Genomic DNA, 251,554 nt, shown 5'->3' with positions numbered 1-251,554 from the left:
AGAATAAACTGCATTAAGAACCACATCTTTGCAAAGTGATGTATTAAAAGAGAGGAGCTGAGAATGTATTAGTTACCTCACAGACTCAGGTGCTATAGATGAAGTCAGTAAAAACTCCCCATATAAAAATATTCTAGAAGTTGCTTCTGAAAGATGCCACTATGAGTAAAGATGAGTCTTGAATCGTGAGGTTGGCATCTTTTCATATTCTGCAGTTGGTCTAAGAATCTTAGAGTTCTTGGCTAAATTATCAGATCAATGAAATATTTCCAAATCATAAGGTCACAGAGCCACTTGAACAAAACTTACTTTGTTTAGCTCCATGAAGTATCTTTGGAGAATACTTTGTTGCATATATATAATTGAGGTATTTTAGGTTTAAAAATATCCATCCTAATAGACATTGAATTTTGAAACCTGAAATTAATACATACTTTGCTGTGCTTTGCAGGCCCCCATCCATTAGCATTTCATCATGCTGCCTTTTTCAGGAGGCCAGGACCTCTCTTCTCTGCTAGAGGCTTATCATATAAAAAAGTGCATAAGACAGTAGAAAGAGTGAAAATTATGTTGGATGTAAATAAATTGCAAGAGTTTAATGACAAAGCAAACCTGAAGTACCAGTTTCTGATTGCTTGTTTTGCAGTTTTCAGTTCTGCAGTTTTGCACCATTTTCCTAGCTCTTGCATTTTTTTATAGGTATAGAAAAGGGCTGGCAACTGTAGAACAGGAGATAGGCCGTAGCAGTTTGCACTGAAGTATCTGGAATCTCACTGACTCGTGTGTCATCAAAGCTATACCAGGCCTGGGTCACTGAGTTCTTGCAGAAAGCAGTGTAGTGGCCACCGTCCAGATCACCAAAGTGGTTCTAGGGGAAGAACGAATGTCAGACTTAATATTCCCAAGCAGATAACTCTATTGGAACAAAAAAAGGTATAGCCAAGAAATATTTTTCACAATTGTCCCTTACACTAAATTAAAAGGAGAAGGTAATGTTGTTAAATGATAGATATGGCCTGACTGCTACAATATTTTTCATCCATTGAACTGCTTATACATTGGGCCTATCGACTAACGAATCTATGAATGAAATAGTTTAGTATTTGGCAGCATCTAATATTTATGACTGAATACTGAGCATCTACTATACATAGACTATTAAACGTTAAAGGAGTTGGGGCACCTGGGTGGCTCAGTCGGTTAAGCATCCAACTTCGGCTCAGGTCATGATCTCACGGTTCGTGAGTTCAAGTCCTGTGTCGGGCTCTGTGCTGACAGCTCAGAGCCTGGAGCCTGCTTCAGATTCGGTGTCTCCCTCTCTCTCTGCCCTTCCCCTGCTCACACTCTGTCTCTCTCTCTCAAAAATAAACATTAATTAAAATTTTTAAAAACATTGAAGATTTTAAAATAAGGTAGTCCTCTTTCCTAAATGAGCCTACAGTTTAATTTTAAAGATAGGAAAAAGGACATTTAACATTGGGACAAGACAGTTAACTGCATATTGCTCCTACACAATTTGAGGGGTTATGCGACAACAACCCCCTCGGTCATGTAGCATCCAGAAAAGAACCTATTCCATTCTCTTTTCCATGTCTTTCCTAACCCCGTAAAGGAATGTTTGAAACCGGCACTGGAGAACCTCACTTTGGTGTGGACTGTGAGGAAGAATGCATTTCATATTTTTGTATGATTGAAAAAATATTTTGTGACCTGAACATTATATGAATCTCAAATTACAGCGAGTAAAGTTTCATGGGAACACAGCCATGCTCATTCGTTTTATATCTTTTAGTAGCTGCCTTCACACAACAATAGTAAAGCTGAATAGTTGCAGTAGAAACTGCTGGCCAACAAAGCCTAAAATATTTACTGTCTGGCCTTTTACACAATAAGTTTGCTGACCCCTGGTATAGAGGGCAGAAGATGGTCAATTATAGTCATTTAGTAGTCAATATAGAATTGATAGTGAGTTCAGCTCTAATACTACACAATGGCTTTAAGGTGTATTTAACCTTCCTGAGCTTTAATTTCCCCATCTATTAAAATGGGGTAATAAAATATGTCTTGTCTTACATAGCAGTTATCAGATGTCTTTGAAATTACGGAAGTAGCACATAGGAGATACTTACTAAATATTCCCTTAGACCTTCATCTTCCCTACCTCTCACTTTACATGTTACAGAAATATCCCAAAGCTGACATTTAAAAGATCTGAGCTCTAGTCCTGGTCCTTGCCCTGTGACCTTATTTGGGGGGCTATTTTGAGAATTGAGGGGTGCTTGGCAAAAGGAAAGAACTATATTCTGTTTCTGGATAGATGTGCTTTCATTCAGGCTGTACAGGACACCCACATATAGAATGTTCTTGAACATTCTAAAAAATGACCATGAACATAATACACAGTGCTATAAGCTTAAGATGATATATATGAACCTCATGGTAACCAGAAGCTCATAACATTGAACAGATGCACAAAAATTAAAGAGAAAACCAAACCTAACACTACAGAAATCATCAAGCACAATAAAAGAAAGCAAGAGAATAAAGGATCAGAGAAAGACCACAAAAACAACCAGAAAACAAAATGGCAATAAGTTTACTTACCAGTAATTAAATGTAAATGGCCTAAATCCTCCAATCAAAATACATAGGGTGGTGGAATTGATTTAAAAAAGCACACACATAAACCGTCTATATGTTGCTGGCCACAAGACACTCAACCTCACACCTAAAGATGCATACAGATTGAAAGTGAAAAAACAGCATGCAAATGGATGTGAAAAAAAAAAAAAAAAACATGCTTCTACCAGAAAAAATAAACTTGTTTTTAATTTTTTTCAATGTTTGTTTTTGAGAGAGAGAGAGCAGGGGAGAGGCAGAGAGAGAACGAGACACAGAATCTGAAGCAGGCTCCAGGCTCTAAGCTGTCAGCACAAAGCCTGAAGCAGGCTTGAACCCATGAACTGTGAGATCATGACCTGAGCCAAAGTTGGACACTTAACCACCCAACTGAGCCACCCAGGTGCCCGAGATAAAATAAATTTTAAAACAAAAACTGTAAGAAGAGACAAAGAAGGGCATTACATAACAGTGAAGGAATCAATCCAACAAGAGGAGCTAAAAATTGTAAATATCTATGCATCCAACACTGGATTACCTAAATATAAGAAGCAAATATTAACAGATGTAAAGAGATAAATTGGTAATATAGTAATACTAGGGAACGTGAAAACCCCAGTTACATCAGGGCCCCTGGGTGACTCAGTCACTTGAGCATCCAACTCTTGATTTTTCAGCTCAGGTCATGATCCCAGGGTCATGGGATCAAGCACCACGTTGGACTTTTGGCTGAGTGTGGAACCTGCTTAAGATTCTCTTTCTCTCTCTCTCTCTCCCTCTACCCGCCCCCCCCCCCCCCCCCGCCACACACTCTCTGATAAAAAATTAAAAATAAAAAATCTTAAAAAAAACAACAGCCACTTACATCAATGGATAGATCATCCAGGAAGAAAAATCAATAAGGAAACTGTCTTTGAGTGAAACATTAGACCAGGTGGACATAAAAGATCTACACAAACATTCCATACAAAAACAAGAGAACAGACATTCTTTTCAAGTACATCTGGAACATTCTCCATAATAGAACATATGTTAGGCTCCAAAGTGGTGGTAAATTTAAGAAGATTGAAACCATATCATGCATCTTTTCTGACCACAGCAGTATGAAAATAGAAATCAATCACAAGAAAAAAAACACAATCATGTGGAGGCTAAAAAACATGATACTAACAACCGAAAGGTCAATGAAGTAATCAAAAAAGTTATAAAAATACATGAAAACAAAGGAAAATGAAAATACAATGATCCAAAACCTTTGGGATGCAGCAAAAAGCAGTTCTAAAAGGGCAATTTATAACAATACAGGCCTACCTCAAGAAACAATCTCAAACAACCTACCATTACACCTAAAGGAACTAGAAAAACAAAACAAATAAAGCCCAAGGTTAGTAGATGGGAGAAAATAATAAAGATAAGAACAGAAATAAAGGTATAGAGACAAAAAAAAAATAGAAAAAAATTAATGAAAAGAGCTGGTTCCTTGAAAAGATAAAATTGACGAACCCTTAGCCAGACTCATCAAGAAAAGAAGAGAAAGACCCAAATAAGTAAAAAAAGAAAGAGAAGTAACAACTAACAGCACAGAAATACAAAGGGTTATAAAGAAAACATTGTGAAAAAGTATGTGCCAACAAATTGGAAAACCCAGAAGAAATGGATAAATTCCTAGAAACATACAATCTTCCAAAATTCAATCAGAAGGAAATAGAAAACCTGAAGAGACCAATGACTAATAACAAAAATGAATTGGTTTTCAAAAAACTACCAAAAAAATAAAAGTCCAGGACCAGATGGCTTCACAGGTGAACTATACCATTTAAAGAAGACTTTATACCTATTCTCTTCAAACTATTCCAAAAAACAGAAGAGTAAGGAAAGCTTCCAAGTTTATTCTATGAAGCCAGCATCACCCTGACACCAAAACCAAAGACACCACAAAAAAAAAAAAAAAAAAAAAAAAAAAAAACTACAGGCAAATATCCCTGATGTACATAGATACAAAAAAATCCTCCACAAAATATTAACAAATTGCATTCATCTAGATGATAAAGGATCATTCACCATGCTCACTTCAACAGCACATCTACTAACATGGGAATGATACAGAGATTATCATGGCCCCTGCACAAGAATCACATTCAAATTTGTGACATGTTGCATATTAAAAAAAAAAAAATCATTCACCACAATCAATTGGAATTTATTCTGGGGCTGCAAGGATGGTTCAATATTCACAAATCAATAAACATGATACACTATATCAATAAAACATAAAAGTCATATGATCATATCATCATCTGCATCTCAATAGATGCAGAAAAAGCATTTGACAAAGTACAACATCAATTCATTTAAAAAAACTCTCAAAAGTGGCACCTGGGTTGGCTCAGTCAGTTAAGTGCCTGACTCTTGATTTCAGCTCAGTTCATACCTTATAGTTTGTGGGATTGAGCCCCATGTCAGGCTCTGTGCTGCAGCCTGCTTGGGATTCTCTCACTTCTCTCTCTGCCCCTGCTCCTGCTCATGCATGCTCTCTCTCCCTGTTTCTCTCAAAATAAGTAAACATTAAAAAAAAACAAAAAAACCTCAACAGTGGGTTTAAAAGGAACATACCTCAACTTAACAAAGGATATATATGACAAATTCATAGCTAACATCGCATTCAGTGGTGAAAAATGATGTGGAGAACAAAGGCAAAAGAAATATAGGAAAAAAATTTAAAAAAAATTTTTTAACAAGTACTTAAGACAGGTAGAGTGACCTTTTCTCAAGGAGCTTAGCTGCCTTCATGTTAATCTTTGCTAGAGGCAAAAGGCAACCTTAGCTTGACATTAGCTGGACCTCCAGGATCCTGTAAAAATCCCCTTGGAAACTTTGTTTATCTCTACCTCCTCAAGATAAATGTTACCAATTATTTTCCAAAAACATGGCCCACTGATATACATCTGAAAAGTCTCATGACTAACAGTTTACTAGACAGTAGTAAATGACCTTTTCGTAGCAACAGCTAGCTCCTCAAGGTCCAAATTCCTTAAAAACTTCTCCTATCCCTAACCCCCTCCCAACTTGAAAGTATGTCACTCCTCATGACCTCAGAGCAGCTACAACAACCCTTTTTGTACCAAAGACATCTCAAGAATTGTTTCTTGACTGTTCACTCCCGAACCCCAACATGACACATCAAAAAACAGAATTTTGCTCTAAAATTATAAGACAAGGATGCCCACTGTCACTTTTATTCAACACAGTATTAAAGTCCTGGTTATAGCAAGCAGACAAAAATAAAAAAGAGGCATCCATATTGGTAAAGAAGTTAAACTGTCACTATTTGCAGATGACATGAATCCTTAAGATCCACCAATAAACTACTAGAATTAATAAATGAATTCAGTAAAATTGAAGGATACAAAATTAATACCCAGAGGTCTGGGAAGATGTTGGAGTAGGAGGACACTAAGTTTGCCTTGTCTCACGGATCCAACTAGATAACACCCATATCAGCATAAATAACCCAGAAAACAATCCAGAGACTGCCAGAACAAACTCCACAACTAGGGGCCACATTGAAGAAGGTAGGAATGGCAAAGATGTGGTCTAGAAGTAAAATAGACCATGGCTGTCTGTGGTAGAGAGAGAGCCGATCACACTGAGAAGGGAAGAAAACAGACTTTCACTCTAGGGATATTTGCCTTTGAATATGAGAGGGGCTGAATTTCCTGAGTTCTTAAAACCAGTAGAGCTTAGCCTAGAATTTAAAAATCATCAGGCTTGGCTCTGGGAGAGACTGGAGGGTGCTAAGAAACAGAGTTCCCTCCCCTAAAGAGACAGCATAACAAACAGGCTGTACACATACTGTGTAGAATCAGCAGTTTGAGAAACACCAGGGACAGATGGGAGGAAGAGTGATTTGCTCATCTCAGAGTGTGGCCTAGAGAGACAGGAAGCACAGGGAGACGTTTCCAGGAAAAAAGGAGCTGGCAGAAGCCATTTCCTCCCCCAACCCCAGCATAAACGACGGCCACCTGTGGGAAAGAGAACAGCCCAGATACTCCTTACCTAAATTGCTTGCATCAAGCCCCAATCCCCCAGGCTTTGCTGGGTCTGTCCTTCCCAATCACACTCTCTCCTCAGTCCTGGTGCTGCAAGCCCCCTGCCCGTAAAGACGAGCGCACACCTTGTTAACACATCTCCTGAACCACATATTTTGCAAAACGTCACTTCCAGCAGCATGGAGGGTTGGTCTCATTTTGCAAACAGACCACTGCACACCTCATGGTCCACAACAGGCAAAGAGAGCCTCCATAGACAATTGGACTGAAGGAAAAAGAGGCCAGGGCTCAACAGGAGAGCACACACAAAACACATAGGAGATATGTTTTTGAAGCACCAGGTCCTGAGGAAGAGGGGACAATGCACTTCAGGGCACTATAGGAATTCTTCTTTATAAGGCTATTATCATTAAGAGCAAGAGAAGTAGGTGACTTTCCTAAAAGAGAAACAGACATAGAGAGTTAAACAAAAGGAGGAGACAGAGAAACATCTCTCAAATGAAAGATCAGGACCAAACCGCAGAAAGAGACCAAAGTGAAATCAATGTAAGAGAATTTAAGTGGAAAGAGAATTTAAAGTAATGGTCACAAAGATACTCAGTGAACTTAAGAGTCGAGGACATAAGTGTGACCCTTAACAAAGAGAGAAAAAACCAATCAGATATCAAGAACAAAATAAATGAAATTAAAAATACACTTGATGGAATAAATAGCAGGCTAGATGAAGCAGAGGAATGAGTTACTGACCTGGAAAACAGAATAATGGAAAATAACCAAGTTGAGCAAAAGTGATGAAAGAAAATTATGTAAATTGATAATAGTCATAGAGAACTCTGACTCCATCAAGTCAGAACATCCACATTATAGGGATCCCAGAAGAAGAGACAAATAAGGAGGCAGAAAATTTATTTGAAGAAATAATAGCTGAAAACTTCCATAATCTAGGGAAGGACACAGATAACCAGATCCAGGAGGCACAAAGATTCCGCCCCCAACAAAATTCAATGCAAGGAGGTCCACACCAAGACACATAGTAATTAAAATGGCAAAAAGTCGTGATAAAAAAATTTTTGGAAGCAGCAAGAGAAAAGAAACTGTTACATACAAGTGAAACCCCATAAGGCTATAAGCGGATTTTTCAGCAGAAACATTGAATATATCATGCCACGTTCTTCCAGACAGCAAAGTGCTGAAGGGAAACATTTAAGGCCCGGAATACTCTATCTAGCAAGGCTATCATTCAGAAGAGAAGGAGGGATAAAGAGTTTTTCAGGCAAACAAAACTGAAGGAGGTTATGACCACTAAACCTGACCTCCAAGAAATAGTAAAAGGGAAACTTTGAGTGGAAAGAAAGACCATAAGTGAGAGTATGAAAAATAAAAAACATAAAAACAGCAAAAAATAAGTATTTCTGTAAATCAAAGAATTCATAAAATAAAAGGATGCAAAATAGGACACCATACACCTAGAAACGTAGAAGGGAAGAAGAGTAAAAAATGGGCTTAAACTTAAGTGAACATCAACTTAATATAGACTGCTATATGCAGAAGACATTATATACAAACCTAATGATAACCACAAATCAAAAGCCAGTAATATATATGAAAAAAAAAATAAAGAGAAAGGAATCCAAGTATTAAGGAAAGCCAACAAAACATGAAAGAGAGCAAGAAAGGATCAAAGAACATCTATAGAAACAACCACAAACCAAGTAACAAAATGGCAATAAATACATATCTATCAATAATTGCTTCGAATGTAAACTGAACATTCCAGTCAAAAAAACACAAGATGACAGAATGCATTACAAAAAAAAAAAAAAAGATCCATCTATATGCTGCCTACAAAAGACCAATCTCAGGCTGACAAGAGACCTGCAGATTGGAAGTGAGAGGATGGAGAAACATTTATGATGTAAATGGATGCCAAAAGGTAGCTATACTTATATAGAACATATTGGACTTTAAAACAAAGACTGTAACAAGAGACAAAAAAGGATAAGAAAGGGGATAATCCATCACGAAGATATAATAATTGTACTTATTTATTCACCAAACACAGAAGCACCCAAATACACAAAATGGTTAATAACAAACATAAAGGAACTAGTTGGTAATAATATAATAGTAGGGAACTTAACACCCCACTTACATCAATGAGCAGATCATCTAAACAGAAAATCAATATGAAAACAACAGCTTTGAATGATACAATGAACCAGATGGATTTAGCAGATACATCAGAACATTCCATCCTCAAACAGCAGAATACACACTCTTGTCAAGTGCACATGGAACATTCTCCACAATAGATCACATATGAGGCCACAAAAGTCTCAACAAATGCAAGAAATCAAAATTATACCTACAACTTTTCTGACCACAATGCTATAACCACAAGAAAAAATCTGGAAAGACCACAAATAACATGGATGTTAATTAACATGTTATTAAATAATGAATGAGTCAACCAAGAACTCAAAAAACAAATAAAAAATTACATGGAAACAAATGAAAGTGAAAACACAAGAGTCCCAAATATTTGAGATGCAACAAAAGTGGTTCTAAGAAGGAAGTTTATAGCAATAAAAGTCTACCTCAAGAAGCAGGAAAAATCTTAAATGACCTAACCTTACATCTAAAGAAGCTAAAAACAGAAGAACAAACAAAACCCCAAACCAGCAGAAGGAAGGAAATAATGAAGATTAGAGCAGAAATCAATGATCTAGAAACTAAAAAATCAATACAACAGATCAATGAAACCAGGAGATAATTCTTTGAAAAGATGGATAAAACTGATAAACCTCTAGCAAGACTCACAAAAAAAAAAAAAAAAAAAAAAAAAAAAAACAGAACCCAAATAAAGAAAATTACTAATGCAAGAGGATAAATAACATCACAGAAATACAAACAATGGTAACAATATAATGAAAAGCTATATGCCAATAGACATCTTAGAAGAAATGGATAAATATCTAGAAACAAATAACCTACCAAAGCTAAAGCAAGAAAAAATAGAAAATTTGAACACATCAATCACCAGCAATGAAATTGAAACAATAATCAAAACTCCCCCCAAACAGAAGTCCAGGACCTGATGGCTTCACGGTGAATTCTACCAAACATATAAAGAAGAGATAATACCATTCTTCTCAAACTATTCCAAAAAATTCAAGAGGAAGGAAAACTTTCAAATTTATTCTATGAGACCAGTATCACCTTGATACCAAAACTAGATAAAGATACCACACACAAAAAAAGAGAACTACAGGCCAGTATCTCTCACAAATACAGATGCAAAATCCTCAACAAAATATTAGCAAACCAAATTCAACAGTGTATTAAAAAAATCATATACCACAATTAAGTGGGATTTAAAACTGGGATACAAGAGTGGTTCAATATTTGCAAAGCAATCAATGTGATACATAGCATCAATAAAAGAAATGGTTAAAACCATATGATCATTTCAATAGGTGTAGAAAAAGCATTTGACAAAATACAACATTCACTCATGATAAAAACTCTCTGCAAAGTAGGCCTAGAGGGAACACATCTCAACATAATAAAGACCTTTATATGAAAACCCACAGCCAACATCATACTCAATGGGGAAATTGAGAGCTTTTCCCCCTAAAGTTAGGAACAAGACAATGATGTCCATTCTTAGCACTTTTATTCAAAATAGTACTGCAAGTCCTAGCCACATCAATTAGACAACATAAATAAAGGCATCCAAATTTGCAAGGAAGAAGTAGATGACATACTATATATATGTAGACTCCACCAAAAAACCTACTAGAACTGATAAATGAATTCAGTGAAATCGCAGGATACAAAAATCAAGATACAGAAATCTGTTGTATTCCTATATACTAATAATGAGCAGCAGAAAGTGAAATAAAGAAAAAAATTCCAGGGGCACCTGGGTGGCTCAGTCTGTTAAACATCTGACTTCAGCTCAGATCATGATCTCACAGTTTGTGGGTTTGAGCCCCATGTCAGGCTCTGTGCTGACAGCTCAGAGCCTAGAGCCTGCTTCAGATTCTGTGTCTCCCTCTCTCTCTGCCCCTCCCCCACTCATGCTCTCTCTTTCTCTCTCTCTCTCTCAGAAATAAATAAGAATTTTAAAAAAGAAAAAAAAATTCCATTTACAATTGCACCAAAACAATACAATATCTAGGAATAAACAACCAAAGAGCTAAAAGACCCATACTCTGAACACTATAAAACACTGATGAAAGAAAAAGAAGATGACACAAAGAAATGTAAAGATATATGCTCATGGATTGGAAGAATAAATACTGTTAAAATGTGTATACAACCCAAAGCAATCTACAGATTTAAGCAATCCCTATCAAAATAGCAACAGCATTTTTCATAGAACTAGAACAAACAATCCTAAAATTTGTATGGAACAAAAGATCTCAAATATCCAAAGCAATCTGAAAAAGAAAAAAAAAAAAACCCTGGAAATATCAAGTAATATTACAAGAATTCCAGATTTCAAGTTATATTACAAAGCAGTAGTAATCAAAATACTATGGTACAGTCATAAAAATAGATACAATGATCAATGGAATACAGCAGAAAACCCAAAAATTAACCCACAATTATATGGTCAATTAACTGACAAGGGAGGAATGAATGTTCAATAGGAAGCAGTCTCTTCAACAAATGGTGCTGGGAAAACTGGACAGCCACATGCAAAAGAATGAAACTCGACCAGTTTCTTTCACTATACACAAAAATAAACTCAAAATGGATTAAAGACCTAAATTTGAGACCTGAAACCATAAAAATCCCTGAAGAGAGCATAGGCAGTAATGTTGCTGACATCGGCCGTAGCAACAAAATTCCTGCACAGGAAGGAAACAATCAACAAAACTAGAATGCAATGTACTTAATGGGAGAAGATATTTGCAAATATTATACCCGATAAAGGGTTAGTATCCAAATATATATAAATAACTTCTACAACTCAACACCAAAAAATATAATCCAATTAAAAAATGGGCGGAAGACATGAAGAGACATTTGTTCCAAAGAAGACATACAGATGGCCAACAGACACATTAAAAGATGCTCAACATCATAAATCATCAGGGAAATGCAAATCAAAACTACAATGAGGTATTACCTCACACCTGTCAGAATGGTTAAAATAAAAAACATAAGAAACAAGTGTTAAAAAGGATGTCAAGAAAAAGGAACCCTGGTGCACTGCTGGTAGGAATGCAAACTGGTGTAGCCACTGTGGAAAACAGTACAGAAGTTTCCCAAAAACAAAAAAATAGAACTACCATATGATCTAGAAACTCCACTACTGGGTATTTACCCAAAGAAAATGAATACACTAATTCAAAAAGATATCTGCACCCCTATGTTTAATGCAGCATTATTTATAATAGCCAAGATATGGAAACAACTCAAGTGTTGATCCATAGATCAATGAATAAAGAAGATATGATATGGATATTATACATATACATATATATATACACACACACACACACATACACACTCAGTCATAAAAAAGAATGAAATGTTGCCATTTGCAGTAACATGGATGAATCTAGAGTGTTTAATGCTAAGTGAACTAAATCAGAGAAAGACAAATACCACATGATTTCACTCCTGTGGAATCCAAGAAAAAAACAAATAAAGAAAAAAACAAGGAAAACAAAAAACACAGACTCTTAACTGTAGAAAACAAACTGATGGTTACCAGGGGAGTATGGTAGGGGTTAGGTAAAATAGGTGATGGGGATTAAGAATACACTTAATCATGACCAGCATGGAGAAATGTATAAACTGATCAGTCACTATTTTGTACACCTGAAATTAACATAACACTGTATGTGAATTATACTTGAATAAAAAAATGGTAAAAAAGAAAGAAAGAAAGAAAGAAAGAAAGAAAGAAAGAAAGAAAGAAAGAAAGAAAGAATGAATGAATATATTCTGGAATCAGAAAGAACTGAGTGTAAACTCTGATCCCATTAGTTTTTAGCTGTGTGACTTTGATCAATTAACCCCTCTAGGACTTTTTTCTTATAATAAATTAATAATAAAAAATATGTTCTACACTATAAAATTATTATAAATTTTTTTACTTAAGAAATATAGTGGATACTTGCAGTGAAAGCAAGGAAAAGGGGGTTCTGTACCATGCAATAAATATTTGCTCATAGAATTCAAAATTAGTAAATAGCAATATTAGTATTATATTAGTCTACCTTGTAAGCACTGTAAGCAAGTTAATATTAATGGAGAAGAATTAATAATGTATACTTGAGGGGCACCTGGGTGACTCAGTTGGTTAAGCATCTGACTTCAGTTGAGGTCAGGATCTTGCGGTTTGTGAGTTTGAGCCCCACATCAGGCTCTGTGCTGACTGATTCTGTGTCTCCCTCTCTCTCCACCTTTCCCTCTCTCTCTCTCTCTCTCACGCACACACACACACACACACACACACACACACACACACTCTCTCTCTCTCTCTCTCTCTCTCTCTCTCTCTCAGAAATAAAGCATTTTTTAAAATTAAAAAAATAATAATTTATACTTGACATTAAACATATCCAGTGAAAACATTAAACATATACAGTTGATACAAATAAAACTATTGCAAAAAATATGAAAGAGACACATTTTAATAGGATAGGAAAAACTAATAGCAAAGAAATATGGTAAGATGATCAACCTTATTAATAATCAGGGAAATGCACTTTAAGAACAAAATGAGATACAATTTCAGACCACTAGACGGGCAAAAACTAAATCTGATAATAATTGATAGGGCTATATATTGGTATAACCTCTTTGAAAACCATTAACATTACCTAGAAAGTTAAATTTTCATACACTCTATGACCCAAGTGACTTCACTTCTAAATATATATGCTAGACAAACTCACATATCTGCAAGAATGTCTACATAATGTCGATCATAATAGCAAAAAATCTGGAAACGATCAAATGTCCATGAACAGGGCAATAGATAAATTACAGTACCTTCACACATATCATATGCTAAGTGAAATTATAGCTACATATAAAAATATGGATGAATTTTAAAAATAATACAATGAAAAAAGAAACTTGCCAAAGTCTAAAAAATATAATGCATTTTTATAGCTAAAACACAAAGAGTCTAAGCAATAATTTATAAATATATACAATAAAATGATATTAAACAGTCAAGAAAATAATAAGCATTAAATTGAGGATACTATAACCTCAAGAGGATAAGGCAAGAGAATGGATTCTCCGGAGCCAAGCGTAGACGAGAGGCTCGTGGAAGAGGGAAGGAAGGGCGGAGAGGCTGTGCACTCTACACGGACTGGCAGGAGGGAGCCGGGGCAGAGGGGCAGCCCGCCAGCAAAGCAGAACCCCCGAGTCTGGCTTGCAAAAACGGAGGGGCCAGACAGAGTGTGTTTGGACAGCAAGCGGGAGTTAACATCTAGAAGGTTATAAGCTAACAGCTCTGCTCGGAGAGCAGGAGGGCTGGAGGACAACGGGAGGGAGAATTGTTGCGCCCCGGAAGAAAGGCGCTCACCAGCACCATCTCCCTCGCCCATCTCCCAGCCAAAATCCAAAAGGGAACCAGTTCCTGCCAGGGAACTTGCTTGTACTGCACAAACACCCAACGCTGTGCTTCTGCGGATCCACACCTCCAGCAGCAGGTCTGACTCCCCAGTGCTGCAGGGCCCCTCCTGAAGCGGATCTCCGAAGGAAAAGCGAGCGGAGCCTGCCCCTCCCGCCCCTGTGCATCTTGCCGATCCACCCCAGCTAATATGCCAGATCCCCAGCACCACAAGCCTGACAGTGCAAGTACCTAGAAAGGCCACGCCACCCCACAGTGAATCCCACCCCTAGGAGAGGGGAAGAGAAGGTACACACCAGTCTGACTGTGGCCCCAGCGGTGGGCTGGGGGCAGACATCAGGTCTGACTGTGGCCCTGCCCACCAATGCAAGTTATTCAAGACAGCACAGGGGAAGTGCCCTGTAGTTCTGCACCACTCCAGGGACTATCCAAAATGACCAAACGGAAGAATTCCCCTCAGAAGAATCTCCAGGAAATAACAACAGCTAATGAACTGATCAAAAAGGATTTAAATAATATAACAGAAAGTGAATTTAGAATAATAGTCATAAAATTAATCGCTGGGCTGGAAAACAGTATACAGGACAGCAGAGAATCTATTGCTACAGATATCAAGGGACTAAGAAACAGCCAGGAGGAGCTAAAAAATGCTGTAAATGAGCTGCAAAATAAAATGGAGACAACCACAGCTCGGATTGAAGAGGCAGAGGAGAGAATAGGTGAACTAGAAGATAAAATTATGGAAAAAGAGGAACCTGAGAAAAAGAGAGAAAAAAAATCCAAGAGTATGAGGGGAAAATTAGAGAACTAAGTCATGCACTAAAGAGAAATAATCTATGCATAATTGGTGTTCCAGAGGAGGAAGAGAGAGGGAAAAGTGCTGAAGGTGTACTTGAAGAAATAATAGCTGAGAACTTCCCTGATCTGGGGAAGGAAAAAGGCATTGAAATCCAAGAGGCACAGAGAACTCCCTTCAGACGTAACTTGAATCAATCTTCTGCACAACATGTCATAGTGAAACTGGCAAAATACAAGGATAAAGAGAAAATTCTGAAAGCAGCTAGGGATAAACGCGCTCTAACATATAAAGGGAGACCTATAAGACTTGTGACCGATCTCTCTACTGAAACTTGGCAGGCCAGAAAGGAATGACAGGAAGTCTTCAACGTGATGAACAGAAAAAATATGCAGCCAAGAATCCTTTATCCAGCAAATCTGTCATTTAGAATAGAAGGAGAGATAAAAGTCTTCCCAAACAAAAACTGAAGGAATTCATCACCACTAAACCAGCCCTACAAGAGATCCTAAGGGGGATCCTGTGAGACAAAGTACCAGAGACATCGCTACAAGCGTGAAACCTACAGACATCACAATGACTCTACACTCATATCTTTCTATAATAACACTGAATGTAAATGGACTAAATGTGCCAACCAAAAGACATAGGGTATCAGAATGGATAAAAAAAACAAGACCCAGCTAATTTGCTGTCTACAAGAGACTCATTTTAGACCTGAGGACACCTTCAGATTGAAAGTGAGAGGATGGAGAACTATCTATCATGCTACTGGAAGTCAAAAGAGAGCTGGAGTAGTCATACTTATATCAGACAAACTAGACTTTAAATTAAAGGCTATAACAAGAGATGAAGAATGGCATTATATAATAATTACAGGGACTATCCATCAGGAAGTGCTAACAATTATAAATGTCTATGCACCAAATACAGGAGCCCCCAAATATATAAAACAATTACTCACAAACATAAGCAACCTTATTGATAAGAATGTGGTAATTGCAGGGGACTTTAAATTTTTTTTTTTCCAACGTTTATTTATTTTTGGGACAGAGAGACACAGAGCATGAACGGGGGAGGGGCAGAGAGAGAGGGAGACACAGAATCGGAAACAGGCTCCAGGCTCTGAGCCATCAGCCCAGAGCCCGATGCGGGGCTCGAACTCACGGACCGCGAGATCGTGACCTGGCTGAAGTCGGACGCTTAACCGACTGCGCCACCCAGGCGCCCCTACAGGGGACTTTAACACCCCACTCACAGCAATGGATAGATCATCTAGATACATGGCCAATAAAGAAACAAGGGCCCTGAATGATACATTGGATTAGATGGACTTGACAGATATATTTAGAACCCTGCATCCCAAAGCAACAGAATATACTTTCTTCTCGAGTGCACATGGAACATTCTCCAAGATAGATCACATACTGGGTCACAAAACAGCCCTTCATAAGTATACAAGAATTGAGATCATACCATGCATACTTTCGGACCACAATGCTATGAAGCTTGAAATCAACCACAGGAAAAAGTCTGGAAAACCTCCAAAAGCATGGAGGTTAAAGAACACCCTCCTACAGAATGAATGAGTCAACCAGGTAATTAGAGAAGAAATTAAAAAATATATGGAAGCAAATGAAAATGAAAATACAACAATCCAAACGCTTTGGGATGCAGCGAAGGCAGTCCTGAGAGGAAAATACATTGCAATCCTGGCCTATCTCAAGAAACAAGAAAAATCCCAAATATAAAATCTAACAGCACACCTAAAGGAAATAGAAGCAGAACAGCAAAGACACCCCAAACCCAGCAGAAGAAGAGAAATAATAAAGATCAGAGCAGAAATAAACAATATAGAATCTTAAAAAAACTGTAGAGCAGATCAATGAAACCAAGAGTTGGTTTTTTGAAAAAATAAACAAAATTGATAAACCCCTAGCCAGGCTTCTCAAAAAGAAAAGGGAGATGACCCAAATAGATAACATCACGAGTGAAAATGGAATTATCACAACCAATCCCTCAGAAATACAAACAATTATCAGGGAATACTATGAAAAATTATATGCCAACAAATTGGACAACCTGGAAGAAATGGACAAATTCCTAAACACCCACACACTTCCAAAACTCAATCAGGAGGAAATAGAAAGCTTGAACAGACCCATAACCAGAGAAGAAATTGAATCAGTTATCAAAAATCTCCCAACAAATAAGAGTCCAGGACCAGATGGCCTCCCAGGGGAGTTCTACCAGACGTTGAAAGCAGAGATAATACCTACCCTTCTCAAGCTATTCCAAAAAATAGAAAGGGAAGGAAAACTTCCAGACTCATTCTATGAAGCAGTATTACTTTGATTGCTAAACCAGACAGAGACCCAGTAAAAACAGAGAACTACAGGCCAATATCCCTGATGAATATGGATGCAAAAATTCTCAATAAGATACTAGCAAATCGAATTCAACAGCATATAAAAAGAATTATTCACCATGATCAAGTGGGATTCATCCCTGGGATGCAGGGCTGGTTCAACATTCGCAAATCAATCAACGTGATACATCACATTAATAAAAGAAAAGATAAGAACCATATGATCCTGTCAATCGATGCAGAAAAAGCATTTGACAAAATTCAGCATCCTTTCTTAATAAAAACCCTCGAGAAAGTCGGGATAGAAAAAACATACTTAAAGATCATAAAAGCCATTTATGAAAAGCCCACAGCTAACATCATCCTCAATGGGGAAAAACTGAGAGCTTTCCCCCTGAGATCAGGAACACGACAGGGATGTCCACTCTCACTGCTGTTGTTTAACATAGTGTTGGAAGTGCTAGCATCAGCAATGAGACAACAAAGGGAAATCAAAGGCATCAAAATTGGCAAAGATGAAGTCAAGCTTTCACTTTTTGCAGATGACATGATATTCTACATGGAAAACCCGAGAGACTCCACCAAAGTCTGCTAGAACTGATGCATGAATTCAGCCAAGTCGCAGGATACAAAATCAAGGTACAGAAATCAGTTGCATTCTTATACACTAATAATGAAGCAACAGAAAGACAAATAAACTGATCCCATTCACAATTGCACCAAGAAGCGTAAAATAACCTAGGAATAAACCTAACCAAAGATGTAAAAGATCTGTATGCTGAAAACTATAGAAAGCTTATGAAGGAAATTGAAGAAGCTATAAAGAAATGGAAAAACATTCCGTGCTCATGGGTTGGAAGAATACTGTTAAAATGTCAATACTACCCAAAGCTATCTACACATTCAATGCAATCCCAATCAAAATCGCACCAGCATTCTCGAAGCCAGAACAAGCAATCCTAAAATTTGTATGCAACCACAAAAGACCCCGAATAGCCAAAGTAATTTTGAAGAAGACGACCAAAGCAGGAGGCATCACAATCCCAGACTTTAGCCTCTACTACAAAGCTGTAATCATCAAGACAGCATGGTATTGGCACAAAAACAGGCACATAGACCAATGGAATAGAATAGAAACCCCAGAACTAGACCCACAAAAGGATGGCCAACTAATCTTTGACAAAGCAGGAAAGAACATTCAATGGAAAAAAGACAGTCTCTTTAACAAATGGTGCTGGGAGAACTGAACAGCAACATGCAGAAGGTTGAAACTAGACCACTTTCTCACACCATTCACAAAAATAAACTCAAAATGGATAAAGGACCTGAATGTGAGACAGGAAACCATCAAAACCCTAGAGGAGAAAACAGGAAAAGACCTCTCTGACCTCAGCCGTAGCAATTTCTTACTTGACACATCCCCAAAGGCAAGGGAATTAAAAGCAAGAAGGAACTCTTGGGACCTCATGAAGATAAAAAGCTTCTGCACAGCAAAGGAAACAATCAACAGAACTAAAAGGCAACCAACGGAATGGGAAAAGATATTTGCAAATGACATATTGGACAAAGGGCTAGTATCCAAAATCTGTAAAGAGCTCACCAAACTCCACACCCGAAAAACAAGTAATCCAGTGAAGAAATGGGCAGAAAACATGAAGAGACACTTCTCTAAAGAAGACATCTGGATGGCCAAGAGGCACATGAAAAGATGCTCAATGTCGCTCCTCATCAGAGAAATACAAATCAGAACCACCCTCAGATATCACCTCACGCCAGTCAGAGGGACCAAAATGAACAAATCAGGAGACTATAGATGCTGGAGAGGATGTGGAGAAGTAGGAACCCTCTTGCACTGTTGGTGGGAATGCAAACTGGTGCAGCCACTCTGGAAAACAGTGTGGAGGTTCCTCAAAAAATTAAAAATAGACCTACCCTATTACCCAGCAGTAGCACTGCTAGGAATTTACCCAAGGGATACAGGAGTGCTGATGCATAGGAGCACCTGTATGCCAATGTTTATAGCAGCACTCTCAACAATAGCCAAATTATGGAAAGAGCCTAAATGTCCATCAACGGATGAATGGATAAAGAAATTGTGGTTTATAGACACAATGGAGTACTACGTGGCAATGAGAAAGAATGAAATATGGCCCTTTGTAGCAATGTGGACGGAACTGGAGAGTGTTATGCTAAGTGAAATAAGCCATACAGAGAAAGACAGATACCACATGTTTTCACTCTTATGTGGATTCTGAGAAACTTAACAGGAACCCATGGGGGAGGGGAAGGGAAAAAAAAAAGAGAGAGAGGTTAGAGTGGGAGAGAGCCAAAGCATAACAGACTCTTAAAAAAAGGAGAACAAACTGAGGGCTGATGGGGGGTGGGAGGGAAGGGAGGGTGGGTGATGGGTATTGAAGAGGGCATCTTTTGGGATGAGCACTGGGTGTTTAATGGAAACCAATTTGACAATAAATTTCATATATTTAAAAAAAAAGAGGATAAGGCAAAAGATAGAGGGAAAGACCATACAGATAGGTTTAACTGTACTGGTCATGTTTAAATTTATAAGTTGGGTGATAATTTCACAGTTATTCATTTATTATGCTTAATGACTTCCATATATCTGACATATAGTCCTTTGTATTTATCGAATATCACATAATGACATTCAAAAGAAAAAGAAAGGGATAGAAAATATACAAAGAATATCATCCAAAATAAAGCTGGCATAGTTTTATCAATATTAGCCTAGATAAATTAGTCTAATATTTCACTTAAAGTGAAAAGCATTTTTACGAATAGAAGATTCTCCGTATGATACAAGGAACAATTCACTAGATTGTTCTAGTGAATTGTGCAATTCACTAGATTGCACTAGATACAAAATTGCACACATAGCTTCAAATTATGGAAATTAAAAATGAGAATTACTAGAAAATTTTGACCAAAATCACAATCTTTTAACACACATCCTTCAGTTATTTTGAAAAAGCAAACAAAAACTTATTAAGAGTATATAATATTTGAACAACACAATTAATAAATTATATCTAAATGAAATATGGAACTCTGAACCTAATTTAAAAAATCCTTTCAAGCACACATAAATCTTGGCCACAAGGCAAATATCAACACATGCCAAGAATAAATAACATTTGGACCACATTTCCTAATAAGAATGCAGTTAAGTTAGAAGTTAGCAACAAAACAATGATTAAAAAAATCATGTTTGTGGGGGGCCTGCATGGCTCAGTCAGTTAAGCATCCAACTCTTGATTTCAGTTCAGGTCATGATCTCACAATTCATGAGCTCGAGTCCTACATCGGGCTCTGCGCTGACAGCACTGAGCCTGGTTGGATTCTCTGTCTCTCTTTGCCCCTTGTCCTCTCGTGTTTTCTCTCTTAAATAAACTTAAAAAAAATCATGTTTGGATGTATCATGTAAATGGATGTCAAAACAAAGTCAGAGTAGCAGGATTTATATCGGACAAACTAGACTTTATTCTTGTATATTTTTTTTTATCCTGCTTTGGTAACAGAGTATACTGGCCTCATAGAATGATTGTGAATGTGTTGCCTCTATTCCATTATTTGTAAGATTTTGATGGAAAAATTGTAGTAATTATTGGTTTAAATGTTTGATAGCATTTGTCAATGAAATCTTGTGGTCTTGGGCTTTTCTCTGCTGGCAGATTCTTGATTCCTAATTCAACTTTCATTCATGCTTTTGGTCCAAGATTTCCTACTTCTTGAATTCAAGATTGATGATTCAATCATGGTAACTTGGGCATTATCTGATTTTTTTTTTCACTCTAAGTTATCTGATTTGTTAGTATATAATTGTTTATAGTAATCTGTTGTACTATATTTCTGTGGTTCTGCTATATTGTTTTCTCTTCCATTTCTCATTTTGGTGTTTGAGTATTCTCTCTTTTTTTGTCTTAGTTACAGTAGTTAAAGCATTGCCATTTTCCTTATTTTTTATTGTTTGCAAAACTGGTCATTACTTTCAATGTTATGTTATTGATTATTCTGGTCTATTTTATCTCTGATCTTCCTCTGTTATTTCCCTCCTCTACTAAATTTCAGCTAAGTTTCCTTTTTTTCTAGTTTCTTATGGTGTAACATTCAATTTTTTCTTAATAGAAGCATTTATAGCATAAATTTCACTCTAACATCTGCTTTTGATGCATCCCGTAGGTTTTGGAATATTGTGTTTTCTTTTTCTTTTGTTATAGGACATATTTTGATTTGCAGTTTGATTTCTTACTTGGTCCACTGCTTGTGTAGTGTGTTGCTTAATTTTTAAATATTTAATATTTACATTGTAGATATTCCAGCTTTGTTTTATTGTTGATTGTTGGTTTTGTACAAAAGACTGTGGTTGGAAAATATACTTGGTATGATTTTAGACTTTTTTTTAAGTTTATTTATTTAGAGAGACAGCATGAGCAGGGGAGGGGCAGAGAGAGAATCTCAAGCAGGCTTTCCGCTGACAGTGCAGAGCCTGATGTAGGGGCTCCATCTCACAAACCAAGAGATCATACCCTGAGCTGAAATCAAGAGTCAGATGCTTGACTGAGCCACCCAGGTGCCAGATGATTTCAGTCCTTCTTAGGTCTGCAATATTTGTTAGGTCTCTTTTTTATGTGATTTAACCAGGGGTTTCTTCTGTATGTACTTGAGGAAAAGGTCTTGGATGGAATGTTTTATATATATCTTTTAGAACCATGTATTCTGAGGTATACTTCAGGTAAGAAATGTTCTTGTTGAAAAAAATAGCTTAGGGTACTTGTTTAAACTAAAGTATATCAGGGGCACCTGGGGAGCTCAGTTAAGCACGCAACTTTAGCTCAGGTCACCATCTCACAGTTCCTAGGTTCAAGCCCTACATCAGGTTCTGTGCTGACAACTCAGAGTCTGGAAACTGCTTCAGATTCTGTGTCTCCCTCTCTCTCTCTTTCTCTCTGCACCTCCCTCGCTCATTCTCTGTCTCTCAAAAATAAAATAAACCTTAAAATTTTTTTTAAAAATAAAGTGTATCAGAGGGGAAATGGGGATGGGTGAAACAGGTGAATAAGATTAAGAATATACTCATGATGAGCACTGAGTAATGTTTCGAATTTTTGAATCATATTGTACATCTGTTTATATAAACACAGTATATTTACTATACTGGGGTTGAAGTTAAAAAAATTTTAAAAATCATGTATGGAATTTTTTTACTAGTGGATAAAAAAACACTGTGGATAAAAACACTAGTGGATAAAAAAAAACACCTCTAACTAGTGGATAAAAAAACACTGTGTGTGTGTGTGTGTGTGTGTGTGTGTGTGTGTGTGTGTGTGTTCATTCATCCCCATACATTTGAAGATATAGAAAAGGGACAATTTTATTTTTTAATTCCAGTTAGTTGGGGCGCCTGGGTGGCTCAGTTTGTTGAGCATCTGACTTCAGCTCGGATCATAATCTCATGGTTCACGAGTTCAAGCCCCACGTCGGGCTCTGTGCTGACAGCTCAGAGCCTGGAGCCTGCTTCACATTCTGTGTCTTTCTCTCTCTCTCTCTCTGCCCCTCCCCCACTCATGCTCTGTCTCTTTCAAGAATAAATACAAACAAATAAATAAATTCAAGTTAGTTAATCTACAGTGTAGTATTAGTTTCAGGTGTACAATTTAGTGATTCACAACACCTGGTGCTCATCACAGCAAGGGCAGTAATTAATCCCCATCACCTATTTCAACCATCTCCCCACCCACCTCCCCCCTGTTAATAATCAATTTGTTCTTTATAGTTAAGAGTCTGTTTCAGGGCTCCTAAGTGGCTCAGTAGGTTATCGGTATGAATCTTGATTTTGGATCAGGTCATAATCTCATGGTTCGTGGGTTAGAGCTCCACATCCCCCCAGTCTGCAGCCTGCTTGGGATTCACTTTCTCTCCCCCTCTTTTTGCCCCTCCCCTGCTCATGCTCTCAAAAATAAACATTTTTTTAAAAGAGTCTGTTTCTTGGTTTGCTTCTTTTTTCTTCCTATAATCATTTGCTTTGCTTCTTAAATTCCACATTTGAGTGAAATCATATGGTATTTGTCTTTCTCTGACTTATTTCACATAATATACTCTAGTTTCTTTTTTTTTATTTTTGAGAGAGACAGAGCATAAGTAGGGGAGGGGCAGAGAGAGAAGGAGACACAGAATCACAAGCAGGTTCCAACCTCTGAGCTGTCAGCACAGACCCCGACACTGGGCTTGAACCCATGAACCATGAGATCATGACCTGAGCTGAAGCTGGACACTTAACCAACTGAGCTATCCAGGTGCCCCAACATACTCTAGTTTCATCCATGTCATTGCAAATGGCAAGATTTAATTCTTTTTGATGGCTGAGTAATATTCCATTGTGTGTGTATGTGTGTGTATATATATATATATATATATATATATATATATATATATATATTTTCTTTCTCCATTCACTAGTCAGTGGACATTTGGACTCTTTCCATAATTTTACTATTGTAAATAATGCTGCTATCAACATCAAGGGTGTATGTATCCCTTTCAATTAGCATTTTTATGTTAGTATTTTTACATTCTTTGAGTAAATACGTAGTAGCGCAATTGCTGGGTCATAGGGTAGTTCTATTTTTTTTTTTAATTTTTAAAAAATTTTTATTTTTTGAGTTAGAGTGAAAGTGCACATGACCAGGGGAGGGGCAAAGGAAGGGAGAGAGAGAATGATGAAGACAAACTCCATACCTTTTATGACAAGTTAATGGCCACAGAAGGTGCTGCTGATTCTCTGGGTGAAGAATGGAAGGGTATGTGGTCCAAATCAGTGGTGGAAATGACAAAGAGACCTTCTCCATGAAGCAGGGTGTCTTGACCCATGGCTATGTCTGCCTGCTGCTGAGTAAGGGGCATTCCTGCTACCGACCAAGGAGGACTGGGGGGAAGAAGCGCAAATCTGTTCGGGGTTGCACTGTGGCTGCCAATATCAGTGTTCTCAACTTGATCATTGTGGAAAAGGGGGAGAAGGATATTCCTGGACTCACTGGTACTACTGTGCCTCATCACCTGGGGCCCAAAAGAGCTCGCAGAATCTGCAAACTTTTCAATCTCTTTAAAGATGACGACGTCCGCCAGTATGCTATAAGGAAGGCCCTAAACAAAGATAAGAAACCAAGAACCAAAGCACCCAAGATTCAACGTCTTGTTATTCCACGTGTCCTCCAACACAAACATCGGCGTACTGCTTTGAAGAAACACGATACTAAGAAAAATAAGGAAGAGGCTGCAGAAAATGCTAAACTTTTGGCCAAGAGAATGAAGGAGGCCAAAGTAAAACGCCAGGAACAGATTGCCAAGAGACAGAGGCTGTCCTCTCTGAGAGCTTCTACCTCTGAGTCTGAGTCCAGTCAAAAAGGAGATTTTTCTAAGAGTAACAAATAAGAGCAGACATCAAAAACAAAATAAAACGAGTTGGGCACTTAACCAACTGAGCCACCCGGTGTCCCTAATTTTTTGAGGAAACTTCACACAGCTTTCACAGGGGCAGCACCAAGTTTGCATTCCCACCAGTAGTGGTAAATGGCCAGTTTTATTTTTTTTTAATTTTTTTTCTATCGCTAAGCATACTTTGTTTTTTTTTATTTTTTTAAATATGAAATTTATTGTCAAATTGGTTTCCATACAACACCCACTGGTGCCCTCTCAATACCCATCACCCACTTTCCCCTCCCTCCCACCCCCCATCAACCTTCAGTGTGTTCTGTTTTTAAGAGTCTCTTATGGTTTGTCTCCCTCCCTCTCTTTTTTTTCCTTCCCCTCCCATGGTCTTCTGTTAAGTTTCTCAGGATCCACATAAGAGTGAAAACATATGGTATCTGTCCTTCTCTGTATGACTTATTTCACTTAGCATAACACTCTCCAGTTCCATCCACGTTGCTACAAAAGGCCACATTTCATTCTTTCTCATTGCCAAGTAGTATTCCATTGTGTATATAAACCACAACTTATTTACCCATTCATCAGTTGATGGACATTTAGGCCCTTTCCATAATTTGGCTATTGTTGAGAGTGCTGCTATAAACATTGGGGTACAAATGCCCCTATGCATCAGCACTCCTGTATCCCTTGGGTAAATTCCTAGCAGTGCTATTGCTGGGTAGTAGGGTAGATCTATTTTTAATTTTTTGAGGAACCTCCACACTGTTTTCCAGGGTGGCCTCACCAGTTTGCATTCCCACCAACAGTTCAAGAGGATTCCCATTTCTCCACATCCTTGCCAGCATCTATAGTCTCCTGATTTGTTCATTTTGGCCCCTCTGACTAGTGTGAGATGATACCTGAGTGTGGTTTTGATTTGTATTTCCCTGATGAGGAGTGACATTGAGCATCTTTTCATGTGCCTGTTGGAAAATGGCCAGTTTTAAACAGAACTTTAAATATCGTGTTAAGGTTAAAAAAAAAAAAAAGCTTTTAGAAGACTCTAGGTAAATGTCTTTGTGATCTTTGGGTAATTCGTGGCATTTTCACACAATAGAATACTATACAGCAATGAGAACCAACAACTACAGTGCACAAAATATGAATGAATTCTGCAGAATTTTTAGTGGAAAGAGCCAGACACAAAAAGCGTACCTGCTGTATTATCTTGTTTGTTTTTACATTTTTTTTAAATCTTTATTTTTGACAGAGAAAACGCGACTGGGGGAGAAACACACAGAGAGGGAGAAGACACAGAATCAGAAGCAGGCTCCAGGCTCCGAGCTGTCAGTGCAAAGCCTGATGTGGGGCTGGAACTCAACGACGTGCCAGATTATGACCTGAGCCGAAGTTGGACACTCAGGTGACTGAGCTATCCAGGTGCCCCTACGGTATTTTATTCTTAGCATTGGTGGAGGATAATGTGAATGCTTATTATATTGTCCCTTCTGTGCCTGAAATATTTCAAAATCTCAAAAATAGTCTTTCTAAAAACTTCAAGAGGGTTGAAGGAAGTAAACACTGTTAGCATGTTTGCTACTTTCAAATATTGGGAGGGACATCATGTATAAGAAAGAAAAAGACTTGGGACAAATGGAAGAATTTATGAGGAGGAAGGCAGACTTTTATGAACTATCAGAGGCAACATGAAATAGTGGCAAGATCAGAACTGTCTGGAGCCAGCCCGCCTGGCTTTAGATCTTGGCTCTGTCCTCTTAGGCTGTATGATTGGGGCAGTTTATTTAACCCTACTGTTCTGTTTCCCATCCTGTAAAAGGGGGATAATAATAGTCCTTACCTCACAGGGCTATAGAAGGACTAAAGGATATTTGCAAAGTGTTGAGAACAGTGCCAGGTACTTAACAGGCACTATACATTTGTAAAGTAAGTCAAAACAAATCTGACAGATAAAGAGCCTGCCTTGCAAAGCAGTAAGCTCTTCAAGGGCTTGTGCAAAGGCTGGAAAAATCTCAATTAAGGATGATGTAGGGGCGCCTGGGTGGTGCAGTCGGTTAAGCGTCCGACTTCAGCCAGGTCACCATCTCGCGGTCCGTGAGTTCGAGCCCTGCGTCGGGCTCTGGGCTGATGGCTCAGAGCCTGGAGCCTGTTTCCGATTCTGTGTCTCCCTCTCTCTCTGCCCCTCCCCCGTTCATGCTCTGTCTCTCTCTGTCCCAAAAAAATAAATAAACGTTGAAAAAAAAATTTAAAAAAAAAAAAAAAGGATGATGTAGAGGTATCCATTTCTGGTCTAGAGAAGTACTTCTCAAACTTCCATAGGCATTTGAATCACACAGGGATCTTGCTAAAATGCATGTTCTGAATCACTAAGTCTGGGGTGAGCCTGAGATTCTTTATATCTGAAAGTCATGCTAATGCTGCAGGGCTTCCGAGAACAACAGCTTTAGGAACAGAGCTCTAAATGGCCTTTCCCTGTGGCCATACATCATAGTTACAAAGATGCTTAGTTCTTACTTCTGATCAGTCATCAATTTCCAGAAATTCTAAATATATTTGTCTTTCAAAAGCAACTTTTGGCCCCTCAGTTAACAATTTGTATTTTTCTTTAAATGTTTATTTGGGAGGGTGGTTGTGGATAGGGGCAGAGAGAGAAGGAGACAGAAGATCTGAAGCAGGCTCCAGGCTCTGCACTGACAGCAGTGAGCCTGACACAGGCTTCGAACTCCCAAACCATGAGATCATGACCCGAGCTAAAGTCAGACGCTCAACTGACTGAGCCACCCAGGAACCCCTTAACTAATAGTAATTTAAACACTAGAAGGCCTACCAATTTATAGGAGGTTTGGGGCAAATCTTTTCATACAAATTTGTATCTTCTCATAATGTTGATAATTATATACTCTTTTACAAATTCAGCTTTCTGACTTTGGATTTTCATAAAGAACAAATGCTTATAATGAGAAATTTAAACAGTAAAATATAGGGGAGGCAGTTCCTATATCATTCTGGAATTCACAGTAGAAGCTATATTTGATCTGATAGAAGATGGCACTTTAGATTTCCAGTAGGGAAGTAAAAGAAAGAAAACCACATGTGAGAGCAGGATAGATAAGAAAGAAGGAGACTGTCAAGGCTTAAACTAAGAAAAAATGGGGGCACGTGGGTGTCTCAGTCAGCTAAGCATCTGACTTTGGCTCAGGTCATGGTCTCGCAGTTCATGGGTTCAAGCCCGGCATTGGTCTCTGTGCTGACAGCTTGGAGCTTGGAGCCTGCTTTGGATTGATTCTGTGTCTCCCTCTCTCTGCCTCTCCCCTACTTGTACTCGTTCTCTCTCTCTCAAAAAATCAATAAACATTTTAAAATATTTTTAAAAAAGAAACAAGGATCATTTTTTAAAGGTTGGAGGTATGGTTCTGAGAGGTTAAACAGGTTAAAAAGTGGGATGGACATTTTATAATGTATTAATTCAACAAGCTCAATAGGAGAATTAGTTGTCTGTGTATCAGAGGACCCTGGTGAAGCACAGTGGGCTCTGCTGGGAGCTCTTTGATGCACTCTGGGCCCAGCTGGACCCCCCAGGTTCAAGGGGAAATCAGGATGTGTGATCCAGAAGAGAAACCCAGAGAATGGCTTGGTGCCTGGGGATGGTCGACATTGTAGGAAGCTCTGGATGATTTGGTCTGAATTATACTCCACACTTTCCTTCCTTCAGAGAATCCTCAGTGACAGTTGACTTAGAGCCAAAGAGAACCCCTAGAGTTTCCTGAGGACTGGATAACTATAGACTGGCTATAGAGTGTCTCATGAATATTCAACACAAAGCTGCGAAACTAACTTCTGCTGCCCCACAGCCCAACCTGCAAGTACCCCCAGATCTGAACTAGCCAATGAGTGGGGGGAAAGCCAGCAGGCAATGGACAGGACATTTTATTCTGTCATTATTCTACTGTTCTAAGTCAAAGCAAAAAGTTCCAGGCTCTTTATTTTGCTTTAAAAAGAAGAATATAGGAGAAGTGAGGGAAAGATAAGAGTAGGCATTCAAGGGATGCCTGGGTTAAGTGTCCAACTTTAGCTCAGGTCATGATCTCACAGTTTGTGAGTTTGAGCCCCACATCGGGCTCTGTGGTGAAAGCTCAGATGTGCTCAGATTCTGTGTCTCCCTCTTTCTCTCTGCCTCTCCCCGGCTCACTCTTGTGCTCCTGTCTCTCTCTCTGTCTCAACAGTAAATGTTAAAAAAAAAAATAAAATAAAAAAGAATAGGCATTCGAGTAGATAATCCTATAATTTTCTTTAAATGTGTGTTATTTTTAAATAGTTTCAGTATTTTACTCACCACAACCGCACAGAGGTTATATTTAGGGTGTTTCCGAAAAACTGGACAAATATAAGGACTAAGGTCCAAGTTTGTGAGTGGATAATGAATATCTGTCCTCAGTTTTCTTTTCATTGTACCCAGAATGTCAAATCTGGAGAGAGAATACATGTGAAAAATACAAAGTAAGTTTGTAAATGATTCATTAGTGAAGTCTACATACCTTGGTAAATTCCAAGTACAGTTAAAAGTAATTTCTTACAAAGGTAATTTGGCACAGACCTGTACATAATTTTCCTTATCTATGTATACTTATAATCTCCACATTCCTTAGTGTCACCAGAACTGACACTGGTTGGGCCAGGGGTATGAGTCAGAGGGTAAGACATTACAGAATCAATCCAGTGAGAAGGCAACAGGGAAAAAGCCAGGCTTGACATCAGGGAGTAGAAATGACCTGACTGACTCAGCTTTTCCTTATCTTGATTTTAGCACATGTTGTCTTGGCAATGCCCTTTTACCAGCTCTGAGGTTTGTTTTTTTAATGTTTATTTTTGAGGGGGGGGAGCATGAGCGTGGGGCACTGGGGGGGGTAGCGGTGGCAGACACAGAGGAAAACATAGAATCTGAAGCAAGCTCCACGCTAATCAAGTTGTCAGCACAGAGCCCAACATGAGGCTCAAACCCATGAACCATGAGATCATGACTTGAGCCAAAGTCAGACACTTAAACAACTGAGCCCCTCAGGCACCTCTCCAGCTCTGAAGGTTTTTTGTTTTTTGTTTTTAATGTGTATTTATTTTAGAGAGAGCACGTGAGCAGGGGAGGGGCAGAGAGAGAGAGAGAGAGAAACACAGAATCAGAAGCAGGCTCCAGTCGCTGAGCTGTCAGCACAGAGCCTGACATGGGGCCCAAACACACGAACTGTGAGATCGTGACCTGAGCTGATGTCGGACAATTAACAAACTGAGCTACCCAGGCACCCCTCTGAGGTTTTAATGTATCTTTAATAAGATAAAATTTTCTGCGAATCTTGTCACATTCTCGAATTGTTATATAGATCAGCAGTTCCCAAATCTGAACTCTTATCAGCATCACTGGAGTTTTTTCAAAAATTATGTTTATTTTAGAAAAATGGCTGATTTAGGCCTGGGGCAGGAAAATTATTGCATGACCATGCTTATGTACCATAGCAAAAGAAAGGAAGATTTATACCCATATAAAAACCTATATGCTAATGTTTATAGCAGCTATATTCGTATCTGCCACAAATTGCTATCAGCCCAAACGTTCATCAACTGATGAATGAATAAACAATTGTGATACATTCACGAAAAGGAATACTACACAGCAAGACAAAGGAAAGATGCACTAACTGATGCCATGACACGAATTCATCTCAGCAACATTATGTTAAGTGAAAGAAGCGGAACTCAAAAACGAAACAAAAAAAACCAAAACCAAAAACAAAAAACAAAACCACACATGGTATAACATAGGACATTCTGGAAAAGGCAAAACTATAAAGACAGAAATCTGATCAGACGATTCCAGAGGCTGAGGGTAGGAGAAAGGGTGGATTATAAGAAAATGTTTTGGGGTGACAGACGTACTCTGTATGTTGGCTGTGATGGTTTACATGACTGCATGTATTTGTCAAAATTCATAGAACTGTACACCTAAAATGGATACATTTTATACTTGCAATTATACTTTAATAAACCTAAACTAACTAATGGGCTCAGAGAAACAGGCTTGAAGGGTCTCCCACTGGTCAATTTTGTGTGTGTGTATTTTTTAAATATATGAAATTTATTGTCAAATTGGTTTCCATTAAACACCCAGTGCTCATCCCAAAAGATGCCCTCTTCAATACTCATCACCCACCCTCCCTTCCCTGCCACCCCCCATCAGCCCTCAGTTTGTTCTCCTTTTTTTAAAAGTCTGTTATGCTTTGGCTCTCTCCCACTCTAACCTCTCTCTCTTTTTCTTTCCCTTCCCCTCCCCCATGGGTTCCTGTTAAGTTTCTCAGGATCCACATAAGAGTGAAAACATGTGGTATCTGTCTTTCTCTGTATGGCTTATTTCACTTAGCATAACACTCTCCAGTTCCATCCACGTTGCTACAAAGGGCCATATTTCATTTTTTCTCATTGCCACGTAGTACTCCATTGTGTCTATAAACCACAATTTCTTTATCCATTCATCAGTTGATGGACATTTAGGCTCTTTCCATAATTTGGCTATTGTTGAGAGTGCTGCTATAAACATTGGGGTACAAGTGCCCCTATGCATCAGTACTCCTGTATCCCTTGGGTAAATTCCTAGCAGTGCTACTGCTGGGTAATAGGGTAGGTCTATTTTTAATTTTTTGAGGAACCTCCACACTGTTTTCCAGAGTGGCTGCACCAGTTTGCATTCCCACCAACAGTGCAAGAGGGTTCCTACTTCTCCACATCCTCTCCAGCATCTATAGTTTCCTGATTTGTTCATTTTGGCCCCTCTGACTGGCATGAGGTGATATCTGAGGGTGGTTCTGATTTGTATTTCTCTGATGAGGAGCGACATTGAGCATCCTTTCATGTGTCTCTTGGCCATCCAGATGTCTTCTTTAGAGAAGTGTCTCTTCATGTTTTCTGCCCATTTCTTCACTGGATTACTTGTTTTTCGGGTGTGGAGTTTGGTGAGCTCTGTATAGATTTTGGATACTAGCCCTTTGTCCGATATGTCATTTGCAAATATCTTTTCCCATTCCGTTGGTTGCCTTTTAGTTTTGTTGGTTGTTTCCTTTGCTGTGCAGAAGCTTTTTATCTTCATAAGGTCCCAGTAATTCATTTTTGCTTTTAATTCCCTTGCCTTTGGGGATGTGTCGAGTAAGAGATTGCTACGGCTGAGGTCAGAGAGGTCTTTTCCTGTTTTCTCCTCTAGGGTTTTGATGGTTTCCTGTCTCACATTCAGGTCCTTTATCCATTTTGAGTTTATTTTTGTGAATGGTGTGAGAAAGTGGTCTAGTTTCAACCTTCTGCATGTTGCTGTTCAGTTCTCCCAGCACCATTTGTTAAAGAGACTGTCTTTTTTCCATTGAATGTTCTTTCCTGCTTTGTCAAAGATTAGTTGGCCATCCTTTTGTGGGTCTAGTTCTGGGGTTTCTATTCTATTCCATTGGTCTATGTGCCTGTTTTTGTGCCAATACCATGCTGTCTTGATGATTACAGCTTTGTAGTAGAGGCTAAAGTCTGGGATTGTGATGCCTCCTGCTTTGGTCGTCTTCTTCAAAATTACTTTGGCTATTCGGGGTCTTTTGTGGTTCCATACAAATTTTAGGATTGCTTGTTCTGGCTTCGAGAATGCTGGTGCGATTTTGATTGGGATTGCATTGAATGTGTAGATAGCTTTGGGTAGTATTGACATTTTAACAGTATTCTTCCAACCCATGAGCACGGAATGTTTTTCCATTTCTTTATAGCTTCTTCAATTTCCTTCATAAGCTTTCTATAGTTTTCAGCATACAGATCTTTTACATCTTTGGTTAGGTTTATTCCTAGGTTATTTTACGCTTCTTGGTGCAATTGTGAATGGGATCAGTTTATTTGTCTTTCTGTTGCTTCATTATTAGTGTATAAGAATGCAACTGATTTCTGTACCTTGATTTTGTATCCTGCGACTTGGCTGAATTCATGCATCAGTTCTAGCAGACTTTGGTGGAGTCTCTCGGGTTTTCCATGTAGAATATCATGTCATCTGCAAAAAGTGAAAGCTTGACTTCATCTTTGCCAATTTTGATGCCTTTGATTTCCCTTTGTTGTCTCATTGCTGATGCTAGCACTTCCAACACTATGTTAAACAACAGCAGTGAGAGTGGACATCCCTGTCGTGTTCCTGATCTCAGGGGGAAAGCTCTCAGTTTTTCCCCATTGAGGATGATGTTAGCTGTGGGCTTTTCATAAATGGCTTTTATGATCTTTAAGTATGTTTTTTCTATCCCGACTTTCTCGAGGGTTTTTATTAAGAAAGGATGCTGAATTTTGTCAAATGCTTTTTCTGCATCGATTGACAGGATCATATGGTTCTTATCTTTTCTTTTATTAATGTGATGGATCACGTTGATTGATTTGCGAATGTTGAACCAGCCCTGCAGCCCAGGAATGAATCCCACTTGATCATGGTGAATAATTCTTTTTATATGCTGTTGAATTCGATTTGCTAGTATCTTATTGAGAATTTTTGCATCCATATTCATCAGGGATATTGGCCTGTAGTTCTCTGTTTTTACTGGGTCTCTGTCTGGTTTAGCAATCAAAGTAATACTGCTTCATAGAATGAGTCTGGAAGTTTTCCTTCCCTTTCTATTTTTTGGAATAGCTTGAGAAGGGTAGGTATTATCTCTGCTTTCAACGTCTGGTAGAACTCCCCTGGGAGGCCATCTGGTCCTGGACTCTTATTTGTTGGGAGATTTTTGATAACTGATTCAATTTCTTCTCTGGTTATGGGTCTGTTCAAGCTTTCTATTTCCTCCTGATTGAGTTTTGGAAGTGTGTGGGTGTTTAGGAATTTGTCCATTTCTTCCAGGTTGTCTAGTTTGTTGGCATATAGTTTTTCATAGTATTCCCTGATAATTGTTTGTATTTCTGAGGGATTGGTTGTGATAATTCCATTTTCACTCGTGATGTTATCTATTTGGGTCATCTCCCTTTTCTTTTTGAGAAGCCTGGCTAGGGGTTTATCAATTTTGTTTATTTTTTCAAAAAACCAACTCTTGGTTTCATTGATCTGCTCTACAGTTTTTTTAAGATTCTATATTGTTTATTTCTGCTCTGATCTTTATTATTTCTCTTCCTCTGCTGGGTTTACCCACTGGTCAATTTTGAAAAATTTAAACATCAAGAAGAATGATGATAGTAATGATATTAAGCACATCGAGTTTAAAAATATCCAGGAGTCCAGAGTTATGCTAATTACAGAGGGAAACTATACCTTTAAATGGTGGGATATTATAGTCACTACTGTATCTAAGGATCAAACATAACATCACCAATAGTGGGCCAAACTTTGATGATGTGCCTCCTGATGTAATGTGGTAACAAGTATAGAAAGTCACCTGGGCTGAATTCTTGCTTAAAAAAAAAAAAAAAAAAAAAAAAAAAGTTTAGCTTGAGCCTCACTTGGATCAGCTGGAGGGAGAAGGCACTAGATTCTTCTTTGGAACCTCTCAGAAAGGAATGCAGCCTTACAGACAGTTTGATTTTAGCCTTCTAAGACCCACGTTAGCCTTCTAACTACAAAACTATAAGGCGACCACTACACACATTAAAATGCCAAGATTGCTAGGAAAATAGAATAGGAGGATCTGAAGCTCACTTCGTTCCCTGGTCCCATTGGAGCAACTAAGTCAGAAAATGACCCGAAGCCTGGCATTATAGACTTTCCACAGTTAATCATAGAGAGGAGGCCACATGGAAAAGGATAAGAGGGGCAGAGTCCCAGTGGGGAACCAAACTTTCCAGGAAACTAACCACACAGGAGAGAGACACCACATGCATGTAGGCAGAGGAGCAGACCCCACAGCAGGCACCCTGGACACAGGGACCTGCACTGGAAAGAGTCACCATAATATCTGGCTTTGAAAACAAAACAAAAAGCCAATCTACTGAATGGGAGAAGACATTTGTATAGGTAATATGTCCAATAAGGGCTTAGTATCCAAAATATATAAAGAATGGATAACTCAACACCAAAAAAACAAATAAGAAAAAACTGAGCCTGGCTGGCTCAGTCAGTGGAACATGCGACTCTTGATCTCAGAGTCGTGAGCTCAAGCCCCACACTGGGGGTAGAATTTACTTAAAGACGAAACAAACAAAAACCAATAATCCAATTAAAAATGGGCAGAGGACCTACATCTCTCCAAAGAAGATATATGTCAAAACCACAAGGAGATAGCACCTCACACCTGTCAGAATAACTAAAATCAAAAAGATAAGAAACCAGTGTTGGCAAGGATGTGGAGAAGAAGGAACCCTCGTACCGTGTTGGTCAGAAGGCAAACTGGCATAAACACTGTGGAAAAAAATTAAAGATAGAATTTTTAATTCTCAAAATTAAATTTTAATTTAAAATTTTAAATTTAAAATAATTGGGGCGCCTGGGTGGCGCAGTCGGTTAAGCGTCCGACTTCAGCCAGGTCACGATCTCGCGGTCCGTGAGTTCGAGCCCCGCGTCAGGCTCTGGGCTGATGGCTCGGAGCCTGGAGTCTGTTTCCGATTCTGTGTCTCCCTCTCTCTCTGCCCCTCCCCCGTTCATGCTCTGTCTCTCTCTGTCCCAAAAATAAATAAACGTTGAAAAAAAAATTTTTTTTAAATTTAAAAAAATTTAAGAAACCTTAAAATTCAAAAATTCAAAAAATTAAAAATAGAATTACCATATGGTCCAATAATTTCACTATTGGGTATTTACCCAAAGAATACAAAAACATTAATTTGAAAAAGATACACACACCCCTATATTTATTGCAGCATTATTTATAATACCTAAGATATGGAAGCAATCCAAGTGTCCATCAATAGATGAATGGATAAAGAAGTTGTATATATCTACAAGGATTATTACTCAACCATAAAAAGGAACAAAATCTTGCCATCTGCAACAACACGGATGGATCTAGAGGGGATGATGGTAAATGAAATAAGTCAGAGAAAAACAAATACCCTATGATTTCCCTCCGTGTAGAATTTAAGGAACAAAACCAACACAGAAAAAGAGACAAAAAAAACCACATCAGACTCAAATACAGAGAACCAGCTGTTACCAGAGAGGAAGTTGATGGAGGGATGGGTGCAATGGGTCAAGGGGATCAGAAATAATTATTGTGATGAGCACTGACCAACATATAGAATTGCTGAATCCTTATATGGTACACCTGAAACTAATCTAACACTGCAGGTTAGAGTTCAATAAAAAAGGTTAAAATGGCAGATTTTATGTTACATATATTTTATCACAAATTTTTAAAAGTTTGTAATGTAATATACTGAATAGCACTGAATCACACACTTTAAATGGTTATATTGCATGGTTGTCAATTCTGTCTCCATAAAGCCTTTAAAAAAAAAAATCTGTTCACAAAATGTCAAAATCCATACCTTTTTAAGTGAAAGATAATTACTTTTGGTGCTTTGGAAATACTGGCCCTCACTGCTGTTTCTTGCTTGGTTTCACAGAAGGAACAGTGGATTTGGTTATGCCAGGTCAGTGTATCTTGTTGAAAAAAACACTGGAGACAGTCCTGTTGAGGAAAAAAAAGCACTGGGTAACCAAACTGGATGGACCGCAGCCAGGCTCTCTGTTTTCAGAGGGACTTTGCAAGAGTTGTAGAAATGTAATCCTCAGCACTTTCCTCAAAGTCAACATATCCAGGAGGTACCAGTGTCTCAAGCTGCTGCCTGGATAGGTGCAAAATCTACCCGACAAAGGAAATGCTTCTTTCTTGTTTAGTTACTGAAATGGATCCAAGTGCCCATCTCACTTCTAATCTCTGGATCTGCATTTTAACCTTTCTGGTTTATAACAGAATAATACTGACTGTGCAAATTCCACTAAGCAAGTCAGGCAGCTGTTTTATGTGATTCATCTCATCACAAAAGTGATCTGGAGACTGAAAAATTACACTGCCCACTGTTTTGGATAATAAAGACCACAGAACACCCCGAATTAGATCCCATGCCCACCGGGGCCACCCTCAATGGAACCGGCACCCCTGCTCTGCAAACCATTAACCTAAAGAGAAAGATGAGCAGATTCTCTTTTCAGCAGACTTGCCAGCACCTCATTTAGAGTCTTCAAAATCTGTTTCCAGTAATCTTTAGCAGTTTGATCTGAGAACAAAGCCCAGTTCTAAATAAGTGGTAGGATTCTGTTCTCCAATTTGGTATGTGAAAACTTTTAGCAATAAATGTGCTTTCATAATTTAGGTAGAAAAAAAATAAATGTGTATTTTTCTGCAAGGGAATGTATTCGTCCCTGCCTTCTAGCTGTCCCCTGCTTTCTATCACTATCCTTCCCCCTACCATTTACAGGTTAATTTTTGGTATTATGGTGAAGAAAATTCAAAAGGTAAACTAAGGCATTATATTCCATTCTATCTTTCCAACATATGCCACACAGCTTCCGTCCAAACACAAGAACTCAAAACCAAGTCAGAATCTTCTATATATAGTTACCAACCTGGATCTACAGACCTCGAGGGTGAGGAAGGGTCACAAAATTTTTGAAAGAATGTATGAATTCCCTATGTGCACCAAGCCTTCTCAGTAGAATGAATAAACCCTGCCTGTCATTCCAATTTCAGAACGAGGCTGTTTTATTGAGTACATTGGGAAATACAACTGAATTCATGCTAACTTTTGGCTGTATGTCACTTTCCTATCAAATGTTGTCATCATGGGCTTCCAATTTGTTTTAACTTACAAAGTAGCCCCCATCATAATAGAAAATGTAGGCAACAGCCCTGAGAAGTGGGATCCAGGAGGAACCACACCTACCTGAAGAGAGCACTCGTAATCGGATGGAATGGGGAGGCAAAGAATGGTGAAGACTTCATTCTTGTAGGTGCAGTTCTCACACTTCAAACACATGATGCTATAGTTGAGCTGCCCTTCAAACAGCTGGGTGATGATGGAGACCTCATTGGCAATTGTCTTCCTGCAGCACCTTGGAATAGATCCTTTTTCATATGATTTTCGATGGCACTGAGTCAAGGAACAAATTAGCCCTGAATCAACTACTGGTTATTTGAAAAAAAAAAAAAGTTTTTAATACAATGACTTGATTTTTTTCTATCACAATGATACATTGCTACCAAAAACCACTTAGTTTCGGATTCCGACAATAGAGTAAGCTCTTCTTAAGAGTATCCATTAGGTGTGATTTCTGATAATTCAGTTATTTTCCTCATAAATGACACCTAGCAATGATGACTCCCTACCCCTGGTAAGACACATGGCTGTGCCCCAGAAGCTGACAGCCTACAAAAGTATGAGACAGGGTCTGGGGGACAGTACTTCTTGGGAAGAGGGTAAGGAAGCTTGCGAACTAGCTTTCAGTCATGCAAAGTGATATAAAGGTAAAATAAAGAAATTGACCTCTTCTCCAGCCCCTTCAGATTATGGCAGCCTGATTTAACTAACCTTACAGCCCAATTTGAATCTAGCTCATACTGAGAAGTAGCATTTCTGGGAGCACAGCCTGACTTGTTAGCAGTTTTAGGGCCTCAGTAGAATATACCTTTGGAAGATGCATTGACTCCACAGCCAGCTTTACTTCGGAGCTGCGCGCGCTGCTCTCCTTTGCCTTGCTGCTTTTATTACGCCCTGCTGCCAAGGTCTTCTACCTGATGGTAATTTAATGTCCCTAATTCCAACTTTGGGCTTGGGAACGAGAATGCTATTTATTTCAGATTGGCTGCAGATGAGGACCTAAGTGATTTTACTGACCACCACCCTCCCCTCTGTCAAAAAAAAAAAAAAAAAAGTTCCACCAGGTATATCTTATTAGAAAAAATGAAAAAAGGAACTGAGGATTGCAGATGAGAGTGATTAATGGCTATAGTTTGTGATCTCTGATATTAAGTATTTCTTTAATATTAAGGATATTAACTTTGAAGTAAGCTAACGCCGGCACAAGGACACTGCATAAAACCAAGGACCTATCTTTGTGGAGTATGCGTCTCAGATCAAGGCTGAAGGCAGTGGGTCTCACAGATAAGGGCAAAACCCTTCGTTACTGGCGATCTCATGTTTTATTAAATGTATGTCCTGATCCAGTAAATAACTCTGGTTTGGAATGCTTGGCATGAAGATGAAACAGCAGTATTTAGATCTTTTAATTCCGAGCTTAACATTTTCTTGGGTTTGTAGTTACCAAGAACACGTACTTTAAGTTGTAAAGCTCTATATGTTATACCTCATGAGGACTATATTTGTATAAAAATGCAATTTTCACTTTAGAAAACTAGTCTGTGCAGATGTTATTTGCAAAGGGAACCGATTAGCGTTTCCCGCACCTGCTGATCACTGGAAACACCAAGTGAGGTTTACTAAAGGACAGCCCGAGAAGTTTTAATTCAATAACGCTGGAGTGAGGGTCTTAGAATCTGTGGCGTAAAACTCTTCCCAGGTGATTCTGATGATTCACTAAGTTTGGTAAATACAGACCAATTCAAACACTAACTTGAACGTCCCCCTACACATCCCCCAGCACCTGTGCTCAACACAGAGTGGGCAATATTGACAGAAGAAATGAAAGAATGAAAAATGAAAGTTGCCCATAGAGCTGAGGTCTACCTTATTTCAAGTCCATTGATGTCACTTACCTTTTTCAGAGATTCATGAAGCTCATTCAGGACATAAATCAAGAATTCCTGGGCATCTTGTTGCGTTTTTTTCATGAATGCTGGGTAGAGGTTGCCAAAAGCTGACCGAAATATTTCTGGCGAGACGCATTCTGAGTCTCCAAGCCACATATCTGTCATCACGTAGGCAAACGCAGTGGCAACCTCACTGCAATCCCTTGGAAGAAGGAAGGAGAATATTTCTGGCTGATTTAATGAAAGGAAAGCACCGAAAAACTCAAGCATACGTGGCATCAGACTGAAAACAAAGCTCTGTTCTTGGTTGAACTTCCGGTCTCTGGGGCTCTGCGGCCTCTACTGACTTGTTTAGCCCTCATTAGGGACTTCAGAGGGCTCCCTCCCTCACCTCCCCTTGGGGGAGCAGGGGGCTGGGCGGCAGAGAACGCAAATGGCTTACTTTTGAAGAGCAGTAATGTACTTTCCCGAGAGAAAGTATTCCACCAGCGGTGAAATGCTGCAGAGACACTGGAGAATGGCGTTCATGTAACACGTGTTGCCCAAGTTCCGCAGGCCTGTCACTCCCTGGGAATGGGGCTGGTTCTCCTCCACCTCCTTGACTGGAGAGCTGTCATAGTGATCTGTGCACTCTGCGCTGTGTTGGGGCCATGCAGAGAGAAATGAGAGCATTTTGAGGGTATAAAATATGTGAAAGTGACAACAAATCACTCTCAAGCTCATGATACAAAGAAGAGTCCTCAATGAGACTTCTGTCAAATACATTCCCTACCCAGAACAGAAGTACTCAAACTCAAGGTCTAAAATTGCATTACTTATTCTGGAAGTCTGAACAGTGCCTGCAGCCAAATAAAGGGAGGTAGAAGATTCTTCCTGAAACCAGATCAAGAGGACAGAAATAACGGCCTTTCAGAGACCTAGAATTGCTTGGCTAAAACTGCACTTTCACTCTGAATACCAAAGTATTTTTTTTTTTTTTCCTCTCTGGGCCAAATAATTTAATGATTTGTAGTAACAATAATGGCAATAGATAGTAGTTAATAAAAACAATAGCTATCATGTATTGAGCCTCGCCAGTTGTTAATATGCATTTTCCCATTTAATCCTTTCTATGGGGTAGGTATACTTATTTAAAAAAATTTTTTTTAATGTTTATTTATTTTTGAGAGAGAGACAGGGCACGAGCAGGGGAGGGGCAGAGCAAGAGGGAGACACAGAATCTGAAGCAGGCTCCAGGCTCTGAGCTGTCAGCACAGAGCCCGATGCGGGGCTCAAACTCACCAGCCATGAGATCATGACCTGTGCCGAGGTCAGATGCTCAACCGAGCCACCCAGGCGCCCCCAGGTGTGCCCTGTTTTTAAATCCTGTTTTACAGAGGAAATATCACATTTGATATCAAATGTGACTAAGTGGTTTAGTCATTTGCCTGTGATATAAGTATGTGCAGTGGTATGTGGAGAGAAGGAATACCTATCTACGTACCTACCTACCTGAGTTATTTGGATTTATATATCATATATTAAGAGAGTGTGTGTGTACACATACATATATATGGCATATGTACATATTGAGAGCATATACGCATACTAAAGATATCAACATTAAGAGCACATATATGTGTGTATAATATGTACGTGTGTGTATGTATTCATATAAACACACATATACACAGAGAGAGAAAGAGCATAGGCTTTGTAAAGAACAGATCTTAGTTTAAGTCCTGACTCTGCCAGTTCCTAGTTACACGATGTGGGACACTTATATCTGTGTCTCATCTATAAAATAGGATCAATGCTACCATGTAGGGTTGTTGGGAGGATTAAATGATGTGAGGCACATGGCACAGATTGCATAGTTAATAAATGGCAACCTAAAAATATTTTTGAACAAGTGACTGATGTAGGCTGTTCCTAACAGTAAGTATATAGAATTCGAGAATTCATGTGCACAGACAGCCCAGCACAGAGGAGAGAACAGGTTCCCAGGGAGTCCTCCTCTCTCCACACAAGCTTCCTTTTGTAATTTGACTATTGCTCACGGCAGCCCAGCATCTTTGTCCTTTATGATTTTTCTTCCCGTGTACAGTATCTAAAATTGGGTCTCCATGAGACAGTTACCTCACCTCAGTACCTCCATTTACACTTCTGCCAGTTAGAAAAGTGTTCACTATTACATGATGTTCATTTCATGTTTATTGACTGGGGTCATCGGAGGCCCTGGACGGCCCCTCTTTAGGAATATCTATTGCCTAGATATTAAACAACATCTTCCCTTCCTTTTGTGGGCCCTCCACTGGGTCAAACCTGGGGGAACCCTTCCAAAGGTGGCATGTATCCCCGACTCCTTTGACATGCCCTGCCCCCCAAATGAACTTATCGAGAAAGCTATCGTAGATAGTGGCTCACAGGACATAGTAGATACTGAAGTCATCTGCAGGACAGGGCCGCTCTGAAGCCATTTTAGTGCATCTACGTTGGACTTTCACTTCTATTCAGGGACTACATCTAATCCTTTTAACTTCATTTCTCTGAGCCTGTTACCTTAGCTCTTTTTGTTTGTAATAAACAATTTGTATGTTTCCCTCCCTTTTCAGTAGATGCAAACTGATTTTTATCTGTACTTCAGGTACATTCCAACTTAGATTTTCCATACATCATAATCATTTCCATTCACCCTCAGGATTCTAGCATGTTGCCATGAGATACTGTTACTCAGCTGCTTAAAAATTTTAAAAACATTAGATTTCAGAGAATGAACTGAACATATAAGCTCTATTCCCCCATCACTCAGTTTCTCTTTTGTGTGTGTGTGTGTGTGTGTGTAATATATATCTTATATATTATCTCTTGTGCGTGTGTGTGTGTGTAAATATATAAGATACATCATATATATGTATAAGATAGATCTACATATATATAATATATGTAGATCTATCTTATACACATACACAGAAGATGTGTGTGTGTGTGTAATATATATCTTATATATCTTATATATTACCTCGTGTGTGTGTATGTAATATATATCTTATATATATATATAAGATAGATCATATATATATGATAGATCATATATAGATCTAAGATAGATATATATGATATATATATGATCTAAGATAGATATATATGATATATATATGATCTAAGATAGATCATATATAAGATATATATATGATCTATCTTATACACATACACAGAAGATTTACCTCCATATAGTCCATTATGGCAACTCTGCCTCCTTTTGGTGCCCATCCCCATTCCCAGGGATCACATCACTCCTGGATCCCAAGGGAATATCTCTCACCCTGGGAAGGGAGGCAGTTGGACTTTGCTGCTTCTAAAAATGGATAGCATTGGGATAGACTGGAGTCTTTCTTTTTGTGGTCACCAACTACAGTCCAAAGAGGGTGCAGACATACATATACACCCCACTAAGGCCACCCAGGGCAAATATAAAGTGTTCATCATAGAAGGATTTATAAACAGGGGCAGCAAAGCTCACAATCTTCTCAACCCATTGTCTTCATAGAGAACCATTCTTAAGAAACCCTTCAGTAGGGGCGCCTGGGTGGCTCAGTCGGTTAAGCGTCCAACTTTGGCTCAGGTCATGATCTTGCAGTTTGTGAGTTCAAGCCCCGCGTTGGGCTCTGTGCTGACAGCTCAGAACCTGCAGCCTGTTTCGGATTCTATGTCTCCCTCTCTCTCTCTGACCCTCCCCCGTTCATGCTCTGTCTCTTTCTGTCTCAAAAATAAATAAACGTTAAAAAAAATTAAAAAAAAGAAAGAAAGAAAGCCTTCAGTAAAGAGGGACCCACCCCCAACTATGCTCTATCTGGATGAAAAGAGGTCAGAGAGTAGGTGCAACCATGCAACCTGGGTAGGGAAGTGGTCTTGCTAGAAAGGGGACCCTCTGGAGCTCCAAATTTGGTACCAGTTTGTTCTTTTTCTGAGCTAACTCAGAATCTGTGAAGAATGGTGGAGAAAGAGCCTTAGGGCCAATCCAGTTTGTCTTTTCTCAATTCTGCATTAAGTAAAATGAATGAAGTAATAAAATAACAACTTTTCAAAAATGTAAATTTCAGGAAAGATAAAGAAGGCTAAGAACCATAACAGATTAAAAATAAACTGGAGGGGCTCCTGCGTGGTTCAGTCAGTTAAGTGTCAGACTCTTGCTTTCAGCCCAGGTCATGAGCTCATGGTTCATGGGATTGAGCCCCGCGTCGGGCTCTGTGCTGACAGCATGAAGCCTACTTGGGATTCATTCTCTCTCCCTCTCTCTCTCCCTCTCTCTCTCTCTCTCTCTCTCTCTGCCCCACCCCCACTCATGCTGTCTCTCAAGTAAATAAACATTAAAAAAAAAAGAATGATTGTTCTTCAATGTCTGTATATATAAGAGATCTTGGCAATGAGAGATGTTGCGTTTTATGGCTATTTTATATTTGTGGTCTATTTAAAAGGGGTTCATGAAGTCACCTGAGTGGTGATTCCACAGGACTTGAATCCTGTCACTCTGCTCCTTTGGTCAGTGTACTTCTCCCAAATACTTCAGTTTCTCCCCATCAGTGGAGTCTTGTTAAAATTTCATTTTATGATTGATGCTTATAGGTAAAAACACAACACATATTCATATGTTGATATTATATCCAAGGACCTTCCTAAACTCAGTCTATAATTTTTATATAGGTTCTTTGGATTTTCTGTAAACATTCAAGTCATCTGCCAAAAATAAGTCTTAAGTTTTCCTTCCCAATCCTAATACTTTTTATTTCCTACCTTGTGAACTAATTAGCACCTCCAGTAAAATGCTGAATAGAAGTGGGGATAGTAGGCATCCTTAGCTCACTCCTGAACTAAGAAGGAAAGCTCTGAATAATTCACCATTATGTATGATGTTTGCTAAAGGCATAGGTTTTTTGGAGAATTGTCATCATGACAGACATTGAGAGTGATGAGGTTCTTCTGTATCTTTTGAGGCAATCATGAGAGTTTTCTTCTTGTAGTCTGCTATGATGGTCACATATTAAACCAATCTTCTGTTCCTCAGATAAACTTACCTTGTTAGTGATGTAGTATTTTCACAAATTGCTGGATTCTATTTGTTAATCTTTTGTTCAAGACTTTTGTATCTATGCTCATGAATAAAAGGAGTTTTATGTTAGTGTTCTGTGCTGTGTAACAAGTTATCACAAACTTAGTGGTTTAAAACAACACACATTTTATTATCTTAGTTTCTGGAAGTTGGAGTCCAGACATGGCTTAGCTGGAATCACATGTTGCATTTTGTTGTCATGTCTCTTTAGGTCCTTCATCTTATAATAGTTATTATGCATCTCCTTGATTTTCAAGAACTTGATACTTTTCAAAATTTCTGGCTAGTTATTTTGAAGAATATCCCTCAGTTTGAGATATTTCCTAAGATTCATACTATGCATTTCTAATATCACAGAAGTAATGCTGTGCTCTTTTTACTGCATTGTACTAGGTGCTACGCATTTTTTATTTGTCTCAATACTTGTGATATTAGCTGTAATCACTCACAAAAAGTGAGGTCTGCCAAGTTTCTCTACTGTAGTTACTTTTCCCTTTTGTAATCAGTATTTTGTAGAGAGAACTTTGAGACAATGTAAATGATCCATTCCTTATCAAACTTTCACAAACTAGTTTTAACATTAATTGATGTTGCTTGGCTAGATTAATTATAACTATGGTGGTTGCCAAATGGTCGTTTTCTAATGCCATTATTCCAACTGCATTCATCAATTGCTACCCTGCTCTAAAGAGAAGCTTTTTCTTTTCCCTGTTTATTCTTTTAACCAGTGTGGACTCATGAATTCCTACTTTATTCGATGGATTATAATGTTACCATTATTTATTTTTGATATACAAAGTGCCTCAAGATTAGCCAGCAGAGGGCTCTTCAAGATGTTTTCTGTACCTGTTTGACGGGTCCCCATCATTCTTTGAACACTTCCTTATTTTTGGCACGTGAGATCTTCCAGACATAACCTGCCCCAGTCCTAGAGTTAGTCATTTCTCGAAGAGCCCTGGTTCCTTTTAGAGAATAGTATTTAGAATAGAGATGCAGAAGCTAGATGTACTCATGCTATTGCAGTGTCACAACCCTATCATCTTCAGTGTTTCCTTATGTGATCAACTCCTCTACATGTAACTCATCTGTTGCTGCTACCCTCCCAACCACATACACCACACATACCTCATCCTCACCCTGCTTTTCTGACACCTCACACAAGGCCTACCTAAATTGATCTCAACTAATGGCTTCTAAACTAAATTGTGAATGGATAAAAGAAGGAAAAAAAGGGACCTGGCTCTGTTATTGCCTGCTTCCTTCTTTGATGGATTACGTTTTTAAAACTTCCCTTCCCCTCAGACTCTTTTTTTTTCTAATTGTCGAGAGATTGCACATTGTTTTTATATTCTTGGATTGTTTCCTTTAAATATTTCAACAAATACTCAAGGAGCCCTTGTTATCTTAATCTATCTGGGTCTAAAGTTGGAATAGCAAGGGATACCATTATTATCCCAACATACTTTTTTTAAATGTTTATTTATTCTGGGGGAGGGGGGGAGAGAGGGAGAGAAAGAGAATCCCAAGCAGGCTCTGCGTTGTCAGCTCAGAGCCCAACATGAGGCTGAACTCACAAACTGAGATCACAACTTGAGCCGAAATCAAGAGTCAGACACCTAACCAACTGAGCTATCCTGGTGCCCCTTAACCTATTTGGTTTTTAAGATCTGGATGGCTTGTCATAACTCTGTGTGAAATTTTATTTGGTTCCTTGAGATCACATACTGAGTCAGGATAGCAAGGTTACTCATGCTTAAAATTACTTTTTGATCAATTAATATCTGTAACTTTACCCAACTGGATGAGATCTTTAGTGTGCTTAACTACCATCTTCCCCTGAATCTTCTTTTAATATTTAAAAATGTTTTATTCTAGTTTACTTTAAAATTTTATATCATGTATATTTTCCAGCAAGCATTTGAATTTGTACATTTTATGAACATTTGCTTTTCTCTATATCTTTTATCTCATGTTTTCCCATTTAGATTTTTTCTTTTTGATTGAGTAAATCCTTGATTAACATTTTCCAAGAAAGTGGTGAACTTTCTGAGAATGCCATCACATGGCTGGGCTCAATGTCCTCCCTTTGTCCTAATAATATTGCTTTACTGCCTCTTGGATACTATATGACAGAAGAAAATTCTTTTGTCAATCTGATTTTTTTTCCTTCATAAACATTATTATATTATTATTATTATTATTATTATTAGCTACTTATTTGTAGAGTTACCAAACTGTGGCCTGAAGTAGGTACTTCTATTTTTTTCCTTTCTAGGTCTTGCATTCTGGAACTCCTATTAAATAGTTGTTGTAGCTCATTCATTAGTCCAGAAAATATCTATTGTGCATCAGCTCCGTGTCGGTCACTGGGCTAGACGTTTAGTAGTGAATAAAATACAATTCTTTACCTTAATACAGCTTACAATATGTTGATCATTTGGATTTATTCTTTCAACTCTTCCCACATATCTTGCATTGTTTTAACTTTCTTACACTGTTACGATTGAGCACTTGTAAAGTTACTTTATTTGAATTATCTTGATGTTTTAGCTTTACATTTGTGCTCACGGCTACTTTTTACATCCTTTGCTCTAATTTCATTCTTAAACTGAATCCTAAAAGTGCCTTCAAGAGATGAAAATGGAGCATACTTAAGCACTTTGGTGCAAATTATACACATCTACATATCTCATAAACATGTGCTCATACTTTAACAGAAGAAGCTACAAGATAAGTTCCTTGTAAAGAAAAAATCACTCTCAGAATTTTCTGTATTCTCTGCCATGTCCTCCTTTCTTCATTGGAATTCCCAAGGTTAAAGAGGCAACATGAAGAAACCTATTATTTGCGTACATTTATGTGCTGAGTACTGCACCTTCACAACAATCTGAGATCAGTATTATCAAAGAGGTTTGCTCAAGTAGCTGGTCACTCATGTAATAAGGGACAGAGCAAGAACGAAAGTCCAAGTCTATCCAGTTCCATTTTGCATTGCATACACAGCAGCTACAGAATTGGGAGACCCATAGATGTAGGACTTACCAGTACCTCATTTTTATTGCCAGATAATATTCTATCATATGGATTTATCACTATTTTACTTATCTGCTCACATGTTGTACACTTGGGTTATTTTCATTTTTTAGCTATTATCAATAATGCTGATATGAACATTCATGTATAAGGTTTTGTGTAGACATATTTTCATTTTCTTGGACATATACCCAGGAGTAAAACTGCTGTCATATGGTAACTCTAATTAACCTTTTGAGAAGCTTCCACTGTTTTGTTTGCAAAGTGTCAATACTACTTAAATCCCCACCAACAATATATGAGCATTCCAATTTCTCCACCTGCTCCTTCTCAACACCTGCTGTCATCTTTTTGGTTCTAGCTATCCTAGTGGGAGTGAAGTGGCATTCATTCCATTGTAGTTTTGATTTGAATTTCCCTGATGGCTAATAAAGACTTTTTTCATGTGTTTATTGACCACTCCTATGTCTTTGGAGAAATGTCTACTCAATCCTTTGCCCAGTTTTATTTTTTTAATTTTTAAATTTTTATTTATTTTTGACACAGAGAGACAGAGCACAAGTGGGGGAGGGGCAGAGAGAGACTGAGACACAGAATCCGAAGCAGGCTCCAGGCTCCAAGCCGTCAGCACAGAGCCCGACGCGGGCTCGAACCCACAGACTGTGAGATCATGACCTGAGCTGAAGTCGGACGCTCAACCGACTGAGCCACCCAGGCGCCCCTCCTTTGCCCAGTTTTAAATTGGGATGTCTTTTTATTATTGAACTGTAAGTTCTTTATACAAGTCCTTTATCAGATAGATTACTTGCAAAAATTTTCTCCCACCGAGTTGTCTTTTCCTTGTTGATAGTGTACTTTAAAGCACAAAATTTTTAATTTTGATGAAGTTCAATTTTACTTTTTTTCTTTGGTTGCTTTTGCTATTGGTGTCATATCTAAGAAACAATGGCTTACTCCAAGGTCACAAAGATTTACCCCTACATTTTCTTCTAAGTTTTATGATTTGGCACTTACATTCAAGTTTGTGATCCATTTTGAAATAACTTTTGTATATGGTGTGAGGCAGAGGCTCAACTTCATTCTTTTGCATGTAGATATCTAGTTGTCCCTGCACAGTTTATTGAAAATTCTTTCCCCTTTGAGTTGTTTTGACACCCTTGTCAAGAATCAATTTACCATATATTATTGATTTATATGTTGTAACACATGGTCTTGATTACTGTAGCTCTCTATGGGGAAGAGTATTTTAATAGCCTTTTTAGGTAATTGTGGATTCTCATTTAAGACGACACTAAAATTGGACAAGGGGTAGTTTCCTAAAGGTCAACTGCAGTATAGAATCTGAAATCTTATAAACTTTTCATACTCTGTTGGATCTTTAGATCATCTGGAAAATATCTGTTGTGAAGATTTCCAAATATGGACATATTTCATTACACACTATCAAAAGTAACCATTGTTAAGTCGACACTGATTTCATTAGGAAAGTATTGGGAAGCTGTCATGTTACTGGTGTTAATAGGCAAGTTTTACCCAAATTCCAATTTTCTCTTGAAAACTCAAATTTTCGCATTAACAAGTACTATTATTCTTTGGCCAAATCCTCAAGTCTAAATACCCCTGGTTTGCCTGCCAGTCACTCTTTCAAAGTAGAAATGATGCGCAGTGAAAAAGTACCTAGTTCATTTTCACTTAAGTGTTTTTTCTTCAAACCACCATTGCACTTCATTCTGTAGCAAAAGTTTTATGTGTTTCTCATTTTGCCTACCGATATTAAGGACATGTATTGAAGGGTCAAGATTAAGTAAAAATTAACTTATGACTTCAGCAAAGACATTTTAAATGAAAAAAAAAATTTTTTTTTTTTAACTGTGGTATTAGACTGAAGGACAGGACCACCATGTACAGTTTGGTGCTACAGCTTCAACTTGTGCTAAGACCCATCAATCATTTTGCCTCATCAGTAAAACTTTCAACACAGAGAAAAAGGCAAGTATTATCTTAGGATTATAGAATATATAGTATTATTTGACCTTGTGGGGCCCCTGAAAGTGCCCTATGTACATTCAGTGCCTGTGGTCCATTTCCAGAACCACTGACCTCATCAATAGATCCAGGTAATGACCATCAAAAAGACAACCAGAACTGTGTGTCCTCATGGAACTAGACACCACCACCAAGGACTCATTCTCATCAAACATCTAGACTCTGACCAAGCCTTTAACTAACCATTTAAGGCATATTCAAGAGAGAAACACGTAAAATGGCACCTAAGGGAAAGAATTAGCAAAATCTTGAATGTGGGAAACTTAACATTTTTTTTAAGATTTATTTTTGAGAGGGACAGTGCAAGTGGGGGAGGAGCAGAGAGAAAGGGAGGCATAGAATCTGAAGCAGCTCCAGGCTCCCAGCTGTGAGCACAGAGCCCAAGGTGGGGCTCAAGCTCACAAACCGTGAAATCATGACCTGAGCTGAAGTTGGATGCTTAATGGACTAGAGCCACCCAGGTACTCCTGGAATACTTTTTAGAACAAATGATCAGATTCTTCAAAAAATGAATTGGGGGTGCCTGGGTGGCTCAGTTGGTTGGGCAACCAACTCTTAGTTTCAGCTCACCTGAAACATGATCTCGCAGTTCCTGAGCTTCAGCCCCACGGGGGGGGGGGGGGGGGGGGGGGTGTCTGTGCTGACAGTGTAGGGCCTGCTTTGGGATTCTCTTTCCTCCCCCCTCTCTGCCCCTCCCCTGCTAGTACACACAAACTCCTTCTCTCCCTCTCAAAATAAATAAATTGAAAAAGAAATGAATTGGTCAGTGGTGGTGGGGAGTGGTTGAAGCCTATGTATATCAAGAGACTTTAAAGACAAATCAAGATTAAATTATTTATACACTGCAGTTGTAAAGATAAATCAAACAACTGCAATGTATAAATAAATCTTACCTGGGTCCTGACTCAACCAAACCGTAAAAAAATTTTTTTGGAGAACATTTTCTGAAATTGAGAAACTTAATTTTTGAGGCGTGAAGATATCAGTTCTCACACTTTAGAAACATATACCAAGACATTTATAATTAAAATGAAAGAAAAGTTCCATGGATGCAGATTGCACAGAAATTCCAAGGAAAAGGGGCACCTGGTGGCTCAGTTGGTTGAGCGTCTGACTACGGTTCTATGATCTCATAGCTTGTGAGTTCGAGCCCCACGTCCGGCTCTGTGCTGCCAGCTGAGCCTGCAGCCTGCTTTGGACTGTCTGCCTCTCTCTGCCCTCCCCCACTCACTCTGTCTCTCTCTCTCTAAAATAAACATTAAAAAAGTTTTTCAAAAAAAGAAATCCCAAGGAGGGGGAGAACACCAGGGAGCTAAATGTAGAGTAGGGCAGCACACGAAAGCAAGCAGTTATTGTGGAGTGTGTAGCTTTTCTGAATAACCATGTCCTCTCCTTCCCTGCTCTCTGTTCGTTACCACTAAGGCAGAATCATGGACTCCAGTTAGAAATTCTGCTTTGAGGAATTTCCAGAGTGCAGAAGGAAAATATATTCCAGAGGTTCAAAACCATAGCTTGGGATTTTCCCTAAAAGGCTCACAGATTGTCTAATACTAGAAATATTCTGTGGTACACATACTTATTGAGCACCTATATTCTATACTACAAACTCCAACAAGGCACTAAGGGAAACACAAAAATAAATAAGACAGCTCGCAGTTGGTAACACAGACCAAGTTTTGAGAGCCACACATTGGTTGGGAGGTTTCACTCCAGTACGTAATTACTGAACAATTAATTAAGCGCCAGTTGTGACTGATCTGAGGATCCAGGTTCCCCCAAAACAGGTACCTTTGTGAAATCTAGCTGGGAAACAATGAGAGCAGAAGGATCACAAAAATGCCCACACATGGATTCATCCTTTTCTGCAAATAATTACTTGATCTCTTGAGTGATAAATGACTACTGGGTACACTTGCTTTGATTGTCTGCTTAAACACATAAGACTATATATATCACTGTGATCTACCTTCCTCAAGAGAAAGTTTGGTATTGTAGAAAAACATTTAAAAATTCATGTTTTGTTTTTTTTCAGTATACATATCACAAATTATGAACTATGCAAGGTGCTGGGTGATATAGTAGTGAAAAATCCTAAAGGTCCTTTCCTCTGTGAAATGTACAATCTAATGGGGTATAAATCTATGAAACAACAGCCCAATTTAAGGCTGGGAAACAAGGGTAATTTTTATATTTTTCTTTACATTTTAAAATATTTACCTTACAATACAATGAACATGCATTACTTTAAAAATAATGAAGGCTCATAGATCCCCATATAGATGAAGGCAAATTATCAGAGAACATCTATGTAAGACGTTTTAAGAAGTAATTTGGGGGACACCTGGGTGGCTCAGTTGGTTAAGCATCCGACTCCTGACTCTTGATTTCAGCTCAGGTCATGATCACAGTCCTGAGATCCGGCCTCGTGATGGACTCCGCTCCCTCTCCGTCTGCCCCTCCCCTGCTCATGTGCGCTCTCTCTCTCTCTCAAAAAAAAAAGTAATTTGGCAAAGAGATGAGCTCTGTTCTCAGCAGAATGACACTGAGAAGAAAATGCTAAAGAGATTATGCAAATGACACTTTCAGACCAGAGTAATAATGACAAAATTCAGTAATCTAAGGAAAGATCATACTTCTTTGGAATGAGAAATGTGGTCTTCGGGTAAACTGTTACTTTCCAGAATTAACAACAAAAAAAAGTTATCGGATAGATTTAGTTCGGAAAAGCAACCAGGAACTGGTACAGAAATCAATCATCACTATGCTTAAAAGTCAACATAACACAGGGTTCAAGAGCATACTCAAAAGCCAGTTTCCCGGGTTTGAATCCTAGTGCTGCTACATTCTAATTATAAGAATCTTAGGAAAGTTACTTTATCTAATGCTTTTATTTTCTAATTGGTAAAACAAGATAATAACCTATATTTCATAAGATTGTTTTAAGGATTAAATGAGTGTAAGTACTTTATATATAAAGCAGTTAGAGTAATGCCTGGCACATATTAAGTGCTAAACACTGGTTACTATTAACATCTTATGAAAATAATCAACATAAAATTAAATTTCACAAGATAACCCATATCTCCATTTTCTGACATAACAAGAAACAGATTGAAAAGAGAGAGAGAGAGAGAGAGAGAGAGAGAGAGAGAGGAGGAAACCAAGACCACATTAAACAATACACAGGACAGAAGATGAAAGGCGTACAAAATGGTTCATTTAAAAAAGCTGATACTCTGTAATTAAAAAAACACTCTGAAAACATGGATAATTTTTCAGAATGATTGAACTCAGTAAACATCTGTAAACAAGAATAAATTTATTTAATTTCTTTTAAAGATTTAATGATATACAAAATGTATATAGTATAATATCTTTAATACACTTTTTCTTTCTTCCCCTCCCCCCCATTAATATTAAACACTATTTAAACAGCTCATCTCTTCTTGCCTTGTCTGTATCTATGAGATACACTACTGAATACAAGTAAGATTTACACTGCTTCTTCCTAAATAAAAATTAAAATTAGTACCTAGGAAACAAAGAGAAAAAAAGCGTAAAACTTTAGTCAGATGAAAGCTTTTCTTGTTGTTGAGTATTCAACAGTATCTGGGGCAGTTAAACTACATTTTATTGGCATAAGGTTACATTGCAATCTCCCGACATCACATAATGATAATCCAACTCAATTTCTTAAATAAGTACCACAAACAATACTCATGTTCAGGTGTTCCTACACAATTTTAAATAGAAGCAAGAATTTACGTTTACATTCTGATTTGGTGTCCTGTCAATAAGATCTTTGGAGAAGTGTGTAGCTTCCAGGTTGTCACTACAGTTACAGATAGGAAAAAAGCACTTGAACTTTTTTTTACAAGGTAACTGCTCTTGAACAACAAGTTTCTCCTCTGATATATTTAGGTTAGACCAGTTTACCATGGCTTTCTTCTACTTAACAATGACTTGAAAAAACAATGTTAAAAAAAAAATAACACTAATACCTTTGCACAATTTGGGGTCTATTTAACAAAAAAAAATTGGCTCCATCTTTAAATATGGAGCCTAATCCTGATTCATAAAGTCCCTCTTTGAAAATAGTTTTCAGCTCAGGCTTCTTGTATCCCTATGGATCTAGAATAATAAATCATCTCCTTTTCCGTGGCCAACAAGCATCTAGTTGGGGACTAGTGACATCATCACTGAACACACTAAAACATACTGAGGAAGACGTCTGCCATTTAACCAAAAGGCTGGGTGATTTCTTCATTTCACTAGCTGAATGGCAGGAAACCAGCTGCCAATAAAATCTACACTGACACTTAACTTTGGTTAATGGTATTGCACCACATGAGAGAGGGTGTCACCCTCATCAGAACAAAGTCAAATGAAATCTTCTGCTAAAAGAGCCCTTTAAAAAGTTATAAATACTAATTTTCCTTTACCTTTAAAATTTAACAGCTGCCAGCTGTATCCTATAGGGAGCTCCTGACTGACTACTTTAATCAGGTCAAAAGAATACCGACCTTTTAACAGTGCCAGAATCAGCATATTCATTTGCACACATTTTTCTCTATTACCAAACAATTTCCTCCTGAAGGAAAAATGACAAGGTAACATTTTTGTGAGGTGTAGGCAAAAAAACCCACAATGATTCAGTAATATTATAACATCAGACGAATAGAATTAGTTGATTCTGATTCTTTGGTGGAATTTCCAGGCTGAAGAGTCAAATCTGAAGGTTCATCCTGAGGAAATATAATTTTATCAGGTGTATAGTCATTCCTCTTCAGATCTATATTCACACCCCCAACAAAAAAAGAAGAAAGAAGTCAGTATTTCTTAGAAATGAAAAGTTAAGAACATTTCTAAATCAATTTTCCTCTAAATGTGCCACATCTATTTTCTAGGAGGTAGTTTTTAATTAAAAAGTCACAAAATATATACACATAAAAACGAAATCATTCATTCATTCAACATATAAGTATTCTGCTCTGACCAAGAGTCAATAACTCATGTAAGAGTGGAAACATAGCAATAAGCAAGGCAGACAGGTATGGTTCCTGCTCTCATGGAACTTATATTCTTGTAGATGAAGAAAAATAAATAGAAAAATAACAGAATTATTATTAGTAACAAATGCTTTGAAGCAAACAGTCTGGTGAGAGCCAGACAAGAGATAGTATAAGCTGATTCTTTCATTAGACAAGGCTGGGCTGAAGAGGCACAGGAGGTAATATCTGAGTAAAGACCTCAATATTGAGAAATGACCTATCAAAGCTCTGAGCAGAGGGAAGTTTAACTGCAGACCGTAAAAAGGAAATGAACTTGGCATTTTTGAAGAATGGCAAGAAGACAGCATGGCTTGTATGTAGTGAATGAGGGGAAGACTAGTAGCAAATGGGGTCAAGCAACAGTTAAAGACCAAGGGTTATCAAAATATAGCCAGTGAGCCAAATCTCACTTGCTGCCTGTTTTTGTAAATGGTTTTACTGGAATGCAGCTATGCTCATTTGTTTACAGATGTTCTGTGGCTATTTCTGCACTACCATCGTACAGCCAGGTAGCTGAGACATAGGCCATATGGTCCACAAAGCCTAAAATGTTTACTACCTTGTCTTTTACAGCGAAGTTTGTTGACCCCTGATTTATGGGATGCAAGCTATGGTAAGGAGTACAGATTACAATGAAAATCTGGGGGCGCCTGGGTGGCTCAGTCGGTTGAGCATCTGACTTTGGCTCAGGTCATGATCTCACAGTCCGTGAGTTCGAGCCCCGCGTCGGGCTCTGTGCTGACAGTGCAGAGCCTGGAGCCTGCTTCGGATGCTGTGTCTCCCACTCTCTCTGCCCCTCCCCTGCTCATGCTCTGTCTCTCTCTCTCTGTCAGAAATAAATAAACATTAAAAAAAAATTAAAAAAAAGAAAATCTGTTGGAAGGTATTAAGCAGTATTAAGGAAGGAGCATAATCAAATTTAAGTGTCTATTCTGACTGTCATGTGAAGTCTTGTTAGGGGCATTTGGCAAGAACACATGAAAGAAGTGGTGGCAACAAAGATTTAAGAGAAATGGATAAATTCTAGGAAGATTTCAGAGCAGAGCAGACAGAGTTCAAAAGATTGGGAATGCAAGGTGAGAGGAAAAAAACCAATTAACTTTTAGGTTTTGGTCTAAGCAACTGAGTAAACACTGGTTTACTCAGGGTAAAGCTGAGCTGGAAATGATGGGTGGGAAATGAGAGTCAAGAGTTGTGGAATGGATATACTACCTATAAAGATACTTTAGGGTAACCCAGTAGAGATGCAAGAAACTGAATATAGAAACAGGAGCTCAGGAAAGACAGTAAGTCTTCATTCAGTTAAACATGGTACTATCAGTATGCAGATTACATTTATAGCTATGGGAGAGGATGAAATCATTTTGGGAATTATAGACAATAGTTGCAGAATTGGAAAACAATGCAGTAATACCAAGTTTAACTTAAAACTAACCATAGTCATGCACATATCCTTATGCTTTTATCTCCATATAAAATAGAGCTCAGAATATGAACTCTCAGCTGAGAATATGAACTGTTCATTTTGAGTGATAGCCTATATTCAACGATCCAAATACATATTTGCTATTGTATGAGTACATTTTGATAAATTTTAAATTTAAAAGACTGTGCCAGTGTGGCCTTAGGGAATGCAAATTAATTTGTAGTTGTATTGTACACCAAGAACAATGGAAAGAAACCCAATTATAATTCAAGTTCTGAAAATGTTAACATATGGTATAACCATGGACAAATTATCTGACTTCTAAAATGTTCTGGAAAATGACAGATTTGGGTTGGAATGTTTTTAAGGTCTCTTCCAAGCTACGAAATCCTGACTATATTAGTAATTTAAAAATTAATTTAGGGGCGCCTGGGTGGCACAGTCGGTTGAGCGTCCGACTTCAGCCAGGTCACGATCTCGCGTTCCGTGAGTTTGAGCCCCGCGTCAGGCTCTGGGCTGATGGCTCAGAGCCTGGAGCCTGTTTCCGATTCTGTGTCTCCCTCTCTCTCTGCCCCTCGCCCGTTCATGCTCTGTCTCTCTCTGTCCCAAAAATAAATAAACGTTGAAAAAAAAATAAAAAAAATAAAAAAAAAAAAATTAATTTAAAAAATAGATATACTACTTAAAATATTATTAGATCCAAAACCAAATAAACATTATATCTGGGCTACCTATTAATAAATTCACCACTGTTATGTTCTAGTTCTGGCTAAAATGGACTAAGGATATTCAACTCTATCTCTCCCACTGATTGTAAGTAAAAATCCTTCACATAAGCATAAAGTCACTATCTCAGGATCCTGAAAAGTTAACAGCAGACATATTGAGGAAGGGGATGAAAACCTGAAGAATGGCCTAGCCTAGATTGGTGGTGAGTTTCCTGGGTTTTTTTCCCCCTCTCTTATTTTTCAAGCTTAGACTTACAGATAGCTGGCTTGATCTCAGAAATGTATAGTGAGCATGGAGAGAAAAAGCTCTAAGACTTTCTGACCAGAAGATCAGGAAGGGGGACTCTGTGGGATGGAGAATGTTGAGGGGAATGCCCTCTTTTTGCTCCTCTGGCCCTTACCTACAAGTCCCAGTCATGAAGAGGCACTTTTGAGGTGGTGGCACCTGGGCAAGCACCTACAATTCCAAGAGAAAACCTTTTTCTGGGACTACAAGAACTAAAAATAGGTATCTTTAAGAGCCAAAAAAATATTTTTCCCTCTTTCTAGCATCAGAAAGGGACTCAGTTGAAGGAAATGTGTGACAGCATAGGGAAGCCACAATCCTGACTTTCCAGGCAAAGTACCTTATCTGTCCCCTGTACCCCCCACCCCTGTCCCGCTCCAACCAAAAAAAAAAAAAAAAAAAAAAAGGCCTTGAAAATCACAAAATATGGAATCATGGAAAGGAGGAAAATGGAGAGAGGGATACCCTAAATTTGTGTATGAAATCCCAAGTTCACCTTTGAGTGGCAAATATGTGAAAAGACAGCATAGGATGGGCTTTGAGGACTAAACTATGTGCTGACCTCCACTCAGTTTCCAGACTTGACCATGTTTGACACAGTGAGGCTGACCTAAGTAATACTGCAAAAGCTTTGAAAACTAAACTGACGTTGACGTTGGAATCACAGCTATAAAAGGTAGACTAGGACTTGTAAATTGAGCTTAAATGAGCTGTCTACTAACACAAATAAACAAAAATCAACATTCTCTAGAGGATTTTTAGTAAGAATGAGAATCTCCTAGTCGAAATATCTAGGACACATTCTGAAATTACCAGATACAAAGAACTAGAAACATCTCAAAGAAAAAGACAAGTGATGCCAACCTTAAGATTATTCTGATGGAATGATAAAAGACTTTAAACCAGCTATTACAACCATATTCCATGAAGTGGTGCAAACAAAGTTGAGATGAATGAAAAAAACAAGTTTTCAGCAGAGAAATAATCAGTATAAAAGAACCAAAAGGAAGTTTATAGGACTGAAAAACATAACTGAAACAAAAAATCCAGTGTGCGGGCTTAAAAGCAGAATGAAGAAATGAAGAGTAAGGGAAAAGTCTGTGAACTTGACAGAGCAATAGAAATTATTCAATCTAAACAACAGACAAAAAATAATTTTTAAGGAAATAACCAGAGACTCAAGTCCCTGAGAAACAATATAAACATGTCTAATATTCTTTTTTTTTAATGTTTATTTATTTCTGAGACAGAGAGAGACAGAGCATGAGTGGGGGAGGGGCAGAGAGAGAGGGAGACACAGAATCAGAAGAAGGCTCCAGGCTCTGAGCTGTCAGCACAGAGCCTGACGTGGGGCTCCAACTTACAAACCGTGAGATCATGACCTGAGCCAAAGTCAGTTGCTCAACCGACTGAGCCACCCAGGTGCCCAAAAATGTCTAATATTCTTATTATGTGAGTCTCAAAAAGAGATGAAAAGAGATTGATGCAGAACAAATATTTGAAGAACAGCTAAAAACTTCCTCAATTTGATAAAAATCATAAATTTACAAATTCAAGAAGCTAAGCAAACCTGAACCAAGATAAACTCAGAAAAACCTACAACTAGACATCTCATAATCAAACTGCTGAAAATCCAAATTTTGAAACAAGCTAGATTATAATGATACATCACATATAGGGGAAGAACAATTCAAATGACTGTGAAATTTTCATCAGAGATAACAGAGGCCAAAAAACAGCAAACATTTTCTATGCCCTGAAAGAAGTATCAACCTAAAATTCTAGATCCAGTAAAAAATAGCCTTCAAGAATGAAGGCAAAATATACACATTCTTGATAAGAAGAACTAAGAGCAACCACTAAAAAAAATACACATAAAGATAAAACAATACTAAAACAGAGTGGGGGGCGGAAAAAGAAGGCATTAATCAGAAAAGAGTACAACAGAAGATCTGTATCTAATCACATCAATAATTATGTAAAATGTAAAGGGTCTGAAACATTAGTTAAAAATGGAAATTAAGTAAAAAAAAAAAAAAACAACACAAAAAAACAAATTAAACCTATGACCCAACTATATGCTGTCTGCAAGCAGCCCACTTCAAATATAATTAACATATATATAAGGGGCTCCTGGGTGGCTCAGTCGGTTCAGCGTCTGACTGTGGCTCAGGTCATGATCTCATGGTTCACGGGTTAAGAGTTCCATGTTGGGCTGTGTGCTGACAGGTCAGTCTGGAGCCAGCTTTGGATTCTATATCTCCCTCTCTCTCTCTGCCCCTTCCCTGTTTGCATGGTCCTGCTAAAAAAAGAAGGAAGGAAGAAAGGAAGGGAGGGAGGGAGGGAGGAAGGAAGGGAGGGAGGGAGGGAGGGAGGGAGGGAGGGAGGGAGGAAGGAAGGAAGGAAGGAAGGAAGGAAGGAAGGAAGGAAGGAAGGAAAGAAAGAAAGAAAGAAAGAAAGAAAGAAAGAAAGAAAGAAAGAAAGAAAGAAATTTATAGAAGTAAACTTCTTGTTAGAAAAGGCCTCAAATCAATAATCCAAGTATTCCCCCCCCAGGTTCATTTCTTATTATTATTTCTTTTTATTTTATTTTTTGTTTTTTAAAATTTACATCCAAATTAGTTAGCATATAGTGCAACAACGATTTCAGGAGTAGATTCCTTAGTGCCTCTTACCCATTTAGCCCATCCCCCCCTCCTACGACCCCTCCAGTAACCCTCAGTTTGTTCTCCATATTTATGAGTCTCTTCTGTTTTGTCCCCCTCCCTGTTTTTATATTATTTTTGTTTCCCTGCCCTTATGTTGATCTGTTTTGTCTCTTAAAGTCCTCATATGAGTGACGTCATATGATTTTTGTCTTTCTCTGACTAATTTCACTTAGCATAATACCCTCCAGTTCCATCCACATAGTTGCAAATGGCAAGATTTCATTCTTTCTGATTGCTGAGTAATACTCCATTTTGTGTATATATATACCACATTTTCTTTATCCATTCATCCATCGATGGACGTTTGGGGTCTTTCCATACTTTGGCTATTGTGGAGAGTGCTGCTATAAACATGGGGGTGCATGTGTCCCTTCGAAACAGCACACCTGTATCCCTTGGATAAATGCCTAGTAGTGCAATTGCTGGGTCTTAGGGTAATTCTATTTTTAGTTTTTTGAGGAACCTCCATACTGTTTTCCAGAGTGGCTGCACCAGCTTGCATTCCCAAATAATCCAAGTTTTTACTTTAACAAAGAACAAATGACCCAAAGCAAGCAGAAAGACAGAATAAAGAGAATAAATCAATGAAATTGAAAACAGAAAGTAGACTAAAACAGTGCAAAGAAAAACTGGTTCTCTCAAAGTATCAAAAGAACTAATAAACCTTAGCCAGAATGCCGAAGAAACAAAAAACAAATTATCATAAGAAAGGACTCATGAGATCCCAGACATTGAACAAATTAGTATATAAATAACCCTATGCCCATAAATTTGACAACTTAAGTAAAACAAACCAATTCCTTGAAAGACACAAACTACTAAAACTCAATGTAAAAAATGGATGACCCCTCTGGGGCGCCTGGGTGGCTCAGTCAGTTGAGCGTCCGACTTCAGCTCGGGTCACGATCTCGCAATTCATGAGTTTGAGCCCCACATCGGGCTCTGTGCTGACAGCTCAGAGCCTGGAGCCTGTTTCAAATTCTCTGTCTCCCTCTCTCTCTGCCCCTCCCGTGGTCTCTGTCTCTCAAAAATGAATAAACATTAAATAAATAATTAAAAAATGGATGACCCCAACAATCCTACATCAATTAACATATTAAACTGTTCCTTAAAAACCATCTGACAAAGAACTTCAGACTGAGAGAGTTTTACTTGACAATTCTATCAAACATTTAAAATGAGAAAAGTATCGATTCTATATAATTTGTTCCTCGAAAAAGAAGAGGTGTGAACACTTCTAACTTATTTTTAAGGTCAATATTATGGTGATACCAAAAGAAGAGAAAGATAGTACAAGGAAAAAAACCACAAACATAGACCAATATTCTTCATGAACACAGATGCAAAAAGCCTCAACAACATATGAATAAAGTGAGTCCAACAATACATAAAAAAAGGTAATATATCATGACAAAGTAGTCTGTCCTGAATGCATGACTGGTTCAACATTTCAAAAATCGAGGCAATACAATGTACTATTAACCTATTAAAGAAGAAAACACAAATGACCATATAAACACATGCAGACAAAATATCTGACAAAATTTAATACCCATTCAGGATAAACATTTTCAAGAAACAAGAAGTGAAGAAAATTTTCTCAACCTAATAAAGTATATCTAAAAAACTCTTACAAGCTAGCATCATGTTAATGGTGGAAGACCGAAGGCTTTCTCCCTTTAAGATCAGGAACAAAGCAGATTCTACTTTCACTATTCCTTTCACTATTCAACACTGTATGAGAATTCCTTGCCAGTGCAAAAAGTCAAGAAAAAAGAAATAAAAGGTATATAGGTTGAAAAGGAATATAACTGTCTCTACTATCTATACAGAAAATTCCAGTAAGTTTACAAAACAAAACAAAAACAATTCCTAGAATTACGTTAGTTTAGTTGTAGGATACAAGGTCAACAAAAAACAAAAACAAAACAAAAACCTCCAAACAATAACAACAAAACTCAAACCAAACAAAAAAATAAACAAAAATTAAAAAAAAACCCAAACCAAAGAAAAAAACCCAAGGTCAATAAAGAAAGAAAAAAAACAAACACAAAAATTAATGGTCTTTCTGTACATTAACAATCAACAATTAAAAACTGTGGCATTGGGGCATCTGGGTGGCTCAGTCCATTGGGTGTCCGACTTCGGCTCAGGTCTTGCTGTTTGTGAGTTCGAGCTCTGCATCAGGCTCTGTGCTGACAGCTCAGAGCCTGGAGCCTGCTTCTGATTCTGTGTCTTCCTCATAAATAAACATTAAAAAAAAAAAAAGTAGCATTTACATGCTTACTATGATGTGCCTGGCACTGTTCTAGGTACTTCACAAATACTAATTCATTTAATTCTAAAAAACAAAACAAAACAAAAAACCTATCTCTATAATGTAGGTATTTTCTGGACCCATGCAACCTGGCTCCTAACTCCAACCTCTTAACTACTGAGTTATCTATCAGTCATAATGACAGGGACATTAAAAAATAGAGCTCAAGGGTTAAGTCTCAGGCAGAGACTTTTTAAAAAAATTTTTAATGTTTATTTTTCAGAGAGAGAGAGAGACAGAGCATGAGCAGTGGAAGGGCAGAGAAAGAGAGGGAGACACAGAATCAGAAGCAGGCTCTAGGCTCCAAGCTGTCAGCACAGAGCCCAACGCAGGGCTCGAACTCACAAACTGCGAGATCGTGACCTGAGCCGAAGTTGGACGCTTAACCGCTCAACCGACTGAGCCACCCAGGCACCCCTCAGGAAGCTGTAATTTTTAAAAAGTTTCACAGGGAGGCTGATACACACCAAAGAATGAGAACCACTGGTTTGTGCTATAGCTTAGATTCAATAATAACGGGTAATTTTTCAAATGTATAAATGAAATTACAATCCTGAGAGAATATATCTGAAGTTCTTGTTTCTGCTTCATGGGAATACTCCTCCAACTCTTTGCCAGGCTAACTTTAAAGTCTATTTAACCTTCAGTTTTAGGCAATCTGTCAGTTCCTCAGGTAGCACTCCCTGACCTCTTACCTGCTTACCTGTTCTATTTCTTCTGTTTGGCATTAACGACAGTCCTACCTGTTAATCCTGTCAGTATCTAAGATTTGACTAAATTCCATTGAGGTCAGGGATCATGCTTGTCTGGTTCACAAATGTACTGTTAACATCTAGCACAATTCTTGGCAGCGAGCAGACACATAATAAATGTATTAAATTAACAAACTTTGTATTTTTAAAAGCAATTAAAGAAAACATAGATCCATTTATTAAATAATGTGTATTTATGCCCTCAGCTTTATGAAGAATTGTAGTAACCAAATGTGCTAACAATTTATACGTTATACTAAGAAAATGTTACCTGGAAGTTTAAGCTTTCTACAACAAGAATTACAGTGATGTTTTGCTCTAAAGTTTTTTATTGCATCTTCACCTAGATTTGCTGGGCCAAAAACCATATCACAGGATCTGTGGAATTGGTAGTTAAAAAAAGAAAAAAGAAAAAAGAAAAAAAAAAAGACAGTTTATGCAAACAGAAATGTAGAATTTGAAATTATAAAAATATCTTCATGAAATTATTAAAACTTATTACCTCTTTTCTTCTGCTTTTATCACAGATGGATCAGTCAAATTTTCACCCACACCTTTATATGTATATATAAAAAAAGATAATTTATATTGTATAATTGATACAAACATTGACATTTGCATAATAAAAATAGTTATGAGAGATTTTATAGCATCAATTATTACACAATGTTAAATTTTTCAAGAGTATAGGTTTTCTCTCTTAGTATTTCATAACTTGTGACCTTAACACTGCACCTAGGACACACACAGCTCCCGCACCAGGAATAAAAGTTAATTGTCAGAGTTGGGAGATAGGCAGGTGGACTCCTGATGGCACTTCCTTTTGATGCAACAGGGACAAAGCTGGAAAACAAACAGTTTATGTAAACAGTTTACATGATCTCCCCCTTTTTCACCTTATTAGCAAAGAACATTTTGGAACACAAAGGCATAATTTATAGGCCATTTTTAAAGTGTTTCCCATTTTTAAAAATCATATACTACCACATTTATCTTCTTGAAAAATATTCAGGTTACATAAAGAATAAGATTGTGAACATCTTCCTTTACTTCCATTCCTCCCCAGAGGTACTAAAAGTATAATTAAATATTTTCAGTCTTTCTTATCTAGTTACTCATATAAAAGAATACCTATTGACCTACTACTCATCAGACTGGCAAAGATTAAGAATATTTAGTACTGGAGAGTCCGCAGAGAAATGGGAACTCATATACAGTGCTAAGTATGTGTTCCCATAACCTTTTGGAAAAATAACCCAGTGGCTGTTAAAATTGCACTCATTTCTTCTTACTAAGCCAATTCAGAAATCTACTTAATGGAAATGAAAGTAGCAATACATGAGTATATTTGTTGCAGCACTGTTTACAGTAGCAAAAAAAAAGAAAAAAAGGGGGGGGTAAATCATGCCACCCCTCCCTACTATAAGTTATCATGCATGCATCTATTAAAAGCAGTAACTCAGATTTATCAGTAATGACCCAAAAGATGTCCATGATATATTGTTAGGTAGACAAAAACAAATCTCACACACACACTCATACACACACACACACACACACACACACACACACACACACACACGAGGCATCATCCCAGTTGGAGGAAAATCACAACACAAAATATTAAAAATAAGGAAAAAAAAACCTTCTATTTGTGTACAGTATTTGTCTTCACCAAAATTAGAGAAATAATGAAATGGGAAAACTTTTTAATATATTTCCATATTGTTTGTTTGTGGTAATCGTGTAAAATATTTTTTTAATGTTTATTTTTGAAAGAGAGAATGCGAGTGAGCAGAGGATGGGTAGAGAGAGAAGGAGAAAGAATCCCAAGCAGGCTTTACACTACCCATGCAGAGCCCGTGGGGTTCAAACTCATGAACCATGAAATCATGACTTGAGCCAAAATCAAGAATCAGATGCTCAACCAACTGAGCCACCCAGGCGCCCCTTGTGTAAAACAGCTCTATGAAAAATGGCTCCAGGAACACATTAATGTAATAATGTAATGTAAAGAACATTAAAACTACTTTGTTTACTGAAAATAAGTCCCATCTTTTATTTTCATTTATTTAAAGTTTATTTTTGAGAAAGACAGAGGGAGAGAGAGAGACAGAGAGAGTCAGGTGCTAGCAGAGGAGGGACAGAGAGAGAGGGAGACTGAATCAGAAGCAGGCTCCAGGCTCTGAGCTGTCAGCACAGAGCCCGACGCGGGGCTCAAACTCAAAGACTGCGAGATCATGACCTGAGCCCAAGTTGGAGGCTTAACCAAATAAGCTACCTAGGCGCCCTTATTTTCATTTATTTATTTTTTTAAAATAAGCTCTATGTTCAACACGGGGCTTGAACTCACGACCGTGAGATCAAGAGTTGCATGCCCTACTGACTGAGCCAGCCAGGCACCCTAACTCCCATCTTTTAAATTAGGAATTCAGATAAAATCTGTTTGGCTTTACCTCCTATGCATGTTTGAAGATAATTAAATGACACTATTTAAGAATATACTTAAAGATCTTTTTTACTTAATTGGATTGACCTAATAATACATATCAGTTTTCACTTTATATACTATTAAATCATTTATGTAAAATGATGAACTACTGAAAAAAGGGTAGCTATTTTTACAGATTTTCTTTCTTCAGCTTGATTCCATGCCATTTGCTTTTCAGCAAAATCCTTTATATCTGTGACTATATGTAACAAAAAAAGTCATCAAGTGATAAACATTCTAAATAACTGTTCTTATGTATAGATTTTGAAATCTGGTCTATGGTGACATTTGAAATTAAGGCTGCTCTTTCGGGAAAAAAATCATGGAAGTTATAATAAGAAAGTACAACTCAGGTAGAGCGGGCAACCTGCTCAGTTTTATTTTCCTCTGACCCTGCAGACAGACAATACTCTAAGCAAATGTGCCCTCTCCAAGCCACAATTTCCATTTTTTTCTTTTCCACATATGACAGATTCTGTCTACAAAAATGGTTATGATCAGTTTTTCCTTCCTTGTATAGATGCTACTCCACCCACCAAGTGCTGGAATCCATTCCCTACTTCTTGAACTGGGCTATCTTTATTATCTGCCTTGATCAGTAAAATGTGGAGGAGGAGATCTGGGCCAGTTCTGGAACTAATGTTAAGAGTTTCTGCTTTTTCTCTGGAGGTAGCTAGCTGCTATGTAAAAATCTAACTACCTGAAACTACCATGTTATGACCAAGGTCACAGATAACTAGCCACATAGAGAGATCACTTGGTGGAGAACTGAGGGATTCAGATGTCAGTGAACAGAAACCTCAGACATTTGACTCTAGTCATGTTGTTCATGCTTATTCTCCAGCCATTTGAACCTTCTGAGAAGACAGCAGAGATAAGCCATCCCCACCATGTCCCATCCAAATTCCTGAACCAAAGAACTGGAAACAAATAAAATGGTAGTTTTAATCCCTAAATATTTAGGTAGTTTAGTTCACAATAATAGATAACATAAACACCAAGAACAGGAACACACGCTACTGTTTTAAATAAACAGTATAGTTTTAAAAGACTAAAACTACATATACATCTAAGAATAGAATAGTGGATTGCATGTGTTTCTGCTCATCAAAAAAATATATATATTATGTAAGTAATAATCAAGGAAGCAAGATCCCACTATTCAGGGCCCTGATGGCTATATGCTATGGCTGTTATTGACTTGCTTTTTTATTTTTTATTTTTTTCAATGTTTATTTATTTTTTTTTTGGGGGGACAGAGACAGACAGAGCATGAACGGGGGAGGGGCAGAGAGAGAGGGAGACACAGAATCGGAAACAGGCTCCAGGCTCCGAGCCATCAGCCCAGAGCCCGACGCGGGGCTCAAACTCACAGACTGCGAGATCGTGACCTGGCTGAAGTCGGACGCTTAACCGACTGCGCCACCCAGGCGCCCCTTGACTTGCTTTTTTAATAGCTTTTACTAACCTGAGGCTTTTACCGATCTATAAGTTAGAAGATGACCGTATATCATTCAAAACACATGAACAGGTGAGAACCTACTGTACAATTTTACTTTAGCAATACTTTAATAAATTTACCTTGTAAATCAAGTACCAATAGCTCCCCTCTTGTATATTCATATGTCCAGTGGCTAAAGGCCAGCATGATTTCTTCCAGTGTATTAGTTGGTATAATCTCATCACCATTATTATTGTTGTATTTTCTAAATTCTCCAGTCATACATTCTTCCACAGCAAACCACTGTCCTGCTGAATGGCAATACAGCAGGAAAACTTCAAGGAACCTTATGAAAAACAGTTATAGATATTACTAGTAGTTTTGTTAATAAAATTCTAATTGAGCTTTTAAATGGGTAAATAAATATTCAGCATTAATAACGAAGGTCAAAAGACAATGGTATCCAGATAAAACTGCAAGATCTCAGAAAAATTTCAAGATTTACCTTGGAGAATATGGTATGGATTTGGGTTTCATTTGGTTGAAGGCAAACGTGAGCTTTTGTGCTGCTCTCTGTTGCTGAATTTCCTACAGAACAACAACAAAAAAATACACCAAAAAAATCTCCTTGCTGAACACTGAAACTAAGAGGTTTTTTGGTTTAACATACATTAGAAGACAAAACATGAACTCCAAATAATGTTCTACTGTTATGCATTCACTAGCACTTACTCTGAGACAGAGATGCAGAACTGTATCTTCCTTATAAATACTTGACCATGTGTTGACCACCTCAGGAAGAAAAGATTTGATAATATAAAGATGACCTGATTTGAGGATATCATGTTCTGACCAGGTACACTGTACTTTGACAGCTCTCCGTAAACCTCCTCCCATCTCCTCTTTACTTAAAAACTCTATTTTGGCACAGAGGCCAAGCTGTGACCAAGAAGACATGCTGTTATTCAGTATACTGGGTGAACTCTCTTCCAAGCGATACACTGTGACAGGCTCACCTGCAAGATGAATGGACACAATTTGAGGTCAAATTATGACCCTTTAAAATGACAAAGTAGAATAAAAATTGGCAGGTATCTTGTTAAGATTAAGTAAGAAACAGAAAATGAACTGGACAAAGTTGTAATTTTATAAAGGAAGTTTAAGGGCAACAAATGCTCAGAAATCAAGAATCTACTAATATTTCTAAATTTATGTATATTAGTAGTAATAAACATTTTTGAAATTATGATCATTTTCAAGAAAAACTTTAAGAAAGCAACTGTTCCACAAAATTTGTGGTGTCAATTTATCTATGCTTTCTATACTAAACAATGGGTTAAGATCCTTTCTGAATTAGAATACACTATTACTTCTGGATATGATGGAAATACAGAAATCTAATATTTCTGATCACTCCTTCTTCTATTTAAACTATACCTGACTCTTGCTAATTAAAATTTATATGAAATTGACACTTCTCAACGTGACCCTTCCTTCTATTACCACCCATGTTCTACATCACAGCTAAAAATCACACTATTAATAAAAGGTTTATTTTCTCCTTCATTTCTTTACTATTTGGATTTACCTCTTGGAGGCACAGGTGTAAATGGAATGCTCTGGGATAATCTCATCAAATTATTTCTTTCCACAGCTGCACAAAAATGAGAGAAAAATAATGAAATCCTTTCTAAAAGGTCAAAATATTGTTAGATTTTGTTTTAAATAGTACTGACCTGAGTAATAGTAATTTGTATCCATAACTGGTTTAAATGGAGAAGCGAGACCTAAAATGGCAAATAAACAAATGAAACCCTTTTAAAAGTACTAATGTGGTATAAACATTTTTGCTCATTCTCATACAGTCATCCTAAGTTCCCTTCATATAAGCTCTCTTCACTGAACAGAAAAAATAAATAGTAAAATACACTCATCATGTGCTTGCTCTATTATCCTTTTTCATTGTGCCAGATTAGTCCTAACTGTGCACTCAGATACCTGGAAGGGAAAAAGCACGTGACATTTCACACTCTCCTGTCATAAGCTGCGCTTTTCCCACACCCTCCACCCCCACTCAAAAAGGAAAAGATCTTTTAGTTTAGGAGCTGGAGCTTGTAACCAAGTAGCCATTTTAGTGGGCTGACCATAAGAAGATGAACTTCTGGAATGTGAAACATACCCAAAAGCCCTTCCTCCATATTTAAATGTATTTGAGAATTTGACTTTTTAACTGTAATGAGAAGACTGGAGAATCAATTGAATTTGCCATGTGTTAAGTTTAGAGAATATTAATGAAAAAGACCTTACTGTCTTGAGAAGAAGAAAATCAGTCAATAGTTTTAATACTATGTAGGAAATATAAAATATACACATTATATATATATATTATAGGACTATATATACACATGTATATATGATGTATATATGTATGTATATATGTATATATGATGTATATATACATCATAGGACTATAGAGGAGGGGTACTAAATGTCTTCTGCTTGCAGAAAGGTTGAAGGATGTCTCAGAGAAAGAGAAGGGGAAAAAGAATAGTCTGGAAGACAGTGGTGTGGTCAGGGCAACATTTTCAGACACGGAACTGTTAAAGCACATGCTACACTTGAGAAACTGCAAGTTGTTTAGTATGAACAGAAACAGCAGTTTTCAAAACTAATTTTATACACATAAATATATATCACGTATAATAGATATAAATAAATTTATAATAAACATATATCAGAATCACCTGTGGGGCTTTTTCACTGTGCACCTACCCAGATCTCACTTCAAAAAATTCTGTAGGTGTGTGTCAGCGTAAAGTGATTCTCCGTAAGTACTTGGACATGTAACCAGGACTGCAAACTAACGAGCAAGAGTACAGGCACGCCTGTAGGAGGTAAAGCTACAGAATCAGGGAATACCAAATAGTTAGGAGCCAAATATGCCATGCTAAGAAAGGACACGATTTTACCCAATGACAGTGTGGAAAATGTAAAGCAGAGGAGGATCAGTTTGGTGGAAGAATAGAAGACAGACTAGAAGGGAGATTAAGTGGCACAACTCTAAAAACCTACGCGACAGTAACAACTAAATGTGAACACATACATACCCTACCACCTACAAATTCCAGTCCTAAGTACATGCCCAATAAAAAACAAATACATATGTTTACCAAACAACATGAACAAGACTACTCATAATGGCACTCATGGTTCATAATAATCATACAATGGAAGCTACTGAAATGCCTATCAAATAACAGAATGGATACATTCAATAGATTCATATAAGGAAATACTATATAGTAATGAGAATGTGCAAACTACCACTATACACAAAAATATTGATGAATCTTATAAACATATGTTAGGAGGAAAAAGCCAGACACAGAGTACATACTTTATGATTCCATTTATATATTCCATAAACAAACAGAGACAAAACTATACATGTGTTATTCAGGGGCAGAGGTTAAAACACAAGGACACGAGGAGCTGGAATACTGGCAATATTCTGTTTTGTGACCTGGGTGCTGATTACAGGGGCATAGTTGCTTAGGGAGAATTCACTGAGAGGCTTATCTCTACCTTTTTTGTATGCATGTTATATATACTTCAATAAAAGGTTTAAAAAATGATGAAGTGTGAACTGAAAGCAGCAGAATAATGTATAGTGGAAGATGGAGTCTCAATATTTAAGAAGTAAATACAACAGGACTTTGTGAGTGCAAGGTCAAGGGGGTCAAGAATAACTCCTTCTCAGATTTTACCTAGTAGACTGAAAGAGTATCATTCACTAAAACAGGGTATACAAGGGAAAGAGCAGACTAGGTCACAGGGACGAAGGGGGGTAGGGTGACAGTAAAGATATATCATTCACATGGTGAGTTCATGTATATGTGAAACTACTATATCAAAGAGAAACTAGCTGAACAAAGAACTTTTTACCACCTTGGCTCTTTCAAACACGAAGTCTGAAGTTTCTTAGCTAGAATAATATGGTATTTGCTATAACATAACATCATATATAATCCTCATTTTTTTGCATTAAATCTACCATATGGACTCACCATTTAACGTTCCTTCTTCAGATGGCCTAAAGAAAACACCAAAAAATACAAGTTGTGACACAATCTTTGTTTTGGCTACCATACACTTTGTAAAATTATGATTATTTAATATAATGTGATTAAAGTAATTCTGAGATCCAGATTCACTTTTGTTTGAATATATGCCATTTCCCTTAAAGCCAATGCCAAATTCATATATGGATATAAATATATGTTTAATCTGTACTAAAAATCTCTTTCCAGCTCTTACCTTCTACCTAATATAAATATTTTATTATAGGAAGTATTTTGACCCTAGCATCATCCCTTTGCTGTTGATAAACTACTCTTTTCTCAGCACCCAAAAAGTGCTGACCAACTCCACCTTTCTGGGTACTTCTTTGGCTCAACATTCTGTAAGACAAGGTTCTCTTGTTAGCTGAGTTAACATCAACTTCAAGTACCTATTCTGTATTTACATCCTATGGTTTTGGTTATAAAACACAGTATACTCTGAAGAGATCTGATTACAGTTTGATCTTCCAAGTGCCATACAAGGCCCAGAGCACCCAAAGAACTTGAACACTGCATACCCATGTGGCACCTGGTTTATTTTCTTCTCTATATATTCACATATATAGATGCACAGAAAGCAATAGGGGAAACACTGTGGTTCCTTCTCAAATAGTCCATATCAGAAAGTAACTCTCCCATGCTGTGCTGACTGCTCAGAGCCTGGAGCCTGTTTCCGATTCTCTTCCTGTGTCTCCCTCTCTTCTGCAACACCCACCCCCGCCCCCCCCCCCCAACTCACTTTCTTTCTTTCCTTCAAAAATAAACAAACATAAAAAAAAAAGATGACTTTTTCTTTTGTAAACGTCCTCTGGAATCCTAAAATATAGTAATCATAGCATCGCCATAAATGATAGTATAACTATATAAAATTGTAATTTTAAATTTTTTTTTTTTTTTTTTTTTTTTCAACGTTTATTTATTTTTGGGACAGAGAGAGACAGAGCATGAACGGGGGAGGGGCAGAGAGAGAGGGAGACACAGAATCGGAAACAGGCTCCAGGCTCTGAGCCATCAGCCCAGAGCCCGACGCGGGGCTCGAACTCACGGACCGCGAGATCGTGACCTGGCTGAAGTCGGACGCTTAACCGACTGCGCCACCCAGGCGCCCCTAAAATTGTAATTTTAAATGTATATATTAACTCATAATAAATGAGTTCCCCTAGTCTCTTCTATGTAAAGACAAGAGATGTTAAAATAAATAATCATAACTCACAGATAAAAGAGTGTTTTAAAAGATGGTACAAAGAACAGAAAAAACCCCCAATAACTATGATACTTTTCAGGTTGACAATGAGAAAAGGCTTACTTACATTTCTCTGTTTGATGGTCTATCTTGTAACCAATCCTTTAGTCAAAAACAAACACAAACAAAAATTAAAGAAAAAATCTCTCTAGAAGAAGCATAACTGTTTGTTTAACACTGTTTTGTTTCCCTATAGTCTGAAAAATTAATGTGAAGTCCTTATTTTATACAACTGAACTAAAAAAATAATAAATGGATATAATTACCATAAGACCATTCCACAAGGTAGAATAAAGAATTTCATGAGTGCTATTTCCTACAACATAATTACACTCTGGCTAGTTTCTTTACTTCTGATGACAACTTTATATTCTTATACATTTGTTTCTATGACTCTAAATAGTATGTGCTCATTGAAAAAGAAAAACACAACGAAGTAGAAAGAGTAAAATTAAAATCATGCATACTGTAAACAAATCACTAAAAACATATAAGCATATCTCATTGAAGTCTTTTTCTGTATATGTGCATATTGTTTTTATTCTGTATTTTTTCCATTTAATTATAACTCTATAATTATATTCTCATCCAGTTTAGTAATTCTCTGTTTGGCTGTGCCTAATCTATGTTATTATAACCCCCACTGAGTTATTTTTTATCCTAGATTTTTATCTAATTTTTCAGGACTTTCTGAATAGTATCTTATCTTTTTTCATATTTTTAATACCTTCTCTTTTATGGTTTTAGTCACCTTAATCATATTATTTTATAACTTGTAACCAGTAATTCTACTATCTCAAGTTGGTAGAGGTTTATTAATACTGTTTGTGTAACTTGAATCCCAGAAGTTCTGTAATTTCGCATTGTCAGGTCATCTTCAATGGAACTTACTTTGTGGCAAAATAGTGCAGGGTATGTCCTTCCAAAAAGGAGGAATTGTTACTGTGAAACTGTGTTCACTAACCCCCTTTCCTCACTGAAATAATTGTTTTTTAAAAAATTTTTTTTTTCCAACGTTTATTTTATTTTTGGGACAGAGAGAGACAGAGCATGAACGGGGGAGGGTCAGTGAGAGAGGGAGACACAGAATCGGAAGCAGGCTCCAGGCTCTGAGCTGTCAGCACAGAGCCTGACGCGGGGCTCGAACTCACGGACCGCGAGATCGTGACCTGGCTGAAGTCGGGCGCTTAACCGACTGCGCCACCCAGGCGCCCCTGAAATAATTGTTTTAATAACATGACTTTCCATAATATAATCTATCTCCTTATAGCAGAATGTAAATAAAATGTTCTTGATGATCCAGGATAATTATGAATACTGATTTCTATACTTGACTATAAAGGACCAATTTTTCTACTTTCTCCCAAGTTATTTATCTTGATGCCAGAGTATGCTTTTAAAGAGTATTTGTGGGGAACCTGGGTGGCTCAGTCAGTTAAGTGTCCGACTTCGACTCAGGTCATGATCTCACAGTTTGTGAGTTTGAGCCTTGCATCAGGCTCTGTGCTGACAGCTCGGAGCCTGAAGCCTTCTTCAGATTCTGTATGTTCCTCTCTCTCTGCCCCTCCCCAACTCATGCCCTATCTCTCTCTCAATAATAAATAAACTTTAAAAAAAAAATTTAAAGAGTACTTGTAAAATCAAATACTACCTCAATTGGCTGGGAATGACTACATACAACCAGTTTCAATACAAACAGAGATTCCTACCTTTCTTTTGAATAAATTTTTCTGTAAAATTTCCTAACTATTATGCAGATAGTAATCTCTCTGACATTGGCCACAGCAACACTTTTTTTAGATGCATCTTCTGAGACAAGGGAAATAAAAGCAAAAATAAACTACTGGGACTACATCAGAAAGTTTCTGCACAGTGAAGGAAACAATCAACAAAACTAAAAGGCAACCTACAGAATAGAAGAATATGTTTGCAAAAAACATATCTGATAAAGGGTTAGCATCCAAAATATATAAAGAACTTATACAACTCAATACCCAAACAACAAATAATCCAATTAAAAGATGGGCAAAAGACATAAACAGATTTCTCCAAAGAAGACATCCAGATGGCAAACAGACACATGAAAAGAGGCTCAACATCACTCATCAGGGAAATACAAATCAAACCTACAATGACATAGCACCTCACATCTATAAGAATGGTCAAAATCAAAAACCGAAGAAACAACCAGTGCTGGTGAAGATGTAGAGAAAAAAGAACACTCTTCCACCACTGGTGGGAATGCAAACTGGTATAGCCACCGTGGAAAACAGTTTGGAGGTTCCTCAAAAAGTTAAAAACAGAACTACCCTATGATGCAGTAATTGCACTACTGGGTATCTACCCAAAAATACAAAAACACTAACTCAAAGGAATACATGCACTCCTGTGTTTATTGCAGCATTATTTATAACAGCCAAACAATGGAAGGAGCTCAAGTGTCTAGTGATAGATGAATGCATGAAGAAGATGAGGTATAAATACAAATATAAATATAAATATAAATATAAATATAAAGTATAAGTATAAGTATAAATATAAATATAAAATATAAGTATAAATATAAATATAAATATACCACGGAATATTATTTAGCAATAAAAAAGAACAAAACTGCCACTCTGGAAAACAGTATGGAGGTTCCTCAAAAAATTAAAAATAGAACTACCCTACAACCCAGCAATTGCACTATTAGGTATTTATCCAAGGGATACAGGTGTGCTGTTTCAAAGGGGCACGTGCATCCCAATGTTTATGGCAGCACTATCAACAATAGCCAAAGTATGGAAAGAGCCCAAATGTCCATCAATGGAGGAATGGATAAAGAAGATGTTTTATACACACACACACACACACACACACACACACATATACATACACACACACAATGGAGTACTCAGCAATCAAAAAGAATGAAATCTTGCCATTTGCAACTACGTGGATGGAACTGGAGGGTATTATGCTAACTGAAATTAGTCAGAGAAAGACACATATCTTATGAATTCATGCATATGAGGAATTTAAGACACAGAACAGATGAACACAAGGAAAGGGAAGCAAAAATAATATAAAAACAAGGAGGGGAAGAAAACATAAGAGACTCTTAAATATGGAGAACAGAGGGTTACTGGTGGGGTTGTGGGAGGGGGTGATGGGCTAAATGGGTAAGGGGCATTAAAGAATCCACTCCTGAAATCATTGTTGCACTATATGCTAACTTGGATGTAAAATAAAAAAATAAAATAAAATAAAATAAAATAAAATAAAATAAAATAAAATAAAATAAAATAAAATAAAATAAATAAAATAAAATAAAATAAAATAAAATAAAAAAATAAAACCTTGCCATTTGCAACTACATGGATGGAACTAGAGTGTAGTATGCTAAGTGAAATAAGTCAGTCAAAGAAAGACAAATACCATTATGATTTATTTCACTCATATGTGGAACAAAACAAATGAGCAAAGGAAAAACAAAACAAAGAGAGAGAGAGACAAACCAAGAAACAGATTCAACTATAGAGAACAAACTGATGGTTACCAGACGGAAGGTAGTGGGAGGATAGGGTAACTAGGGGGTGGGGATTAAAGACTACATTTATCATGATGAAAAACATAACATGATAAAAACAAAAAAACATAGACACACATATACATACATACAAACAAATTCTTAACTATTCACACTACAGGAAGAAACTCTTTTCAAAGAATAAATTGCTAATATTCTAAGAATAAATGCACTAATGTCAGTTTTCTAAGGTAAAATTTTTTGAAAGCTAAACAGAACCTCAAATAAAATATCACCATCTTTTTTTAGTTCTTCTTTAATAAATATATATTTTAAAATACACATTTGTTAACTGAAATGTACAAACCGGTAGTAAAGCTGCTTTGGAATCTACTTCATGAGTTTCTTCTGTGGATGGCCTTCTATTGCTAGTTTCCACTTAAAGAAAATTAAAAAAAAAATTAGTTATACAACTAAAATATTTTGATACCAACCAACCAAACACAAAGTGTTTCAACACACAGTGTAACTTTCATAAACTAACTTATCCTCTCCCCAACACTGCTGAACATTAATAGTTAACATGAGGCCCACAGGTCTCTTGGCAGGACACCAAAATTATTCAATTTATTTTTGTAAAAAAGCAGTAAGAAATAAGAGTCTGAAGGAAAAAGTCTTAGTCTTCCTATTTCCAAATTTCTTGTGTATTCATTCTACCATGGATATTTTTTGTGTATGTGTGTACAATCACCATTTTTTTTTAACCATAAAAGGTAGAATAATATATATTTTAGGGTTTTTGTTGTTGGTTTAACTTTAAGCTTGGAGATCTTTCCAATCACAGAAAATTTCTCTATTCTATTTTGATGCTACACTGAACTTCATACTATGGCTGTACAGTAATTGTAGAGAATAACAACCAAACTCCTACTAATGGACATTTGGTATGATTTCAATCTCTTGCCATTCTAACGTTGCAATTAATCATCTTATACATATTAATAGTCTTATACATACACTGTTTTACAATAATGGAAAAAATAGTTCATCTTTTCTGCCACGACTTAAAATGGCATCTCTGTCATATTTTGTTATTTTATCCTAAATAAATTTTAGAATTAAGCCTATTTTTAAAAAGTCAGGATGTTAAATTATTTTTTTAATTAATTTTTTTTTAATGTTTATTCATTTTTGAGAGAGGGAGACAGAGTGCTATCAGGGGTGGGGCACAGAGAGAGGGAGACACAACCTGAAGCAGGCTCCAGGTTCCAAGCTGTTAGCACAGAGGCTTGAACTCATGAACCATGAGATCATGATCTGAGCCGAAGCCGGATGCTTAACTGACTGAACCACCCAGATGCCCCAAGGATGTTAAATTTTAAAGTAACTTATAATTCACAACTTTATGACACAGTAAAGAAAAACCTCAGAATGAATGAATGGTGATGGGAAATCTTAGAATGAAATTTGTATTCTAAGTGTACAGGCCAAAAAAACCAGACTGAAGTACATTAGAAGAGTCTGGGCAAAACTTTTTCTAGATGATGAAACTGATAGCATTACTTATCTGAATATCTTGAAGAAATGTAGCCCAATAGCAGAGAATCTACTGTTGATCTAGCCAAAATTATAACTATATGGTGGGAAAGAATAAATGTGTGTGCATGTGCATGCGTGTGTTTGTGTCTTCTGGGAACAGGAGGAAGAGGAAAAGTTTGATCCTTGTCTTCTTTAGTGGGAGGTTAATAATTATTGTTTAAAACTGAAATATAGGGGCGCCTGGGTGGCGCAGTCGGTTAAGCATCCGACTTCAGCCAGGTCACGATCTCGCGGTCCGTGAGTTCGAGCCCCGCGTCGGGCTCTGGGCTGATGGCTCAGAGCCTGGAGCCTGTTTCCAATTCTGTGTCTCCCTCTCTCTCTGCCCCTCCCCCATTCATGCTCTGTCTCTCTCTGTCCCAAAAATAAATAAACCTTGAAAAAAAAAAATAAAAAAAAAAAAAACAAACTGAAATACAAGGATGCAAAATTAGAAGCGTGTTAACTTCAGAAATAACATCCATGTTACTAAAAATAATTTTTTTTTCTTCTGTCCTAACCATTCTACCATATCTTTTTATTTTATTTTTCAGTGAGAATACTAAACAGGGGCGCCTGGGTGGTTCAGATATCTGACTTTGGCCCAGGTCATGATCTCATGGTTGGTGAGTTTGAGCCCGCGTCGGGCTTTGAGGATAGCTCAGAGCCTGGAGCCTGCTTCGAATTCTGTGTCTCCCTCTCTCTCTGACCCTCCCCTGGCTCATGCTCTCTCTCAAAAAAATAAAATAAATAAAAAAAAATTTTAAAAAGAGGATATTAAATAGGAATGAAAACAGCCAGAATCCTTGCCTTGGTTCCCCATCTGGCTTTCAACATATCATTATGAAAGAGAATATCTGTGATAACTTTCTGTAGATAACCCTTTATTCAGATTAAGGAGACTCTATTCTAACTTTAGGAAGAGTTTTAATCATGAATGGATACTGAATTTCATCAAATGCCTTTTCTGCAGCTACTGAGATGAACAAATGATTTTTCTCCTCTAATCTGTTACTATCATGCATTATATATATATATATATATATATATATATATATATATATATATATATATTCCCCTCCACCCCCAGGTAAGCCCTACACCCAACCCGGGCTTGAACTCACAACCCTGAGATCAAGAGTCACATGCTCTACTGACTGAGCCAGCCAGGTGCCCCTCATCAATTATATTTTTGATGTTAATGTTAAACCAACTTGCACTCCTGGAATATATCCAACGTGATACTGCTGTATACAAAAAGAGAATGAAAGGGGAAATGATGGTGAGGGGGACATGGTAGTGATGTTTTTCTTAAGGAATCTTATAAAGGCTACATGTACATTAATGAAACGTTGACTAATAAATTTATATGCATATATAACCAACTCATAAAAAAGTATGTTATGGAAACATCCCCAGTCCATTTAATTCTCAAGTTAAAAATTGAAGGTGCAGAGCAAAATGTATGGTATGTTACTTTCTGTGTAAAAAATAAAAGGAAAGACTACCGTCACATACTATGTGTGTGAAACTCTACAGGATAAATAAAAATAACAGTGGTTACATACAGGGCTGGAATGAGAGGGAGACTTATTTTCAAAGTGCTTGTATGTGTATGTATTTCAATTTTTGAACCAAATAAATGTATTAACTATTAGAAAAATAAATTTTTTAAAGTTTATTTATTTTTTGAGATACAGTTGAGTGGGGGAGGGGCAGAGAGAGAGGGAGAGAGGAATCCCAAGCAGGCTCCACACCGCCAGCATGGAACCTGATGTGGGGCTCAAACTCATGAACCTAGAGATCATGACCTGAGCTGAACCAAGAGTCAGACATTTAACCAACTGAGCCACCCAAGCACCCCTGTATTACCTATTTTAAAAGTTAAATTAAAAAAATATGTTGACTAAGTGATAATACTGATTAAAATAGATTTATAAAAAGCAAGTCTTTATATTTCATCTTTAGGACTAAACAATTTGTAAAAAATATCAGAATACTAGAATTGTGTGTTTTATTCAAGGTTGCAGCAACAATGACGGACCAGAATCGTCATTCTCTGACTCCCAAAACATTCACTGCTTAGGTGTGCGACATACATAATAATACATTTAAAGCTTAAGTGAATATGTTTGGTAACATAATTCACATAGTCAAAGAACTTACCTTGTTCTGAAGGAAGAGGAATAGAAGTTTTGTGACATTCAGTAAATCCAGCATGAGAACTCACGTGTTTCAAAGTGTTTTCAGAAGGAATATCATTCTGCATATTACACATAAACATAATTTAAAAATAATCAAACTGAATTTCAAATAAATGTTCTAAGTAGTATAAGAGACTCTGTTTCTATTTAGCTCAATATACTTTAATCTACCTAGTCACCAAAGGGTATATTACAGGTTACAGTTAATTTTCTTCAATGACCTTCTCAAAAAACTGCATCAAAATATCCTACTTGCTTATTGTTCATAAATCCATCTGAACGGATCCTTTTTCATAGTAATATGATTTCATTAAAAACTTGGGAGAAAATATTTATCAGTTCACCTAAAAAAGAAAAAGCTATTTTACACTAATATTGATAGATTATAACAATTTGGAAGGTGAAAGAGTAGTTTTTTTGGGAAACCTCAGTAGGTTTCTTATTGATTATATGAGCTGTTCATATAACCAAAGATCTATCTGCTTATTATTTGTCACGTTTCAATTTTTTCCAAATTTGTTTTGACTTATCTATGATTTCCATTTTTTGGTACTTCTATCTTTTCTCATCCTTCGTTTAATATCACCTCTTCCTCATATGTTTAGAAAGCCTTCCTGGTTTTACTGACTTGGCATTACTATTTTCTTAAGTTTATGATTTGAGCTTTTACATTTAAAGCTAGAATTCATCTGGGCTTATGAAGTAACATGAGAACATAAACAGACTTTTCCAAATGTCTACTCGATTATCCAATTTGTATTTACTGACAAGGCATTTCCCTTATCGTCAATTTCTAATCCAACTCTTCTTATTAAATTCTTATTTGTAAACAAGTTACTTTGTAGTCACTAAAATGTTTACCTAAATATTCATGTTTCAACTGTTCTACCTGTGTAATATTTTATAGTCTAATTCTCCCTCATTTTCTTCTTTTTACCTATATATTTTCCCAGAAGAACTAACAAACCGCATTAAAATAATGTGGGGACAACCCAATACATTCACTGTTTTCTCTTTTCAACTATAAACAATTCACACTATTATGCAACTTTAAAATATTTCCAAACCTCTACCACCTCTCAGAAAGAATGAATTTTAAAATGTTACTACCAAAATAAACTATTACTTTCATTTAAAAAATTACTTGTATCTCAAGAAAAGTAAGTTTTTCTACCTTTGATGCTCTGCACTCTTCATATACAGCTGATTTATACAGCCAAGTGAGAAGGCTAACATTTTTTCTGTAGTTACAGAGCAACTCCAATTTCCTTTCTGATTTTAGTTCTTTTGGAACCAGTTCTAGCTATTTATTTGCTTAAGTATTTTCCATCTATGACACAAGTTCTAGTATAGGATTGATGGTGGGCTTCAAGGTATTTGTAAAACTCCATATACCTTAATAGATAAAATTTTGTATATGTCCATTTTTTGGGGAAGAGGGTCTACAGTTTTCATTTGATTTTCAAAGGGGTATACAACCCACAAAAGTTCAAGAACTCAAAGTCTCAGACCATCATGGGCTAGAACTCATTATTCTATTATTACAGTCTGAGTTCTTTTCCTCTAAGTGAATTACTCAAAATTGTTTAATTCAAAACAGCCACAGAAACTTGTAATTTCTTCTTACTTTTACCAGGAAGTTACCTGCACTTCAAAATTTTCAGCGCACTCTTGCTTTAAATTCATTTAAACTCATTGTTAAAAGGCAAAATCTGTGGGGGAAACCTTGCCAGGTACCCTTTCCCATTAAGAAATATCCATTTATCCTAAATGACTTCCTATGTATATCAAGTGCTTCTTTATAGCAAAACGATGCCACCAGAATGTGCTGATGTAATTTTTTTTCAACTGCCATTGTGGTACTTATGAAGACAGTTTAAAAGTTCAGTGAAGGGGCGCCTGGGTGGCGCAGTCGGTTAAGCGTCCGACTTCAGCCAGGTCACGATCTCGCGGTCCGTGAGTTCGAGCCCCGCGTCAGGCTCTGGGCTGATGGCTCGGAGCCTGGAGCCTGTTTCCGATTCTGTGTCTCCCTCTCTCTCTGCCCCTCCCCCGTTCATGCTCTGTCTCTCTCTGTCCCAAAAATAAATAAACGTTGAAAAAAAAAAATTAAAAGTTCAGTGAAATACATATTAGACAATGACAGCCTAAGTCAGAGTAATTGTTACTTAGGATTGAAAGAAACAGATAACTAAAAAAATATTTAGGAAACAAAACAAGTTAGACTTGGCTGTTGATTAGAAGAGAGAGCAGTGCAGTTTTGCTCTCTAAACTAAAATGCTGATGTTATTAAGAGGCAGGAAATACAGAAGAACAAATATATCTGCTGAGCAAGAAGATGATGAATTTGAGTTTCTGACTGCTGAGTTTGACAACTATAAGAGTTCCAACTAGATAGCTCTAACCTTTTACTGTGGTGTCATGTCAATGCTCTAGTCAGAATCTCTCCAAAGATTTACTTTCCCTACATCTCTTCCCAGCCTTCAGTTTTCCTGTCTAAAATCCAAATGTAGATATGGCTATAAAAAAATTCATGCTATTTTCAACTATATAGCTGAGAAATCATATTCTTGGTTTCCTCTTGACTCCTTAATCACTTTACACAATAGTTACTCTAAACCTTCTCTTTCTCAAGTACTCCCTTGTGGTTTCCATTAGTCTTACTGGAAAAACAAATGCCTTAAAAGATTCAACAAACTCCCCAGATTACTTTTTTATTCTCTTTAAGTTTTAAAAAAACTTTGTGTGATTTATATACAATGAAGCACACAGATTCTTAAAGAGTAAGTTAGAGAAAAGTTTTAGCATTCTTTCTCTCCAACCCAAAATATTTGTGTGACAATTCTCTTCTATCAGTCTGTCCTCCCATCTGAAAAAAGTTATACTTTTTATCTTAAGATTATCATCTAAGTGATCGATTTCACTCCATCTAGGTCTTTTTGCTTTTTTAAATTATAATTCCCAGTCAGTTCTTCCTCCCTGTAAGAAACTCAAACATAAAACAAGAGATACAACTTAAAAAAAACCCACTGGTTTCCCTACTGGTTCCTTTCCCTCATTTTAAGACTCTATCATTATGGGTATTTATGAAAGCAACAGTTAAGAAATAACTTTTCACTCACTGTTCTATACATTTAAACAGTTACTCAACAAATATTTATTGAGTATCTTACACCTGCACATAATAAGTGTAGTTAGGTATATTCAGCTTTTTACTGATTGCTAGATTCCTTGACAGACATGGTTATGTTCTAATAAACTTCTGGGCCTGGGAAAGAGTTGAGCTCTGTATTTAGTGAATGAGAAATGTATAGGGAGAAGTATTTAGAAAAAGAGAAATGTTAAATTGGTGTTTTTATGTTCATTAATATAAGTGCAAACTATTTGTATACTTTTCATATTCGATTGTTTCTTCTTTTTAAATGATGTATGATTTAAATATTTGAGATCATCAAGTTGGTGATGGTCTCTGCTAAAACTGCATTTTTATTGGAACGTTTAGTTCTATTTTGAACTAAACCCCCAAATAGCAAAATAAAATTGAATTGTGCTGTAATAAAGATTTACTTACAGATAACATTTCTTTTATTTTGTTTGATGTTTCTTTGAACTTCTGTAAATAATCTATGCTATCTCTGTGTCCTTAAAGAGAAAAAAAAAGATTACAACAAAAATATTTACTTTTTATCAAAATAACGTCATTGCTTAAAGTCTATATAAACAAGTGATTCATATTGCTTTCCAAGTAGTTTTGAGGGCTCTGAAGTTTCCTATAGATCTTTTGATAAATACTAAAAATATCTGTCAAGAAGCTGGAGAAGATGAGCAATTCAGTTTACAGTAACAGCAAAAGCCTAAGGGCCTTCTAAAAGAATCCAACATGTGATATGAATTGCTTGAAATTTAAAAAGAGGGAAGCGATCATTACTACTATTAATAAATATAAAAATACATGGGGTGCTTGGGGGGGCTCAGTTGGTTAAGCATCCAACTCTTGGTTTCGGCTCAGGTCATGATCTCATGGTTCGTGAGTACGAGACCCACATCAGGCTCTGCACTAACAGCACAGAGCCTGCCTGGGATTCTCACTCTCCTTCTCTCTTTGCCGCTTCTCTGCTCTGTCTCTCAAAATAAATAAACTTAAAAAAGAAAGTTAAAAAAAAAAAACTACATATATGTTATACATATATATCCAAACTATATATACACAAATCATATATAAATATACAGATAACTAAATATATCCATCCCAATGGCAATATACTAACAGACTAAAAATGTGCTTTTACAGAATACATTGGGATAGATTTTATGTAGGCAAACCTGTCTCTATAAATCCACAGTAAACTGTATATAACCTAGCAGTAGAGATCAGTATGCTCTGTACCTAGATAACTTACAGGGTTGGCCTCCATGTGGAGATTTTACATGGACATATCATATTCTTTGACCAATCTCAATACATGTTCCACGACTAGGTAAATTTCTAAGCTGGGAAAGCTCAAATAAGTATTAAGACAAGGTTAGGATGCCACCCGATGAAAAAATTCAAACCTGAAGAGACAGAGGACATCACTCATGCCTCAGAACACTCTGGTCATGTCCACAAATGACCCAAGTTATTTTTTTAAGAAATTTTTTAAAAATACTTTAATAATCTAACAGGAAGACTCTTAGAACACTATATTCTCCCAAATGCAAGGAAACGTTAGCTCTATGAAGTGTTCCCTCTTCATCTTTTCCTTCCATATGATACACTGTCAACATTTAAATATGCTTAGGTCTCTCCATCATTAAAAATAAAACAAGTAAGGGGCGCCTGGGTGGCTCAGTCGGTTGAGTGTCTGACTTCAGCTCAGGTCATGATCTCACGGTTTGTGGGTTTAAGCCACACATCAGGCTCTATGCTGACAGCTTGGAGCCTGGAGCCTGCTTCGGATTCTGTGTCTCCCATTCTCTCTGCTCCTCCCCTGCTCACGCTGCCTCTCTCTCTCAAATAAACATTAAAAATAATTAAAAATAAACAAAACAAATAAAAAACCTTACACAAAAACCACATTATGAGTTCTTTCTTTTTATATTTATAGTAAGCTTGTTTTTTTTTTAATCTTCTTTTTTAATGTTTATTTTTTGAAGGAGAGAGACACAGAGCGTGAGCAGGGGACGGGCAGAGAGAGAGGGAGACACAGAATTCGAAGTTGGCTCCAGGCTCTGAGCTGTCAACACAGCCTGACGCGGGGTTCAAACCCACGGGCTGTGAGATCATGACCTGAGCTGAAGTCGGACACTCAACCAACTGAGCCACCCAGGCGCCCTGCCTTAATAGTAAGCTTTTAATTGCCCATCCCATCTGCAGTCTCCCTCTTTACATTTCCTCCTCTCATTCACACTTTATTTCAATATAATCTGGCTTCTGCCTCAACTGCTTCACTGAAACAGATTTCACAAAGGTCATTAATTTATTATTACTGCCAAAACAAATACATTTTCAGTCCTTATTTTACTTCAGCTAGCTGACGTGTTAAGAATGAGTCATTCCTTTCTGAAATGCTCTTCTCTCTGGGTATATAAATGGGTTGACCATAAATCCTCCACTTTCCAAGCAGAGTCCTGGTTTTCCCTATTGCCCTAATGTAATTTACTGTGCCCTGTCACTCTCAAAAGTGTACTGGTTGGGCTGAAAAATTATATGGTCACCCTATTTGTAAGACACTGATCTTTTCCAGTTATTTCTATCTAGCCTCCTCTGTACCTTTCTATTATTCCCCAAATATTTAACATTTATGAATAACTCAGGTTCTGTCAACTAGTTAACTGAATTCAGTAGAAGAGTCTCAAATTCAAAAGAGCCCAAGTAAGTTTTACATACAACTGTTATTATAGTAAATTATAGTAAAAAAACCAATATAGTATTATAGAAGAATGTGCCAATAGAACTATTACAGCTCAATTTCAACCTATTTCCCCGACTTGATTCCTTTTAGAAATTTTTGAACTATACTCTATGAAAAGTAGTCCACTTATCATACAAGTTCATAGTTTTATTAATTAGCTACTTATTTTTATTTCTAAGGTGATAATTGTAATTTTTAATGTTTATTTATATTTGAGAGAGACAGAGCATGAACGGGGGGAAGGGCAGAGAGAGAGGGAGACACAGAATCTGAAGCAGGCTCCAGTCTCCGAGCTGTCAGCACAGAGCCTGATGCGGTTCAAACTCATGAACCGTGAGATCATGACCTGAGCTGAAGTCAGAGGCCCAACCAGCTGAGCCACCCAGGCACCCCAGGTGATAATTAAAAAATAAATAATATTTATATACAAATGTTAGTTTGCCAAACTTACCTACAAATGCTCCAAATTCTACATTATCTCCTTCTGCAGCTTTAGAGCAAACAGTTTCTTGATCTTTGGTTACAGTTTCTGAGTGGCTTTTACAACTTGGCTGGGAAGGTGTACTAACAAAAAATTTGGTTGGTGGGGATGACAGATGTGGTATGCTATTAGATGAACTGCCTAATTTTTGATTTTTACTGAACATTTTTAACATTTCTACCCCATGTGGTCTCTGTCGCAGTTCTGGAGGAGAAATAGCACTTGGGAATAAGGCACCACAAGAGGAACCAGCCTCTGGGAAATTGAATTCTTTTCTCTGGGGTATTACAGGTAAATCCTGACCAAATATGTTACATTGGGTATCTTTTTCATCTTTCATAAAAATATTGCAAAGAAAAGGATTAGTACTTTCAAGACCACCTTGGGGAAGAGAGGAGCTAAGTGTATTTACAACACTATGCTTTTTCCATACAGAAGGTCTTATAGGACCATCATCAATAAGGTTTTGAGCCAAATGTTTGGAAATACTCAATTCTCGTGTGATTTCATTGTGAACTTTGCTAGCTTCTGAAGCTTTCTGGGCAGTGAGTGTTTTTAATGTATCTACAGTCAGGGCTGAAAGATCTTGCAAATGGCCAATTTGAGAATCTAATGACTGTAATGATCTTTTTATATAGTTGACACGATCTCCAACTTCTTTAATTTGAATGCACATCTGCTCCACCCTGTAGGAGAAACACAGGCTTTTTATAAATGTTAAAAATTAATGTTTGAGAGATTCTTTCTGTAATCTCAATAAATGCCAATGGTAAAAAGAAATTTTACATGTACTCACACAAGGTAAGATATAAAATATGATTATTTATTTATAAAAGGCACACTTAATGTTTAAGAAGGATCCACTGCTAATTCTATTATAGTAAAATGTAAGAGTTCATAAAACATTTTTGTTCCATAGGCTATTTATTATGATTTCTGCACATCAAAGTAACACACACACAAATATGTATAAAGCTACATATATAAAGAACTAACATTACCATCTGCTTCCAGAATGTAGCAAAGCTAATGGGAAAAAAAAATGCTTTAAAACAATAAGGATAGTTTCACTTTTCTCCACTGACTCTTCACTGTCCTCTATAACAAGGTCAAAAAATAACAAGAAATTGACTTACACTAAGTATTAGAAGTAAAGAACTGAATTGTCTTCCAATATGTAAAACTATTATTAAGTTTACTTATTTGACAAACATAAATTGAACAATGGGCATGTAGAAGACATAAAAAAAAAACCCACTCGGGGCGCCTGGGTGGCGCAGTCGGTTAAGCGTCCGACTTCAGCCAGGTCACGATCTCGCGGTCCGTGAGTTCGAGCCCCGCGTCGGGCTCTGGGCTGATGGCTCAGAGCCTGGAGCCTGTTTCCGATTCTGTGTCTCCCTCTCTCTCTGCCCCTCCCCCGTTCATGCTCTGTCTCTCTCTGTCCCAAAAATAAATAAACGTTGAAAAAAAAAAAATAAAAAAAAAAAAAAACCCACTCTGACATATCAATTATAATTAAAAAGCTTCTGAACCTTTCAAAAGTGACACGAATTCTCTCTTCACTCCCAGAATGGAATTTGTCATCTTTTTCATTAAAATACATCTCAACACACTGCTCTTCAAAGTCATGTAGTTTCTTTTGATCTTCTTCTGTTAAAAAAAGTTCTAAGCAGGGAAAAGAACAAAAAAATCAATGAAGACTATCAAGATATCAAATTGCAGTCATGGGTCTTATGAATTATTCAGGGTTCATAAGACTATATCCATCATCTATATACTTATTCTCTTTTTACTGTAGTGTTTCTAAAGCAATGGGCAGATATTTCCTTTTTTTTTTTTCTTTAGCAGAATAGTTTCAGGTACCTCATCCTCTTCTGATTTTCATTTTCCTATTAAATACTCTTAACCCTATCTTTCTCTTTATACCTCCCCCTCATTTATCTAGGTAGAGGAATTTAAGAACCAATTTAGTAGAGCAGAAAACCATTGTAAAATTAAAAGCAAGGTTTGGTATGATTAGTCTCATGTAGTATACAGAATAAAAGTATTATTGTTCAGAGCAGCAAAAACGGTTTATAGAACAGCAAATGTTATGGTTTCCATTATCATTTTAATGAAAACAAACAGACATACCACACTCAAAAGGAAGTTTATTACTAAATTCAGTTTTATAGACATTGTAGTATACTCAAAATTCTTTTATGTTCAGACATATTCAACAGAAGTTTTTATAGTAACATTAGCAATTAAGTCTTCTGAACAAAGTTAACACTTAGCCTTCAGTGTAGTACTGATAAGTGATAAAACACAAATATTTGCCTTAATATATTTTACTTACTTGGTCCATCTGAAGTCTTATCTTTTTTTCTTCTTTTACATATGCAGCAAAACAGAGAAACTATATGGCTGAGAATGATAAGTGGTGGAGGCAGAACTGGTTTCTCATGATAAGCCATAATAAAATGATAACGCTGGTACTTCCATACAATATTGGAAATTGCCTTTACTTGTAAATACACATTACTTGAATAACAAAGGAAAAAAAAATAAAACAAAGTTAATCATACTTTAAAGTTTTAAATACTAGATATTTTATTATAATTCCGTTCTAAACAAGGATTCCAAAGAGTACTCTACCATACATAAACTAAAAGGCAAATGAGAAACTGGAAAAAATACATGCAGTAAGTATAAGGCACAAGTTTGATACTATTGAAGGTCTTAATTATAAACTCCCAGAAAAATGAGCAGAAAATATGATCCTAAAATTTTAAAATTATATACAAATGACAAAACCATAAGAAAATAATAATCTTAGTAGAAGCAAAGTAAGCGCAAATAAAAACAATATACTTTTATGTACTATCAAACTAGCAACCATTAAAGATAACAATACCTAGTGTTGGCAGAGATTTGAAGATGCAAGTCTACTTTAGTTTAAATGCAGAAAGTCCTAAAAATGCATATATCAAACAGTTCAACTTTTAGGAAAACATACTTAAGGATGGATAAAAATTTAACCACATGGTTTTTGAGAACAAAAAAATTATAGACAAACTCAACAATGTAACATATTGGTTGAAAAATTAGGCTCTATCATGGAATATCAGATATTCCTGAAACTGGAGTGGGGTGCCTGGGTAGCTTCATCAGTTAAGTGTCCCACTCTTGATTTTAGCTCAGGTCATGATCTAACTGCTTGTGAGTTTAAGTCCCATATCTGGCTTTGCACTGACAGCTCAGAGCCTGCTTGGATTTTCTCTCTTTCTGTCTCTCCCCCGCTCACTGTCTCTCAAAATAAATAAATAAACATTAAAAAAAACTGGAGAGGGGTATTTATTAATGTTGAATAATAGTCATGTTTTGCTTAATTAAAAACAGTATACAAAATATAAGAACATTATTTCTGAACAGAAAAGTATTCACAAATATTCATAAAAAATAACAGAAAGAGGTACACCAAAAAATATAAATGAGATTACTGATGAATTTTCTATTTGCCTTTCTGTTTTATATACTAAATGTGTATTCCTTGGCAACATAGTAAAACTACCAATCAAGGTTAAATTTATAAAAGAACTGCATGTTGATTTGAAAAAGCATGCCTTCCTATTCGTAATTTTCAAAGATAATTTTAATAGTTTAAGCTCTACGAAGTTTTTGTATTTGAAATTTTGTACATATCCTTCAAAATTAAAACTACATATTAAATGATCTCATTAGAATAAGCAACTGCATAAAATTCTTACTTGAAAAATGCAATAAGAAGATTGACCATAATGATATACTGTACAAAGAGGTAGACCGCTTGAAGAAATGGAGTCAACCATGTCCCAGGACCACAGATTTGTGAGATAGTGGAATCATTTGCACACACTTTGGAAAGAAGAAAACAGTTTAGATATAGTATTCACACCAGTAACTATTTTAAATTAGTATTTACATACTTTTCAAGGAAGTTTCGATTATGTAGAAATCTGTTTCAGATTCTAGTAAAAGCTTCTGGGCAAGCAGTTGGAACACAAACTTAAAAATATTCCAACATAGGGGCACCTGAGTGACTCAGTTGATTAAGCGTCCCGCTCTTTTTTTTTTTTTTTTTAATTTTTTTTTTCACGTTTATTTATTTTTGGGACAGAGAGAGACCGAGCATGAATGGGGGAGGGGCAGAGAGAGAGGGAGACACAGAATCGGAAACAGGCTCCAGGCTCTGAGCCATCAGCCCAGAGCCTGACGCGGGGCTCGAACTCACGGACCGCGAGATCGTGACCTGGCTGAAGTCGGACGCTTAACCGACTGCGCCACCCAGGCGCCCCTAAGCGTCCCGCTCTTGATTTCTACTTAGGTCATGATCCCACAGTCCTGAGATGGAGCCCCCCATCAGGTTCTGTGCTGCATGTGGGCCTGCTTAAGACTCTCCCTCCCACTCCTGCCCTTCCCTGGCTTGCGCTCATGTTCTCTCTCTCAGTCTCTTTCTCAAAAAATCCAAAATAGAAAAACTTTGTGAAGGATGTGGGTATCTGTTCTACCACCCTAATCTAGATGAGACGGTATACAGTTGTATTATGTATGCAATTCAAGGCAGGGTTTAGTTCAAGGAATATTAAGTAGAAGAAAATTCCCAGATTTAGCCACACTACAGCATTTCTGTAAGAAAAAATAACAACTATAAAAGGGTATGGTAAACTCATAGTAAATTTACAAACATGAAGATTACTGAGTTTATCTTACTATGTCACAAAAGAAGGTTGAAAGAGTGGTTTAAGTGCCTTTCAAATAGATAATGATTAGATTTTAATTCCTTGGTTTTCATCAACCTCACCAGGAATGTTTCTGAAACCAGAACACAGCTGAATAAAAACAAGGAAGGGAAGGGCTTTAGTACCCACCAGGGTATTAAAAGAATAAAGCAAAATAATTTAAGTAGGGTAAGCATTAGAATTAAATAATCATGAATTAGTGACAAGTTTTATATAAATGCTTATAATTAGCATTTGTTTAGTAATCATTTAAAAATATATACACCACTGAAACACTCAAATGCACAACGTTTTTTTGGTCTTAAAAAGCGTTATGACTCTTGGGGTGCCTGGGTGGCTCAGTCACTTAAGACTCTGACTCTTAATTTCGGCTCAGGTCACTATCTCATGGTTCGTGTGTTTGAGGCCCGACTTGGACTCTGCTGACAGCAAGAGGAGCCTGCTTGGGATCCTCTCTCTGCCCCTCCCATTGCGTGTGTGTGTGCGCACGCGCGCTCTCTCTCTCTCAACATTTTTTTAAAAAAAAGCTTTAGGAATCTATTTCTATTCTATTCACATTAGTTTGACAAAGCAAGTACCCAAGGAAGAGAATGAAGGAGACTAAAAAGCTATATCCAATACTTTATAATACTAAACTAGAACTACATCAGAAAAAAAGCAGAAAATGAAAACCTGAAAAGGGCATTAAACAGGAAAGCATTAAACATAAAATTTGACCAGACTGGTAAAACCTCACAGTTTTAAGCAAAATCTGGTAACAACCATCCTCTAAATAAATAGGTGCCTAGGGAGCAACACAGGTATGGGGTGAGGGAGGAATAAAGATGAGAGAGAGTATAAAAGAGATCAAGAGCAAAACTAACAAAACAAAGATTCTATAAGGCAAAATAAAGATTCTATAATGCAAATGTAGAGGTCTGTAGAACGTCCCTGAAAGCTGGCAGCATCACCCATGTTCACAAGCTATCTAGCCTCATGAGCTAAAACAATTTTAAAAAGTTTATTACCTGTGCAGTTGAATTTTGTAATTCAAGAGTTTATCCACTACCATATTTGGATTAGTTCTAATCCTATTACCCTCACCCCAACTGTTTCGGAGATAAGCAGGATGAAGCCAATGTGAGCTAATGAGTTTGAAAGAACAGGTTCAATAGGGGGCTTCTGGGAAAGGGACATTTTACCCTTAAGGGAACCAAAGAAAACACTCTCTTTCCTCTACTAGTGACAATCTTCCAATCATAAAGGAAACCTGTATGAATCAGACATTGCGATTACAGAGCAGTGGGATAATAAAGAACAAATGTTAACAGCTATGAATTAACAAACTCCAAAGACCACTACCTCTGAATTCTGTGTCACATGAGCTAATATATGTCCTTATTTTGTAAGCCAGGTTAGGCCAGATTTCCATTTATGGCTGAAAAAGTTCTAAAAATACTTTTTTCCAATTAATTTTTGTAGTTCTTTTCCTCCCCCTGGGCTAAACTAATGTATTTTGAGAGGGCTTAGGTTAGTAATATTTTGACTTGTGAAAATATGTAATATTACTGTAATGCAATCTAACTTTAAAACATAAAATAACCAAAAGATGAATTTGTAAACATAAACCCTTACCATCAATTTCATATGCGTAAACTTCACCAAAAATCATCCAGTATGGATGAAAAACTATATCTTTAGCAAGAGTCCAAGAAGGTGCTTCACGAGGATAAAGTATTGCTTTTCTGGGAACACCAAAACTAAGTAATACAAGAGCCATAATCACTACAATGTAGAACATATTGGCTACCTGTTAAAAAATGAACAACGTTAAAATATATGGGAATTTAAAAACAATGACAATTATTCATGTTAAAATAGTTTTTAACGTTGTAATAGACAACTAGAATCTTTTGTATTTCTTTTTATTTCTAGTATTAGCATTCAGGAAAAATCTCATCACTACATAAACCTTAATGTCAAGGAGATTATGTAAAAATTGATTTGTGAAGCTAGACAGGTTCAGATCATTTTCTGTACAATGAACCATATCCTTGGTTCCAACTGGAGTGTGCTTATCTTGAGTCCATGAAGATTTAAAGAGGTATAGACACATGGGCAGATTCAGGGAATCAATTTCCACATGTGCTCTTTCTTAAAATTGTTGTATTGTTATACTGGAGGTTCAGACTCGCTCTTCTACCTCCCTTTGATATTTGTTCTTTGCCCACTTCATATACAAAAAGGTATTTGTTCTCACCCATCTTGAACTCCACACCATGGTGCCTTATCCTACACTGTGAAAACCTCCTAGGAGCTAAGTAAAACAATAAACTGAATTATCAGCATGGGTGTTGAAAAAATAAATGAAACTAATAAACGGTTAAAAAATCCTTTTACAAATCAGGTAGTCTGCAATTCTTTAATTTCAACAAAGTTGAAAAAGAGCCTAATTGAACTATCACCTAATAAATCAATAAAAAAAAAATTTACTGTTAAAACACAATGTGAATTTTGGTATCATTACTCAAGAATTCTAAGAATTAAGTGAAATCATTATTCAAGAATTCTAAGAGTTAATTTCTATCCACTTATCTAAGTGTACAAGTGCTCAGTATTTACATCTAAAAAAGTGAATACTGTCTTACTCCAACAACATAGTATTCATCCACAAATAATAATCTACAGGGGGAAGACCCACACAGATTAAGAGACTACATTTACAATAAATCTGTACTTTAATCTACTACAATAAATCAACCTAAATAATTATTATGACATTTGCATATATTTGCAATAAATTAACAATAATTCTGTATCTCCCCTCTCTCTGCCTTTCCCATGCTCATGCTGTCTCTGTCTCTCAATAATAAATGTTAAAAAATTTTTTTTAATAAAATAAAATATAGTTAGACAGATATAAATATTCTGTAGAAGAGGAACATGGGCCCCATAAAATTATACAGCAAATAAACCTGATCTAGCAGAAAAAGATAAAAAAAACTCCCCTAAAAAAATCATGTTGGAGATGTGATCTGTAGGATAAACCTAACTTAGTCAAAAAAAGCTAAGGATGTCAGTGTAGATAAGGGTAGTCATTTCTGGCAGAAAGAAGAACATAAGCTACGGTACCATGATAGGGACTATGTTAAAAAAATTAGAGAAAAGCCTGTATGACTACAGCATAGTTAAGAGGTCAAAAACTGGTTAAGAGATGAGACTTAGATCTCTGTGATGGGTATTGAAGAGGGCATCTTTTGGGATGATCACTGGGTGTTGTATGGAAACCAATCTGACAATAAATTTCATATATTAAAAAAAAAAAAAGACATGAGACTTAGAAAGCAAGGAAGATGTTTCTATTGGAAGAAACAAGGTAAAAAGTACATAAGATCTCCATCATTTCTTAAAACTGCATGTGAATCTATAATTAACTCAAAATTAAAAGTAAAAAAAGAAAAGCAAGAAGTCATACTGGGCAGGTTTAAGGATTTCATTAAGTATAATGATCTCTAGGAGTAATGAAAAAGCTTTAGATTTTTTACAAAGCGGGTATGATATATTCAGATATGCAGTTTGAAATTACTCTAGCTATAATATAAAGATAGGCCACAGTGGTTATGAGTAAACAGATTTTACTACATTACTGCAGGTGCCAGATGATGGACTGGTTTAGGGTAGTAGTAGTAGTAGTAGTAGTAGTAGTAGTAGTAGTAAAGACGAAAAGAACTTCAACAAGTAGCTAATAAACTTGTATTTTTCATTCTCATCTCAAATGCTTCTAGAAAGTAGCATTTAAAAACTAAAACATTTTAAGATAAAACAAAAAAATATGGTTTTCATAATCTTATCCCATCACATATTTTCTTCAAAAGTTAATATCTGGAGGAATGGCTGATTTGAAGTATGAAGCAAATAAAAGTGAAGTAACATTCTCTAATTCAAGCAAAACTATGTTAGTAACAGGTTTTTATGATTTTAAGAAAACATATCAATAAACCCATGAATATTATTAGATGCCTCTCAACTTACCATTTTTCCAATCATCATTACATAAGGTCCTGCCTGTTGATTTACAGCTAGAAAGTCTAGCAAACGCACATACCAAAATATTATGTTAAGACAGTAAATTAATCTTCCAGCAACAAAAACATGATTATCATATGCATTCTCAAAGTTCCATTTTGCTCCAAATCTTAGTCCAAATCCAATGAAGAAAGAAATTATAGCAATTGTATCACTGATATTGAAGTAATCACTAAACCACACTTTAATCTTCTGGCTTATTTTCCCAGCTTCAGACATAAAGATCTAAGGATAAAAAAAAAAAAAAAAACCTAATTAAGCTGTTTAAGAAATCAGTTTCTTCCTATTAAAACATATACCATCATTCAATTATAATATCACAGTAGAATTTTATATCTTTTAATATTTCAAAGTATTTTTTTAATTGAAGTACAGTTAACACATGTTACATTAGCTTTATGTATACAACATAGTGATTCAACAACTCTATACCTTATGCTATGTTCACAAGTGTAGCTACCATCTGTCACCACACAATGCTGTTACAATACCAATGACTATATTCCAACTATGCTGTACATTTCAGCCCCATGACTTATTCATTCCATAACTACAAGTCAGTACCTCCTACTCCCCTTCACTCGTTTTGCCAATCTCTCCTCTCCTCCTCCTCCACCATCACTTTGTTCTCTGTATTTACAGGTCTGTTTTTGTGTTTGCTTGTTTGGTTTTTTTTGTTGTTGTTGGATCTCATATATAAGTGAAATTATACAGTATTTCTCACATGGCATTTGGCAAAATATGTTTGATTATCTTGGCATCTGATGATGTATTTGACCACTAAAACAATTCAGTAAGATTATCAGAGACAGATACTACTTGTCCTCATTCCACATACATATATGTGTGTGTATATATAAACCCATATAAGTATGTATATATACCCACAAATAAATGACCTATTCAATCAAGGTCATCTTACTAATAATTTGAAAATCTCAAATTAGAACACAGTTCTCTAGAAAGTGAGATACTTCTGAAAGTTGTTTTATTTTTCATCGAAACAACAAAAGAATATCCTAGTAGAATCTTCCAAAGGTGTCTTATTTGCAGAAAGTAAACAACTCAGTGGTTTAAGTACCTGTACTTATCTCTTCCCTTAAATATAAAAATTAAAAAAAATTTTTTTTGGGTGGGGAATGGTAATATATTTACAGCTTTAAAATTATAGTGTATATAAAAATAAGTACTGAAGGGGCGCCTGGGTGGCTCAGTCCGTTAGGTGTCTGACTTTGGCTCAGGTCATGATCTCATGGTTCACGAGTTTGAGCCCCACATCGGGCTCTCTGCTGTCAGCACGGAGCCTGCTTCAGATTCTGAGTGCCCTCCCTCTCTATGCTCCTTCCTGGCTTGTGCTTGCTCTCTCTCTCTCTTCTCAAAAGTAAATAAACATTAAAAAAAGTAAGTATTGAAAAGTCTCCCATCCACTCTTGGTTCCTCAGCCAATTAACTTCCCTTCCAACTAGAGGCAACCACTGTTATTATAATCTAAAGAATCCTTACAGAACTATTTTATGAATGTGCACTTAAAAAAATTCTTTGCAACTTTTTTCATTTAACAATTTAATTTTTTCAAACATGTTTGTAAAACAACAGATTCCATAAATATATAAAACATGAACTCATGATCCTCAGATCAAGAGTCAGACACTTGGGGCGCCTGGGTGGCTCAGTCAGTTAAGCGGCCGACTTCGGCTCAGGTCATGATCTCGCGGTCCGTGAGTTCGAGCCCCGAGTCGGGGTCTGTGCTGTCTGCTCAGAGCCTGGAACCTGTTTCAGACTCTGCGTCTCCCTCTCTCTCTGACCCTCCCCCGTTCATGCTCTGTCTCTCTCTGTCTCAAAAAAAAAAAAAAAAAAAAGAGTCAGACACTTAATCAACTGAGCCAGCCAGGCACCCCCACTGATTTCTATTCTTACACCACAATTTTTATAACAGTAAAAATAAACATGTTCTATAATGTCATCACCTACTGAAATGATAACACATACACATACACATACCCATACCCATACCAAAAAACAAACAAAACACCTTCCACACATATAGTAAGTTACTGGTAGGAAAAACTAAAGACATACCTCACGGACTTTCTCGATAGCATAGGTAAAAATATAAGCAATAACAATCCATTCTTGAACTGAAGGTAATCGTTCCATTTGTACAAGAACCACAAATGTATAAAGCATCAGAAATCCTAAGTATGCCAGCTAATTGAAAAAAATACAAAATATAAATAGTATTATGAAGTAAAATGTTTTACTATAAAAATTTTCAAACACACAGAAAAAGAGACTAAATGAACCCCTGTGAACTATCTCCCAGCTTCAATCATTAAAGTTTTAGAAGTAACTCTTCAGTGTATACACTGCTTTTATCAATCAAAATACAAATGGTTCCCAGAGTATAACTGTGTTGTTCTAGAACTTTGATGACTTTTCAGTACTTCACACAGGAGAAATTATACAAGATTTATGTTCTCAGCATAGTTCATATAATTCCATTTAACTTATACCTATATATTAAATATATTATAGAAATTCATCACTATCATCATCAAGAAACAAATACTACCTGCTTCCTTCTTCCCCCAACCAAACAGCATTCCCAGAAATACAACTGGTATTTTCCTAACTCCCAGTCACTGTGGATTTGAATCCCAAGAAATGAAAACAGATATGAAAACCATTTTCCTGGGGCACAGGGGTGGCTCAGTTGGTTAAGCATCCCACTCTTGATTTTGGCTCAGGTCATGATCTCATAGTTCATGGGATTGAGTCCTACATTGGGCTCTGCACTGACCTGATGGCATAGGCCTACTTGGGATTCTCTCTCTCCCTCTCTCTGCCCTTCCCTGCTAGCATGTCACTCTCTCTTTCTCGCTCTCTCAAAATAAACAAATTAAGAACAAAAAAAAGCATCTTCCCTAGGTAAGGGATCATCCCACTTGTGATACTCTTAACAGAAAAGATTGGGGTAAAATGATAAGATCTATGTATAACAACATCTGAAGAGTCATTTCATTTCAGAGGAGACCCAAGACTTAGCTGACCCTTAAACAATTGTATTCAAGAATCCTCACATCACTCTCCCTGCCTCTCCAAGTGTTAAAATAAGCCATATTCATGATTAAAGATATGGCAGGGTAGGGAAGTAAACTCCAATAAATAAGAAGAAAGAGATATCTCTATTTGGCCACCAGGGCTATCCATTTTTAAATAGTCACTCACATGAATGCAAACGTGATGAAAGTGAAAAACAATAAAATAATGACAAAATACACAATTTAAGAATTTTTCTGGGGGGCGCCTGGATGGCTCAGTCAATTAAGCATCCAACTTCAGCTCAGGTCATGATCTTGCAGTCTGTGAGTTTGAGCCCTCCGTCGGGCTCTGTGCTGAGGGCTCAAGGCCTGGAGCCTGCTTCAGATTCTGTGTCTCCCTCTCTCTGCCCCTCTCCCACTCGTACTCTGTCTCTCTCAAAAATAAATAAACATTAAAAAAAAAATTTTTTTTTAAGAATTTTTCTGGGAAGGGGAATAAAAACTCATTCACTCAACCCATGGTTAAAAGTTGGGGCTAATCTCACATATTTCTTGAGGTGAGCCTCTCCCCCATGGACATATTTACCTGGGAGAAAAAAACTGTTCTTCCAGAAAGCAAGAGAAAAGCCAATTATGTGTCAGATGATAAAACATGTACTACAGTATGATTAAGGAAATAAGCCGATATATAAAACGATATGAATGACCTAGATTACTTCTGACCTTCAAATTAACACTGCAAAAAGGTTCATTTCAAAAACCCTAGGGGCGCCTGGGTGGCGCAGTCGGTTAAGCGTCCGACTTCAGCCAGGTCACGATCTCGTGGTCCGTGGGTTCGAGCCCCGCGTCGGGCTCTGGGCTGATGGCTCAGAGCCTGGAGCCTGTTTCAGATTCTGTGTCTCCCTCTCTCTCTGCCCCTCCCCCGTTCATGCTCTGTCTCTCTCTGTCCCAAAAATAAATAAAAAAAAAAAAACAAACAGGGGCGCCTGGGTGGCGCAGTTGGTTAAGCATCCGACTTCAGCCAGGTCACGATCTCGCGGTCCGTGAGTTCGAGCCCCGCGTCGGGCTCTGGGCTGATGGCTCGGAGCCTGGAGCCTGTTTCCGATTCTGTGTCTCCCTCTCTCTCTGCCCCTCCCCCGTTCATGCTCTGTCTCTCTCTGTCACAAAAAAAAATAAATGTTGAAAAAAAAAAATAAAAAAAAAAAAAAAACAAAAAACAAACAAACAAACAAAAAAAACGTTGGAAAAAAAAAAAGTCTACACATTCTCTGCAAAAATCCTAAAGCACAAAGACATGTCTTTCTGACATACTGACACAGTGTCTCTTCTGGTTAACTTTTGCCAATGTTTTTGGTGGACAATTAGTATTTGATACCCACTTACAAAGGCATATGGCTATCACATTTTTGCTTAGAAAATTTCTAGTTTCAATTTGATCTAAGATTTGTTAGTGTTTGTCATTTTTTATGACGGCAAATGAGATAAAACTAAGTTAAACATGTGCTCTTTTAAATGGAAAATGGCTTGTCAGTAATCTAAGTTATGTCAAAGTTAATACGGACTTTGGACCAAAGGTCCCCTAAAGCCTATCCTTTAAAACTGTTATGCTCATACAGCTTAAAAACATACAACATACCGTATTAAACCAGAATTTTACAATTGGTGCATGATAAAAGGCATAAAACTTTCGTGTAATGGGAAGCTTTTTTGATTTTATTTGTATCTCCATTTCATTCTTTCCTTCATTGCTGTCCAATATTCTTACTTCTTTAAACACTTCCTAAAATAAAAATAACACTTATCATATATTTATTCACAAAAAATTTATATTTACTTAAAAACATTTTTCTTCCTTACCATGGGAATCTCTTCTGCTATGTTCTGAAAGTTGTTTTCGCTATCTTCCATTGTCATTTGATGGGCATCTTGAGATTGTGGAATATGAGACATTTCTGCCTTTGTTTTATATTCTAGCATTAATATGGCAGGCGGAACTAAAATGCTTAATATGACCTAAAAATTTAGAAGCACGTAAGTTTACATTTTAAAATTAATGACCTTCAAGAACAAAAAGCTATTAAATATCTTGATTATTAGTTAGCCAGTTTGCCCCTGTTAGCATAGGGGAAAAAAAAACCTCAAAAACATCATTTTTTACTTACATATTATATTTAAAGAGGCCCAGGTTGAATTATTTTAAGGAGTAACAAAACATGTCAGTATTATGATTATGATGATATAGAAAAGACTTAATAATTATTATAGAAAAATTATTATAGATGTGTCCTTTAAAAAAAAACAGTTCAGGGGCACCTGGGTGGCTCAGTCGGTTAAGCCTCCGACTTCAGCTCAGGTCACGATCTCACGGTCCGTGAGTTCGAGCCCCGCATCGGGCTCTGGGCTGATGGCTCAGAGCCTGGAGCCTGCTTCCGATTCTGTGTCTCCCTCTCTCTCTCTGCCCCTCCCCCGTTCATGCTCTGTCTCTGTCTGTCTCAAAAATAAATAAACGTTAAAAAAAAAAATTAAAAAAATAAAAAATAAAAAAATAAAAAAAACAGTTTATAATCTGTTCAGAAAACACATTTTTGTTTAAATAAAATTAAAGCCTTATGAAATTGCTATGTGTGTAATTTTATCCTAAATCTCAATGCAAGTGTTCCATGTCATAACATGATTATTCAGCTTGTGCCTCTATAAACAAACAAGTTTATTTGTAAAATTTTATGTATTATTGCAAAATCGTAAAACACAAAGAAATTATAATTGTGTATCAGGTTTTCTATTGGTTAATCTTTCACCATTATTTTTATTAGATGATCAGTATTTGTTACCCACTTACAATGGTTAAACTACTTGCCTGATTTCTGCCTTCTACATTTCTGTACCTTATTTAAGATATAAGATAATGAAAAGGAAAGTTTAAAGTAGTATCTCTCACTGTGAGGAACCCAAAGTACCAGTCAACATTTTATCCAAATTCTTAACCATAAAAACTAGGTACATCCATTATACTTCAAGTAAATTAAAAGTAACAAATTATTAAGTTAGTAGACAGATCCTGGACTTGAGAATTTGAAATTATCTTTTCATAAAGAAGCAACTTTTTTTCATGCCTAGTCAGGGCTATAAACACCAACACTTCCATTTGTTGCTGTCATGCCTCTGGCTCAGAGAGAGGCAATAATCATTATACGTTACACTTGAAAAGGATTCAGAGTGAAGAATCGGGAGGAAAAAAGAGGCCATTTCATGCCACTTGAGATAAAACGCCAACAGTGCCACCTCCACCACCCTCATAAATCGGGGCATTTTACTATATATCTGGGCTAATTCCTCTGTTCTTTTTATCTAATCACACACTTCATACCAAATTGTTTCTAAAGTATACCTTGTACCAGGAATTTTTCCTCATATTCAGCCTTCCCATCCACATATCAGATAACAACATTTGCGTACAGGTGTGGGCTACAAAGGGTCTAAGTCTTGAAGAAACTGCCAACTTGAGGCAGGTAGAGTTACTCCAGTTTTTCAGTTCATAAGTGAGCAATTTCATAGCCATGGTTTCATCTTGTCTGAAGGACTGTTCCAATAATTCAACTGCGAGTTGACCAAAATCACTATCAAAAGATAAAAACCAAAACATTCATACTACCAAACTGCAGTTTTAAACATTATTCTTAAATAATTTCGTAACATGTTCCCATTTTTAATATTTTCACACACACAATCAGGGAACTGTAAGGCATTAGAATCACAGCTCTATGTTTTCAGATATCTACTACTACGTGGATATCACAAAATATTAAAATATGTCACATTGAGAACAAGTCTGAAAAGGTAACTCTGGAGCACTTTCTCCTCATCTTGGAAATAAACCTGCAGTTTCACAGGAAACCCAAACTGACAATGTTCAGATGCTCTGTTCAAAAAGTCGTATCTATATAGTATTTCAAACATAGAAAAGGGTTGATAGCCAGTGGAAAGACTAATGTGAACAGGGACTAACCTAATCATGAAAACACCTGAACCTTAGATACTCAGTAAGTAATTCTAAGATCCCTGCTTGTTATTTTCAGTACAACTCTGACTCTCTTCCAAAGACAGTCCATTTTGGCAGAGGGAGGTCCTATTTTCTATCATAAAGTTTACTACAAAGTATCTTTTCAGCTTAATATTCTATTATTCCTCTAAGTGTAAACTTCTGTGAACTGTTACTCTTCAATATATGTAGCTCCACCTCTGAAATGCCCTTCTAGTTGAATTCATTTCCTTAGAACACAGTTCAGACCTCACTTTCTTCCTTTCCTTACCACTTCAAATGAAACTTTTCCTAATCGAATTAATTGCTAGTATGTGCAATTAATAAGATGACTTATGGATTTCTTTCTTGCCAAAATATTTAACTCTTGAATTTAAATATAATAAACCTCTTTTTACATGCATAAGCAGCAATGTTTCCTTCTGAATTAAAAAAAAATAACAAATATATTTTAATTGTACCAATAAAATTATATATATATATATACATATATACCCACACAGTGCATGACACTATAACCTCCATTTAAATATGATCTTGATGTATTTTTTAAATGAAATGATAAAATCTAACTTACTTAGAATACTGTTTCAATTCTTCTGAAGTATCATCTACGAGATCACTCTGCTTTGCTTCATATGCCATTGAACGATAGATCTTACAGGCAACTAATGCTTTAGCCATTGATTCTTCACCATGCTGCCATAAAAAACGGGCCATGACCTGCCTCTTCATAAGGCAAGCCCAAATTAACAGTTCATTAAGTGGATAAGGAAAGCGCTTGGTTTCTGGATCATCAATGTCTACAATTTCATCTTTGGCTCTTTTTTTCTTTCCTTCTTCCACAGCTGTATCAATCTTCAAGGGAAAACAAATGTCTAAGATTCATTATAATAAGGCCATATGACGTTAATCTCAGAATTTTATAAAATCTCCTTTGTACTGTTCAACTTCATACAACTGCACAAATCAAATCAAAATAGTATAAATTTTATATACTTGATTTTATTGTAGCTCAAATTTTACCAAAATGTTATTTCTAAAAAAAAAAAAAAGGTATTTGCATCAATAGACACTTTTCCAAAGAAGACATCCAGATGGCTAACTTATATAAAAAAAAAAAAAAAAATGCTCAACATCACTCATCATCAGGGAAATATAAATCAAAACCACACTGAGATATTACCTCACACCTGTCAGAATGGTTAAAATTAACAACTCAGGCAACAACAGATACTGGCGAGGATGCAGAGAAAGGGGTAAGCTTTTACACTGCTGGTGGGAATGCAAACTGGTGCAGCCACTCTTGAAAACAGTATGGAAGTTCCTCACAAAATTAAAAATAGAACTATCCTACCACCCAGCAATTGCAGAATGAGGTATTTATCTAAAGGATACAAAAATGCTGATCTGAAAGGGGCACATGCACCCCAATGTTTACAGCAACACTTTTGAGAATAGCCAAAAGTATGGAAAAAGTCCAAATGTCCATCAACTGATGAATGGATAAAGAAGACGTGGTGTATATATATTCAATGGAATACTACTTAGCGATGAAAAAGAATGAAATCTTGCCATTTGCAATAATGTGGCCGGAACGAGTGTAATATGCTAAGCTAAATAAGTCAGAGAAAGACATGTCATATGATTTCATTCATTGGTGGAACTTAAGATACAAAACAGATGAACATAAGGGAAGGGAAGCAAAAATAAGATAAAAACAGGGAGACAAACCATAAGAGACTCCTAAAATACAGAGAACAAACTGAGGGTTGCTGGCAGGATGTTGGGCGGGGGAAAGGGCTAAAGGGGCAAGGGGCATTAAGGAGGACACTGGATGGGATGAGCACTGGGTGTTATAAGTAAGTGATGAATCAACAAATTCTATTCCTGAATGAACAAATAATTTAAAAATGTCTTTGTAATAAAGTTTTCTAAAATTAAAGGGCCTAAATATTTCAATATCTGATAAAACATAATTTTAATGAAAGACAAGTTTGGATAAGACACATTGTCTTGCATGTTGTTAATCAAGTTAAAGTGGAGTAAGAGGAGGCAGTTTAGCATTTATCAAAATATTTAAAAATTTTTATTATTACAGCTAAATACAAAAACTTAATAGAATTGTTAACTCATAATGAATATCTTTTTGTATATGGGAAAATAAATAATCAAAAATGTATCTACAAACATAAGTTGATTCTCACTAAAACAAGCAATTTTTTATTTCATAAATACTAGTAAATTAGAAAGAACAAAATTCAGAAAGGGTAGTATTTATGCAAACATACCTTTGGTCGATAGGGTTGTGCTGTTTTAATGAAATGATTGTGTCTCATTTTTTCCTTTTTATCTGCCCTATTGCCAAAAGATTCATGACTCTTGCGCAACTGAGGAGTGCTGCTGGAGGTATTTCGGCCAGACCTCTGAAAATGAAAGCTTATTCGTTTTTACAGACTTAAATATACTAATATGCTATAAAAATTCAATAATCAATCCAAATATATATATATATATATATACACACACACACACATATATACATATATGTGTATATACACACACATATAAATATATAAATATATACATATACACACATATACATAAATGTGTGTGTATATACATACAAAAATGATTTTAGATTTTGATTACAAAATATTTCTATGTATCTTAGTTGAAAAAACCATTTTTAAGACGATGTTACTTCACTGTTCTTATATTTAGTAATTTTAAACTTTTAAAGTGTATGAATTTTTAACTTACAAAGTGTATAAAGTACACATATAAACCACCCCCCCAAAATATTACATACCCGATTATTTCCACCAAGACTATTATAAATTAATCGAAAACGTTTCCGAGTGTAGGTGCATCTGTAAGTTCCTCCCATAAGATATTCAATAACAAGTCCTATATCAATTAGGGTGATCTTATATCCTGGAGGAAGATTTCCCTGGAAACAAAACATTAGTTTTAATTTTTTTTATGTTTATTATTTTTGAGAGAGAGAGAGAGCAAGCAGGGAAGGGACAGAGAGAGACGGAGACACACAGAATCGGAGGCAGGCTCCAGGCTCTGAGCTGTCAGCACGGAGCCCGATGGAGGGCTCGAACTCACAGACCACGAGATCATGACCTGAGCTGTAGTCGGCCGCCCAAATGACTGAGCCACAAAGGCGCCCCAAAAACATTAGTTTTAAATAGACAAGATATTTCTCAATATTTCCATTCATGCCTATAAAGACACCTACTCTCCAAAATGACAAATGTTTACTTGTTACAGGAAGCTGGGGTTGCAGCTATCTTTGCAGGAGAAGGGAGTAACTTGGTCCTTCATTTCCTCTGTAAGAAGAGATAATTCTGAAGTTCTGAAATATGGCTTGCAGCAGCAGATCCTTTATCTTTCCACTGCTCTAATACTTCACACAAAGAGGCAAAGGAACTTCTAAGACCCAAGTATTCCATTTTCACTGTGGCACATACCATAAATTGCATTTTCCTGCAAAAATAATGCTATAATTGCTACTTATGTTTCCAAATAAGCCCGTAAGTACTTATAAGTATTTTTTTAGCCAAAATTATATTGGCTATATTATAGGTTACACAAGTTTTTATAGCCTCATCTAAGATTTAAACTACCACTTGTAACACTGTTTAGAACTAAGACTTCATTTCCCTAGGATATCAATTTACAAATAAACTGGAACAGGAGCCATTTGTGAGTTTGGAAACACTGCCTGTTCAGAATCAAATATTTGGTTAATCTCATTAAATAATCTTAAAAGGGCTTAATCATAAGATGATTTACATATATCAACTAATTCTGCCCTTCTACCATCATCATTCTTTCAATTTTCCTAATTATCACCTCATGAACTTAGTACTTTAAAAAATGTTTATACCATGGGGCACCTGGGTGGCTCAGTCGGTTAAGTGTCCGACTTCGGCTCAAGTCATGATCTCACAGTTTGTGAGTTTGAGCCCCACATCAGGCTCCGTGCTGACAGCTCAGAGCCTGGAGTCTGCTTTGGATTTTGTGTCTCCCTCTCTCTCTGCTCCTCCCCCACTCATTCTCCCTCTCTCTCTCAAAAATAAACATTAAAAAAATGTTTATACCTTTTATAATTTGGTTTCATCTGTGAAGTTTTAAACTTCTAGATACTTATATTCTTTAATCTCCAATTTAAAAATAAAAAGTATTTTCATCTTAGGTGCAAGATTTTTGTTTTTGTCTTGAGCAACCTCAAATTATACTTTATGAGCAAGGATGTCATATACGATGTTTTTATTTTTATTTGTGAAGAGAGAACATGCAAGTGCATGAGGGAAGGGCAGAGAGAGTGAGAGACAGAGAGAGAGAGAGAGACAGAGAGAGAGAGAGAGAGAGAGAGAGAGAGAGAGAGAGAATCTGAAGTAGACTCCATGCCCAGCACAAGCCCAACAATGGGACTGATCTCACCACCTGAAATTATGACTTGAGCTGAAATCAAGAGTTGGACTTTTTTTTTTTTAATGTTTATTTATTTAGTTTTGAGAGAAACAGAGCATGCAAGTGGGAGAGGGGCTGAGAGAGAAAGAGAGAATCCCAAGCAGGCTCTACACTGTCACCACAGAGCCCAATGCAGGGCTCAAACTCACTAACCATGTGATCATGACCTGAGCCGAAATCAAGAGTGGTATGCTTACCCGAATGAACCACCTAGGCACCTCTGTCAAATTAAAAAAAATAAAACTAAAGGGGTGCCCAGGTGGCTCAGTAGGTTAAGCGTCTGACTCTTGGTTTCAGCTCAGGTCATGATTGCATGGGTTGTGGGATGGACCCTGAGTATTCTCTCTCCCTCTCTCTCTGCCCCTTCCCCATCTGTACTTTCTTTCTCTCAAAATAAATAAATAAACTCAAATTAATAAATAAAAAATTTGACAAGGGTGCCTGGGTAGCCAGCTCAGTTGGTTAAGTGTCTGACTCTTAATTTCAGCTCAGGTCATATCTCACAGTTAACAAGACTGAGCCCCCATAGGGCTCTATGCTGAGCATGGAGCCTGCTTGGGATTCTCTCTCTCCCTCTCTCTCCTCCTGCTCTGCTCTCTCTCTCTCTCTCTCGAAATAAATAAACAAACATTAAAAAATTAAAAACATAAAAACTTCACAAATGCCATTAGGATATGGTCCCATTTAAATGGGAAATAAAATTACAGGAAATAATGCGAGTTATCTAAAAAAACAATAAGCAGTTTCTCAAACTATACAGATAATACTTATAACACTCAACTTTAATTTGAATTGAAAATAGTCAATTACTGCCTTTACTTTAGGATTTTTCACTTACGGAAATAAAAAAAATTGGCTTATTTAGTATAGCCACCAAGGTAAAGGTAGTGTATACCAAATCTCATATTTGTTCCTAGAATTAACAACTACAGTTCTTTCTGCTAACCCACATAAGTAAATCATAACGCAAACGTGTTTTAGAAACTGCTGGACTGGAACCTGGGTAGCTCAGTTGGTTAAACGTCCAACTTCAGCTCAGGTCATGATCTCTCAGCTCATGAATTCGAGCCCCTCGTCCAGCTCTATGCTGACAGCTCAGAGCCTGGAACCTGCTTCGCATTCTGTGACTCTGAATCTGTCTCTCTCTGCCCCTCCCCAACTCATGCTCTGTCTCTGTCTCTCAAATAAACATTAGAAACCCGTGGACTAAAGGTCTCTCCCATCACTCAAGCGTCTAGGAAGAAAAAAAAAAAAAAAGCTTTAATTATTTAAACAACAAAACAAAAAAAACAATGTGAAATGTCCAGAATAGGCAAATCCAGACATACAGAAAGTAGATTAACAGTTGCCAAGGGCAGGGGCAGAGGAGTAGAGAAAGTAGAGTAAGGAGTAGAGAAAGAAACAGGAATGAAGAGTGACTGCTAATGGGTTAGTCTAAAATTAGACTGTAGGAGTGACTGGGTGGCTCAGTTGGTTAAGCAGCTGACTCCTGGTTTCAGCTCAGGTCATGATCTCACAGTTTGTGAGTTCGAGCCCCCAGTGGTCTCTGTGCTGACAGCACAAAGTCTGCTTGCGATTCTCTCCCTCTCTGTCTACTCCTTCCCCACTCATGCTCAGGCTGCCTCTCTCAAAATAAATAAATAAACTTTTTAAAAATTAAAAAAAAAAATTTGATGGTAGTCACAGTACCACAACTCTGTGAATATACTAAAATCCAATGAACACTCTGAATGAATTTTATGACATGTAAAATTTTTTAATAAAGTTATAAGGGAAAACACCTGGAAAAAATTGAATTAAAGAAAAAATATTTTTAAGTATAATAAAGTCTAAGTTTTTTCCATGGGAAGCTAGTTTAGTATTAAATAAGTGACAAAACACAAAAAAATCAAAACAGAAAATGACATTTCTATTTTAATTTTTCAGTTATTTAATAGTACACTTACATATATTAACAAGTAAAAGTTTGAAGAATTCTAGAAAGCATTTTAGTTCAGAAACTACAAAAATATTTCAGTTAATTAAATGAATACCTTTTCACCTAGGAAAATAAAACTACTGGATACCAATATTTTAAATGACTATAAAATTTTTAATAGATGTCTAAAACTATTAATTCACAAAGAATCCCAATAGAAGAGAAGGGAAATATTAGTACATCAAGTCTAGTCCCCACAGAATGGCTTTAAACCACATGACAGTGCTATATATTCCACCATGACCAATACTGAATATGAAAAGAGAAACCATGCGCACATGAACGCAAACATTTCAGCACTTTTGGCAAACTCTGCCATGAAGATCATCATCCAGTGTTTCCCTCAATGTCTTTATTCACAGTCCTCTAAGGCCCAGGAAACAAATTTCTTCTGAACACAAAGAAGATACATTTTATCAATAATCTTCCATTATGGACCAATGAGCATTATGAAATTCATCACAGTCTATCTCAGATGACTAGAAGCTCACAAAACTTGGTCTGAGTATAATTAACTTTCCTTTTTTCTTGATTTCTGGTACACTATTCTCTTTACTTTTGTTACCACAAATGTAGCCCTTACTTTACCTTGTTCTAAAAAGTGTCACTTTATTGCTATTTTTGAGATGGACATTACTTAAATGTGTTTTAGGAACAGATGAAGTGTAACCAAATTTTTAAATTGCATTTTCAAAAACAAAAATAATCTCTTACCTGTTTGACATCCCGAACAAGATGAAAAAGCATTGGATTAGTTGGACCTTGTTTCTTTAAGGAGAAAAAATTAGAGCGAACTATTACTTTCTTCTAAAATAATTTAACAACTTCTCTTTTTGTTACTTACTGAACTTTATCAACCTTCTTGCCCAAATCATATTTTCAGTTAAATAAATTCTGTTCATAAAATGGAGCAAAGAAAAAGATATAATCATTTTGTATTGTCATATTTACCTTCATTAAGATGTGTAATTTATGTTGTTTTACTTATGCAGAACACAAATTTATAATCATGAAAACATTTAAGTGTCACAATTATATCTTTAATCTACATTTCTTTAATTGGTAATGGAGCTTTACACTCTTATTAAAATGTACCTTGTTTCTGCCACTAAATCAAGTTGCATCAATACTTTAAATATTTTGGATAATAAACTTTAAAAATTTATATATGTCATCTTAATTTCCACCTAAGGAAGTTAAAACGGAATACTTACATCCATAAATACCTTATCTTACTTCCACTTACGTATACTATTAGACTAAACACAAATGTCATTTTTACAGTAATCTTATGTTGATGGTGTCCTGTATTTTGAAAGAAACCCCAGTGTGTATGTCCCCCATCAAGGCTGAGGTAAATGGACCAAAAATGTATCCTAAACTTTTTAGACAGTGGTATGATCCATCTGAAACCTACTACGGTGAATTCTAGGCAGCATCACAAATCAAGACACTTATTTTCAATATTTTAAATCTATTGTTTAAAAGAAATATCAAATGGGATTTTCCTCCCATCACTGTGTTATTAATTTTTAAGAGGTTATTATAGTAATCAACTCAATCTACTTGAACATTTTGACCACATATACTTGGTAACAGATTTTCAAATCTCAGTGTGTAAACCTCTTATTTCTTTACAAATACTTTCTCTTTTAATTATTTTTCAAATGTTTATTTATTTTGAGAGAGAGAGAGAGAGCATGAGTGAGGAAGGGGCAGAAAGAGGGGGGAAGGAAGACAATCCCAAGCAAGCTCTGTGCTGTCAGGTTTGTGTAGCGCTCAAACCCATGGACTGTGAGATCATAACCTGAGCTGAATACATGGGTCAGATGCTTAACTGACTGAGCCAATCAGGTGCCCCCCAAAATATTTTCATTTCAAAATTCTGTATAATATCTAAAGATGACTGTAACTAATATTGTGTATATTGTGTATTTAGCCTTACTTTGCTCTTTCTTTTTACAATATTTTTTAAAGTTTATTTATTTATTTAGAAAGAGAGAGACAGCAGGGGAGGGGCAGAGAGAGAGAGAGAGAGAGAGAGAGGGAGAGAGGGGGAGAGGAAGAGGAAGAGAGAGAGAGGTAGAGAATGAATCCCAAACAGGCTCCGCACTGTTAGTGCAGAGCCTGATGCAGGGCTCGAACTCATAACCATGAGATCATGACCTGAGCCAAAGTCAGACACTGAACCGACTAAGCCACTCAGGTGCCCTCTTTTTACTATTTAATTTATCCACTCAGAACCCAAGTTTTCTCTGGCAATTCTTCCTTGTATGTTAATTTTTTAAAAATAAATACAAAGTATTTCACATTTTTAGGTATTAGCAAGTTTCATTATATTTTCTCTAACAGTATATAATCACATAGACATGCAATATTTAGAATTCTATTTTATCTTAATCCATTACTGTTTATTCATTATATTAATTTCTTACTATAAAGGAAATATATTTTAATATAGCAGTTTTCAAAGTGTGTCCAGTATCCCCTGATGGCCCCCAAGACTCTTTCAAAAGGTCCATGAGATCAAAAATATTTTCAGAATCATGTTAAGATATTTGCATTTTTTCATTCTCTCTCTCTCAGTGATCAGTGTTTTCCAGAGGCTTCTTGATGTATGATATCATAAGATTAAATTCAAAAGCAAATATAAGAATCCAGTTGTCTTCTATGAAGCCTGATACTAAAGAGATTTGTAAAACAGTATATGTATTCTATTCTCTTCACTTTTTTTTCTCGAAAAATGTTTTTTTGTGTTAACATGTGACAGATTATTATTGTTACCTAAACAAACTAATATTTTAAAAATTTCTTGGTTTTATTCTGTAATATGGTAAGTATCGAGACACATAAACCCTTTTAAGAACAGCTCTTTTAAGTCCCCAATAATTTTTATGTAACAGGACATTGATACCCCAAAAGTTTGAGAGCCACTACTTTATCATATTATATAATCCCTTAATGTTAAAAAAATTTTTATCAGTAACTGATGCTGAAAAGTTTATCTTAATAATTTGAATTACACATTAAAAAAATTACTTGCCTTGCTAATGGGATCAATTTTTATTTTTATTTATATCTGGTTTATATTTCAAGGATAAACCTTACTTCAGCACAATGAATAATCCTTTTAATTTTTATATTTGTTCACTAGAAACAGAAGGTCAACAAAGTTCAATGTAACTGTGCTAGACATTATTAAAGATAAAAAATGGGGGAAAAATAAGGATATAATCCTTATTCAAAAAAAATTTATAATCCACAGGGGAAGATACAATTGTCCTCAACTAACTTCCTCAATGAGCTTCATGGAGGCAGCAGCATGGCATTTGAACTATGTTAATAATGAATAAAATTCCAGTAAGTAGAGAGTAGCTGAGAAAAACACACTGCAGTGTGTAAACAAGAACTGCTTTTTTGTTAAGTTTATGTTTTTGAAGAACAGTAGGAAGACAATGTAACAAACATTTATGGAAAGGTATGGGTGGGAATAAAAGGCCAAGTGAAAGAGCTATGACAAAATTTCAAAAGCTGGAGAGCTTTGAAAATCAAGCAAAGAGTTTGGGTATTATTTTATACACACTGGGGGCTATTAAAAGTTTTTTATTTAAATTTTATTTAAATGTTAGTTAACATACCTTGCAAAATTGGTTTCAGGAGAATTCAGTGATTCATCACAAGTGCCCTCCTTAGTACCCATCACTCATCTAGCCCATCTCCCACCCACCTCCCTCTGTCAACCTATAGTTTGTTCTCTATCATTAAGAGTCTCTTGTGGTTTGTTCCCTCTCTTCTCTTCCCTTCCCCTTCCCTTTTATTCATGTTTTGTTTCTTAAATTCCACACATAAGTGAAATCATATGGTATTTGTCTTTCTCTGACTTATTTTGTTAGCATAACACATTCTAGCTCCATCTACATCATTGCAAATGGCAAGACTTCATTCTTTTAGATGGCTGAGTAATATACCATTATATATATGTGTGTGTGTATATATATATATACACACATACACACCACATCTTATCTATTCATCAGTTGATGAGCATTTGGGCTCTCTTCATAGTTTGGATATTGTTGATAATGCTGCTGTAAACACTGGGAGGCATGTACCTCCTTTGAATCTGTAGTTTGTATCACTTGGGTAAATACCTAATAGTGCAATTGCTGGATTGTAGGGTAATTCTATTTTTAGTTTCTTGCATCCTCGCCAACATCTGTTGTTTCCTGAGTGGTTAATTTTAGCCATTTTGACAGGTGTGAGGTGGTATCTCATCCTGGTTTTGATTTGCATTTCCCTGAAGATGAGTGATGTTGACTATCTTTTCAGGTGTAGGTTGGCCATCTGGATGTCTTCTCTGGAAAAGTGTCTATTCATGTCTTCTGCCCATTTCTTCACTGGATTATTTGTCTTTCATGTGTTAAGTTTGATAAGCTAACTTTAAATATTTTGGATACTACCCTTTATCAGATATGTCATTTGCAAATATCTTCGCCCATTCCATAGGCTGTCTTTTAGTTTTGTTGACGGTTTCCTTCACTGTGCAGAAGATTTTTATCTTGATGAAGTCCCAATAGTTCATGTGTGCTTTTGTTTCCTCTGCCTTCAGCAACATGTCTATTAAGAAGCTGCACCAGTCGAGGTCAAAGAGGTTGCTGCCTGTGTTCTCTTCTAGGATTTTGATAGGTTCCTGTCTCACATTTAGGTCTTCCATCAATTTGAATTTATTTCTGTGTATGGTATAAGAAAGTGGTCCAGTTTCATTTTTCTGCCTATCCCCATCCAGTTTTCCCAACACCATTTGTTGAAGAGACTCTTTTTTCCATTGGATATTATTTTCTGCTTTGTTAAAGATGAGTTGACTATATGGTTGGGGAGTCCATCTGTGGGTTTTCTACCCTGTTCCGTTGATGTGTGTGTCTGTTTTTGTGCCAGTACCAAACTGTCCTGATGACTATAGTTTTGTTTTGTTTTGTTTTTTTTTTTTGAGAAAAAGAGAAAGAGGGCGCAAGTGAGCAAAGGGAAGAGAGACAGGGTGGGGGTAGGGTGGGGGCGGGAGCGGAGCTCATGTTTTTTTTATCTGAGGCAGGGCTTGTGCTCACCAGAAGCAAGGCTCAAGCTCACCCAATGTAGGACTCAAACTCACAAACCGTGAAATGATGACCTGAGCTAAAGTCAGATGCTTAATGCCTAAGCCACCCAGGAGCCCGCCTAAAGCTTTGTAATAAAGCTTGAAATCCGGAATCATGATTTGTTTTTTCCTTTTTCAGTATTGCTTTGGCTATTTGGGGTCTTTTGTGGCTCCTTACACATTTTAGGATTGTTTGTTGTAGCTCTGTGAAAAATGCTGGTGGTATTTTGATGGGGATAGCACTGAATATGAAGATTGCTTTGGGTAGTATAGACATTTTAACAATGTTTGTTTTCCAAACCATGAGCATGGAATGCTCTTCCATTTCTTTGTGTCCTCTTCAATTTCCTTCATAAGTGTTCTATAGTTTTCAGAGTATACATCTTTTACTTCCTTAGGTTTATACCTAAGTATCTTATTGTTTTGGGTACAATTGCAAATGGAATAAATTATTTTATTTCTTTTCCTGCTACTTTGTTACTGGTGTATAGAAATGCAACAGATTTCTGCCCATTGATTTTATATACTGCAACTATGCTAAATTCATGTGTTAGTTCTAGCAATTTTTTGGTGGAGTCTTTGGGTTTTCTACATAGAGTATAACATCGTCTGCAAATAAATAGTTAAAGTTTGACTTCTTCCTTGCCAATATGGATGCCTTTTATTTTTGCTGTCTGATTGCTCAGACTACGATTTCCAGTACTATATTAAATAGTAATGATGAGAATGGACATCCCTCTCTTGTTCCACACCAGAGAGGAAAACCTCTCAGTTTTCCCCACTTGAGGGTATTAGCTGTGGGTCTTTTATATATAGCCTTTATGATAGTCCATCTATACCTACTTAGTTTTTAACAAGAATGGATGCTGTATTTTGTCAGATGATTTTTCTGCATCTATTGACAGGCTCATATGGCTCTTACCCTCTCTTTTATTAATGTGGGGTATGTATCTGATTGATTTGCAAACACTGAACTACCCCTGTAGCCCAGGAATAAATCCCACTTGATCACAGTGAGTAATTCCATTTACTGTTGGATTTGATTCGCTAGTACCTTTTTTTTGTTTGTTTTTACAATTGCTAGTATCTTGTTGAGAATGTTTGCATCCATGTTCATCAGGGTATTGTTTGTAACTCTCCTTTTTAGTGGGGTCTTCATCTGATTTTTGAATGAAGGTAATGCTGGCTTCAATGAGTTTGGAAGTTTTCCTTCCATTTCTATTTTTAGAACAGTTTGAGAAGAATAGGTGTTAACTCTTCTTTAAAGGTCTGGTAGAATTCCCCTGGGAAGTCATCTGGCCCAGGACTCATTTGTTGGGAGATTTTTGATTACTGATTCAATTTCTTTGCTGGCTATGGGTCTGTTCAAACTTTCTATTTCTTCCTGTTTCAGTTTTGGTAGTTTGTGAGTTTCTAGGAATTTGTCCACTTCTTCCAGATTGCCCAGTTTGTAGGCATATCATTTTCATAATATTCTCTTATAACTGTATTTCTGTGGTGCTGATTGTGATCTCTCCTCTTTCACTTGTGATTTTATCTATTTGGGTCCTTTATCTTTTCTTTTGGTAAGTCTGGCTAAGGGTTTATCAATTTTGTTAATTCTTTCAAAGAACCAGCTCTTGGTTTTGATTTTTTTTGTGTTTGTTTCTATATCTTTTATTTCTGCTCTAATCTTCATTATTTCCCTTATTCTGCTGCTGCTGGCTTTAGACTTTATTTGCTGTTCCTTTTCTAGCTCCTTTAGGCGTAGGTTATGTATCTGGGGCCTTTCCTGTGTCTTGAGATAGGCCTGAATTGCACTATACTTCCCTTTTTGGACTGCATTTGCTGCATCCCAAAGGTTTTGGACCATTGGGTTTTCATTTTCATTTGTTTTCATGTATTTTTTAAAATTTCTTCTTTAATTTCATTCTTTAGTAGGATATTCTTTAATGTCCATGTATTTGAAGGCTTTCCAAATTTTTTTGCGTGGTTTACTTCAAGTTTCATAGAGTTGTGATCTGAAAATATGCATGGTATTATCTCAATATTTTTGTACCTGATGAGGGCTGATTTGTGACCCAATACATGATCTGTTTTTGGAGAATATTCCACGTGCACTCAAAAAGAATGTGTATTCTATTGCTTTAAGATGAAATATTCTGAATGTATCTGGTAAGTCCATCTGGTCCAGTATCATTCAAAGCCATTGTTTCTTTGTTGATTTTCTGCTTAGATGACCTGTCCATTGTTGTATGTGGGATGCTAAAGTCCCCAACTATCACTGTATTATTATCAATGAGTTTATTATTAATTGATTTATACACTTTGGGTGGGTCCAAGTTGGGGGCATAAATATTTATAACTGTTAGATCTTCTTAATGGATAGAACCCTTAATTATGATATAATGCCCTTCTTCATCTCTTTACAGTCTGTTTTAAAATGTAGTTTGTCTGATTTAATTATGAATACTGTGGCTTTCTTTTGACATCCATTAACATGATAGACAGTTCTCCATCCCCTCACTTTCAATCTGCAGGTGTCTTTAGGTCTAAAATGAGTCTCTTGTAGGCAGCATATAGATGTATCGTTTTTTTTATCCATTCTGATACTCTACATCTTTTGATTCTCCAGAGAATTTAGAGTGATTATTGAAAGATATGAATTTAGTATCATAGTGTTACCTGTAGAGTTGGTGTTTTTGGTGATGCTCTCTGGTCCTTTCTACTCTTTGTTGCTTTTAGTCTTTTTTCTCCCCCCTCCACTCAAAGAGTCCTCCCTTAAAATTTTCTATAGGGCGGGTTTAGTGGTCACAAACTCCTTTAGTTTTTGTCTGGGAGACTCTTTATCTCTCCTTCTATTCTGAATGACAGCCTTGCTGGATACAGTATTCTTGGCTGTGTATTTTTCCGATTCAGCACGTTGAAAATACACTGTCACTCCTTTCTGGCCTAAGTTTTGTGGACAGATATGCTGTGAACGTGATTTGTCTTCCCTTGTAGGTTAAGGACTTTTTCCCCCATGCTGCTTTCAGGTTTCTTTCCTTGTGTGTGTATTTTGAGAATCTGACTATGATATGTCTTGGCAATGGCTGCCTTTGTTGAATTTAATGGGAGTTCTCTATGCTTCTTGGATTTTGATGTCTGTGTCCTTCCCCAGATTAGGGTAAGTTTTCAGCTACAATTTGCTCACACAAACTTTCTGCCCCTTACATTTAATAAATTACTGAGTTCCCTAAGTCTGCCTTCATGATCCCTGACCTTTGTTTCCCTCTTCTTTACAGCTTCATTATTTTCCACAATTTTATCTTCTGTATCACTAATTCCCCCTCTGCCTTGTCCATCCTCATTTTTATGGCCTCTATTTGGATCTGCATCTTGGTTATAGCAGTTTTTAAAACATTTATTTATCTTGAGAGGGAAAAAGAGCATGTGAGCAAGCAGGGAAGGGGCAGAGAGAGGGAGACAGAGAATCCCAAGCAGGCTCCATGCTGTAAGCACAGCCTGACACAGGGCTCAACCCTACAATCCACAAGATCATGACTTGAGCTGAAATCAGGAGTCAGATGCTTAACTGACTGAGCCACCCAGGCACCTTGTTGCTATAGCATTTTTAATTTCAGTCCGTGTAGATTTCGGGTCTTTTATCTCTGCAGAAATGGATTCTCTAGTGTCTTCTATGCTTTTATTCCCCAAGCCCAGCTAATATCCTTATAATCATTTAAAAAATTTTTTAATGTTTATTTATGAGAAAGACAGAGCACGAGGTGGGGAGGGGCAGAGAGAGAGAGAGAAAGAGAGAGAGAGAGAGAGAGAGAGAGACAGAATCCAAAGCAGGCTCCAGGCTCTGAGCTGTCAGCACAAGAGCCCAATGCGGGGCTCAAACTCAGGACTGCAAGATCATGACCTGAGCTGAAGTTGGACGTTTAACCAACTGAGCCAACCAGGCACCCCTAAATTCTAGTTCAGACATCTTACTGCATTGATTAAATCCTTGGCTGTCATATCTTCCTGTTCTTTCTTTTGAGGTGAATTCCTCTATCTTGTCATTTTTGATTACAAAAAACAGTAATAACAGAATCAAATAAAAATTTTAAAAGTAAAAAAAAAAAAATCACATAATGGAAGCTAGATCCTAGGTGTGTTTTGGTCTGCTTGTTAAAAGAAGCTTGGAAGACAAAAGAGAAAAGAAGAGAGAAAAAAATCTAAAAAAAAAAAAAAAAAAAAAAAAAACGATAAAAAGGCCGCCTAGGACGCTCAGTCAGTTGAGAGTCCAACTTATTTCAGGTATGGCTGTGTTTCGAAACCCCACATTTTAGAGACCCCTATGGCTCAGACCCAAAGCCATCCCCTGGGGAACGGTCTTGCTGTGCTATGTCTGGGGCTGGCTTGTCCCGGAAAATGGTTGCACCACGGTGCACTGGCACCAGCTCGAGTTTATGGTAAATAACAATACACAGCTGGTACCAGGGTTCACTGCCCTCAGCCACATCTCTGTTCCTATACAGGTGACTGAGGTGGCTTGATGGTGACCACTGGGTGTTTTGCTTGTGGAGAGGCCATATCACCTCTACCAAACGCACTCCAAGCAGGGGAACCGCTTCTCCCCATGCGACCTAGGGGATCCTCAGACTGGAGGGCCTGCTCCCAGGTCTCCACCCTGCTTCCTCACTGGAGTAGCACCAGTGGCTGACCTCTGAAACTTCAGACTCTGTGCTCCGCTGTTTATAAAAGACTGGCAGTAATGAAACCCTCTCCTTTTTCCCCCATTAGTGGTTTCAGGGAGCAGTTTTCTCTTGTGTAGTCCTCTGTGCATGTTTTTACTCCTTCTCTTTAGATGCTTTTATAGCGAGTGCTTTCTTGCACAAACCCAATGCACTGCTCTCTCTCCCTCTGTCTTTCTCCTCCCTGGGAAAACAGCTCCCTCCCATGTGAAGCACCACGGCTCTTCTATCCCCCAATTCACCTCTCCACACCATGTACCTGCTGTGTTCTCTCCCTCAAATTACTCAGATTGTTCTGTTACCCTCAGATCAATTTTCTAGATATTCAAATGGTTTGATGTCAATCTAGCTGTGTTCGAGGGACAAGACAAGCCCAGGGTCTCCTTACTACTCTGCCATTTTAAACCCCCCACCCCCACCCCCACGGATCTACCAAAAATTTTTAAACTGAAGAAAGACATGGTAAAATATATGATTATAAGAATAATTAGTTTAAAGAACTAATTTGAAGAAAGGATAAGAAGATTAGACTACTGAAGTAGTATGACTGCTATAAAGACAAGGTACAAAGACATTAGGAATGAAAAGGAGATAAATAAGTAGAAACTGATGAATGGACAGACAGCTTTGCAGAGAAGTCAGATTTAGAAAGCTAGGATTTGGTAATAGTGCACTTCAAAGTATAGCTCAATTAAAGCTGGCAACATGGAAAACCAATAAGATGGCAGTATTTACTCTCTCCAATGCTAGACATGTGAAATTTCAAAATGAAATGATTTCAAAAGGCTTTGTAAGGGGGATAGTTTTCAGGAGCTCTTTAGAAAACAATGAAAAATGGTATGTAACCTAAAAGGGGGACACCACAAGGTCAAAATCATGAAAAACAAAAAGGATAAACAAAAAAACAATATGTAATTTTTTTACAAAAAAAGGCATCAATAAAAAGGCATCAATAAAAATTTAGTGTAACAAATGACGACCAAGAAAAAAGAAAAAGAAGGAAATACAATTATTCTGTAATTAAGAAGCTGATCCTAGAGTTTTAAAAAGGGGCGAGGATAAGGAAAAGACAGGCTTGTTAACACTTTACCTTTTCCCTATGTTGCTACGATGACAGGGAAAATCTCCAGAAACAAGGAAATGGTTTCAGATTGTCATATAGCACACTAAGACTTACAGGACACTAAGACTGGCTGCAATTTTTCGAAGTAATCAAGCAAATCATTAAAGGTTTTAGCAGAATTGGATATGTTTAACTAAAATGACATTTCCCAAAGATAACAAAGCTTAGTCAACAAAGAATTTTAACACACACTTACTGTGTTGTAAAGTTCTTCCAGTCTAGGAATGGTAAGGAATTTATGCATGCTCACTCCATTTTCAATAAGTAGTTTTACAAATGCAACTCTATCCATTACAAGAGCATCAAGCATAGCTTGTTCCAAGGATCCAACCTAAAATATCAAAATTAGTGAATATATTTCACACATTCTAATTATACAAATAATTCTCAATGCAAGTCCTAGGATTTATACTTATTTGTTCTTGAACAGTTTTGGAACAAACTAAAAAGATGCAAAATAGTAATAAAGCTAGAACTTAAGGTATAAAGGGAATAGAAGAAAAGACCTCTCTATACTAGCATTCCCCAAAGAATACTCCATAAGCACTATTTCTGCAGGAGAGAAGTGTTACATAGTGGGGGGGGGGGGGGGGGGGGAGGGGGGGAGGGGACAAGAAAGAATCCATCATCAAGTAAATTTGGGGGAAAAAATCTTAGAGCAATGGTTCTCAATGTTTAGGAAAGGTTTTTTGGACAGATCATTTCACTATTTGGGGGCCATTACTAACATTCAAAGGATACCAGATATCATGCACTACGCCAGACAATTTCACTCAGAAAGGACTGTCCGATATCTCACACAACTTTGTTATGCTGTTGGACTTCCATGTGTGAAAATGCAATAATTCTGCTTTACATATAAACACAAAGTATTGTCATAGTTTGTTTTGCAATGAAGTTTCCAAAAATACAACATCATATTAGTTACATAAGATGGTACTTAGTTTTCTTTAGAACTTTAACAGAAATTATTCACCATTAGAGAAAAATTACATCTCCTAATAGCAATACAATCTGTGCCATTTGAGTTTAATGTAAACCATGTATGTCAGTCAGTATTTTTAAGCTGTCCCTTTTAAGTTTTTAGGGACTCTTTATAGACTTCAACAGACTCTGAATCAAATGCTGTTAAATTAGTGGAGACACAAATATAGAAATTTCAAGTACCATTAATAGGGTATTTTATTTTATTTAAGAAACAATTTTTAAAAATCATTTATTTTTGAGAGAGAGACAGAATGTAAGCAGGGGAGGAAGAGAGAGAGAGGGAGAAAGAGAATCCAAAGCAGACTCCAGGCTCTGAGCTGTCAGCACAGAGCCTGACTTGGGGCTCAAACTCACAAACCGAGAGATCATGACCTAAGCCAAAGTCAGACACTTAACTCAGCAACCCAGGCGCCTCATAAAGGGTATTTTATTAATAGAACACTAATATATTTAATATTAATGCATTTAACATTAATATATTTTATATGTATATTAAGGTATTTTAAATATCTCATATTATTGCTTTTGTATATTTTTAATATTTTAGTACCATATGATAAAATAAAACTTTGTGGGGAAAATCAGTATCAAAATTATTGGCTGTTTTTTGGTTTTTTTTTTTTTACCTGTTGTTTTTCACTTTATTCTGATTCTGTCTGTATAAGCTTACTAGATAACTGTACAACTTCTCTACAGCAGCTTCTATTACCATTTCTCCAATCTGTCCTCTATTTCCATCTCTTAGCAAAGGATCTGGTCACCAAGATCTTCTTAAGGATACAGACTAAATGCACACCTCATACATGATGGGATTTCAACATGGAAGATATGTTTTCTGCAGTTTTTAAGTATATTTATTTATTTTTTTGAGAGTAAGTGCACAAGGAAAGGAGGGGCGGGGGGAGGGGGGGAGAGAGAGAGAATTCCAGATTCTCTCAAGAATAAGATGCTCAACCAACTGAGCCACCCAGGTGCCCATGTTTTCTGCAATATTTTTTATCACTCAGCTCTATGTCACAACAAGGGAAATACTTTGACATTGCACTTAAAAATAAGGCTGAACTAATTAATAACACTGTAAAACTTATTCAATTTCTCCTATTAATAGCCACTGATTTATCAAGGCATGCTATTCTTATTTTAGGATTCTTTCTCTTATCATATACAAATAATTCTCATATGTTATTACTTATTCTAACTACTTTTGCTCTAATTCCTATTTGTTCCTCTTCTTTGCTCTTTCCTTGTCCTGTAGTTGTCAATGGGTATTTTTCTGCTCCCCATGGAATTTAAATTACTGACATTTCCATATTAGCATGTACTCACAACTGCAGCATTTTACACGGATTCTACATAAAATAAGTGCAAGCATATAATTATTTATTATGCTATTTATGTTTCCATTCTTAAGTATTGTCACTCTGAAATGCCTATTTTTATTATAAATGACTTTCATTTGTTTTTATCACAATATGGCATTATATTGTTGTTTTCTTTAATGTTTATTTATTTTGAGAAAGAGAGCACAAGCAAGGGAGGGGCAGACAGAAGAGAGAGAATCCCAAGTAGGCTCTGCAATGCCAGCTCAGAGCCCAACACAGAGCTCAATCTCATGAACCGTGAGATCATGACCTGAGCCAAAACCAAGAGTTGGATGGTTAAATGACTAAGCCACCCAGGCTCCCCAATATATTTTTATTTGTATAGTAAGTACTTAATAAAATTTTATTTTCGTGTAATAAAAAGGGCATAATGAAACTTATATTTTAAAAAAGAAGTGTTCTATCTGAATTGAGTTTATAACCACTGCCCAAAACAACAATAAAGCCTTACGAAATTTTCACATCTGAGGAAAAAAAGGTTTAGTTAAAGAAAAAGTATTTGCTTTGTTCCACATTTCTTCATACACTCCATGCGTAACTCTTAACAACGAAGAGAAAAAACAAAAAACAATAGTGCTGCAAACTCTAGCATAAAGGAAAGCACAAAATCAAATAGGTAACATTGTGTTTAATAAATCCATGAGATAAACCATATATACACAGAAGATGACGGCTTTTTCCAAGTCTTTACACTTGAGATAAAAAAATTCAATGAAGCTATTCAAGGGACTAAAAGGTTGGTTTACTATTGAAGAGTTTTACCACAGCTGATCAACATTAATTTCTTCCTCTGAAGTCCTGTAAGAATGGAAGTGACTAAATACTCTTTTTTATTATTTATAGGAAATACATCTCCATGGTTTAAAAAAACCATCAAATACCAAAAATGGCATAAAATGAAACTTTCTCTCTTCTGCCCATCTTTATACAAACATACCTCATAGTAACAGTTTCCAAAAAGGTTCTATGACTACACAGTGCATGCAGATATGCCTGAATGTGTGTACATCCAAAAACAGAATTTGCTACAAAGAAGCTCATGCTGTGCATACTTTTCTCCACTTTGCTGTTTACATTTCATAGAAAAGATTTAGCTCATCCTCTGTAAAGGCTGGATAAAAATTCAATGTGGGAATGAACATTTAATTTGCCAAATTTCCTATTGATTCAGACATGTAAAAAAATTTATCAAGCATTTACTATGTGCCAGGCTGTGAATATAGGAGGTGAACAAAAACAGTCTTTCTTCTATAAAATTTACTATCCAGGAGTAGAGAGAGAAATAAATAGCTAAGATATATAAATGATTTCTCAGATAGTGATAAATACTAAAGAAAAAAAATGGCAGAGAAGAACACAGAAAATGCTGTCATAGGGGACTTCTATTAAAATAGGTTAGACAATAAAAAGCCTACTTGAGGAGATGTTTGGTTAGAAACCAGAAAAAGGGGGTGCCTGGCTAGCTCAACCAGGGGAGGATGCAATTCTTAATCTTGGGGCTGTGAGTTTGAGCCACATTGGGTGTAGAAATTACTTAATAAATAAAAATTAAAAAAAAAAAAAGGGAAACCAGAAAAAGAAAACGAAGCAAGTCTAGGCAGGCATATAAGGGAATAGGGTTCCAGACCAAAAAAACCCCACAAGTACAAAGACAGGAATATTATTAGTATGTTTTAAAAACAGTAAGAAGGCAAATATGGTTACATAAAAGAGTGCAAAGGGAATAGTGGTAACATGTAAAGTAAGAGAGGCAGTAATGGGGCAAATGATGTGAAACCCTATAAGCCATCATAAGGGCTCTGGACTGTGCTTTGCATAAATGTGATGTGATCCATCTTCTGTGTAATAAGAGAGGAAGAATGAGAGTAAGGAAACAAACAGGATGCTACTAAAACAATAAAGAAGAAGGGTGACAGTAGATTGAACCAGGATGATAAAAAAATTGCATATTTTAAAGTAAATATGAAAACATTTACAAATGTTACTGAACTGGAATATATGAAAAAGAGAAAAGTAAAAAATGACACTAAGGCTTCTTATCTCAAAAACTGGGAAAAGGTTGTTGCCGTTTGGTTAAGATGAGAAAGACCACTGAAGGAACTAGTCTAAACATCTGATATAACACTATATTGAATTATCTTGTACATATAGGAATATTTCTTTTTTTCCTTTCTTTTTTAATCTTTTGACCCCCTTCACCCATTTTGTCCCACTTCCCCACCCCTTCACCTCTAGCAACCACCAATCTGTTTATATATTCCACATATAAAAGAGACCATATGGTATTTATATTTCACCTAGCATAATGATCTCAAGATCCATCTATGTTGCTGCAAATGGCAAGATTTCATTCTTTCTTATGGCTGAATAATATTCTATGTATTCCATACAATTACCTTATCCATTCATCCATCAAGCCAGAAAACAATGAACAAAATGGCAATTAGTACATACCTATAATAATTACTTTAAATGTAAATGGACTAAATGCTCCAATCAAAATGCACACAGTGGTTGAATGGATTTAAAAAAACAAGACTCATCATCTATATGATGTCTACAAGAGACTCACTTTAGATGTAAAGTCATACACTGAAAGCGAAGAAACAGAATTAAGATATTCCATGCAAATGGAAACCAAAAGACAGAATACGTATACTTATCTCAGACAAAACAGATTTTAAAACAAAGACTGTAATAAAAGATAAAAAGGAAGGGGTCAATCCACAAGAAGATATAACATTTATAAATATTTATACATCCAACATAGGAGAACCTAACTATGTAACACAATTATTACAGACACAAGGGATTAAGAGACATCAATAATGATAGGATACTTTAATACACCCTCCATTATATCAATGGACAGATCATCCAGACAGAAAATCAATAAAAAAAAATTGGCCTTCGAGGCACCTGAGTGGCTCAGTTGGTTGAGCGTTCGACTTCGGCTCAGGCCATGATCTCATGGTTCATGGGTTCAAGCCCCACGTTGGGCTCTGTGCTGACAGCTCAGAGCCTGGAGCCTGCTTCGGATTCTGTGTCTCCCTCCTCTCTCTGCCCCTCCCCTGCTTATGCTCTGTCTCTCTCTGCCTCTCTCGCTCGAAAATAAATAAATGTTAAAAAAAATTAAAAAAAAAATAAAAAATTGGCCTTCAATGGACTTGATATATACAGAACATCCTATCCAAAAGCAACAGAACACACATGTCAAGTGTACATGGAACATTTTCCAGGATCGATAATATGGCAGGCCATAAAACAAGTTTTGATAAAATTATGAGGACTGATAATCATCAAGCATCTTTTCCAACCACAATGGTATTAACTAGAAATTAATTACATGAAAAAAATTGGGAAATTCACAAATATGTGAAGATTAAACAACATGCTACTGAACAATGAATGAGTCAAAGAAGAAACAAAAAAAATCTTGAGACAAATAAAATTGGAAATACAATAAACCATCATTTGTAGAATGCAACAAAAGCAGTTCTAATAGGAAAGCTGATAGCAATAGATGCCTACCTCAAAAACTTCTACAAGTCTCAAACTTAAATTTATACCTCAAGGAATTAGAAAAAGAATAAACAAAACCCAAAGTTAATAGCAGGAAGAAAGTAACAAAGATTAGAATAGAAATAATGAAACATAAACTAAAATGACAATAGAGAAGGTCAATGAAATCAATGAAACCTAAGAGCTAGTTGTTTGAAAAGATAAAAAGCTGAGAAATCTTTGGCTACACCCATCAAGAAAAAAAAAAAAAAAAAAGAAGAGGACTCAAAATCAGAAAATAGGTGATGCTACAACTGATACCAGAGAAATATAAATGATTTTAAAAGACTACTATGAACAATTACACACTAAAAAATTGGACAACCTAGAAGAAATGGGAAAACTCAATCTACTAAGGCTAAATGATGATGAAATGGAAAATATGAACAGACCAATTGTGAGTAAGGAGATTGAATCAGTAATCAAAAACCTACCAAAAAACAGAAGAGCAGGACCAGACAGCTTTCTGGTGAATTCTACCAACAATCAAATCCTTCTTAATCTCTTCCAAAAAAATAAGGAGTGAATTCTTCCAAACTCATTTTATGAGGCTAGCATTATCCTGACAACACAAGAAAATTACAGGCCAATATCCCTAATAAACAAAGATGTATAATAGGGCACCATTTCTAAGATTTCTTTCAGTTCTAGGATTTTTAGTGATGTATACCCTATAACAAAAGTTTTATCATCAGCAAAACAGAACTTAGGAAATCCTAAATGGATCTGCATGTCGTAGAAATGTTTAGCTAAACCAATCTTGCATTTTTGGCAGACAGGTAAAATGTCAATTCAGATCACATTTCCAGTAAATACTTTGTTATTATGCAGTTTAAGTGAATTACATTGTGTATATATTTACATACCAGCCACTGCTGTCCATAAACAAACACATGATTTTTGGCAATGTCAACTCTATCCCATGCCAGTGTAAGGATAAGCTGGTCAAATGCTGATGCATTAGTGCCTAATTGAATAAAGAAAACAGTTAAGTTCAATTAATTTATCTCCATTAAAATGTGAACACTTATGAACCTTTCCCATTTCCTTTTAATTAACTTACACAGTTCATGTCAGCCACTGCTCAGAGGTAGCCGGTCTCAGAGAGATAAGGTTACCCCAGGGCTTAGGACTTTTATTTTCCAACTATAGAAAACACACAGCCTCATTTACTGCAAACACTTCAGAATGCAATAGGAATAAAACAAAAATTACCTGTTTCTATCACAGAGATAGTACTATGTTAGAATTATGAAAAATATCCTTACAACAGGTGCTTTCTTGTACGTATATAAATTCATACATATACTTTTAATTGTTCATGCAAAAGTACATCCTACGATACAAAGTATTCAGTAGCCTACTTTATGTGTCTTAATATCATACCCTTAGTTCCTTATAATAGTACATACAGATTAACCTCATATACACATTAACAATACTTTTTAAAGGTGAGCTAAACTTGATTCAACAATCACACTAGTGGGCATTCAGGTTATTTTGAATTTTTTGGTGAATATATTTTTAGGTACATGTTTATTTAAATAGGATGACTCTGTAGAAGCCAAAATGCTGGGAAGAAGAATACATACTTTCAAACTTTTAATATACTGCCAAAATATGTCCCAAAAAGGTTATAAGAAACTTTCAATGGTATAAGAATACCCAGTAGGAGAGTAAAATGCTTCTTCTATTAATATTTACTTTAATTATAATATTGGCCATCTTTCCACATTTTTCCCAGGCATTTATATTATTCTGCTAACATTTTTACTTAAATTCAGACTCCTTTTCCCATGAGGTATTCATCATCTTACCATTAATTTATAACAACTCTTTGTGGTCTCTCCACAATCCTATTCCTTAATTTCCTCATCTATAAAATGAAGAAATAATAGGAAATCTGTCTCTTAGGGTTGTTATAAGATTAAATGATAAAGAACGTAAACCACTAAAACACAATGGCTAGCACAAAGAAAATTACATGACAAATATTGAGTTCTCTTTTTATTTTTTATATGTAGGCAATCCCATTTATTGATTCTTCCCTTTACAGTTTCTGAATTTCCTACTACTTATTATGTCTTTTTCCCAAGATGTAAATAGGTTATATTTTATTGCAGTATTTTTCAAATGTTTAATCTATTGGCAATTTATTATGGTCTAATGTTTGGGAAATTCTTGGAATGCTTAGTGCTCTTTTACTCTGCTCTGGCCACTTCACTGCATACTTGTGACTTTCAAGTACCCACCCAGATGAGACACGGTTTTAGCTTCTAATTTTTAGGAAGATTTTTCACCGTAATTCTGTTTGTTTTATCAGTTGGATGTCTTTGGCAAGATATGTGAGAGGACAACAGTTCAATGTGATGTGTATTAACTCTTTAGTCCTCAAATATACCACTAGTTTTCTTTCCAAACTTCCTTTCAGAATGAAAACAGCATGTTTAAGAACATACTAATTTCTATCAACCAATACCTTATTACCTTTAAACATTTATTTTTCAGTCAATTAAAAATGTGACACATTCTTAACAGGATAAATAAATGGGTCTGGTGGCATACACCTTTCTAAAAATTAAAAAATTTTAACAATTTCTGGGAGACAAAAACAAAAGCTCATTTGCTGACAAACAAAGCTAGCACTGTTATCTTCCACAAAGAATAATTACTGAAAAATTCCCCCAAATTCAGCCAAATTAAAAGTCCTACCTTATATAAATAGGCTATGAATAAGATCTTACAAATAAAAAAATTTAAATCTTACCTTTCAGTAATGCAGTAAGTATTGCTACATCTATATCCTGATGTTCATCTGATCCAATATGGAAAACCGTGATCTATTTAAAGATCAATTCATAATATTATGCCTTTATATTTTCAAAGCTAAGGCATAAGGTATACAAAACAGAAACTAATTTCAAACCACATAGGAGATACAGTTTTTTGGGGTTTTGGTCAGAAATTAACTTCATTTCAACAAAAGACCCCCACAAAATTAAAAAATTTTCTCATCTACCAAATAAAAATGGCAAATATACTCAAAATGTTTAGTTTAATATTATATTCACTTTCTGACCTATTTTAGGTCCTTTACTACAATAAGCAACTTATGGCCTGAGAATACAGATTACGTATCTGAGTAAATCTTGACATTATTTCTACAGAATGAACATTTAATTCAAGTAATATATATGTGTGTTCTTGAATGAGAAATGTTTTATTTATTCAACTTTTAATTTTTTTTAATGTTTATTTATCTTCAAGAGAGAGGGAGACACAGAGCTCAAGCAGGGAAGGGGCAGAGAGAGAGGGAGACACAGAATCTGAAGCAGGCTCCAGGGTCCGAGCTGTGAGCACAGAGCCCAACGTGGGGCTCGAACTCACGAACTGCGAGATCATGACCTGAGCTGAAGTCGGACGCTCAACCCACTGAGCCACTCAGGTGCCCCGATAAATGTCTTATTTAATCCTTTCACTGGAAATGTCTCTGAATTATCTGAAGTGAAACACCACTTGAGAGATTTTTATTTAATAACATTTTTCATAAAGTAAAAGATTATAATCCCATATAATTTTTTCCTTTCAACTTTATTGTGTATAAAAATGAAATACATGAAACAGATCAAACCATGTTATCATCTACCTATTACAGTTGTTAAAAATTTTATCTCTGAAAACTTAAGCCCATGTTTAGATGAATGAAATTAGGCAACACTGATCTTTAATTTGAGCACTGAGTCAGAGTAAAATAAAATCTTTTCTAAATATTTTTTTTAAGACTTTTTTTTCAGTAATCTCTAGACCCAATGTGGGATCAAATTTACAACCCTGATATCAAGAGTTGCATGCTCTACTGACCGAGCCAACCAAGAGCTCCTACAGATATATTTTGGAGAAACCATTAACAACTCTTGACAGTTCTTGCTTGATTCTAGATATAATCTGTGGAGGTCTAGTTATTAAACTTTTCCCAAAACAGAAATGCAAATATATGTCTCAATACCATACAGAAACCATAGTCCTTCTATGATATCCCTCCAATTGAACAAAATAATAAATGACATCTTCGCATGGTTAAAAAATATTTTAAAATTTTAAACTCAAATTTAAAACAAAAGTATTTCACCAATTTATAATGTATTTTGAATGAAATAAAGAGGGTTATTCTGCAAAATCTACTTACAAGCTCTTTTCTTTTCATGCATTCCATCAGTGTTTGAAATAAATGAACTGCTTCACTTTGGCCAAAGTTAAATGTTTTTTTGATTGTTGAAATAATATCAGGCTCTGCTGCATCAGGAAGATTGCTGGAGTGAAAGGAAACATAACTTAATTCACTGATTTCAATTTCTATTATTTGTAGAATCTAATATGAAGTATAGATGAATCTATGTTAAGACCTTTAACATACTGTATTAATATTAAGTACTTCACCCTGAGTGAAATATCCTCCTTCATGAGACTCCCAACTGTAAGTCATATGGGAGGAAAAACGGGAGTTATTTTTCTCTTTGTATTATTTCTTAATTGTTTTACAGGGCATGTGTTGCTATAACAGTACTCACATTTATAAGATACTGTATAAAGATAATTTTAAGATATTATTATGTATTAAGCAATACTTTGCCAAGATATCTTAAACACGAGCACAGTCACATTTTCTCATTATATGGCTCAAAAATATAATGACATAAAACATTATAAAATACAAAAATGAAAATTCATAGTGAAAGTCTCCCACTATCTTCCATCTGCCCAGTTCCATCTCAACTGCTTTCCTCTTTCCATGTATATACTTTGGTAATCTTCCAAAATCTAGTACGGATACCAACCTTTCTCAGCCACAAACTGTTATGTAGATATACCATAATTTGTTTATCTAGTCCTCTTGATACACATTCTATTTTGTTCCAATCTTTTACTTTTACAGAAAACATTGTAATGAGTAACTTTTTATAATCTTGTGTATATCACACGTGTAAAAGTACACGTATACCAACAATTCCTAGAAATGGAACAAAGGGGTCAAAAGATACATGCCTCTGTATGTTTCATAGATCTTACAAAATTGTCCTCTATGAAGACTGTTATATTTTAATTCATTCTCATAATGTATAAGACAAGCTATTTCCTCAAACCTTAAAGGTATTATTAAACTTTAAATTTTCATGTTCATAAAATACTGAAATGAATCCAATATTCTAAAAACCATAAGTCTCTTTAGATAGTTATTAAAATCTTTTTTGCAATCACATACTTACCCTCCTTCTTCTGTTTGTTTATGAATATAAGCCAGTAGATCTGCAGCTCTGCCTGTTCCTTCACAAACAACGACTGGAACAGGAGGACTTTCCTGAAGGTATTCTAAAACTGTGAGGATGACATTTGGTCCACCCTCAAATATAAGTGCCACCACAGGGACACCTTGTCCAATTCCTTAACAAAGTAAAAGATTGCAAGATATCAGGCAAAACATAGAGTAATTTAATCTTATTTTTCTACTTAATCAAAACCAAAATAAAAATAAGCCAAAATATAATTTCTTATACGACTGTGCTGACTTCACTTTAGGTATTCAACATGATACCATATCTTGCATAAGTTAAACACCGAATACATTACTTTTTCATTAAATTAAAATCTGTTCTAAATGACAAAATTAGAAATACAATACTTCTATGATTAGGCATGCACTAGAATTTAGATTCACTGAAAAGTAAAATTTATTTTGTATATTTCATTAATTGGAACTCTTGACAAATCATTTATAACACCAATTTGTTTTTCTTTTTAAGATTTTTAAAATTTTTAAGTAACCTCTACACACAACATGGGGCCTGACCTCACAACCCTGAGATCAAGAGTTGCATGCCCCACCCACTGGGCCAGCCAAGACACCCCTAGTTTGCTTTCTAATACTGTGGGAGTTGAATTTCTAATGTATATTTGTTTTTACTCGTTTTTAAAATGTGTATTTCTGATTTCAAATGCAATGAGACATTAACATAAAAATTAATGACAGAGTCAGGACTACCTAAATGTAACTGATAAAAAAAAAATCCAAGACCTCTACAAGAGTAACAGAAAAGATTTAGTGAAGAATACCAATTTTTGTTTTTACAATAACTTGCAGTGAAAGAATCCCAATACACATAAATGTAGGATTCTAAAACATTCCTGAATTTTAGGAGAGGATATGACTCCAACATAATTTGAATGCACCCTTCTATAATTTTGTATTTCTATTTCACTTTGTCACAAAGCCCACCTTCTTGGTGTCCTAGGACTATAAAATTTCTTCTTTTTGAAAGAGAAATCTAGAAGTTGAATCAGAAAGTATGACCATGGTTGGAAAGGAAGACCAGTGTCAAGAATACCAATTTTTAAGACACAGCTACCAAAGAGTGATACCTATTCATGTTATAAACTTTAAACAAGATGATTCTTACTTTGCAATAAACTATCTTTTTTTCCTCTTTTCCTCTTCAATCTTGAATTTCAAGTCATGTATTAGAATACATCACACATTAAGAATATTTCTGAATTCCTTGGGCTGCAAGGGGATTACAACAGCAACAGAGCTTCCAATGAACCTTTGTGGCTTTGGCCTCAATATGTGAATACCCTATTTGGGCTCAGACTTCCTATTTGCCCTAAGATCAATCCTTTTTTTTTTAATTTTTTTTTAATCTTTATTTTTGAGAGAGAGAGAGACAGAGAAGAAGTGTGAACAAGGGGAGGAATAGAGAGAGAGGGAGTCACTCAATCTGAAGCAGGCTCCAGGCTCCGAGGTGTCAGCACAAAGCCCAAAGCAGGGCTCAAACTCATGAACCATGAGATCATGAGCTGAGCCAAAGTCAGACGCTTAACTGACTGAGCCACCCAGTCGCCCCTAAGATCAGTCATTTTGGTTGTTCTGTATGTTGTCTTGCTACAAAAGGAAATAAACCCTCCGAAGAACCTTTTTAGAATCTTTTTAGAATCTAGCCTAGAATGATCTCAACAATAACAAACTTATAAATTCCCTTACTAGCATGAATTCTTTGCTGATTAATAGTTTTTTCAAGTTCTCTTCTCAGTCTGACTTCTGCCCCATACTTTCCAACAGTGCCATCATCCACCAATATGAAATGGGAATGTAGATTATTCAGAACATTCAATTTGCTCAGAGGGTTCAACAATGTTTGATAAGGAGCAACCACCTAAACAACAGCAAACATGAGTTAGTGGGCAGGATTAATTATAATATAAAGAAAAAATAACTTTGAAATAATCTATAAAAGCAAGTAAGAGGTAAAATTCTATTTACAATATAGTAACAAATAGAAAATGTCAAAAAAAAAAAAGGTGTCAAAAAGCACAAGCTTTTCTTTTTTAGGTTCATGGTTTTTTTTCTCCCAACACTTTTTTTTCCAAATTTTTATTTAAATTCTACTTAGTTAACATGCAGTGCAATACTGGTTTCAGGAGTAGAATTCAGTGATTCATCAATTACATACAACACCCAGTGAAAAAGTACAAGCTTTTAACCAACTGAAAATTAACCAACAATGGGTTGAACCATACAACTGTATTTCATCTCATTTCAGAATATATATTATTTTTTAAAAGTTTATTTATTTATTTATTTATTTATTTATTTATTTATTTATTTTGAGGGGAGAGGAGAGACAGAGAGAGAAAGAGAGAGAGAGAATCCCAAGTAGGCTCCAGGCTGTCAGCACAGAGCCCAACGTGGGGCTACATCCCATGAACCTTGAGATCACGACCTGAGCCAAAACCAAGAATCAGATGCTTAACCAACTAAGCCACCCAGACGCCCCTAGAATATATACTATTTTATTATTACATGCAAAGGAAACCGAAAATAAATAATAAGTAGTGTGAATAATCTGTTAGGTTATTAGTGAATAAAGAGCAATATACAAAGGACACTGAATTAGAGCAATCAAATGTTATATTGCTATTTTTCTAGCCCTAAGGAGAATCTTTAAATTTGATAATAGAAATATAATCACACTTGAAAGTGATCATTATAATTCAGTAATTCTTTTTTAGTAGTCTCTTGACAAATATTTATAACCAATTCACATGTCCTTAACCTATTCAAATAAAACACTAGCAACTGATTACTACTCTTAGTGACAATAAAATTAATTCTTAAAGTCATTAAAAATTTAATTTCAAAGACTGGCGTGATTTGGAAAAGGTGTGAAATAGCTATACAAAACAGAAACCGAAACATACTAATAATATAATACAGGGCACCTGGGTGGCCGTTTAAGCATCTGACTTCAGTTCAGGTCATGATCTCATGGTTCGTGGGTTCGAACCCCACTGTCAGGCTTTGTGCTGACAGCTCGGAGCCTGGAGCCTGCTTCAGATTCTCCCTCTCTCTCTCTGCCCCTCCCCCACTCAAACTCTGTCTCTCAAAAAAATAAGTAGTAAACATTAAAAAAAAATTTTTAAATAATATAATGCCAATTACTTATATCTATGAATGCATTTTTGAAAGGATAGTAAGAAAACCTCAAGAAAATAACTTAAAAAAATTTTTTTTAATGTTTATTTTTGAGGGGGGGGAAGGGGCAAAGAGAGAGGGAGAGAGAGGGAGAATCTGAAGCAGGCTCCAGGTTCTGAGCTGTCAGCACAGAGCCCAATGTGGGGCTTGAACCCATGAGCCATGAGATCATGACCTAGGCCGAAGTCAGATGCTTAACTGACTGAGCCACCCAGGCACCCCAAGAAAATACTTTTTAAACATAATTTGAAAAGTATAGTATGATCATGAATAGTTTAAGTTGACTTGCACTATTCTTACTCTAATTTTGTTTATACAGAAGTTCAAACATAAGAAGTTTTTTAAATCATTCTTACATCTCTCCCAACAAGATCATTTCTGTTTTCAATCACTCCCCATGGAGCTATTCCAATAGTGCAAATCTTTCGAGATGATCTGGAAGCATGTTCTTTGAGGGCATCACCAACATGTTTTGCCACACCTGTTTATACAAAATTTATTTCACTTTATTTGAAAGTAGTTATTGTTTTCAGAATAATCCTGTGCTCAATCTATGACACTATAATTGGTGATATTTTTCTTTATACAAAGATAAAAAGCAACGAGGTCCAAAAGACAAACTGATGAAAGAAAACACAAGGACCAAAAAGAAAACAAACAAAAGAATCCCACAATGTCAAATCACTACAACTGCCTGAAACACACGTAAAAATAACTTTTACCATGTTGTTAGGCCTAGTCCTCTCTTAGATTCCTCATGTAAGTAACTGTAGTTTGTTATTGTTCTACACATCATCTAAAAAAAAATGAAGAGTATGGCTCAGGACCATAAGCAACACACACACACACACACACACACACACACACACACACACACACACACACACCAAGCAACTACAAAAGTTGTCCAACTGAATCAAAAATAAGGAAAAAAGTAGAAAAGGTAATTCAAAAGAGCATGTAACTCCTCATTATCACTTGTTATGGGCTGAACTGGATCTTTCCCAAAATTCTTATGTTGAAATCCTAATCCCAGCACCTCAGAATGTGACTGTATTTGGAGACAGGTCCTTTAAAGAGACTATACACTGTAAATGACGCCCTAACCCAATCTGTCTGGTGTCCTTTTATGGAAAGGAAATTTTGGACCCAGAAAGAGATACCAGGAATGCACATGCACAAAAAGGAAACAGTGAGAAAGTGACCATCTACAAGCCAAGGAGAGAGGCCTCGGGAGGAGCCAAACCTGCTAACAACTTGATCTTGGGACCTCCAAAACTGTGAGAAATTTTATTTTGCTTAAGCCACCCAGCCTGTGGTATTTTGTTATGGAAGCCCTAGAAAACCAATGCATCACTCAATTTGATTTTTATAATGCATTAAATCTCCTTCCTCATCTGGATTATGGAAATAGCCTCTTCACTGGCCTTCCAACTGCTGCCTTGCCTGTGCATAGTCTATTTTCAAAACATCATCCAAATGATCTTTGTTCTTGTCAACTCTCTGCTTAAACCTTCCCTTCTTACTCAGAGTAAATGTGAAAGTGCTTGCTTGTAATGGCCTATAAGGTTTTATATAATGATGTGCCTTTGCCCTGCTATTCACCACTCTACCCCAACTCACCCCATCCCATCACCCACCATACCCCCATACCTTTCCAACCTCATCATCTAGCCTTCCTTATTCATTCTACTTACCTACACTGTACCCTTCTTACCATTCTTCCAACAAACTAGCAGTTTCTTTTCTTTTAAATACCCTGTCCCACACTATTCTTATCTTGCTCCCTCATTTCCTTCAATTTCTACTCAGATGTCACCTTATTAATGAAGCCCCCTCCACCATCCCTCACCATCCTTCCTCTATATTTCATGTGTCTCCATAGCACTTATCATCTAACATGTAATAACATATTTACATGTTTGTTATCTGTTTGTTATCTGCATCTCCCCTGCTAAAATATAAGCTCCACAAAGGTAAATATTTTCTTTGCTTTGTGGAATGGTAGATCTTTAGCATCCAGAAGAATGCTTGACATACAATGAGATTCAAAAACCAGCTGCTGATAATGAATTAAATGTCTGCAAACAGTAATAATTATATTTTACTTTGTACACTAAAGTTAATCTGCCATTTTTAGATCTAACTTATATATGTGGTAAAGAAGACTTGGAATGAAAAATTATAGTATATTAAAAATTAATTTTGAAAGCTACTTCTTACCACTGCCTAGGCAATGGACTGCCATCCTGGGTTCAATTTACCAGTAGTCAGAGAGTGACAGGAGTAACACTTGGCTCTATAGTAGGGGTCAACAACCTTTTTCTGGTAAAAGGTCAAATAATAAACATTTTAGGGTTTGCAAGGTAAACAGTCTCTGTCACATCTATTAACCTCTGTTGTTGTAGTGCAAATGTAACTATAGATAATTCAAAAACAAATGAGTGTAGCTGTGCTCCAATAAATCTTTATTTACAAAAACAATGACTGGGTTGGATTTGGTGCCTGGGACCATAGTTTGTTAATACCTGCTCTACAGTTATTATTTTTAAGACTAAATGAAAATCAAATACTTCTACAATTACCATTTATACTTAGGAACTATATAAATTATTTAACAGAAAAAGATGAATATACTGATATTTGGTGTTGACTATTATTTAAAATATCTAATTAATATTATGAGACATTTATAAACACACTAAATAAAATTGATATAATCATCACATTACCTGTATTTACTCCTCCAGTTAAAATCCAGGCTCCAGTTGTAACTGCAGCTTTAATAAGACCCTTTCCAAGCAGCTGCTTGATTCGTGGGTGAAGCTCAAATTTCTGCATGCCTCCATGCACAGAGATAACAAGTTTGGGTAATTCCATTTGCCATTCTTTAAGCAGAAGTTGTAGAATGACTTCAGGTTTGGTGTCATATGATAGTCTCACATACTAAAAAAAGATTTTTAAAAGGACAAAATAACTGAATATGTTCATAGGTTTCATAATGCAACATTATACAACTTAAAAAAATGTTATTTAGATCAGATTATTATTAAATAGATTTGACAGGTTGCTTTTAATGTACTTAACACTCCTAGGAATAAACAATAACAAATGATTTTAAAGTTGGAAAATCATTCTGTAAGAGCTATAGAAGCAGTGGTACTCAAATTTTTAACCTTTCAAACATAAATATTTTCCTCTTTCTGTTTATATAAACTCAATTACTCTTTATCTATGCACAGTATTTAATGGTTTGGTGTAACTATGAGTATGCAGTAGTGGGAAGTGCTAAGGCTAGCTACAGTGATGATAAAAGGGAAAAAGAATAATGAAAAAAAATGGAAGCTTCTATAACTCTTGCTATAAACAGAGGCAAATACTGTATTAACTTTGAAAATTATGCCAATGATCCAGTCTATTTATAACAGAATTTTGAATATGCAGTAAAATAACAAAAATATTTTTTTACTCAATATTTCAAGGTGTTCAAATGGATTCACAAGTTTAATTTTTGAAAAATTCTATAGAAAATAAGCTGTCCCATCTGTGGTATAATTTACTCTTGTTTGAAAGGTTAAGAAAATTATCTTTGTCTTAAGTGACATCACGAAACTTACTTGCTATGACCACTCTAATTCATTTTCTCTGTCTAATGAGTTTGTATGATTTACTGCATAAGAAATCTGAAATATTCATATGTTGGAAGAAAAACATTAAAAAAAAGGTTTTTTAAAAATGTTTACTTATTTTTGAGAGAGAAAGAGAAACAGTGCAAGCAGAAGAGGGGCAGAGAGTAAGGGAGACACAGAATCCCAAGTAGGCTCCAGGCTCCGAGCTGTCAGCAGAGGGCCTGACACAGGGCTCAAATTCACGGACCACAAAATCATGACCTGAGCCCAAGCTAGACACATAACCAACTGAGCCACCCAAGCACCCCAGAAGAAAAACATTTTTAATCATCTCTAAGAAAGGTTCCTTGCAAAACAATATATTGCCCACTGCTTTACAAAGCTCAAATACCAATGAAAAATATTCTAAAATATCAAAATCCAAAATATCAGAATTCTAAAAATGAGAAGACTCTAGAGAATGCAATGAGATTTGTTCTATACGAGGTCTTCCCACATTAGTTTTAAGTCATTATTATATTTGGGTACATAAAATGGTGTTTAGAAAACAAATTAAAAAAAAGATTATTTAAGGAATAAATAAGGAATTCCACTTTGGACAATGGTAGACTAGACTGTCTTGAATTAACTCTGCCCCTAGGAACAGAAAAGCTAGAAAATAAATAACACTTTTTTTAAGTTTTTTAGGGAGAGAAAGCGCAAGTAGGGGAGGGGCCGAGAGAGTGAAAATCCCAAGCAGACTCTGCACCATCAGCACAGAGTCTGACAAAGGGCTTGAACTCATGACTTGCAAGATCATGACCTGAGCCAAAGTCCGCACTTAAATGACCGAGCCAGGAGCGCCTGGGTGCCTCAGTCGGTTGAGCGTCCGACTTCAGCTCAGGTCATGATCTCGCAGTTGATGAGCTCGAGCCCCGCATCGGGCTCTGTGCTGACAGCTCAGAGCCCAGAGCCTGCTTCCGATTCTGTGTCTCCCTCTCTCTCCATCTCTCCCCAGCTCATGCTCTGTCTCTCTCTCTCAAAAATAAAGATAAACATTAAAAAAAATTAAAAAAAAAAATGACTGAGCCACCCAGGCATCCCATAAATAACAGGTCTGAAAGCATCAGAAAGCTACCAAGGCCATGAAAAACTGGGATCCAGATCCGAAAGAATAGGAAAACTTGGAGAGATGAATCCACCTTTAGCACTGCTTTTCCCAGCAAGGCAGGGAGTTAGAACAAAGAACAACCTAAAGGGTAAAATGTTGGTGAATCTAAACAAATAATAATTATGTTTGGGGGGTTTAAAATTATGCCAACAAAAGCACATAAGTCATGAGAGAAATAAATGCAGTTAAAAAGTATTCTGAAGGTTCTTGCACTGTCCAAAAAGTAGTAAAAGGACTAATTTACAATAAATTAAAATGCATTTTGTAGTGTTTACTATAAGATTAATCTATAGAAAGGGGCACCTGAGTGGCTCAGTTGGTTAAGCACCCAACTCTTGATTTTGGCTCAGGTCATGATCTCACAATTCATGAGTTCAAGCCCCGCACTGGAGCTGTCAGCACAGAGCCTCCTTGGGATTCTCTCTCTGCCTTACCCCTGCTCGTTCTCTCCCTCTTTCTCAAAACAAACAAACAAACAAACAAACAAACAAACAAATAAAAGATTTAATCTACAGAAAAACAATGTTATCAATAACATGCTAATAAAGAAGGAAATAATAAAAAAAATACTTAATCCAAAGCATGTAAGAAAGAAAAGGGAATAAAGAAAAAGTGCAACAGTAAACTAAACTTAAAAATTATGTGCTTCTTAAAAAGAAACCTCTTGGGGCGCCTGGGTGGCTCAGTCGGTTAAGCGTCCGACTTTGGCTCAGGTCATGATCTCGCGGTCCGTGAGTTCAAGCCTCGCATCGGGCTCTGTGCTGACAGCTCAGAGCCTGGAGCCTGTTTCAGATTCTGTGTCTCCCTCTCTCTCTGGCCCTCCCCCGCTCATGCTCTGTCTCTCTCTGTCTCAAAAATAAATAAACGTTAAAAAAAATTAAAAAAAAAAAAAAAAGAAAGAAAGAAAAAAGAAACCTCTTAAACATAAGGAAAGGTTAAAAGTAAAAGGGAAGAAAAAAAAAAAACTTAGCTATGCTGATTTAAGAAAAACCAGACACTGGAGGCACCTGGATGCCCCAGGTGATGATCTTGCAATTCACGAGTTCGAGCCCTGCATTGGGCTCTGTGCTGACAGCTCAGAGTCCGGAGCCTGCCTCAGATTCTGTGTCTCCCTCTCTCTCTGCCCACCTCCCACCCCCAGCTCGTGCTCTGTCTCTCCCTCTCTCTCTCAAAAATAAAAACATTAAAAAAAAAAAAAGAAAAACCAGACTTTGTCAAAAAAATGAGATTAAAAGACATTTCATAATGATAAAAGGTTCAATTCACCAAAAAGATATGATACTTCTATATTTATATGCACCTATACAAATAACTTCAAAATACATAACAAAATGGCTGAGACTAATTTCCTGACTTACTGTTACATAAATCTTCAGACAACAAATGTGTATTATTTAGATAACAAGATAAATGAAATTTTAAAAAATCAAGTATGTGACATACCTTAGCTCTATAGGAATGAGAACCGCCTTGAAAATTTATGACTCCATAAGCATCTGTTGGGCTCTGTTCTGTATGCTTTTCCACAGACCATTCTTCTAATGTCTGATTAAAATGGTCACCCAATTTCACATCTGAGTATTTCATGGCAAGACTTGCAGTAAAACAAGCATGTTGCTTGACCAAACGACCGCAAAAACACCTGAGGTAAAGAAATTTTTAAAAGAGCTTTCAAAAAAATTAGTCAATGGAAAACTGAATTAAAAAGAACGAACCAATGAAGAGTACAAAAATAATTTAACTTTTTAATTTTACAATACCAATAAATTAATACCTTCAACATAGCATGAAAATAGTATAAATACATTTGCTTGTGATGATGTAGTCCTCTAACTTTAGTGTGGGACACCTAAAAAATGTAGTATAACCACATAATAGAACAGTATTCAGCAGCAGAAAGGAATGAACCACTAATAAACACAATATGGATGATCTCAAAATTATCATGCTGCACGAAAGAATCCAGATTCCAAACAAAACGTATTTCTATGATTTCATGTATAAAGAATTCAAGAAAATACAAACTAACCTATACAGTGATAACACTGGTGACCCAGGTCCAGGAGCAGAAAGAGCAATTGTATTCTACCTAGAAGCAATTATTGGACACTACTACATAGGAAGCCAGAACCCAGTGGAGCCAGTCAGTCTCAATGATTTGACAAAAAAATCTTAACTGCAGTTTGTAGAAACCAAAGGAGCTAGATTTGTAGGGCAAAAAACAAAGAGAGGAGGGAGCTACATGAGAGAGTTCCAGATTTTTGCAGAACGGTCTCCTTGAACGTGAATAAGAATAAACTACCCAAAGCAAACAAGAACTACTAGACAACAGTAGGCCAAATAACTCCGGAAGTTCATAAAGGGCAGGGAACAGTTTGTGTTGTCACCAGCCAGAGTACAGATCTCAATCAATATACAAGACCTATAAAAGGGTCATCAGAAGAGTAATGCCTATTAGAAGGGCTAAATTAGACCTAGACCCACATGTGCCATGACAAACTAGAAAAGCAAGACTTGAAATGATCAAACTGATCCAAAGTAACTTAATTCCCTGCTAAAACAAGCCCAAAACTCCCTAACAGAAAATGACAAAATCCAGCACCCTAAGACATAAAGTTCATAACGCATAGCATCCATCAAAAATTACAAAGCATGCGTGGCACCTGGGTGGCTCAGTTGGTTAAGCATCTGACTCCTGATTTCGGCTCAGGTTATGATCTCGTGGTTTGTGGGACTGAACTCTGTGTTGGGCTCCAAGCTGACAGCATGGATCATGCTTGTTATACTCTCCTCTCTATCTGCCCCTCCCCGGCTCGATCTCTCTCTCTCTCTCTCTCTCTCTCAAAACATTTTTTTTAATTATGAAGCATGCAAAGAAGTAGGAAAATAAGTAGGAAACAAATCACTACGTGAAGACCCAAAATTGTACAGACATGGTTGAATTAGCAGAAACTATAACAACTACTATAAATAAACTCCATTAAAAATATGCTCTGGGAGGCGACCAGAATGAAAACATGACCACAACCAGGGAGGAACTGGAAAAAAAAATTTTTTTGAGAGAGAGAGAGCACGTGCTCGCGCATACACACACACACACACACACACACACACACACACACACACACACGAGTTGAGGAGGGGCAGAGGAAGAGAAAGAGAGAATCTTCAGTAGGCTCCATGCCCACTAGAGCCTAACTCAGGGCTTGATCTCATGACCGTGGGATCACGACCTGAGTTGAAATCAAGAGTAGGATGTTAACCAACTGAGCCATCAAGGCACCCCTGTAAAACACTTTTTTAAAAAAGGCCGAACCAGAGGCACCTGAGTGGCTCAGTTAGTTAGTTAAGTATCTTACTCTTGATCTCAGCTCAGGTCTTGATCTCAGGGTTGTGAGTTCAAACCCTGCAATGGGTTTCATGCTGGACATGAAGCCTACTAAAAATTAAATTAAATTAAATTAAATTAAATTAAATTAAATTAAATTAAACTAAACATGCAACTATAACATCGAAAAATAATATCTGAGCAATCCCTAACAAAATCACACCACCATTCTTCACAGGGCTAGAACAAACAATCCGAAAATTTGCATGGAACCAGAAAAGACCCCGAACAGCCAAAGCAATCTTGAAAAAGAAAACCAAAGCTGGAGGTATCACAGTGCCAGACTTCAAGATGTATTACAAAGCTGTAATCATCAAGACAGTATGCTATTGGCACATAAACAGACACTCAGATCAATGGAACACAATAGAGAACTCAGAAATGGACCCACAAAAGTATGGCCAACTAACCTTTGAGAAAGCAGGAAAGAACACCCAACGGAATAGAGACAGTCTCTTCAGCAAATGGTTCTAGGAAAACTGGACAGCAACATGCAGAAAAATGAACCTGGACCACTTAAAATGGATGGATGAAGACCTAAATATAAGACAGGAAGCCATCAAAATCCAAGAGGAGAAAGCAGGCAAAAACCTCTTTGACCTTAGTCACAGCAACTTCTTATGCCACACATCTCCGGGGGCAAAAATGGAACTACTGGGACCTCATCAAAATAAAAAGCTTCTATACAGCGAAGGAAACAATCAGCAAAACTAAAAGGCAACTGACGGAATGAGAGAAGATACTTGCAAGTGACCTATCAGATAAAGGGTTAGTATCCAAAATCTATAAAGAACTTATCAAACTCAACACCCCCAAAAAAACAAATAATCCACTGAAGAAATGGGCAAAAGACATGAATATCTTCTCCAAAGAAGACATCCAGATGGCCAACCGACACATGAAAATGCTCAACATCACTTATCATCAGGGAAATACAAATCAAAACCACAATGGGACACCACCTCACACCTGTCCGAATGGCTAACATTAACAATTCAGGCAACAACAGATGTTGGCAAGGATGCGGAAAAAGAGGATCTCTTTTGCACTGCTGGTGGGAATGCAAACTGGTGCAGTCACTCTGGAAAACAGTATGGAGGTTCCTCAAAAAACTAAAAAATAGAACTACACTACAACCTGGCAATTGCGCTACTAGGTATTTATCCAAGGGATACAGGTGTGCTGTTTCAAAGGAAAACATGCACCCCAAAGTTTATAGCAGTACTATCAACAATGGCCAAAGTATGGAAAGAGCCCAAATGCCCATCAACAGATGAATGGATAAAGATATGGTATATATATATATACAATGGAGCAATCAAATAGAATGAAATCTTGCAACTACATGGATGGAACTGGAGGATATTATGCTAAGCGAAATTAGTCAGAGAAAGACAAATATCATATGACTTCACGCATATGAGGAATTTAAGATACAAAACAGATGAACATAAGGGAAGGGAAGCAAAAATAATATTAAAAACAGGGAGGACGACAAAACATAAGAGACTCTTAAACATAGAGAACAAACAGAGTGTTGCTGGAGGGGTTGTGGGAGGGCAGGAGCGCTAAATGGGTAAAGGGCATTAAGGAACCTATTCCTGAAATCACTGTTGCACTATATGCTAACTTAGATGTAAATTAAAAAATTAAATAAACTAATTAATAAATAATAAAATAAAAATAATATCTGAAATGAAAATGCCATAGGATAAGATTTATAACATATAAGACACCACAAAGAAAGAAAACCCGCAAACTTGAAAAAATAGCAAAAGACTCTATCCAAACTGAAACAATGACAGAAAAGACTGGAGGGGAACAAAAGGAATAGAACATTAGCAACCTGTGGAACAATATTAAGTATCTCAACACACACACATAATCCAAGGCCCAGAAATGAGGGAGTGGAAATAAAAATTTGAAAACACTGGGCAAAAATCTGAAAACTATTTGAAAGACAAATTTGAGCAGTTCAATAACAACTAAGGAAAACAAGCTTAAAGAAATCACACTAGAGCACTGCTGAAAGCCAGTGATAGAGAAAATCTTAAAAGTAGAAAAGTAGCAAAAAAAAAAAAAAAAGAAAAAAGAAAGAAAAGTAGCAGAGTACAAGTGTCACAATATATGCCAAAGAACAAAGCTAATTATGACAGCAGACATCCTATAAAAAAATCATGCAATCCACAGTCACTGTGGTATAGCATCTTACTTTTTTTTTTAAGTTTTATTTATGTAATCTCTAAACCCAACGTGGGGCTCAAATTCACAACCCCAAGATTAAGAGTCGCATACTGTTCCAAGTGAGCCAGCCAGGTACCCCAACTTGTTTGCAAAGCATCTTTAAAGTAATAAAAGGGAAAAAAAACAAAACTCCTTATCAAATCAGAATCCTGTAAGACTGTAACAAAACCATCAGCCAACCAAAGTGACTGAATAGACATTTACAGAACACTCCACCAGCAAAAGAATAAAAACTCTACTTGAGTGCACAGAAAGTATTCACCAAGATTAACCATATTCTGGGCCACAAAATAAGTCTCAATAAACTAAAATAAGGATGGAAATCATATAAAGTATGTTCTCAGACTACAGTGAAATTAAACTAGAAACCAATAAAAGAAACATACTGGGAAAATCCTCAAGTTTTTGGAAATTAAATGACACACTTTTTATTAACTCATGGATCAAAGAAAGTCACAAAGAAACTAGAAAATATTTGAAAAAATGAAAATAGAAATAATATCAAAATATGCGGGATCTAACTGTACAGTGTTTAGTATAAAAGCTAGTGTATTTATATGCATACTTTGCACTATAAAAATATATAGGATAAAAATTTGTAATATATAAATTAGAAAACAAGATCTGCAAGCAATACTAATCTAAACTTCCACCTTAAAAAACTAAAAAGGGCAAATTAAACCCAAAGTAAGTAGATAGGAAGAAATAATAAAGAGAACATAATGAAATATGAAAAGAAAAACCAATGAAACAAAAAGACCAACAAAATTCAACATCTATTCCCTAGAAACATTTTCAGCAAACTAAGAAAAGAGACAACTTCTTCAACACAGATATCCTCATACTTACTAAGCATTGGCCATGAGTACTACTCACTACATCCTGAGTCCTGTGAGTCCTTCTAGCTAATCACCAAACCTCAAGGTCACCCTGGGGACACTTGACAAAAGTAGACAAAATATACGAGATAACTGTTTTTAACTACTGAACAAGAGGTACTGAGACTTCAATCCCTGACATGAAGAAAAATATATGAGGTGAGTCCCATAAATGCACCACACTGGAGCAGTTTCTCAACCATTACGCACTGAGATAATGCCCAGGTAAAAAATGGCAGTGTCAAGAGCTGAGGAAGGAAGCAACAAACAGAATTCCAGACTGCTGAAACAGCTAGAATTTGTAGCAGGGTACAAGAGAAGAGAGAACTATAAAGAGGGAGAAAAGAAACTTGCATGAGGAGTCACCATGGGTTCTTGGCCATACACTGAGCTGGATCTGTGTTAGTCAAGACTTTGACACCTAGCAGAAATCACTTGCTGTGGGTCTGAGAACGGAATCATAAAGAGCTGGGAAACACTGCAGTTTTAGCTCAGAGTGAAAAGCCATACTGGGCATACTGCTGAGATCCTAAAAAGGTTATACCTTAGGAGTACAGTCCACATTCTAAGACTAAGTTCAAAATAAAAATAGAATTGCCCTAACAAAGAATAAAATCAAGCCTGATAGGACAAAATAATCTGCCAATAATTTAATCACCTGTCAGAACAAAATTCAAATTCTTCAAAGGAAGACAACATACCCAGAACTCCTGAGGTGGATCATGCAAACACAGAGCATATAATAAAAAATTACTATATATATTAAAAAGCAAAAAAAGTGACTTGTAATCAAGAAAAAAGTAAATTCAATAATTCAACAGAAACAGACCCTAAATGACACCTGATGTTGGAATTAGTAAAAAAAAATTTTAATGCAGATGTTATAAATATGTTCAAAGACTTCTATAAATAGAAGATGATGTGATAACAAGGATACAGACAGGGCATCTCAGTAGTGACTTAGAAACTGTAATAAAGAATCAAAAATTTTAGAACTGAAAAATATAATGCACAAAAAGTTCATTGGATGGGCCAAACAGCATTATTGGTGACTGCAGAAATAATTAGTGAAAGAAAATATACAAAGCTATAGTAATCAAAGAAAAAAAAGATTAGTGAATCTTAAGACATATCAATACAAATGTTCTACTTTAATCAGCATAATTTTAATTATGAATTTTAATTATTTAATTAAAATAAAATTTTAATTACAAAAAAAAAAGCAGGGCCTCAGTAACCCATGGAAAATATCATACAATCTAACAAAGGTATAACTGGAGTCTCAGAGGGAAGAAAGAGAGAATGGGGCAGAAAAATATTTTAAGAAACAATGACTAAAAACTTCCCAATCCAGTGATAGATATGAACTTGCAAATATTACTGCAGAGTATATACAAAGAAAACCACTCTTAGGCACATTGTATACCTGCTGCTGGAAACTAAAGATACAGAAAAAAAATCTTTAAACTAGCAGAGGGAAAAAAGATGGCATTACATACAGAATAACTACACTAGTGACAACTGACGTCTCACCAAAAACAAAAGCCAGAAGACAAAATAACGTTATCTTTAAAGTGCTGGAATGGGAAAATGGTCAACTCAGCATTCTACACCTAGAGAAAATATCCTTCAAAAATGAGTTAAAAAAAAAAAACCTGAAAAATATGAAAATACATTTTCAGATAAACCAGTTTGAGAAAATTCACCTCCACTACCTGCATTATATCAAACACTAAAGGAAGCTCCTCAGTCTGAGTGGAAAGATACCAGATGGAACCTCACATATAAAGGAAGGAATGTATAAGACTGGAAATGGTAAAACAACTCAATATATCTAAAATGAACTCACTGTGTACTTTTCTTCCTAGCCTACCTACCAGAGACCTTCTATTATTACTCTTCTAACCCTTCATCAGATCTTAATGAACAAGATTACTATTTACTTAGATAAGTTAGAAATTTAGGTACTATCTTCAAATCTTCCTTTCTCTACACATTCATCAAATCCTATTGAGCTTATCTCATTCATCCCTTCAAATATGTCTACCTCTCTTCATCATCATAGCCACTATATTAATTCAAGCTCTGATTTATTCCAAAATTACTCCAAAACTTTCCAAACTACTTTTTTCTCCCAATAATCTCCTCAAAATGCCAACTGCTTTTACCAAAGAAGAAAAAAAAGAAGAAAACAAAATCAAAACTATGTGTCACAGTATATAGTTTAAATGATCTGGTCCCTACTTATTTCTCCAGCTCACATCTTTCCAATATCCATATTACATTCTGCAGTTTCCTGACAGAACCATAACCTCTTTCACTGTCAGGCTTTTCCACATCCTATTCTCTCTGCCTAAATCACTTTTGCTCAATCTTTACCCAACTAATTCACATCCAGCTTTAGAACTCTGCTCATGTGGTTTCATTGGAGTTTCACACCTTATCCTTTCTCTCCCAACTCTGAGTAAAGTAACCCTCAAACATAATAACCTGTGAGTTTTATACCTTTTTATTCTAACTGATGCTTTTAATAGATTTGTTTTATTTTTCAAAATTTGTTCAACAGAGTTATGTTATTAAACTTACCTGACAAGTTGCTGACAAATTTGACATCCTGGAAGGCATCTATAAAACAAGGTAAATTATTTATTTCTTAAAAGTTAAAAAAAATAGTTTAAACTATATAAAATCTATGTAATAGTACAAAACAAAGCAAAATTACATACTTAGTTTAATTTTTCAGTACATATCATAGGTCATTTATACCTTGATATATATATTCAAATAACTATTTTTTTAACTCACATAGTTTCCCTTTTTTTTTTTAATTTTAGAAAGAGAGAAAGCACCAGTGGGGGAGAGAGTCAGAGAGGGGGAGAGAGAGAATCTTAAGCAGGCTCCACCCTCAGCGTGGAGCCCGATGCAGGACTCAATCCCACAACCCTGGGATGAGGACCCGAACTGAAATCAAGACTCAGATGCTCAAATGACTGAGCCACCCACGCGTCCCTCCACATTTTTTAAATTGTAGTTGACATACAATGTTAGTTTCAGATATACAACATAGTGATTCAACAATTCTATACATTAGTCAGTGCTCACCAAGATAAGTACAGTCACTATCTGCCACCATACAATGTTATTATAGTATTATTAACTATATTCCTTATGCTGTACTTTCCTCTCATTATTTATTTTACAACTTAAGTTTGTACCTCTTACTTCCCTTCACCTATTTTACCCAACGCCTCACCCTCCTAATATTTAAAATAGCTTCCATTATTTTAAATACAATTAGTTGTGACAAAAACCAGAAACTATAAGAGAAAAAGACTGATAGATTTAACTACATAAAAATACACTTTATTATGTGGCAAAAATATGTCACTCATAAAGTCTAAAAAGAAACTGAGGAAAAAATAATTGCAGGCAAAAGGTTAGTTTCCCTACTATATAAAGAGTTTCACCAAATCTACATAAAAAAGGAAAATATATGGATACTTCATGGTAAAAACACATATGAAAAGGTATTTGATTAGAAAAGATTTTTTAACCTTTAAGACAGTATCTTGGAAAGAACAGAGATATGTAGACTCATGTTGGTGGGAGTATAAACTGATACAATCTCTATGGAGGCCAATTTGGTAATACCCATCAAAATGAAAAAAATGTAAACTCCTCAAATTCTAATACCAATACTAAAAGTATAGGCTAAAAAATATTTGTAGCAATATACAAGGTTGTTCATTCATTACAGCATTTTTTTTCTAATAGCAAAAAGAAAAACAGAATAGCTAAAATGTTCGTTAACAAGGGACTACTAAAACAAATTATAATCCAGATATATAATTTAAAAGGATGAAACAATTAAGAAAAGTGGTTACTGCCAAAATAATAAACACACTGGGTTAAATGGTATGTAATTAAAAGGGGAGAGGAAGGAGTAAATACACATCGGCTAGGACATGCAAAGACCATGCAAAGACAGTATCTGGCTATCTCTGAAAGGTATTCCAAGAATTAGTAACATTGGTTTTCTTTAGGAAAGGGAACTTATAGTTAAGGCACAGTGGTAGAAAGGAGCCTTTCACTTATAAATTTTTATATCTTATAAACCCATGTATTAATAAACCTATTTATATGAACAACTGGGTGGCTCAGTAAGTTAAGCATCCGACTTTGGCTCAGGTCATGATCTCACAGTTCATGGGTTTGAGCCCATGTCAGGCTCTGTGCTGACAGCTCAGAGTCTGGAGCCTGCTTCAGATTCTGTGTCTGCCTCTCCCCCACTTGTACTCTCTCTCACTCTCTCTCAAAAATCAACATTAAAAAAAAATTTTTTTTAATTAAACCTATTCATAAAAAAACTAATTTTAAAACTCAACTAGTGTAGGGGTGCCTGGATGGCTCAGTCGGTTAAGCGTCTGACTTTGGCTCAGGTCATGATCTCGCAGTTTGTGAGTTCAAGCTCCACATCAGGCTCTGTAAGGACAAGCTCGGAGCCTGAAGCCTACTTCGGATTCTGTGTCTCCCTTTCTGTCTGCCCTCCCCTGTTCGTGCTCTGTCACTCTCCCTCTCGAAAATAAAAATTAAAAATTAAAAATAAATAAATAAATAAATAAACCTTAAACAAAATTTCAACTAGTATAGAAGGAAATGACCAGCTATCACTGTTTAAAAATTATGCCTCATATGGATGGCTAAAGCCAAAGATACTTAATAACAAAATGAGACTTAACACCTAATGAGTACTTTTATTGTTTCTACTGCAAAATGAAATTAATGAATTTATAGGAAATAAACTCCATATTAATAATATAATCTACTTTTTTAATAAATCAAAAACATAATTTCCTCCCAAAGAAAGAACAATGCCTTACTTTGAAATGACACACTGAACTAAGGAGATCTAAATTCTAATCCCACCTTTATGAATTATTAGTCATGTGACCTGGGAAATATCACTTCTGCTCTCTGGTTAAGAAATGTAGTATTACATTGTAACAAAACATCTATAATAATTAGAAAGAAATTCAAATTGATTCAAAAAATAATGACTGGAAGAGACATTAAGATGATCTGTTTTGGGGTGCCTGAGTGGCTTAGTCAGTTAAGCATCCAACTCTTGATTTCGGCACAGGTTGTGATCTCATGGTCATGAAAATAGAGCCCTGTGTCAGCGATTCTCTCTCCCCCTCTCTCTTTGCCCTTACCCTGCACATATGCATATACTCTCTCTCTCTCAAAAAAGAAAAAAATAATAATGTTTTAATTATCTAAAAGACATTTACAGAACCTACAAAAAATTGAATATAAAAAGATAAAAAATGTTTTCTCAAAAATCAAATAAATGCAAATTTAAAACATACATTATTTTCTACTTAACACTTTTTCTTGAAGATAATGAAAAATGTTACTCTAATCAATATTTAATAAAGTAAGCATTCTTGTCACTACTGGTAATAATATATATTGCTTTAATCCTTTTAGAAAGTCTTTTGGCATTACATACCCTAAGAGGGGGAAAAAACCTTAAATACAGGGGTGCCTGGGTGGCTCAGTCAGTTGAGCGTCCGACTTTGGCTCAGGTCATGATCTCACGGTTTGTGAGTTCAAGCCCCACTTCGGGCTCTGTGCTGACAGCTTGGGACCTGGAGCCTGCTTTGGATTCTGTGTCTCCCTCTCCCTCTGCTCCTCCCCTGCTCACACTCTGTCTCTCTCTCAAAAATAAATAAAGATTTAAAAAAATTAAAGGAAAATAAAATTGACAAAACCTGTTTATTCTGACTGATTTGTGGTAAGTAAGAAATTAAAAAAAAAAAACCTTAAATACAAAAAAAGTTTTATCCTCTAAGGTCTTCATTATGGCCTAATTTTACTTTATAATGGTTAAGAATTGAAAACCACCCAAATCTGCCGAACAGTGGAACAGGTATGCGAATTATGGCATATACACTAACAGAATATTAGTATTACCATTCTTATAAAATATCTGCAATATCAAAAAATATATTACTATAACATTTTGTTAAAGAGCATATACCGTATTTTACAGACTAAATGTAGCAGTATTTTAAAACAAAACCTACTGAAGAAATAATAAAAGTAAATGCACCAAAATGTTATTAATAATGACTGCCTTGACATACTGAAACTCTGAGTACTGAACCAACTTTCTGATTCTCAAAAGTTTTCAAAATTTATCATGTACATGGCTCTTCTAACAGATACTTGTTTAAGAGAGACATATATTCAAATAGAGTTTTCTCACTGTCAAAGAGAAATGTTGAATTCAAACAGCAGGTTTATGAAATGTAACAAACAGAAGGTTTAGAAATTCCATTCAACAAATATTTACTAAATACCCACTATGAACAATAACAGTGACAGATGCTATAATTTAAAATACACCAGTTAATAAAAAATTACCCATTTCCCTATTTTTCTAAAAAGTTTTATTATTGATGTATAGTTGACATACCACTGTTATATAAGTTTCAGGTATACAACACAGTGACCAACTATACTGAAAATGCATACCACAGTAAATTGTCCCATTATTATAATATTACTGACTATACTCCTTATGCTGTACTTTTTTTTTATCTCTGTGACTTATTCATTTTATTCATTTATTTCATGCATCTCCCCACCACACCCCTCACCCTCCACCCCATCTACTCTGGAAACTACCAATTTGTTCTCTGTATTTATAAGTCTATTTTTATCTGTTCTGGTTTTCAGAGTCCATATATGAGTAAAATCATATGGTATTTGTCTTTCTCTGCCTTACTTATTTCTCTTAGCATAATACCCTCAAGGTCCATCCATGTTGTTACAAATAGCAAGATTCCATTCTTCTTTATGACTAAGTAATATTCCACTGTATGTGTATACACACACCACACACCCACACACCCACACAGTATCTTCTTTATTTATCTATTGATGAACACTTATGATGCTTCCACAGCTGGGCTACTGTAAATAAGGCTGCAAGAAATACAGGAGTGCATATATCTTTTTTAATCAGTGTTTTTGTTTTCTTTGGGTACTAAGTAGTGGAATTCTTGATCAAATGGTATTCCTATTTTTAATTTTTGAGGACCACCACACTTTCATGGTCACTGTATCAAATTACATTCCCACAAACAGTGCAAAATGGTTCCCTTTTCTCCACATCTTTGCCACCACTTTTTATTTTTTGTCATTCTGATACTAGCCATTCTGACTAGTAGGAGATGAGGATAGCTCATTGATTTTTTTTTTTCTTTCCATTGAGGCTTTGATTTTCATTTCCCTGATGATTAGTGACGTTGAGCATCTTTTCATGTATCTGTTGGCCATCTGTATGTCTTCTCTGGGACAATGTCTATTTGGGTCTTCTGCCTAATTTTAATCAGACCATTTTTTTTTGCTGTTGAGTTATAGACGTTCTTTATACATTTAGGACACTAACCTCTTACCAGATATATCATTTGCAAATATCTTCTCCCACTCAGTAAGTTGCCTTTTATTTTATTAATGGCTTCCTTTGATGTGGAAAAGCCTTTCATTTTTGTATAATCCTAATAGCTTATTACTGCTTTTGTTTCCCTTGCTTGAGGAGACATTTCCATAAAAATGTTGCTAAGGCATATATACAAGAGATTACTTGCTTATTTTCTTCTAGGAGTTTAATGATTTCAGGTCTCACATTTAAGTCTTTAATCCATTTTGAGTTTATTTTTGTTTATGGTATAAGAAAGCAGTCCAGTTTTATTCTTTGCATGTAGCTGTCCATTTCTCTCAACACTATTTGATGAAGAAATGGCTTTTTTCCCCACTGTATATTTTTGCTATCTTTCTCACAGATTAATTGACCATATAAGCATGGGTTATTTCCGGGCTCTCTATCCTATTCCATTAACCTCTATTTTTGTGCCAGTACCATACTGTCTTGATTACTATAGTTTTGTAGTATATCTTGAAATCTGGGATTGTGCTAACCTTCAGCTTTGTTCTTCTTTCTCAAGATTGCTTTGGCTATATAGGGTCTTCTGTGGTTTCATATAAATTTTAGGTTGATTTATTATAGTTCTGAATTTGGCTATGTTTTGATAAGAGTCATATATCAAATGGAAGTAAAAGTTGCAGAGAAGTTAACTGCGCAGAGAAGAAGATTTGGCAGGAGATGAGAAAGGTCAGAAGATTCAAAATTCTTTCTCAACTAATTTTTCCTAAGTGCCTGTAAAGAGAGGTTCTCTGTATGCTAGGAACCTCTCTGCATGACAGGAAATAACTCTATCTTTGATTTGCCCTTTTAAACTTTTTTCTATTTTTATGCCTCAAAAAAAAAATTATGAAAAATGTTACTTCAGTAAATACCTCAATAGGTCAACTTTTTCTTGAATTTTAACTAGCACCTTTACTTTAAAATTTTTCTATTACCAAAACCATTTTAAAGACCAAAAAGTCAATTAGAGATGCCTATAACCTCTGACAACAGGTTTTCTAGGAGATGCTGAGTTCTATCTACATTTTGGCAAACAAATACAGCAACTATTAGGTTTGCATTGGTTTCTTTAGCATGAACCATAGTGTTGGGTACTCAAAAGATGTTTAATAAATATATACACATTTTTAAGTTCTCATTATCAGTGAATCAGTTAAAAATGAGTCTTAACTGCCCAACTTTGTAACATACTAGTATGATCTGGGGGAGTACAGGGATGGGGGAATACTCTGAAGAAGTAAACATCATTAAGAACTCCAGGGTGCCTGTGTGGCTCAGTTGTGAAACATGTGACTTCAGCTCAGGTCAGGATCTCATCATTTGTGAGTTAGAGTTGCACACATCAGGTGAGCTTGAGCCCTGCACTGGGTGAGCACAAGCCCTGCTTTGGGTAAAACATGAGCCCCGCTTTGGCTGAGCCCCAGTTCTCTGTGTCTCTCTCTGCCCCTCATGGGATCCTCTGACCCTTGCTCACTAGCCCCCTCTCTATCTCTCAAAAATACAAAAAATAAGAACTCCAGAATACTGATATTGTGCTAAGGATATCTCCTTCTCTCAATCTTAAATTAACAGCATGCACAAAAGTTAACAATAATTATAACTATTTTACTAATTTTGGCTTTTATCTGTACTGACAGCTCAGAGCCTGGAGCCTGGAGCCTACTTCTGATTCTGTGTCTCCCCCTCTCTCTCTGCCCCACCCCTGCTCATGCTGTCTCTCTCTCAAAAATAAATAAGCATTAAAAATAATAATAATTTGGTTTTTAATAAATAAACTCCAATATAATTTACATCTAAATTTCTAGAAGAACCCAAGAAACAAAGGTATGCTTACCTGTGAGGGTCTTTGGAACTTGGTATAATATATACACATTCCCTCTTCGTCAAAGTGCTTTCTATCCAGGATTTCTGGGACTGAAACAAAAAGTTTTAAAAGATGGTTTATAAATTAACCCACCAATACTACAGTAAAATAGTGTAATGATAAATACATAAAAACAAACAATTCCATACTATTTAATTTTTTTCCCAATCCAGTAAATATTTACCGTTAAGTATATAGTAAAGGCTTACTGAAGATAGCATACCTAAAATATCAGAATGAGTCCATTCAAGTCCATTGTTATTTGGATTACTAAATCAACATGCTGTGAAGATACTATTGCTTCATATAATGTGAGAAGGAAAATCAAGTTTGAGATTCCCACTATGGGCCAAAAACCTCAAGAGGGGGCAGTATGATCCTGGGAAATGGATCGTTTAAAAGCCAATTAAAAGTGACCGTCATTAAAAGATATCAAACAAATCCTAAAAGAAAAATATCAGGAAAAATAGAGACTAAACTTCAATAGAGATAGGGCAAGTTATTACATGATTACAGATGTCTGATTCACCAGACTGCTGTAACAATCTTAAATCTGAATAACCAAATCAATAGTCTCAAAATATATAAAGTGAAAATTTAACAGGGAAAATAAGACAAATTTAGGATCACAGTGGAAGATTAAAAAATTCCATCAATTACTGTAAAATTTGAAATAATTTTTAAAATTTAAAAGATATTTTATTTTGGAGAAAGAGGGAGTATGAGTGGGGGAGAGGGGCAGAGGGAAAGAAAGACAGTATCTTAAGCAGACTCCACATACAGCATGGAGCCCAATGCGAGGCTCAATCCCACAAACCATGAGATCATGGATCTCAAGAGTCAGATGCTTGACCAATTAAGCCACCCACACACCCCTAAACGATTTTTTTTAATTAATTTTTTATATCACTACTTAAGCTTCTCCCAGGATCCTTAGACTCTTAGACTCTGGATCCTTATCCTGCTACTGGCGACTGATTACAAAAGGATGAGGCATTATGTACTGGGACAGACAAAACTCTATACATTATAATAGATTAAAGACCATTGGTTCCATCCTCCATGTAATATATCAGTATTAACAGGACAGTCCAAAAAGGAAGAGCCCATGTTCTAAAAGGAAACCTCTAGGAGAAGAAACATAAGACAAAATTATGATGGGTGAAGTTTTGCAGGGTCCTCTCAAATCCTTCAGGTACCCTAACGATAAAACTTAGTCTGTCCCCCAATGCTAATTCTGGTACCAAAATCCTGTCTCTCCATCCAAAATGTCCATCTCCTACGTCAATGGTTCTTTATTTAAATATACTCACTTAGGTAGGAGCAAATTATACCATAATCTCCTGGTTATAAAAAAACACAGGATGACCGCTAGAAGTCAGGGCACTGAATCAGCAAAATATCTTACATTCTAAAACTCACTTAGCATAATCCCTCCACCATTCCCTAACTACTCCATAACTATTCCATAATAGAACTAGACAAAAACAAAACAATGACCTCTAGTTTCACTTTAAAACCCTGACCACAGAGGCACCTGGGTGTCTCAGTTGGTTAGGCAACTGACTTCGGCTCAGGTCATGATCTCACAGTTCATGAGTTCGAGCCCCGCGTCGGGCTCTGTGCTGACAGCTCAGAGCCTGGAGCCTACTTCAGATTCTGTGTCTTCCCCTCTCTCTACCCCTCCCCTGCTCATGCTCTGTGTCTGTCTCTCAATAACAAATAAACGTTAAAAAAAAAAAAAAACTCTGACCACAAACCTCAAATGCTCCTTAATGATGCCCAATAATCGCACAATATTTCTCTGGTCCATTTTCTCATTCTCCTGTATGATTTCACAGTATTTCCTTCTTTCCTGAAACCTCTAACCCTCCTTTCCCATTCTTAATCTCAAAAGATGACCTCACTTCCCATTTAACTGAGCAAATTTAAGCAACAAGAACATGTACAACTTCCATCACATCTAGCCACTAATGAGCCCATATATTCTGCTTTCCTTCCTGTGACTATGTTTACTTCTATTTAAGTCCAACCACTCCTCTTGCATCCTAGGTCCCACACACCTCACGAAGTAAAGGTCACTCTCTACCAATTAATTTTTTTTGTCCTTTATTAACTCATTCCCATCAACATGCAACATGCTACCAACTCTCATTTTATTTTTTATTTTTATTTTTTTTAATTTTTTTTTCAACGTTTTTTATTTATTTTTGGGACAGAGAGAGACAGAGCATGAACGGGGGGAGGGGCAGAGAGAGAGGGAGACACAGAATCGGAAACAGGCTCCAGGCTCTGAGCCATCAGCCCAGAGCCCGACGCGGGGCTCGAACTCCCGGACGGCGAGATCGTGACCTGGCTGAAGTCAGACGCTTAACCGACTGCGCCACCCAGGCGCCCCCCAACTCTCATTTTAAAAAACAAACACAACAAACTTTTGTTTGACCCCACCTTCTCCTCAAGTTAACACTCCATATTTCTGCCTCCACCTACAGTACAGATCACAGGTAAAAGTTTTTCCCTCTTTTCTTTTCCTCCCATGCTTTCTAAACCCCACTCCAGTCAGACTTTCAAGCCAACCATTCTTTCTCTAAATCCAAAAATCAATTTTCAGGACTCATCTTCACTGATATATCAGCAGCATTTAACAAAGCTGATCATTCTCACCTACTTAAAACATCTTCATGAGTTAGTTTGGTTTTCTTCTCTTCACTGCTCACTCCTTCTACCTCCTTTGCTGATTCCTCCCTTTATCTCCCCAATCTTTGGAGTTATTTTTCCCAATTATATTCACTCACATCCAGTTTATTATCAATAACTAGATGACTCCCAAATTTATATTTCTACACTAGCTCCTTCCCTAAACTCCATGCTCATATATTCAACTGCCTACTCAACAGCTTTACTCTGATGTCCAAGAGGCATCTCAAACTTAAGATGGGGTATCTGGGTGGCTGAGTTGGGTAAGTGTCCGTCTCTTGGTTTCAGCTCAGGTCATGATCTCATGGTTCATGAGATGAAGCCCCGTGTCGGGCTCTGTGCTGATAGCATGGAACTTGCTGGGCATTCTCTCTCTACCTCTGTCTCTGGCCCTCCCCTGTGTGCATGCTCTCTCAAAATAAACAAACAAACAAACAAACAAGACGGCCTAAACTGAACTCACCTTTCATTGAAACACTTATTTCTTAGTCTTTCCCATCTCAGTAAATGGCAACTCTATTCTTCCAGTTCTATTTTTTAAGGCAAAAATCTCAGTGACATTCTTGATTTCCTCTTTATCTACTTCCCCTATAAAACCCCATGAGCAAAATCTGTCAGGTTGCCTTCAAAACACATCCAGAATCCAGCCACTTCTCACATCTTCACTGCTACTATTCTGATCCAAGCCATTACCACCTTTTGCCTGGCTTACCAGAAATCACTCTATCACCCTTGCTACTTTACAGTCTATTCCTCAAGAGAGATAATCGTTTAAAAATATGTCATTATGTCACTTCTCTCTCAAGACTCTCCAATGCCTTCACGTCTTACTTAAGAGTGTTATAAAAGCCAAAGTCCTTACAATAGCCTTTAAGGTCCTAGTGCTTTGCATCTCTGCATCCTGCTTCATTACTTTGATTCTATCACCTCCTTCAAGTATTTGAGCAAATGTCACTTTCTCAGTGAGGCTTACACTATTTAAAAATGCAGTTTCCAACACCATTCCTCACAGTCTTATGGAACTACAAAGTAATAGGGCCATCATCCCCAGGATCACATTTAAAGCACTGTCCTGAGAACCAAAAGATCTGACCATGTCAGTTTAAACTACTAGTATATTATTCCTAATCTAGACCTTTCTCCCACTCCACAACCATACACTGAAACTAAGGCAGAGCACATGTAACTGAAAAGACAAGACATTTCATGGAATTTCTGCTTGTAACTTAAAAAAAATATTTGGTAGTGCTACTCTAACATATGATGATGTGAGGCTGAACTTCTACCAAAACCAACTTAACCTGCTGCTTAAAACTCATGAAATTTTCATTATGCTATTATTAAGAAACACAGGATTCAGGAGTAGTGCTGAAATTACATTATGATTTGCTTAAAGTCTGCATCTCTTAGGGGCACCTGGGTGGCTCAGCTGGTTAAGCATCTGACAGGCTCAGGTCATGATCACGGCTCGTGAGTTCGAGCCCCACGTCGGGCTCTGCTGACAGCTCAGAGTCTGGAGCCTGCTTTGGACTCTGTGTCTCCCTTACTCTCTGCACCTCCCCTGCCCCTCTCAAAAATAAACATTAAAAATATATATAAAGTTTGCATCTCTTAGACAAATTGGAAATGGTTTGTAAAAAAAGAAAAGGCAGGTTAGTGATTGTACTTATTGCTATACGCTTATTGCTTGTTCACTTATTAATATAATTCAGATACAGATAATATGGGAAAGTTTGGTCATTTTAAACATAAACTTACTATCACCCAGCAATTCCACTCTGAAGTATCTTTCCAAGAAAAAGAAAAACATGTCCACACACAGACTTGTATCTGAATGTTCACAGAAGCAATATTCGTAACAGGCAACAAAATAAAATATTTATATAATAGTATACTACTTAGTAAGAGGGACAAGCTAAGGATAACATGCAACATTGCTACACCTCAAAAACATTACACTAAGTGAAAAAAGGCACATAAGATTATGTAACTGCATTTGCATGAAATTTCTAGAAAAAGACAAAAACATAGGAACTGTTAAGTTTAGTAAATGCCTGGGGCTAAGAGTAAGAGGAGTGATAAACTGCAAACACATACTAGGAAACTTTGGGAGAGGAGAGAAGTGTGCTAAAACTGTATTGTGGTGGTTATAAAACTAAATTTACTAAAAGCCATCAAACTTGTATACTTACAGAGGGCAAATTTTAGAGTATGTGCATTATACCACAATAAAGCTACTTGAAAGGCAGGGGAGGGTTAAGAAACATATAAAAACAGAATTAAGAGAACAAATGTATGTTTAATCAGAGTTCCAGAAGGAGAAAGAATGGGCAAAGGCAATGTTTAAAGAAATGATAAGAATTTCCCAAAACTGATGAAAAACGATTTGCAGATTCTGAAAACCCAACATGAAGATAAAGAAAAAAGTTATTAAAAGACAATAAAGTCAGAATAAGTTAGAGGTAAAATATTCCAGCAATGATCTTCTATTACAGTTTCAAGTTTATAAAACACCTCAAGCCATATGTTTTCAAATACAAAGTGGTTGTTTTGCTGTGTTTTGCTTTGTTTTTAGTAATCTCTATACCCAACATGGGGCTCCAGTTCACAAACTCCAGATCAAGAGTCACATGCGTTTCTGACTGAGCCAGCCAGGCATCCCTGACAGTGGTGTTTACAATTTGCTTTGTATAACAAATGAAGATCAAAGGAGTACAAACCCATGGGGGCAGGGGTCTTTCTAGGCTCAACCAGAAATAAAGACACCACCCCCCCAAAAGACTCTCATAATCCCATAGCTACATTTGGCATGGCCTCTTATAAAAACAGATTGGGGTGGGGCGCCTGGGTGGCTCAGGGTGTTAAGCGATGGACTCTTGATTTCGTCTCAGTTCATGATGTCATGGTAGTGAGATCAAGTCCCAAGTTAAGTACTGCATAAGCCCAGGGCCTGCTTAGGGTTCTCTCCTTCTGCCCTTCTCCCACTCACACATGAGCGCTCACTCGCTCTCCAAATAAGTGAACATTAAAAAAAGGGGGGGGGGTGTGCCTGGGTGGCTCAGTCGGTTGAGCATGTGACTTCAGCTCAGGTCATGATCTCACAGTTTGTGAGTTCAAGTCCCACATGGAGCTCCACACTGACAGTATGGAGCCTGCTTGGGAATCTCTCTCCCTCTCTCGCTGCCCCTCCCCCACTCATGCTCTCTCACACTCAAAATAAATAAACTTAAAAAAAAAAAAAAAAAAAAAGACTGGAGTCACAGACTACCAACAAGGCAGCATCAACTATTCTTGTTTGGTGGGAGTCTCTGGATCAAACATGCAACAGACAGCTTAAGTGCAAGGTGACAAGATACACACTGAGCAGGTACAGGATCTGCCCTTGCCTCATAAACCTCAAAAGCCAGTATCTCTTGTTAACAGCTTCATAAATGACAAAGTCCCCCACAAAGGAAATGCCCAGTACAGGAGTCACTGAACAAAGGGATACCCAAAGCTATGACTTACTTCTCTATTAGCCAATATTTTTGGTTTCCCAATTCATATAAATTTACCCATATGTCACATAAAAAATGTTGCCTAAAAACACAGTTGACATTGTATCTTTTGTAAACCCTTTGCCCAAAGTGCATATAACAAGAGGTAACTTTAATTAGTAGATAGTGCGTTTTTCAGGCACTGTTCTAAATGTTTTATATGCGTTAACTCATCCTATTCTCACAGTAATCCTATGAATTGGGTGCTATAAGTATTCCCTCATTATAGATGCACAAACTAGTTAGACACAGAAGTTAAGAAACTGCCCAGAGTCACACAGCTAATTGTTTGCCCTGACTCCAAAACCTCTACTGACTTTTCAAGAGAAATTTAAGATAAGCATTTCAAGATCACTTGATGATATGCTTTAAATAAGCCACTGAGTAAAAATACATTAATTACTTTAAAAGGGGAATGCCTAGGTGATCATTTTGTGTATAATTTTCTGAACAGGATTGCTTCTTGGCCCTTTGACTAAGATCAAGGGTAATTTTCTGAACATGGAGTGGGGGGGCGGTGAAGAACAGAAGGGCTTAACATACTTCTCCCAAAAGGTATTGTTAATTACTAACTACCGCTAACCAGTATTAGCTTTCCCCCTATTCTGTTCCTAGCCTGCCTAAAGCAACTTCAGCTATAGTTATTCAAACAGGGTTGGGATAGGGGCAGATTCCAACAATTTGGACTGCTCTACAGCAATGAACTAATGGCCCAGTTAAGTCTAAATGCTGGTTTGCAAAACTTTGGGTATGTACCCATTGAAATACTCACAAAAATGAGTCACAGGTATATACTTTTCATAGCTATGCCTTCCTAACTGTTAATAAAAATATTTCACATTTTTATTTAAGAGATGGTTCTATATGGAAAATAAGGAATCCCAAGTAGAATTTAACATTAAGAAATGATCAGAGCTCTGGATAGGAAGATTAATTAATTAGGGAGACAAATAAAAGTAAACTAGAGCCACCAGTATTTGTGGGAGGGGCAATGGGGTTCTGGACTAGTAAAGGAATGGATACAAGAGACAATTTCCAAATCCTTTACTTTAGCATGATGCCTTGTTTTTTTTTTTTTTTAATTTTTTTAATGTTTATTTTTGAGACAGAGAGAGAGAGAGAGAGAGAGAGACCGACCACTAGTGGGGGAGGGGCAGAGAGAGAGAGAAGAAGACACAGAATCCAAAGCAGGCTCCAGGCTCCAGGCTGTAAGCAGAGAGCCCTAAGCGGGGCTGGAACTCACAAACCTCAAGATCTTGACCTGAGGTGAAGTTGGACGCTTAACTGACGAGCCATCTAGGCTTCCCTGCACGATGCCTTTTTTAACAAAACTACAGAATGATTATTAATATAGTCCTGGTTTCCCATCTTTTCTTCAAATTCACTTCTACCATTATTTTTCAACAAACGTGTGCAACTTACTGGGCCCCTAATGAACACCGCTTCTCTTAAACTGATGTTCCTTCAATTTCAGACTTAGAGAAGTATGGCTATACTCTAAATGGGGAATCAGCAAATAGTGATGGTAAATGTTTTAGGCTTTTAGACCACATACTGTCTCTGTCATATATTGTTTTGTTTTTTAAACTTTAAAAAATGTAAAAACTGGGGCCCCTGGGTGGCTCAGTCAGTTAAGCATCTGACTTGGGCTCAGGTCATGATCTCACCATTCACGAGTTTAAGCCCTGTGTCAGGCTTGGTGCTTATAGCTCAGAGCCTGGAGCCAGCTTCAGATTCTGTGTCTCCCTCTCTCTCTGCCCCACTTGCACTCTGTCTCTCAAAAATAAACATTAAAAAAAATTTTTTTTTAATGTAAGAACCATTCTTACCTCAAAGCCATACAAAACAGGCCTTGGCCATATTTGGCCCACATGGCATAGTATACCAAGCCATACTCTGAATCCCACAAATATATGGACTTACACGTTCCTACTGAGTCCATTCAATCCAAAAAGCATGTGCCAAGCCCTTCAAATTATTCTCCTACACTGTTTCTTGGACATTAATATCCCTTCTACCCAGTTCTACAATCCCAATAGATCCTCGTATTAAGAGTTGCTTTTCAATGAGGGGTGAAAAAAAAAAAGGTGGGACTGAAGAATTTTAAATGTTCATTAACAAAGTTATTTTTCCTGTAGGAATTTCAAAAGAAAAACATTTAAAATAATCATATATTTATAGATGTTGTGTCATCTATAAATATATATAAATCATATATAAGTCCTATATAAATAAAATAAATGAAATAAATAAAAAATACAATAAATCATATACAAATTGTATATATATAAAACAATAAAACCTAAACATCACTGAGCAAAAAAATCTAGTACTTTGAGTAGATATACTAGTTTTTTTCCAGAAATAATGGTCTTTTCCAATCACCATCAACCTAAGACACTTCAGCCACTTTTAGTATTCATTTTGTAACTACTCAAAATAGGAGTGCTACTGAATTTTAGGACATAACACAAATCTTGCTCACAAATTAGTTTCATTTTATCATTCTTTTTCTAAACAGATAGCCAGGGGCGCCTGGGTAGCTCAGTTGGTTGAAAGACCACTCTTGATTTGGGCTCAGGTCATCCCAGGGACATGGGGATCGAGCCCCACGTCGGCTCCACACTCAACATGGAATCTGTTTAAGATTCTCTCTCTCCCTCTCCCCCACTCATGCACACACTCTTTCTCTCTCTGAAATAAAAAAAAAATAAAAAATAAAAAAATAAACAGCCAGTGCTATCCTTTCAAAACCTCAAACTTTCCACAGTAGTTTCTAATTGGCATATCCATCCAAAACTTTAGTGAAACTGTTTGCTAAGTAACTTAAATCATGTCACTCTTGATGCTCACAAATTTTGACCAAATTTTGTGTCTGTAGGGACATCAATGACATTAGTATGTTTCAAGACTATCTCTTATAGCTTCCCCTAACTTTAATATTCACCAATTTTATTTCAAGGGCTTGCGGTCTTCTCACTTTGTGTAGCTGTCAAATGTAAATATATGCTCTCCACACAAAGCATTCCTGTGCATGGCCCTCATTTATTACATTAGGGACTGGCCTCAGACACCTGAGAGTCACATACCCCCAGGTGATGGTTATAAATCCCTCCCAACGATAGGTTTATGCAAGTTTTGGAATTCTGAGTTTCTTCCCTGCCATCACATACCCAATGAAATGTGCATGGATTTTAAACATATATTAATTTCTATTTTTATACTTCTCTTCTCCTTGTTTTGCTGGGCTGCATTACTGAATTTTACCAAGAGGTGGCACACTATGAACACAAACCAGAAAATTCCTAAACTTAAATGTTTTAGGTAAAGTAAAAACTAACTATAATCACAGAATGTTAGCACTAGAAATTAACTTAAAAATCACTTCGTGATATTCAGTAGTGAAAGCGCAGAAATTCTGGAGTCTGAGTAACTGGAGTTAGAATTATAGCTTTGTTGTTTACTATCCATGCAACCTTAGGCAAGTTTCGGACGTTGTGACCTAATAACAATACCTATCTTATAATGTTGCTCTGAAGATAAAACAAAATGATCCACGCGAGGCGTTTCAGCAGAATGCCTAACACACTGTCAAATCTCAACAATGCTTCAAAATTCTTTAAGTTATAAATTCTTCCTGTCTACCAGCAATAAGGGGCACATACATTATAAATAAACCCTCTAACCTCATCCACTGTCTCCATAAATTAGTACCAGCATATCTCCTTCCTGCCTACATGCTAATGGTAAAAATTGGGGGAAAAAATTAAAGACTGCTTTTTTCTACTTCAAGGCAACAACTGGAAATCAATCTACTTTTAAAACTAAATACACTCTATGATTCTATATATTAATATTAAAAAGGAGCTGCTAGCTGTTAGCTCTAGCAGACTAACCCTCCCACAAATAACAGCCATAAACTTTGGACAAAATAAAAACAAAAACAAGCAAACAAACAAACAAAAAAACAACTAGTTTACATACTAAAGACCCAAAAGCAGGCAGAAATTGAATGGAGTCTATTAAAAATGAAAGGACAGCACTGAATGAGTTTCCCAGTTTTTAAGGCTTTTCTGTAACAGGCCCCACTCCATACCTACTGAACATCTAAAACTCCAATGGAAATCCCAGAGTCTTACTGGCTTAAAAAAACAAAATATCAAGTTCAAGGTGACAAAAGCAGTTGGAAAGCGATGGGAAAAGTCCTTCAAAGGAGAAAGTCACATAAAGGGTGCCCCAACCTACGGCCGACCCACGAAAAATGTATGCACAGTACAGACTCCAAGCAGCCCAATTAAGAATAAAAGAACTGAACGGACACTTTGGCTGCCCACAATGAGACAGAGTATGGAATCTGAGTACAGTCAAGTAAATCAACTACTATCTTAATCTATTCTGAGTGCCATAACAAATACTATAAGCTAGGTGGCTTAAGCAACCAAAATTCACTTTCTCACAGTTATAGAAACTGTAATCCAACATCAATCAAGGTTCCAACAGGGTTCATGTCTGATAAAGACTCTCTCCTTGGGCTGCAGACAGCTATCTTCTCACTGTGTCTTCACATGGTACAGGGCAAGCTCTCTGGTGTCTCTTCTTATAAGGGCCTTACCCTCATGACCTCATCTAACCCTAATTACCTCCCAAAGACCCCATGTCCAAATGCCATCACACTGGAGGTTAGGGCTTTAACAAAGAATTTAGGGGAGAGTGGCACAAACACTGAGTTCATAACAACTACTTTAAAAAGAATCAAGTCTTCAGAAGGGGTGTAACAGAACTCAGAGTCTAAAAGGTAACATTCACAGTGTCTATTACACAATTCAAAGTGACGAGACTTAAGAAGAAATAGGAAAATGTGACCCACACTCAAAAAAAAATTAAAAAGGGGTTTACATACTAATAAAATGCATATACTTAAAAATTAAATGACGTTACAGACCTAGAAATTCTGAGTTATGTGAAACATTTGTACACAGGTCAATATGCCTGCCAACAATGGCACAGGCAGTGACAAAGAAAAATTAAGGCTAGCCTAAAGCAAAATGTTGAAATAGGCTGGCACTCTGACTTCCTCTATCTTTCTCCCTCTATCTAGAGCCCAACTCATTTGACCTTCTGGCATTCTTAAAGGCCATTACTCTAGAGTTCTGCTCTTATTCTTAATTGGCTCCCAACTACTTAACTAATTCACTAATAATTAGGTATCACTGGTAATTCAGATGTGAATTCTCTGAGAGGATCTTAAAGACACTACTGAAAAGTCTCTGTGGAATAACAAACAGTTGGTGAAGTTTTATATATTAAAAAAATTAAACTGAATCAAATTCCGACTATAACTATGTTTGTAAAGAGAGTCTTATTATATCCAACCTTATTTTCTGTTTTGCTTTCCTGCTGACCTCATGGAGATTGCTACTCTGGTTGTTTAACAGTCCAATATTACCCTAGACTTATGAAACAGAAAATGTTTGATGAAGAACTGTGAGCAGTTGCCATCACACTATATCTTGGGAGTCTACGGTACTAAATAAATGAAGACAAGGCACAATTGAGTCTAAAATGTGGCCAACCTGAATCTAGCTCAAAGAGTAGTAATTTTTTCCTTATGTATTCTAGAAAGAGTCTTACCTAGAGTAATTCATTTTAATATAAAGAATTATTAATAAAATGAAAAGGGATCAAAACTCATCAAGATAAAAAAGATAAGGGGCGCCTGGGTGGCGCAGTCGGTTAAGCGTCCGACTTCAGCCAGGTCACGATCTCGCGGTCCGGGAGTTCGAGCCCCGCGTCAGGCTCTGGGCTGATGGCTCAGAGCCTGGAGCCTGTTTCCGATTCTGTGTCTCCCTCTCTCTCTGCCCCTCCCCCGTTCATGCTCTGTCTCTCTCTGTCCCAAAAATAAATAAACGTTGAAAAAAAAATTAAAAAAAAAAAAAAAAAAAGAGTACACTTTAAAAAAAAAAAAAAAAAGATAAAAAAGATAATAAGCATGTTGGCCAAGGGTCACCTGGATGGCTCAGTTGGTTAAGCATCGAACTTCAGCTCAGGACATAATCTCATGGTTTGTGGGTTTGAGCCCATATGGGGCTTTGCACTGACAGTGTGAGGAGCCTGCCTGGGATTCTCTCTCTCTTCCTTTCTTTCGGCCACCACCCCACCCCCCATGAACTTAAAAAAAAAATAAGCATGTTGGCCAAAAAAACTTTTAATTTTTTGTTATTTTTTTTTTAAAGAGAGAGAGAGAGCACGAATGGGGAAGAAGGGCAGAGGGAGAGGGAGCAGAGAAAATCTCAACCAGGCTCCACACTCAGCACAGAGCCTGACATGGGGCTCAATCCCACAACCCTGGGTTCATGACCTGAGCTGAAAGCAAGAGCTGGATGCTCAACCAACTGAGCCACCCAGGTGCCCTCAAATTTTTAATTGTTTATGCCAAGTTATTTTACCTAGACACCTAAGAGTGCTAAAAAAACAAAATAAATATACCGACACAGGAACAGACAGACAGAACAATGGAACAAGCTGCTTGGAAACAAAAACTTACCTTGAAGGAAACTTTTGTTGTATGATGGAGAGAACAATATGAATTAGGAGAAGATATGATTTATTCTGTGTACATGAACTATCACACTAAATCCAAAAATGAATACTACATGGATTAAAGTCAAAATGTGAAAAGCAAAACTTTAAAATTTCTACCAAAAAAAAAAATAGAATAACTTTATGACCTCAGGAAAATAAAAGGCACATGCTATAAAGAAAATACTGATAGGGGCACCTGGCTGGCTCAGTTGGAAGAGCATGAGACTCTTGGTCTCAGAGTTGTGAGTTTGAGCCCCCCATTGAGTGCAGAAATTATTTAAATAAACTTTTTTTTTTTTTAAAAAAGGAGAAAATACAGATAAATTATAACACTAACATTAAAAACCAAAGTACATCAGGGCACCTGGGTGGCTCAGTCAGTTGAGCATCTGACTCCAGGTTAGGTCATGGTCTTGTGGTTGGTGGGTTCAAGCCAACGTCAGGCTCCGAGCTGATGGCTCAGAGCCTGGAGCCTGCTTCAGACTGCTTCAGATTCTGTGTCTCCCTCTCTCTGTGTCCCTTCACCATTGTGCTTGGTCCCCCCATCTCTCTCTCTCTCTCTCAAAAATAATAAACATCTGGGTCGCCTGGGCGGCTCAGTCGGTTGGGCATCTGACTTCGGCTCAGGTCATGATATTGTGGTCTGTGACTTCAAGCTCTGCATTGGGCCCTGTGCTGACAGCTCTGAGCCTGGAGCCTGCTTCAGATTCTGATTCTGTGTCTCCCTCTCTCACTGCCCCTCCCCCACTCACTCCCTCAAAAAAAAAAAATGAATAAACGGTAAAATTTTTTTTAAATATAAACATTAAAAAAAATGTACATCAACAACCTAAAATAAGTAAATAGCTTACCACTAACCAAGTAAAAAGTTAAGAAATTTTTACTCTACTAGCCTTTTCTACAGGCTAGAAAAGATATTTGTAGCCATAAAGTACCACCCAAAAATATGCAGAATACATAAAGAACTTCTACAAGTAAATAAGAAAAAAATAATCCAATAGAAAAATGAGCAAAGACTATAAATAGGCAATTCATCAGAGACAAGGAAACCATAGCCAAAAACTCATAACCTGAAATAATACTCAGTATTAGTAATCAGTAACATGCAAATTAAAACAATGAGGAACTACTTCACATTCATGAGTCTGGCAAAATAAAAGAATCTAATCAATGAAGTGTGGCAAAGATGTTGGCAGAATTGGAAATTCTCATATACTTTATAGGGAGTATAAACCACACAACTACTTTGGTCAACACTTTGGTAATTATCTCTAAAGTTGAAAATGCACCCACCCTACGATTTACCAATTCTACTTCTAGATATATGCATCTTAGAAAAATTCTCACACTTGTACATTAGATGATACATACATGCACCATTATTTGTAAAAAAAAAAAAAAAAAAAAGGAAATAACCCAAATGCCAAACAGTAAAATGGATAGTATATTCTATAATGGAATAGTAAACAGCAGTTAAAAGAGGTGAACTAAAAAGCTGCTCTGAGCATGCACGGGGAGGATATCTTACAGAGAAGTAGTAATGTTAACTTTGAATGAGAACAAAGATAAAAAAAAAGTAAATAAAAACAAAGTGAAAGTGGTGACCTAGACCTTACCTGTATTATAAATATGAATAAACCTCCAAAACCTAATGTTGATTTAAAAAACCAACAAATTCCATGGGGCACCTGGGTAGCTCAGTTGGCTGGGCCTCCGACTTCGGCTCAGGTCATGATCTCACTGTCTGTGGGTTCAAGCCCCGCATCAGGCTTTGTGCTGTCAGCTCAAAGCCTGGAGCCTGCTTCAGATTCTGTGTGTCCCTCTCTCTCTGCCCCTCCCCTGCTCACACACTGTTTCTCTCTTTCTCTCAAAAATAAATACAGACTTAAAAAAAAATTTTTTTTTAAGTCCATAAAGGGGCACCTGGGTGGCTCAGTCAGTTGAGCGTCCAACTTCAGCTCAGGTCATGGTCTTGCAGTTCGTGAGTTCGAGTCCCACAGTGGGCTCTGTGCTAACAGCTCAGAGCCTGAAGGCTGCCTCAGATTCTGTGTGTGTGTCTCTCTGTCCCCTTCCCCTGCTCATGCTCTAAATAAATGTTAAAAAAATTTTTTTTTAAAAAGTCCATAAAAAGATGTACGTAATTCCATATATATAAAACTACCAGGAACTACTATGTGTTATAATTCTATAATACGTAGACAATACTACATATATACAACATATATAAGATATATAATATATATTTACAACTACAAAAAGCAAGCAAAGGAACAAGAGGAGACAGTTATGTCTGCAGAAGTGGAAAGTGGAATGGGATTTTGATGAAGTACTTGGAAGTTTCAATTTTACCTCCAATATTTTATTTCTCAAGCTGGGCGGTAAGTACATAGACTGCTATTACATTATGATCACACTTTTATCGATCTGAATTCCACAACAAAAAACAATTACCAAAGAATTCAAATGGTATACATTTATTTAAAAATATTATGTACCTGTAATCAAACAGTACAATTTAAATTCTTCACTTTTATTCCTGTCTCCTTGTTACCTAATATTTTTCCCAAAGCAACAGAATCTGTTGAATTAAATGGATACATCACATTAATCTAATTCAATGACCACTGATATACTTTCAGATGATGCCACAAAAGTTAATCTGAAAAAGACAAATCTAAAGAAAACATTAGGACATTCTCTATTACAAAACTCCAGCCTTCATATTGTGAGTAAACCCTACCAATCTATTCCCTATCTCTGAGTATTTGTTGATACACTTATGTTAGATTTTCACAGTTTTTATGAAAGAGTTCTACCCATCACAGAAATCTACTTAATGAATTTCCAATCTACTAAGGATTCCTTCTGACTAGTAAATCTCTGCACTTCGACAATGTATACAATGTATACGATGCATACAACTGAATTCTGAATAATTTATCTTAAGGATATTACATAGAAATTTGGTAATAAAGAAAATTCTAAGTTTTACAGCATATGAAGAAAAAATATGGTAAATAAATTTTTTTAAGGTAACACATTCTTCATGACCTTAACTTTTGAAGTACCTGGGTGACTCAGTCAGTTAAGCATCCAACTCCTGATTTCCACTTAGATCATGGTCTCATGGTTTGTGAGTTCAAGCCCCACATCAGGCTCTGCAATGACAGTGCAGAGCCTGCTTGGGATTCTCTCTCTCTCTCTCTCTCTCTCTCTCTCCCTCTCTCTCTGTCCCTACCCTGCTCGTGCGTTTTCTCTCTCAAAATAAATAAACTTTTAAAAAAATGACCTTGGGGCGCCTGGGTGGCGCAGTCGGTTAAGCGTCCGACTTCAGCCAGGTCACGATCTCGCGGTCCGTGAGTTCGAGCCCTGCGTCGGGCTCTGTGCTGACTGCTCAGAGCCTGGAGCCTGTTTCCGATTCTGTGTCTCCCTCTCTCTCTGCCCCTCCCCCGTTCATGCTCTGTCTCTCTCTGTCCCCAAAATAAATAAACGTTGAAAAAAAAATTTTTTAAAAAATGACCTTAACTTTTTACTTAACATAACACCTGCCATCTTAGATCTCACAAATATACATGTCTCTGAGTATCAAGGTCCTTCTCCAAGTGCATAATTTGGTGAGTCAATTATCTACTGTACCACTTACTGGCCTAATGACCTTTGGTTGAGTGATTTTGCCTCTCTGTTCCTTCCATAAATAATGGAGAAAAAGTGCCTACTTCAAGAATTTTTTTTGAGAGTAATAATATGCAATAACATATGTAAAACATTTAGAACAATGACCACAGCTAAATGCTACTACATGTTAGCTAATATTATGAAAATCGGTCTAAAGCCTGTTACACACGTTTCTAAATCAAGAGTACCTTCTGGGTATTAGGTATTGTAAATTATACTCTTTTTTTTTTTTTAATTTTTTTTCAACGTTTATTTTTTAATTTTTGGGACAGAGAGAGACAGAGCATGAACGGGGGAGGGGCAGAGAGAGAGGGAGACACAGAATCGGAAACAGGCTCCAGGCTCTGAGCCATCAGCCCAGAGCCTGACGCGGGGCTCGAACTCACGGACCGCGAGATCGTGACCTGGCTGAAGTCGGACGCTTAACCGACTGCGCCACCCAGGCGCCCCTAAATTATACTCTTAAAGACAAGGAAGACCACTGGTTTATATACCCAAGGGTAATTTATAGACCTATATTTCTAGTCTAGTTAATGTTTATCCAATCTCCTTACAGTAATAGTCGGCTTCTCAGATAACTTTCCTTCTATTCATTCCCAGCATACTACCAAATTGTCAGAGGAAAATAGGTAACTAAGCCTACTAACTTTCACTTTGCACATATTTTTCAATCAGTGAACTCTGGGCTCAGGTTGCTATATTCCTAATAATGATGTGGCTCAAAAGTGTTTTCTTTCCATGAGGAGCTGGGTTTCTAAAAGTAGTGGTTTCCAGCAGTCTGGTAGCTAGATAGTTGAGGTGTTAAGTTAGTAACATTTTTTCATGATGCAAAGAGGGACAAATAGTGTCTCACAAACTTTAATCCTAGTATTCTCCTGATATCAAGTAAAGATTATCATCTGCTTTTTACAGACAGAGAGGGTAACAGCAGTGCTCCTCAAAGAGTATGATTTGGCAGAGATGCTTATGTGAAGAGCCAAGTCTACCAACTTCAAAAAAACTGCCTACCACCATACATCAAAAGCGTCCCAACTCTTGATGGTGGCTCAGGTCGTGATCGTGCCATAGTGAGATCATGCCCTGCGTTGGGCTCCAGGCTGAGCATGCAGCCTGCTTGGGATTCTCTCTCTTCCTCTTTCTCTAACCCTCCCTTGCTTGCTCTTTCTCAAAATAAATAAGTAAACTTAAAAAAAATAAAAATGACATATATCTAAGTTCTTTTATATTAACACACGTTAAGTGACTCAGTTAATATCCCTACAGATAGCCAAATAATGCTCATTCTAAACTAATCTCAACTACTCTGAATTTGGGTACCTCCAGGCACCAAATTTAAAGCAAGCATTTAAGAAGCAGTTGTGAAAGGAAGGAAGGAAGTCAGAAAGAAAGAAGGAAAGGGAAAGAAAGAAAGAAAGAAAGAAAGAAAGAAAGAAAGAAAGAAAGAAAGAAAAGAAACTAAAATTTAATCATATACTGAAAGGTTACTACAAAAAATAAGAAAAAAGAAAAACCTAGAAAGAAATAACAGATCAATAGCAATAATCATCAATGGCTACTACTAAAACTATATAAGTGTCTAACCAAGAAATTCACAACTGATCAGGCAGCTAACACCACCAAACCCACTGATCAATCCTAACAAGAGAAAGAAAAGAAAAAAAAAGAAAAGAGAAAAGAAAAACAATCAGAAAGCATGTGCTCCTTAATGTGATGCAATACAAGATACATAGCACGACCTGTGAAGTACTCTTGCCAAAATATCATACCACAATCTGATCAAGTCTTTAGATTAAGCACAGGAAATAGAGAAACAAGTTACATCACACTGTATGGATGTATCGAACAAAATCCAAGCTGTGGGAAATTCTACAGGACAAATGATCTGGATTTTTCTTATTAAATAAATAGTAAGTGATAAGACCAAAAAAAAAAAAAAAAGGGAGTGGTTACTAGAGACTGAAAGACTTATTTATCAACCAAATGCTATATGGAATTCTTTGGATTCTGAATTAAACAAGCCAACTGAAGAAAAACATGAACCAATCAGGGAAATAAGCTGAATATTTAATTATATTAAAGAATTACTCATTTTCCAGGTGTGTTAATAGTACTATGGATGTATTAAGAGTCCTTATCTTTTTAGAGATACACAGAATGAAGCATTTATAGATATGACCAAGATTTGCTTTTAAGCCATCCTATTTAAGGGGGAATGGGAGTGATAATAGAGGAAACAAAATACACATTTCAAACTGTCAAAACTGGTCATGGATATATGGTGATTGATTTTCCTATTATATTTCTGTATGTGTGAAATGTCCCATATTATAATGTTAAAGAGAGAGAGAATATCAGAGCACTAGACCAAAAATATCTGATTGCTGGAACTCTCAAACTTTTGCAAGTGCTTGTGCGTCAACAGACTTTTATTTAAAAATCAAAACCAAAAGTGTACATTTTAAGTACTGCCTTTAAGTATTAATTTGCATATTTTAAGTAATGACTTCAATTATAACACATTTTCATTTTATGTCGCGTTCTTATTACTGACATTTGCCAGTACACACATACTTTACTCCGCAAAGTAACCAAGTTCTGAATATTCTATCTCCTAAACATCTCAATCTGTTCCATCTTCTACTACTTCATTTCAAACCATTGACATTTGGTCGGAGTCTTGCTATTGCCTCCTCATGGGTCTCTCTTTTCAACTTAAACACACACCATTCATCTTCCATATTGTTTCCTTAAGTGGATCCCATACATCTCCAGCATGAAATCCAAACTTCTTCACATGACATACATTGCCCTCAGAAATCTGGTCCTTGTCTGTCTCTAGAATACTCCCACCAGCATCCCATATCATCCCATACTCCACTCATTCATATCTACATAAAGTATTTGTACAGTAGTTCCCTGAATAAACTAAGGATTTTCTTCCCTCTAACCCTCAATTCCCTTGGACTAAAACCACCAATTCAATGCCCCTTCTATCTCCAGTTTAATTCCAATTCCTACTGCCTCTACAAGGCTCTAGTACTATCAGCTTTTGGGCAAATCCACCCAGACTTTCCTTTCTCTCCTTGATTACCCCGTATTTTCAAAGTAATCTATGCAATGGTATCACACTATCCTCCTGGTTTTTGCCTATCTGTACTGCCTTCAAAACTATTAAGGTATCACAGTGTGTGCAATACAGTAGACACTGTTTATGATGTATGCACCTTCCACTGACAACTAGATCTTTTATAAATAACTAGAATGTAAGCTGTTTGAAAGTGGAAAACTTGTCTAGCACATATTTGCCACTCCAGTGCCTATGACAGTGCTTGGAATATATTAACCACTAAATAAGCGATTACCAAATGAATAAAACAAATTATTTCCAATAGCCACGGCAGATAATTTTGTACAAAATTTGATTCCACTCCAGTTTTTTAACTTGTGTTTCTTGGTATTTTGTTTTATATTATTTTATGGTTAGCTGATTAGTTTTAAAGCTTTTTAAAATGCAGAAAAATTTTGTATGCTCTTTTAGTGTCAAAGAAGAAACTGATTACCAGAAAGAAGCAAATGCTTTAAATAAGAATTTACAGGGGCACCGTGGTGGCTCAGTCGGTTGGGCGTCCGACTTCAGCTCAGGTCGTGATCTTGCCGTCTGTGGGTTTGAGCCCCGTGTCGGGCTCTGTGCTGACTGCTCAGCGCCTGGAGCCTGTTTCAGATTCTGTGTCTCCCTCTGTCTGCCCCTCCCCCGTTCATGCTCTGCCTCTCTCTGTCTCAAAAATAAATAAAGGTTAAAAAAAATTTTTTTAAATAAGAATTTACAGTAAGAATTATACAGTGTAGATACAAGATACTTCAGTGAATTTTCAGGTCACAGTGATGACCTAAAATTTGAGGGGGCTCAACAGATTATTATTGGACAACCTCAGTTTTCAGTTTTCACTATAATTTAATTGGAAATTAAAAAAAAAAAAATTCCAGAACTCAATAGCAGTCAGGACTCAAGCATGTAAAAACTAAAATCAGATCCTAAATTTCAAATTTTTAAAGTGAGAATTCCTCTCTGTAAAATCAACAGGAATGTTAGCATGTACAACCAACACTGAGTTCACGTTATGTGCCAAGGATGGTGCACAACTTATGTATACCAACATACCGTCTGGGGGAGCACATCTGCTATAAAAAGACTGGACATAAATGGAAAGAGAGCAGGAAAAGGAGAAACTCAGACCACATCTTAATTTTTGGAAGCTGGGTTTCAAAGCATGCAAACAAGACATTAAGAGGCTGAGTTTGAGAAGAGCATCTAAGGTAAGACTAAGAAATTATAAATTTTCACTAGAAAGTCATTAGAAACAAAGGTGTCTGGTTGTATTAATAAAATATTAGGAAACAATGCCTTTGAAGGTGATGAATCATCTTAATTTCCATTTTCTAAGGTATCTAAATGTTTTTTAAGATACTGAAATGATAATGTTCAAATTTATACTGTTTACCATAAAAAGAAAAACTAGACACATCACCGAAGATTCAGAACTAATGGTTTGCTTTTTTTCATACAAAAGGAACTTTCATTCAACCCCCACCCCAAAACATATTCTCTTAAAAATCCATGTAAGTAACAAGTTAAAATATCTGGCATCAGTAAAGAAACTTAAACCCTTCTTTTAAAATTAGGAAAAAAAGTAAAACGAAGTTTTTATTGACTTTACATTACCAAAGAAGGTGGAAAACAGTGTAAGGTGCATTATTTATTCAAAGTATAACTATATTCGTGGTTTCACTTTTGTATGGCACCTAAATTAACTTCTGCTGAAAAGTAAACCTGCCAGACTCCAGCAGAGGGAGAGTTGTTTGCACGAAACCAACAAGTTCAAGTACTGACCAGAAAAACACCTCGCTCGTCAAGTCCCTGTAAATTACTTTCTTTGTAAAAAATCTTCAAATTTGATCCCTGGCCTTAACAACAACAACAACAGGCTCTAACGAAAGCTGCAATGCACCGCATCCCTCTCGCCACTCTGCACCGTAGGTTTAAAACACAACTAACCCTTCTCTAGAGCAACAGATGGGGTTGTTAGATATAAATCCAGACAACACATCGCCTCGATACCTCCAGCAGCGCCCCCAATAAAAATGTTTAATTCTTGCTAAAGAAAACTGCAAACCAGGTCCACCGTCAATACCGTCAAACCCCTCCTCTTTGGCTCCAAAAGGGAAACGTACCTGTGGAGTATCTACTGCGCAGCAAACAAGGCACAGTTCCAATCCCGCGTCCTCTATCCCTTTTTTGTTCGCTCCCAGCCCTCCTTCCCTTTCCAAGCAGAACTTTAGCAGAGCATTTGGCTCCCTTATCTGCTAGCAACTGGCGCCAGGAGGAAGGCGCTCCCGGGAGATGCGGAGGTTGAGCCCTGCGTCTGGCGCGCTGCGGCCGCTCTGCTCATCCAGGTACTCCCTGGCTCGCGCTTCTGCCGCCTCGAGCGGTCCCTGGTCGGAGCCAGGGCTCTGCTGTGGGGATTCCCGCGGCGAGCCGTCGGGCGAGATTTGCTACCTGCTTCCTGCCCCTCACCCCCGAACGAACTGCACTCCCGTCCCGCCGGGGCAAGTCCGGTAGGCAACTAGGGGTTCCTTCGCCCCAGGCAGCATGGCCCCGGACACACACTGGCCGGTCGGGCCCCCCCCCTCTCCCTTCCGCAACCCCCAGGACTATTCCCCCGCCGGGGCCTGCGTGGGTCCAGTACCATTCTCCTCACGGGGCGGACTCCGGAAGGGCAGCAACTCCACCTCCTCCTCCTCCGCGGCCTGTAGCCATCTATCGGGAAGCGTCTCCGGAGGCGGCAGCAGAGGCCGCCGGGCAAGGACAGCCCAGGGAAACCTTCTCAGAACTAACTCAGCTCCGGCACTAGCAGCAGAAGCTGAGTCTTTCATAATTGTGCGACCAACTCCTCCGGGGGACTGGCCACAGGGACGCGCCCGCGCCCGCCTCCGCCGGCGACGGGGCTGAAGACAGACCACGTGAGGGGCGCGTCGTGTGCGTCGCCGCCCGCGGGCTGGGTCACGTGAAGGGCGCGCGCTCCCTCACTTCCAGACTGCCTCCCTGCGCGCCGCGCGCACGCGCCGGGCACGGGAGCTTCTAGCTCCAGCGCTGTGGGTTTCCCGGGAAGGGTCGGCTGTTCTCCCAGGGTCTCCAGTGTATACTTGGGCGGGACTCGCACAAACATCTGTGTCCCCTCCCGGGATGGAACTGAAGGAAGCAATAGTGGAGGATTAAGGTTCTGGGCCTCCGGGATCCTGCCTGGAGTTGCGGCGTGGTCTCATCACCGCTAGCGGGGCCTGGCCTTGCCCCCCCCCCCACCCCCGCGCTAACAGGGCTTGGCCACTGCCTGTGCTCTGCTGCGTTTCCGAGCCCCTTCCCTGTGCGTTAGACGGGGGCCTTACTCTCCTCGTCCAAAATGCCAAATCATCACACCCCAAATCATGTTCTCTCTCCAATTTACCCTGTTTCTGCCAGAAAAAATTCTCCCAGATTTAACTGTGGGCTGCATCCTTTCCCTCCGGAGATGTCGCCCACAGACAACTCATACAGCACGTGCCTTAACCAAAGACTGCAGGTTGCTCCTGGGTCTGATACCTCTCTGCCTTTTCTTTTCCTTTGCTAACACACCAGCCAAGGTTTGACAATTAGCGATAGTTTACTAAGTTGTTTTTCACACATGATTCTTCTCCCGAGGAAAAAATTGGTCCATCTGATCCTCTATTACCTGATTTTATCACACCTCTTTTTTAAAAACAGCTTTATTGAGGAATAATTGACATACAATAACCTACACATATTTAAATGTACATTTTGGCAAGTGTTGACATATGTATGCACTTACGAAATCACTATGACAAGCCAGTGAACATACTCATTACCCCTCAAGGTTCCTCCGCAGTTTGTAACTATAGATTCGTTTGCATATTTCATGGTTTTATATAATGGAATCATACAACGTGTACCTTTTTTTTGGTCTGGCTCCTTTCACTCAGCATAACTATAATTTAAACATTATGATCATGTTTATGTATGTATGTTATGTATTATGAACATAATCTTCAACAAAATTAATCTGTCCATTGTTTTACCTAATATGCTTTGGCAGTTCTTGTGAACAATCTTCAAGTACTGTGTATTCCTTCCCCATCTGGCAGGTCCAGCAGGACCAAGGTTTAAAAAAAAAAACACTCTTACATGTGTCATACCTTTCCTACTAGATTATCAGCCCCTTGGGGCAGGGATTTTGGCTAATTTATGCATACATTCAATAAATGTTTATTTTCTAGATGTCAGCTGGGCCTACTCACTTACTGCCTGAATCAAGTTTATAATCTAGAAAGTGGAGAAAAACCAGAAAATCAAAATACAATGAGATGAGAGTGCTTTGTTTTCCTCAGTCTCTGTGACTCTGGCCCTTTTTTGCACCCACAAATGCTTCATCCCTTGCTTGGATGATGTAGAAAGGTAATAATAGCTCCATGGCACTTGATCTCCAGAGCTCTTGCTAAATTGGAGCATTTAGTTCACAGTTAGAAATGAGAAATATAATTCATCTTTAATTGAACTAATGAAAATAAAGTCCTTAATTTACAGGTTATCAGAAGCCCTGAAGTTCAACATGCTGATTTGCAGTAAGTAATCAATTCTGGAGGATGAATTAATTCTTTTTAAAAAAAAAAAGTACTTAGGGGGTTCTGGGTGGCTCATCTGACTTGGGCTCAGGTCATGATTTGACAGTTTATGAGTTCAAACCCTGCATCAAGCTAGCTGCTGTCAGTGAGGAGCCCACTTTGGATCCTCTGTCCCCCTCTCTTTCTGTCCCTCCCCCTCTCGGACTCTCCCTCTCTCAACAATAAATAAACATAAAAAAAAATACTGAGTTCCTAAGACTATATTAGGAATAGTCCTCTTTAATGTTCAGTGATGAATAAAGATGGATGTGTTCAGTATTTAAGAAAATGTTCAGGGCGCCTGGGTGGCGCAGTCGGTTAAGCGTCCGACTTCAGCCAGGTCACGATCTCGCGGTCCATGAGTTCGAGCCCCGCGTCGGGCTCTGGGCTGATGGCTCAGAGCCTGGAGCCTGTTTCCGATTCTGTGTCTCCCTCTCTCTCTGCCCCTCCCCCGTTCATGCTCTGTCTCTCTCTGTCCCAAAAATAAATAAACGTTGAAAAAAAAAATTTAAAAATAAAAAAAAAAAAAGAAAATGTTCATTAAATGCTCTCTTTCTGTCTCACTTATTTCCCATAGGGGCTCTGTTTCCATTTTGGTCAATGACATCTCTAATTCCCACTCTCAATGAATCATATACTGATTCTCCTTCCTATCCTTGCCCAGTTATTTGCAACAATTCAACAAACATTTACTACTACACTCTTTTTAAAGCACTAAGTGAAGTGTTATACGTGATTTTAAAAAAATGGAAAAGCATGGTACCATACCAACTCTTAGATTTTTTATTTGTGTATTTAGAATGTTTTTCTGGGGCACCTAGGTGGCTGAGTTAGTTGGGCAACTGACTTCGGCTCAGGTCATGATCTTGTGGTTCACCAGTTTGAGCCCTGCATTGGCCTCTGAGCTGACAGCTCAGAGCCTGGACCCTGCTTCAGATTCTGTCTCCCTCTTCCTCTGTCCCTCCCCCACTCGCACACTGTCTCTGTCTCTCTCAAAAATAAATAAACATTTAAAAATAAATAAATAAAAGGGTCACCTGGGTGCCTGGGTGTCTGAGTCGATTAAGTATCCAACTTTGGCTCAGGTCATGATCTCATGGTGTGAGATGGAGCCCCACGTTGGGCTCTGTGCTGACAGCTCAGAGTCTGGAGCCTACTTCTGATTCTGTGTCTCCCTCTCTCTCTTCCCCTCCCCAGCTCACACTCTTCTCTCTCTCTCAAAACTAAATAAACATTTAAAAAATTAAAATAAATAAACAAGGGGCGCCTGGGTGGCTCAGTCGGTTGGGCGTCCGACTCGGGCTCAGGTCATGATCTCGCGATCCGTGAGTTCGAGCCCCGCATTGGGCTCTGTGCTGGCAGCTCAGAGCCTGGAGCCTGTTTCAGATTCTGTGTCTCCCTCTCTCTCTGACCCTCCCTGCTCATGCTCTGTCTCTCTCTGTCTCAAAAATAAATAAATGTTAAAAAAAATTTTTTTAATAAAATAAATAAATAAAATGTTTTACTTTGAGATAATTGTAGAATTATAGGAAGTTGCAAAGAAATGCACAAAGAAGTACAAATACATTTCCCCAATATCCCTTTCTCCTCCCCCCAGCATCTCATATAACCACAGCACAATATCAAACCAAGAAATTGACATTGGCAAAATCCACAGAGTTTATGCAGATTTCACCAGTTATACGTGCACTCATTTGTGTATATGTTTGTGTGTAGCTCTATACAATTTTGTCACATGTGTAGCCTGGACTAACCACCCAAACAATCAAGATGCCCAACTATCACCATGAGATCCCTCATGTCACCTCTTTTACAGCCGCACCCCTTCCATCCCACTCCTAACCTCTGACACCCACCAATCTGTAACTCTAGCCCCATAATTATGTTATTCACAATTGTTACCTAAATGGAATCATGCAATATATATCCCCTTGTGGCTAGACTCACTAAGCATAATTCCCTGGAGATCCATCCAAGCTGCTGCTTGCACCAGCAGTTTATTCTTTTTCACTGCCGAACAGTACCTCATGACATGGATGGACCACAGTTTGTCCATTTACCTTTTGAAGGACATTTGGGTCTCTACAACCAAAGCTGCTATGAATATTTGTGTACAAGTTCCTCTATGAAAATAAGTCTTCATTTCTCTGAGATAAATGCAATTGGTAGGCCCTTCATAAGTCCATTTTTAGTTTTTAAAGGAACTGGTTATATTTTGAAGATAGAGTCCAAGGATCACCTGACAGACAGGATGTGGGTATGAGAGAAAAGAGAGGAGTCAAGGATAGTTTGAAATGAGCTAATATGTAGAACAGCGGTAGAACATAGTAGCAGCTCATTAAATGTTGGCTACACAAATGACCGCAAACACAACGCAAACGAAGAAATGAGAAAATCCATGAGACACCATAAGCTACAGACATTGCCTTAGAAGGCATTAAGAGTCACTCTTGGGAACTTAGTGCATGGAAATCCCTTTGATTATTTGCATGAAACTGAAAAAGAAGAGTCCCACTTCCTCTTAGAATATAGAAAGCCACAAGAGAATGCCACATCCATTCTAATGAGAAAAAGGCAAATAAACCACAAAACTATGATTTTTAAAACTCATCAGAGAACAGAAGTCATCATAGGCAACAGAAAGAACTGAATTCCAAAGAACTACAGGTGTCTCCTAGGAAAGACAGGACAAATGATGTTGCTTTGGGTGAGTGAAAGTGTCTGTGGGCTGGAGAGAGTTTACCACCACCTACCCCTTCCCCCTACCCTCCCACCCCCACCCCTAGTTCTTTCCCTGAAGGAAGATTGGAGGCAGTCAATCCTCAGGTTTTCAGCTGTCAGTCTAGTACATGCATTCTCAATGTCAAAAGGGGTGATATTATCTGCTTCAAGGAAGTGAAAACTGATTATTAGGGCAGGGGGTGAAAAATATTACTCTTTTTACATATAAAGCACAGGTGTACACATAGTACATAAATAAACATTACAGTTTCATGAAGGGAAGGATATAATTAGGAAAAACATGTCTAAAAAAGACTCCATAGTGGAGTGATAATAAAAAAAAGGGAGGGTGAGAATGATTTAGATACAGAGATAGATACAAGCCTAACTCATAATGAAGATAAACGTTATAATCGCTGTGGTAGCCAACCTCCAATAGGGCCCTCAATGTTCTTCACTTCCTGGTATTCTCATCCTTGTGTAATCTCCCATATTGAATAGGACTGACCTGTGTGGCCAATGGAATATAGTGGGAATGGCAATGTGTCAGACTTCCAAGCCTTGGTCATAAAAGACATTTTGGCTTCCACCTTGTTCTTTTAGATCACTCACTCTGGAGGAATTCAACTGCCATGTCAGGAGGACACTCAAGTAGTTCTTGAAGATGTACAAGGGACGAGGAAATGATACCTCCTGCAACAACCAAAATTAACTTGCCAGCCATGTGGGTAAGCCATCCTGAGAATGTATCCTTCAACCCCAGATAAGATGTCAGATGACTGCATCCCCAACTGACATATCCTCATGAAAAACTGTGAGATAGAGTCACTGCTAAGCCATTCCCAAATTCCTGATTCTTGGGAACTTTGAGAAATGATAAGTGTTTTTTGTTCTTTCAAGTTATTAATTTGGGGGTTATCTATTATGCAGCAATATATAACTGATAAACAATGTCATACAAATAAGGCACTATGCTGTGGTAGAATCTAATCACCAGCTGGGAATATTTGCAAAGCTTGGGGGCCCTAGAATATGAATTGAGTATTGTGGGAAGAATTGGAAAGGTGTATATAGAAGTATAGTAAGGTGTTCTAGATAAAGAGAATACTCAAACAGAGGCAGAGAGGTACAACCATGTCATATCAACCCTTTTAAGTGATAAAAGGCTTGGACTCCAGTAATATAAACCCAAACAGCCTCTTCCTTAGAATTAATTTAGTAAGAATGGTCCTTAAGTCTCTTCTGTACTTAAAACCCTTCAGTGGCTCTTATTGCTCTTATAACAGGTCCCAATACCTTAGTATCTGATCCCATCTTATTTTTCCAGTTTTATCTCTAGTTACTTCTCCTAGCCCACTTCCCATACCCTTCAAACGTACCTTATCAGTACTCAACTTGTAAATTCCTTCTTTCAAGATTTTTTTTTTTTAATTTCCTCCCTACAGCACACCGAATCTGAGTTAGGTGCTCCTTCTATATGCTCCCATTGTACACTATATTCCTTGTAATAGCATTTCTCTCCCTGTATTCTAATTACCAACTTACATGCCAATCCCCTCACCTCCTGCCAACAAATGTTCAAGGAACCTAATCTTATCTGTCTTATTTACCAGTGTATCTAGGCTCAATGACACATATGGAGGAATCATCCAATAATATTTGTTGAAGAAAAAAATAAACCTACTGATAGGCCAGATTCTACAGATATACCTCAGTCCTTTGATTCAAGCATGCAGAGTTTTATCAGATTAAGACAAAGTGCTATTCTTACATAGGAACGGGTTACAGGAAGTGGAGCAGAACATGGAAGTCTGTGTTCTCACAGCATATTGTTTAATTCATCAGCCATCCATTTACCCATCACATTTGTTGAACATCTTCTGTGGAGTACACAGTGTGTGCTAGGTTACTTCTTGCGTGGCTCAGGCCTTGTGCTACTGTTTGTATCTCTTTAAATGTTTTATTCTAGAAGAACTTGGGTGGCTCCATCGGTTAAGTATCAGACTCTTGATTTCAGCTCGGGTCATGATCTCCTGGTTGGTGAGACCAAGCCCAGTGTTGCTCTCTGCACTGACAGTGTGGAGCCTGCCTGAGATTCTCTCTCCTCTCTCTCTCCGCCTCTCCCCGCCTCTCAAAATAACTAAATAAAACTTTAAAAAAATGTTTTATTCTAAAACTGACTACACTGGCCTTAGTTTCTGAGTGTCTAATACCCTAGTGCACATGGTCTGTTGAAACAACTGAGATATCCTCTAAGAAGCTAGAAATAAGAAGGACAAAAAGAAGATGGAAGTAAGAGAAATATAAAATTAAATTACTGTTATGAAATCAATTTCCTAGACATCAGTTCCCTTAATACTATCCATATCCTTGTCTTCATTTATCACCATGGATATATAAATATACCTCAGTTTGAGGACCACTGCCTTAGAATACTAACTCTGATTACCCCCATGATGATTAAGTTTGGGTGTCAACTTGACTGGGACATGGAGTGCCCAGATTAAACACGATTTTTAAGGGAGGATCTGTGAGGGTGTTTCTGCACGAGATTAGCATTTGAATTGGTATACTGAGTAAAGCAGATGGCTCTCCCCAGTGTGGATGCGGCTTCTTCCAATCTATGGAGGACCCAAATAGAACAAAAAGGCAGAAGAAGGGGGAATTTATTCTCTGCCTGACTGATGAGCTGGGACATCAGTCATCTCCTGTTCTTCACTGCAAATACGTCACCAGCCCTCTGGTTCTCAGAGCTATACCACCAGCTTTCCTGAGTCTCCAGCTTACAAACAGCAAATAGTTGGATTTCTCAAACTCCATAATTTCATGAGCCAATCATATATATATCAGTTATGTTCTCTGCAGAACCTGGACTAATACAACCCATCTTCCATCTTACTGCTTCAATCTACTGATATATTTTATTTTATTGTACGGAATTACAATAGTGTGGTCAACAAAAGGTTTTCAAGTAAAAAAATTTTTCTTATGATAAAATGGTATCAGAAGTGAATAATTGGGGGTGCTTGGGTGGCTCAGTCGGTTGAGTGTCCGACTTCAGCTCAGGTCATGATCTCACGGTTCATGAGTTTGGGCCCCACATCAGTCTCTGTGCTGACAGCTCACAGCCTGGAGCCTGCTTCCGATTCTGTGTCTGCCTCTCTCTCTCTGCCCCTCCCCCACACGTGCTCTGTCTCTCTCTGCCACTCAAAAATAAAGAAAACTAATAAAATAAAGAAAAAAAAGAAATGAATAATTGAAATTTGAAATTAAAACACAATACCATTTACATTAGTACCGAAAAATGACACACTTTGGTATGAATCTAACAAAATATATATAAGATTCATATGAAGAAAACTACAAAATTCTGAGGAAAGAAATCAAATAAACTCTAAATAAATAGAAAGATACTCCATCTACGTGGGTAAGAAAGCTCAGTATTGTCAAGATATCAGTTCTTCTCAATTTGATCTATAAATTCAACATAATTCCAATCAAAATCTCAGTAAGTTACTTTGTGGATACCAACAAGCCATTTCTAAAGTTTACATGGAGAGGCGAAATACTGAAAACAACCAGCACAGTATTAAAGGAGAACAAAGTGGAGGGCTGACATGATACTACCTAACTTCAAGACTTATTACTAAGCTACAGTAATAAAGACAATTTCTTCTTTGTTTTTGTAATTTAAATTTGTTAACAAATATATACAATACTTGGTGTTGCATTCACATTTAGAAACTTTCAGAAGCACATTTCACTGATTTAAATGCAAACATCTGCAGTGGGGATATTCTAAATATTAGCAGATTTTCTGAGGTTTTAGGGTATTTAACAATAAAGAGGCTTAATTTTAACCTGGAAAAAATATTTCTAGAATATTCTGAGTTTATTGTAAGTTGTACTATAGCTGAAGCAACAATAAGTAGTACAACTTCTGAATGATTAGTATCTGTGACGCTCATCAAGTTTTATGACTTCCCAGAATTCTTTTATTTAATGTTTATTTATTTTTGAATGAGAGAGAGACAGAGCTTGAGCAGGGGAGGGGCAGAGAGGAGGGAGGCACAGAATCCGAAGCAGGCTCCAAGGTCTGAGCTGTCAGCACAGAGCTCCACATCGGGCTTGAACTCATGAGCCGTGAGATCATGACCTGAGACCAAGTCATGCTTAACCAACTGAGCCACCCAGGCACCCCCCTATAATTCTTTAATACATGTTTTATAAACCTTGACATCCACACAAATATAGAGGTTTACATTCAGATGAATAAAGCAGGTTTACAATGAAACAATTTGAAAGCATCGAAGTCTTTGCCTCCCTACATTGAATGGCTAGCTAACATTTGTGGAATGGTTTCTATTATCCAGTTGTTGTTCTTGATACACTTAACATGTATTAAGTCCTGTCAACTCCATCAGCTAGGTATCCTTATTATTGTCCTTGTTGTAGAGAGGAGGAAACTGAGGCACAGGACAGAGCCAGGAATACAACCAACACAGTCTAATTCCAGAGTTTATGTCCTTAACCTTTTTCTGTACTACCCTTTGTGACAATAAAAACAAAAACAAAAACTGAGAAATTGGTCACTAATAATCGAGAACAGATTATACTTGATTCAGCCTTTCACAAAACCTTTTCCTCAATCTATTTAATGAGCTAATTAAATATCTTTGTTTTCTTCACTAGGTCCAAATAGCTGGCTTATATAAATGTTTCCACAGTAATCAGGCTTTGACCTTTCCCTGAATGGATTTGCCACCAGAATAAGTCCCTGGGCAACTGAGAAAGAGACACTGTATCTCAAAACTGAAGAGGAACAACTTAGAATGCTGGCAACATGAATATAATTCAAATCAATTAAAGCATCAAAACAAAAAGACAGCCAATATATGAAATGTTTATTTTTTGTAAATTTTCCCTGTCACCTAAATTAGACACTTATAAATTTGGAAAATCCTTTGTTTATGTAAGCAGAGAGTGATTAATCCAGTTCCAACAAATTGTGTTGTACTTTGTATAGAGGATTAATGGATTTTCTTCCTGAGGCTTTCTTTCAAAAAAATTAACCTGGCTTGCAAGAGGAAAGCTTATATAATGGCAACCAAAAATACCTGGAATATTTCAAATATTAATCTCTAACCCCAATAGCTTAGTACAGTGCCTGGCATATCATTGGTATTCAGTAAATAGTTCTTGAATTATTGAGAGGATGAAAATTGGGCTTCTTGAACTTTATTACATGCAAATATGTCAATTAGCTACATAATATACAAGTTAATACATATTTTTTGTAACTTTTCTTTGGCCCTAGTTTATTTTTTAATTTTTTTAAATGTTTATTTATTTTTGAGAGAGAGAGAGAGAAAACGTGAGTGAGGGAAGGGAGAGAGAAGGGGGACAGAGGGGAAGCAGGCCTTCCCTTCTGACAGCAGTAAGCCCGATGCAGGGCTTGAACTCATGAACTGCAAGATCAAGACTTGAGACGAAGTCGGATGCTCAACTAACTGAGCCACCCAGGCGTCCCTGGCTGTAGTTTATTTTTAAAAGAAAAAAAAAAAAAAATCTCTTCCTAAAGCTTTAAAACCCTACCCCAAGTGACTGTATTTGGGCAGAAACTAGAACCAATTACCAGTAGCCATAGAGAGAAATTCCCCCTTGAGTTGAACAAAGCCTTTGTGTTGATGAGGAATGTTCTTGCTGGGACTGTATAAACTGCTCTGAAGTGTATATAAGTCTATAATGAACGGATGACTATCTGGGTAGAGTTTAGAGGGGTCTGAGACTAAATGTACCCAACTATAATGAACAGTGATAATTTTCTTAAAACTAATTTTGATGTTGGAGCTACCCCTAAATCATTTGATTCAACTATTTCCTGAGAAAATAAAAACAAACAAACAAAAAGCACCCCAAACTAAAAACTATGAGGTTTATGTAAAAAATTAATCTTTGAAACAAACAAACAAACAAACAAACCACAAAAAAACCCTAATCTCTGAATTTCAGCCTTAGGCAGAGACTTACTTAATCACATAAGAGATGAACAATCAGGTTGTACACATTAGTGATTTTGGATTTCAGAGATTATGAGACTGTGTTGTAGATTTTAATTTTCATGGTTAATGTTTAAATTATTAATTGGTGGTTCTATTAGTGAATTGTTATCCATTTGCATAGACATATCAATGTTTTTGAGCAAACCCAAGTAGTAAGATATATAAAAAGATAAGTCTGGGGCACCTGGGTGGCTCAGTCGGTTAAGCGGCCGACTTCGGCTCGGGTCATGATCTCGCGGTCCATGAGTTCGAGCCCCGCGTCGGGCTCTGTGCTGACAGCTCAGAGCCTGGAGCCTGCTTCCGATTCTGTGTCTCCCTCTCTCTGACCCTCCCTCGTTCATACTCTGTCCTCTCTCTGTCTCAAAAATAAATAAACGTTAAAAAAAATATATATATATATATAAAAAAAAAGATAAGTCTGTTCAAACTCGATTATCTAGTTTGAAACAGCTGTTTGCTTTGATATTTATTCTGGTTTCTTAAAAAAAAAAAGGTTTTCTTTACATAGGATATTGGTAAAAAATTGAAAACAAGGAATCTCAAGAAAAAAATCTCATTTTCTGACACTGTATATCATTATTTCTGTCCTATATTAGCATTGCTAACATATATATCCTAACTTAATAGCAATTAATTAAGATTTTAGCATTTCAAACTCTCAACAATAGCCAAATTATGGAAACAGCCTAAATGTCCATCAATTGACGAATGGGTAAAGAAATTGTTGTTTATATACACAATGGAATACTACGTGGCAATGAGAAAGAATGAAATATGGCCTTTTGTAGCAATGTGGATGGAACTGGAGAGTGTTATGCTAAGTGAAATAAGTCAGGCAGAGAAAGACAGATGCCATATGTTTTCACTCTTATATGGATCCTGAGAAACTTAACAGAAGTCCATGGGGGAGGGGAAGAAAAAAAAAAAGAGGTTAGACAGGGAGGGAGCCAAAGCATAAGAGACTCTTAAAAACTGAGAACAAACTGAGGGTTGATGGGGGGTGGGAGGGAGGGGAGGGTGGGTGATGGGTATTGAGGAGGGCACCTGTTGGGATGAGCACTGGGTGTTGTATGGAAACCAATTTGACAATAAATTTCATATAAAAAAAAAGATTTTAGCATTTTAAGATCATTATAGGAAGTTCCTGAAATGGAAGTTAAATGTCATTAAAATGGAATTACTCTAAGTATATATGTCTGTTTATGTGTGTCAGTATGTGTATACTTGCCGCACTATTCTTAGGAGATTTTCATCTGGTTTCGTGAAAGTCTCAAAGGGATAACACACAGGTAGCTAATCTTAACCTACTATACTTTAAGATCATAAAAGCCAATTATAGTATACATAAGACCCTAAGTAAAACTAAAACATGTAAAAACATAAAATAACTAGGGAAACCAGCTATTCACTGTATTAATTGACTCTGTGCTTTGAAAAAGATTTAAATATAACATAGGTGCATAATATCAAATGATTATAAATATATAGCTGAAGAGTAAAAATATGAGGAGAGATGCACATGAAAGGAAATTGAACATACACCTAATTTTGCTCCCTCACAATATTACATGAAACAGTTCTCCAAAGAAAAATGAAAAATTTTGATAAAAAATGTCATGCAGGTGGTGTGTGTGTGGGGGGATTTCATTCCTACACAAGAGTAGAAACAAACACCCATCACCCAGCTTCAATGATTATCAAGATTTTACTGCATTTGCTTAATCTTCTTCCTTTTTTTTATTGTTTAGCTGAAGCTGATTTAACTTCTTTTTCTTTCTTTCTTTCTTTTTTTTTAATATTTATTTAATTTGGAGAGAGTGCAAGTTGGGGAGGAGCAGAGAGAGAAGGGGACAGAGGATTCCAAGCAGGCTCTGCTGACAGGCTGACAGCAGTGAGCCGATGCAGGCAGGGTTCGAACTCACGAACTTCGAGATCATGACCTGAACCAAAGTCAGACACTCAACTGACTGAGCCACCCAGGTGCCCCAAAGCTGATTTCACTTAAAGCGGATCATGGACATGATTTAATTTAAAGCAGCTCATGGATATCATATCATTTTGCTCCTCTATATTTCAACATACATCTCTTTTGAAAAATGGACTTCATGACATTATCATATCTAAAAAAAATAAACAATAATTATTTGGTACTGTCTTTTATCTGGTTCATTACCAAATTTTCCTAGCGGGTTCACAAATGTCTTGTTTAGTTAGTTTGCTGAATTGGGATCTAAACAAGGTCTACACAGGGATTTGGGTATCATGTCACAGAAATTTCTTTTAATTTACAGCAGCTCCTCCTTCCTCACTTTTCTCCTCTATGCTATTGATTTATTACAAGAATCAATTCAGTTGTCTTTTAGAATATTGCATATTCTGTATATATAAGTTTGCTCCCTTGAGTGTCATTTAACTTGTTTCTTCATCCTCCATATTTCCCATAGTTAGAAGTTCATTCTCTAAATTTGATTAGATTCCAGGTTATTATTTTTGGCAAGAACACTTCACAGTGCTTTGTGCTTCATAGTGTATTGAAAGGCTTATAATGTCTGGTTGTCCCACTTTTAGTAATGTTGAGATTTATCTATGATTTCAGGTGCTGACAGCTTACACCTTCCTTTTATCTAATGGTTTCATACACTGATGATCATTGCCTAAACCAATTATTTCATTCAGGATTGCAAAATGGTTATTTTCTAATCCTGTCATTCATGAAGAATCACAGATCTGCTCCCCTACTTCATGTAGCTGGGCAAGGGTCCCTCCCTGACTCTGGTAGAAAAGTGGAGTTTTGATCCTTGGAGAGAGTAAAACAGGAGGTCTCTGGCCTTGAGGATCCAGTCACAATCGAAGGCATGCATAGGTAACATACTGAAAATGGTATTTGAATGAATGTTTACATAACGAATGCTAAGACTGTCAACTCTTTCTCCAACCACACGACTCCAGGAGATTGGAAGAGATTGTTCTTCAGGAATCTGATCATCCCAAGAGAAATACTTAAAGATACTAACCTCAGGCTTTCCCAACAGCAAAGCCAGACAATGCTGGCTCATCCTACAATGTACCTTTCATTTAATAAGCCCCTCTTATGTGCTCAGAGTATCCAATTGGGTTTTTAATTTCTCTTAAACATGAGCAGAAAAACAAAGATTACCTTTCCTCTGAAGAAAACTTCTAATTTTTAACATACAGGAAGGAGTTGGAAGAAAGCAATGGCTATACACAGATAACAGTTCCAAAAACAAGGAAGCAAACAAACAAAAAACCAAGTAAACAAAAGCCCTATCATTCATATTTTCAGAAATAAGAGAATATATGGCACCAATGAGATGGCAATTGGATGCTATAAAAAATAAAGTGTCAGAAAGCAAAAAAGAGCTCTTGGAAATTAAAAACATGTTAGCAGAAATAAAAAATTCAAGAAAAGTTTAGAAGATAATGTTAAGGAAATCTTCCAGATAAAGGGCAAAAAGATAAGAGGTAGAATATTGGAGAGGAAAGGTAAGACAAATAGAAGATTAGTACGGAAGGTGCAACATCAAAATATCAGGGCTTCCAGAAAGAAAGAACAGAGAAAATGAAGGGGAGGTAGTAAGAATGAAATTATTTTAAAATATTTTCCAAAATTGAAGGATAGAGGTTGCTAGACTGAAAGAGCTCATTGAGTGATCAGTATAATGGATAAAAATATACCCATACTGGGAATAAATATAAAAAAAATACATACACACACATCATGTATGTTCTAAGAATACTTTGGAATTCACTTACACTACAAAGTGTCCATTATTTATCTGAAATTCAAATTTAAATGGGCATCCTGTACTGTATCTGGGAATCCTACATTGACCTTGTCATTACCAGTATTGGCAATTCTTCATAATTATAATTTGTAACAATCCACTCAGATCACCACTGCTCACCTCTTCAACTTCTGATATTCCAAACCCAACAATCACTCAACAATATAGGGACAAAATTTTCACTATCATTCATCACCCACTCAAATCTTCATGTCCTTCCTTACCCAGCTTAAATTTCAAAGGTAATAAGTTAAATTCACTCCTTCACATACATCCTATATTCCCTTCTTCCTCTTTAAACTTCTTGAATTTGCTTGGTTAAGTCACAAAGTGTGGTCCCTAGGCCAACAGTACCTATGTCACCTGGGAACTTGTTAGAAATGGGCATTTTTGGTTGGGTCCTACCTCAGACATGAATTTAAAACTCTGGGACTGCAGCCAAGCAATCTGTGGTTCAACAAGGCTTCCGGTTGAGTCCGATACATGGGGTCTCACATTTTAGCATGTGAAAGATGACCTGTAAAGCGTGTTAAAAAACCAGATTGCTGTACCCAATCCTCGGAGTTTCTCTTTCAGTATAGAGTGGAGACAAAAATCTCACATTTTTAACAAGTTTCAAATGATGCTGTTGCAGAACCAGGAACTGCACATTGAGGTCCTGTCCCTATAACAATCACTCTCTCACCTTTTAAAGATAACTTTTTCCTTTCTCTTCAAACTTTCAGGGCGCCTGGGTGGCTCAGTGGGTAAGTATCTCTTTTTTTTTTTATTTAAAAAAATTTTTTTTTCAACGTTTTTTATTTATTTTGGGACAGAGAGAGACAGAGCATGAACGGGGGAGGGGCAGAGAGAGGGAGACACAGAATCGGAAACAGGCTCCAGGCTCCGAGCCATCAGCCCAGAGCCTGACGCGGGGCTCGAACTCACGGACCGCGAGATCGTGACCTGGCTGAAGTCGGACGCTTAACCGACTGCGCCACCCAGGCGCCCCAGTATCTGACTCTTGATTTCAGTTCAGGTCATGATCTCATGGTTTGTGGTGAGCCCGGGTGGCACTCCATGCTGAGAGTGAGGAGCCTACTTGGGATTTTCTTTCTCTCTCCCCCTCTCTGTCTCTCCCCAGCTCATGCTCTCTTGTGTGCATGCTCTCTCAAAATAAATAAATAACTTAAAAACAAGCAAACTTTCTTTCATCCTTCTGAAACTGACTCTCAGCTGATGACCCTGATCAGGACTTTGCTTGCAGAATATAAAAACACTCAGAATAGAAATTCTCATGCTCCCACCAATCACAAATACTTCTCTACCTGCATCTGTATTCATATACACCACCTAATCTCCAGTTTCTGGAGAGGAACCCCCCATGTTCCTATCTAATGCAAGCCCTTCCACTTGGGCAGTAGATCCTATCACCCCTGGCCTACTTGAGATAAATTGACTTCATTCTCTGACTTCTTTCCTACATCATCAAAATTTCCCTTTCTACTGGATCCCCATCAACAAACATGCTGTTATTTCTGCCTCTGTCAAACCACCCTTCCCCAAATCCAAACTTCTTGACCCCATTTCTCTTCTTTCTTTTAGAATAAAATGCCATAAGGGAATCATCTGTACTTGTTTTTTCCACATGTATCTTTCCATTCCAAACTGTGAGTCCTAAACTGAGATTTGAAGGGTCTACACTGATGGTTGTGTGTGGAAGGTGGGACTGTGCACCGAAGTTTCCTACAAAGAGGAGGGCAGGAATGGAGAAGAAAACGATGGGAGATTAAGCTAGATAGGCACAGGGGCTACACTAGTCAAGCTCTAAAAATCACAGTAAGGAATCTAGACTGTTCTGAGACAAATTTGGTGCTGTTAAAGGTTTTTTTTAAAGCACTTGAGTTGCGTGATCACATATCCATTTAGGAAAGAGCACTGGCTTATGATGTAGAAGAGTGATTGATAGCAAAATTAGCATTTGCAAGACCAGTTAAGAGTTTGTTCACAGTATAGATGGATTAAATTGAGTTCACGGCAGTGGCGATGGTGAATACGAGCATTGAGAGACATTTGGAAGACGGAATGGAGACGACTTGCCAATTGCATTGGTCTATTTTATTTGCACTGATCAGGGCTGGAGTGGATTTTGTATAGGAAATAATTGGTGAGGCTTTAATTGAAAAATGTTCCAAACACATAAATTTGTGGATAAAGCATTTTTCATTTGTAAAAAAAATTACTTGGGTTTCCATAGCTAGCAGGGCCTATTTATAGGTAAACATTACTTAGAATCTGATTGTTACCTTTCCCACTTAATCTAGAGAAAAAATCCTCTGATCCAAATTGAAGTTTTTAATAGAATGGCATGTCAAACCATACACTTTCATCTGTAACTAAGACTCTTAAGAACTCTTAAGAGAGCTGGTGAGAAATCAGTGCCTTACTACAGTTTACAAGGATCTCTCTCCAGAATTCTGCTAAGTTTGGCTATTGCTGCCAGAGCAGTGTCTATTCTGAGAACTCACATGCAGGCAGTTGAAATTTCCAAAACTTTTTTGCTAAGATAGTTTGTTATCATTAATGTTGCCTAGAATTGGTCATTGTTTTCAATTGCTGGTATTAATGCTGGTATTAATGCTTTTCATGATATATTATTTTTACCTTTATTTTTTTTTAAGTTTATTTTGAGAGGGAGAAAAAGAGACAGAGAGACAGAGAGAGAGAAAATGAACAGGGGAGGAGGAGCAGAGAGAAAATCCCAGGCAGGCTTCAACTCTTCACGACCATGAGATCATGACCTGAGCTGAAATCAAGAGTTGGGACCTTAACTGACTGAGCCACCCAAGTGCCGCTGGAGTCTAGGTTTTATGCCTTTGCCTTATTTTTAATTTGTTGTGGGTCATTTGGGTAGGGGCCACAAGAAATATTAAAGTTGAGAACTACTGATCTAGACTCTTAGGGTTACAGAAATGGAAATGATGTGAATATAAAATTTAGTCCTCCTATTTTCTAACAAAACAAAATGAACTTCAGGCTAATAAACATAATTTTTAAAGAACATAAATTAATTTTATTTAAAGACAAAAACTTGAGAGTTGGTTATTTTTTACTCCCACTATACACATTAAACTGTTTATAAGGCTAACTACCTAAAGAAAATATGAATAATTTATTATTTAACCATATGTTAGTATGAATACCTATTAAGAGTCAATAGACTTTCGTGATTTGTATTTTGAATCTTAATAGAAGCATATCATAGAAAATGCAAAAGGTGTTAAGAGTATACAGTGAAAAATACATCTCCCTCTTAACCCCTGTGCCCTAGCCATCTTACTTGCCCTCTTCCTAGAAACAGCCACTCTTTCCAGTTTCTTATGCATCTTTCCAGACACATGGATATTTGGGCATATGGGATGAAACAAGGCTCCTCTGCGCAGGGCATGGAGAGGACTGGACTTCCTCAACATGTGGTCAAGACAAACACATTAGAAACCTATATCTGAGCCAACCACATCTGAGTTAAAAGAATAATACAATGGCAGCGGGCATCTTAGTAATTTGTGACACAAATGCCATCAATGTCCATTTCAACAGATAGGATTTCTTGGTTAAAAAAAAAAGTCTATAATGCATTTATTCAATAAATACTTATGAAGGGGTATTATGTATCAGTACAAATTTGCAATAAATGACGCTTATGGAATCTAGATTTTATGGACAATTTGTCAGACTTAAATAACTATACAATTTCATAAGTGATGATTACCATTTATACTTTATGTGAACACGATCTGGTATACTTTTAGTTCATTTTCAATTATTTTTCACCATTAAAAATAAAACAAATTTAAATTCTATTTTAAAATATAATTTATTGAACACCATAATGAATTCAATACATTATAAAATTGTTTTTCTTGTCAGTATTGGCACATAATGAAGTTTTAAAGCATTGCTAAATTAACACTTGAAAAAATTTTAAATTTTAAATCTGTTCCATAAAAAAAATAAAGACCAGTAGTGTTATAAAACTATTAATTTGCACCAACTTACATATCAAAGTGTTAAAAAAAGAATTCCACACTCAAACCATCATCTAAGAAGTAAAAATTCAATCATATGCATTTTTAAAAACGTTCTCATTTGAACAAAATACAACAGAAGATATAAAATAGGCAAAAACTTTACAATGATTTGTCCTACTGGGAAATTTTACAGGCTAAGCAGATAAACTTTAGATATATAAAAAAAAAAAAAAATCCATACTCCAAAGGAACAGAAGTTGTTTACAGTATTTTTTATGGAATTTTCTAATCAAAGAAACATGACATTAAATATTCTACATTTTTTTCCTCTTTGTTGCCTCTTAATTGACAATAATGAGGACTATTCTAAAAATTTAGTTTAAAAATACTTTTTCGACCAATGAACATTTTCATAGATGCAAAGGCTGTCCTTAAGTAAGGGAACATTAAACAAGGAAATTTATATATATGGTCTTCACTATAATATGGCCTGTTTATTACTCTGTCAATCATTTTTACTCTGAAATTTTAGTAACCTAAACGATGAGTACTGCACAATTTCTTTCAAATTCCAAAAGGCTGAGTAATTGATTTAGGTCACTGGAATCTACAGAGTATCTTTCTTCCAGGAAGCAAAAAGGTACTTATATTCAGTATTTTGGTTTTATTTATATTACCCTCTCCATCCCCCTTTAGAATTGTCCTCTGAGATAAATACAGCACTGAAAATAAAAAGCTTAAAACTGTAGAATTGGTTATTTGGCATCATCTTGAATAAATTCAACTTTTTTCCTTATTAATGGGAAAATATAAAACCTTTCAAACCAGTGCATTCTACTGGTCTGAAATGCAATTCCTGTGTTTTTGAAATCTCATTGGTGGAGATCAGCCTGAAATTCTAGAAATCAAGCCTAACTAAAATTAGTTCAAATGTCTTTAGTCAAAAAAACAAAAAAACAACCGTTTGCTTATACCTATGGCAGAAATCAAAAGAGCAAAGAAAAACTAGAAAGTTCATTTGTATTTACTCTAAATTTTCATTTCACCAAAATCTCTATGGACATGAAACTAAAATCTATACATGCCAACAGCAGAATTCTCTTCCTTCAAAAGTAAATCACAGATTCTACAAAGGTATTGCTAATCTAAAAAAATCTACAAAAACATAATGTATTAGAATATCAAGGTCTTTCACCATTAACCTCACATTTATCTTTGCTGGTCTAAATTAAAGTAAAAATCACCTACCCTACAATTTGAGATATTACTTTGTTTGATACGCTACAAAATGTTCACAGGGAAGATCTAAAAAGTATTTTTTTTTCTTGCAATATATCTCACTGTTGTAAAGACATGTTCAGGAAAAAACCAACTCTCTTTCCCGACAAGTTATAGGTGGTGGGAAGATGAGAGAGGAAGAAAGGACACGCGTGGCCTTTTAAGCAGCAATTTTCATCTCTCATCCTTCCTTAATTTTGATTTCCAAAATAAAATATTTCCAGCTAGGTTGCTAGAGAGGGTCTTAGAATACAACATAAAGTTGACATCGAGAATGGAGAAACTTGGAGAATTTCACTCTGTTTCTTATTTTTATTAATCAATAGGATCTCAATAGCAAACTAGAACAAAGTTTTACTTCTTTGATAACTTACAGTTGGATAAAGTTGAATTTGTATCAAATAACTAAGATTTCAGATTTCTAGATGTAAAATGCTCTTCATAAAATGTGGTTGAGGCTTTAAAGTATCAGAAAGTTGGGATGAGTACAGATAATTTTACTAAAAAAGCTCTATTTTGGCAAACATCTTATTGATATTATAAATGAAAATATAGCTGGAGCTTTAAAATGGCACTTAATCTGTTCTATCAGAGTCTGCCAAATAAATTAGATTCTTTGGAAAAAATTCAAACTTGATATTATGGAGGCAAAATTAAGATTAACTCTTACTTGTAAGATACTTACCTGTCATATTGCCATAAACCAAAGGACCCATAAGTATACTAAGTGGAAAGAGGGGCTCATTGTCAAGGGAGCTGCTCTACCTACAGTTTACTCAGCAAAAATTAATTAAACAAAAGCAACTAATTGCCTCAAATGTTAAATTTACTTCAAACATAAATGCTTTAAAAAGCATTAGCTTTATCTTTTAATCAGAGAAATGGTCTTAGGATGAAAGATCAGACTTGTTCACAATCTTGTACATTACTTGTAGGGAAATGCAAAATCCTGTTGTTGCAGTCACTCATCATTTGGGAATTTTTTTTAAATATTTATTTTTAAGAGAGAGAGACAGAGACAGAGCACAAGTGGAGGAGGGGGACAGAGAGAGGGAGACATAGAATCTGAAGCAGGCTCCAGGATCTGAGCAGTCAGCACAGAGCCAGACACGGAGCTTGAAACATGAAACGTGAGATCATGACTTGAGCTGAAGTGGAGGCTCAACTGACTGAGCCACCCAGGCACCCCTGGGAATTTCTTAAAGAAAATAAAAGACAGTAGAAAGATACTTTGACTTCTGATTCCCAGGATAATGTTCAAGGCCACATTTGAGATTTGGCAAAGAATGAGAAAGATATTTTTCAAGTTGGAAGGTACCACCAGGTACCAGAGTGATTAATTGGTCTAAATTACTCATTTTGCAGATGAGAAAACTGAGATACAAGGGTTTTAAGCTAAGACAATTTACTCAAATTCTTTTATTGTCATTAAATTGAGACTAACCCAGCCTCCTGTCTTTTGTCTCCAACTCTTTCCTCTGGAGCACACTTTGTATATTAGTAAGTCATCCTCCATCAAAATATTAAAAAATTAACAGTGCTTTCCTATGGGGAAAGGAGTGGGAATTACGGGAAAAAAAGGTGGTGGATGAGGGGGTAAGAAGAGATGGTTAGGGATGTTATACTCACACAATGAGCCACATGTGTTAATATAAAAGTTGACTAAAAAATATTCTACAAAATGTCAAGCCTTAACACCAAAAGAACCAAATTCCAGAGGTAAGAAATACCATGGTGAAATTGAATGTTAGTGTAGAAATTTAAGCTACCTCTTCAAGAAAAACAGACCACTGAAAACTGAAGACTAGTTCTATATATTATGTTTCTTTATATCTGGAAAAATATTTTAATATAATACATAGGCAGACTAAGGTAATTCAGATTTTCAAGTTTAAAAAAAGACTGGGATTTTTAAAAAAACCTTATGCTACAAAAATACGCATTTATAGATATTCCCAAATCCTATTTTTCTAACCACTGCAGTGAAAAGATCCAAAATTTCATCGCTGAACTGCCTTCTAGCATGATCTTAAGCAGTTATTTCTATAGAGCATAAAGTTTATGTAATTCTTTACAGTAAAATCTGTTCATAAACTCACCTTGACAGAAATACTTTTATCTATCATTAAGAGTTGAAAGAAACAGATTTTAGTAGAGGGGTGGGTCAAGACAGTTTTTTAGAAAAATATACTATGTATAATAGATCTTGAAAATTACACAGACCATACGCTTTTATTTAATGTGAAGGCACAACTTTAACATAGTTAAAAGCAAATGTATTTCAACTATTTGATGTAATTGTCAGTACCAGCTCTTTAAAAATATATATTTGCAAGCATATCATTGAAGCTTCTTTCAGACTGTCAATTCAAAAATCAATTTCAAAAGTCAAACTCTATTTGTAGAAAATCAATTGACAGGTCTACAAAATATTATTGTTGGACATTCTGTTCGCCAGCAGCCACAGGGCTTTCTTCATTTGTTGCATAGTCCAGGTGGCCCATCACCTAGGCACAAATAAAACAAGTTAGGAAATGCAAATTTTCAATTTGCCCTCAATATTCACTAATTTGGCAAAAGGATTCCCACTTTTTAAAAAGGACACAGAGTACTCCCTGGGACTGAGCACTCCTTTTGGAGCAATGTAGTGGCTCAACATCCATGCTCTAAGAATAAGATCAGGGTGACAGAGAAAGCCTCATCATTTGACTTGGAGCCAACCTGATGAACTCTTTCTTTAGATCTTCTACTATTTCCATTTCCCAATACGAATTGCCCTTCATGGCAATGGGAACTCTACCACAAAAGGAAGATATTCCTGATGCTTAATCTAGGACACTATTCCAGGCAGTGTTCACTCCTAAAGGTAAAAAAACTAAAAATGACCCCACAAGTCACTTTGAGAATACCTGCTGGTTTGGGGACAGTGTAACTTGGTTGATGCCTTGAACTGACTGTAAGACAATTTAAGAATGATACTTGAGGGGTGCCTGGGTGGCTCACTTGGTTAAGCATCTGACTTCGGCTCCGGTCGTGATCTCACAGTTCATGAGTTCGAGCCCTGCATTGGGCTCTGTGCTGACAGCTCGAAGTCTGGAGCCTGCTTCAGATTCTGTGTCTGCCTCCCTCTCTGCCCATCCCCCACTCGCACTCTGTGTGCCTCTCTCCCTCAAAAATAAATAAAACACTAAAAAAAAAGAATGATACATGAAATTATGGAAACATTGTATGACAAACATTTCTACTAAAAACAAATATACTGAAGGTACTTAAAAGGTCAAATGAGTATCTGAAAATAAAATCAAGACTACATTTGCTATAGACTACTTTAGAGGAATTACCAGTTAAACTTTTCTCAAACGATCACTTCAGCTATGCTCCATATTCCTAAATAAATCTTTTCATATTTGGGAATGAAGGAAGAAGAAACTGCTCACATGTTTTCAGTTTCTTCTTCAGATAAACTTGCTTAAAAATAGAAAGAAAGTACCTACTGTCTTTGCGAAGATTGTCAAAGATTTTTAGATTAGTGATTAATTTTCAGTATCGTGATGCACATTTTCCCTTCTTTATCAAGAATTGGAAGAAAGACCAGCAAGATAAATGTTCCTATTTTTGTAAAAGGATTCTAAAAGCTTCAGTGTTTTTTGGAAAAGGAAGCAGAAGGTGGAGTCATTTCCAAACGGGGTCTCTGAACTTGCCAGACAAGAAGAACACAACATGAGCTGAAGCTTCTGCTGACAATTGTCTCAAGTAACAGAGACAACTTATAAAACCCAAACCTGCCAGTACTCTACAAGTCATCTCAAGGCCAAAGCAGTTTTGAGGTCCTTTATTTGCCAAAGATATTCCCTACATTAAGATAGTTACATGTTCGTAGCACTTCGAGGGGGGGAAGGTCCAATCAAGAAAGGTTAACATATTTACCAAACATTTCACTAGATGAAACATAAGATGAAGTTGTTTAACTGTTGATTTTAGTCATATTTCAAATGAGGGACAGAAAGGAGAAGCATGTAAGATATATTTAGGCTCCTTTTCTTCTAGCAATTTAGAAGCTCTGAGGATAAGAGGTTGGAGCTGTGGGGAAAGAGAACTAAGTGGCCTCAGCAGAATGGGTGCTGGGGAAATCCTCTTTCTTCCCCAAGACCTGCTTACCCTGGCAATTGTACCCTAATGACAGCCTATACTCCCGACGTTACCACACACCTCTTCTTTCCTAAACCTCAGTTACCTCACTGGCACTATAATTCCTAACTACATAAGCAATGTATTAGATTAAAAGAAAAACTTTCAAAATCAACTTATTAAGAAGTAAACATCTGTACTCTTTATTTACTTTTCTTTACCGACTTTTCAATGAAAGCAAAGCAATATAGAAACATAAAGCATGACCTTGAAATAGGTTTGTATGTATGTATGTACGTATTTATTTATTTATTTTAATGTGTATTTCTTTTTGAGAGAGACAGAGCGCAAGTAGGGGAGGAGCAGAGAGAGTGAGGGAAACACAGAATCCAAAGCAGGCTCCAGGCTCTGAGCTGTCAGCAAAGAGCCTGATATGGGGCTTGAACTTACAAACCGCGAGATCATGACCCAAGCCAAAGCCAGATGCTTAACTGACTGAGCTACCCAGGTCCCCCAGATAGGTTTTTATTTTTAAAAAACTTTGGGGGGGTGCACCTGGGTGGCTCAGTCGATTGGGCATCTGACTTCAGCTCAGGTCATGATCTTGCGGTTCGTGGGTTTAAGCCCTGCGTTAGGCTCTGTGCTGACAGCTCGGAGCCCGGAGCCTGCTTCAGATTCTGTCTCTGTCTCTCTGCCCCTCCCCTGTTCATGCTCACTCATGCTCTCTCTCAAATATAAAATAAAAAAACATAAAAAAAAAATTTTTTTTAATTTTTTTATGTAGGCTTCACACCCAGTGAGGAGTCCAGTGTGGGACCTGAACTCATGACCCTGAGATCAAGACCTGAGCTGAGATCAAGTTGGATGTCTAACCAACTGAACCACCCAGGCACCCCAAAATAGGTTTTTAAAAACATAACAAAAATTAATATAGATAATAAAATTAACTGGCAAAATTGGTATAGTTCTTCATAATATTTGTAAATAAGCAAGGTCGATTTGGAAAGATGTCCTCTGAAATTGGGTCAGCTTGCCTGGCATTTACTGATAGTTCTGCCTATCTATAAGTGAACCAGACTCCAGAAACACTCTAATAAAACTATCATTAAAGGGGGAGAGGTAACCGGAGAGTTGTTGATACTAAAGCAGTGTTGTTCTAAGTATCTCTGTATTCGGACTTGTCAGTTACAGCTTGTGACTTCTAAAAATAATTAGAAGCACTAGTGACATTTAACAGAGACAAACCCACTGTTTACTGGATATCAACAAACCGAACACTTACTTCCTATCCAGAGTAAAAGAGCCCATTGGAGATTGCTGCATAACTCTAACTCCACTGATTTAGAAACAAACAAAAAAATCCCCTAAAATGATGATTTCTTTTAGTTGTTCTTTATGCCAAAGTAATTATGCCACTGCTTGATTTTTCTCTCTAGAGAAAAAAACACCTTTATTTATTCTACACTAATTAGAACTTAAGACTTTGAGTACAATCACATGGAATTGAATACTGTAACTCTTGAAGCATTCATGAGTTGAAGCATTAAAAAAAAAAGCTGAAGTATTTTCTTGAAGCATTCAAGAAAAAAGTTCATAGTAAATAATAGTGTAAGTGGCTTTGAATTATAGGAAAATAATATACAATTAAGATCTCCAAATTAGTAATATTTTAGTGAAATCCTATAGAAATGTTACTTCTTTTGATCAGAGAAATTAATGGAAAGGGCTGAAAGACTCTAAGTAAAATACTAAAGTACTTCCATGAAGTCTCAGTTTTAGAAATAAATGGAGTATAATTTCCCCTTTGGAAAAAAGTATAAAAAGGCTAACCATGACATTTAAAAAATCTACAGTGCACATATGTGGATCTTGAGAAACTTAACAGAAGAGCATGGGGGAGGGGAAGGGGAAAAAAAGTTAGAGGGACAGAGAAAAACCATAAGAGACTCTTAAATACAGAGAACAAACTGAGGGTTGATGGGGGGTGGGTGAGAGGGGAAAGTGGGTGATGGGCACTGAAGGAGGGCACTTGTTGGGGTGAGCACTGGGTGTTGTATGTAAGCCAATTTGACAGTAAATCATATATTAAAAAAAAAAAAATCCCCAGTGCAAAGGCCTGCTTTTTACCACTACGATTCTTTTTTTTGTTTAATTTTTAAAAATGTTTATTCACTTTTGAGAGAGAGAGAGAGAGAGAGGGACAGAGACAGAGACAGCATGAGCAGGGGAGGGGCAGAGAGAGAGGGAGACAGAATCTGAAGCAGGCTCCAGGCTCTGAGCTGTCAGCACAGAACCCAACACAGGGCTTGAACTCACAAACCATGAGATCATGATCTGAGCTGAAGTCAGATGCTTAACCGACTGAGCCATCCAGGTGCCCTGATTTACCACCACTATTCTTGAACCCACTCTAGTATCAGGTATTGGAATGAACTAAATGATTAATAGCATAAACAAGTATGTCACCACCTTAGATTCTGGCTTTATTTTATATTACCCATTTTGTATTTGATTATGTCACAAAGTAGCAAAAACTGTTGGCACTTGCAAAAAGAAATGATTACATATAAAGACTGTAAAGAGGGGCGCCTGGGTGGCGCAGTCGGTTAAGCGACCGACTTCAGCCAGGTCACGATCTCGCGGTCCGTGAGTTCGAGCCCTGCGTCGGGCTCTGGGCTGATGGCTCAGAGCCTGGAGCCTGTTTCCGATTCTGTGTCTCCCTCTCTCTCTGCCCCTCCCCCGTTCATGCTCTGTCTCTCTCTGTCCCAAAAATAAATAAACGTTGAAAAAAAAATTAAAAAAAAAAATAAAGACTGTAAAGATATTAGTCTAATTTAACGTTTAAAAGTGTCTCACTTTTAAACACAACAAACTTATAATAATTTTGGCAATTTTATGAGGGCTGCTAAAACACAAACTTACACACATACACACAAAAGTGACTAAAGCTCAGTGGATTAAGGACTGAACATTACAGATGTTTTGCATGAAGAATTTCAATAACATTAATGGAGAATTTATAGTGTATAAAATACTGTTATCAGCAGTGTGGGTTCCTAATACCTATGAGATAATAACTAACTGAGGAAGGTATACATAAATATCTACACTGTGAAGCAAATATTAATAAGTATTTAAAATACAAAACCCACAAAAAATATGGGGAAAGGTGAATCTAATTTCAAGTGGAGAACTCTTGGGTATCTGCTTGGAGAAGGAAGATTTTGAGTTGGGAATACTATAAGAGATATCCTGGAAACCATCTGGCAATGCTATGAAAATAATGGAGGCAGAGGGAGAGAAGGGAAAAGGTTATGACACTGCTAGCCTGAGAGATGAACCAGGAACTACCTGAGGGTTGATTTCAGGGCTGACCCTCAGGTGTGTCTTACACTGGGTCAATACCTTGTCTCCCTCTGTTTTACCAGACTTTTTGATGTTCCAGATTGTACTTTCAAAGCCTCTGCCTAGCCTTACCTGATCTCATCCACTTGCCTACCAAGCCCTGGGCTAACCCACCACTATGGATTAGATTTTCCCACCTGCCTATAGATCCAACCTCATTTCATGGATGAGGAGACAGTCATAAGAGATGACGTGACTTGGCAGAACTGATTCCAAAGCCTATAATATACTGTTTCCCACAAATGTCAACATTCAAGCTAAATTAATTTTGAGTTTAGCTACATTTTTTTTTAAAAAAAGGAAACTGCTGTGTGTATGTGTGTGTGTGTATATATATATATATATATGTATTTAAAAAAATTTTTTAAATGTTTATTTATTTTTGAGGGACAGAGAGAGGCAGTGCGCAAGCGGGGAAGGGGCAGAGAGAGAGGGAGACACAGAATCCAAAGCAGGCTCCAGGTTCCGAACTGTCAGCACAGAGCCTGAAGTGGGGCTCGAACCCACGAGCTGTGAGATCGTGACCTGAACCAAAGTCAGACGCTTAACCAACTGAGCCACCCAGGTGCCCATGAACTGCTGTATATTTTAAAGTTTATTTATTTTGAGAGAGAGAGAGAGAGAGAGAGAGTGAGTGAGCGAGCGAGAGAGTGAGAGAGAGACAGCAGGAGGAGCAGACAGAGAGGGAGGGAAAAGAGAATCCCAAGCAGGTTCCACACTGTAAACGCAGAGTCCAATGTGGGGTTTGAACTCATGAACCATGAAATCACGACCTGAGCCAAACCAAGAGTCAGACACCTAACTGACTGAGCCACCCAGGTGCCCCTAATTTTAAGTTTAAAGGCTGGACAAAAGTAGTAAGACATTTTCTTTTTCACAATGGGGATAACTTTGTGAAGGCATTATATTCTATAAGTTTCAAAAATGCTGGTTTTCTAAAAAAATAGATTCTCTCCTGGCAGCAGTCTGTAATATTCTGCAACCAGCTTGCTTAAAATTTCAGCATGTGCCTTTTCTTCATATTTTAAAGTCTAGTGTACAGTGGGAAAATGACCACATTTAACAGATTTCTTTTTCCTCTTGAGGCTTGTGATGGCTATCAAATCTTTTTGCAAACTGAGTTAAACGAACTAGATTTAACAAACACCTTAAGTTTTAATATTCAAACTGGGAAAACAGAAATCTAGTTAATGAACTGAAAAGTAACAGCCAAGCAACAAATAAACCAAAACAGAAAACCCAATTCCTATAAATAATAGCAGCAAATACACAGTGTTTATGATATGCCAGGCCCTATTCTAGGCAATGTGCATATTTGACAACAACCAACCCTCTGAAATAGGATGATTATTATTCTTTTTTACACTGGAGGAAACTGAGGCTCCAAGAAGCTAAGTAACTTGTCTTAGGCCATGTAGCTAATAATGAACAAAATCAGAGTTCAAACTTCGGTAATCTGGTACCAGACTCCACACTTTTATTACTATGTGCTATTTTATATTCTGAATATCTTTACTTAATAGAATGATGACATCACACTCCAAAAGTGAGAAGTGTATAACCAAAGTTGTCTTACTCTTTTTTTTCTCTTAATCTTTTTTCTTTAAAAAAAATTTTTTTTAGGTTTATTTTTAAGAGAGAGAGACATAAAGTGTGAGGAGGGCAGGGGCAGAGACAGAGGGGGACAGAGGATCTGAAGCAGGCTCTGTGCAGATAGCAGAGAGCCCGATGTGGGCTCGAACTCACAAACTGTAAGATCATGACCTGAGCTGAAGGCAGATGCTTAACCAACTGAGCCATCCAGGCACCCTTTTTTCTTTTTTAACAAAGTTCACAAGCTGCCTCCCTGTCCACCCCTCTCCACCCCTGCAAATTTGTTTTACCTTTTTGGGTATGTTAAAGTGAATTTTCCTACAACCAATTGTCTTATTTAGCTTCTATGTTATATGATTAAGGCCCTGCTGGGGTTATTTACTACTGCCTACAGCAGTCTGCCCTGCTGGGGTTATTTACTACTGCTTTGTGTCAGCTGTAGTGGTCTTCCCTTCATAGGTAGTTACTGTGAAGCAGAATTTTTAAGAATGAGAATGAAACTTGGATGGTCTAAGGCAGAGGAGTTGTTCATAGGGAATATAAATGCATCCCTTGGTTGAATTCCTTCCTTACCTACCATCCTCTTTCCCCTCAATAAACATCATAGAGAGAAAGGAGGAAAGGTAATAAACCAGAGAGAAAGTGAGCTGTATTTTCAAAGAAACACAATGTTATTACATTTACGTATATGACATCTTTAAAATTCAACTATTTGTAGTGTGAGTTGGCATAAAAAGATCTCCACACAAAATGTTCAAAGTAGTTGGCCCTAAAGGAAGGTGGGGGCATGTGGAATAGTTAGAAAAGGACGTTCTATGTTTACTTTAGACGCTTTTGTATTACTTGTTTAAAGAATGTAAACATGCATTACTTTGTAATTAAAACACACACACAAAAAAAGAAAGTAAAAACAGGATTAGGGTGTATGTAAAAATTTTAGTTCATTAATTGCCACTAATAATATTAACCTATTAATCATTATAATAGAACAAGGATAATCAGAAATCCTTCAATGAACATTTTTTCACATCAACTTTGTCCAAATGTTTAATCACTTTCTGGACAATCCCCTGAAGAGAAATTACTGGGTCAAAGGAAATGGTAGTAAAATACAGTACATGTGTTTGAGAGTATTACATAGCCATTAAAATGATTTTTTTTAATAAGGAATTTAAAAATGAAATAACACGCAGTGAAAAAAAACAGAGAACTCTTTGGAGTATGGTATCATCTACCCACATACGCATTTATCCAAGAAGGCACACGAGGGAACTCACATAAATCTTAAGAGCGCCCACCCTCGAGGTGGTGGAATTATTGGTGGACTTCCTTTTCTTGTGTTTTTCTATATTTTCAAAATTTTCTGTAATAAGCACACATTTTTAAAATAAAATGCTCTAGGGGCGCCTGGGTGGCGCAGTCGGTTAAGCGTCCGACTTCAGCCAGGTCACGATCTCGCGGTCCGTGAGTTCGAGCCCCGCGTCAGGCTCTGGGCTGGCAGCTCAGAGCCTGGAGCCTGTTTCCGATTCTGTGTCTCCCTCTCTCTCTGCCCCTCCCCCGTTCATGCTCTGTCTCTCTCTGTCCCAAAAATAAATAAACGTTGAAAAAAAAAATTAAAAAAAAATAAAATAAAATGCTCTAAAAGCTGTATTAAAGGGGAAGGAAAATTTTGTAAGTAAAAATGCTGGTGATGAAAATAACAAGACACATACTTCATTCTGTAAGACAGTTATATGTGTTCTCATTAACAGTTCCGAATTTAAATTCTAACCTAAAAATTTAATGTCAACCCTAATCAAAATCTCCTTATGTTGCTCATCTTCTCTGTCCTGCTCTACCTCATAACCAGTGAAGCAGATAGAAACTTCTTGCTCACAGTTCTGTCCCGAGCTGCTGCTTCTCCCTCTGTGTTCTCACTCGGTGCTTCCAAATTTCTGTCTCTAGCTAGGTCTGTTTCCTGCACATCAGGAGACATTCATTCATTTGCCTATTATTTCCCTCTTCTTGTTGGTCCTATAGGTGCTCTAAAATGTCCAATATTGAATTCATCACCATTTTCCTCAAACCTGTTGCCCTTCTTTATCTCTGTGAATGGTATCACATCTACCTACTCAGTTACCTAAGACAGAAATCCTGACTCCATTTCCTTCTCTTCTCCCTATACTGACACTATCACTGTATTCCATTAATTATGACTCTAAATTTCTCTGGACTTCGTCCTCTTCTTTTGATCTCAATACTGTATTGATTCTGGCTACTATTGCCCCTGATTATAATAGCTGCTTTAAGTTTTGCTCCTTTCTTCAATCCATTTTGTAGATTTCTTAAAACCCTTAAATGGTCTCCTATGTTCTCAAGATAAGAGTTCAAAGACCTCTTTGAAGGTCTTTGGCTTACAAGACCTTATGGGCTGTCACCCCTGTTTCCTTCTCCAGTTTTCATTTCCTACTGTTACTCAACATTATAGTCATCCTAAATTCACTCAGTTTCTAGAATGTGCCATGCTCTCTTCCCTCTGAGCCTTTCAAGACATGGTTCTTTCCACATGGAACACATGGCTCAGGCTTCAAGTTTCAAAACATAAATTTACCATTCTTTAAGACTTCTCTAAATCACCTTTGATTCTGTCACAAAACCACAAGCACTGGGTATCCCATTGCTAGCTTTCATGGCACCCTATATAACGAATAAATACATTTATCATACTTTGTTAGTGACTATCTGCATCCTCCACAAGCATCTCACTTTCAAGAGGCCATGAGAGTAAGACTGTTTCTAACTTGTTCATCTTTTATCACCAGCACCTAAAATAGTACCTGGCTCACAGAACTGCTCAATTAACATTTACTATATGAAAATAAAACTATTTTAAGAAAATGGTTATGAAGAGCACTTTCTGGGATGTGGCTTTCAAAGGCTAGAAGTAGAGTGTATGTTGTAGGACATACTTTAATTTTTAAAAATCTATAAAAATAAAAAATTGTGTGGGTGCCTTCTTCATGTAAAAGTTACATGCTATTTTACTGGCTTAGTCAAGGGCCTTGTAGCCATAATTCCATGCGCATAAACATAAGTTGAGACAAAGGCATTGTGAGGTAGGCAGGGCAAGTATTATTATTTTAACAAAATTTCAAAGGAATTACAAGATTTGCCCAAAAGAATTCTAGACCACTGCTTCTTCAAATTATAGTAGTCTAACTTAATGAGTTAATCACCTCTTGTTAAATAAAGATGATACCGTAGACCAACTGCAAGATGGATATGAACTTTGAACTGTTTACCTACTAACAGAATTGCAGCCACCCACCCAAAGTATCTCTATTTTTGTTCATGTGACCACTAACACAAATGTATGAGGGTGGATGGAGGACAGTAGTTTGTTGTAATAGGCAAAGCAGAGCTAACTGCCTCATGAAAAAAATCAAAGTGATGACCCTGACCTTAGTAAGCTAGAGTTTCCCAATCCCCTTTAATTTCAATGGAAACAAATTTTACTGGAATATCAAGAACATTTAGAAAAAGGAGAAAGGGGCTTAAATGTAATGAAGAAAAAATGCAAACAAAACAGGTTCTGATACCATGATTTCCTCTGCTCCAGGGATTTTACAGAAAGGTCTGTCTTGATCCAGTTAAGTCTGAAATGGGTACCCTACTGAATTTAGTTAGACCCTTTTAGGTACTAAAGAGAGTAGACTTTTTATCTGCAAAACCTTAGGACTCTAACTATATAAATAAATAGCTAATATCAGACTCAAAAATTCTGTACTTATAGTTTTATTTTTCATGAAGCCTACTTTCCTGTGCGGATTTGAAAACTTATGTTGAAATGCTGCTGTAGTTTTCCCTGATGCCCTCCCACTGCTTCTTGGTAGTCTCACCTGGAGTCACCAGGATTTTGGCATCAGATGAGATGAAAACTGATGATGCAGCAGGTGGACAGTAAGGGAGTAATGATGGAAAAAACTTGGGACATCCTGACAGATCCAAGGTAACTTCTGGGCACATAAAAGCTTTGATGTATATATACAGGCAGTTCCCAGCCAAAGTTAGTCACTGAATTACGTCCTAAGATAACTTGGTAACCAAGATAGAAGAAGCACATACCTGATAGCCGTTACCTTTCCAGAACTTTTTCATTTCCTTACGTCTCCAAGCAACAACTGAGGCAGTAATAAGTGTGCAAGGAACTAAATAGAGGAGAGCAGGTTGCCCCTTTTTCATCAGCACCAGAACCACAAATGTAAGTATCATGCCAACAGAATAGGCTATAAGAAGAATACCAATTATCAGTCATTTCTACATGCTACCAAAGGCAGATTTTGACTCCCTCACTGAAGTGGTGGTTTTCAAATATTTCTAAGGATATTTTTGCCCTATGACTTTTTTCCTAATTTCATCATTTTCCTAGACAGCAATTAGGAGAGACACTCTACAGAGCTTTTGAAAATTTGGAAACTAGTTAGTATTTCAATTATAATTACCCTAATAATCAATCATTGATAAAGATAGTAATTCAAAAGTCTCAATTAGTCACTGTTAAGGATGGTAAGTAATTGCACATTTTGGATAACTAAAATCTGTACCAAGGGGTACTAAAAGTTGCTTTGAAAAATCTTCCTAATTTTAATTATATACTTCCAGGGCTTCAACAAGTGCATACCAAACACCATCTGATCTTTCCTTAATGACTGAGGGTCTCATCACGAACATGGGATCTCAGAACATTGGAGCTAGAAGAGCCTTGACAGACAATTCAGTCTACCTCCTGATTTTATAGATGAGGCAATGGAGGACCAGGGAAGTTAAGTGAACTTCCCAAAATTATACAGCACAATGGACAGAGAACCCTGTAATCTGCTTTTCATTGAGTGTTCTTTTATTCTATCACACTGACTGGTGCTGGACTTTAATATGTTAATGCCCTTAGACAGTATCATTCTTAATATCCTTAGACTGCTTTTCTTATTTCTTTATGTTATTTTTCTTTTTGTCATCATTTCATTCACTTAGCTGTTCTTTCTTGCCGTCAGGTACCTGTTTCTAGTAATACTCTTCTCTATTGCTAGTGTACATTCTTAAGTTACTGCATTTAACTCCACTATGGAATTGAAAACCTTGCTAGCACAGTATGTAAATGGTTCTGCTACAGGCTGCTTACCTAAGAATAAAGAACTTTGGTGTATGAACTTTGAGATACCGGTTTGATATGCTTAGAAGTATTTTTTGGCTTACTTCCTATTCTTGTCTGTTCTCAATAATGGAAATAAAGGGATAAATGACAATTCTGCTGTGCTAGGTTAGATGTTATTGTGCCATAAATTCATTTATATACATACACATTTATTCATATAGTATTTTAAGAAAATCTAATATTATACAATTTATTGATTACTGATGTGCCATATGCTCTAATAAAGCATGTAAAATATGCTTATATCTAATAAGCTAATAAAGCCAATAAAGCATATAAAATATGCTTATATCTAATATAAAACCTACTGATTTACTTTCATATATAATTTTTTTAAACCTCAAAACCTTTATGATATAGGTATTAAAGTATTATTCCTTTTTGATGGAAAAACTTGTCTTATTAGTTAATGATGAAGAATTAGAATCCCGGACTCCTTATTTTGACACCTCTACCTTTTCCTACAGACAATATAATTCAAACATAATAGAAAAAAACAGAAGTTTACCAATTGTGGAGGAAACATAGTATATAGAAGAAGAACCAGTCTGAACATCAAATCTTCTACAGTATGCAACCAACAGTCCTAAAAAACAAAAAATAAATTAAAAAAAAAACAAGAAAACCCAAACTCCACATTATTTTCTTAAAACAGTAACAGCAACACAAATTTAACTGCAACAGCGCACACTGCATTATATTTAACCTTCATTTTTGTACCATGAGAACATTAAAGTACCCACAAATTCTGGACAAAATTATAAACGCTGATTTTTTTTTAACTTTAACTAACTTTTTTTAACTTTCTTAACTTTAAAAAAATGCCATTTTTAAACATTTTTCCAAGCCATTAAACAATCTTTAAAAACATGATTTTTTATTAGCTGCTTAACATTCTATGATATGGAGAAAATTTTTTATTATATTTCTGTGGTATCAGTTGTATTGTCTCCTCTTTCATTTAGAATTTTAATGATGTAGGTTCTCTATTTCTTAGTCTAATTGAAGGTCTGTCATTATTAGCTTTTTAAAGGACCAACTCTTAGTTTCATTAATCTTTTCTACTGTTTTCCTGTTCTCTATTTTTGCTGTATTTTATTATTTCCTTCTTTCTGCTAACTTTGGGCTTACTTTGTTCTTCTTTTTCTAGTTCCTTACGTGTAAAGTTAGGCTGCTTATTTGAGGTTTTTCTATTTTCTTGATCTATGTGCTTATCACTATAAACTTCCTGCTTAAACTGCTTTTGTTGTATCTCATATGTTTTGGAATGCTGTTTCTCTTATCATTTTTTTTAAGTATTTTTTAATTTCTCTTTTAATTTTTTCTTTGATGCTTTAGTTGTTCAAACTATTTTGTTTAATTTCTATGTACGTGTGAATCTTCCAGTTTTCCTCCTGTTACTGATTTCTAGTTTCATGCCACTGTGGTCAGAAAACATACTTGGTATGTAATTTCAATCTTCTTAAACTTGCTAAGATTTGCTCTGTGGCCTAACATGTGATCTATCCTAGAAAATGAACTAAGAGAGTTGCTGCACTGGACTCTGCCATACCAACTCACAAGGCAGAGCTGTTAGCTTCTCTCTGTCTGGCTTTACTATGTAAACTAAAAGTCTTTTTCAGAAGCAGCCGTACTTTTTACCCTTCACAGGCACTTAGTACAGAGAGACTGCAAGAAAAGCAAGGAAGGACAATCTCTCAGCTGATTAGCAAAGACTTCTAAGTCTTTTACTTCTAAGCTATATTATTAATGGGCTGGGATTAAGTTTACACTGTAGGTTGCCCAGTGAGGAGAATATGCAGACCTGCAACAACTATCAAAGAAGACAGACCATATGCTCTATTTTTTTGGTATTATAATGCCATATAACTATTATTTTAAAATAGAAGTAATAGAAATTACAATACACTTCATATTATTAAATTCAACTTTTGAAGAGTTTTATTATAAACTTTCTTGGGGAAGTAGGTCAAACTGATTCTAGGTGCTTCCTCTAAGAAACTTTTTTTGAGCCATGGGAGATATCTTTGGCTGTTACCATTTGGGCTTTTTCTTCTATCCCTTGAAATGCCTTTTTTTTTTTTTTTCCTATCTTGGTCATTGACTCAGCTCTAGCCATAGCTACAAATACTTAATACAGAGTAGGTAACTTTCAATAGATACTAAATGTTGGCGATTTTAAACCATCAGTATATTTGTACTGAAATTGTTACTATTGCTTACCTGGTACAATAATGTCTCCAAAACCCAGTATTGAAACTGGCATGAGGCACACACTCATTACTGAGAAATAGGCCAGCTTTGGTACCCTGATGACTACCGGTAACTGTAATTATGGGGGGAAAAAAAAGGCACCAATAAACTTCTTAGGAATATTTACCCACATCTCTTAGAAAGGGAAGGATATGAGAGTAATTGTTTTAAAACTTTTAAATAGACATTTTAGAAGAACTTGAAATCAGAGAACATAAACTATACATATATACTCTGAATCTATAGAAAGGTTGAAAGAAATAGATACACAAGTTTGGAAAAATGAAACCCAACACACATAAGGGTTGACAGTATTAATCTAGTATCCCCGCATCTAACCTTTTTTTCCCTTTTTACCAAAAATCGGACTGAGGCCTTGACATAGATTTTTTAAAATTTTTTATTATTATTTTTTTTTTTTGCAATCTGGATTTTTTCCCCCAAAGAAGAATCTTGTCTCAGAGGGTATGATTTAAAGTCCAATGAACATATCTGAAATACAATCCTTACTTTCTCATGGGGAGCTGAGGGTTGAGCAGTGGCTTCCACCAAGTTTCCATCATTCTAGGATGAAACCCAAGTCAATAGGTATTTAATAATTTAGAATAACTAAGAAAAGGGCTATATTTTGCGAGAAATAAAGTTTTACAATACCTTAACATGCACTACATGACCAATGAATTATACAGGAAGGCAAAATTATTAACTGGACACACATATATACGCTGGCAGCCATTTCTATTTAATTGCCATCCCTACCTTTTCATTATTTCCAAAAGGTCCAGCTGCAAGTTCAACCATGATGCTCTCGCCATTCTAAAATTGAGGAGGAAGATGAAAGAAATTGCCCAATCACTTAAAGAGAACAATCTACCAGTATTCAAAAATAATTTGACCCCATGGCTAATGGCCTACAGAAAACTGATGAAAAATGGGCTGTAGAACACTTTTTTCCTAAAAGAGTCTAGCAAAAATTGGAGCCATCTAAAACAAAATTCACCTAGCATATGGCTTCACACTATTAGAACTCAACAATGATCAGAAACTAGCAGATAAACCACACAAAGATTATTCAAGTGAAGCTTTGGGCAGTGATCTGTACTGACAACTAACAGCTACTAGCATTTTTAATAGGCTATAAATTTTAAGTGCTTGTAGTTACATTATGTCATATATTATGTGCCCTTAGTCATTTTTAGCAATAACAATGAATAGAGACACAAGAAATATTAAAATCTGATTTGTAATAAATATTGGTAACTTTCTTTGAATAAAAAAGACTTTTGACCTTCTGCCTACTTGCCATAATAACAATGAAGCCAAACTTGAAAAGACCCAGTCCTAAAGAACTTGAGAAACATCTTAAGCTTGTCTCCTGTCCAGTTTCAGCCTTGCCAGCTTTTTATGTCCCAATCAAAACATTAACCTTAGCTGAATTTCATCCATGGTATCTGGCTAAGGCCTTTTTATGTGGGCTGTGCGAGGAGTTCCTTAATAGTTCCTTCCTGATAGCCAAGTCTGTTGTGAAAGGGAAACATTTGGAGGCAGCGAATTAAGACTGCTAGAAGCATCCATCTATGCTTTACATCATGATGAGTATATCACCAAATAGGTAGTGGGAAGATAAATAAATGCTGCATAAGGAGAATTTGATCGACTAGTTATAATATTTTCCATGTGGGTGGGGAACATTGGAGAAATCACTTTAGTGTTTTTAAGAGGACTTCACTGATACCTGAGCCGAGTAGAAAGGATACAATCTCTAGCTACAGAAATCTTTTCCTCATGTTAAACTTCAGGTTACAGAAGGGTTAAGTGCCACAGGAGTTTAGGAAAATAGACTAATATTAAATACAGTTCCTTATAGCAAATTACCATAATGTGATTTAATTTCTAGACAGAGTACATTTTGGTTCATTTTCTGTTATTTTAAACACTTAAGTAAAGACCATCACTGACATCCTCTCCTACATTCAAAGATATCTAAGTAGTATTTGTAAGATACTATACCAAGTTATAGGGTGGGTGGAAAAAAAATGAAGACAGGTTCTTATAGCCGGCCTGCTCAGCTTACTCACTAAAACTCTACTAACACCAGAGTTGAAAAATAGGTTTAAAATGCCCAATGTTTGGGGCGCCTGGGTGGCGCAGTCGGTTAAGCGTCCGACTTCAGCCAGGTCACGATCTCGCGGTCCGGGAGTTCGAGCCCCGCGTCGGGCTCTGGGCTGATGGCTCAGAGCCTGGAGCCTGTTTCCGATTCTGTGTCTCCCTCTCTCTCTGCCCCTCCCCCGTTCATGCTCTGTCTCTTTCTGTCCCAAAAAATAAATAAACGTTGAAAAAAAATTAAAAAAAAAAAATGCCCAATGTTTAATCCTTAAAATTTTCAGTTAAAAAAACCTCAAAAATCAGAAATTATATATGTAATTTTTATTTTGAGTTACCTACTAAGGTAAGGTCTACAGCCTTAATAAAAACAAGCAAACCAAACTCAGAAGAAGGTGTTAAAGTAAATCTGCACTAGTGAACTTCAAAGAGCACTTCTAATTTTTTACACCAGATCAGATTACTAGAAATCACATTACTGATCGGTGGGAACTAATATGGAAAAAAAAGAAGATGAAAAATTCTCTAGGCAGAGAATAAACAGAGAGGGCTCATAGACACCTTTATTATTATCCTGTATCTTTAAAATTCTGAGACTCCAGTATTAAAACTGAATGGAAAAAAATTTTAAGGGTTTAGTTACAGTTCATATCTATATCCACTGTGTAATAAACGTGTCACATGCTAGGATTATCTGCTGATTTATGAGAATGGCTTTGTACAGAAAATGCTTTACTTTCATTATGAGACCCCTTTAGAGTGACTTACAAAAACATTTTTTTGAACCGAATAAATTGATACAAGATGGGACAGCTATAGATAGAACTTAAAAAAATGCTTTTGGGTGCCTGGATGGCTCAGTTAGTTAAGTGTCCAACTCTTGGTTTCAGCTCAGGTAATGATCTAATGGTTCATGGGTTCAAGCCCCACACTGGGCTCTGTGCTGGCAGTGCAGAGCCTGCTTGGGATTCTCTGTCTCCCTCTTTCTGCCCTTCCCTCATGCTCTGTCTCTCTCCCTCTCTCAAAAATAAATAAATGTTAAAACAATGCTTTCATTAATTGACATTTTTGTTATAATCCATAATACTAATTCTATGCTTTAAAAAGGTTACTTTTGCTCAACAAAGTCACTGAGTCAAATGGCTCATCATTAAGGCACAGAAAGATTCTAGTTAAAATGGTCCAGTTAGCTCTAATTTGGGGCAGTTAACTATGTTTACTACCTACTTGCATTTTAGCTCCCAACAGGGCACATGTTTGTGCCACATATTTATGCTATTATAGCAAATAGTAAAAGTGCAATTTTACAGTGATTTCACAGATGACAGGGGCTAAAGAATAAAGAACTAATGGGAAAAAACATAGTGATTATAATATCAGATACTGAATATGTGAGAACGACAAAGGATAAAGAGATGATATAAAGTTACAAAATAAGACTCAACATAAAATGGGGAAATTGGGAGAACTGAGCAATAAAATACTCACAAGATAGGAACTGAGATAAGGCAGAAAATCATGACAAGTAATGAAGGACTATCACACTCACCCAACACCTCTCCCTTATTCTGGGAAGAGCAATGCCATTTTATGGAAGAGCTAGTGGCAGGGCTGGTTTAGGTGAACCAGGAGCTGTCAGCTGCCGATTCTAACCTCATAGAAAAAGCCAGTCTACGACAGTGAACAAATGGACAGAAGTGGAAAGGGAGAGTATATGCCCCTGGGTCTAGTTTCTCCTGAGGCCCAGCCCCACCCTGGCCTCTGGTGGATAGAGGAGGGGCTTTGGATAGAGGAGGGGTCCTTTCTGATATAGAAAGGTTATAGTGGGTTCTGTCAGTTCTGCCCAAAAGAATTCTACTGATGGAAGAGGAAGGCTGGAATGCTAGCCAACACTCCCTCATGGAACGGATTAGGAAACAGAAGCACAAAGTGCTGAGTGACCTGCCAGGGTAACAAGGTTACAGAGCCTCACATTAGGTGCTCTTTCTTAGTCTCAAATTAGGGGTACAGAAAGGAAAGCAGCAATGACACATTTTCATTCTTTTTGCTGTTTATATTATCTATGGCAAACATTTATTGTTTTATAGTAAGAAAAGTTACTTTAAAATGAGTAGGAAGAAAATTTGTGTTCTCATGATTAGCCAGGAGATACTTTTCTTTAGTAGAATAACTTAAAGGCTTAAAAAAATCCCCTAGTAAAAGGCCAATTTCAATGACAATTTTTCGAAAGAGAATTAGAATGCATTCAATGGTAAATACCTGCAAAATCAACAATCTAAGAGCAGGTTTAAGATTCTCATCTTTTAGCATGTTTCTCATACCTTTGTGATGAATGGTGTTATGAAAACAAAAAATACATCATAGAGGAGGAGAAGGCCTAGCAGTATCACACATGACTGTTGAAAAAAGAAACATGTAAAGGTCAAATTTTCAATATCTAAATTAAGAGATTATACTATTTTGCAAGTACAAATAAACACGTGAAATTACATTTGAACACTAGTTTTTGAAAGGTATTTAACAGTTATTATTATTTATACTTTTATTCTACCTATCACATTAAAAATTTTATCTTCTTTATCCTATTCTTTAAAAAAAAATGAATCACTAAGTCAAAGAAATGCTCTTCGTTGATATTTTGTCTATAAGGATTTTGTGAAACTGACATATTATACAAATGATTAAAAATATTTTAGCTACCAAATCAGTGGTTGGCTGAGGCTGGTTATTAGGACTGATAGCAAAAGGGCAGAACAGAGCTTTTGAAGAGATGAGAAATGTTGTATAATTAAGACGGTGGCTACAAAATCATTCATTTGCAAAACTTTAATAAACTGTACACTTACAATGGGTGCATTTTATTATATGTAAATTATACATTAATAAAGTTTTTTTAAAAAGAAAAAATTATTTAAGCTAGCAAAGTAGTATACTTTACCTTGAAGTTGGGTAACTTCAGTGTTTTAATTAAATTCAGACAGAAAGCAATCCCCAAGATATCCTGTAAAATCCAAGCCCACCTAAAATCAAAAGAAGTTAACTTTAATTGGTTTATGTAGTTATTTTTAGATGCGACTTTTCAAAAGAAATAGATCACTAAAGTGATATCATTCAATTGCTATGATTTGACTATTTGATTACTAAACAGCAATTATAATGACCAAAAAACCTCTCATATGCTCCATATTTATCAGTTTACTGTCCTAGAATAACGAATACCACTATACTAAGAAAAAGTTGAAAGGCTACCTCAGAATATATATCAGATATAGTGCATACTTATCTTTAACCTTTGAACTTATACACAGGTCCCTTTTAGAAAGGTAGCTCAAAACAAAGGATATTAGTGTTAATATACATCCAGAGAGCTACAATCTAAAGGAAATAAGATCTATGTAACAGACTCTACAAGGAATTGATATGCATAATTATCAACTGAAGCTGCCAAAAATTGTATACGCTTTGCTTCCAAATTTTAGTCTATAAGTGGTTCTGGGCTTTAATAATTTTATTAATAAACCATTAAAAAGTTAATTTTTTTTTCTGGTTATCCTTCCTGCAAATGGACAGATATCTGTGTATTTCCTCTCTTACATAAAAGATGGCATACTCTAGATATCCTTTTCTCACTTAAAAATACACCCTTAGGGGGCGCCTGGGTGGCTCAGTTGGTTAAGCATCCTGACTCCTGATTTGGGCTCAGTCATGATCTCACAGTTCATGAGTTCAAGCCCCACACTGGGCTCTGTGCTGACAGCCCGGAGACTGCTTGGGATTCTCTGTCTCCTCTTTCTTTGCACCTCCTTCGCTTTCTTTCTTTTTCTCTCAAAAATAAATAAATAAATAACCATAAAAAAAAAATACACCCTGGAAATCACTGCAAATCAATTCATAGAGATCTTCATCCTTAACAGCTGCATTGTACTTGTGTGGGTATACCATAATTAAGTATATTTTTGAAGCCTATTTCAGCTTAGATGGTTAAATCATAATACATATTTGCTTCTCTATATGACCTGGAATCCATTAGCATAAGATCTGTTTATTTAAGTATTTATTTAGCTTGTTTCAAGACTATGGTATTCTGGGATAAAAGCAAAAAAAAAAAAATCCATACTAACCAAAATGCATAATTATCATGCAAGATATAAAATAATGTATTCTTAATCTAAGAGCAAATACACTGAGTAGTCATACCTATCTTCATTTCTAAATATAGCCCAAACAACAGATATTGCTATGCATAGTCCAGAGAGAAAGATAAGTCTCACTTCAATGCTTTTGCCACGAAATGTAATCCTAAAAAACAGATCAAAATAGGTTAGTTTACTCTGTAGATGAATTACAATGTTCATGTAATATGAGAAATGGCAAATGTTAATCACAGTCACAAGAAAGTTATTAAAATATCAATTTAAGTTTTAAGTACAACAAATGATACATCAAAAAATCTTTTATCAGTTCAACAGAACTGTCTGTGATGATGGAAATGTTTCAGATCTGTGCTGTCCAAGATAGTAGCTATTATGTGGTTATTAGCATTTGAAATGTGGCTAACGAGACTGAGGAACTGAATTTTTAAATTTATTTAATTTTAATTAACTTAACTTTAAACAGCCACATGTGTATTGGATTGCACAGGTTTAAAACAGCACTCCTACTTTTCCCTGTATCATTTTAAATTACAAACACCAACGTTATAGAATTCCTTGTAAGAGATACATACGCGCATTGTCCACAGGGTATCTTACGAATTAGTGCAGCAAGACAGTTGTACAGACTCATTGCTGATGCTATGCAGAAAATTGCTATCATAACATAAACTAGAAAAAAAACAAGACACTAAGTTATATGAGAACAAAAGGAAATGTGATAAGAAAATATTTATACAAGCAATATTAAGGTTTAGCTTTCTTACTGAAACACGATACTTTCAATGCAGTGACCATACTATAATTTGAATAGGTTACTAAACTGAAAATATTTACAACTTGAGTTTCATTGAAGAGTGGGTAGGATTGCTCAAGGGCTGAAGCCGTCTCTACAGTTTCTATCATTCAATGATTCAAACTAACATGTCTGTTAAAGATGTTTACAAAGTGAGTTGTAGATATTTCTAAGTATTTAAATGTAAGGAATGGACAAATTAAGAAAACAATATACGGTGCCTGGGTGGCTCAGGTGGTTGAATGTCTGACTTTGGCTCAGGTCATGATCTCTCAGGGTTGTGAGTTTGAGCCCCACATTGGGCTCTGGGCTGTCAGTGCAAAGCCTGCTTTGGATCTACTCTCTCTTTAAAAAATAAACATAGTATATGTATAAATATAGTATAAATAGTATAATAGTTTAAATAGTATAAAAATAGTATAAATGTTTTTAAAAATGGTATTAAAAGTATACTATTTATAGTATAAATGTTTTTAAATAGTATAAATGTTTTTAAAAATGCAGGTTAAGGATGAGAACTGACACCTACCTTAGACATTAACCACACTATCTATATTTTCCTATGGTGGAATTTATCTCTAATAACTTGATCTGTGGTAAAACCAAATCCATTTAAACAAACTCTGTTATGCTATGAAACTAAGGTAGTTAAAATTCAATTATTTTTCTATATTAGCTATAGTTATTTGACAATTATTTAAAATTACATTTAATCTCCTTATTCCTAAACAGGGGAAGAAATGATTGTACTTTAAAATAAAATATTCACTTTCTTAGCTTTCTCAAAATTTCACAATGGAAATACAAATTTTACCTGAATTTTTCAAGTTCCACTAAATTTCAGAAAATTATAACTCTGTGTAGGTGAGAAAGAGAGTAATCTAGAGACAGTAAATCAATCTTTCTTCTTTTTAACCAATACAGCTTCTATTGCATCTTTAGAATGTCACAAAAAAGCCTGAAAAAATCACCTGGCATCTTGCTGTTTCTGTAGCTGGACAACTTAGATCTTGTTCACGAGTCTGCAAAACTATTCCTTTTTTAGAAACATAGCTACCATTCCCCAATTTTCTGATATCCTTGTTTTCAACTATTGGCCCCTTTCTAATTGGTGAACTTGGACAAATTACTTTTTTAGTTCCTTGTTACTTGTTATTACTAGTTATATATGGTAACGTAAGCAGTAAGAAAGACAGTAAAAAATTGCCAAGTTATGTTTGGTAAATCATACACCAAAGGTTGCCCACCCAAGTTTTAAAACATAGGTAGAAATCATGCTCTTGAGACCCAAACAGAGTTTTAGGTATTTTATTCAATGCCTACTATACTAAGAAAATGATTAGGCATGGGAAAGAATATGGTTAATATAACTATCTTTAGTTACTTTCTTAAACATGACTTAACATTAAATGGTAAGGGGAAACCTCACAATTTGATACATTTCATATATTAAAAATGGCAGGGGCGCCTGGGTGGCGCAGTCGGTTAAGCGTCCGACTTCAGCCAGGTCACGATCTCGCAGTCTGTGAGTTCGAGCCCCGCGTCGGGCTCTGGGCTGATGGCTCAGAGCCTGGAGCCTGTTTCCGATTCTGTGTCTCCCTCTCTCTCTGCCCCTCCCCCGTTCATGCTCTGTCTCTCTCTGTCCCAAAAATAAATAAACGTTGAAAAAAAAAATTAAAAAAAATAAAAAATAAAAATGGCAGCAACTTTAGCCAAAAGGAACCATAAGGAACCAAAATAAAAATAAATTTTGCAATATCACATAGATTTAGTCAGTCATAATTAAATCCCATGTCCTGGGATAAACCATGAGATTTAACGATCTCCCTCTTACATTAAAAATTACATTTATAGGGGTGCCTTGGGTGGCTAAGTCATTTGACCGTCTGACTTGATTTCAGCTCAGGTTATGATCCCAGGGTCCTGGGATTAAGCCCCATGGTAGGCTCTACACTAAGTGTGGAGCTGCTCTCTCTCTCTCTCTCTCTCCCCCGCTCTGCCTGTCTCCCCTGTTCATGTTCTCTGTCTCAAATAAAATTAAAAAATTTAAAAAATTACATTTATAAACAAGGCTTTTTAAATATCAATAAGTTTAAAGAAATTTCTCACCAAAAATGAAAACATGCTTTAGGATAGGGTAGAGGAATCCCTTTTCAAAGATCACTAATTAACTGACTTTGGGTCAGACGCAAACTGAAGGCTGTGTATTAAATTAGAAATATAAGCTGCACAATGACAATGTAATAGAAATAACTTTCCTAGTATCTATTCTCCCAGCAACAGATTGAAATAGGAGTGACATTGAAATAATTAATTTTTCTTTCATGTTTTAATGTTTATGGGAGTGGGGGATGGTGGAGGTAGAGAGACAGGGAGAGAGAATCCCAAGAAGGCTCCATGCTCAGTGCAGGTTTGATCCCACAAATCGCAAGTTCATGACCTGAGCTGAAATCAAGAGCCAGATGTCCAACTTACTGAGCCACCCAAGCGCCCTGAAATAATTCTTTTTTCTAATTGGAAATATATGTCATAGTAGACAGGAGAAATTAGACAATAAGCTGAAACTAACCTCAGTTTTCTAGTCCAGAAAATTTACTAATATTCTCTAAATAAGCACTACAGTCTGTAGCAGTTTTTACAAAGGGTTTTTGCCAATTCTTATCAGGCACACTGCCCTATATCCTAGTCCCCTCCTCTTTGTGCTGTACATCAGCCAGAGATGGCAAATTTCCATTCTTTCAGGCTACTAGCAAGATAGTCCAGGGGATGGGCAAGACCATACAGTTCCTACCCCTACCTTCTTAAAGGAAAGGTATCAGTTACTATCTAGACCACAGGCAAGTCCTTGCATGTTTGTATGTCTTTAGATGTAGTATAATCCTGACTGTTTATACAAGCAAAACAAAATATGAGCAACACATCTTGATTTGCAAGCTGACAAAAGAACAAACTACACTTTGGGAGTGAGCAGAGGCAAATCAATTAGCAATTTGAATAAACTTCGAATTCAGTTTAATAAACTTTTAATAAAGTTCAAATAATAAAGTTTTAGTGTGCTGCTTAGATATTGGGCTATCAAGCTTTATGTGCAGAGAGGGAAACTTAGGGATCACAGCAATTCTTTCAAGTCATATGAAGTAGTGTTCTTATCTGAAGACATAGTATATTTTCAATCTGAGTATTTTTTATCCCAGAGTAATGGGGATCCTAACACTTCTGATAGTTTAAAAAGTTAGTATCACTTTTTAATTATTTGCTTAAGCTTTCCAGGTAGAATACCTTAAAGGAAATCTGGTGAAGTAAATGAAAAAATTGTATGCTGAAAGTAGCAAATACAAAATAGGACTTCTTACCCAACCATTTGTAGAAGAAATAAAGTAAGACCATCATAACACAGCAGATGACCACAAATATTACAACTGTTAGAGGACTAAAAGTTAAATATTCTTCCTTCTTTCTCCTCATTTCTCTATCTTCAGTGTTTGTCACGGCCTTCATGTTCTCCCTGCATAAACAAACACAGGAACTTGAGAAAATTTCTGCCAGGTACAGTTATTTTTAAAATTGACCTCCAACACCAACTTAAATTTGTTTCTGACTACAAAGTAATATACTTTAAAAAACTGCACACCAAACAAATAGAAAATACTTAATCTAGAAAGTAAAAGGTCCCTATAAGCTCTATGCTCCAGAGACGATCTATTATTAATCACTAACTTCTGAAACAACACTTTTTTCTTTTCTGGAAGCAAAATTATTGACACAGATGATATTTATCACATAAACAAATTAATGTTTGTAGATGTTTATACTATCTAATTTGAAAACTATAATGATGTAATAAATTTCTGATGATAACCAATTCTTTCAACATACTTATTACCAAGTTACAGACAGTAAAGTACTTCTAAAATTAGCTTCTCTTACAGGTAAACATTAAATTCTTCTTTCAATCAACTCAGTATTTACTGTATACCTGTTCTGTGCTCATCAGGATATTACAAAGCATTCAAAAGAAGTTCAAGACATAGCTTTCTCCTACCTTAACATAGCAACAACCCTTGCTAAGCCACATAGCTAATAAAAGCAGAGATAAAAGTTGAAGAGGGGTCAGTAGTGTCCTTTGTTGAGCAGTCTCTGTTCTGTCATCTTATTGTCTCATCTCAGTTACATGGAGCCCTCTATATACTTTTTTACTCCTACTCCCTTCAGCTCTGATCAACTAAACTCTCATTTCCTTTGCTTACACCCTGACCCTTCTCATCAGGTCTGGCTCAATACAAACTTCAGGTTAAAAAAAGTTTACTTCTATCAAATTGTCCACTTGCCAGACTGCTTATTTACCAACATACCACTTTCTTATTAGAAAACTGTTGACTAGTATGGTCACTACATCGAGTATTTGTGACTCAAGGGAGGCTGCCTGGGAAAAGAGCAGGGAAAGGGTCTGGGGACAGCCACACCAGCACATTCTGGCAACTGCAGAGCTAGATGTGAAGGTATCAACAGAAGTATCAATAAAAGTGGTATCTGAGTGGTAAAAGGTGCCAACCTTTGGTATCTGTCATTGCAAACAGATACACTTAAAGCTATTTTTATCACAGTGAAAGATATATATATTCATATATATCACAATGAAAGATTTATATATTCCTATTCAGTAAACCAGTAGAACACTTTAAAGGAAAAGATAAATATGGCAAAGTAAAAAGCACCAGGCAATTTTTGGAAAGGAAACATATACTAGATTTATATCATATAAAATACAACAATTCATCTTTTAAAACACTATATTCCTAAGTAGCTTAAGAGCTATGTGTAATGAAAAGCTAAGCTTTTTTTCATGCCATCTTGAGTTTATGGAGCTTGAGAACCAATGATTTCATTATAATAAGACTTTAATTCTCAGTTTTAAACTGAACCAAGGCATCTTTCCCTTCTGCATAAGGTACATCTTTCATTTGGCAGGTAATTCTGACTTACGAATTCCTGTTCTGGTAAATTTTTTCCCTTTCCTAAGTTTTATTCTCTTTCCCCTTCTCTTTTAACTTGCTAAATGACAGTCCATATGTTCATTTTTAAAAATTAAGATCTTATTGACATATAATATTAGTTTCAGGTATACAACATAATGACTTGGTATTTGCATACATAACAAAATGGTCACAATAGGTATAGTTAACATCCGTCACCACAGTCACATTTTTTTTCTTGTGATAAGAACTTTCAAGATCTACTCTCTCAGCAACTTTCAAATACACAATACGGTCTTACCAATTATAGTCACCATGCTGTACATCACATCCCCAAGAGTTACTTATTTTATAACCAGAAGTTTGTACCTTTTGATAACCCTCATTCATTTTGCCACCCTCACTCCCTGCCTCTGGGAACCATCAATCTGACTCTCTGTGTCTCTGAGTTCCTTTTTTGTTTGCTTCCACATATCAGTGACATTATACAGTATTTGTCTTTCTCTGTCTGACTTATTTTACTTATAGCACAGTGCGTTCAAAGCCCATCCATGTTGTTGCAAATGGTGCTAATGTTCTTAATCATTCTACTTTTTACAAAACATTTTTCCCTTTGTCACTGATTCATCTTCTCTTTCTTGTATTATAAGGTCAGGCCCCTCACCCACACCCACACATACACTTAGTTCTATCTTTATTTTACTCTTAGAATCAGCCATCTCAATTTCAAAATTCATAATCTCGAAAGAGAGAATTAAAAAAATTTTTTTTAGTGTTTATTTATTTTTCAGACACAGAGAGACAGAACATGAGCAGGGGAGAGGCAGAGACAGAAGGAGACACAGAATCTGAAGTAGGCTCCAGGCTCTGAGCTGTTAGCACAGAGCCTGACGCAGGGCTTGAACTCATGAACCATGAGATCGTGACCTGAGCTGAAGTTGGACGCTTAACCGACTGAGCCACCCAGGTGCTCTTTGAAAGGGAATTTTAAAAGCAGCAAGAGAAAACATTTATGTACAAGGGAAACCTCATAAGGGTATAGGCTGAATTTTCAACAGAAACCTTATACAGGCCAGAAAAGGGTGGCATGATATATTCAAAGTACTGAAAGGAAAAAATGTGCAACCAAGAATATTCTATCCAGCAAGGCTATAATTCAGAATAGAAGGAGAGATAAGGAAGTTCCCAGACAAACAAAAGTTAAAAGAATTCATCACCACCAAACCTGCTCTACAAGAAATGTTAAAGGGGACTCTTTGAGTGGAAAGGAAAGACCATAAGTGGGAGTAAAAAAAGTAGGAAGCACAAAAGCAGTAAAAAATAAGCATATCCAAAAAAATCAGTCAAGGGACTCACAAAATCAAAAGATGTAAAGTATGCTATCATATACTTAAAACCCGGGAGGTGGGGGGTAAAGAATGGGTTCAAATGTAAGTGACTATCAAGTTAACACTAACTGCTATATGCAGATTTACATATAAACCTACTGGTAACCACAAATCAAAAACCTTGTAAAACATATGCAAAAAACAAAAAGAAAGCTGGGGCACCTGGATGGCTCAGTCGGTTAAGTGTCTGACTCTTGGTTTTGGCTTGGGTCATGGTATTACAGTTTCATGGGGTCAAGTCCCACATTGGGTTCTGTACTGCCAGCACACAGCCTGCTTGGGATTCTCTGTCTCCCTCTCTCTCTGCCCCTCTCCACTCACTCTGTGTCTGTCTCTCTCAAAATAAATAAATTAATTAAAAAAATAAATAAAAAGAAAGGAATCCAAGTATCTCACAAAGAAAGCCAACTAATTGTCAGAGAAGAGAGCAAGGAAAGAAACAGAAAAGAACCACAAAAACAATCATAAAAAGAGTAACAAAATGACAATAAGTACATATCTATCAATAATTACTTTGAATGTAAATAGACAAAGTGTTTCAATCAAAAGATAGAGGGTGACAGAATGGATAAAAAAAAAGAAGAGCCATCTGTATGCTGCCTAACAAGAGACTCACTCATTTCAGACCTGCAGACACATGCAGATTGAAAGTGAAAGGAAGGAAAAGCATTTATCATGCACATGGGTATGAAAAGAAAGCTGAAGTAGCAATACTTATATCAGAAAAAATAGACTTTATTATTTTTTAATGTATATTTATTCTGAGAGAGAGTGGAGGAGGGGCAGAGGCTGGATGGGGCAGGGAGAGACAGAGAGAAAGAAGAGAGAAAGACAGATAAAGAGAGGGAATCCCAAGCAGGCTCCATGCCCAGGGCTGGGACTCAATCCCATGACTGTGAGATCACGACCTAAACCAAAATCCAGAGTCAGACACATAACTGATTGAGCCACCCAGGTACCCTAGAAACAAACTTTAAAAACTGTAACAAGAGACAAAGAAGGACACTATATAATAATAAAGGGGACCGTCCAATGAGAAGATATAACTAACAGTTGTACGTATTTATGCACCCAACATGGAAACACCCAAATACATAAAACAGTTAATAACAAACAAAAAGGAAAGAAATGATAGTAATACAATAATAATAGGGAACTTTAACAACCCACTTACATCAAAGGACTGATCATCCAAACAGGAAATCAACAAGGAAACGGTGACTTTGAATGACCCATTGAACCAGGTGGATTTAACAGATATATTCAGAACTTTCCATCTTAAAACAGCAGAATACACATTCTTTTCAAGTGCACATGGAACATTCTCCACAACAGGCCACATATAAGACCACAAAACAAGCCTCAATAATTAAAAAAGATAAAAGTCATACCAAGCATCTTTTCTGATCACAATGCTATGAAACTGGAAATCAACCACAAGAAAAAAGCTGGGAAGACCACAAGTTAACATGGAGGTTAAATAATATGGTACTAAACAATGAATAGTTCAACCAAAAAAAATCAAACAAGAAATAAAAAATTACATGGAAACAAATGAAAATAGAAACAAAAAGGCACAAAATCTTTGGGATGCAGCAAAAAAAGTTTTCAGGGAAGTTTATAGCAATACAGGCCTATCTGAAGAAGCAAGAAAAAAATCTCAAACAAATAACCTAACCTTACACCTAAAGGAGCTAGAAAAAGAAACAAAGAAACTCAAAACCAGCAGAAGGAAGGAAATAACAAATAACAGAACAGAAATAAAGGAAACAGAAACTAAAAAACACAAAACAATAGAACAGATAAATGAAACCAGGAGCTGGTTCTTTGAAAAGACCAACAAAATTGATAAACCTTTAGCCAAACTCATAAAAAAAGAGAGAGAGAGAGAGAGAGAGAGAGAGAGAGAGAGAGAGAGAGGACTCAAACAAAATCACAAATGAAAGAGGAGAAATAACAACCAACACCACAGAAATACAAAGAATTACAAGAGAATATTATAAAAAATTACATGGCAACAAATTTGACAACTGAGAAGAAATGGATAAATTCCTAGAAACATACAATCTCCCATAACTGAATCAGCAATAGAAACTTTGAACAGACTGAGGACCAGCAATGAAATTGAATCAGTAATCAAAAAACTCCCAACAAACAAAAGTCCAGGACCAGACAGCTTCACAGCTGAATTCTACCAAACATTTAAAGAGAAGTGAGTATCTATTCTTCTCAAACTATTCCAAAAAATAAGAGGAAGGAAAGCTTCAAAATTCATTCTATGAGGCCAGGAGTACCAAAACCAGATAAAGCCACCCCCCCAAAAAAAGAGAACTGTAAGTCAATATCTCTGATGAACATAGATGCAAAAATCCTCAACAAAATATTAGCAAACCAAATCCAACAATAAATTAAAAAAAAATTCATTAACCACAATAAACTGGGATTTGTGTTCAGGATGCAAGGGTGGTTTAATATTCAGAAATCAATCAGTGTGATACATCACAGTAATAAGACAAAGGGTGCCTGGGTGGCTCAGTCGATTGAGCGTCTGACTCTTGATTTTGGCTCAGGTCATGATCTCGCGGTTTGTTGGATTGAGCCCTGTGTTGGGCTCTGCACTGACAGTGCAGAGCCTGTTTGAGATGCTCTCTTTCTCCCTCTCTTGGCCCCTCCCCTGCTCATGTGAGCGTATGTGAGCACATGTGCGTGCACACATGCTCACTCTCTCTCTCAAAATAAACAAACATTAAAAAAAAAAAGAAATTACAAATAAACTTCATTTAGTTGCAAATAAGTCCTTTTTAATGGAACCTATAGACCAATTCACAAGATGAGTATACTGTCCTTTATGCATAAAATAATATGATTGAAGCACATTTTTAAATTCAGAGTTGTAAATATGAACTGATCCTTTTAAACAATGTTGCCTGCTTTAACCCAGAGCCAAAGAAACACAACTATAAGAAGATTGGTTTCAGGTTGTTAATCAACAGGAAAATCTAAATTTTATGTACATTTAGAATTTCTATATTTAAGTAAAATGTGAACATGCTTCATATCCTTAGAATTCCTAAAGCATTAAACAGAATGATGAAGTCACACTGTAATGACTGAACTCAGGAAGAGCTGAAACCCCCAGCCCTACTTTCTCTTGCTTATTTTCTTTCAATCTAAATAAATAGGCACATTAGGACACTAAGTATCTTCATCTTTTCTGTGAGAGATAACTAAACATTTTAATTTTAAAAAGCCTTTGATGTAATTTCGATGTTATCCTACCAGCAGAAGGGTTAGAGGAAGCTATGACTCCCTTCTTCTCAGTGAAAAGTTAAATGTCCTACAGGAGGACAAACCTGCAATCTTATCTCATTAGCACTATATTCTGAGGTCAGGTAAATTTTAAATGTTGTTAACATGATTGAAATGATTATCAAACAATAATTTTTTTAATCATCTATCACAAAAACACTGAAGTTTAGTTAAACTTACAATTCAATTAGTCCACTCCAATAGCCTCCTAATGCCACAGTGAACACAGCAATTACAAAAATAACTACCATAGTATAGTCAAAGTTGGGCCACGATGGAGAATACATTTTCACAGTAATGTTATCTCCAAGAGTCTGAAAGGCAAAATAACAGTTAAAACAACAGAATTAGTTTTCTTTCTACTACAGCCTATGGCAGCAATACTCTCATTTCACTCTGAAAATGATACTATACGTTACAAAATCCACAACACTAGAACCATTTTTGACAACATAATGTATTCTCTTGTCATAACTATGAGGCTATACTTTGGTTTATTAAATCTTGAAAGTTCAGTGTTCCACACAATCACATCTTGTCAGGGATTTAAAGCTACGATAAAGGATATAACAGAGATTATTAAAAAGTCAAAACAAATCAGTATCTTTTCTAAAGTCAGGGCTCTGAAGCACCTTGTGCTCACTGGGAGATAAACATTTCCCAAATAAAGACCTGATTGGCCTTTATAGCTTCTTGTTAGCAAATGGAGCATATATAATTTAAATTTATTGTCAATAGTTAAAAGTAAAGAATTGTACTATGTATAAACTTTGTATAATACATAATTACTAATTTACCTGCTTCATATCTTTAAAATCTTTGTAGTTTATAAATGCAATCACTATTTTCACATCATGAAATTCAGATTTGTTCCCTGAGGGAGGAAACTGAAAGAAAAAAACATATTATGAAAACTTATGAGCTACTAGTATACTTACAGAATAAAATACACATTATTCCATTAAATATAAACATTGTATCTTTTTTTTAGTTATAAAACAAAGTTTCATATGTTCTTTCTTGATATAATAGTAAGAGTTCTCAAACTGGAATCCTTTTAGCATAAACTTAAACCGACTTATATGTAGGTATATATGTGTGTGTGTGTGTGTGTGTGTACACACATATACAGACATGTTTGTACCTAACAAATATGTTAGGACAAAGTCTTGCTCAATTTAGGAATAGAAAAGAAATTACAGGGGCGCGGGGTGGCTTAGTTGGTTAAGCGTCTGACTTCATCTCAGGTCATGATATTACGGCTCATGGGTTCAAGCCCCACGTCAGGCTCTGTGCTGACAGCTCAGAGCCTGAAGCCTGCTTTCAGATTCTGTCTCCTTCTCTCTCTGCAGCTCCCCTGCTCGTACTCTCTCTCTCTCTCTCTCAAAAAATAAGTAAACATTAAAAAAATTAAAAAAAAAAGAAATTACAAAGTTTTCCAGTTCAATGCCTATCAGTGCCAGAATATTTATTTTAAAATAACCCTATATAGGGATTATTCAAAACTTGGCCCATAAATTACATACCAAAAAGACAGTTCAATTCCTGTGAAATTTGATATCAAATTTGAGTTCAAGAGTTACTTAAGTTTTACAACTTACTAGGACACTGTTATTGGCAACCAATAATGCTTCAGCACCTCCTGTTTTTGCAATTCTGGCTTTTTCAAGAAAATGGCAGGTTCCCCACTGTACCACAACTGCTTTGTTCTTTATTCCTTCAGGTGGAATATCAGAAAGATTGCACAATGGTGTGGTAGTCAGATTCATCAAACTGATGGAAGTCTGAAAAGACGAAATGTCTTTAACATGATAAAGATCATATTTCATAATAAATGCATTCAGTGACAAAGTATCAATATTGGTTTAATACCAGGTTCTTTTAAATTAGAAATATTTTATGACAACCAGGCTTTGAGTTAAGTATTTTAAAATTCCCTAACTTGTTTTTCCCACAGACAGAAAAACATGTAAGCCAAAGCAAAAAAAAATAATCATCATATATTACAGCTAGTTCACACACTAAAATATAATACTCATTCTTGCCTTTCAATAATTCTATGTTTACAAATAAATATTAACTGTGATTTACTTACTGCATTTTCTAGGGTACTTGGAAGATCTGTCCAATGAGGGTTATAGAGCATGCAGTAGTCCTTAGACGGTACAGGTTTGCCATTTCCAGACGCATGCAGGATTGCTTCCTGAGCAGCTGTCTAGGACACGAACAATAATTTTCACACTGGTAATAATCTGGTTTGCCAACAACAAAACACTTTAATAATGCTATTTATACATAAGGTTTGACAGTACTTCCTTAAGAGGGAAGATCTTCCAATGAATTTATTTCTTATTTGAGGAAACATTTAAGTTATACGCATTTGCCCAGAACACATTCTTTTAAGGAAAATAAGTCACTTTCTTATGGGGACACAATTATGACCTTGCTATAAGAGCTATATCCCACAGAGGATTCTTGTTGTGTGATAACTTCAAACTCCCTTCACACCCTAAAACTTTCTTTCTCAATCTCTTATGAGTTATTACTTCATTGTTTTTTTAAAGTTTCCTTTTTTTTATTTTGAGAGAGAGGGAGAGAGAAGGAGATGGTGGGAGGGGCAGAGAGAGAAGGAGACAGAATCCCAAGCAGGCTCCGTGTTGTTAGCAGAGCCCAATGCGGGGCTTGAACCCACAAACCGTGAGATCACAACCTGAGCCAAAGTCAAGAGTAGGACACTTAACTGACTGAGCCACCCAAGCACCCCTACTTCAGTGTTTATGTAGTGCATTTAATATTCCTCAACCTGCCTTGGATGTCCACTCTCACCATTGGTATTTAACACAGTACTGGAAGTCTTAGCCTCAGCAACAGACAACAAAAAGAAATAAAAGGCATCCAGATCGGCAAGGAAGAAGTCAAACTTTTGCTATTAGTAGATGACATGATACTCTATGTAGGAAACCCGAAAGGCTAGACCAAAATATTGCTAGAACTGATACACAAATTCTGTAAAGTCTCAGGATACAAAATCAATGTACAGAAATCTGTTGCATTTCTATTCACCAATAATGAAACAGCAGAGAGAGAAATCAAGAAAGTGATCTCATTTACAATTATACCAAAAACCTAGGAAATAATCTAACCAAAGAGGTAAAAGATCTGTACTCCAAAATCTATAAACACTTATGAAAGAAACTGAAGATAACACAAAGAAATGGAAAAATATTCCATGCTCATGGACAGGAAGAATACTGTTAAAATGTCTACACTGCCCAAAGCAATGTACATATTCAGTGCAGTCCCTATCAAAATAACCACCAGTATTTTTCACAGAGCTACAACAAACAATCTTAAAATTTGTATGGAACCACAAAAGACCCTGAATAGCCAAAGCAATCCTGAAAAAGAAAAGCAAAGCTGGAGGCATCACAATTGCAGACTTCAAGCTATAGTACAAAGCTGTAGTCATCAAGACAGTATGGTATTGGCACAAAAACAGACACATAGATCAATGGAACAGAATAGGAAACATAGAAATGAACCCACAACTATATGGTTAATTCATCTTCGATAAAGCAGGAAAGAATATCCAGTGAAAGTCTCTTCAACAAATGGTGTTGGGAAAACTGGACAGAGACATGCAGAAGAATGAAACTCGACCACTTTTCTTACACCATACACGAAACTAAATTCAAAATGGATGAAAGACCTAAATGTGAGGCAGAGAACTGTCAAAATCCTAGATGAGAACACAGGCAGCAACCTCTTTGATCTCAGCCACAGCAACTTCTTACTAGACATGTCTCTGGAGGGAAGGGAAACAAAAGCAAATACGAACTATTGGGACCTCATCAAGACAAAACTTCTGCATAGCGAACAATCAACAAAACTAAAAGGAAACCGCTGGAATGAGAGAAGATCTTTGCAAATGACACATCTGATAAAGGGTTAGTATCCAAAATGTATAAAGAACTTACCAAATGCAACACACAAAAACCGAATAATCCTGTGAAGAAATGGACAGAAGACATGAATAGACATTTTTCCAAAGACATACAGATAGCCAAGAGACAAATGAAAAGATGTTCAACATCACTCATCATTGGGAATATATAAATCAAAACTACAATAAGATACTACTTCACACCTGTCAGAATGGCTAAAATTTAACAACTCAGGGAACAACAGGTATTAGCGAGGACGCAGAGAAAGGGAAACACTTTTGCACTGCTGGCGGGAATGCAAACTGGTGTGGCCACTCTGGAAAACAGTATGGAGGTTCCACAAAAAGTGAAAAACAGAACTACTATGCGACTCAGCAACTGCACTACTAGGTATTTATCCAAAGGATACAAAGACACTGATTTAAAGGGGCACATGTACCTTGATGTTTACAGCATCACTCTCAACAATAGCCAAATTATGGAAAGATCCCAAATGTCCACTGACTGATAAATGGATAAAGAAAATGTGGCATATATACATATATATGTATGTACATATATGTGTATACCCACATATGTATTATATATGTATGTACACATATACGTATATACATACGTATATATATGCATGTATGTACATACATACATACATACACACCATGGAATATTACTCAGCCATAAAAAAGAATTGAATCTTGCCATTTGCAACAACAAATGATGGACCTAGAGAGTATAATGCTAAGCAAAATATATCAGAGAAAGAAAAATACTGTATGATTTCACTCTTATGTTGAATTTAAGAAACAAAACAGATGAACATGGGGAAAGAAAAAAAAGAGGGAGGCAAACCATAAGAGAAACTGTTAACTATAGAGAACAAACTGAGGGCGCTAGAGGCAGACGGGTGGGGGATGGGCTAAATAGGTGATGGGGATTAAGGAGGGCACTTGTTATGATGAGCACTGGATATTACATGTAAGTGATGAATCACTAAATTCTCCTGAAACTAATATTATACTGTATGTTACCTACCTAGAATTTAAATAAAAACTTGAAACATAAAAAAAAAAGAAATACCTCAACCTGTCCTAACTTCCATATTCTACCAGTTAAAAAAAAAAAAAGTACATTACTATTTCTAAGTGCTACCTGTGAAAGAAATTCTGAGAAACTACAACTCTCAAGTCTTCAAGATTCTGCAACTGCCTATTGAAAAAGACTAATCCAGAGTTCAAAGAGAGGAAAAAAGAAGAAATGAAAAAATGTTCTGTCCTTTGCCTCATTTCCCACTACCTGGGAAAAAAGGCAGAGAAGAGCCAAGAAGTAACTGAAAAGAATAACCAACGCAGATGGGGTGGGAGTGGAGAGTATGAAATGAAGAAACACCCTGAGACAATTAGAATACCACATCACATCACAATTCCCTTCAAACCTGAACTGATCCAAATCCTTCTCTGTCCTCCTCTGAACAAATCTTTCTTAAATCTTCTTAAAATTTTTAAAAATAATGTTTATTTTTACTGTAATTTTTGAGAGAGTGTGTGCACACACATGTACGAGCAGGTGAGAGGCAGAAGAGAGGGAGAGACAGAATCCCAAGCAGGCTCTGCGCTGTCAGCAGAGCCCAACGCAGGACTCAATCCCACAAACCTTGAGACCATGACCTGAGCCGAAACCAACAGCTGGACGCTTAACCAACTGAGGCACCAGCCACCCCTGAACAAATCTTTCTCTAAAACGTACGAGAAAAAAGTCTGCTTGGCAAATAAAGATAATGTACCAAGGCTCTACCACTAAGGCATGCATTAGGCTGAGCTACATAAAATTGCTATTTGACCATTTTTGTATAAAATTGGTAATTTTGTCACAGGTCAATCTAAATTTATACAGTACAAAAATACTCTAATCCATGCTCTCTTACCTAAAATCTCCTCTGAACATTTGGAATTAGAAGGACTTCTGGCATATTTGGGACTTCATTAGCTTATGGATCTAAGCAAGTGTAGGGAATTTATAAAACATACTATCACATTACACGGAATAATGAAGACAAGCAAATTATTTGTGGAAAAAAGAAATGTTTTCATTCAGCTGTTTCCATGTTGGTCATGAATGGATTTATTCGACAGCAGAGGTGAACCAATATCCTAAATTCTTACTATACACTAAACTATTTGTAGGTTACTAACTATACAAACTAAACAGTATATTTAGGTTTTTGCACACATATCTGATCTACTATTACTGTTTTACTAGTGAGGACTCTGAGACTTAGAGAAGTCACTAACATAACTTACATAAGTTATACAGCAGAATAATCAATTCTAACTATAGAGAGTAATCCTGCAGATAATCGTGAGGGATGATTAAGTTTAGGTTAAACATTTTTTTAAAAGAATCTGTAAGTGAATTGGGCACTTCTTTTTTAAAAAAAATTTTTTAATGTTTATTCATTTTTGAGAGAGAGAAAGAGACAGAGTGTGAGCAGGGGAGGGGCAGAAGAGAGGGAGACATAGAACTCGAAGCAGGCTCCAGGCCCCAAGCTGTCAGCACAGAGCCTGACACAGGGTTTGAACTCACAAACTGTGAGATCATGACCTGAGCTGAAGTTGAATGTTTAAGTGACTGAGCCACCAAGGGGCACTGAATTGGGTACTTTTTAATGAATCCAACAAACAGCACATGATGTCCTAGGATGTCCTGGATTAGTGATGTTGAGTTTGATTATTTGATTAATGTAGTAACTGCAGGATTTCTCTAGTATAAAGTTATGTATTTCTTTTCTTTGTGACTGGTTAGAAAGTAATCTGTAGCACCATGTAAACAGTTCAACAACCTCTCACCTAGTTTTAGCCTCCATGATGATCCATGCTTGAATTTAATTTTACATATTACATTGGGGGTTGAGAAATGGTCATTGTTTTTTAATACTGTAATTCCTTCTGCATTTATTAGCTAGTATTCTTTAAAAAAGAGCTTTACTCTCTCCTTCTACTACCTTTTGCTTGGTATCACTAGAGGTTCACTGATTTTTAAAAATTTAATGTAATAGAAGCATTTGTTTGATGTTCAAATTGTCCCAAATTTGGTCATCAGGGCCTCTTGCAGCTGGCTCTTTGTATCCTTTGACAAGACCCCATTAGTCTTTGAGGACTTCCTTATTTTTTGGCACAAGATGTCCTAGGCTGACTTTATTCTTTACCTGCCACAGGTCCCAAACCAGTCATACTACTAAGCTCCTCGTGGAGAAGAATGGTATTTAGATAAAGATTTGGGTTCTAATTATGCACAAAGCTGAAGTGGTGCAGCCTTTAAATAGACAACTGGTAGTATCTATAAAAAATTTTAATACATAGAATCCTGATTCATATCCTACAGATGTATTATAGAGAGCACAGAAATAAGCCCACGTGTATATGGTCAATTAATCTATGATAAAGGAAGCAAGAACATACAATGGGGAAAAGATAGTCTCTTCAACAAATGGGGCTGGGATTACATGGACAACAACAAATGGGCAACTACATGCAAAAGAATGAAACCGGCCATCTTTCTTTCTTTCTTTAACAAATACCTGTTTATTTAAGTAATCTCTATACCCTACATGGGAGTTGAACTCATGACCCTGAGATCATGAGTTACATGCTCTTCCGACTGCGCCAGCCAGGCACCCCCAGACCACTTTCTTATACCATACACAAACATAAACTCAGAATGATTAAAGACCTAAATGTGAGACCTGAAACAATAAAACCAGAAGAAAACACAGGCAGTAATTTCTGTCATCAGTTACAGAAATATTTTTCTACATACATGGCATTTTGGAATTTTGTTTGTTTGCTTATTTATTGGGTATGTGAGAGAGTGAAAGCAGGGGAGGGGCAGAGAGAGAGGGAGAATCTCAAGCAGGCTCTGCACTGTCAGCACAGAGCCCCATGCAGGGCCTGATCCCACCAACCATGAAATCATGACCTGAAACAAAATCAAGGGTCAGTCACCCAACCACTGAGCCACCCAGGCGCCCTGTCATTTAACCTGTTTTAAGCTTCAACATTCTCAACTTTAACATAGAGTTGTCATGAACATTAAGTTGGATGATGCAATTATTTGCACATTAAGCTCTTAGTAAATGGTAACTATTAGCATTAATAACACATCTAGCACTTTGCCAAGTACTTGTATCATGCAGAAGAAACGTGAGATGACTGATGGTCGCTTAAGGTTTGGTGGGAAGTGGGGATAAGAGGTGATAGCTAAAGGAAATGGGGTTCCTTTCTTTTTCAAAAAGATTTTTTAGATCAGCTTTAGGGTCACAGCAAAACTGCGCAGAGGTACAGAGTACCCACATACCCATGCCACACACATGTACAGCCTCCCATTATCAACATCTGCACCAGAGGGGTACATTTGTTACAATAAATAAACATACAATGACACATCATTACCATCCACAGTCCATAGTTTACATTTAGGATTTACTCTTGGTGTTGTACATTCTATACATTTTGACAAATGTATGCTATTTATCCACCATTACAGTATCCTATGCAATATGGAATAGTTTCACTGCCCTAAACATCCTGTGTGTTCCACCTATTTGGTTTCTTTCTGAGGTGATGTAAATGTTTTAAAATGGACAGTATTAATGACTACACATATCTGTGAATACACTAAAAGCCACTGCATTGTACACCTCAAATAGGTGAACTGCACAGTATGTGAATTATAGCTCAATAAAGCTGCCCTTCTCCAGAGAAACACTACACAAGAAATTACAGTCTTACCAGGAAGATTGAAAACAAACCTGAAACAGATAAGCAAAAACATAATGTGATTAGTCAGAGTCTCTAATAAAAGCTTTAGTGTTCCTATGGTGTTAAAGATGTAAATTCTTGGGCCCTATTCCAGATCTAATGAATCAGAAACCCCCAGGCAGTTTATTTTTACAAGCCCTTCTGGAGATTCTGTTACTTGTAAAAGTTTGAGAACCATAGCTACAGGAGCAGTGCTTAAGATTTATTATACATACATATCACTTAGCAATCATATTAAATGGCAGATTTTGATTCAGTAGGTCTGGGTGGAGTGTGAGTTCTGCATTTTTAACAAGCTTCCAGGTGATGCTGATGCTGCTGGTATATGGACCACACCTTGAGTAGCAAGGCTCTAAGAGAACAGAGTAGTGGAAACCACATTACTGTCAGTCAATTAGTAGGGAAGCATAAAGAAAAGGCTTGAAACCCAGCATCCCCTTAAGCATTACAAACACCAAATTAGGTGAGACTTGTGGTCCACCCACATGCTACTGGTGTTAGATCACTTGACAAAGACCCTAAGGTGTAAGGGCAGAATACCTTCCTTCACATCTTCCAAGTTACAGACATGGTGCTAAACACTGAATTTTCCTTTGTCATCAACTGTGGTCTGGCCTTCTATGACTTTATTCTTTCAACCTTTAAAAATTATGCTTGCATTTTTTTTTAAGAACAGAAATTATCTTACAATTCTGAAGGTTACAAGTTGCACACAGATCTCATTGGGCTAAAATCTGAGTATTGACAGAGCTGCATTCCTTCCTGGGGCTCCTAGGGACAAATTCCTTTCCTTGCTTTTTCCAGCTTCTAAAGACTGCCCAAGTCAGTTGGATCATGGCTCCTTTTCTCTGTCTTCAAAGCCAGCAATTTTGTTCTCTCTGATTGTTCTTCTATAGTCACATCTCCCTGACTCTCTTCTACCTCCCTCTTACAGTTTTTTTTAAATTTGTTTTTAAAATTTACATTCAAGTTAGTTAGCACATAGTGCAAAAAAGTGTGGACGAATTTGCATGTCATCCTTGTGCAGGGGCTGTGCTAATCTCTGCATCGTCCCAACTTTAGTGTATGTGCTGCCGAAGCGAGCGCTGTATTTGCATTTTCAATCAGTAATGAAAACATTCTCTTAGTAAAAAGCTGAGTATCAAGAGCTTGAAGGGATTTAGACAAAATATTCTAGTGTCTTCATTTCGTGGCTCAAACAGGTCCCCAACGACCAAAGTGAAGTGGTCTTGGGGGCCAAGATTAGAACTGGGCTCTCCAACACCCAGACCAGCAGTCTTCAACTCTGCTACCACTTCAGGTTCCCTCATGCAGTTACATCCCCAAGCACCTCTTGGCGCCCAACTATCACTCTCCAGCTTTAACACTGGTCACCGGGATGCCTGCATTAGCTGTTAACTCCCTCTTCCGTGATACTGGTATGGGTCTTCTACCACCACTCAAGCTCCTCTAATTCCCCATTAGTTCCTCCCACATTCTAAATATCTGAAACTCTACGTCATTTCCTTAGAGTCTTCCAAATAACCCCAGTTCTGGGGCTCTGGACTTCATGGAATTCCTTTTCCTACGACAACTTCTTACTGTTTGCCCTGTATCTTCCCTCTTCACATCAGTTCCTACAAGTACTGGGTGTGGACTCAAGCTTTCTTCAGGACAATCAAATCATCTATTTTATACCACTGTCGCTCTATATTCACATCTTACTTGATCCTTACCACAAGGTAAGTAAGTTTACTAGCCCATGGTATGAACTGGTGGTCCCTTTTTGGACTCAAATTTGTCTCCAATAAAACTTCATGAGATTCTCTGTTGCTCACGAACAGTTCCTATTACTTTATCCAGAACACCTGACTTCAAGCATATTCACTATCATCTTTTCAAACCAAAAACTAGTGATGTTTAAGTGTATCTTGATGTTACAGTTACCTATTCCTTTGCTTAACTAGCTTTTGCTATGACAAGTGTCAAATGATTACCAAAGATCTAAAAAAGAACAACTACAATGATGTATATACTATACTCACATCCTTGCACATGTATTAGATCCCCATTTTCTGAGACCAATCAGACCTTAAACAAAGGGATATGTACAGGAGCTTTTATTTCATCAGTATACTTACAGCGAGTCAGTCTTGCACTGACCTTCATGTCCCTGTCTCTTGGGAGTACATCCATGCTTTACATTCTAGTCTCTAGGTAGTTCCAACCACGGGCATTTGAATTCCTAGCCTCTGTTCCAACAGCCTCCTGATGCTGACTCACCAGCCCAGTATTAACCTACTGAGAACAGGCCTGCTCTACTCCTGTCCAAGCTAATAGCGCAGTTTAAGGATTCTTCTTCGACCCTGGTTCCCAGGTTTTATTTGTCTTCCACCTTTCTTTCTTCTTCAAAAGATATCTTCTAGCATTGGATCTATTTTCGAAACTTAAGTCTTCACATATTCTTTTGGAAAAGAACAATTCTAGCTAAAAATTTATCTAACATCCTACCACCTACCCTATATACATGTCATTCTTTGGGTCTGCCAGAGCTCTGTACCTTGGCCCATTGTCACCTGATCAAGTATAGCTCTGAATAATATAATGTTAACCTTTTCCCATGTGTATATTTAGTTCCCTTAAAAAGCCTCAACATATTTGTCAAGCATGGTTCTTTTTTCCTGGAGATTATGCTCAGTATTCTGTGCAGCAATTTCTTTCCCTTTATTATAGATCAGTGCTTCTTGAACTTTAATATTCTTTTTTTGAAAACTTTTTTTTAATGTTTACTTATTTTTGAGAGAGAAACAGACAGCATGAGTGGGGAAGGGGCAGAGAGAAAGGGAGACACAGAATCTGAAGCAGGCTCCAGGCTCTGAGCTGTCAGCACAGAGCCCATCGCGGGGCTCAAACTCACAAACTGTGAGATCATGACCTGAGCTGAAGTCAGCTGCTCAACCAACTGACTTTTAAAAAAAATTTTTTTAATGTTTATTTATTTTTGAGAGAGAGAGAGACAGAGAGCATGAGAAGGGCAGAGGCAGAGAAAGACGGGACACAGAATCCATCTCAAGTCGGCTCCAGGCTCTGAGCTGTCAGCACAGAGTCCAACACAGGGCTCAAACTCTAGAGCTGTGAGATCATGACCTGAATAGAAGTTGGACTCTTAACTGACTGAGCCACCCAGGCACCCCTTAAACTTTAATGTTCTTATTAAAATGCAGATTCTGATCCAACAGCTCTTAGGTGGAGCTTGTGATCATGCATTTTGAACAAGCTTCCAGGTGATGCTCTGATACTGGTCCACAGAGTACATGGTTATATACTTCATCATGAATAGCAGTGAAACTCACAAGTCTTCCAGACATTACTGAGATCCTCCTAGGAATTTTCTCAAAAGGTGAGTCACACTGTACCTGCAGTCTGCTGGTATAGCCAATGTTCATATTTTGGCCAGTAGTTCCCTCATCTCACCCAGGAGTTCCTTCAAAACTCTTCAGTATATGCATCACTGGGTCCCAGCTTCCCCATCCCTTTCTACATCTGTCAATTAAACCAGGTTCATGTTATTTGTATTGTTATCCATTAGATATACGCAACCCTTCAGTTTCAAGGGGCAGTGTGTGAATGTAACTGTAATTCTCTCTCCAATTAATCCCCTGGCAATCTTCCTACATAAAATCTACAAATTAAATTATTTCTGTATTTTTAGACACCAAATACAAGAACTGGGGCTTGGGAGCAAATTTTGTTAATAAATAGAATTTATCTATAATGAAAATGAGTAATTAAAAAAAAAAAGCTACATTCCTAAACCAGAAGATATAAAGTTGCAATGTAATCACTGAACGGTAAATGCAATAGGAGCAACAGTCACCTATCACCCTTAAATCACTGCAATGTAGCGGGTATCCCTTTCTTTATAAACATCTTTCTCCTCTTTACACAGTTACATAGTTAATAGCAATACAATAAAAGAGCTGAAAGGGGTCTCTACAGGAAAGATAGAGTTGAGGTTGTGTGTCTTGAATGACACACTCTGAAGTTAGGCCTAAATAGCTTTCTGATCATTCACTATTATATATTTTCTATGCCTGTTTTCTCCCTGTTAAGTTATATAATCAACAACCTACATTATTTCCATTCCTACTTCCAGGATTCAAAGTTTAAGGAAATGATACACTGGAAGTGACTAGACCCATACCCATAAAGATTAAGCGTAATCTTAACTACTTATTTAGTGGCTCAGTGGGGGCTAGGACATTAAATAGGTATTCACAGGAACTCAGAGGAGTCTATGGGCCATGGGAAAAGTAGAGCCAGCATCATTCCTTGCACTCAGAGAATCTGGGGATATGTAATGTTTAGGGGAAGAGGTATTAGGTATGGGAGACATTCATTTATTTGATACTTTGCAGTCTATGAGATGCTAAGGGAGACAGCAGAGAATGAGTCCGGTAGAGTTTCTCCTTCATGGGGATTATATTTTACTTGTTACCTAGATCTATCCTTCTGCTTGGTTTTCCCTAAGTAATCTTAGTACCTAGTGATATAACTCAACTGTTACAGAATTTATGATTTACAGTAGAATTCACAAATTCAAGTAACTACAAGGCCAGGCAGGTAATATAAGTGCATAAAAAGTTGATCTAAGGCCATAGTGCATAGTAATATTTGGCAAATTCTACCCTAAAAACAAAAATTTTTAAGAAAACTTTAGTATCTGGGGATAAGGGTCTGTACCTGGAGACTTTATGGTCTAGAGTTTTGTAAACAGACTCAATCTCAGGTGATTTTTAACCAAAAAGGCAATCAAATATATAATAAATATGACTTCTATCTTTAAGCCCTTTCTTATGAATAAATTTACAAATTTATCTGATCAGTCTTCTGATGTATTTTTGATTTTCAAGAAAACACTAATGACCAACTTAGTGGAAAAATATCAAGGAATGTCTAGAAATCCTGGGTTCTACTTGTCTTTTTCAGGCCTTTCTGTATGAACTAGGACAAGTCATACCTTCCTGAACCTTCTCAGGATTATTTTGAGAGGAGATGCATGTGTAGATGTTACATTTTCACAGCCATCAGTGACTTAGAAAGTAAAGAGTGGGATGCAGAATCCTCAGAGATAGCTCAGAGGAAAGAAGGCAAAAAAAAAAAAAAAAAAATGTTGTGAAGAATCTAAAAGAAAAGAATGTCTAATATCTGGCTAATATTGGGCTACCATAACAAAATGCCACAGACTGGGTGGCCTAAGTAACAGAAATTTATTTTCTCACAGTATGGAACCTAGAAGTTCAAGATCAAGGTGCCAGCATAGCTGATTTCTGGTAAGGGCTCATTTCCTAGCTTGTAGATGGCTGCCTTCTCACTGTGTCTTTACATGGCTGGGAAAGAGAGCAAGGCAACAATCCCATCATAAGGGCCCCACACTGATACCTCATCTAAACTTAATTATCCCCCAAAGGCCCCATCTCCAAATACCATCACACTGGGGGGTCAGGGCTTCAACATAAGAATCTGGGGCACAAAATCCAGTCCACAGCATTTTGCCTCAGGGCCCCCAAATTCATTTCCTTCTTACAGGCAAAAAAATTCTCATTTCATCCCAACAGCCCCCAAAGTCTTTACTCAGTCCAGCATCAACTCTATAGTCCGAAGTTTCATCTAATATCATTTAAGTCAAATATGGGTGAAAATTAAGATACAGTTTATTCTAAGGCAACATTCCTCTCCAGCTATGGAACCAGACAAGTTATATGCTTCTTTTTTTTTTTTTTTTAATGTTTATTTATTTCTGAGACAGAGAGAGAGCATGAGTGGGGGAGGGGCAAAGAGAGAGAGGCACACACAGAATCTGAAGCAGGCTCCAAACTCTGAGCTGTCAGCACAGAGCCTGATGTGGGGCTCGAACTCACAAACCATGAGATCATGACCTAAGCCGAAGTCGGTCGCTCAACTGACTGAGCCACCCAGGTGCCCCAAGTTATATGCTTCTAAAACATAATGTAGACATTAGCATTCCAAAAGGGAGAAATCAGAAGGAAGAAAGTGGTGACAGGACTCAAGCAAGTCCAAAACCTAGCAAGACAAATTCCATTAGGTTTTAAGGCCCACAAATAATCCTTTCTGGCTCAATGTCCCACCTTCCAGGCCCACTGGGGTGGCAGCATCACCTCCATGGCCCTGTGGAGTCTGGTCCCCAAGGTTTCCAAAAGAAGCCATAGGGCCTGTTGAGACTGAGGCAGTGGCCTGATGGTATCTGAATTGCCTTTGGGGTCATTTCTCCTTCTTGAAGAACAATCCACATTCACAATCACAGAGCTCCATCATCCCATTTTGTCAAATCCAAGAAGTCCAACAGCCTTTCTTCATTTTGTCCAAACTCTGTATTTAGTTCAAACTGGCAGTATGTTTGCTCAAAAATCCTGAAACTCTTTATCAGATGGTTTTCTAGCACAGAGTATTCTTTGCAGAACAAGCTTCATTTTTTGCAATATGGATGGGCTGAGAAATTTTCCAAATCTTCAAATTCTAGTTATTTTTTCCTTAACAATTCCTTCTTTAATTCTTCTCTCTCCATTTGCATTTTACTATAAGCAGTCAGGAGGAATCACACTGCTCCATTAACACTTTGATTAGAAATCTCCTCCGCTAAATATCTAATTGCACTGCTCACAATTCTTCCTTCTACAAAACACCACAACACAGTTCAAAGTTCTTTGCCATTTTATAACAAGGATTGCATTTCCTCCAGTTTCTAACACCATATTCCTCATTTCTGAGACTCTACCAAATTGTCTTATTTCTAGCAAGCGTCTCAAACCTCTTCTAGCCTCTACCCTGTTACAAAGCTGCTGACACAGGTTTAGGTATTAGTGAAGTACCCCACTCCTGGTACCCAAATCTGTCTTAGCTTGGGCTGCTATAACAAAATACCAGAGTTGGTACCTTGAACAGAAATTTATTTTTCTCACAGTTCTAGATACTAGAAGTCCAAGGTAAAGGTGCCAGCATGGTTGGTTTCTGGTAAGAGCTTTCTTTTTGGCTTGTAGACGGACACTTTTTCGCTGTGTCATCACATGGTGTGTGTGTGTGTTGGGGGGTGAGTATTAGGGGAGAGAGAGAGAACAAGCTCTCGGTTGTCTTTTACTTACAAGGCACCAATCCTTCACAAGGGATCTACCCTCTGACTTCATCTAAACCTACTTATCTCCCAGAGGCCCATTTCCAAATACCATCACACTGGGGGGTCAGGGCTTCAACATATGTTTGGGGAGTGGTGGAGAAGGGATACAATTCAGTCTACAACATAACAGCTCAGCATGTCTCTGATAGCTTGGGTAGCAGAACATACTTCCTTTCCTCAGGAGCATGAGAGAGGAGGGCAGAAAAGAAAGAATTAAAAAAGATTCTTTGACTTGGTGTAGTATACCAAAGGAATGCAGATTTCAGCAAGAGATTTCTCTGCTGGGGATCCTGATTATCACTTCACTGTAATAGGTTCAAGATGTAGCTATGTAACACTTCAAATTCTTTGAAGTAATGAAAAAATGAACAGAACTTTTGTAAAAACATGGAAAGGATTCAGGATTCTTCAGAGAACTCTGAAGCAATTTTAGAAAACAGATCCAGGCTAAACTTTTCTGATTTTCTTTGAAACATAACTCTGTGACTGAGTCCAAACACTGTGAAATAAAGGCCTAATAGTTGTGGCTAGGGATGGGGCTTGGGCTGGGGAAGCATGACTGCGAAACAGAATCATGGCAAGGCCAAGAGAGAACTAACGATCTACCATACATTCTTCATTTCTAGACTTAACAGGTTTAATGGGTTTAGAAATCACCAAAACATCAGATGTACTGAAGCCTGAGTTTCACATACACAGTGAGGTCACAATGATGTAAAGAGAACAAGATGAGGAGGGTAGGCTACATGATGGTGAAAGGCCTTTCCAATACTAAATCCTCTGTGTTTTCTACAAGGATGCGGCAGTGGATTCTGGAGATTATGTGTTGCTATTTTGTGCTGCTTGTGGATGAGGATAGTGGCCCTGTTCTTACATAACTAAAGGGAAAGTTGGTAGCAGTGCCAGCTGCAAGAGCCCAGAAAAGAGAAATGAAATAATTAAACTGGCATCATTAATTCAAATGAACTCAGAGGGGCCACCTAGAGCTGTAAGATTAAGGAAGAGTAATAAACTAGGGCTTCAGGGAGAAAATGGTAAGAAGAAAAAAAATCTGTAAGACTTCAGACAGTGTTGGAGGAAAGGAACTAGATATCCAGTAAGTAAGCAGAAAGGAGAGAGAGTGCTCCTGCTGTGGAAAAGTATACCAGATTTGAGTTCCTCAGAAAAGGAAAGAGATTGTTTCAGGAAATTAAAGGAAGAAAGGGTCAAGAAGAAAACAAATCCACTGAAAAAGGCTTTACATATCAAAAAGATCTCACCAATGGATGCAAAAATCCTCAAGGAGATACTAGCCAACCGGATCCAACAATATATTAAAAAAATTATTCACCACGACCAAGTGGGATTTATACCTAGGATGCAGGGCTGGTTTAACATCCAGAAAACAGTCAATGTGATATATCACACCAATAAAAGGACAAGAACCACATGATCCTCTCAACAGATGCAGAGAAAGCATTTGACAAAATAGAGCATCCTTTCTTGATAAAAACACTCAAGAAAGTAGGGCAAGAAGGATCATACCTTGAGATCATAAAAGCCAAATATGAAAGACCCACCACTAACATCATCCTCAATGAGGAAAAACTGAGAGCTTTCCCCCTAAGGTCAGGAACAAGACAGGGATGTCCACTCTCACCACTGTTACTCAACATAGTATCTGAAGTCCTAGCCTCAGCAGTCAGACAATACAAAGTAATAAAAGGCATCCAAACTGACAAGGAGGAAGTCAAAACTTTCACTATTCACAGATGACATGATACTCTATTTGGAAAACCCAAAAGATTTCACCAAAAAACTGCTAGAACTGATCCATGAATTCAGAAAGTCGCAGGCTATAAAATCAATGCACAGAAATCGGTTGCATTCCTATCCCCCAATAATGAAGCAACAGAAAGAGAAATCAGGAGAATCAATCCCATTTACAACAGCACCAAAACCCATAAAATACCTAGGAATAAACCTAACCAAAGAGATGAAAAATCTCAACACTGAAAACAATAGAAAGCTTATGAATGAAATTGAAGCAGACACACAAAAAAATGGAAAAATATTCCATGCTCCTGGATTGGAAGAACAAATATTGTTAAAATGTCGATACTACCCAAAGCAATCTATATATTCAATGCAATCTCTATCAAAGTAACACCAGCATTCTTTACAGAACTAGAACAAATAATCCTAAAATTTGTATGGAACCAGCAAAACATCCTGAATAGCCGAAGCCATCCAAAAAAGAAAACCAAAGCTGGAGGCATCACAATCCCTACTTCAAGATGATTACAAAGTTGTAATCATCAAGACAGCATGGTACTGGCACAAAAACAGACACACAGATCAACGGAACAGACTAGAGAACCCAGAAATGGACCCACAAATGTATGGCCAACTAATCTTTGACAAAGCAGAACGAATATCCAATGGAATAAAGACAGTCTCTTCAGCAAATGGTGTTGGGAAAATTGGACAGCAACATGCAGAAAAATGAACCTGGACCATTTTCTTACACCATACACAAAAATAAACTCAAAATGGATGAAAGACCTAGAGGTAAGACAGGAAGCCATCAAAGTCCTAGAGGAGACAGCAGGCAAAAACCTTTTTGACCTCGGCCACACAGGGGGCACATGCATCCCAATTTTTATAGCAGTGTTATTGACAATAGCCAAAGCATGGAAAGAGCCCAACTGTCCATTGACAGATATACATACATACATAGACATACACACACACACACACACACACACACACACACACACACACACACATTGGAGTATTACTCAGCAATCAAAAAGAATGAAATGTTGCCATCTGCAACTATGTGGATGAAACTAGAGGGTATCATGCTAGGTGAAATTAGCCAGAGAAAGACAAATATCATGACTTCACACATACGAGGAATTTAAGATACAAAACAGATGAACATAAAGGAAGGGAAGCAAAAATAATATAAAAACAAGGAGGGGGACAAACATAATAGACTCTTAAATACAAAGAATAAACTGAGGGTTGTTGGAGGGGTAGGGGTAGGGGCCCAATGGGTAAGGGACATTAAGGAAGACACTTGTTGGGATGAGCACTGGGTGTTATACATAGGGGATGAATCACTGAAATCTACTCCTGAAGTTATTGCACTATATGCTAACTAACTTGGATGTAAAATAATAAATAAATTAATTACATTAAAAAAAACTATCTTTGGTGAAGGATCAGTTTTGTTTCTGCGGTTATGAGTGCTTCTCTCCATGTTTCAAGGACTGATCCTGCTGTAAAAATACAATTAAAATAAATAAATAGAAACAGGAGGGGCGCCTGGGTGGCTCAGTCGGTTGAGTGTCTGACTTCAGCTCAGGTCATGATCTCACACTCCATGAGTTCAAGCCCCGCATCGGGCTCTGTGCTGACAGATCAGACCCTAGAACCTGCTTCAGATTCTGTGTCTCCCCCTCTCTCTGCCCCTCCCCTGTTCATGCTCTGCCTCTCTCTGGCTCAAAAATAAATAAAAACATTTAAAAAAAAAAACTAGAAACAGGAAATAAAAACAGATGTAGAAAAAAATACAACAAAGGATGCCTTTTTGCTCATTTTGCTGTTTGGGGGTGAGCAGGGAGAGGAGATTATGATGATTAGATTATGGAAGTCCAAATTATTTTTATTCCTACATATTATTGCCTGAATATCTACCATATCTTTATCCTCTGCTTCTTCCTCCTATAATTCTTTCCCTTGTCCTCCCCACATAGATACCAAATCCTGGAAGAAAAGAAATATACCAAGTCCTGGTTTATGATAAATTTTCACTGCAACATTACTTACATTTTTTTTAAGTTTCCTAATATAGCCTTGTAAAAATTCTTTAAGCTCTAATTATCTTACATAAACATTCTAAAATGAAAAAAAAAAAGATTTTGTCAGTATATTCGCAGTCACTGGCACAGAGCCTGGCATATAATAGATGCACATTAAATATCTGCGAAGGAAAAGACAGTTGCCGCGTCCCACAACAGCCCTGAAAAGATTGTAGGCTAGCTACAATTTAGAATAGGGACGACCTTTAGATTTGTTAAGCCCTTGAAACTACACAAAAATTCTGCTGTCATCTTTTAGTGAGAGGGCTCAGGGGCTTTTGATAATAATTTCAATGTGAGTTATAAGCAATTGATATATTATTAAATTAATTATAGTGTTGACAAAAGATTAGTGGGAATGTGATATATAAGGTATATTCCTAAAATTAGCTGAAGTGGCTCAAATGAAAATTTGCAAGAGTGCAAAAACACGCAGACAAGTTGTATACCTAGGTTATAGTTTTATGTGTATTTACATACTACCTGAATTGTTATCTTTTAGACATACCATACATGGCAAACTACACCTCAAAGCTTCAGACTACACCGCCACTTTATTGTTTTATATTACACTTCCCCTCCACCTCACAAAGACAATTTTTAGATACATTATCTTCCATGTTCCTCTCGTTGCCTAGCAAAGTTATGAATACACCAAAGGCACTTAACTATTTTACGTTCTGATTTTGGTTTTTTAATAAATGTTAAAGATACTTTTGTATTAAATATATTCACTAATAGTAATTCTTTAAACAGCAGAGGATGCAAAATACACTGTATCAGAGAAGTTACATATTCTAATGGAAAGAACTAGACAGGCACACACTATACCAATTCTGTGTCGATAAAGCTCCCAGAAGTTTCCAACCTGAAAATCCCTAAGTCAAATTTCCAAGAAATATAAAAACTGAAACACCAAACACCCCGTCCACCCACCCAGTAATCAAATGAGGCGTAGCAGGAACTACAAGAGGAGGAAGACCAAAAAAAAAAAAAAAAAGAAAGAAAAAAAAAATCATCTGTATTCGAGCAATTAAACTAAAGTGCAGTCTTTGAACCGCTGAACACCCCGGGAGCACGTATAATGTTTTTCTTCTTCCAGAGGGTAAAAAAGAGCAAGATGCTGTAAGACGGGCTATACGATAAAACTCAAGAGGTCAATTTAAAATGCCCGGAACAGAGAAAAACTACAGACAACCCCGAAGGTCAAAGTAGCAAGAGGGGTTCCACAGAGAGCTTTCTTGGGGTGGGTATTTCGAAGACTTCAAAGGACGGGAATGGGGGTGGGGTAGGAAGGCAGGAGAAACGAGGCTGAAGAAGGGGCGGCTGGAAGGAAAGGGAGAGATGGGAAGGGGGGCAGGCCGCTAGGGCGCACGCACTGGAGACGCCGGGTAGCAGCCCGGGGGTGGGGAGGAGAAGGGGCAGGGAGACCCGGCCCCGCCCCGGGGAGGCCCGAGCGCCCGGCCGTCCCCCTTACCAGCGGGAGCAGGAAGCCCCAGAGCAGGGCGGTCGCGGCCAGGGGCAGCGGCCGCTGCGGCCCCATCGGACTGCTGGGCGCCCGGCGGCGCGGCGCTTCTCGGCTGGTACAGTCTCCGGGTCCCGCCGCGGCGCTGCCTCTGGGGCCGGCACGGACGGGCGCGGGCGGCGGGGCTGGCTGGGCAGGGGCCGCCGCTGCTGCTAGGGCCGCTATTGCAGCGCCGACTTCCTCTTCCGGCCCCGCCCAGAGGACGCGGAAACCCCCGCGCGGGGCACGTGGAGTTCGGGTCCGCGCGCGCCGCCAGTCGGGCAGTCTCCGCGCTCTCCGGTCCCGGTGATGGCAGGCAGCCTACTGTGGGTCTGGGCGTGTCTCTTTCCAGCTGCCTGACCTGAACTCTCTCCAGAGTCCGGGGAAGGGGGGGGGTGTGGAGGGGGACACCGAAGCAACTTTTCCGATACCCTCTTCCTCGTAGGAGTCGCCGTGCGCCTGCTCTATACCCCAGTACCGACGCGGCTGCCAGGGCCAAAAATCTACGTGCGCTGAGCCTTAAGGC

The 251,554-nt window shown here is 36.8% G+C and overlaps 3 protein-coding genes, 1 non-coding gene and 1 pseudogene across 6 annotated transcripts; 1 reads left to right on the top strand and 4 right to left on the bottom strand.

Moving 5' to 3' along the window:
* Positions 1 to 676: 676 nt before the first annotated feature.
* USP50 (ubiquitin specific peptidase 50) lies at positions 677 to 42,015 on the bottom strand. The gene is made up of 7 exons (XM_030318206.1): positions 41,963 to 42,015; positions 39,999 to 40,193; positions 39,563 to 39,758; positions 37,734 to 37,940; positions 36,336 to 36,478; positions 29,218 to 29,350; positions 677 to 868 (listed from the first exon to the last, which is right to left on the bottom strand). Exons 1-7 carry the CDS (start codon positions 42,013 to 42,015, stop codon positions 677 to 679), a joined length of 1,119 nt encoding a protein of 372 aa, XP_030174066.1.
* LOC115517364 lies at positions 4,682 to 4,785 on the top strand. Its single transcript, XR_003969824.1, has one exon. It is a non-coding gene; the product is annotated as a U6 spliceosomal RNA (small nuclear RNA).
* Positions 42,016 to 53,109: 11,094 nt separating the features above from the next.
* TRPM7 (transient receptor potential cation channel subfamily M member 7) lies at positions 53,110 to 176,888 on the bottom strand. Of its 2 annotated transcripts, XM_030318202.2 has the most exons (39): positions 176,615 to 176,888; positions 154,351 to 154,430; positions 147,608 to 147,646; positions 139,955 to 140,153; positions 136,465 to 136,678; positions 134,089 to 134,213; positions 132,242 to 132,413; positions 130,473 to 130,647; positions 129,395 to 129,518; positions 127,976 to 128,048; positions 126,075 to 126,175; positions 119,475 to 119,609; positions 109,036 to 109,089; positions 104,668 to 104,808; positions 104,147 to 104,281; positions 102,433 to 102,713; positions 101,205 to 101,433; positions 99,674 to 99,829; positions 99,453 to 99,596; positions 96,855 to 96,983; positions 94,722 to 95,000; positions 92,325 to 92,499; positions 89,700 to 89,826; positions 88,289 to 88,473; positions 87,483 to 87,615; positions 85,921 to 86,636; positions 83,147 to 83,217; positions 79,541 to 79,637; positions 76,167 to 76,237; positions 72,356 to 72,390; positions 70,992 to 71,017; positions 68,661 to 68,711; positions 68,513 to 68,578; positions 67,657 to 67,940; positions 67,430 to 67,512; positions 67,065 to 67,270; positions 63,495 to 63,546; positions 63,264 to 63,370; positions 53,110 to 54,516 (listed from the first exon to the last, which is right to left on the bottom strand). In XM_030318202.2, the coding sequence occupies exons 1-39, from the start codon at positions 176,615 to 176,617 to the stop codon at positions 54,386 to 54,388; spliced, it is 5,604 nt and encodes a 1,867-aa protein (XP_030174062.1). In that variant the 5' UTR covers positions 176,618 to 176,888; the 3' UTR covers positions 53,110 to 54,385. The 2 variants fall into 2 exon arrangements, with proteins under 2 accessions (XP_030174062.1, XP_030174063.1); XM_030318203.2 differs by lacking the exons at positions 63,264 to 63,370; positions 63,495 to 63,546 and having other exon boundaries at positions 176,615 to 176,881.
* Positions 176,889 to 195,251: 18,363 nt separating this feature from the next.
* On the bottom strand, positions 195,252 to 251,230 carry SPPL2A (signal peptide peptidase like 2A). Of its 2 annotated transcripts, XM_030318200.2 has the most exons (16): positions 251,002 to 251,230; positions 231,843 to 231,962; positions 231,349 to 231,531; positions 230,545 to 230,634; positions 229,928 to 230,061; positions 223,431 to 223,582; positions 219,857 to 219,953; positions 219,328 to 219,429; positions 218,069 to 218,150; positions 217,452 to 217,526; positions 213,787 to 213,843; positions 213,538 to 213,591; positions 212,998 to 213,100; positions 211,283 to 211,360; positions 209,688 to 209,848; positions 195,252 to 198,964 (listed from the first exon to the last, which is right to left on the bottom strand). In XM_030318200.2, exons 1-16 carry the CDS (start codon positions 251,065 to 251,067, stop codon positions 198,890 to 198,892), a joined length of 1,629 nt encoding a protein of 542 aa, XP_030174060.1. In that variant the 5' UTR covers positions 251,068 to 251,230; the 3' UTR covers positions 195,252 to 198,889. The 2 variants fall into 2 exon arrangements, with proteins under 2 accessions (XP_030174060.1, XP_030174061.1); XM_030318201.2 differs by lacking the exon at positions 213,538 to 213,591.
* Positions 239,494 to 239,591, bottom strand: LOC115517360 (annotated as a pseudogene).
* Positions 251,231 to 251,554: the final 324 nt, after the last annotated feature.

Source organism: Lynx canadensis, chromosome B3 (assembly GCF_007474595.2).
Source record: "Lynx canadensis isolate LIC74 chromosome B3, mLynCan4.pri.v2, whole genome shotgun sequence".
NCBI classification, from domain to species: Eukaryota; Metazoa; Chordata; class Mammalia; order Carnivora; family Felidae; genus Lynx; species Lynx canadensis.
This window is presented reverse-complemented; position numbering and strand designations above follow the sequence as displayed.

Excerpts from the sequence above, each read along its gene's own strand:
- SPPL2A (XM_030318200.2), bottom strand. The coding sequence starts at position 251,067 with ATGGGGCCGCAGCGGCCGCTGCCCCTGGCCGCGACCGCCCTGCTCTGG. Across the intron at positions 218,151-219,327 it reads ATATTTAGAAATGAAGATAG|GTGGGCTTGGATTTTACAGG; the intron begins GTATGACTACTC and ends TTTTGATTTTAG. Across the intron at positions 213,844-217,451 it reads TAACACCATTCATCACAAAG|AATGGCGAGAGCATCATGGT; the intron begins GTATGAGAAACA and ends CCTCAATTTTAG.
- TRPM7 (XM_030318202.2), bottom strand. Across the intron at positions 92,500-94,721 it reads TAATGATGATTGGAAAAATG|GTAGCCAATATGTTCTACAT; the intron begins GTAAGTTGAGAG and ends ATTTTTTAACAG. Across the intron at positions 54,517-63,263 it reads TAGAAAGCTTAAACTTCCAG|ATCTGAAGAGGAATGACTAT; the intron begins GTAACATTTTCT and ends GTGTGAATATAG.
- USP50 (XM_030318206.1), bottom strand. The coding sequence starts at position 42,015 with ATGGCTTCAGAGCGGCCCTGTCCTGCAGATGACTTCAGTATCTACTAT. Across the intron at positions 36,479-37,733 it reads ATTACGAGTGCTCTCTTCAG|GACTGTCTCCAGTGTTTTTT; the intron begins GTAGGTGTGGTT and ends TTTCCTCAACAG. Across the intron at positions 869-29,217 it reads ATAACCTCTGTGCGGTTGTG|AACCACTTTGGTGATCTGGA; the intron begins GTGAGTAAAATA and ends TTCTTCCCCTAG.